This window comes from Mytilus edulis, chromosome 12, assembly GCF_963676685.1.
Source record: "Mytilus edulis chromosome 12, xbMytEdul2.2, whole genome shotgun sequence".
In the NCBI taxonomy this organism is placed as follows: domain Eukaryota; kingdom Metazoa; phylum Mollusca; class Bivalvia; order Mytilida; family Mytilidae; genus Mytilus; species Mytilus edulis.
The window spans coordinates 2,200,043-2,418,622 of NC_092355.1; the positions used below are offsets into that span (position 1 = coordinate 2,200,043).

A 218,580-nucleotide genomic window follows, 5' to 3' on the forward strand; every position below is an offset into this window, starting at 1 on the left:
GGTTTGTGTGCTAATGAGACAACTCTCCATCCAAATAACAATTTGTAAAAGTAAACCATTATAGGTCAAAGTACGGCCTTCAACAGCCATAGATAGATATAGGAAGATGTGGTTTGAGTGCTAATGAGACAACTCTCCATCCAAATAACAATTTGTAAAAGTAAACCATTATAGGTCAAAGTACGGCCTTCAACAGCCATAGATAAATATAGGAAGATGTGGTTTGAGTGCTAATGAGACAACTCTCCATCCAAATAACAATTTGTAAAAGTAAACCATTATAGGTCAAAGTACGGCCTTCATCAGCCATAGATAGATATAGGAAGATGTGGTTTGAGTGCTAATGAGACAACTCTCCATCCAAATAACAATGTATAAAAGTAAACCATTATAGGTCAAAGTACGGCCTTCAACAGCCATAGATAGATATAGGAAGATGTGGTTTGAGTGCTAATGAGACAACTCTCCATCCAAATAACAATGTATAAAAGTAAACCATTATAGGTCAAAGTACGGCCTTCAACAGCCATAGATAGATATAGGAAGATGTGGTTTGAGTGCTAATGAGACAACTCTCCATCAAAATAACAATTTGTAAAAGTAAACCATTATAGGTCAAGGTACGGCCTTCAACAACCATAGATAGATATAGGAAGATGTGGTTTGAGTGCTAATGAGACAACTCTCCATCCAAATAACAATTTGTAAAAGTAAACCATTATAGGTCAAGGTACGGCCTTCAACAGCCATAGATAGATATAGGAAGATGTGGTTTGAGTGCTAATGAGACAACTCTCCATCCAAATAACAATGTATAAAAGTAAACCATTATAGGTCAAAGTACGGCCTTCAACAGCCATAGATAGATATAGGAAGATGTGGTTTGAGTGCTAATGAGACAACTCTCCATCCAAATAACAATGTATAAAAGTAAACCATTATAGGTCAAAGTACGGCCTTCAACAGCCATAGATAGATATAGGAAGATGTGGTTTGAGTGCTAATGAGACAACTCTCCATCAAAATAACAATGTATAAAAGTAAACCATTATAGGTCAAAGTACGGCCTTCAACAGCCATAGATAGATATAGGAAGATGTGGTTTGAGTGCTAATGAGACAACTCTCCATCAAAATAACAATTTATAAAAGTAAACCATTATAGGTCAATGTACGGCCTTCAACGCGGAGCCTTGGCTCACACCGAACAACAAGCTATAAAGGGCCCCTAAATTACTAGTGTAAAACCATTCATACTGGAAAACCAACGGTCTAATATGGATTATTTGTGCATTAACCTTCGCCATTTGCATCGTCCGGTTGTATTCAAATGCATTTTCAGGGATATATTTTCATTTTTGTTTTGAAATAGAATATAAGCCAAATAATCTATGGAGGATGCCGACATTATTCCTGTATTTATACAGCTGTTTGTTGACTGTTAAAAGTGTTCGCCTTCCTAGTTTCGGTTGTTATTAGTCGTAAAAAATACAATTTCAAAGGGGTTAATAATGAAGTCTATTGTATTATTGTGACTTACTGTTTTTTTTTATTTAAAACTTCTACAGGTTAACGATAGTTCCTCACAACCATATCCAGCCAAAAAAATCTTGTCAATTTAACAATAAGGAAGACATATTACTGCTTATGCGCAGTGGTTAATACAACTATTGTACTTGTTCTTAAACCTGAACGAAAAAAAAGTACATATCAAATTACATAGTTATATCTTTTTAAATGATTGTTGTATATTCAAATTTTCTTTATACTTTAAATAAAATGTTGCTTACATGTTACATTTTTCTAAATTAAGCATTTTGTAATACGCCTTACCTTGACAAGCACTATGTTAATGACCTTTAAATACCACCTTGTCAATTTGTAAAAAAAAAATTGAAAGAAAATAAACCTTTTCAGATTCAGGTAATGTGTAAAAAATGATATCACTAAAATTAGCTGATTCAGACTTAACGTACAAGATATGACCGAACAATTTGGACTGTGCAGTGTGAAATTAGTTAAAAAAAAAACGTTCTATTAATTCGATTGTTTTAATGTATATTCATGTATGACGAATGTATATTTTCTTGTAAAGTTAAAAAACATATAGTAAAGTGAAAAAGTCCTGAAAATGAAGGAAATGTTTGCAACTGAACGTTTAGTAAATGGTTGTAGGACCTATAATAAGAATTAGGATGCATGGGTATCAGTGGGGCTCTGTCACTGACTAATAAAGTCTTGTGAAAAGGAACAGGTATGGCGCAATGACACAAAGACAGATCACAAATTTTAACATCCAAATAATGCAAGGCCATTTGCTCACGGTTACAAACGTTGTATTGAGTGTTCCTCGGGATGCAGATCTAATAATCTAATGATGCTAGTATTACTAATAACAATACACTTTGTTATTATAAAACATTCATTGGCGCATCTCCTATACAAATCCTCCGATGTCCGCCTTCTTAGTGAGACAATTTGAAAATAAACAGATGCGAATTAAATCACAAATAATATTCTTTTCCAAAAAAACAGGAAGAGAGAAAGAAAACTAAATTGGTTCCACTGATTTGTCTCAATCACAGGATAAATGTTTGTAATAATTTTGGCAAATAAATGTCTGTGTCATTTTGGTCTTTTGTGGATAGTTGTCTCATAGGTGGCAATAATACCACATCTTCTTTTTTATATCACAAGATTCTCTGAAGTTCAACGTCGTAACCGGTCTCAATAATATAAAAAGATTAAGCAATGTCTTTCACATAAATATAAAATCAAAAATGTTATTAATACAGCGTAGTGGGTTGCTATTTAAGACGATTTTGCAAAGTTTACCATTTTTTTTGGTAAAATGCATCAAAGATATTTTGAACCGAAAGAAATTAATTAGAATCAGAAAGGCAATGTAAACCTTTAGTTTTAATACAATTTTGGTTTTGGATAAGTGAATAGTTATCTGAAAAATTATAATTTAACACGTCAGACGTGCGTTTCGTCTACACAAGACTCATCAGTGACACTCATATCAAAATAGTTATGAAGCCAAACATGTACAAATTTGAAAAGCATTGAAGACCCATAATTCCAAAAGGACGACCAAATACGGCTAAGATTATCTATTCCTGGGATAAGAAAAACATTTGTTTTTCGAAAAAATCAGAGTTTTGTAACAGGAAATTTATAAAAATGACCATGCAATCGATTTTCCTGTCAACATCGAAGTGCTGACTACTTGGCTGGTGGTACCCTCGGGAACGACACGTCCACCAGCAGTGGCATCGACCCAGTGGTGTAAATAGTTATCAATGGTACCAGGATTATAATTTAATACGTAAAACTATTAATCTTTCAAATTGAAAACTACGTTCAAACCTATGACTGCGTTGGATAAAAACCGCAGTTTTTATACGTGTGCATGTCAAACAAATTTCGTTGTAGAAGGGTTTAGTTTAAACATATTTTATTTGCTGAATTAAAGCAAAATGGATTAGACACAAGTAAATCATACTTATGAAGTCTTCTCCATAATACAATATAAAGTTACAATAATAGTATAATATAATGGACATGCATATAAAACAAACAGTTTATACAATATAATACTAGCTTTCATAGGTGAACAAAGAGGAGACAAAGTAAAAAAGGAAAAAGAAAGTTTGAAAAATCGTATACTTCTGTGACGATGACTTGTGGATTGATGGTAACGATGACGTCCTGTGTCAGCAATAATAACGCTCTATCAAGGCATAAGAAATCTGTTTGACCTTTTTATGTAATTCTGAACATGTTTGAAAATTTGAATATTTTGTTCGTTCGAAAGTTCCAAGTGTCCGCAAATTAATAGTTTTGTATCTAAAACAAAGTTTTCAGATAGCCAGTTAAGGTTATCGAATAAGTTTTTCCTACATAATGTGTATTTTGGGCAAACGAAAAAGTAATGGTAGACATCCTCAATATCGGACCCACAATGACAAGAGGGATCATTTATAATGTTAGCTCTAAATAGGTCATTGTTTAAGGATGAAGCGGAACATCGCAATTGCGTTAAGATAATATTTAATTTCCTTGGGCCGTACAAATAAAACGTTTCAATTTTACATACTAGACTATCGTTTTTTAATTCTTTCTTAAATTTAGAAATAGAGTCGACACTGCGAATTTTTGGATCAAGTTTATTCCATTCACGTATAGTAGAGGGAATAAACGATTCAGTAGTAAGGGAAAGTCTACAAAATGGAACAATAATATCTTGACCATTTCGCAACGGGTAGTTGGTTGTACTTTGTACACAAGGAGGTACAAGATTACATAGATATTCTGGTGCATGCTTTTGGTTCATGTTATAAAACATCTGTAATTTTCTTCTTCTTCTTCTTTCAAAAAGAGATTCCCAGCCAACCTCAGAATATAAAGTTTCAGTTTTTGTAAATATTGGTAGACCTGTTACTATTCTTGCGGCCTCCAATTGTAAATTTTCTAATTTATTTGAGTAGCCTATTCCACAATTATCCCACACTTCCGTGGCATATTCGAAAATGGGTCTAATAAAAACTAAGTATAGTTTTTCTAAATTATTTCGAGATAATCGATATTTAAGTTTACGTAAAACATTTAAGTGTTTCTTTACACTTGTAATTATACTTTCAATATGATTGTTCCATTTTGCGTCACTACTGAAATTAACTCCCAGGTGCTTATGAGATGTACTTAAAGGTATATTTTTACCATTTAAGGAAAAGCTGAGGTCTGGAGTCTCAATATTTGAAAAAATCATAATTTCGGTTTTATCTGGGTTGAATGACATAAGCCATTTAGAAGACCAAACATCCAGCTCTTTCAAGTCGCGATCAATAACAGATCTAATCTGTTCTCCATCGTTACCAGAATAGTTGAATGATGTGTCGTCAGCAAATAGCCGACACAGTGAAGTAAGCTTATCAGCAATATCATTAATATATAAGACAAAGAGAAGAGGGCCCAGAACTGATCCCTGGGGGACACCAGCTGAGACATTACAGAAGGAAGAAGACGAGTTATTTAATACTACTCTCTGTTTTCTGTCGTGTAGATAATCCTGAAACCAATTCAATACGTTTCCGTCAACACCATAAGCTTTCATTTTATATATAAGACCCCTATGCCAAACTTTGTCAAAAGCTTTAGAGAAGTCACAGAATACAAAACAATTTATATCTTTTTTTTCCAAAGAGTTTAATATGCAATTATATATTTCTAAGAGTTGATGAACAGTTGAATTTTTAGGGAGGAATCCTGATTGATACTCATAAATTAATTTATTAGCTTTTAAATGATTGTATAAGTGCTTAAACACTACTCTTTCCATAACTTTTCCTACACAACTAATTAAGGATATCGGTCTATAGTTTGATGGCAAGGATGAATCTCCCTTTTTGAAAATGGGTATCAGATTTGCTATCTTCCAGCTAGTTGGGTATATTCCCTCTCTTAAGGATTTATTAAATATAATATGAAGTGGAACTGCTACCTTTTCTGGACACAGCTTTAGCATCTTATGACTGATCACATCAGGACCAGATGCTTTGTTTGGATCTAATATCTGAATAATATCTATTATTTCTTTTATATTTACTTGAATATCTGAAAACTTACTATTAGTTTTTGTATCAAATTCGGGCAAATCAACATGATCCTCATCTAATTTTGAAATCATACTAAAATATTTGTTCAACAAATTACATTTCTCCTCATCTTCATATACAGTATCATTCAGTTCATTATCATTTATAATATTTTGGAGAGGGGGTATGGTTTCTGAACCTTTTTTGGATTTAATTAACGTTTTCATTAATTTCCAATACGTTTTTGAGTTTGAGGGTTGTTTTGATATTAGGCAGTCCAAATTTGTTTCAAAATTTTCTTTGGCGATTTTTTTCATATTATTTACCTTATTTCGTTGTTTTTTGTACTTCATAATATTATTTTCACAATTATATTTAATCGCTTTTTTTCTTAATCTGTCTCGGATTCGAATTTCACGTCTTATGTCATTATTGAACCAGTGTTTGTCATTATGTCGTACTGTTACTATTTTAGTAGGAATGCATTTTTTAGCTATTTTCAAAAATTCTATTGTAAAACATTCACACATCTCATCAGTGGATTTACTTTCGGGAAGCATAGTATTCCAGTCTATTTCGTCTAATTTCTCAGCAAATTTGGCTTTATCAGCCCGATCGTATAGCCATACTTCTCTTTTAAAAGATTTAAAATCGGACATTGGACATTCGAGAAATGCAACAGGTGCATCATGATCACTAATTGCAGATGGAGTTTTTAGAACATTTGAAAAGGAACATGACATAGAGTCACTAATAATAATCGGATCTAACAGAGTACTACTATGGTCCGTTACTCTAGTAGGTAATTCAATAACATTGGTTAAATTGAACAAATTTAATGTGTCAATCAGTTTGTTATTATGCGTAGTAAGTAAGTCAGAGTTCAAATCGCCCGTTATTACCATCCTCTCATTGACCTGCAAACCCATCCCAATTGCATGATTTAATCGTGTCCAGTAGTTATTATCTGAATTAGGCGATCGGTAAGTGTGACACAATAGAAAGCTTTGACCTTTAGCATGGATATTGACAAAAAGGGATTCGTCTTCTTTCGTTTCGAGTGCATTTATTCGACTAAGTCCGATACCATCTTTGACATAAATGAGTAAACCACCACCAAAGCTATTTCTATCTTTTCGGACTATATTTGAAGAGAAGGAATCAAGTTTTATATCGGCGTCAGCAATGTTGGGATCTAAGTGTGTTTCCGATAGCGTAATAATATCAAATTCATCACAAAAATTATTTAGAAATTTTAGTTTATTTCTAACGGATCTTATGTTGAGACTACAAATGGATATAAAATTTTCTTGTGGTTGTGTTTCATTCATCGACGGTGCGTTCGATTCATTACGAAAACTTGGACCAGGATTTGTTTCAACATTTCCAATAATAAGGAGAAAATGAAGTACGTACAACAGAAAAATAATGTTTGATCTTGGATTAATTGTTTGTAAAACAGAGAGATTGAAGATGAGGAGACTGCAACGTAAGTTGATTATAAATATGTCTAGATAGGAAGCTATGTGTAAATTGGATGAAGGTCCACATCGTTTTTTTCTGTTATTAAATATACCTATAGCAGCCCTGTATTCCTGGACGCAGTTATCCATTACATGAATAAACTGTTACAGGAATTAGGAGAGGACTGCTGTAGGAGAACATTACAAAACTGACACACATATCATCATTATCATCACCACCTTCATCATCACAGAAAAATACAAAAAAGTAAGAGCAAGAAAAGTTGAAAAATGTTAAAGGCCAATAAATAAGCCTCGCAAATATGGAAGTCATAAAAAAAAAGGAGAATGAAAATGGGATATTGTAATACTGAAGAAGTTATATGTATTGTATTTAGAAATAAAAAAAAAAAAAAAAAAAAGCAATTGGTAAATAAATAAAGAAAGAAAAAAGTACATGGGACTGTATTTGATAGTTACCCCAGAAACTAAAGTATGATTGCCGATGAGACAACTATTAGCCAGCGATCAATAGACATGGCTGTAAGTAGGTTTGTAGCTTTAAGTTTTGTTTTTTTTTTATATATCCTGGCTAAACAAAACAAATGTTTTTGTGTTATGACTATCATCACAAACTTCCAGAAATGCTGTTAGCTTAATAGAGTTAAAGACAGGCTATAAACATTAGATAACAAATTATGATATGATACGCAATAGGTTAGTACGTCAACATACAATTTACAATTTGCAGACAAGCAAAAATCCCGTTTAATTTATAATTGTTTCAAATGGCTTATCTAACTATTGAACAATGAATTGTGATGCTTGAAAAACTTAGTAAGTGAAATATTGGATTTCCCCATTTCTCGACATGTTTAACTTTTTTCTTATTCTTATCAAATAGTTGATATTTTTTAATAGGGTATTATGTTAGTTTAAAGCGGTCATCTGTATGTAGTTCGGTTAGATTTTGTTTGTGGGTGAACTACAATTAATTCGTGAATCTCTAGGCAATGTATAACGGTTTCGAAATGGTAAATTACTCGAGCTTAACCACACTTATCTATTGTTGACACCTATGGTTAGTAGACTGGTTAGAGTATGTACTCATAGATAAACATAAAATTTACGGCAAACGGAAATGTTCAATCGATGTAATTTTTTTAAAGACTTTTAATGAAATGGGCTATAATTATTTATTTTTAAAAAAGATTCTCATTAGGTCTCTGTCAAGTTAGTGCCTGCAATAAAATTAACAAAATTGTTCAATTTTTAGATGCACCTAATAAACGTTGTAGAAGGGTCTAAAAACAGCACAAACAACATTTTCCAAAAGACCAAAAGAGTGAAAAAGTATATTTAAACAAAACGCATTTGACTAACAGGTCGAACAACTGATGTTCTTTAACCCTGCTGACTGCCATTGGCGATTGCCAAATAAAATTGATCACAAGATGTAACAAAATGGATCCTAATATAAATTTAATACGTCACAGAAAAAAAAAAATTGTTAACTTGTGGACAGGATGTTGTGCCACAAACATTCGGTGTCAATATTTCTTTAGTATATATATATGTGTTTAGACGAGTTGTATATACATAATGTACACAGCTATGTATCACCATCATTGCTGGTGATCCGATGGATAAATCTGTTCTAGAGTTGTCACCGACTCAGAGGTACTTATAAATATAATTATTTTCTGTGACTGTATCTTGCATTAATTTGTAGGATCCTTTACTATAGATAATTGAGCTGATCTGTAACAATTAATAACATCTCCATGCCTTATATATCATTTACTGTATTACGACGCTAGATTAAAACTGACTAGGAAAGGTAACACCCGGCCACCTAAAACTTTATTATTGTGAAGCCAAGGTGGTCGTGTGGTCTAGCGCACCGGATACAGTGCAGGCGATTTGGTGTCGCGATATCTCAATAGCAATGTATATGGGTTCGAATACCGGCGAGGGAAGAACAAAAAATTTGCGAAAGCAAATTTACAGATCTAACATTATTGGGTTGATGTTTACAAATGGTTTAGACGAGTGTATAATATACAAGTTTAAATTGAAAACTACGTTCAAACCTATGATTGCGTTGGATAAAACCCGCAATTTTTATACGTGTGCATGTAAAACAAATTTCGTTGTAAAAGGGTCTAAATACAACACAAACAACATTTTCCAAAAGACCAAAAGAGTGAAAAGGTATATTTTAACAAAACGCATTTGACTAACAGGTCGAACAACAGTTACTGATGTTCTTCAGCCCTGCTGACTGCCATTGGCGATTGCCAAATAAATTGATCACAAGATGTATCAAAATGGATCTTAATATGAATTTTATACTAAACAGAAAACAATAAACTTGTAGCAAAGATGTTATAGGTGTCAGACCACCAATTAAAAGTCCCTATCTGTTCAACCAAATTTTGCAATTTTCATAGCTTTCTAAATTTTTTATCTTAAGTTTAACCTCTTACAAACCAGGTATGTCCTGAATCGTACAGGTATCACCTTTCTTCATGCCAATTTTCGACATACCTTTAAAGCCATATAAGAAAGAAGAGACCTTCCGAATGGATGTACCACTAAAAATAACCCCTGGTTTTCTTGAAATCTTAAATTAGTATACTATGGAGCGCATTAATCCTCAATTTTTAATTTCAACACATAGACAAGTAAATTTGGGCTCAAAATGGTCTTAATATATTTCTCTTTCACCAAAAGTTTCATTTCTGCAAATTTGTTGGGTAGTTTAAGTAAACAATGACATCAAATGCACTATTTTTTGTCCCGAGTAGGCCTACTTTTACATACGTTCTAAATTTGAGGGAGTAATTGGTGGTCTGACACCTATACCACAAAGATGATATGCTAAAAAATTTATGTACACCAGATCCGGATTTCGACAATAAATGTCTCTTCAGTGATATCTGTTAGGGATCGAATATATATATATACATATATTTAAGTCAAAAAGGGTACAAAATCACCATTAAATAACTATTAAATGAACAAATATTAGATATTTCGGATAACTGATATCCTTCTTCAATAATAGCACGATGTCAAATGAATCGTGTAAAAATATTCAAACTGAGAAACTTTTTCTAAATCTCGAAATTTATACAATTTAAGCGAACACCACAGACGCTGATACCATTTTAAAATTTCCAAACACGGCGCAACGATTACAAAGATATGCCAAATGAAAATAGTTATTTTCGATGTGAACTGGCACAATTTTAAATTTCCAAACGTTGTGACAGTTTAGATGTTATAACTGCAAACAAACAAAAAAAACAAATATCTAATATTTGTACATTTTATAGTTATTTAATGGTGATGTTGTACCCTTTTTGACTTGTTATATATTATATTTTGTAGTGTACAGAATCCGGCATATTACGTGATCCATCGCCCTGTAAGATTGATCGTTGACTATTTATTCAGTCATTTTATATATATATAAATCTCACAAAATTGGGTTAAGAATGTCTTTTTTCATTTTTAAAATATGTAGATCTTTTAATAAGTCATCATATGCTTTGAAAATAATCATAATATATAAGTACAAACACTGAATGCAGTGGTATTGAAAAGTTCAGGAAATACGAAAAAACTATTGAAAATTGCGGTCAAATGCGAAACTATCTTAAGTGAAATTGGCAAGATCTCTTTACACAAATTTTGTGCACGTATGGAAAGTATTTCTAGAATAAATTTTATTCAGCAAATCTAAATGTTAATTCAAATATAGTTATACCAATCATGGTATCAATAAGCTACAATGAAGCTATATGTGTCAATATGAAGAACCTGATGTAGGTAATGATAAAACTTGTAATTAGAAAAAAATAACAGTATTTTAAAAAATTGGGACTATTATACTATATATAACTATAGTCCCAGATTAAAAGAGAAGAAAAAAAAAGAAAAATTGCATCAATTACATAATGACAAATAAAACTATTTTTATTCTTTTTATCCTCATATAGAATATAAAATAAATAGGATGCTAAGGCAGCAACCATTTGATTTTCTGGGGGGGGGGGGGGGGGGGGCTATGGTTTTTTTTTGGAAAAAAAAGTTTGTTTCCAGGTTTTGGTGAAAAAAATAATTTGTTTTGGACCCTGAGAAAAAAAAATTGTTTGTTTCACCCTCAGCTGCCACTAAATGTAATGCTAAAATTGAAAGAAAAAAATTGTTTTCGGTTCGTCGCTAAAAAAATAGATTGTTCTTCGCCGAAGGCGAAAAAAAAAATTTGCACAGAAAAAAAAACCATACCCCCCCCCAGAAAATCAAATGGTTGCTGCCTAAAATATAAAGAAAAGAGATCACTGGGTTTAAAAAAAAAAGAATAAAGAAATAATATGAAAGATAAACACGGATTTTAGTCCGGCTACGCACTTTTTTCTATGTTTCTAACCACTTCCGGCTACTGTCTGTTCGATTTGCTTCAATATTTTATGCAATTAATGGTTTGCTTATTTTGCCTATTTCTAAGTTTCACATTTTATACTGAACTTAATACCACTTTTTAAAATAAAACATCAATAAATGGTATTTTTCAAAAAATTAATCTGTAATCGTGTATTGTGTTTATTAATAAAAATGAAAAAGTCGAACAGACGTAAAGTTGGAAGTCAGAAATATTTTTGTCAACAAACAGACAAAGAAATATTATGTAACTCACAAACAAAGAGGTTTACTACATTGACTTATGGTAGTTACTTGTCAATAAGAAATTCGACATTGCTTACAACTTAGGTGACAGTTCAGAGGTTAAATGTTTATATAAATCAGTATATAAATTATATGAGGCCCGAGTCTGAGATTTATTCTTTTCATCTCACATGAGACAGTAGATCGGAAAGAGGACGAAGTCTATCCGCTAGTAATGTGTAAATTTGGTCTAAGAAATAAAGTAATAAAATAATATAATATTGTTTCTTTACATTAGGGAAATCTTCTTAACTTAATTTGTCATATTTGTTGCCAAATACCAAAAAAATAACACAAATATGAAATAATTCGTTAAATATGAGATAATTTATGAATCGAGGTGTTCAATGTCTATACAGAGTGTTTCTTATTATTTAAAAAAGGACACAGTCTGATTTAGGACAAAATCATGAATTCATTTAAAAAAAAATTGTCTTTGTGGAAAAATCTGAAATGTTGCCCCAACAACAGATGAGGAACAATGAAAATAAACGCAGAAAACACATTTGTTTTGTATATATATTCCCATATTTATATACGATCTTTTGTCTTGGCGTATCGCTTCAGATTTTTCCTCAATCATCAATGCCAAATTTTAACATGTTTAAGGTTCATCATAACCTTTTGGCTAAAATGGCCGTATTTACACCCCAAATTTTACTCTGAGTACAGACTAACCTATACACCTGCAACAGTTTTAAGGGATGGCAGGAACTAGATATATAAATTTTAAATGCATTTTATGTTTCAGAAGATTATAAACTTTTCTAGATTTTGCTGTCCATTTTTTTTCGTTCCTGCAGAAGGTGCAAAAATTAACTAAGTAGTGAAAACGATTGAGAAGCTCCCCTCATATAATCAATGTTGTGAGTAGTATTGATTTAAATGGACAATAGATGGACAATAGACACCTGTAAACAACAGGTGATTTAACAGGTTTAAACTGTTTAACTGAGTGGACCGTATCAAATGAAACTCGGGTGTTTGTTTATTTTGCTATCTTCTGCAGACTGGAAAAAAATGAACATCAAAATCCAGGTAAGTTTTTAATTTTCTGAAACGTAGACTTCATATAACTTTATATATCTAGTTCCTGCCATGCCTTAAAACTTTCCTGGATGTACCAGTTTGTCTGTACTCATAGTAATTTTGGAGGTGTAAACACGGCCATATTTTTCAATTCCTTATGATGAACCTTAACATGTTTTAATAAGGGGTTAAACACAGTGTCCATGTAATAAAATAAAAGCTATATCCTTCTCACCCAATATTAAATATACATCAAATAGACACTTGCTTTTAACCAGTGATATACCTGAGATACATTTTGTACTGTTTATTGTTACTCATAGGTTTTCTTTTTTCTTATATATAATGTATATATTATAGTTATTATTTTTTTTTTACTTGTATTGTATACATGTATATGAGGGCCTCAGGGAAGATTAGTTATTGAAACTAACTGTGTTTACCCTCTTTAAATAAAGAATTTATTATTATTATTATTATTTTTTATTATTATTATTATAGGCACTAATAATAATCTAAAGAAATGTATGAATTGAACATGTTGAAAGTAATATGTGAAACAAATTTAAATAGGCATTTAAGTTGGGATGGAAAAAACATTACGGTGCAGTCTGGTGTATCCGCGCACCTAAGACTTATGACTTCACTTCATTCAACTGATAAAACCAATAATTGGATAATATTGTGTGAATACATTCCTAACATACATGACATACATCATGTACATATTTTATTTCATAAAATTATCAGTTTGTAGGGTTTCAACCTCAAGTTTTTGTGTAATCATGGTAATGTGTGTCCAAAATTGGGGAAACTCCTGTTCTGAGAGTTCCTCCAATGTTCGGTGATTTCGTGCATGCCTTCCAAAAATAGCTTTTTTTAATAGAGGAAAGATTTGATGCTACAGAAGGTAGCTGAATTCAAACCAAGCACACTGCCAAGGATGCAGAGCAAAAAATATTTCAATCTGATAAAAATTTGACTTGATCTACTTGTTACCTGTAATTTTCATATAAAATCATGTATATGTCCTAAAATGCATTTCATAAATATTCTCATAAGTAACACTGACATGACCATGATGACTGATTCTTCCCTATTGTGGGTAATTATTACCATTGCCATACCAATAATATATCCGATTTTGACCTCACACAGTAATGAAAATCTTTGTTTTGTTTAAATAATATCAATGTGTACCTTAATCTTAACATAAATAATGTTTTAAGAAATGATTTGGTCGTAGGTTGATGATTGCAGATCTAGATCTCTCATTATTTTCCCAAAACAAGAATGATTACTAAAAACATGTGCAATTACTTGTCAAAGAAGTTGCCACTTGTCTCATCCGATATAATTCTATATTCAATGCAACTCTTTTTCTGATAGAAGGCCACTGTGCGTGTGCAATACAGTACCCTTCAAAAATATCGATTCGATTTCGTTTTTTTCCGATTTCCGTGTTTCTCGGAATTACACTGAGTACCGCGGATTTCACTCCTAAAATCCTCCAAAGATTCTCTCCCAACACGGCGTGGCTGTTAATTGGTTTATTGGCCATCGGAATTACTAAAAATTAACGACGCGTGACAACATAATCGGATTACCCAGATAATTTACCTATGAACATTAAACGATCTTGGTTGCACAGGTGTGCTTTAAAATCACGGTATTAAAAATTGAAAATGTTTTCCTTTCTTTGACAGATAAAGATGTGACAATATCATTTAGAATAAGATTATTATTATCTTATATGTTTTTGTCCTTTGACATTATCTTTGAAATAAAACGTACATACGAAAAAGTATGAAGAAAATACTTGTTATTTTGTGTTTCTCTTACAATCCCGTCAGGTCATACATTGCGTTCTTTCAACAAGGACGATTTTGCCACAATTGGCATCTTTTATAACTTATTCAATAAGCAATATCGGTGCATTAATTGTTCATTATTTAAAAAATCAACTGGCTAATAAAATCATGTTGTTTTTTCGGTAACACGATTCATCGGATCATCAAGTAAACTTAATTAAATGCGCCATGTGAAATATTATGTTTCACAACCTCGGTACATTTATACAGACTAGAATAATTTAAATTACTAACAGAAACTGTAAAATGACAAGTCTGTTGAACAAAGGAAATAACTTCAAGTTATATTGATATCGCTCGTCATTTTCGCATTTTACAGAACGGGTTTCAAATTGACGAAAGTATTTATATCAATTTCGTCATTTAAATTTGGAAAGTGTAAAAATATTTTCACTTTAAAGTATTATAATTCTACCGGTCTTCATGCGTTTGACAAGTTTATGACGCTCAATCAGTAAACGTTTACAAAAGATGTTAAAAGTTGTGATGATAAGTAATCCGCTTATCGCTATCCGATAGGTCACTAATCCTTTAATTAATATCAAACCTCAAAATTGCCCATCATAATATTCTATTCCAGTTAAGTCAGTCATCATTTTATTTTCAAAATTTCCCAAACGCCTACAATTGGCAGTTCTTTATCGTATTATTGTCATTTGAATACAATTATTCACCCGGACAATTTCCATCATAATTTCAATATTTCATCAACCGTAATTTATATTATTGACCATGGACATATAACTAATGTCCAGGCTACTTCCCTTTTTGAAAGATAAAACATTAACATTCAAATAGTTAAAGATGTGTTCTCGTTTATTCGGATAAGAATTATATTTTTCCGATTAATCAATTGTAAAAGGACCTTCCGGAGCCTCAATACGATTGCACAAAAATGTCGTTCTGCAACTTTAGAAACCTTGAATGGACTTTCCCACGGTCGTCTAGAAAGGTCACCTGAGTTTACTAGTACGCGATATTTTTTCCCGCCCTTTAAAAAACTCGTGCTTGGATAAAATTGATGTTAACTATTTTTAGCATTTAACATTGTTAAGTAAGTCAAGTTCAAGTTCAACCCAAACTGTTGATAACTGAGATGTGTATCGTGGAATTGTCTTCTCACGGCAAATAATTGTTTTTAAAATCTTTTGTTTAAAATACACAAATTTACATTCATTGTGCGAAAATAAATATTATACAAAGATACAAAACTTTCAGACACGTAATTTTATAATTTTCTTTCAACTGCTCAGATTAATTTAGCGAAAGTTTCCGGTTATTTTTACACAAGTATGTTCATTTCGTAAATAAACTATTAATTTACTGGTGAAGACATCGAGGTCAAAATTAAGTAGTTTTTATTTTTCTATTAAACTTAAATACAATTGAAAGAATTAACAACAACATTTTGCTTTTAAATCTTTTATTCATTCCAGCAATTAGATAATCGTAAAAATAAACGGCCGTAGATTTACACAATTATTACGGGGCTATTATTATGCCTAATGAATGGTGAATAAATTTTCCTTTTTACTTGCATATGCAAAACTTTTAGACATATAATTTTTAAATAAAGACTAACTTTGAAGTAGAATATTTGGTTTTTCACATATTCCACTATATTTTATAATCGTTTTTTTTTAAAAAGCAAGTACATTAAGGTTAAGATATTTTTAGATGGGCTAACAAAAAATACGAAAATAATTTGACTTTAGTTTATTTTTATTACCACAAATTAAATTTAATAAGAATAGAAGACATTTAAAATTATACACCTGTTTGACACTTAAACTGATACAGTAGACCGGAAATATAATTCTTTATTACTTCAACCTTTACCTGTCAGGTAATCCAATTACCCATTCAGTCTTGTGCCGGTAGAGATCAAAGTAGGATAAGGGCAATTAATTCCTCGGTGTAGAGAGTGAGCTCGTTATCACAATAAACATTTACCTGATTTTGGGAGAGATTACTCCCAAATTCCTCCCAACATTTTGGGAGGAATATCGGAGTTTTTCGGAGTGGCTCCGACATTTTCCTCGGTGTAGGGTGTGGGAGAGTTGGTCCTCTTGAAGGGTACTGTAAGTATAGTTGTATCAATAATTGGTATTGCAATCTTTGATGAATATGTTTTTTTTCAATATTTTATTCTGAAAACAAGCGCTGTGTACAGTGTTTAGCTGACCACATAAATGATACACAGTGATACCTGTCATACCAAATGTTAACCTGAAAAACTCAAGTTGAATATTGAAATCTAGAACATATGGAATAACATTTGTGTGCTACAATAATTTCATTTTAAAACATATCTAGCATGTCTAGTTTGAGTTCTTTTCTTTTGACAGGTCTCCATTTTTATCTCCATGACAACAAGATGACTTGATTATGGGAAGTTCTTCTTCCAAGTTCCGTAAGCATCTAAGTAATGGGGATGAGTATGCTGCTCTCAACCAGTATAACAACAGTAGTGAGCTCCGGAAGGCTCTCGATCCGAACTCTTCATACGGGGACTCACACAATCATGAGACACCACTACATTATGCCTCAAAGTTTGCAATGAAAAGCTTGTTACGGTAAGTTTTACCAGTATAACAACAGTATTGAGCTACGTAGAATGTAAAGCTCTGGATCCTAACTTTTTGTACGGTGACTCACACGATCATGATACGCCACTACTTATGCCTCAAAGTTTGCAATGAAAAGCTTGTTACGGTAAATAAAGGCAACAGTAGTATACCGCTGTTCAAACTCATAAATCCATGGACAAAAAACAAAATCGGGGTAACAAACTAAAACTGACGGAAACGCATAAATATAAGAGGAGAACAACGACACAACACTACAATGTAACTAACATACACAGAAACGGACCAAGCATCAGACAAAATCCCACGAGAATAACAAATATAACATCAAAACCAAATACATGAATTTGGGATAGACAAGTACCGTGACACGTCTTATCGCAATGTCAATTTACACTCAAAAATAAGAGAAAACAAACGACGCAAGCTGGTTGTCAAAAGAAATGAGCAGTTTATTATTGATGTACAAGGGGATGAAATGTTAGATTGGGTATTACGCTAATTTATACTAGATCACACCCGCGAAATCATAAGAATGGATGACAAATGCGACTATGCATGTTACCTATAGGACACAGAGGCAAGCTGATTAAATTATTGTGGAAGGAAGAGAAGCGACACACAAAATGAGGTCTTCTCGTTTAATAGTATAGATGACTTTATGACAGGCTCTTTTCTTTTTCTTTTAAAAAAAAAATAAAATAAATTATTTGATTCTAATTTTGTGATGAGACTCTTGAAAGCTTCTAATATATTATCATTATCTGTTTATATTTATTTGGATATTTTCTGTTGTCCATGTCACAATTTTTCCACAAAAAACTACCTGGAATGAGAATAAGTCTTAAATGTAAACAAAACTATAACCTTTGTGGATATAACACTATAATTTTATTTTCTTATTTTTAATTGATGTACGGAAGTAAAAAAATGTGTTTCAACTTGTTATATAAAAAAGAAGATGTGGTATGATTGATAATGAGACTACTGTCCACAAGAAACCAAAATGACACAGAAATTAACAACTATCATGACTATAGGTCACATACTTGTTTTCATAAACAAGGAAGATGCAATAATACAAGAGACCACAGTCATTGATACTATGATAACTTATATTTTAATTTTAGGATTTTCTTGTCTGAACACAATGGAAATCCGAACAAAACAAACGGTATGAAACAGACTTGTCTACACTGTGTGTGTATGGAGAAGGCAGAACACTCACTCGTTTATCCTGTCATGAAGAAGAGATCAGAATGTCTTGCCATGCTGCTGAAATGGCGTGGGGCCAGACTGGAGGATAATGAGACAGAAAGAGTAAACTTAGGGGCTCAGGATGAGGTAATATATGATGCATCTATGTTTTCTTGTTCCTATCTTTAGACAAGGTCATAATTTCAAATATTGGTAGCAATTGAATTACTATTAGTGTATACAATATAAATGTGTAATACAGTGGAAAAAAGAGAGAGGATAGACTTAACCAGTCACTTAAAGAATTACAGCAAGACAAAAAAGTAATGAAAAAAGAAAAACATCTATCAAAACAAAAGTTAAAAGTGAAACAGAAAAAAGTTATAGAAAAACAGAGGAGACAAAAAGGAATAAAATAACAGTCCACGACTCAAAGAAAAAACAGAGAAAAATCATAGCTAAAAAAGTCAACAATAAATAAATTGTACCATAGACAATTAATGACTTAGAAGCATGAAACACATTAAAATCAGGGGTGAACCGATTTGCTTAGGAAGGATATCAATCATTGTGGTAATGTATTGTTCAAGTCAAAAGTAATTTTTCACTTTTTGGAATCAAAATAATGTTTACGTCCAGATCCTTTTTGAGAATCTGAACACACTTTTGCCTTGTTATGGTTCTCTGTCTTTGCCTATAGAATGTATAATTTTGGTATCTACTTTCAGGAACAGAACACAGCTTTACACTATGCTGCCCTGTCTGGACTTAAACAATGTGTAGAGGTTAGTTTGGTTATCATTGGATACAGCGTATTTGTACTATTTTCGCTGTGTTCTTATGAATGGTTTGGAAGGTATCTTTTTTGCAGAAGTAAATTCTAAGGAATATGAGTGCAGCTTACATGTACACGCATATAAAAATCATCAAATTAAAGATGATATATTTATACTTATAAATGTTTGTAAGTTGATAATAGTAGTATGTTGTTTCCTTTGAAAAGTTGATGAATTCTTATGAGTAAAATTTTGTAAATTTTTTGTTTTATTTTTTTGCATTAACCCATGGTAGGTTTGTAAACTTGAATGTCTCTGGATTCAAATAGAATGATAGAAAATAAAATTGCAATGACTTTATTTTTTACTATGTTTGTCACACTTAGGCATCATTTTTTTTTAAATAGCCCATAGTAAAAAGATCTATTCTTGTCTTGTTGTAATCCTTGTTTGGGAAATTCCAATAGTCTTATATAATTGTTCTTAATCAACAAACTCTGTTGGATTTTGAATGGTGTTATCATAACAGTTAGCAGGAAAACATAAGACATAATTATTATGAGTCATATATAAACATATAACCTTCATTATTATTTTTCTGTAGATGTTGGTTCAGCACGGAGCACCATTATTCCAGGAGAACTGTGACAATCAGACACCATGTGACAGTGCAGAAAAAGGGGGACATGCTGATATTGCCTTGTACCTAGAATCTAAGATGGTCTTCTCTGTAAGTGTCATCCTTACACATACACACATACACACACATATAAATAATCAGATGCCATGTGACAGTGCAGAAAAAGGGGGACATGCTGATATTGCCTTGTACCTAGAATCTAAAATGGTCTTCTCTGTAAGTGACATTCATACACATTCACATGTACACACACATATACATGTACATGCAAACATAAAGAATGTCTTAATAATGCAAAAATAAAATAAATAGCAATGTGGGATGAGAAATTGCAAAGATCAGTTTAATAATTATGAAGTGTGACAGTTCTGTAAATCATGGTCTTCAAATCTCTAAATAAATGGTAGGAAATCTACAAATATAAAAATGTTCAATCAGAAAAAGAGATAACTCTATTTATACTGCAATCAGCTATTTTACTATACAGATAAATCTATACGTATAAACGTTAGCTTTATACATCAATGACTTTAACTAACTACTTACTGGAACTACTGTATTTCATCAACAACGTCATGTCACGTCACAACCATTACAACATGTAGTAACAATGGTCAAACTTTTATGAATTTAAACTTGTTATGTCTTTAAATTAGCAATTTATATACCATGTTTATTAAATGTTATTAATTAAGTTCATTTTCCCTTTTAATTCCTTAAAATGTCAATGTCTTACCGCCTAGACTACACTCATAGGGAAATATCCTAAAATGGTTACCAAGAGGGAAATTTCAAACATTTTATTTTTTAACAATATTTGTTACATATTTAATTTTTATGCCCCACCTACGATAGTAGAGGGGCATTATGTTTTCTGGTCTGTGGCTCCGTTCGTCCCTCCGTCTGTCCATCCGTCCGTCTGTGGTTCCGTTCGTCCGTCCAGGTTAAAGTTTTTGGTCAAGGTAGTTTTTGATGAAGATGAAGTCCAATCAACTTGAAACTTAGTACACTTGTTGCTTATGAAATGATCTTTCTGATTTTTAAGCCAAATTAGACTTTTGACCCCAATTTCACTGTCCACTGAACATAGAAAATGAAGGTGGGAGTTTCAGGTTAAAGTTTTTGGTCAAGGTAGTTTTTGATGAAGCTGAAGTCCAATCAACTTGAAACTTAGTACACTTGTTGCTTATGATATGATCTTTCTAATTTTAATGCCAAATTAGATAATTACCCAATTTCACGGTCCATGGAACATGGAAAAGGATAGTGCGAGTGGGGCATCCGTGTACTTTGGACACATTCTTGTTTTTATCGATTTCAGTATAAAGACAATATACATATAGTGTCTTGAAATATGAAATTTATTTGTATTCGGCATGTAATAGGGGAAAATGCTTTGTAAAATCTCACATTGTCCCCCTGTTTCTAAGCCTCATACAAATAAATTTCCTACTTCAAGACACTATACGTATATTGTCTAATTAATAACATATCATTAATGCAAAATATACGTGTCGATCTGACCAGTGAATTTTGAAGAGTTAAGAATGTACTTAGGTGAGGTTTTGGAATAAGTGTCAAATGTTCAGACTCCTTGGTGTTTTTATATGATACAAGGTAAAATATTTTGCCCCATAACACCTATTTATCTTTTAACATAAGACTCAATAGCTCATAAAAGGTCATTTGACAAAACTTCAGCAGATTCTTGATTTTTCTTTCTTTTGATTTGAGACCCAAATAATACTAATGCAAATATACCGGTAAGGTAAAAGTCTGAGTCATCCTTTTCCTGCCAACATTTTATAAATCAAATATCTCGAAAAGGAGCTCCATGACCTAACAATATTTTTAGCTTATTTTGATCCTTAACTAATACTCTTCTAGCTTAAGGTATCAATTTTGCATTCTTGATTTATTTAAAATTACCTTAGATCACCTAAGTACATCCTTAAGGCTGGAAATCGAAAGATATATATGTATGATAACTGAATTACCGAGTCAAGGCGCATTCAAATATTCATACGCCAAAATAAGAAATGAATATATATAAAAGGGGTTATATTTATTAGCTTGAATCAAACTATCATATACACACTCTTATGTATAAAAATAAAAAGATGTGGTATGATTGCCAATGATACAAATCTCCTAAAGAGACCAAATGAGACAGAAATTGACAAGTATAGGTCACCGTACCGCCTTCAACAATGGATAAAACCTATACAGCATAATCAGCTATAAACGACCTTAAGCTCAAAATGATGAACATAGATCTAGAACAATTGAAATGAGAAACTATTTTCATGATTTATGTACAAAATAATGAATGAAAAACAAATATCAAACACAGCAACACAACAACCCCTGAATTACAGGCTTCTGACTTGGTACAGAATATGTACACACACACACACACACACACACATAGAGGAAAGGGGTATTGCTGACATTATCTTGTGTTTTTCTCTGAATTATTGTTATGAAAACATGTCAGTCTGATGGGGAGTTTGTATCATGCATGACATAGTTACCATTATAATAATCTCTTATTGCTTTCTGGTTAGGCCAATTAAAATTAATTGAAAGATTTTCATCCCCGCCCGCCCCTCTGAAATCGTCCCACCCCGATTTTTTTTATTTTGAAAAATTTACGATTTCCGGATTTTTTTCATTTCCGTTACCGGTAACAGTCAAGAATTTCGTTTCATTCGAACTTCCTGTTTCAAATTTCGGTTTTCATATTTCTTGTTTCGAGTACTTTAAAATGATTTCGTTGACAAATTCTGCTGCTCAATGATGACAATATCATCTACGGAGAATAGAGATAGATTACCAGAAGTGCATGAAATATTCGAGTAACAAGTAATGCGATGTGTCCAAGAACGCAAATCAGGGTATGTCAAAAATTGGAAATTTCTGGCATTAGAAAACTGTGGATTTTTTTTTAAATAAAACATTGACTTCGTGTCAGCAAATGTAGGCTCTGAAAGATTTCAAAAGCGCAAGAAAAAAAACATAACAGGATTAAAGAAACTGACAAAAGCACGAACTTGTTAGATCAATGACCGTATATTGAGTTTAAAAAGTCGGCAAACAAACACATTGTGTCACAGAAAGCCCTTCGATTTACCCATGGCTATTGTTTTTGTTTAAAAATACAAAATACCCTTAAAAGAGTCATTAAACAACTTCATGTTTTACATTGTTATATATATTTGCTTCAGTCTTGCATAACTTGAGAATCTTAAAAGCACAACCCTACTATTACCAACACTGTTTGAGTTCTTATTTCATTCATATAATACTTGTGTTGCATACCATTGCATTTGCATAATTTTGTGAGGAATACAAACAATCGCTTAAAAAGTAGTCCTACTGAACAGAGAATTCCTCTATGATTTTACTGTTTACTGGAAATATGTTTCTAAAGTAGCAATTCCATGTAGAACAGTCGTTGCCAATCAGAGATATTTATTTAAGAATTTGAAAAATTATGTACGATTCTTTATACATGTTTACACATGTACATGGTATTAGCTAATTATAACACTTTCATATATATGAAGTTCACGTCACAAGAAGGTTTCATATTAAATAAAATTTTAAAAGTAAAATCCTCCCTCCCGCCCCATTTTTTTCAAAACTTTGGATGAAAATCTACTAATTAATTTTAGTTGGCCTTAGCCATTCATTTTAGTAACTTTGATTTCTGAATGAATGGCTGGTAATTGCTATGCAATTATTATTAATTTAAAAATTAAAATGAAAATAAGGTTTATGAATTAAAAGAAGAGAAATTACAACCAAGTTAGATTTCTTGTGAATGTTCAGATTTTGTTTTACTATAACTATAAGTAATACATATAAGTTATCAAAATAGTCTTCTAAATAAGATTTGTGTTTTTTTATTACAGGCAGATGGACCAGAATTAGATGATGAAGACATGTATATAATGCCAGACTCTGAGGTATGATGTGTATGTTAAATACTTTATCCCTATTATAAAATCTTTGACACTTGACCCGAGAAATCGAACTATTGACATACCGTATAGCGGGTTATTTTTCAAGTGGTGTAAATTTTCACAGATAGAACAAAATTGCCAAAATATATTTCCCCAAATTAAAAGTGTTCACGCAAAGGTATTGATAAAGTTTTAAATTCGCCAAAATAATAACCGCCAAAATATATTGTATACCTTATTCATGAAAATCACGAAATTTTACACCTGCAAAAAAAACCTGCTATATGGTATAACATTAATCACTTTTTTTTGTATCATCAAACATTTTCTGTGACATTGAAATTATACAGAATGTCTGTGAATTCCAGTCAAGGTAGACAAATATATAGTGATTAAGTATATTAAAAGAAACATAACTTATTTCAGAGCTAGAATGGTTGGTTTTTATAATTATAGTGTTTAACTAAGGACTGGTTAGGGTCATCTGATTTTCACATCATTTTCATGGATTATTTATAATGTGAGCTGTGTTGGATGGAAATCGACCTTAAGTATGCAAATATACATATGTACATACATGTATATAAGACTTTAATTGATTTCGTAACAATCAAACACAAAATAAAAGATGAATGTTGGTATATTGTGTAGAGTTATAACTACTCAATTTTCAAACAGACTTTCAGTTGATACATTTTTCAACCAAGAATAGGTTAATAGATGTACAAAGTTCAATTAATATTCATATGCATAAGGTCAATTTCTATTCGATGCACCTCATTTGATACTTTAAGGAACACTGTTTTTTATAGGAGTACAATGGACTAAGAGCCCAAGATTTACAAGAGGCCATAGATCAGTTGCTGGTAAACAGCCGACATGTTGAGTGTTTTATTGTTTATTCTTGTGTTCTCTATTTATAGGAGTACAATGGACTAAGAGCCCAAGATTTACAGGAGGCCAAGGACCAGTTGCTGGTAGAAACAGCAGACATGTTGAGTGTTCCTTTGTTTACTGCTGAGGCACTCCTCAGGAATCATGGTATGGTATAATGCTTGCAGTTAAACCATAACAATATTACGTTTACGTATGACAACAAACTAAACTTTATGTAGAATGAGGAAATATAAATACAGCTTTCTGATACATGAATCAACGTTTCTTTTTATTCAAATGTACCCTCAACTTACAATGAATACACAAAAATGGAGGATTTTAAAGGTTTTGAAAATATCCATATAGTAAAAGTGATACAACACCTGCTGGCAATTGAAATATGTGACTTAGAAAATATGTCTTAAATTGTTGTTTTTTGTTAATTAGAAACAAATATGAATAAAAATCTATTCTTTTAAATGTAAATTAAAAAGCATGTCAATTACCAAAGATCACAAACATGTAACCTCAAAATAATGGACAATCACAAACATAAAAAAGCAAGCTCTTAAATGAAACAACCAAATAGCTCAGACCTCAAAACCAAATACTGTGCATTTATAATTTTTGTGGGGTACCAATATTTATTCATTGAAAAAAATATTACCTTTAAAATTTTAATAAATACTTTATTTTGCAGTTTTTACAAATTCTCTATATAGATATAAATTAATAGAACATAAAGTACTATTTTTATTCCTGAAATTTATTGGTCAGTTATATCCATGAAATTGACAAAAAGTTAGTACTCAGTAAATGATAAAGAATCCACTGTATTCAGAAGACAAATATATCGGGAAACAAAACATCAACTAAAGAAGTTTCAATATTATATCTATTACAGAATGGTCCAGAGAGATCTTACTAGAGGCCTGGATGACAGATCCTAAAGCTTGCTGTGAGAAGTCTGGTGTAATACCTCCTCCTTCTGTGTATTCTGAACAACCACATGTCCAACATTCACTGTCCTCCATAGAACCAGTAATGACCAGTCAGCATGACGTTGAGGTAGGTATTTGTAATGTCATGATCTTCAAGTCAGGTGTTATACCCCCTCCTTCAGTGTATTCTGAACAACCCCATGTCCAGCATTCATTGTCCTCCATGGAACCAACAATGACCAGTCAACATGACGTTGAGGTAGGTATTTGTAATGTCATGTTGTCTTTCATATAGATATCATAACAATTATTTGAATGAAATATTCTTCAGAAATTTAAATTATTGAAATATGAATAAAAAGAAATAAGATTTATACTTTAATGCCATGTACACAATTATAATGAAAACTAAAGACATCTAGGAGTTAATATCAAGTCATTAACACTAGACTCTTATCTATGCAATCTATCAGGTATCATTTGTACAGTTCACTTTGATTCTACTGCTAAATATTTGTAAGATAAAACACAGGACCTGATACACGTACTTGAAAGTATTAGGCAGAGATGGACCAGTTTTAAATTAATCATGTTAATATGAATACATTTATAAATTTTATATAAAGCATATTTTGATATTTAATTGTGCTTTTTATTAAGTCTCCCAAACAAAGTTTGGAGACTTATTGTTTTTGCTCAGTTCTTATTATTTTTATTATTCTTCTTCTTTTTCTTTTTCTTTTTCTTCCGCCACTTTAAAAAATGAACTTGTCCGCAGCGTTTCTCCAAAACCACTTGTCAGATTTACTTAGGGTTTCATAAAATGGTAGACTAATATGTCTAGGTGAGCCATCAATCTTTCGTTTGTGCATTGGGGTCTATTAAGGGGTATTTTGGGGGGTAGAAAGCAGGGAGGGTTTTACTATAGAACCCTATGGGATTTTATTTTCAAAATTTTTTAAATGAATATAACTTGAAAACTATAAGTGATAGATACATACAGTCTTCAGAAATGATAATAGGACAATAAAATAATTCACATGAAATATAGGGGGATGCCCTGGGGGGTCATCCCCACCCCCTTCAATTTGAGAATGTGCTATTATCTTGTAAACAGTCCAGATCCCCACCCCTAAACCATATATATTCTTGTGGGGGACAATAAAACAAATCAAATGAAATAAAAAAGAAGTCCCTGGGGGGTCACCCCACCCCCTCTTGTTGGAAAACTTTTAAACGGTCCAGATCCCCACCCCTAAACCATATATATTCTTGTAGGGGACAATAAGACAAATCAAATGAAATAAAAAGGAAGTCCCTAGGGGGTCACCCCACCCCTTCTTGTTTGAAAACTTGTAAACGGTCCAGATCCCCACCCCTTAACCATATATATTCTTGTAGGGGACAATGAAACAAATCACATGTAATTAGATGGAAGTTCCTGGGGGTCACCCCTACCCCGTTCAATTTGAGAATGTACTATTATCTTGTAAACAGTCCAGATCCCCACCCTTAAACCATATATATTCTTGTAGGGGACAATAAAACAAATCAAATGAAATAAAAGGGAAGTCCCTAGGGGGTCACCCCACCCCCTCTAGGTTGACAACTTGTAAACGGTCCAGATCCCCACCCCTAAACCATATATATTCTTGTAGGGGACAATAAAACAAATCAAATGAAATAAAAGGGAAGTCCATAGGGGGTCACCCCACCCCCTCTAGGTTGAAAACTTGTAAACGGTCCAGATCCCCACCCCTAAACCATATATATTCTTGTAGGGGACAATAAAACAAATCAAATGAAATAAAAGGGAAGTCCATAGGGGGTCACCCCACCCCCTCTTGTTTGAAAACTTGAAAACGGTCCAGATCCCCACCCCTAAACCATATATATTCTTGTATGGGACAATAAAACAAATCACATGAAATTAGATGGAAGTTCCTGGGGGTCACCCCCACCCTGTTCAATTTGAGAATGTACTTTTATCTTGTAAACGGTCCAGATCCCCACCCCTAAACCATATATTATCTTGTAGGGGACAATAAAACAAATCAAATGAAATGTAGGTAAAGTCCCTGGGGTCACCACCACCCCCTTCTGTTTGAAAACTTGTAAATGGTTGAGATCCCTACTCGTAAGCCATATATATTCTTGTATGGGACAAAAAATCAAATCAAATGAACATGGGACCATATGAATGGGGAGTTATCGGAGCTTTGTTTGGGAGACTTCGTAACAGCATCCTGTTACAATTACTTCTTGTTTGAATTCTTTTTAGTGTGATATTTGTACATCAAGTTTCATCACCAATGAAGATCCTGTACAAATGGCCTGTCTTCATCAGTTCTGTAAAGATTGCTGGCAAATGTATGTATGATAATCATAGGGATACTTGAACATCGCTTGGTAGGAAAGAGTATTAAATATCAATATGATACTTGACTAAATTGTTTCCTGTTAAGATGCTTTCTTAAGTTCAAACAAATAATATTTTTTTGAGAGCGCCCCCTTGAAAATTAATAAAAAATAAAAAAAATAAAAATAAAAATATGATTCAAATGTTTGCGTTTAACCGTACTTTAATATCCTCTAAAAACAGGTAGGCTATACGACAAGAGCACTTTTCTAAAGCTAACAATTGTAGCTAATATTAGTCATTCTCCCACCTCTGTACTGTCAGATCTTATATTCTTATCAGTAGGAAATTTTAAAGTCCTTGTCTAGGCCCAGACTAAATTCAATATTTTAACAATAAAGAAACTTATCTAATCCACCTCTACCTATTAAAGAATCTATATATCTCTTATTAAACTATTATAATAGAATTAATCATGTTAACAAGCTTGTTCTTAATGTATAACTATATTACAGATATTTAGATCTGAAGATACAAGAAGGTGAGGCCCACAACATAACCTGTCCTGCCTATGACTGTATGAAACTGGTCTCTGTAGAAGTGATAGAGAGTGTTGTTTCTAGAGCTATGGCCAGAAGATACCTACAGTTTGATATCAAGGTAGTCAATCAATGATATATTAAAGCGATAACTTTTTTAAGCTTGGCCTACGTCAAATATGGGTTTTACAACCTGAAATGGAGATTACCTTAACAACAAATCTTAGCCGGTAAACAAATATTTGCAACAGTAAAACCATAGAAAAGGAAGTATCTCTTGCTCACCTATTCATGAGTGCAGAGATAAGCTGTTTTTTACATGTGGATAATCTATGTACACATATGTAGGCCTATGAACAAGGGTTTATCTCTTGATTTATATATGTGCAGGCCTTTGTAGAGAGTAACCCTAACATTAAATGGTGCCCTTTCCCAGGATGTGGACTAGCTATTCACATATACATAGACCTTTTTCCAATAATTTTACTTTTGATTTATATATTTACAGGCCTTTGTAGAGAGTAATCCTAACATTAAACGGTGCCCTTTCCCAGCACGGTATTCACATATACATAGCCCTTTTATCCAATAATTGTACTTTTGATTTATATATGTGCAGGCCTTTGTTGAGAGTAACCCTAACATTAAATGGTGCCCTTTCCCAGGATGTGGACAAGCTGTTAAGATGCCAGAGACTTACATTAAGTTACCGAGTGACACATCTAAAGCAGTGGATTGTGGGAAGGGTCATCTCTTCTGCTGGTAGGTATTATAAAACGTTTTACAAAGTAGGGACTTTTTGATTTGTAATTTGTTTCCATATATAGATACAGGAAGATGTGGTGTAAGTGCCAATGAGACAACTCTCCATCCAAATAACAATTTATAAAAGTGAACCATCTTGGATTGTACAATCACTATACAAAATCGGTATAGTTATTTCCCCAAATATGCAAATTTTGAGACAGATTTGTAATTTAATGATTAGACTGTTTATTTATATAAGGAAAACTTGATGATTTATTGTATTATCGAAAATATTTTTTTGTTTTGTTTAATGAATCATTTTTTCCAAATGAGCTATTTAAAGGGAGAAACTCTTTTAGTAAAAAAAATTATACTGGAATAATAGGGACATTTTTTATTTTTATTTGTAGCAAGAAAACAAGTTCTGTGACCCCCATTTTTCTTTTTATTTTCTTAAATTATGTAATAAGACCTATCTCCTCACAATTTATTTTAAAATTTTATCTCATAGAACTTTTTTAATCCACACAAATATGTTTTTTCGTGAACAATCTAACCAAATTTAGGCAATTTTCAACGGCTCATAGCTTGAAAAATAGCACGATGACACATAGTTTTTATTATATATATGAAAAAAGCATAGTGAAATCTTCATTTTGGCAAATTATAAGAAAATTCTGTCTCAAAAAGTATATACTTATGATCAACCTTAGACTATGTCAATCACTTTACACATGTTCAGTGATCCAAGACTCAGTAAAATGTTTCTTTCTCAGTCTAAACTTGCATACTAATATATGTTTTAATCTGTAAATGCTTTTACTGTTTAAGTGTAATAATAGTTTTGTTCAATGTATAGGGAGTGCCTAGGTGAAGCACATGAACCAGCAAGTTGTGAAAACTGGAAGAAATGGTACAACAAGATAGCAGAGATCAGACCTGAAGAATGTGAGTTATCTCCCCCCGGTATAAATGTAGAACAAACTGTTTTAGTTATTAACATATATACAGTGAAACCTGTTTTAAGATCTAGAGACCATTCAAAGAAGGGCAAAAAAGTTGTCTCATCGATAGGTGGTCTTTTAATACAGGTTCAATCTATATCAAATGCACTTCAAAGGGATCTACAATTAATGGTCTTATAACACAGGTTTTTGCTTGATACAGGTGGTCTCTTTAAAAAATGCAGGTTTGACCGTATATTTAACTTACCTGTAATACATTATACAAACCAAAAATTATGTACTTAACAAATACAAAAGTATGAATATATTCTTTGGTCATCATACCTGATCAGTCATTTAATATTTATAAATAAGATGTGGTATGAGTGCCAATGAGATAACTCTCTGTCCAAGTCACAATGTATAAAAATTTTACAATTATACATCAAAGTTACGACCTTAAACACGGAACCTTGTCTAACACTGAACAGCAAGCTATAAAAGTCTTTAAAATCTTTAGTGTAAAACAATCTAAACAGGAAAACCAACCTACTGATCTATATGAAAAACAGAAATGAGTAACACCTATAAACCACACCAACAAACTACAACCAATTTTTTTTAATTTATTTACTATTAGACACTAGCTGTTTATGACTATTGCCTAGTCGTGATCATTTGTCCTACATCTTGACCTTTTATGTTTTTAGTACGTACCACTGAGGAAGAGACAGAGAATGCAGCTAATTGTCTTTGGTTGGTTACTAATTCCAAGTCTTGTCCTAACTGTAAATCTCCTATACAGAAGAATGAGGGGTGTAACCATATGAAATGTTGTAAGGTAAATCTCCTATACAGAAGAATGAGGGGTGTAACCATATGAAATGTTGTAAGGTAAATCTCCTATACAGAAGAATGAGGGGTGTAACCATATGAAATGTTGTAAGGTAAATCTCCTATACAGAAGAATGAGGGGTGTAATCATATGAAATGTTGTAAGGTAAATCTCCTATACAGAAGAATGAGGGGTGTAACCATATGAAATGTTGTAAGGTAAATCTCCTATACAGAAGAATGAGGGGTGTAACCATATGAAATGTTGTAAGGTAAATCTCCTATTCAGAAGAATGAGGGGTGTAACCATATGAAATGTTGTAAGGTAAATCTCCTATACAGAAGAATGAGGGGTGTAACCATATGAAATGTTGTAAGGTAAATCTCCTATACATAAGAATGAGGGGTGTAATCACATGAAATGTTGTAAGGTATATCTCCTATACAGAAGAATGAGGGGTGTAATCACATGAAATGTTGTAAGGTAAATCTCCTATACAGAAGAATGAGGGGTGTAATCATATGAAATGTTGTAAGGTAAATCTCCTATACAGAAGAATGAGGGGTGTAACCATATGAAATGTTGTAAGGTAAATCTCCTATACAGAAGAATAAGGGGTGTAACCATATGAAATGTTGTAAGGTAAATCTCCTATACAGAAGAATGAGGGGTGTAACCATATGAAATGTTGTAAGGTTAATCTCCTATACAGAAGAATGAAGGGTGTAACCATATGAAATGTTGTAAGGTAAATCTCCTATACAGAAGAATGAGGGGTGTAACCATATGAAATGTTGTAAGGCAAATGTCCTATACAGAAGAATGAGGGGTGTAACCACATGAAATGTTGTAAGGTAAATCTCCTATACAGAAGAATGAGGGGTGTAACCACATGAAATGTTGTAAGGTAAATCTCCTATACAGAAGAATGAGGGGTGTAACCATATGAAATGTTGTAAGGTAAATCTCCTATACAGAAGAATGAGGGGTGTAACCATATGAAATGTTGTAAGGTAAATGTCCTATACAGAAGAATGAGGGGTGTAACCATATGAAATGTTGTAAGGTTAATCTCCTATACAGAAGAATGAGGGGTGTAATCATATGAAATGTTGTAAGGTAAATCTCCTATACAGAAGAATGAGGGGTGTAACCATATGAAATGTTGTAAGTTAAATCTCCTATACAGAAGAATGAGGGGTGTAACCATATGAAATGAGGGGTGTAATCATATGAAATGTTGTAAGGTAAATCTCCTATACAGAAGAATGAGGGGTGTAACCATATGAAATGTTGTAAGGTAAATCTCCTATACAGAAGAATGAGGGGTGTAATCATATGAAATGTTGTAAGGTAAATCTCCTATACAGAAGAATGAGGGGTGTAACCATATGAAATGTTGTAAGGTAAATCTCCTATACAGAAGAATGAGGGGTGTAATCATATGAAATGTTGTAAGGTAAATCTCCTATACAGAAGAATGAGGGGTGTAATCATATGAAATGTTGTAAGGTAAATGTCCTATACAGAAGAATGAGGGGTGTAACCATATGAAATGTTGTAAGGTAAATCTCCTATACAGAAGAATGAGGGGTGTAACCATATGAAATGTTGTAAGGTTAATCTCCTATACAGAAGAATGAAGGGTGTAACCATATGAAATGTTGTAAGGTAAATCTCCTATACAGAAGAATGAGGGGTGTAACCATATGAAATGTTGTAAGGTAAATCTCCTATACAGAAGAATGAGGGGTGTAACCATATGAAATGTTGTAAGGTAAATCTCCTATACAGAAGAATGAGGGGTGTAATCATATGAAATGTTGTAAGGTAAATCTATACAGAAGAATGAGGGGTGTAACCATATGAAATGTTGTAAGGTAAATCTCCTATACAGAAGAATGAGGGGTGTAATCATATGAAATGTTGTAAGGTAAATCTATACAGAAGAATGAGGGGTGTAACCATATGAAATGTTGTAAGGTAAATCTCCTATACAGAAGAATGAGGGGTGTAACCAAATGAAATGTTGTAAGGTAAATCTCCTATACAGAAGAATGAGGGGTGTAATCATATGAAATGTTGTAAGGTAAATCTCCTATACAGAAGAATGAGGGGTGTAATCACATGAAATGTTGTAAGGTAAATCTCCTATACAGAAGAATGAGGGGTGTAACCATATGAAATGTTGTAAGGTAAATCTCCTATACAGAAGAATGAGGGGTGTAACCATATGAAATGTTGTAAGGTAAATGTCCTATACAGAAGAATGAGGGGTGTAACCATATGAAATGTTGTAAGGTTAATCTCCTATACAGAAGAATGAAGGGTGTAACCATATGAAATGTTGTAAGGTAAATCTCCTATACAGAAGAATGAGGGGTGTAACCATATGAAATGTTGTAAGGTAAATCTCCTATACAGAAGAATGAGGGGTGTTACCATATGAAATGTTGTAAGGTAAATCTCCTATACAGAAGAATGAGGGGTGTAATCATATGAAATGTTGTAAGGTAAATCTCCTATACAGAAGAATGAGGGGTGTAACCATATGAAATGTTGTAAGGTAAATCTCCTATACAGAAGAATGAGGGGTGTAATCATATGAAATGTTGTAAGGTAAATCTATACAGAAGAATGAGGGGTGTAACCATATGAAATGTTGTAAGGTAAATCTCCTATACAGAAGAATGAGGGGTGTAACCATATGAAATGTTGTAAGGTAAATCTCCTATACAGAAGAATGAGGGGTGTAATCATATGAAATGTTGTAAGGTAAATCTCCTATACAGAAGAATGAGGGGTGTAATCACATGAAATGTTGTAAGGTAAATCTCCTATACAGAAGAATGAGGGGTGTAACCATATGAAATGTTGTAAGGTAAATCTCCTATACAGAAGAATGAGGGGTGTAACCATATGAAATGTTGTAAGGTTAATCTCCTATACAGAAGAATGAGGAGTGTAACCATATGAAATGTTGTAAGGTAAATCTCCTATACAGAAGAATGAGGGGTGTAACCATATGAAATGTTGTAAGGTAAATCTCCTATACAGAAGAATGAGGGGTGTAACCATATGAAATGTTGTAAGGTAAATCTCCTATACAGAAGAATGAGGGGTGTAACCATATGAAATGTTGTAAGGTAAATGTCCTATACAGAAGAATGAGGGGTGTAACCATATGAAATGTTGTAAGGTAAATGTCCTATACAGAAGAATGAGGGGTGTAACCATATGAAATGTTGTAAGGTAAATGTCCTATACAGAAGAATGAGGGGTGTAACCATATGAAATGTTGTAAGGTAAATCTCCTATACAGAAGAATGAAGGGTGTAATCATATGAAATGTTGTAAGGTAAATCTCCTATACAGAAGAATGAGGGGTGTAACCATATGAAATGTTGTAAGGTAAATGTCCTATACAGAAGAATGAGGGGTGTAACCATATGAAATGTTGTAAGGTAAATCTCCTATACAGAAGAATGAGGAGTGTAACCATATGAAATGTTGTAAGGTAAATCTCCTATACAGAAGAATGAGGGGTGTAACCATATGAAATGTTGTAAGGTAAATGTCCTATACAGAAGAATGAGGGGTGTAATCATATGAAATGTTGTAAGGTAAATCTCCTATACAGAAGAATGAGGGGTGTAATCATATGAAATGTTGTAAGGTAAATCTCCTATACAGAAGAATGAGGGGTGTAACCATATGAAATGTTGTAAGGTAAATCTCCTATACAGATGAATGAGGGGTGTAACCATATGAAATGTTGTAAGGTAAATCTCTCGTACAGAAGAATGAGGGGTGTAACCATATGAAATGTTGTAAGGTAAATCTCCTATACAGAAGAATGAGGGGTGTAACCATATGAAATGTTGTAAGGTATATCTCCTATACAGAAGAATGAAGGGTGTAACCACATGAAATGTTGTAAGGTAAATCTCCTATACAGAAGAATGAGGGGTGTAATCATATGAAATGTTGTAAGGTAAATCTCCTATACAGAAGAATGAGGGGTGTAACCATATGAAATGTTGTAAGCTAAATCTCCTATACAGAAGAATGAGGGGTGTAATCATATAAAATATTGTAAGGTAAATCTCCTATACAGAAGAATGAGGGGTGTAACCATATGAAATGTTGTAAGGTAAATCTCCTATACAGAAGAATGAGGGGTGTAACCATATGAAATGTTGTAAGGTAAATCTATACAGAAGAATGAGGGGTGTAACCATATGAAATGTTGTAAGGTAAATCTCCTATACAGAAGAATGAGGGGTGTAATCATATGACATGTTGTAAGGTAAATCTATACAGAAGAATGAGGGGTGTAACCATATGAAATGTTGTAAGGTAAATCTCCTATACAGAAGAATGAGGGATGTAATCATATGAAATGTTGTAAGGTAAATCTCCTATACAGAAGAATGAGGGGTGTAACCATATGAAATGTTGTAAGGTAAATCTCCTATACAGAAGAATGAGGAGTGTAACCATATGAAATGTTGTAAGGTAAATCTCCTATACAGAAGAATGAGGGGTGTAACCATATGAAATGTTGTAAGGTAAATCTATACAGAAGAATGAGGGGTGTAACCATATGAAATGTTGTAAGGTATATCTCCTATACAGAAGAATGAGGGGTGTAACCATATGAAATGTTGTAAGGTAAATCTCCTATACAGAAGAATGAGGGGTGTAACCATATGAAATGTTGTAAGGTAAATCTCCTATACAGAAGAATGAGGGGTGTAACCATATGAAATGTTGTAAGGTAAATCTCTCGTACAGAAGAATGAGGGGTGTAACCATATGAAATGTTGTAAGGTAAATCTCCTATACAGAAGAATGAGGGGTGTAACCATATGAAATGTTGTAAGGTAAATCTCCTATACAGAAGAATGAGGGGTGTAACCATATAAAATGTTGTAAGGTAAATCTCCTATACAGAAGAATGAGGGGTGTAACCATATGAAATGTTGTAAGGTAAATCTCCTATACAGAAGAATGAGGGGTGTAACCATATGAAATGTTGTAAGGTAAATCTATACAGAAGAATGAGGGGTGTAACCATATGAAATGTTGTAAGGTAAATCTCCTATACAGAAGAATGAGGGGTGTAATCATATGAAATGTTGTAAGGTAAATCTATACAGAAGAATGAGGGGTGTAACCATATGAAATGTTGTAAGGTAAATCTCCTATACAGAAGAATGAGGGATGTAATCATATGAAATGTTGTAAGGTAAATCTCCTATACAGAAGAATGAGGGGTGTAACCATATGAAATGTTGTAAGGTAAATCTCCTATACAGAAGAATGAGGGGTGTAACCATATGAAATGTTGTAAGGTAAATCTCCTATACAGAAGAATGAGGGGTGTAACCATATGAAATGTTGTAAGGTAAATCTATACAGAAGAATGAGGGGTGTAACCATATGAAATGTTGTAAGGTAAATCTCCTATACAGAAGAATGAGGGGTGTAACCATATGAAATGTTGTAAGGTAAATCTCCTATACAGAAGAATGAGGGGTGTAACCATATGAAATGTTGTAAGGTAAATCTCCTATACAGAAGAATGAGGGGTGTAACCAGATGAAATGTTGTAAGGTAAATCTCCTATACAGAAGAATGAGGGGTGTAATCATATGAAATGTTGTAAGGTAAATGTCCTATACAGAAGAATGAGGGGTGTAACCATATGAAATGTTGTAAGGTAAATCTCTCGTACAGAAGAATGAGGGGTGTAACCATATGACATGTTGTAAGGTAAATCTCCTATACAGAAGAATGAGGGGTGTAACCATATGAAATGTTGTAAGGTAAATCTCCTATACAGAAGAATGAGGGGTGTAACCATATGAAATGTTTTAAAGTAAATCTCCTATACAGAAGAATGACGGGTGTAACCATATGAAATGTTGTAAAGTAAATCTCCTATACAGAAGAATGAGGGGTGTAACCATATGACATGTTGTAAGGTAAATCTCCTATACAGAAGAATGAGGGGTGTAACCATATGAAATGTTGTAAGGTAAATCTCCTATACAGATGAATGAGGGGTGTAACCATATGAAATGTTGTAAGGTAAATCTCTCGTACAGAAGAATGAGGGGTGTAACCATATGACATGTTGTAAGGTAAATCTCCTATACAGAAGAATGAGGGGTGTAACCATATGAAATGTTGTAAGGTAAATCTCCTATACAGAAGAATGAGGGGTGTAACCATATGAAATGTTGTAAGGTATATCTCCTATACAGAAGAATGAGGGGTGTAACCATATGAAATGTTGTAAAGTAAATCTCCTATACAGAAGAATGACGGGTGTAACCATATGAAATGTTGTAAGGTAAATCTCCTATACAGAAGAATGAGGGGTGTAATCATATAAAATGTTGTAAGGTAAATCTCCTATACAGAAGAATGAGGGGTGTAACCATATGACATGTTGTAAGGTAAATCTCCTATACAGAAGAATGAGGGGTGTAACCATATGACATGTTGTAAGGTAAATCTCCTATACAGAAGAATGAGGGGTGTAACCATATGAAATGTTGTAAGGTAAATCTCCTATACAGAAGAATGAGGGGTGTAACCACATGAAATGTTGTAAGGTAAATCTCCTATACAGAAGAATGAGGGGTGTAACCATATAAAATGTTGTAAGGTAAATCTCCTATACAGAAGAATGAGGGGTGTAATCATATAAAATGTTGTAAGGTAAATCTCCTATACAGAAGAATGAGGGGTGTAATCATATAAAATGTTGTAAGGTAAATCTCCTATACAGAAGAATGACGGGTGTAACCATATAAAATGTTGTAAGGTAAATCTCCTATACAGAAGAATGAGGGGTGTAACCATATGAAATGTTGTAAGGTAAATCTCCTATACAGAAGAATGAGGGGTGTAATCATATGAAATGTTGTAAGGTAAATCTCCTATACAGAAGAATGAGGGGTGTAACCATATGAAATGTTGTAAGCTAAATCTCCTATACAGAAGAATGAGGGGTGTAATCATATAAAATGTTGTAAGGTAAATCTCCTATACAGAAGAATGAGGGGTGTAACCATATGAAATGTTGTAAGGTAAATCTCCTATACAGAAGAATGAGGGGTGTAACCATATGAAATGTTGTAAGATAAATCTCCTATACAGAAGAATGAGGATGAGGGGTGTAATCATATGAAATGTTGTAAGGTAAATCTCCTATACAGAAGAATGAGGGGTGTAACCATATGAAATGTTGTAAGGTAAATCTCCTATACAGAAGAATGAGGGGTGTAACCATATGAAATGTTGTAAGGTAAATCTCCTATACAGAAGAATGAGGGGTGTAATCATATGAAATGTTGTAAGGTAAATCTATACAGAAGAATGAGGGGTGTAACCATATGAAATGTTGTAAGGTAAATCTCCTATACAGAAGAATGAGGGGTGTAACCATATGAAATGTTGTAAGGTAAATCTCCTATACAGAAGAATGAGGGGTGTAATCATATGAAATGTTGTAAGGTAAATCTCCTATACAGAAGAATGAGGGGTGTAATCACATGAAATGTTGTAAGGTAAATCTCCTATACAGAAGAATGAGGGGTGTAACCATATGAAATGTTGTAAGGTAAATCTCCTATACAGAAGAATGAGGGGTGTAACCATATGAAATGTTGTAAGGTTAATCTCCTATACAGAAGAATGAGGAGTGTAACCATATGAAATGTTGTAAGGTAAATCTCCTATACAGAAGAATGAGGGGTGTAACCATATGAAATGTTGTAAGGTAAATCTCCTATACAGAAGAATGAGGGGTGTAACCATATGAAATGTTGTAAGGTAAATCTCCTATACAGAAGAATGAGGGGTGTAACCATATGAAATGTTGTAAGGTAAATCTCCTATACAGAAGAATGAGGGGTGTAACCATATGAAATGTTGTAAGGTAAATGTCCTATACAGAAGAATGAGGGGTGTAACCATATGAAATGTTGTAAGGTATATCTCCTATACAGAAGAATGAGGGGTGTAACCATATGAAATGTTGTAAAGTAAATCTCCTATACAGAAGAATGACGGGTGTAACCATATGAAATGTTGTAAGGTAAATCTCCTATACAGAAGAATGAGGGGTGTAATCATATGACATGTTGTAAGGTAAATCTCCTATACAGAAGAATGAGGGGTGTAACCATATGACATGTTGTAAGGTAAATCTCCTATACAGAAGAATGAGGGGTGTAACCATATGACATGTTGTAAGGTAAATCTCCTATACAGAAGAATGAGGGGTGTAACCATATGAAATGTTGTAAGGTAAATCTCCTATACAGAAGAATGAGGGGTGTAACCACATGAAATGTTGTAAGGTAAATCTCCTATACAGAAGAATGAGGGGTGTAACCATATAAAATGTTGTAAGGTAAATCTCCTATACAGAAGAATGAGGGGTGTAATCATATAAAATGTTGTAAGGTAAATCTCCTATACAGAAGAATGAGGGGTGTAATCATATAAAATGTTGTAAGGTAAATCTATACAGAAGAATGAGGGGTGTAACCATATGAAATGTTGTAAGGTAAATCTCCTATACAGAAGAATGAGGGGTGTAACCATATGAAATGTTGTAAGGTAAATCTCCTATACAGAAGAATGAGGGGTGTAATCATATGAAATGTTGTAAGGTAAATGTCCTATACAGAAGAATGAGGGGTGTAACCATATGAAATGTTGTAAGGTAAATCTCTCGTACAGAAGAATGAGGGGTGTAACCATATGACATGTTGTAAGGTAAATCTCCTATACAGAAGAATGAGGGGTGTAACCATATGAAATGTTGTAAGGTAAATCTCCTATACAGAAGAATGAGGGGTGTAACCATATGAAATGTTTTAAAGTAAATCTCCTATACAGAAGAATGACGGGTGTAACCATATGAAATGTTGTAAAGTAAATCTCCTATACAGAAGAATGAGGGGTGTAACCATATGACATGTTGTAAGGTAAATCTCCTATACAGAAGAATGAGGGGTGTAACCATATGAAATGTTGTAAGGTAAATCTCCTATACAGATGAATGAGGGGTGTAACCATATGAAATGTTGTAAGGTAAATCTCTCGTACAGAAGAATGAGGGGTGTAACCATATGACATGTTGTAAGGTAAATCTCCTATACAGAAGAATGAGGGGTGTAACCATATGAAATGTTGTAAGGTAAATCTCCTATACAGAAGAATGAGGGGTGTAACCATATGAAATGTTGTAAGGTATATCTCCTATACAGAAGAATGAGGGGTGTAACCATATGAAATGTTGTAAAGTAAATCTCCTATACAGAAGAATGACGGGTGTAACCATATGAAATGTTGTAAGGTAAATCTCCTATACAGAAGAATGAGGGGTGTAATCATATAAAATGTTGTAAGGTAAATCTCCTATACAGAAGAATGAGGGGTGTAACCATATGACATGTTGTAAGGTAAATCTCCTATACAGAAGAATGAGGGGTGTAACCATATGACATGTTGTAAGGTAAATCTCCTATACAGAAGAATGAGGGGTGTAACCATATGAAATGTTGTAAGGTAAATCTCCTATACAGAAGAATGAGGGGTGTAACCACATGAAATGTTGTAAGGTAAATCTCCTATACAGAAGAATGAGGGGTGTAACCATATAAAATGTTGTAAGGTAAATCTCCTATACAGAAGAATGAGGGGTGTAATCATATAAAATGTTGTAAGGTAAATCTCCTATACAGAAGAATGAGGGGTGTAATCATATAAAATGTTGTAAGGTAAATCTCCTATACAGAAGAATGACGGGTGTAACCATATAAAATGTTGTAAGGTAAATCTCCTATACAGAAGAATGAGGGGTGTAACCATATGAAATGTTGTAAGGTAAATCTCCTATACAGAAGAATGAGGGGTGTAATCATATGAAATGTTGTAAGGTAAATCTCCTATACAGAAGAATGAGGGGTGTAACCATATGAAATGTTGTAAGCTAAATCTCCTATACAGAAGAATGAGGGGTGTAATCATATAAAATGTTGTAAGGTAAATCTCCTATACAGAAGAATGAGGGGTGTAACCATATGAAATGTTGTAAGGTAAATCTCCTATACAGAAGAATGAGGGGTGTAACCATATGAAATGTTGTAAGGTAAATCTCCTATACAGAAGAATGAGGATGAGGGGTGTAATCATATGAAATGTTGTAAGGTAAATCTCCTATACAGAAGAATGAGGGGTGTAACCATATGAAATGTTGTAAGGTAAATCTCCTATACAGAAGAATGAGGGGTGTAACCATATGAAATGTTGTAAGGTAAATCTCCTATACAGAAGAATGAGGGGTGTAATCATATGAAATGTTGTAAGGTAAATCTATACAGAAGAATGAGGGGTGTAACCATATGAAATGTTGTAAGGTAAATCTCCTATACAGAAGAATGAGGGGTGTAACCATATGAAATGTTGTAAGGTAAATCTATACAGAAGAATGAGGGGTGTAATCATATGAAATGTTGTAAGGTAAATCTCCTATACAGAAGAATGAGGGGTGTAATCACATGAAATGTTGTAAGGTAAATCTCCTATACAGAAGAATGAGGGGTGTAACCATATGAAATGTTGTAAGGTAAATCTCCTATACAGAAGAATGAGGGGTGTAACCATATGAAATGTTGTAAGGTTAATCTCCTATACAGAAGAATGAGGAGTGTAACCATATGAAATGTTGTAAGGTAAATCTCCTATACAGAAGAATGAGGGGTGTAACCATATGAAATGTTGTAAGGTAAATCTCCTATACAGAAGAATGAGGGGTGTAACCATATGAAATGTTGTAAGGTAAATCTCCTATACAGAAGAATGAGGGGTGTAACCATATGAAATGTTGTAAGGTAAATCTCCTATACAGAAGAATGAGGGGTGTAACCATATGAAATGTTGTAAGGTAAATGTCCTATACAGAAGAATGAGGGGTGTAACCATATGAAATGTTGTAAGGTATATCTCCTATACAGAAGAATGAGGGGTGTAACCATATGAAATGTTGTAAAGTAAATCTCCTATACAGAAGAATGACGGGTGTAACCATATGAAATGTTGTAAGGTAAATCTCCTATACAGAAGAATGAGGGGTGTAATCATATAAAATGTTGTAAGGTAAATCTCCTATACAGAAGAATGAGGGGTGTAACCATATGACATGTTGTAAGGTAAATCTCCTATACAGAAGAATGAGGGGTGTAACCATATGACATGTTGTAAGGTAAATCTCCTATACAGAAGAATGAGGGGTGTAACCATATGAAATGTTGTAAGGTAAATCTCCTATACAGAAGAATGAGGGGTGTAACCACATGAAATGTTGTAAGGTAAATCTCCTATACAGAAGAATGAGGGGTGTAACCATATAAAATGTTGTAAGGTAAATCTCTTATACAGAAGAATGAGGGGTGTAATCATATAAAATGTTGTAAGGTAAATCTCCTATACAGAAGAATGAGGGGTGTAATCATATAAAATGTTGTAAGGTAAATCTCCTATACAGAAGAATGAGGGGTGTAACCATATGAAATGTTGTAAGGTAAATCTCCTATACAGAAGAATGAGGGGTGTAACCATATGAAATGTTGTAAGGTAAATCTCCTATACAGAAGAATGAGGGGTGTAATCATATGAAATGTTGTAAGGTAAATGTCCTATACAGAAGAATGAGGGGTGTAACCATATGAAATGTTGTAAGGTAAATCTCTCGTACAGAAGAATGAGGGGTGTAACCATATGAAATGTTGTAAGGTAAATCTCCTATACAGAAGAATGAGGGGTGTAACCATATGAAATGTTGTAAGGTAAATCTCCTATACAGAAGAATGAGGGGTGTAACCATATGAAATGTTGTAAGGTAAATCTCCTATACAGAAGAATGAGGATGAGGGGTGTAATCATATGAAATGTTGTAAGGTAAATCTCCTATACAGAAGAATGAGGGGTGTAACCATATGAAATGTTGTAAGGTAAATCTCCTATACAGAAGAATGAGGGGTGTAACCATATGAAATGTTGTAAGGTAAATCTCCTATACAGAAGAATGAGGGGTGTAATCATATGAAATGTTGTAAGGTAAATCTATACAGAAGAATGAGGGGTGTAACCATATGAAATGTTGTAAGGTAAATCTCCTATACAGAAGAATGAGGGGTGTAACCATATGAAATGTTGTAAGGTAAATCTCCTATACAGAAGAATGAGGGGTGTAATCATATGAAATGTTGTAAGGTAAATCTCCTATACAGAAGAATGAGGGGTGTAATCACATGAAATGTTGTAAGGTAAATCTCCTATACAGAAGAATGAGGGGTGTAACCATATGAAATGTTGTAAGGTAAATCTCCTATACAGAAGAATGAGGGGTGTAACCATATGAAATGTTGTAAGGTTAATCTCCTATACAGAAGAATGAGGAGTGTAACCATATGAAATGTTGTAAGGTAAATCTCCTATACAGAAGAATGAGGGGTGTAACCATATGAAATGTTGTAAGGTAAATCTCCTATACAGAAGAATGAGGGGTGTAACCATATGAAATGTTGTAAGGTAAATCTCCTATACAGAAGAATGAGGGGTGTAACCATATGAAATGTTGTAAGGTAAATCTCCTATACAGAAGAATGAGGGGTGTAACCATATGAAATGTTGTAAGGTAAATGTCCTATACAGAAGAATGAGGGGTGTAACCATATGAAATGTTGTAAGGTATATCTCCTATACAGAAGAATGAGGGGTGTAACCATATGAAATGTTGTAAAGTAAATCTCCTATACAGAAGAATGACGGGTGTAACCATATGAAATGTTGTAAGGTAAATCTCCTATACAGAAGAATGAGGGGTGTAATCATATAAAATGTTGTAAGGTAAATCTCCTATACAGAAGAATGAGGGGTGTAACCATATGACATGTTGTAAGGTAAATCTCCTATACAGAAGAATGAGGGGTGTAACCATATGACATGTTGTAAGGTAAATCTCCTATACAGAAGAATGAGGGGTGTAACCATATGAAATGTTGTAAGGTAAATCTCCTATACAGAAGAATGAGGGGTGTAACCACATGAAATGTTGTAAGGTAAATCTCCTATACAGAAGAATGAGGGGTGTAACCATATAAAATGTTGTAAGGTAAATCTCTTATACAGAAGAATGAGGGGTGTAATCATATAAAATGTTGTAAGGTAAATCTCCTATACAGAAGAATGAGGGGTGTAATCATATAAAATGTTGTAAGGTAAATCTCCTATACAGAAGAATGAGGGGTGTAACCATATGAAATGTTGTAAGGTAAATCTCCTATACAGAAGAATGAGGGGTGTAACCATATGAAATGTTGTAAGGTAAATCTCCTATACAGAAGAATGAGGGGTGTAATCATATGAAATGTTGTAAGGTAAATGTCCTATACAGAAGAATGAGGGGTGTAACCATATGAAATGTTGTAAGGTAAATCTCTCGTACAGAAGAATGAGGGGTGTAACCATATGACATGTTGTAAGGTAAATCTCCTATACAGAAGAATGAGGGGTGTAACCATATGAAATGTTGTAAGGTAAATCTCCTATACAGAAGAATGAGGGGTGTAACCATATGAAATGTTTTAAAGTAAATCTCCTATACAGAAGAATGACGGGTGTAACCATATGAAATGTTGTAAAGTAAATCTCCTATACAGAAGAATGAGGGGTGTAACCATATGACATGTTGTAAGGTAAATCTCCTATACAGAAGAATGAGGGGTGTAACCATATGAAATGTTGTAAGGTAAATCTCCTATACAGATGAATGAGGGGTGTAACCATATGAAATGTTGTAAGGTAAATCTCTCGTACAGAAGAATGAGGGGTGTAACCATATGACATGTTGTAAGGTAAATCTCCTATACAGAAGAATGAGGGGTGTAACCATATGAAATGTTGTAAGGTAAATCTCCTATACAGAAGAATGAGGGGTGTAACCATATGAAATGTTGTAAGGTATATCTCCTATACAGAAGAATGAGGGGTGTAACCATATGAAATGTTGTAAAGTAAATCTCCTATACAGAAGAATGAGGGGTGTAACCATATGAAATGTTGTAAGGTAAATCTCCTATACAGAAGAATGAGGGGTGTAATCATATAAAATGTTGTAAGGTAAATCTCCTATACAGAAGAATGAGGGGTGTAACCATATGACATGTTGTAAGGTAAATCTCCTATACAGAAGAATGAGGGGTGTAACCATATGACATGTTGTAAGGTAAATCTCCTATACAGAAGAATGAGGGGTGTAACCATATGAAATGTTGTAAGGTAAATCTCCTATACAGAAGAATGAGGGGTGTAACCACATGAAATGTTGTAAGGTAAATCTCCTATACAGAAGAATGAGGGGTGTAACCATATAAAATGTTGTAAGGTAAATCTCCTATACAGAAGAATGAGGGGTGTAATCATATAAAATGTTGTAAGGTAAATCTCCTATACAGAAGAATGAGGGGTGTAATCATATAAAATGTTGTAAGGTAAATCTCCTATACAGAAGAATGACGGGTGTAACCATATAAAATGTTGTAAGGTAAATCTCCTATACAGAAGAATGAGGGGTGTAACCATATGAAATGTTGTAAGGTAAATCTCCTATACAGAAGAATGAGGGGTGTAATCATATGAAATGTTGTAAGGTAAATCTCCTATACAGAAGAATGAGGGGTGTAACCATATGAAATGTTGTAAGCTAAATCTCCTATACAGAAGAATGAGGGGTGTAATCATATAAAATGTTGTAAGGTAAATCTCCTATACAGAAGAATGAGGGGTGTAACCATATGAAATGTTGTAAGGTAAATCTCCTATACAGAAGAATGAGGGGTGTAACCATATGAAATGTTGTAAGGTAAATCTCCTATACAGAAGAATGAGGATGAGGGGTGTAATCATATGAAATGTTGTAAGGTAAATCTCCTATACAGAAGAATGAGGGGTGTAACCATATGAAATGTTGTAAGGTAAATCTCCTATACAGAAGAATGAGGGGTGTAACCATATGAAATGTTGTAAGGTAAATCTCTCGTACAGAAGAATGAGGGGTGTAACCATATGAAATGTTGTAAGGTAAATCTCCTATACAGAAGAATGAGGGATGTAACCATATGAAATGTTGTAAGGTAAATCTCCTATACAGAAGAATGAGGGGTGTAACCATATGAAATGTTGTAAGGTAAATCTCCTATACAGAAGAATGAGGGGTGTAATCATATGAAATGTTGTAAGGTAAATCTCCTATACAGAAGAATGGAAGGGTTGTAACCATATGAAATGTTGTAAGGTAAATCTCCTATACAGAAGAATGAGGGCTGTAACCATATGAAATGTTGTAAGGTAAATCTCCTATACAGAAGAATGAGGGGTGTAACCATATGAAATGTTGTAAGGTAAATCTCCTATACAGAAGAATGAGGGGTGTAACCATATGAAATGTTGTAAGGTAAATCTCCTATACAGAAGAATGAGAGGTGTAATCATATGAAATGTTGTAAGGTAAATCTCCTATACAGAAGAATAAGGGGTGTAACCATATGAAATGTTGTAAGGTAAATCTCCTATACAGAAGAATAAGGGGTGTAACCATATGAAATGTTGTAAGGTAAATCTCCTATACAGAAGAATGAGGGGTGTAACCATATGAAATGTAAGGTAGATCTCCTATACATGAGAATGAGGGGTGTAACCAGATGAAATGTTGTAAGGTAAATCTCCTATACAGAAGAATGAGGGGTGTAACCATATGAAATGTTGTAAGGTAAATCTCCTACACAGAAGAATGAGGGGTGTAACCATATGAAATGTTGTAAGGTAAATCTCCTATACAGAAGAATGAGGGGTGTAACCATATGAAATGTTGTAAGGTAAATCTCCTATACAGAAGAATGAGGGGTGTAACCATATGAAATGTTGTAAGGTAAATCTCCTATACAGAAGAATGAGAGGTGTAACCATATGAAATGTTGTAAGGTAAAAAGAGTTAGAAGTAGTTTAAAATTCAATGAACCAAAACTATCCGTCATCACACTAGAAGTTAGCAAATGCAATCTGTTTATGATCAGTCATTATACGACCGCAAAATTTGAAAAAATTTTCGTCGTATATTGCTATCACGTTGGCGTCGTCGTCTGCGTCGTCGTCGTCGTCGTCGTCGTCGTCGTCTGAATACTTTTAGTTTTCGCACTCTAACTTTAGTAAAAGTGAATAGAAATCTATGAAATTTTAACACAAGGTTTATGACCACAAAAGGAAGGTTGGGATTGATTTTGGGAGTTTTAGTCCCAACATTTTAGGAATTAGGGGCCAAAAAGGGCCCAAATAAGCATTTTCTTGGTTTTCGCACTATAACTTTAGTTTAAGTAAATAGAAATCTATGAAATTTTGACATAAGGTTTATGACCACAAAAGAAAGGTTGGGATTGATTTTGGGAGTTTTGGTTCCAACAGTTTAGGAATTAGGGGCCAAAAAAGGGCCCAAATAAGCATTATTCTTGGTTTTCGCACAATAACTTTAGTTTAAGTAAACAGAAATCAATGAAATTTAAACACAATGTTTATGACCACAAAAGGAAGGTTGGTATTGATTTTGGGAGTTTAGGTCCCAACAGTTTAGGAATTAGGGGCCAAAAAGGGACCCAAATAAGCATTTTTTTTGGTTTTCGCACCATAACTTTAGTATAAGTAAATAGAAATCTATGAAATTTAAACACAAGGTTTATGACCATAAAAGGAAGGTTGGTATTGATTTTGGGAGTTTTGGTCCCAACAGTTTAGGAATAAAGGGCCCAAAGGGTCCAGATTTAAACTTTGTTTGATTTTATCAAAAATTGAATAATTGGGGTTCTTTGATATGCCGAATCTAACTGTGTATGTAGATTCTTAATTTTTGGTCCCGTTTTCAAATTGGTCTACATTAAGGTCCAAAGGGTCCAAAATTAAACTTAGTTTGATTTTAACAAAAATTGAATCCTTTGGGTTCTTTGATATGCTGAATCTAAAAATGTACTTAGATTTTTTATTATTGGCCCAGTTTTCAAGTTGGTCCAAATCGGGGTCCAAAATTAAACTTTGTTTGATTTCATCAAAAATTGAATAATTGGGGTTCTTTGATATGCCAAATCTAACTGTGTATGTAGATTCTTAATTTTTGGTACTGTTTTAAAATTGGTTTACATTAACGTCCAAAGGGTCCAAAATTAAACTAAGTTTGATTTTAACAAAAATTGAATTATTGGGCCTCTGTGATATGCTGAATCTAAACATGTACTTAGATTTTTGATTATGGGCCCAGTTTTCAAGTTGGTCCAAATCAGGATCCAAAATTATTATATCAAGTATTGTGCAATAGCAAGAAATTTTCAATTGCACAGTATTCAGCAATAGCAAGAAATCTTCAATTGCACAGTATTGTGCAATAGCAAGAAATCTTCAATTGCACAGTATTGTGCAATAGCAAATATTTTCAATTGCACAGTATTCCACAATAGCAAGAAATATCTAATTGCACAATATTGTGCAATAGCAAGAAATTCCAATTGGATTTCAATTGGAGTAATCTTTCTTTGTCCAGAATAGTAGTTGAATCAACTTAAATCATTGTTTTATACAATATACAATGTATATTCACTTTTACTACCAACTGATAGATTAAAACAATCTTTACCATTCAGTGATAACAAGCACTTTTTTTACATTTTAATATTTTATGATGTATTTAAATGAGTAGTTATTGTTGCAAACTTCATTAGAAATTTGAATTGAGATCAGTTTTGAAATGAGGGAAAGGGGGATGTGAAAAAAAAATTGGAGGGTCAATTTTTTTCATTTCAGATTTCATAAATAAAAAGAAAATTTCTTCAAACATTTTTTTGAGAGGATTAATATTCAACAGCATAGTGAATTGCTCAAAGGCAAACATTTTTTTTTAAGTTCATTAGACCACATTCATTCTGTGTCAGAAACCAATGCTGTGTCAACTATTTAATCACAATCCAAATTTAGAGCTGAATCCAGCTTGAATGTTGTGTCCATACTTGCCCCAACCGTTCAGGGTTCAACCTCTGCAGTCGTATAAAGCTGCGCCCTGCGGAGCATCTGGTTATATCTATTAGCCTTTTTAATTTATAAGCTGCCTTTATATATAATATATTAATATAATTTTATTCATATACAATTAATTAATCTGACAAGACATTTCTGTGTGTCAGTTTTTAACTATGATGTAATAAAAAGAACATATGGCATGTTTAGAACGACAAAACAAAGATGTGCATGTCTATACTTTCTCTTTACCATGCATTTAAAAGAGAGGCCATCAATAGGTTGTCAATGCAACAACACAAGGGAAAAAAACCAAAAGATTTCAGTTATACATATATAAATCAGTAGATATGATTTGATTTGATAGAATTAAAATTGAGAATGGAAATAGGAAATATGCCAAAGAGACACACAGCCAAAGTCCACCAATAGGTCTTCCGTGCAGTGAGAAAATCTCGCACCTGGAGATGGTCCTCAACTGGCCTCTACATAAAGTTGTGTACTAGTTCAGTGAAAATGAACGACATCAGATATTACTCCAAAACATATGAATTAACTAAAAATAAAAAACATACAAGACTAAAGTGTGTGTTTTAAGTATATTTGCCTAAATTGACAATTTCAACATTTTATATTTTGTAGTGTAAATATGACTTCTGTTGGGTGTGCCTTGACCCGTGGAAGAGACATAATTCCAGCACTGGTGGATATTTTAAATGTAACAGATACGAAGCAGTGAAAGTAGTCAATGAAAAAGTTAACAAAGCCCAAAATGAGGTAAGGACAAGTTAAACTTAATGACATGATCAATGAAACTGTATAGTGGACAATTTTAGAAGGTGTTGAATTTTTGCCAATTTTGCCATAAACATAATAATAGAAATGTATTATCCCAGGATTGATCTCTATGGATGATCATATTGAAGAGGAGAAAGAGAGAAAATGAAATTTACAAACTGTTTTGTCAATCGAAATGGTAAAAAGAAATCTTATGGGAAAACATTCAAATCTACTATGATGTATAGGTCACACTATTTTAGAGAAAACCTGTCATGTCACCCTTTCCTTGTCCTATTCTAGAATACCCCATGTATTTTGAACCTATATACAAAGGTCCATTATTATACCCCCGCTTTAAAAAATGAAATTTACAAACTGTTTTGTCAATCGAAATGGTAAAAAGAAACCTTATGGGAAAACATTCAAATCTACTATGATGTATAGGTCACACTATTTTAGAGAAAACCTGTCATGTCACCCTTTCCTTGTCCTATTCTAGAATACCCCATGTATTTTGAACCTATATACATAGGTCCATTATTATACCCCCGCTTTAAAACAGGGGGGGTATACTGTTTTACCTCTGTCTGTCCGTCCATCAGTCCGTCCGTCCGTCCGTCAGTCCGTCCGTCCGTCCGTCAGTCAGTCCGTCCCATGAAACTTTCGTCACATTTTTCTCAGGAACTACACATCCACCCTTTCTGTAATTTGGTATCAACATTTATATATGTCAGCCATACCGTGTGATGCGTTTTCAGATTCATCACTTGACAACTTCCTGTTTACCGAACACTTGTCTGATTTTACACATGATAGCCAAGTTGAAAATTTTCGTCACATTTTCCTCAGGAACTACAATACAAGGATTTCTGAAATTTGGTTTCAGGATTTATATAAGTCAGCTATACCGTGTGATGTGTTTTCAGATTCATCACTCGACAACTTCCTGTTTACCGAACACTTGTATGATTTTACACATGATAACCAAGTTGAAAATTTTCGTCACATTTTTCTCAGGAACTACAATACAAGGATTTCTGAAATTTGGTTTCAGGATTTATATAAGTCAGCTATACCGTGTGATGCGTTTTCAGATTCATCACTCGACAACTTCCTGTTTACCGAACACTTGTATGATTTTACACATGATAACCAAGTTAAAAATTTTCGTCACATTTTTCTCAGGAACTACAATACAAGGATTTCTGAAATTTGGTTTCAGGATTTATATAAGTCAGCTATACCGTGTGATGTGTTTTCAGATTCATCACTCGACAACTTCCTGTTTACCGAACACTTGCATATTTTTACACTATTAATATTATCCACTTGCGGCGGGGGTATCATCAGTGAGCAGTAGCTCGCAGTTTCACTTGTTTGACCTTTGTATGTTTGACTTAATATTTAAAGACATATAATTTAATCAATCAAGGTCCAAAGGTCAGCTATGCTGGTATAGCAAGGAATCAGTTTAGAACTTTCTTACTATGTTGCAATAAATTTACTTTTTTATGATCTATAATTTGACAATTTACTCATCTGATGATATTATTCATGACCCCATTGATAAATTATTTATGAACAAAAGGTCCATTTAAGTTTTTATAAGAGAAGAAGACCTACAAAGAATTTTCACTGCTTCTTTTCCTGAAATGACTTTCTCAAACAGATATTTGAAAACATAACATGGTGTTAGACAGGTAGAATTTACTCATTAGATATAATGTGATGTGCAGTACAACTAGGGCACTGATTGTGATTGTGATTTTATTTTAAAGGCTGAAGACCACAATACAAGCATGCAGGAATTGAATAAATTTGTACATTACTACACGAGGTTTAAAAATCATGAGAATAGTTATAAGGTAATTATATATAAGTTACACAACAACAAAAACATGAGCAAATTACAACCCTGATTGAAAGTTATCAAAGGTACCAGGATTATAATTTAGTACGCCGACGCACGTTTCGTCTACATAAGGCTCATCAGACTTAGTGTAGCCTGTGATTAGGGATAAATACAAAGCAAAATCAACAACAAAATCCCAAGAGATGAATTTCTGATTCCTTATTACAATGTATAAGTTATTTAAACCTGTTCATGAGGTTTTTATTTTTACCTTTTTCTTGTTCTTTATTCTAATTTTGGTTTAATTAGAATTAAAGCTTCCACATTTGTTCCTGATTTCATTAACAAATTAGCAAAAACAATCCCTCACAAAAATGTTTTTCTTTCTAGATGTATACTGACTAAATGACACCCCCATCTTTTCATTCATAAAAACAAAAACAAATATCTGTTTTCAGTCAAGTGCTTTATTTTACTACTTGTCACTGGTAAGATTTATTTGTTTTTCTTCTACAGTTGGAAGAGCCATTACTTAGTACAACTAAGAATAAGATGATGAAGTTAGCAGAGGCTGTGACAGACATTGCTACAGCTAATGCAGAGACCAAGTTTGTAGAGGATGCTGTTCATCAGTTGTTAAAGGCTAGACGTGTTCTAAAATGTTCTTATGTGTATGGGTATTACCTTGATGGACCAGGGTACAAGAAAATTGTGTTTGAATTCATGCAGGTATGTGTATAATTACTACCTGGAGAAGCCATGGCACAACAAAATTATATCATCAATACCATTAAAAATTTACAAGAAAGTTGAGAGATACAATAATTTGTGGATTATCTCCCTTTGTCCATTAGAAAATGTTTCCAATTGAATGATGTTTTGAAATTAATTAGCTTATCTTCTTAATGGCTGTGAATAAACTGTAGTTTTTCAGATGAATATAATTTAATACTCTCTTATTATTTGTCTGTTTTTAACTTATCTTTAATGATTCAATGTGGGTTACTTTGCATCAAGTGTCCATTATTTCATGCATGTGCTAGATGAGTTTAATCTTCAAAGAATTTTTTCTAAAAAAGAAAAAAAATTAATCAAAGGCCTATCTTGATCTTCCTGAAAAGGTTAGCTGTAACTTTGAAGTCCATGCAGCAAGATGATGAACAAAGATAATGACTGTTCAATTATGCAAATTAATTTTGAAACTCGCCTACATCTTCCATATTTTTTGTCTCTATCAGACGGAGTTAGAAGAATGTACAGAGATATTATCTCAGATGGTCAACAGACTTTATCTACGTACTCCACGTAAACGAATCATAGAGCAGGCACAGATTGTCCAACGTAAACGTCAGGAGTTCCTGTCGGCTATTATGAAGGGACTGGTTCCCCCTGAAACACCACCAGGGCTCAGGAAACAGAGGAGAAGGAAATACAGCATGGATTTTGAAGATGTAATTATGATTGAATACAACAACAAAAATATAATATATTATTTTCAGTAACTTATTAGTATTGAAAAAATGATCAGATGTAAAGTTCATATGATGTAATACGACAAAACTGTACATAAAAAAAAAGATATAAGATATTATTTATGGGAGCTAGAAACTTAAATGTATTTTTGTATGGTTCTTGTATATTGCATGCTTTATTTTCCAATTTTCATCTTTCATATAAAATAATAAAAAATATAAAATATATATCAGAATTGTCAGTATATAATAAAGTATAAGGCTTTATTATTTATAACCCTGCTTTGAAAAAGGGGTCTACTGTTTTTCCTCCGTCTGTCCATCCATCCATCCGTCCATCCGTCAGTCCATCCGTCTGTCCATCAGTCCATCCATCAGTCCATCAGTCTGTCAGTCCATACGTCCCATGAATATTTTTTGTCACATTTTTCTCAGGAACTACAATACAAGGATTTCTGGAGTTGGTTTCAGGGTTTATATAAGACAGCTATACTGTGTGATGCATTTTCAGATTCATCGCTTGACAACTTTCTGTTTACTGAACACTTGTATGATTTACACATGATAGCCAACTTGAAAATGTTCGTCACATTTTTCTCAGGAACTACAATACAAGGATTTCTGAAATTTGGTTTCAGGGTTTTTATAAGTCAGCTAGACTTTGTGATGCATTTTCCGATTCATCACTCATCAACTTTCTGTTTAACGAACACTTGCATATTTTAACACTATTAAAATTATCCACTTGTGGCGGGGGTATCATTGAGCAGAAGCTCGCAGTTTCACTTGTTTTTTTTTTACATAATTAAAGCATTACAATTATCTTTTAACACACAGGATGAATTGCGATCGGCTGTTTTAGCCTCTATACAAGATGTAGACCCAGCTAATCCATGGATAAAGGATGCCTCAGGACGTCATACCAACGTTACAGCCATGTTAGATTGGCCTGACAGTGATGACAGTGACACTGATGTTACTACTATTATAAAACTTCATGGTAGGGATTCTTATAGAGTTAAAAAGTAGGGTCGTTAGTTTATGCAGTTAACAGGTCAAACCATACACTATTTGACTTAATTTTTTTGCCATATTTTAACAAATTTTAATGGTCAACAAAGTGAGATTTTTCTAAAGTCTTGTATGCAGACTTTTACAAAACAAAAAACTCTATTATTGTATAGCAATATAATATTTCCCACAGAAATTAACCAAAAGTTAGCGTGCAATAAATTCCAATATTGCACTAGTGCAATAAATCTTCAAAATTCATGACGTCATCAATGACAAAATCTTAGTTTAAACCAATTTTTACTTTCGAATATTATATTGCTATACAATAATAGGGTTATTGCATGAATATTGGGGAATATTCATGCAATAACCCTATAATATCCACAAAAATACAATTTTTCTCTCAATTGACGAAAACTGGTATCCACGAAAAATAAAATGAATCTGCAGTTTATGTAGGACATATTGGCTACTTTCTTTGAAAATCTCATCATATGACCCAAAGGTGAATATGGTGAACAACAATGAAAATTTGTGATCAACATGAAAAATTTGGATGTTTTCTCACTTAATTTATTGAAAGTAAATCTTGCATTAAATTCATCATTTTTAAAAGAAGAAAAATATCATAAATGTATTTCAGGTACATGTTTAAGGAAGGGTTGCAGTAGAACTCGTGTGAAAAACCCACGGACAGGTGATTGGCATGAGTATTGTAGCAGGGCATGTATGCAAGCAGATCAGATACAGGCCTCTCAGGAACAGGGTAAGATAAAAAATAGGTTTCTCATGAATGAGGTAGTCAGATAGGGGCCTATCACAAACTAGATAAGATGATAAATAGGTTACTCCTAAACAGGCCTATTTTAGTCAGATATAGAAATCCAAGAAACAGTAAGATCAGAATAATGCTTTTAAGAAACAGGAAGTTGAGAATAGATACATACCTTAGACAAAACATTATAGTACGAACAACAGACATGCTTGGAATACACTAGATACAGTTCAAGAATTTAAAGTGAGAGCATATGCAAGCCTCTTAGAAAATAAGTTTAAATGTAATTTGCACTGCATTTCATATTTAGTTTGAAGGATTGTTTTGGTAAAATCATAATGCATACCAATATTGTTTCACCAAAAAAAGTTGATTTTGCAAAAGATTTGTTTTTCATTTAAGATTTATCGGTTGTTCCACTGTCTATATCACTCAGCTCAGCTCTTAACAAAATTGCATATCACGGCTTTGTGAGGTCAAATAAGTTTGATTTGTCCATAATAATTTTTACCTAGACATATGAGCGAAATCATAATGATTGAACCGATTTTGATCAATTTGACCCAAACTTATCTAGTTATCTTCCCGTCTGCTGGTGAAACAAATAAAACACTTTCAAAAGACAAAAATACAGCCCAATAAATCGATTATCAGGTCATATGCATATTGATATTACAAATATCAATTGCTCGACACAATATGAACGACACATTATGAAGGCTTCTAATTGTGACTCTCAGCTGTTATTTTACAATATCAATATCCAGACAACCTGATAATCTGTACCAACATACAATGTAGGCCACAAAGGAATTGCATTGCTGAGTATAATATTTGTATCTCTTTACAGAAGAGTCACAAGCAGAAGTAGTAGTTGATGAACAAATGGATTTATTAAGAGCTTTAGAAATGTCCAGATTATTGTATCTACAGGAACAAGGAATTCTGTTCGATCAACAAAGGTATACAGTGTTTATATATCTCAACTTGTACGATTCGCTCGTGTATGTAACAATGTTTTAGATTTTAACGAGAGAAATTTATGTATTACTGAAAAATTATTACACCAGGGTTTTCGATATCACAAACTAGTCAAAACATTTACTAAATTTTATCATCGGTATAAGGACATCATTCGTAAATATAGCTCAACATGCAGACTTCTTATACGTTCAGGTATTTCACATCCAATTTTTTATGGAAATATTCTTTATAAAGCTCAAAGGTGTCAGTATTCACCTCAGAAACTAACAAAACCTTTGAATAGACTTATTAAGAAGGGATATAGTTACGATACTGTTGTCAGGTCATTAAAGATTGCATATTTTGGCGTTAATATTGATTCACTTATAGGGTCTTTGCGTCGGAACTAAACACATTTATTCAAAAACCAGTTGTTGGCATGACACGGGTTATGTTCTTCTCATATATATTATGATGGTATGATACTAAACCCCTTACGGGAAGGATTGTGCCTGATGTTCATATGATGAAATCATAATCTTTCAGTCAGTTTAATTGAAGTCTGGAGCTGGCATGTCAGTTAACTGCTAGTAGTCTGTTGTTATTTATGTATTATTGTCATTTTGTTTATTTTCTTTGGTTACATCTTCTGACATCAGACTCAGACTTCTCTTGAACTGAATTTTAATGTGCGTATTGTTATGCGTTTACTTTTCTACATTGGCTAGAGGTATAGGGGGAGGGTTGAGATCTCACAAACATGTTTAACCCCGTCACATTTTTGCGCCTGTCCCAAGTCAGGAGCCTCTGGCCCTTGTTAGTTTTGTATTATTTTAATTTTAGTTTCTTGTGTACAATTTGGAAATTAGTATGGCGTTCATTATCACTGAACTAGTATATATTTGTTTAGGGGCCAGCTGAAGGACGCCTCCGGGTGCGGGAATTTCTCGCTACATTGTAGACCTGTTGGTGACCTTCTGCTGTTGTTTTTTTCTACGGTCGGGTTGTAGTCTCTTTGACACATTCCCCATTTCCATTCTCAATTTTATACTATAAAGCTGACTATGAGGTATGGGCTTTGCTTATTGTTGAAGGCCTTATAGTGACTTATAGTTCAGTTGTTAATTTCTGTATCATTTGGTCTTTTCTGGAGAGTTGTTGCATTGGCAATCATACCACATTTTATAAGCTCACCTTTACTCATCACTTGGTGTCAGTAGTCCATGGTCGTCGCCTTCGTCATCTTTTACAAAAATCTTCTTCTCTGAAACTAATAGCCTAAATTTAACCAAATTTGGACACAATCATCACTAGGGTATCTAGTTAAAAAATGTGTCTGATGACCCCGCCTGCCAACCAGCATGTCAGACATGGCTAAAAATAGAACATAGGGGTAGTATGCAGTTTTTGGCTTATATCTCTGAAACTAAAGCATTTAAAGCAAATCTGACATGAGGTTAAAATCATCATCTGATTTAGATTTATCTGCCCTGAAATTTTCAGACAAATCCAACAACCTGTTGTTGGGTTGCTGCCCCTGAGTTAGTAATTTTAGGGAAATTTTGCAGTTTTATTATTACCTTAGATATCATTATAATATCTAATACGTCTATTAATTATGATTTCAACCTTATTTTACATGATTTCCAAAGCATCAGTAAATACAGGTGGGCGAGACAGGCTCTTGAGAGCCTCTAGTTATTACAGATATCTATCATTACATGTTTATAAAAGGAAATACTGAACATATGTCAATGAGACAGCACCCCAACAGCCCAAACAATAAAAGGTCATCTACAGTTCAAGACATGGTCTTAATTATAGACAAGTGTCATGAAAAAAATTGAAAATGATGGACTGATGTTTTATAGTTTGACATCAAGATCAAAATGGCGGGTATAACCAGTGTTCACCTCAGATATTTCATTTAGGCCCAGGTAAGCGGGGGAAATTGAAATACCACCTTCTTTCTAAAATTTATGGATCACATCCATAGCATAATCTATAAGAAAACCACTTCTGATTATTATAGCATTACATTACCATGAGGCTAAAACTACTTATACATAGATAATTATGTTATAATCCTGTGTATTTCAGCAGAGACAGCGTTTTGATTGGAGCACAGACACCTGAGGAATCAGAAGGTTTGTAACTAGCTTTTCTCTTATTCTTTTTTTACATTTTTTGAATGGTGTTACAAAAATATTTCTCTAATTTTTGTGCTACTTTCACATTTTTTGATAGGTGTGAGAAAAATATTTCTCCTCACTAGTGATATATTTGTTCTCAGTAAATGATTAATAAAACTTTATAATGACGTCACATTTTCTTGGTTTCTTCTGAATTTTCCAATTGTGATTTCATGAAAAAGCCAACCTTGCTTGATGACGTCACATACAAAGAACACAACTTTCTGCATTTGTTTTTAAAAAGACCAATAAAAATCATTAGAGAAACAGATTCCATCACTATATCTTTTGTATTACAATATTTCTTAACTCTCAACAGTTAAATTTTAATTATCTAAAAAGCTAGAAAAGCCTCACACTTTAAATATTTGAATTATGATTTTTACACTTTTTAGTGTTTTTTGCCAAAACTTTATAGTACATAGAGATAAGACATTATAGAAAAAAATGTCAGTAAAAAAAGAGATTTGAGTCATGAATCATATTAGATACTCTTCAATATTGAAGGGTGACTGTTTTTAAGATGCACATACAATTTGTCTCTGTAGAGGATCAAGATAATCTTTTTCTTTAAAATAATGGAATGAACTCAAGCTGAGTAAACTTAATCAAGATATACTGTTTTGTGTTACTTAATGCTTTGTGTTTGTTAATTGTAGATAAAAAGTTGAAATATATTGTTACCACACAAGATGAGCAGAGATCCACTGAATTAGGGGATACTGTCCAAGGTGTTCCGAATAGAACTGTTGAGGATGTCCACCATAGTGACTGTATTGACTGTCGTACCGTTCAGAAATTATTGGCTGACACAGGCATTGGTGACCTTGACCTTGGACCAGAATATATGTTAGATCTAGAAACAAGTGACCATACAAACAATATGCCAGATGAACTGTTAGGAGCATGTGCTGCTGAAGTAAGCCCTGATCATGGACATCAATCTAGCCCTGCACATGGCATTTCTAATGATTTGACAATCCTTGATTTTGATGGTGCTTCTACAAATAATAAAACTTTTGGAATTATAAAAAATCTCTCTGTATCTAATATAGACTTTGGCGAAGACAACAAAGCAAAAACTTTCTCCACAAAACCAAAAATCACTAATACAATAGCAAATAATACGGGAGAGTTGTTGCCTAAAACTAGCAATATATGTTGGTCCAACCTGAGCAGACAGAGAAAACAGAGCAATCATGACAGACAATATATGGAGTTAGAACTAGCTGACCAAGCTTCAGGTGGTCATGCAGAAGATCTCTCTATAAAACCTACACAAGAAAACCAGAATGATTTTGACCTTCAACTCTCCTTGAAACAGTTCATGAATGAGCTCACTTTACATGGTTGTAAAGAATTCGAAAATAAACCCTCAGAAGATCAAGAATACAAAACAAGGGAGACAACAAATTTAGATTTGCCTATGTTAAATGTTAAGGGAGATAACTTCGATCTTTCTTTAGATTTAGACATGTCAGTTAAAAGTGGATATGATCCTTCTATTCAACTTTCAAGTGATGAACCAGGACCAAATCATACAACAGATCTAGAACTAACTACAGATCCAGTTTTAACTGCTGATCTGAAAATAACGTCAGATCTGGAATTTGACGATGATATGCATGAAGCAGAAACCGTAGTTACAAACTTTCTCAATGCACAAATGTTAAAGAATTTTACACTTGAAGCTGAAGTTGAAGATTTTCAGGAAAATAACAATCTCCCCTCTCCCGGTGCCTCTGTAGATCCATCATTTCTTAACCAGACAGATGATGCAAGTCGTAGAGATTCTACAGTAGAATCTGTCAATGAAACTGGTGATGATAGTAATATCCAGAACATTTCTGGGATGGAAGAGAACGATTGTGATGATAAGTCAACATTTGTGTAAAAGCTACTGCATTTATTTGTTGTACTTCAGTCTTTAAACATGTTGTAATTTAAAGCTTAAAATGACTGTTAACATGGTTAACATGGATCATAAGACAATTAATAGCTTCAATTAGTTTAGTAATCCCATTTAAAATTAAGTAATGGAACAATGTATTACAATTAAACCTGTTAAAACTGAATCTTTTGAAGATGGTGTAAATTGTCAGTTAGAGAGTTGTTTGTTTTATTGATTGTTGTGATAAAAAATTTGTGCTGGGAACAGATTTATTTGTTTTTGAAAGGTCACTTTAGACATGGTAGACTGTTTCTCTGTATTGGTATTTTGATAGAAAATTACTTGTTATAAAATAACAGAATTGCAATGTTATTCCAGGTGAATGTTGAATAATCTGATAGAGCTTATGTATTATAATTGGCTGAACCGTAAATTAAAATCTTTGCCGCATAATTTTAGTGCTATTGTTTATAAGTTTTCATGAAACCAAGGAAAATCAGATTTTAAATAGGATTGAGTTCTGTATCAACCCTTTTCTATCAGTGTCTAAACACCTGTACCAACTATAGAATAAGATGATAATCTATTAGAAAATCGAGTGATAATCATTTAAAAATATTTCTATAGAATTAGAAATTTACCAAATAATTTAACATTTAGCCATTTTGAAATGGTTTTGTTGGTTACCATAAGTGTTTGAATATATATGATAAGTCACCTTTGGTTTATTTCACAAAAAAATTGAGTTTGAAAAACTCCACAAATTATTTGTTTTCCTCTATATCATAACAATCATAATTGATGGATTGATCAACATGTTCAGACTACCTTCATTGTTACAGCTATATTAGCTATATTGCCTTCTAATGATATATGTAATGCCTTCATATCAAATTACATACACTATATTGTAAAAAGCTTCAGCATGAAGTAAAACTTTTAGTGATAGTTTAACAGTCCATTTTGCTTGTTTTACACATATTATAATTTTGCAGTTGAGATTTTTTTGAAAGTATTTTTTTTTGTATTTGCTTCATAAAAATCTTTTTCTACAAGAATTAAGAGGGTACACATTTTTTTTTACAAATGTTTGTAAATTAATCTTTGCAAGATACAATGCAAGATGTATGGATGACAAAGAACATTAAGAATTGAAAGAACTTGTCAAAAATTTTGTTTCAAGATGGAGCACTTTAGCATCTGTCTCCTCTGTGACTCAATAAGGGCCTGCTTCATTTATTAATTTTCTGTGACCAAAATCTGCCAATAATTGGCCTGATATTCTTTGATTAATGAGAAATATTTTTTTAAATTTTTATATTAAACCTATGTCAGCAGTATGTCATCATTTTTACCCTTTAAAAGAATTGGATAACCTTTTAATAATATTTTTGTGACCAGATATAAGCCATGTGTGAATATAGATATAAAAGTGATAACAAGTCAGATATTGATTATTGAAAAGTACATTGAAATAGCTAAAGTTATGTGATTGTGCAGAATTGTCATGAAATTCAACGGTAATATTACAAGGGTGGGAACTCTGTTTTGCCATTCTTTATTTCATATTGATCTCTTTTTGTCTGTGTTGTTTGTTTTTTAGCTCACCTGACCTGAAAGGTCAAGTGAGCTTTTCTCATCACTTGGCGTCCGTCGTCCGTCGTCTGTCGTCCGTCGTCCGTAAACTTTTACAAAAATCTTCTCCTCTGAAACTACTGGGCCAAATTCTACCAAACTTGGCCACAATCATCCTTGGGGTATCTAGTTTAAAAAATGTGTGGCGTGACCCGTCAAACCAACCAAGATGGCCGCCATGGCTAAAAATAGAACATAGGGGTAAAATGCAGTTTTTGGCTAATAACTCAAAAACCAAAGCATTTAGAGCAAATCTGACATAGGGTAAAATGGTTGATCAGGTCAAGATCTATCTGCCTTTGAAATTTTCAGACGAATAGGACAACCTGTTGTTTGGTTGCTGCCTGTGAAATGGTTATTTTAAGGAAATTTTGCAGTTTTTGGTTATTATCTTGAATACTATTATAGATAGAGATAAACTGTAAACAGCAATAATGTTCAGCAAAGTAAGACCTACAAATAAGTCAACATGACCAAAATTGTCAGTTGACCCCTTAAGGAGTTATTGCCCTTTATAGTCAATTTTTAACAACTTTTCGTCATTTTTTGTAACTTTTCTAAAAATCTTCTTCTCCAAAACTACTTTGCCAAATTTAACCAAACTTGGCCACACTTATCATTGTGGTTTATAGTTTAAAAAATGTGTCCGATGACCCAGCCTGCCAAACAAAATGGCCGACATGGCTAAAATTAGAACATAGTGGTAAAATGCAGTTTTTGCTTTATATCTTTGAAACTAAGACATTTAGGGCAAATCTTTCAAGATTTAAATGTCCATCAGAATAAGATATATCCCCTCACAAATTTTGAGTTGAATCGGACAACCTGTTGTTGGGTTGCTGCCCTAAAATTGGTGATTTTAAGGAAATTTTGCAGTTTTTGGTTATTATCTTGAATACTATTATAGATAGAGATAAACTGTAAACAGCAATAATGTTCAGCAAAGTAAGATCTACAAATAAGTCAGCATGATCAAAATTGTTAGAGGACCCCTTAAGGAGTTATTGCCCTTTATAGTCAATATTGAACAACTTTTCGTCATTTTTGTAACTTGTATAAAAATCTTTTCTAAAACGACTTGGCCAAATTTAACCAAACTTGGCCACAATCATAATACTAGGGTATCTATTTTAAAAAAAAGTGTCTAATGACCCCGCCTACCAACGAAGATGGCCGACATCAGTAAACACATTAACAGGTGAGCGACACAGGCTCTTGAGAGCCTCTAGTTATATAGAGGATCTTTTATAAAGACTAATCATTCTAGTTACTTTTGATAGTTTATTTAGAAACATTTTTGGTTCTGATCACTTTAATAGAACTTCACAATGAAAGCCAAGTTTGAGATGTATCACTGTAGATTTATTTATTTTTGTTGTTACCAATTCTTGTGGATATTGTATTTTTTGGTTTTTGCCTATATCTGCATACAAGCCAATATATATAAATTTTGTAATTTGTTGAACATTTAAATTGTGGCTTAGGAACATACCCACAAAACCAGGAAATTTGTAGCCCATGAATTATAAGGAATCCCCAGTATTTGTTTAAGATAAGTATTAGGTATAAACATGTATGTCTGTTTTCTAATGCCATAATAAGAAGGTTGGAAAAAAAATATTAAGGTTTTTCATATCAATTAAATTGAAAAAGTTACACAATTTCTTATTGACCTATCTGAATTTGACATTTAGTAGTTAAGAAAACTGTTTCTCATGATTTTAATCAATTGTATAATAATTTAGAATTTTAGACCAAATAAGTCGGTGAAAATAGGATTATCAGGCTCCTGGAACAACTCAAAAAGATAATTAAAAAAACTACTGCAGAGTATTTTTGGGTAAATGATACACTAAAGAAATGATTAACCTATTGAAAAGTCATTCAAATATATCTAAATTTGATTTCAATCTAGACTAATCAGATGCCATGCAAAAAAGAATACTTCAAATTTTCTTACGAATGTTCTCTCTGAATGATGAACATATATTTTTAGTATAAAAGGTACCCCCAAAGATATCAAAGTATGTTTTGTTTTGTTGCTGAAATACTTTCTTATTGTTATTTATCAACATCTGATTTTTTAAAATTATTTTATTTCAAATATGGAACTTTAAGTTGGGAAATTAATTTGATTCTTTTCCAAATATACAAGGGAGCTTTTTTTGTAGAATGATTTGTAATATAAAGCTTGTTAAAACTTCTTTATGTGTTTAACATAAATGTTGACAGATTTTTTTTTACTTTAATTTGCCATGTCAAAGTATTGAGGTTTGTGCTAATTGATTAAAAAAAATTTTTTTTTTTTAGAGAATTGATTTTTGTAACTTTTTTGAAAGAGTGCCATTTTTCAAGAAGAAGTACTAGGGTCATTTTAAAAAATGTTTCTCAAGTCTCTTTTTTTATATTGTAATGATTTCATAGTTTTGCACTCTTGCATCAGCAATTTTAATTATCAAAATAAAAAGATAAATTAATAAATAAGGTTTTAGTGATGGATAATATACTACATCAATATGCATATATTTGTATATAAACTCTTAGATCTATTAAATTGGTTGTTTAAGTCTGACAATAATACATATACACATTAAAATTTGATTTTTCATTTCATAATTTCTATTTATAGAACAAGTCACATGGTGTATATTTGTTACTGGATATTTATTTGTTTACATATGAGATTATTTGTTGTGTTCTTATTATTTTTAGCTTAAAGCACCAAGTTATATTTGTATGCACGAAGTATTATTATATATTTTTATATCATTCATTTGAGCCATATATTATGTTTCTTATAGATGAAAATGAAAATTACATTGTACACAAGCTTCATTCTGTGTTTTTACTAACATTTTCAGCTGGTCTCTCAGTAAATCAAAGTTTGCCATGATTTTGTCTAGAAACAATTTTTTTTACCATTTGCTGTATATTTTTTTTTTATCTGAAAACAATGTTTTCTGTTATTTCAGTGCAGTTTTAGAATAATATTGAAAAAATATGACAGTTTTATAAAGTGATGCAGTTTCTTGTTTGATTTTCTTTATTATTAAAACACTGTTATACATGTTAAGAGATTCTATTTAAATATTTTGATGCAATAACTTCTATTGAACAAAAAAACTTAAGCCTGGAATCAGATAAAAAGAAAAAACAAATTCTCAATGTTGTAATGTTGACTATATCATTATTTATCTTACCTGAAATCTTCACTCATATATAAAGTAGGATGCAGAGAGATTGATTGGTTGTTGGTAATACCACTTTTAAACACCTCTTTTGAGCTATTTCGTGGCGGTCAGTTTTTATTGGTGGAGGAAGCAGTAGTGCCCTGAGAAAACCACCGACCTTGTTAGGTAAACTGACAATCTTAGTCAACAAGGATAAGAGGAAAATTTATATACATGATTATCTATTTTCATCCCAGGTTGTCTAAGCATCAACTTCTGATAATCACTAGTTCACATTCTTCTTCTAAATTCTTATGTACAAAAATGTCCTGCATCTTATGTTTAAAGATGTACAGCCAACATTTTAACTAGTTGTTTATTTTATAAGAGAAGGAGAAGTTTTAGACTGAGGAATGATTTTGCTATCTTTATTGTTGTTTTATTTATAATGTTTGAGACGCTTAACAAATTGATGTGTATTAGATCTAAATAAATACTATATTGCTATATATGTGTAATTTTTCCTGTATACTTCGATTCATAACTCAGCTACCATGTGTTAGCCAAAAATGTCCTTAGAAATATATGTTATATACATAATGTTCTTATCACTCAGTCAATGAAGACACTGATGAAGGAAACATTAGGATGCCTAACAAACTGTTTGTTTGGTACTAATAAGCTATGAATTACACAATTAACATCTAGCTTTCAGGCCAAAAACTGATTTAATAGTATTCTTGTAATTTTGCAAAATCCTATTGTTTCTACATACATCAAAGTATAATATTAAATTCAGCTAAAAAAATTCTCTTAAGTTTAAAATCAGTTTTTGTTGCATGATGTTTAATGTAACTTACTGTGGGTCAAGTCGGTTGTGATAATGAGTGTATTTCTCATTGTTGTTAATGGAATAATTGTCAAAACATGATAAATAAAGGCAACAGTAGTATACCGCTGTTCAAAACTCATAAATCCATGGACAAAAAACAAAATCGGGATAACAAACTAAAACCGAGGGAAACGCATTAAATATAAGAGGAGAACAACGACATTAAAATTTTAACGAGAAACCTAAGTTAGTTTCCTCATATTTTTGATGAGTATTTTTAACAGATATATCATGTTAAGGAGGGGAATTTGGGAAAAATACCAGTTGAGAGAATGTTAAATTTCCAGAGCTGTAAGGCGTCCAGTCAGATAGAGTATTTTTTTGCAAATACCACGGCAGAGAGGGTAAAAAAGGCATATCCTTTTGGCAAATACCCGGCGGCGTTTAAAAATGAATGATATTCATTTCATAACAGTAAATATTTGAAAAATACACTAGCTATCAAACAATCAAAATCCAGGATTCTTACATAAGGTGTAATTAATGACCGATGTACAATAAAAATTCATAAAAAAATGACAACACTATATTTAAAAACTATAAGACGACAAAATACCAACAGTAGGCAAAACACTGCAAAATAAACATTCGGCTAAGCAACAAGAACACAACCAAAATAATGAGATAACTAGGAAAGGTAAGCAGATGTGGCTTAACATTTAAAACTCGCCGATTTGCTTATGATAAATACACATTTGTTAATATTACAATCGTAGAAAAGAGGACGCTGGGATTTTCACTTGGATCATATTGATATTCCTTTTTGACACAAATACAATTATGGTCATATATTGAATCAAGCATAATAATTTCTAACACAGGAATAGATTACCTAAGCTGTATTTAGCAAAACTTTTGGGAATGTTTTGTTGTCAATGGACTTGAACATTGTACTTTATTTGGCCCTTTTTTAATGTTTTGATTGTCTTTTGTAGACGAAATGTGCGTCTGGCACAAATAATCAATTTCTATCCTGGTATCTATGATGTATTTGTAATAGTTTATTTGTAGCAATTATTTTCATCATATGTTAATTAATTTAAGGTATCTGTATCTCTGTTATACTGTTTAAAGATTAAGGCGACATCATTGTCCAAAGGGTGCATAGACACAGTTATCGTCTTGATTTTTGTTGTCTACAAATATAGTCCCTAGTTCCGACTGTAAAACTACTATTTTATTTTCAAACACTTTCCAGATTTCCTTCTTCGTATTTTATTGCATACAATATAAGGTAGTGGGATAAAATGTCATGTTGAAAAAATTTGGAGCATAACTTCTTAGGTAAAGTGGTGATGGGGTCCAGTTTGAAAATATAAAACCAAAAAAGTATGTCTGCAGCTGTCAAACTGAATTACAGATCCTTTAAACAGAGATAAAATTGAGAATGGAAATGGGATATTGAATGAATATGAATATGCCAAAGAAAAAACATCCGACCAAAGAGCAGACAACAGCCGAAGTCCACAATTGGTTCTTCAACACAGCGGGAAAAATCCCGTACCTGGAGGTGGTCCTCAGCTGGCCCCTAAATAAAATTGTGTGCTAGTTCAGTGAAAATGGACATCACACTTAAGTAAAAAAACAAATAAAGAAACTAAAATGAAAAAAAACCATACACGTCAAACAAAGGCCAGAAGCTCCTGTCCTTGGACAGGCTCAAAAATGCAGCGGGGTTAAAAAATTTAGTCAGATCTCAACACTCGCCCTATACCTCTATATAGCCAATGTAGTAACAAGAAACACATAGCAATACGCACCGAAAAACTCAGTTTAACAAGAAGTCCGAGAGCGAGTCTGAATTAGTAACAAAAGAAACTAATCAAAATGACAATTATAAATGAACAAAAGAAACTAATAAAAATGACAATTATAAATGAACAAAGAATTACATGCCAGCTACAGACCTCAATAAAACTGATTGAAAGATTATGTCTTAATAATATGAAATCAAGAACAATCCCTCCCGTTAGGGATTTAGTATCAGACCATCATACAATTAATGAGAAGAACATTACATGTATCATGCTAACAACTGGTTTTAGAATAAATGTGTTTGTTTCCGATGCAAAGTTATTCATAATTTGGAGCCGATAGACACTTCTATAATATTGTTTTAATTTGTCCAAAAGTAGTTCACTGCACTGAAAAAAATTTGGATAGAACAAGACAACTACGATTTTTAGGTAAAAAAGAATTGCATGAACCCTATGGTACGGAGATGATATCTAAATCTTCCAAGGTTTCCCACTACTTTTGAGATACAAAAAATGTAGTACACTGACTACTAGTATGACATTCTAAACATTCCTATCCAAGCAAATTTCCAGAAATTTATCAATACAAGATATGCTCAAATATTCAAGTGATAAAATGATGTTATACTTGTTAAGAAAATTACATAATAACATTAACGGTACCAATTTTCCTGCACCAGATGCGCATTTCGACAATACATGTCTCTTCAGTGATGCTCGTGGCCAAAATATTTGAAATCCAAAGCTTATATAAAAGATGAAGAGCTATAATCCAAAAGGTCCAAAAAGTAAAACCAAATCCGTGAAAGGAATCAGAGCTTTGCATGAGTGAGATACATTCCTTAATTTATAATAATTTCTAACATTTGGTAACAGCAAATTTAAATAACACAAAAAAATCCGTATTTTCATGCCAGTACCGAAGTACTGGCTACTGGGCTGGTGTTACCCTCAGGGACTAACAGCCCACCAGCAGTGGCATCGACCCAGTGGTAGTAATAACGGTACCAATTTTCCTGCACCAGATGCGCATTTCGACAAAACATGTCTCTTCAGTGATGCTCGTGGCCAAATATTTGAAATCCAAAGCTTATATAAAAGATGAAGAGCTATAATCCAAAAGGTCCAAAAAGTAAAACCAAATCCGTGAAAGGAATCATAACCTGTGTTAGGGGCAGGAATCTAAGATGTATTATAAAATTTCAATGATGTCATTGTTTAAGTAATCCCTCAAATTGAAGTTATCTTCTTTATCCGTAATTATAGTTGAATCAATAACAAACAATGCTTAATAAAATGCAGTATTTGATTTCACTTCCCATTGATATAGTAACTAATCTTTACCTGTCAGGCTAGCAGGTTTCCTGATACAAATGAAAGAGAAATGATTCACGTCGATGATTATAACACTGTTAACTTGTTTTGCCGCTAATATTTTTCTTTAACTTTGGCAGATATTAAGATAGTCTCGAATGTAAAGACACAGTTACATGAACTATTCGTGAAAATAGTTGTTGCCTTGAGACAGTTCAATAAATACCAGTCTATTGTACGATCTTGATATAACGAGTTACGTACACTTTTAACATTGCTATTACCGTCTGCGGTACATTATTTTATTTTTATAGTAGGATTGTTTTTATTTGCATTTAAATAATTACTCATATATATATATATAAAATAAAATAAAAAATATATATGATAATCATTGAGAGGAAAAAGGGGAATATGTGTTATAAAACAAGCTAATTTAATTAAGTTGTCTCCCTTTAATATTAGTTAAAGTCTAGATAAAAATGTCTTTTAACTATATGAATCGGTTCATCACGCAAGAAAATAAGAATAGTTTACCTGTTCAACTATCAAATTTCGTGATATGCGCGTTAGACATTTCCGATTTATGGCCATACCTTGTTCCTGTTGTTGACATTTTGAAATATTAACCACACTATTGCAAAAAATGTGTATAGAACATGAGGGATAGAATAAACAAATCGGTAATGTTTCAATGTCAATATATAAAAACTACAAAATTACAATTAATTCAAACCAGATTTCATTATTCCACTTTCGTTTTCATATTGTCACTGCAGTGCGCTTGATAATCATGATAACATATACTTTATTTTATAATGTTTAGCAGATAAATATATTTTGGATATAGGGCATTAGTTGCGAATCGGACAAACAATGAAACAAAGTTTTTTTTTCAATAAATTATTCATGATAACATTTATAAACAATTTAATATCAACAGTCAATTGGATACATATTTCAAACTGAATTATACCCGTATTTATGCTACCGTACTTATAATACTTGTTGGAGACACATTGCAGGCGTATATGATAAACATCTTGATTTATATATACTATACACAAAATCAGTCTTTTTAGAGGCTAAGAGACTTTTACTTACTTTTGACTTGTATGGTATTTTCTTTGACATATTTGAAACGAAAACTAAGAAAATTGACCTTATATTGTTGAACGCATCTATCCCATCGAACTAGAGATAAAGGATACTACATAGACTGTTAAATCGGCCTCATATCTTGACTTGAAATTGACAATGACGGTTGATTGAAAACAAAGACAAAAGAGATGATTTCAGCTTTCCCATTGTGAACTTTCCATTTTTAAGTAGCAACATTCCAGCAGCACCTGCATACGAGGTATATATCTCCTAATTGGTACGATATTCCCGTGCTTGCATTTTCTATCATGATTTTCTTGATAGAGGGTTGCTGCTCACAAGGAAGATATTAAACCAAGAGTTCCAAATGGTGAAGTTTAAATCATCGCTTCGTAAATTTTACAGACGCCATCACGAGTTGGTTGAACGTTATGGAATAATCATTTTACAAATGATATCGGATATGTTCCTAATGTCGAAACTACAATCCCCTTCCCTTTCATGAATGTGACCTATCGAATTAGACTATTTACCGGATTTGTTATCACATAAGCAACACGACGGGTGCCACATGTGGAGCAGGATCTGCTTACCCTTCCGGAGCACCTGAGATCACCCCTAGTGTTTGGTTGGGTTCGTGTTCCTTATTCTTTGGTTTTCTATGTTGAGTCATGTTTGTCTGTTTGTCTTTTTCATTTTCAGCCATGGCGTTGTCAGTTTGTTTTCGATTTATGAGTTTAACTGTCCCTTTGGTATCCTTCGTCCCTATTTTACACATCATGACCTGTAAAATTTATACTGCATGTGTTTATACAGTCGATACCTGATTAGATGACGATACGTAAGGAATAAACACGAAATGTTGACACTATATAACGACGAATTTTGATAGTTAGAATAAGGGAAGTTTAGGTAGTTCGAAATCATACCTGACCCACCATTTTATTTTGAAAATGCATGTATCAAGTTACAGGTATAATGGTTGTTTTCTATTTGTTCCGTTGATTGATAATGTCTTCCGATTTAATCAGTAATTATTGACTTCGCCCTTTTCAAATTAATTCTTTTTCATTTCAAAAACGTGACCCTCTCAGCTGATTTTTGGAAAGTTAGGAGTAACAGTAAAAGATGTAAACAATCATTATTGAACATAAATCATTATAAACATTTATTATTTTTTACACTAAGGTATGCACACATAACTGGAAACATTAATTGCATCTAATGTTAATAAGTTATGAAATATGCAGGTGTAATGCTAGTTTACTAACATTGTATATTGTTCAGATTGATAGCCGATGAAAGATGGAATGAAAAATGGTTACTCCAAAATAGATGTGAGGTGTAAACATTTATCATCTATGATCATGGGAGATATTGAATCTGACGAACATCTACGAATTTTCAAGTGTCTAATTGATACTGGATCCCATGTTCTCCGGAATGCCATAGGGTTTAAAGTTTTGAACAATAATTCAATCAGCTTCATTCAGTATTTAGAAAACAATAAGCATCAGTTTTATCACCAGTTTGAGAAAAAAATATGGAGAAAATGCTGTCTTGGTAGCCCACATGGCTGTGTTTTCCCCGGAACCATGGATAAGAAAATCTTCAATAAAATGTACAATAAGACAGCAGAACATAACACACAAGATTGTCTGGATCGATTTGAAACTCATGCTGGGATTTCACTCGATGTATTAGATCTAAGCGATCTCAATTTTTTCTTATGGAACAGCAGCTCGTTATCGGCACAGGAAGAACATTCACTCAAGAAAATAATGTCGATCAGAAGTGCAATTTGTCATCCGTCATCATCACACAGCTACACCATAGATGAATTAGAAATCTATTGGAGTGATTTAAAGAGTGCAGTTTTGTTGTTTGCAGAACCAAAATGCTACAAAGATATTGTTGAAATGCAAGTTGAAACGTTACAGAATTGCAAATTAAATGTAATAGAATCTGCAAAAGTTATTGAAAAAATGAAAATAGAATCAGAAAAGATTCTTCATGTGATTAAGCAGGTAGGTTTTCCCCTATTGATTCGTCATACATCTTGAACACTACATGATATTTCATTTATAATTGTTACTTGAGTGTCGCAAAATTTAGCGGCAACATTTTTACCTATTTGAAAAGGTACAATTATTGTGTTGTCAGACTGATATCTTTTACATTTAAATTGTTATGTAAACAATTAAAAGCATTATAGTCTTAATTGCTTTCGTAATTTTAATATCGCCTTCAAGGTTTGACTATATGTGAGTAGATTCCCAAAACTTTATATGTATACTCATATGACACATAGCTATAAGTATATTGCATTCATAAGTTAGAGCAGTATGTGCTACAGTGAACCTATACGTGTTTACAAAATATTTCTTAAAATGAAATGCCTTAAAATATTTTTGTCGGGAAAAAAATGATTACACAAATTAAAAGCTTTTTGATAGTGATAAAAAAAACCATATTTCTGCTCATTATATCCATTTTCAAATACATTATATTTACATTTTTGACATTTATAGAATTATAAGCACTATAAATTATATTGTGAATACAGTTATTACATATTTCATAATCAATTTAAGGAAACCCCTCTTAAAATTGTTGAAAAACTTATAAAGGATGGAACATGTGGATTGGAGAACTGCATCAAGAGTGAAAATAACAAGACAAAATCTTACATCAATGACACTTTCCAGGAGTTTAAGGGTAAGCAGAATAATTATGCACTTTTACCTGACAGTTACAATATAAATCATAGCAATATCATTCCGGTCATCCTTTACCATTCTGTTATTTTGCTAGAACAAAAAGGATTGTTAAACAAATTGCTGCCTTTTGATATCTTCTATGCCAGTAATTATGTGTTGGCATGAGTTGGTATTGATAACTTTCAATTTATTGTTTACAAAACACCGAATTCCCGAAATAATAAGGAATTTTATTTTAGCGGCATTTAGCAAACCATTTTTTAAATTTAAGGTCCTCGATGCACTTCAGCTTTGGACTTTATATGGTTTTTAAAAAATATTTGATTCGAGTCTCATTGATGCGTCTTTTGAGATTAAATACGCGTCTGGCGCGCAAACTTTTAATCCTGGCATCTATGACGAGTTTATCTACTGATTTAAAATAAATGCAAACTCCAAATATATATCCTTTTGTAACCCTCATCTTACCTTCAAATTACATTCGTATATGTATGTTTGTTATAAGAATAGGTATAAATAGTTATCAAAGGTACTAGGGTATAAAAAATCTTCTACTCGGCTCCTCTGGCATGTCAACTTAAGTACACCAACAGAAGAGAGAGATAAAAGTTAAGAAAATCTTTTAAACAATTCAACGACTTTTTCATTTAACTATCTGTCAAAAGTAAACTCACAAAAATACTGAACTCTGAAATACTGAAATTCAAAACGGAAAGTCCCTAATCAAATGGCAAATTCAAGTGATAAAACACATCAAAAGAATGGACACCAACTGTCATTTCCTAACTTGGTACAGGCATTTTCAAATGTAGAAAATGTTGGATTGAACCTGGTGTAATAGCACTAAACCTCTCACGTATATGACAGTTATATCAAATTCCATTATATTCATAACGATGTGTGAACAAAACAGAGATAATAGGTAAAATAGTCAAAATATGGGTATAGCAGTCATCACTGTGTCACTATCTCAAAACAAACAATTATTTGACAAAAGAGCACAAAAAGCATCTATCACATTTAAAAACCACATGCATTGCTTCACGTGTTTGACGTCATAAAATGTAAACGTCACATATGACGAATACCAAATAATTTTGCCGTTCAATGGTTTTTCAAAAATATTACAATTACATATGGGGTATGGTGGTATACAGAGTTAAAAAATCAAAAAAGTATGTTAGAACTCATTTCAGAAACAGACCGAGATTGAAATTATTAAGAAGATCTTTAGAATTTTTAAGAATCCACATATGGTTAATACCCCTACGCGTGTAAAATAATTTTGTCGTTCAAATTATTTTTTTAAACTTTATAATAGAACTATAAAATAATGACATATAGTAGAACAATAACACATTGGAGGGATTTTTAAAAGTACTGAGTCGTGTCATATAAAAACAAGAAACAAAAACTGTCACACATACAAAACACACCAGCAAAAATGAAAGATAATATAAACACATTGACGGGATGTATAAGTACCGAGCCACGTCATATGGATATCACAAAAATCAAACCAAACAGTAAAAGTAATATTAATAATAAAACAAAGACAAATGAAAGAACAATATAGCACGTTGTTAAGATATGTCAGTACGCAGAATCTCTACAACAAGACCATCATGAATTATTTGTGAAATTAACTATATCTTCAAGAGTAGCTTATTCAAACTTCGTGAATATGAAAATCAAAGCATTGGTATTATTTAATGGAAATCGATTCAAACACTAAATAGGAAAGGTATAAAGTATTGACTACAGACGGAATGAAACAATTTGGCTTTCGAACTTTTTTGTTATCTTAGCGTCACTAGTGAGTCTTATGTATAAAATTATACGATTGATTCCTGTTGGAATGTTGACGATTCCAGAACTTAAACTAATGAACGTAGACCCTCTATTAGATACCTCTATACAAATACTGTTCAATGGAATGAACCTTTCATACACCGGATGACGCGTACGCCTGTGTAAAGCATTTACATGGACGTTATTCGCCAATTTTAATCATATTAGAACTTCACTGAAGATCCAACAACACACTTTTATAGATAGTTATAGTATTTTCGTGATTAGTTTCTTAACAGCTTCTCTTAGTAATTTTATCTAGTAATTCCGTCGAAGGTAGAGCAAATTCAGACGTGTTTACAGGCAAATTTTGTTCACGTGAATTTAACGTGAGTTTCTTATGAAATTAACGTGAAATTAACGTGCAAGAAATGTGAAATTCACGTGAAATTCAGGTGAAATTGACGTGAGCAAAATTTGGCTGTGTATAACTTTTATTAAATCAAAAGTTCTAAATGGTGAAGTTGAAATCATTCCATCGTTAACTTTACGGATGCCATTACGAGTTGGTTGACGGTTATGGAATAACCGTTTCACAGATGATATCGGGTATGTTCCTTATGTCTTAACTACAATACCTTTCCCTTTTCACGAATGTGACCTGCCAAATTATACTATTTACCGGGTTTGTAATAACATAAGCAACACGACGGGTGCCACATGTGGAGCAGGATCTGTTTACCTTTCGTGAGCACCTAAAATCACCCCCAGTTGTTGGTGGGGTTCGTGTTGCTTAGTCTTTAATTTGTTATTGGTTACTTTGTCTGTTTAAATCATCGATATATGACATAATATCGGTCAACTTATGTTGCCTATTTTAGGAAGTCTAAATTAAAAACAATTTATTGTTATTCTTATAGAAAACATTGAGAAACATCACGAAGTACTATCGACTAGCTGCAGAGAAAAAATTCAAACAACAGTGACACAAGAGAGTAGCAATATAAGGCTTCACAGCGAAGACCAGAGCCGTGCAATTGATACAAAGCTGACAGGTATTGTCTTGTTGTATTTAAAAGAATACCAATACGAAGACTACTTTCATAATGATTTGACTTCAAGTGAAGTCTTCATATGTTGACGAGACAAGTCTATATAAAAGGTAAAATAACTGAAAGATATCATATTTTGTCTAGATGTTGTTGTAAAAGATCATACACATATTTCAACCATAAAGGATATTCAAATTCATTAGTTGAAAGTAAATTGGCTAGACCATAACAAACTAATCAACAAAAACACTATTACCAGTTATCAAAGCAAAACATAAAAAAACTTATGACTGAGCAACCCGAAACGTACAAAAGCTAACACAGATTTAAGTTGACTGTGCGTCAAATGATTTGTTGTGTTGCTTACGAAAGTACAAATTCGATTAGTCCCATTCAATGATGTCAGTTGCGAGTAAAACAGAATCGGAAAGCGATCTTTGCAATTGGAACATGTCAATTATCATCGGCGAAACATATATTCTATAATGGCTCAGCAAGTTGTGATGACATCTTTAAAAAACGTAGAGAATTTAAATTTACAGCCTGAAACCCTGAGCTAATTGTTTCCGTGTGGATATCATACTTATATCAAACCAACCATAAAAAAGACGCACCCTTTAAATTATTGCATTATTTCGGAGGAATAGACTTCATTGTAGGGATTTTGACATCGACAAGAAAATTAACTATTGGTAAGCTGAAATCATATCTTTTGTCGTTAATTTTGTTCTCAACTAACCCTCCTTGTCAATTGTTAATTTTCATTAAGCTATGAAGTAGATTAATCTGTATCGGTTGTAACATCTATCTAAAGTTCGATGTGATAGAGGCGTTCAACGTAGTCACCAGGTTTAGGAATATATACATCATCTGTAAATAGTTATCAAAGGTACCAGGATTATAATTTAGTACGCCAGACGCGCGTTTCGTCTACATAAGACTCATCAGTGACGCTCATATCAAAATAGTTATAAACCAAACAAATACAAAGTTGAAGAGCATTGAGGATCCAAAATTCCAAACACAGCGTAACTGCAAGTTCCAGGATAATGCCAGTTTTTTTATTCTTCCCTACAAACTAATGTATGCAGTCGCCATTGCGAGGAGTACAATTGTCTCCCGTGGTTTATATTTACGTGCGTATGTGTGTCTAATACCGGCGTCAAACATCAGCGTATAGCTCCGACGTACGCTGGGCATGGTAAAAAAACTATGTACGCTGCCAATACGCTAGTAATTTTAGATGCATTCAACCTGTCAATCATATCGTGTTAACAACGAGTTGGGACGATAATCCGTGCTTTCTGAGTGTCTGGGGGGTTTAATTATAGGGTGTTTGTTACAAACACACCGAATACGTTTTAGTTACAGTCGAACGATCTGTAAGCGTATACAACATGCCTTAAACGTGTCTCAAACTTATCTGTAGCGTTTTCAACGTGCTTGTACCGTACTTATTACGTGAGTGTAACGTACAGGTATACGTTAGACACACGATTGAGCTGGATGAACAATTTTAAGCTGCATAAAAATTTGCTGCAGTTATAGCCTTCACCAAACGTATACCTTTGCATTTCGATGTACTTCTAACTTATGAAACACACGTTTAACGATTGCCTAGCGTTCCTCTGGCGTGCAACTAACGTATACCGACTTTGTCAATTTTCTCTGTACGTCTGGTGCACGCCGGTCTATACGCTAATGTGTAATGCCGGCATAAAGGACCAACATCTGTGTACAAGATTGCTAATTCATTTATTTATGCATACATTTATAAAAAAAATATCAATAGAGAATAGTTTAATAATTATTGAATGTCGATATGTATTTGGTATCAATATCTGTAGTTATCTTTACAATTTCTTAAAGAGAGTGAACAAAGAGTTTGTCAAACGGTGATTCAGTCCCAAGGAAAATTGGAGGACAAACTAATTGAAGAGCAGAATAAAACAAGGAACAATACTGTTGAACTCAAAGCAGGTATCTTAAATTATGCTGTATTGCTTATATAATCCACATCTATGTATTTCAATATACCATATTTACACAAAGCACTTCCAATCCGCAAATCTAACGGTATTACTATATATGGTTATATCGAAATGGAAAGTTATTATTAGTTCGAGGTACTTGGGGACAATATATTGAATCCCCCCCCCCCCCGTTATTTTTTGTTTTCCGATAATTTCAATTGTTTTCCGTCTTTGTTTATATTTATCTAGGAACAGGACACTTTTTTAGCCCTCCCCTTTTTTTCTAAATTCCGTTATATTTTGTTTTCTGTTAATTATTTTCGCGTTCTTTCTGAACACTATGAACATACATATTATACTGTAAATAAATTGTATTTATAATTTATTTGTGACCGCCGTGGATAGTAAACTTTGATTACATGTAAATAGCACATACAAATTATTCTTAGGATACGTATGCAAGATTATAAGAGTATAGTATTCGTATACATGTATGATCGTAGTATAAAGCATACCGCGAAATAATTGTTCTGTCCCCAAGTATTTATGAAAATGTATGTGTAATTTAAAACAGTCCTAAACGGAAGTCTTGTTTATGACTGAACAGTTCGTCCCATAACGGGAAGAATATTCGAACGCCTATTTTTTTTATTTTTCTCCGAAAATAACCAAAAAAATGAATACTCATAAGCCAGGATGACAAATGCGTCCTTGAATGGTACCTATATATGGTAAACAGAGGCATACTAATTTATTGTGGGAGGAAGGGAAGCGACACAAAAAATGAGGATTTCTCATAGATGATGCATGACTTCTTGTCTCAATTGTAATACTATTATAGTTGATATATAAAGTCCAGGGCTCATTTGTCTTGTCATGATTTTTTAATTTGATGTTGTCAAAAGGATTTGGCTAAATTTTGGATTTTATTAGTGAAACCGAAGTCATATTTTCCAAAAAAATAAAGATATGATTTAGTGGGTCTTATTCAAAAATTGTGTCAACGACTACTAACAAATGATTATCGAGGCGACAAACAGGTCCATTTGATAGTAATATGAAATTTAATTTTATTTGTCACCGGATATAAAACACTTACGAAAACAATGATTAACAATATTACAGAAGCATCAAAATGTAGCATAAAATATAAATTTTGTTATATTCTTGAGTATTTTTAATATATCAATATAAAATGCCGATTATGAATACGTCATTATTGCATTTGTCTTTTAAATGTTCTAGATCTAATAGAAGAGAATAGAATTCTGAAAGGTAAATATGAATAGAAATATACAAAAATCGCTTCAACTTGTAATCTTCAAAACGTTAACTAAGTCACATTATCTTAGCTCTTATAGATTTATAGAGATATGATTGGTTAAAGGACTACACGTGGTGATATATTTATATGTATATTTGATATAGGGTGTCCTTAAAAATATAGGGTAAGCAACCATACATGGTTAGTTACCATATGGGGTTAGTAAGGAGTTACTTCCCTTTCAAAACAAAAATGATACCACAACCCTTCATAAAAACAACACGGTATTGAGGAAAATTCTGAAAGGATTCAACAGACGAAGAAATTGATGATGAAGGTTGAAACATTGTTAGTAGTGTTATTGAGGGTTTCGGAGTTAACCTTTAGAAAGTTTAGGAATCTGAATCTCATGAGGAACACTGGTTTAATTAACCTCATTTCCATATTTCGGAAAGCCATCTTTTACGGTACAATAAATATATTCTTTTCCAATCACTTGCTGGAGTTTTTGATCAGTTGGGAGTATTTCTAAGTAACGGAAATTATCATTCTCCGCATATGCATATCATATTATAGAATTAAAATTTATGAGCGAATATTGAAAATTAATTGAAAAAGGAAAATAAAAATTATCATGAATATAGTTTTTATCAATGTAGTTTTCAGCAGCACAGCTTTCCCGAAAAGCTTTAAATCTGTAGCAAATCGTTTAGTAAGGTGGTCTGAATTTTTTGAATTGAAGATAACTGTGGAATTTTAAAACTAACTGAACGGAAAAGGGAGAACGTCACTTACATATAAATTTAATTATTCTGCCACTCATTTCAATAAATATCTAAGAAGGTTATGTATATATTATCTGTAAGTCAGATTAAATCGACTTTAATGCAAACATATTTATTTCAAACTTTATCTGACAATCAGAAAAACACACGACTTCAGTGTCACACAGAAAGCTTTCCCCCAAATGGGCGGTTCCTGATGACATAAATTCATTCACTGAATTTACCCAATGGAATTTGATAATTTCCATCTATGAGTCATTGATATAGGAATATGTCCATATCGAAGTAAGATTTGACTTCTTGATCAAACAAAAACTAGATAGTTGGATCTGCATGGATATATTCTTTTCTGTGTTTGTTCTCTCTGTTTTACAATGGTATGGACAGGCAATCTAGATTAACATTACAGTTGCAGTCTAAACCTGAATGTTTTGAAAATGTCAAAATTTGTGAACGAATTATATATATGGAAATCTACTGCACTTTAAACGACATAAACCAAGTGAAATATTTCTACACACTGTGTAATTATTTATTTTCGTGTGTACCAATTTCCGTAGATAAGGGAAAACTTGTTTATTTGTGGATATTTAATTTTCTGGTTTTGCCGAAGTCTGCATACAAGCGAAATAAAGATTTGACATTAGTTCAACATTCGATTTCGTGGTTTACCTGTACTTAGGAAATCCAAAAAAATTTGTATCAAACGAATAATATAAATCAACAGTATGTGCATAATGTTACAGCTAACCTTTTAGCATAAACAAGGTGAAAACGGCATTAAACGTAAGCAGTCAATAATTACTTAATTAAGGTAGCACAATACAAAGATTTTTCATCCCCAATCAAATATAAAGGTAAACATTTTGTTCTTGCTATAATTTTTTATTCATCATGTTCATTTTGACCTTCATTTTAGATGAAGTTATGGATGTGAAGACAGAACTAAAAGAATTGAAGACAATTGTTATAGGTTACATTGGTAAACAAAGGGTTGACCTTGGTATCAACCCGGATCAAATAGAAAAGTCTATAGAATCGCCAGGTAAGAAACTAAGATTGTCTTTCAACTAGAAAAAAACCCATAAGATATCATTTTCAAAACTACTATTGGTACTTCAGAACATTAACATATGGGAAAATGCGTTACATTTTATGTGAAGCAAACTTTAGGCATTGAACAATAGGCTGTATTACGAAGTTTGAATAAACAGTTTGATGATTATTCCTATATTAGAAGTTATAAATTAGAAGTTATAACATCAAAGCTAAATAGCAAACATTATACATTTCTATTTCAGATAAAAGAAAAAGAAAAGTCGACTTCATTGCTAAAGTTAATCAAACACACGTGACTGCAGACGAAGAAAATGAAATCATTGAAAAACTTCCGCAAGAAGTTGAAATTCAAACTAACAATGAAGGCTTACCAGAAGCAGCAGTGACAGAAACAATAGAAATTACAGGGAAAAAAGTCAACAGCATCATTTTAGAATTGAAAGCCACACCTGGGATTTTAGATAGTGTAGAGACTTTTAAAGCAGCCATTCTTAAATTAGTTCAAGTTATGCAAACTGCAGGTGGTATTGATGTAGATATTGAAGACACTGTTATTGTTAATTTGAAGTTTGAAAGTCCTCTCACAGAAGGTATGTACACTGTATAAAACTTTGGAAAACGCTTCTAGTTGAATCTTTTCTAAGAAAATATTGTTTTTTAATGTAGGAAGAAAACTTGTTTACAGTTTACCTGCACAATGATGATATTGTTTACTTTCTTATTGTGTTTTGTAGATCAGTTTTCAGTTGTAAAGTGGTTACTCGCAAACGAATCGAATGGTGACAATGATACAACACAACTGTTCGATGAGTGTTCCTCTATATCCGATGAGTACTTATCCACAGCAGATGTCGAAGAGATTGAGTCCCCATCGGAACTGGACATTAACTCACAAACAGGTAATAATAAACTCATTTGCGAAATTGTTCTATAATTGTTTACTGGAAGTGGCAAACAGTTGATATTCCAAATGTTTTATCTGTCAAAGAAATGAAACAAACATAATGAAAGGATACAACGTCCACATGGTTCATGATAAATAAACTGATATTGATTTCATATCAATTTAACAGCAACTCAACACATGCAAAAATGCAACAACAATCAAGTGCGTTTTCTTTAGGTATGTTCGCTCATCTTGTGTTTTCTAGACATTCGGAATTGTCTGTTTTTTTCCATGAAGTTCCATTTAAATATGTGTTTGCTAACTCATACTGTTAGTATCATTGTTTTGTTATTAATTTATAAAAAATATCTTAAAAAGCTTTTTATGTTGATCACAATAGGGAACATCCTTAAGAAAAAAATAAAAAGAACGTTACCAATCCTGATACATAATAAGAAAACACTAAGGTTAAAGATCCCATATTATGTATTGCAAATACTAAATATTAAAACGTGAAACTGGCAATAATGCTCATTACCAGTGTAATTCCTTTGTTTTTCCTAATTTCTCATTTCTGAATGTTTAACATTACGGTGACCTATAATTGTTAATGTTTGTGTCATTTTGGTCTTTTGTGGATAGTTGTCTCATTGGCAATCATACCACATCTTCTTTTTTATAAATGTAATGATTGGTAACTTTTGAAGAAACATCAGAGGTTGACCAACTTGAATCCACAGAAGCTTTTACGGAACCATCATGTAAATATTGTGACGACAAGGACAAGATAATCAGAACCCTAAAGGAGAAACAGAATGAAACAGTTGACATGTTTAAAAGTCGGGCAGAAACGTATATGAGTCAAATAATAAGTATGTACAATTAACATAAAAAACGGTTATAACTAGCAGGTTCGTATATACAATAGACCTATAAGCATTAAAATAAGATTTTGCTGCATATGTTTAGCCAATGCAAACATATTTGCAAAATACAAATCTTATTAAAAGAGGAAGCTATGTTCTTTAAATTGAAATGATTTTCAAAATTTGGAAGATCATATAGTCAATACCATAATATCCTTATGTGCCTGCTATAACTGAATAAATGGCAAATGATAAATTTAAGGCAACAACAAAATAAACGGAACCAAACTGGGTATAATACCAACAGCTGTCTTATTACAAGAAAAAATTAGAACGGTTTGTTCGCGTTTGGCGTATATAAATTTAGTCCTGGTATCTATGATGAGTTTATTGTTACAAAATTACAAATTTATAATTTACAATAACATCTACCACAGTTATCCCTATGCTTTTTTAAAACAGGCCAAATCTTACTTTTAAAACATAAATATTCTTTTGTCCATTTGCAATGACATGCTTTTTGAAATACATTAAACAATGCAATAGAAAATGCTATATGGAAAACACGTTATATGTTCTATTCTACATTCCAATCTACTGGAATGAAAGGTACAAATAAAGAATAAGCTATACATCAATTCGGTTTTGTATTTTTTAGATATGACAAACTGAACAATATTAATAAATGCTCTTTAATTAGCGAATGTATCATAAAAACATTATTTTTCCTAGATCTACAGGTGAAAAACAGTACATTGCAAAAAGGTGTTGAAGGTACATATTTGTAGAAGTATTTGATCTCACTATAGATTCAATGCTTTAATTTATGTATGTCTAAATCGTATTTCATCTTGAAAAGAATCATGAGTGACGATACAATCAACAAACTATAAAGCAAAGTAAACGTAAGAAATAGATTAAGCAACATCCCAAAAATTTAACCATATAAAAAATAGCTTATTAATAGCCCGGGAGTAGAAACTATAATCATTATTGATTTCTTAATTATTTGAAACATAAAGAACTAAGAAATGTATAGGTATTGTAGCTTTATATTCAAGGGAGATGACATATGGTTGTCGATCACGACACTATAAAAATTTGTCAATATAAAGTTAATGTAAGCAACTATAGATCACTACACAGTCACCAACAATAAACAACAAAGTCATGACAAAATGTGAAACCAATTTAAACCCAAAAACGACAGGCGAAATTAGGGACAAAATGATGAACTAACACAATTACGAAAGTCAACTTGTCATTTTCCTCTATAAAAGGGACGAAAGATATCAGAGGAACAGTCAAACTCATAAATCGAAAATAAACTGACAAAGCCATGGCTAAAAACGGAAAAGACGAACAGACATACAATAGTACACATGACACAACATAGAAAACTAAAGAATTAGCAACATGAACCCGAAAAATAGCTTGTTCAACAGTCCAAAAATTCTTTCATATCTTAATGTTTTCATGTAAAAAAAAAAACCCGAATACTGTGTTTAGTTACATAAAGTAATAGCAAATAATAAGTTAGCGGCAGCAACAACAAAAAAAAACTGAACAAAACTGGATGAATTATAGAACCCAGTATGATACCAACAGCTGTTTGATATTACAGATATAATTCATAACGATACTTCGCTTTGTAAAGGAGATGTACAATCAGTGCTTTTCCTGATTCCAAGCTATTGCAATAAAACGAGCAAACATAAAAAATACGATATAGATTAATTTGGTCTTATATTTTAAGATATAATATATAACTTATCAATAAGATGTATATAATTACAAAATATATAGTATCATAGCTTTGTTATATATCTTAGAACTAAAGGAGGAGAATCATGAATTGATCAGGCATTTGAAAGGTACATATCCATAGGAGTATATAAACGTATGATAGATACCAGGCTTATACTTGTGCATGCCGATAGCATGTGTCGTCTAAAAGGACTCACCAGTGACGATAGAATCAAAACAAGAAATCCAAGTAAATCACGAATTAGACTAACCAGCATTCTAAAAATGTATCCATAAACATTTTATGATATGAATAGTCCCAGAGTAGAACATATAAGTGTTATTGACCTCTTATTTATTTTCAAACACAAGGAACTTAGAAATGTAAAGTTATTTAAGCTTTTCATAAATAGCGAGATGACTTATCTTTGCCAATCAGGGATATATCAAAAGAGTAAGAATAATATTGATTTAAGAAACTATCGACCACATCATAGTCATCAATAATAAAAAAAAAAAATCACAACAAAATATTAACACAATCTACCAAAACAAACGACAGACATGATTTGGGACAAAATGATGAACGAACACAAATACGAATGTCAAATGGTCATACTTCTGTACAAAAATAGTTTTAATCAGTCCAAGAAATCTAAAATACCTTCACGTATAATTGTTATTAAAATACTATGACATTATCTTTAGTTATATATCAGTGAAGTAAAGATAAAGAGACAACAACAATTCGGTTTTTAAATTCTTAAAAAAAATCATACTTATCAATATCAATAACTGGTCTTTAACTATAATTAGCCATTGCATCATGCATACGTTATATATCCTAGGTCTAACGGCGGAGATCAGTAAATATAAAGGTACGTATTCATAGATGTACACAAAATTCCTATAGATACCAGGCTTAACATTGTGCATACAAAAACGCATTTCTTTAAAAAGACTCATCAGTAAGGATAGAAACGACAAATATAAAAACAAATACGAAGTTGAAGAGCATTGACGAAGCAAAGTTTCTAAATGTTTCGCCATTTTAAGCTTATGTACTGTAGTCATGAAAAAGAAAAGAGAGTTGTTATCAAGTTCTTAATTTTTTTTTTTTTTTTTTTTTTTTTTTTTTTTTTTTTAAATTTATCATATTTTAATGAAATCTGTACATTTGTTAGTTTAAAACATCAAGTACCGGTACCTTATCCCGGCCTCGTTAACATTAGTAAATATCATATTTATACAGTTGTTAGTATTTGTTAGTATTATACATTCAATTTTCAAATTTGAAAGAAAAAAAAGAAAAAAAGAAAAATAAACAGAACGAAGTTTACTAATGAGATTTTCAAATACAATTATTTGTATAACAAATGCACAGGTTTTGAAAAATATATATACTGTTTTCTATATTAAATTTCTCTTTTCCTTATTTGCACATGAACATAATAGGTTACACACATTTGTATGCATAATAGTTATATACACTAAAAAATAGTTTGATACATTGCAGATAATGATTTTAAGACAGAGGCTGTTTGGATATGAAATATATACAATATATGTGAAGTCTATATGGTTTTTGTTTTTTTGGTTTTTATGATAGAAAGGAGTCCAGGGGTTCCAGCAGTTTTCTGCCCTACTGAGTAATTTATTTTTATAGAATATATTTTTTTCTATCAATAAGTTTTCCTTCAAATAATTTTTAAGTGCTATTATATTGATTTGTTCCATAGCTAATTTGCTTCTATATATGTAGAATTTTGTTAACAGAAGTATTATGTTTCTTATATCATTTTTATCTGTTTTTGTTAAAATACCAAATAAAACCAAATCAATATTTAAAGTTAGTTCTATTTCTGTCTTCTCAAATATCCAGAAGTTAAGGTCTTCCCATAATTTGATATATATGGGCACGTCCAGAATATATGTTCTATTGTTTCGACCCCTCCGCACCCAAAACTGCAAATATTTGTATCTTTAATTTTTATTTTAAGGAGGAGTTCATTTGTGCCTAAGATTCGATGTATTATTCTGTATTGAAACCACTGCAATTTTGAATTTTTTGTTATATGAAAGGGCAGTACATGAATATTTTTCCAATTGAAGTTTGCATTGAGAATTAATGACCATTTTTGTTCACATTTTTGTTTAGGATTTGATTTGTTACCATTCAAAATGTTATACATATCTTTTGAACCTTTCTGGGATTTAAAAAAAACCTTTAACACTGAGGGCAAAACAGGATCGTTTTCTCTCTTTAAGTCATTTGGACATATTTGAAATTCTTTTAAATACTTTTTGAGTTCTTAATTATTTGACAACAACATGTACAGGAAATAACAAAATCATGACAAAATGTGAAAACAATTCCGACAACAACAACAAAACAATGATGAACATGATGAACAAAATACAAATTCGAGAGTCAACTACTCATATTTATATTAAATGGCTGTGTTTGCAGTTCAAGAAATTGTTAAAAGACCATGACAATATTTTCACTCATTATTCAAGCTAACACTGAACACAATTTAGGGAAATGATGAGGGCTCATACACATTTTTAACACTTCCAAATTATCTTTGTACTTGTCACAATTCAGGAGCCTGTAGTTCGGTGGTTGCCGTTTGATCATGGCTGTCATATTTGTTTCAGTAATGTGTTATGTTTTGATTAAGTTCTCTCAATTAAATTCATATCTTTCTTGTCGGGGCTTTAGAATAGCCAACCATACGGTTTGGTTTTTTCAATCACAGTTGAAGACCATACGGTTGCCTATACATTTATATTTCCATTTCAATAGAACTTTGGTGGATTATTGTCTCATTTGCAATCATACATCATCCACTTATTTTTGTATAATTAGATACTGTTACACGCCATGACCAGGGTGTCGTCGTTGAAAGTTAGGATTGTTCTACTCAAAACAATATACTACCCTTCCACGTGATCTGACGAGAAATGTATTTTTTTATTTTATGATACGCCCGTCCTAGCAGCAAAATACCTACTCCACCTGCATATGGGACAAACATTTTTCCAATCATCAGTTTCAAGAGCCTGTCCTGCTCCTCAGACTTTATATAACATCACCAGTGGCTGAGCGGAAAATTGTTAAGCCAAGACGTTATCTAAGAACGTCTTGTCCTTTTTTCTAAAAAAAAAAGCTCATTTGAAGGTGCCTAGATTTGTTGATGAATAGTCCGCATCAGCATCACAAATAATACATGTTGGTCTTGACGAGTAGAGTGTAGGTGCTGGCGTTGTTTATCGTTTATTTTGCATGTTAAAGTTTACTTGTTTTGTCATGTTTGTGTTGTATATTTTTTAATTTTTCTGTTTATTTCATTTTTGATCATATATGACGGTCCTTGGTACTTATTTAATATGACATTTTGTCATTATGCAGTAGTCAATTTTGAATTAATTTGTTTCTGTGCGTAAAAACCTTGTCAAAATTGTTTATGCCTATTATGTCTACCAATAAGACTGTCATACAATTGAGAGGTTAAATGGCTTCAAAATCATTTTTAACATACGAAAATGCCTATTAACAGTTGTTGTCCATGCGTGTGATGTATTTAATGTTACCATTTGATTATGGACTTAAAGTTTTGAGTTCAGTTTGGGGTTTTTTTTGGTGATTTTTCTAGATATTCCTATCCATACTAATGTTTGCCAATCATTGAGGATTGTCTAGATTTTACTTTATATTTCAAGCTCTGTCATTTAGAAACAACTTGAATTCTGTTAATATTTATTAATATGTTTTTGTGTTATATGATGTTATATCTTTAATTTATCAGTAATTGTAATGACACGTTAGCGCTCTCATTTTAAATATTTTGCGATTTATGCTGCAGGATCAAGTTTGGTAAACCCCCTTCGAGACGACATTGGTATGATCAGTCATACAGGAAAAATAGGAATGAATCAAAAAGTACCAAAGAGCGATGATTTCAGCAGTTTTGTATCAGAACACGCATATGGTAATCACAAATAGAGTGGTTAACGATATAGATACATATCTGATAAGAATCAAATTATATATAAATATGTGGTTTGAGTGCCGATACATGCATACGGAAATTTCCCGCTACATTGAATACCCATTGGTGGCTAAGGATGTTGCCTGCTCTATGGTCGGGTTGATGTCGCTTTGACATATTCCCCATTTTTATTCTCAATTTTATAGTAAATGATAAATTTTATGGCGTTTATAATTTTATTATTAATTTGTATAATCGTAATCAAAATATCATGTCAGGTGTTAGACGAAAAGGGTCAGAACATAAGAACCCTAGAAAAAAAGAAAAGAAGCATGAAACATTTAAAAGTAATGTTGAGACAATTTATCAAGAGACATATGCTTAGAATGTTAAATGATCTTAAAAAAAGAGTAAAACTTAGTTATTGAAAGCATGTTATATAAACAAAGGACGTGTGGTTATTGAATTTTTGATGTCCAATTTGGAATTTTCAACACTTGTAATATAACAATGAATGTCTGTTCAGTGACATCTGATGCCAAAATATTTCAACTATTTGGAGACCAAGATAAGGAAGTAATCTTCCTTTAACAATGTTTAATTCAAACAATTTCCAAAATGTGGAAAAGCATATTCAATGAAACATTATTTGATGGTTCATGCCATTACCAGAGTGAAACAGTTGAGAATGGAAATGGGACGTGTGTCAAAGAGACAACAACCCGACCATAGAACATATAACAGCAGAAGATCACCAACAAGTCTTCAATGTAGCGAGAAACTTCCACACCCGCAGGCGTCCTTCAGCTAGTCCCTTAACAAATATAGATCTACTAGTTCAGTGATAATGAACGCCATACCCAACTCCAAATTGTACACAAGAAACTAAAATTAGAATTAATACAAAACTAACAAAGGCCAGAGGCTCCTGACTCGGGACAGCCACAAAAGTGCATTGGGTTAAACAGGTTATGAGATCTCAACCCTCACCTATACCTCAAACCAATGTACAAAGGTAAACGCATAACAATACGCACATTACAATTCAGTTCAAGAGAAGTCCGAGTCTGATGTCAGAAGATGTCACCAAAGAAAATAAACAAACTGACAATAATACATAGATAACTACAGACTACTAGCAGTTCACTCATTATTTCGAGGCGAAATCAAAATCAACAGAGCATGTGTAAATTAAGAAAATTGTTCACGGTCTGATACGAATAAATACACGCATCATTTAGAGTCAAAATCAAAATAAAAAGATCCGACTCGCATCACCACCCAATATCATACATGTCATATAAACACATGTGTAGATTACGGCAATCATATACGGTATTATACAAAATAATACATGAACAGACTCTTTCATCGTCTGCTGTTATCACTTTGCGTCTTTAAGGTAGGGAATGTCTTACTAGCGAAAGACAAAAATAAATAATTGTTTGTGCAAACGCAGTGTCACACTTATCGATATAACCATAACAATGTAACAAACGTACCAATATCGATAGCAAATTATATTTGATTTGATTGATTCTCAGCTATTTGAATCAGAAATATATGAGGTCGGTTATTAAATTTCAATTATTAATCAATATTAACTACTGTTCTTTTATTAGCCATTGTATCATATATTTCATATCCTAGGTCTACATAATGAAGACAGCAAACTGAGAGGTGAATATTCATAGACTATATGAAGTACATGTATATAAACTCATCATGAATACTAGGCTTCAAAATTTTACGAGCAATTTGTGTCAGTTACTCTTGAACCAACAAATAAAACAGACAAATTGAATACAAAGATTGAGGGCTTTAGAGACCAAAAACTCCGAAAGGTTTCTTCTTGTAAATAAAAGAAAATTCATTCCTTGAGTAGAAAATAAACCGTTAAAAACTTCTTAATTCATAGCAAACATAAGGAAACAAGAGATGTGAATGTAGTTCAACTTATTTTTAAAAAGAAGTTGACGTATGAGTGCCTATCAGAAATGCACTCGAGTAAATACAATGGTAATGTACGCAGCTAACGATCCCAGTAGAGCCAAAAGCAATTAACAACTAAACCATGTTAAAAAAATAACACATGCGGAGCAGTATCTGCTTCAGAAAAACCTGAGATCACCACAAGTTTTTGGTAGGGTTCGTGTTGCCTTGACTTTAGTTTTTTTATGTTGTGTCTTCTTTACGTCTACTTTTCTGATAGTCTATTTATTTTAAGCCATTGCGCTGTCAGTTTTTTTTCTATCTAGGATAAAATGGGGAAAGGAAATGGGAAGGAATGTGTCAAATCGACCAAAAAAAAACCGACCCTAGAGCAGACAATAGCCGACGGCCACCAAAGGGTCTTCATTGCAGTGAGAAATTCGCGCACTCGAAGGCGTCCCTCAGCTGGCACTTAAAAAATATGTTTACTAGTTCAGTGATACTAGACGTCATACTGAATTCGGAATTATACACAAAAAAATAAAAATTAAAGATCATACAAGACAAACAAAGGCCAGAGGCTCGTGACTTGGGAAAAAGGCAAAATTGCGGAGGGGGCTAAACATGTTTATGAGATTGCAACCCTCCCCTTACACCTGAAGCCAATGGAGAATAATAAAAGAATAACAATACGCACATTAACATTCAGTTCAAGAGAAGTCCGAATGTGATGTCAGAGATGTAACACAATAAAATATAAACAAAATTACAAAAATCCATAAAAAACAACAGACTACTAGCAGTTAACTGACATGCCAACTCCGGAACGCCAACAAAACTGATTGAAAGATTATGTCTTCTTCATATGAATATCAGGCACAATCCCTCCAGTCAGGTGTTGAGTATCATATTTCATGATTTTGACTCTCCCTTTGGTATGTTTTGTCCCTGTTTTTTAATATGAAAAAGTCAAATTACCAAAACACGGAGGTCACAAGAAAGTCTGTGATCAAATGAAAAAAGCAAAAGTTTAAACACATCATACGAATGTAAACCGGGGCGAATAATTCACAAACTGATTAAAATTCCGCAGGACTTTTATGTCACGTATGTGAGTAAAAAAACCCGGTTTAACCATCAATAACCTCTAAACAAATGTGTTTAATCCTTATAATTCTTGGGTCAAACATGCACGATTAATAATTTACATTGGTAGTTTGATTGATGGCTGCTATATTTACCATGAAAAGCACAATGACATGTTGTAACTAAGCAGTTCGTCGCCATTTTGAATTTCTAAAAACCATGAATGTCCGATGAATGCAAAAGAAACTAAAATGAAATAGCACCTACCTCAAAAACTTCATTTTAATTAAAAAGTATCCTAATTTGAAGCGTACACGTAACAAAGTAATCTTTCCCTTGAAGAGGTTTAGTCGTTTCACGTCGTGTTTTGCCATGACGTAAATTCGCCAAATTCTTCATAAAATGTTGCATGATTTTATTTTTATAATTTTTTTGTAGTGCATTTATTTTATTTTGTTTGTTTGTTTGTTATATATGCATAAGAATAGAAACAACTGTTATGCAATTGTTTTATAATATCAATTTGCTAAAAATCCAGTAAACCTTCAAGAATGTGTTTCGCGCAGGAATAGATCATGTAAATTATTAAAGTAGTTTTGGAAACATGTATAACCGAAGAGTAATCCAAACAAAAAAATCAAGACCAATCTAATTCAAGTATTTTTAGATATGCAAAAAGTAAAAACACAAAAATACTGAACCTCGAGGAAAATTCAAAAAGGAAAATCAAAAATCAAAAGGCAAAATCAAAAATCAAAAGGCAAAATGATAAAAGAATTATAACGAAATATTCATCAATGTTGACTGCTGAACCCCCGATTTTTGTCATTTTAACCTGTAATGTCTGGGGTTTTTTCTCACGTCATTGTCAATATAGTACAGATATCTGCGACTGTCATACACATGATATTTAGGTAGCTTTAAAACCGAGTTGGATCCATCCTTTTTTATATTAGATAAATTCCTATACCAAGTCGGAATATGATAGTTTTTTTTATCAATTCGGAAAAAGGGACTTTCCTTTCCGGAGTGATATTATCTATTTTCTTACGCATCAATATAAAAGAATGGGAAAAACAATGAATATAAGCAACAATAAAACTCTTCAAAAGTTTGTTTTTATTTAGAATACAGTATTTTTTTGTTATTCAAAATCTTTCAACAATAACGCACTCGCCTTTTTCTAATTATCAAAAAACAATGCCACTTTGTTGAACTATTGATAATTCCTAACATCATTTCAGGAAATTTGTAGAATAATTATAAAAATGTTCAGCGCTTATGTAAAATAACTGGTCATTTTCAGGGATTTAATATAATCACTTATGATTTTAGTGATTCTACATAATCCCTGGAAAAACAGAGATTCTACATAATCTATGATTATACATATTCACTGTAACATATATACCGTTTATATGTTTAATTATCTCGGCATGAGGTCTATAAGCATTTTTCCTAACATATAAAAGCACGTTTATTAAAGTAACAGAAATAGTAGTTGTTAAGAAGTTTAAATTCAGGTTGCCTTTTTAAAAGGAAAGAATGTATCTTCAATTTTGTGTTTGTGGTGCTCAGGTCAATCTATCACGTATATGATTGAGTTAATTTTGTCATAGTTTATAATCCTGGTACCTTTTATAACTATTGGTCTGTCATTTATAATTGTTCTTTTAGTTTCTATTTGAACTTATTTTACTGGTTCGTTGATCCTCATGTTTTCTGTCATTCTATATCTTATCCGTTTTTTTTCTCTCACTTGATTGGACACAGTATCAATAAAGCATGCTGTATGTTAATGTAATCTTCTATCACTATACATGTCTTTTAAAAAATTGACTTGCAAAGTCAAAATGCCGGTTTTACACTTTGCAACTCAAAATTACTAGATTGTTTCTCCTTTTTCTAAAATCTGTATAATTTTCATTTCCAAACATATAAGTACGAAATCTGTTTTTAGTTATAGATACCTCTATCAATACTTTTATTATATAATCATTGAGGGCTGTCTGGATTGTAGTTTCTGTTTCATACTCTTTGAGAAAAAAAAATTATATTTTCGCAATGATGCTTTTTTTTCTTTTATATATTTCGTGTTGATGTTACATATTTGATTAATTATCAGCGTGAACAAACTGGAATGAAAGCGCTTCTATTTTTTATGCTTTGCAATTTATTCTAAACAACAGATTTATTGCGACAAACTCATATAGACGACACCGGTATGCGCAGTGTAACAGAAAAGCTAGGAATGACACAAAAAGATTTAAAGAGCCGTGACAAAATTAGTTTAAAACCACAACAGACACACTGTAAGTACAAATTAAGGGATAAGCGATATAAATAAATTTTAAATGTGAATGAATATATAAAATCCTTTGGTATCTGTTAAATCATTTCTCTTTTAAATACATTAACCAAAACATCTTGTCTGACTTACTGTAGTCGATAACAGCCTACATCCACTTAACTTGAAGTTGGTTAGATAGAAGTCTCATTGATATCACATCACATCCCCTTATTTTTACATTTACAATTTACATTAAAAAAATGTCTCAAAATTTTCTGTTCATGGTTATGGATTCTTCCGATAATAATAGTGTGTGTAAATATTAGAAGCTCAATTTTTTGATACCTCATTTATTAAGAATCATGACATTTAATGAAAATGCACATTTTCATGGGGTACATTTAGTTTTGTTTGCATCGTGAAACGCCTTTGATCGTCCAGAAAATGCGTTTCGTATTTGTTTTCCACACTAGATTCTTAAATGATAATTAACTTGCCTATTATAGTATCATGTAAATTGTACCATGTACGAGTGTGAACTCGCATTACTATAAGACGTGGTACGGTACTTGTCTATCCCAAATTCATGTATTAAGTTTAAATGTTTAATGTTATATTTGTACTTCTCATCGGATTTTGTCAAATGTGTTGACGTCTTTTCTATTATATTTATGTGTTATGGTAAAGAAAATTAATCACCGCCTTCATTTATCAGATTTAATTTCGTTCAACGTAATCAGTACGATATTTTACGTTTGAAGTTAGATTCAAAACAAACCGGACATAGTTTTATAATATAGTTAATTGCTACCTTAGTTTGATATTAATAAGTATTAAAATGTGCTTTGTTATTAAATGCAATATCAGTATTTAGTTCAAAAATATAATCTTAAATCAATCCTGATTCTATCTTATTCATTCTTATGTGACGTCATTTTTCATTTTTTGATGATCTGTTTTACAAATTCAAATGACGTCATTTTTTCGTCATTTTTCAGTTTCAAATAGGACGTCACTTGGCGTAAAGGTTTAAACTTATTCGGATGTGTCTACTTTTGTGTTTCAAATGTCTGGTTATGTAAATGTATTTCAGTTGTTTCCTGTAATTAGTTAATACTTCAGTTTTATCATGTACATCTTTTGAATATTCATTTTATAACATTTACTGTTTGCAAAAGTATAAATTATTCTAAATTATAGAGATTTTCTGGTAACTAACAGAAAACCCTTGCCGTTTTTGGCACAACCTTTTTGATCTTTTGGTCCTCGATGCTGTTCAACTTTGTACTCGTTTCGGCTTTCAAACTTTTGTATCTGGGCGTCACACGTAGGTCTTGTGTGGACAAAATACACTTCTGGCGTATTAAAATTTTGAACTTGTTGCCTTTTGTTGGCTGTTGTTCGTGTGATTCTTTGTCAATTGTGTTCTCCAATTTATTTATATTGTAGTCCTGTGTTGTCATTTTGATGTTATATTTCACATGGCCATAAAAGTGCGAGGTTTGGCATGCCACAAAACCAGGTTCAACCCACCATTTTTTCCTTTAAAAATGCCCTGTACCAAGTCAGGAATATGGCCATTGTTATATTATAGTTCGTTTCTGTGTGTATTACATTATAACGTTGTGTCGTTTGTTTTCTCTTATTTTTAGTGTAAATTCACATTGCGATAAGACGTGTCACGGTACTTGTCTATCCCAAATTCATGTATTTGGTTTTGATGTTATATATATATGTTATATTTGTAATTCTCGTGGGATTTTGTCTATGTGTGTTACATTTTCGTGTTATGTCGTTGTTCTCTTATATTTAATGCGTTTCCCTCGGTTTTAGTTTGTTACCCCGATTTTGTTTTTTGTCCATGGATTTATGAGTTTTGAACAGCGGTATACTACTGTTGCCTTTATGTACCACTCTTGTCACATATGCCTTTCTGCAGTAATATTTTTTTCTTTATTTGGTAGTTACGGTCCTGATATTTGAAGTAATAGTTTGGTTTTTTTTTTCTCAGTTATGCAACTAACGTAAGAGGTCGACATTTAAATCATTAACTACTTTGTAGATTTAAGTTCCAAAACTATAGTGGACAAATGTAAAAATTGTTTTGAAAAAGATGAAATTATAATACAGTTGGACCGAAGGTTGTGTGAAATCAGACGACGAGTTATTGAAGCCAAATACCAATCAGTATCGGGGAACTTTTTTTTCGAAGGTGAGGAAGCATGGGATACATTAGTTTCTCTTATATACAAATACGTATGACTATGATCTGCTGACAATTGTTATGGACTCATTAAAATTACAAAATGTAGTAAACTAGCAACACATTAGAGATCCCACAAACTTTTTTAGATATCCAAAATAAAGGAAACAGTAGTATTGCTTTAAAGCAAGAAAGCTAACTTAAAACATAATTACATATAACGTGTAGGAAAAATCTGAAAATACTACTCAATCATAATATCTATCCAGAAATGAGTAATAAAGAAATATATACAATATTAGTTGCCATTCATAAACAGAAAAAAACAAATTTGAAGTATTGAAATGGAAATTAAACTTTCCATGCAACGAATCATTAATTCAGTGGAAAGAAATAGAAACAGTTCATGCTATTTCTGCAACGAAGTTGTCAATCATAAAAAAAAATTAACAGCAGTAAACTGCTTTGAAAAAGTCATGAATCGATTGAGAGATAAAAAACCCAGGTAACAGACTAAAACTGGGGAAACACATCTATTATAAGAGGAAACAACGAACAACAGAAACAATGAAATGCAACACAAAAAGCACGACAATGAAACATACATAGAAACGAACTATTATCAATTTTTTTTTATAAAAACATGCCGTTATAATACTAAATGCTGAAAAGAAATGTACAAACTTCTTCTTTATCTTCAAATAGAGAGATATTTTTAAGGCTAGACAATTTCAGATATAAAATATTTTGATATATTAAACACCCTTTTTCCAGTTATATGTTTCTCTATATGTAAGACACATTGTATTTCCAATGAAAAAGAAAACAAAGAAAAATACATTCAAAATCTTCAAAACGGAATCAAATGACAGCATAAAATAAAATGTAATAAGAAATATCAGAACCGAAATGTTTTATTTAAGACATCAACATATAGTAACTTGTAATCTGTATCTGTAATGTTTATGTTTGACACATCAAGATACTTTCCGTGTGGGCCAACAAAAATGCATCGCAAATACCCTTTTGATTAGTATTCAACATTATTATATGCATTTACCTCTATATTTATTTCCGTGAATATGGTCAAATATGTTATTGTGAAAATATTTCCATCAAATTATTTAAGAATGCATAAATTCAAATTACACAGGTATCCTGTGAGAAAGTAAATACACATAATATCCACAAAACGTAACGGTGTTGATCCATTATTTTTCCAAATTGTAGGCAGACAAAAAAATCGATGATTGATTTTGTGCATTTTTTCTTTGATATCTTTTTGTGATAATTTTTCATATCATGCTATTCGCTTGACATTGGAAAATTATCGCTAGAAACTAAGGAGGCACGTGGCGTTGCTAATGAAATTGATATGAAATTGACATAGCGATAAACAGATTATCATTGGTCATCTCAACTCTATTGCTTTTCTGGCTGAGATTGTGACGAAGTCATTAAGAATAAATATATTTTATTAAGTAATTACAAAGTCAAGAAAGATACTAAAGTTCAAATGTTGAAATGTTCACAAACTGTTTTTAAAGTTCAATTGTTCGAATGTTCAATAGTTCACAATGGCACGTGATCGTATAGTTTTATAAATGTTCAGTCCTTATGGATTACGTTCGGATATTAAGCGCATGATTTCCAGCCTACCCACGATGGGGAAGACCTTGGCGGAATCTCCGGTACCAATAGCTTGTACCAATCTCTTGTACCAATCCCTCCTCTTCAAGTCCAAAGCTGGATCTTATATAGTCCAGTAGTCCATTAACAACGGCCCATAGCTGATGGCCGGTTACTTAATAGTCTGGATGTTAGATAATTCTAGTCTGTGGTTAATTGTCAAACTAACCCCTGAAGGATACATGTTATTTCACAGTAGACATGGTCATTTATTGGCTGCAGGGTATACATGGTATGTCTATAATATTTGAACAGATCGTTATTTAAAAATGTCCAAAGCGTACATGATTGTCATTGAATTATTTAATTCCTTTTTAATAAATTCCTAATTAATACTCCTTGATAATTAATGATATGAAACACAATTGTGTTACATTTTCCTTTCCTCCTAAATAAAACGAAAGTTCAATAAAATACGGTAGTTTTTCTTCCTGTAGGTTATTGTGATAGTTCATTGCAAAGTTTCCGGTAACTATCACCACACATCTAAAGTTTATAATAAGTTCATTACATTCACCAAGTCCAATAGCTGGATATATTTACACATAGTTCATTTGAATCACCAGTTAAATAGTTCGATATACATAGTTCATGTTTTATTTCCGTCACCATCAAAGTATAAAGTTCATCAACTGCTGGAAAGGGCGCACATCTTTGTACAAGTGTCGTCATCATCATCTCCATTACGTAGTATTTGACGCATCTAGCTATTTGGTTCGTCCTTCTTAAGAGGCTGTTATCATCGACATTCGGTTAAGTTTTGTCCTTGACCAATGGCACGGAGGAAGACATCTCTCTGTTGTCAGTAACATCTATTCCAACCAATTGCGAAGACACCATTTGTTTTTACCAAATTGTTCGTGGCATTAGAACCAGAACTCACAACATTCTTTTTGGCTAACCAAGATATATTCTTAATTAATTAACAGTACAAAAATATGGCTATTCCAATGAAGATGGCACCTAAACCCCACTGATAAATTTATCCCAATTTGGACTAAAACTTGTTTACTTCCCCTTAATTTCCTATTTTTTATTTATCAATCAGATAATTGACAGTTTGTTAGCTCGCCTTAAGTTCCAAAAGTTATCTAAGCCTAGCAAAATTAAGTTTTCACAATTTCTACGTATATAAATCAATACGTTCTTTTTTATATCAAATTATCTATTTAAAACAAATACGTTCTTTTTTTTTTTATATTAAATTGTCTATTCAAAACAAAAAAATAAAAGGGGAAAACTGTCGTATACAACTTCTACAAGTTTTTTAAAATCCTACATAATAAAAACAAATATATGTTTATTAACACAAGACATAAAAAATAGATTTAAAAATTCACAAATTAAAAAAATATATATAATGTGATCCTTTTCTACAACCCCTACACCTACATAATACCTATAACAAATAATATATACTAAATATTATATGTGTTACTTTGTTCCCAATTGTAATACTTTTACAGTTTTATTTTGTTTGCTTCATTTATAATTAATCTTAACGTTAAATATAGACCAAAAAATTAACAACATTTAAGATTCCATTAATAAAATTTTAACTACCTCTTGCGCAATTTGTTACTGACTCTACATTTCATATTTGACAACAAAAACACCTTATTGCGAAAAAAAATGTCGTTCTCTGTAATGTATTACATTTTTCTAAAATTAGTATATAGTTTCCTTATACTATTTCCTTTCTTTTTTATATATTTATTTTTCATTTGTTTTAAAATTTCAAACCTACTGCCTATCCCTTTTATACATTTACATACGACTATGTTGAGATCTGAGTTAAAATATTATATACATTTAAAACTTAACTAACCTCTTAAAAACTAAAACAATTAAAAAAAAATCCATGACTACTTATGAACAAAACACATCGTTAAGATTTTTTTTTTCAACTCCTTAATTTTAAATTATTTTCTTATTTTTAATTTCTGACAATGATCCTCATAATTGTTTACTTTTCAATTTCAATTTTATTTGAATGCTAGTTTTCCTTTAATATCAATTATCTATTTCACTTAAATTTTGTCATTAAGTTCTGAAGTTCATATGTCTCTTATTTTTTCTTTACAAATATCAGTCTACTACAACAATACTAGTAAATCCCTAAGGGCAAACATATTCATGTTTTTCTTTAAAGTGCTACTTTCTGAAGATACCTCTCTTTTCCTATTAACAATATGTAAATATGGCGTAATCTAACACCATAAAAAAACTTGCACCATTTAATTACTAACATCACTTATGTTAATCAACCGAAGAAGGGGTTGGAATCTAAAATTATAGACTATTTGTTTTCTCTAAACAAATTGTGCGTACACACTACCAACCTACGTAAACCCATCATCAATGGCTAGAATACGCAAACAATGTATCCTCAATGTACCCTTAACTTCATCTACCAAAGGTTCTAATCCAACCTTCATTTACACCGGTGCTCTACTAATTTTACGAAAACATATGTTTTCTAGAATAATTGAGTGTATCTTCAAAAAAACAACCCATAATATGACCAAAAACCACCATTAAATACGGAACCAAAAAATTCTAATGTATCAGACATTTTATCTTTTTACAAATGTACTTTAAACGAAAAACTAGCTTCTCTATAACTTCACAAAAAAAAACCCGGTTTATTATTTTTTTTAAGAATCATATGTGTAATCTATCCTATCTCTTTAACAACACCTACAGCATAAAAAATAACACAAACACAAATAACCTTTCATTCTTATGAACAAAATATGTGTATTCATAATTTTTAAATTGACCTATATATATGGTACCTAAAAATACCTAATAACAAAAATCGTGCCAACCACATTTCGTGAAAAAAACATCAGATTTTAAGCCTTTTAAAAGTACAGCCTCAATCCCTTTAAAATTAAAAACTTTACTTAATATGTGCAACATCCCTTGAAAAGCCTTTTCTTCTTTTTGTACTGACATAGAAATATCTTGATTTTCCATTAAGAAAAATGAAAGTAACTGAGTTCTTACCTTTTGTATTCCTTCGCGTTATTTTAGACAATCCAAGTCGATCGTGGTCAAACGGCATCAAAACGTGACTTATGTGACGAAGTCATTAAGAATAAATATATTTTATTAAGTAATTACAAAGTCAAGAAAGATACTAAAGTTCAAATGTTGAAATGTTCACAAACTGTTTTTAAAGTTCAATTGTTCGAATGTTCAATAGTTCACAATGGCACGTGATCGTATAGTTTTATAAATGTTCAGTCCTTATGGATTACGTTCGGATATTAAGCGCATGATTTCCAGCCTACCCACGATGGGGAAGACCTTGGCGGAATCTCCGGTACCAATAGCTTGTACCAATCTCTTGTACCAATCCCTCCTCTTCAAGTCCAAAGCTGGATCTTATATAGTCCAGTAGTCCATTATCAACGGCCCATAGCTGATGGCCGGTTACTTAATAGTCTGGATGTTAGATAATTCTAGTCTGTGGTTAATTGTCAAACTAACCCCTGAAGGATACATGTTATTTCACAGTAGACATGGTCATTTATTGGCTGCAGGGTATACATGGTATGTCTATAATATTTGAACAGATCGTTATTTAAAAATGTCCAAAGCGTACATGATTGTCATTGAATTATTTAATTCCTTTTTAATAAATTCCTAATTAATACTCCTTGATAATTAATGATATGAAACACAATTGTGTTACAAGATAGTCAACGATAATCTATAAATATCATGTGTTATATTCAATTGTATAAATACTAATATGTCTATATCTTATAATATATTTTCTCTAGATATATGATAATTAAAACACAGGGAAACTTAGCCTTATGTTGTAAGCTTATATAAGAGGTGAACAACATTTGGTGCAATACAGATTTTATAATTGTTAAAAAAAAACAAAGATTAGAGACATCAACTAGCAATGAGAAGTAAAATCACAAAAATACTGAACTCAGGGGAAACAAGAAGTCATACTAGTATACAAAATTTGGCAACCTCATTCATTGCTTCTTTGTTAGTGTAGTTTATTTATGCATGTTAAATCCATCCAAAAAGGAATAAACGATTTTAAGCATACCTATCAACCTGTGACGATGAAAATGCAGGTCATGACCTGCATTGAAGAATCAAATTTCAGGTCATAACGCGTACGAACTTTTTCGAGCTGAATTTCAGTATTTATGGTACATTTTCTTATAATATATATCAAAGATACCAAAACATCAATGCATGTTCACTTTGTTAAGTCATTTTAAATATTATTAAATGTTATTTCATTGCACTTTTAAAGATTTTTTGTAAATTTGTGTAACTCAGTCATATGTGCTTTACATTTTGAGAAAAAATACTACAATCATCAAACACTAGAATTTAATGTAATTCTTAAATGTTTGAGTCTAATGACTATGTAGCCTTTAACCATAATAATTTTTATTTAACAAGGAAATTAGACTATCATAAAATATAGTAATACAGTTAAAGGAAGTATAAATTTTAAAAAATAATTTTCAAAACTTTCATAATTTTCAATAACAAAACTTTACGACAAAAGAGATGTTTTCAGCTTTCCAATTGTGAACTTTCCATTTCTAAGTAGCAACATTCCAGCAACACCTGCATACAGGGTATATATCTTCCAATTGATACGATATTCCCGTGCTTGCATTTCCTATCATGACTTTCTTGCTCACAAGGAAGCTATTAAACCAAGAGTTCCAAATGGTGAAGTTGAAATCATCCCTTCGTAAATTTTACGGACGCCATCACGAGTTGGTTGACCGTTATGGAAAAACCGTTTCACAAATGATATCGGATATGTTCCTATTAATCTCCTTCCCTTTAATGAATATGACCTACCGAATTAGACTATTTACCGGATTTGTAATCACATAAGCAACACGACAGGTGCCACATGTGGAGCAGGATCTGCTTACCCTCCCGGAGCACCTGAGATCACCCCTAGTTTTTGGTGGGGTTCGTGTTGTTTATTCTTTAGTTTTCTATGTTGTGTCATGTGTACTATTGTTTTTCTGTTTGTCTTTTTCATTTTTAGTCATGGCGTTGTCAGTTTGTTTTAGATTTATGAGTTTGACTGTCCCTTTGGTATCTTTCGTCCCTCTTTTAACTTTTTTAAAAAAATTGTATAAAGGTATAAAAATATTGAAAAGTTATTTTTCAATATGTATTTGAATTTTATATTTTTATGATTTAATCTTTTTCACCCATAAAACGTAAATATAAGGAATAATTTTGAATGGTGACAAATAAGGAGAAGTAACTCTAGTTCAGTTTGTAAACCAATGGTGCAATTTATTTACGACCTAAAGCTACTTTAAGATAATTGGTGTTAATTAACAGTGTGTTTGACACCAAAGCTGTCAAGTGAAGCAATGCATTTAATGGGTCACTTAATTTGACAGTTTAAATAGCTAGATGAACTTCCTGTTCATGGAAGAATTACGAATTTGCCGGTATTTCAAAGGAATATTACTTATGAAATCAATCTCAAGGCTAAGAAATATGGGTGAAATCGGGTCATTTTCGGAATTCCCGGGTTATTTCAATGACCCGGCGGGTGTTCCGGGTGATCCCTTAGAATTGTGAAAATCTCGGGTCACACCCGCAGAATACGGGTCAGTTGACAGGTATGTTTTAAGAACTTGAACCGAATCCTTACCCTGACACGCAAATCATTTAATTAACATTAACTCTGACGTATATTCGTGCGTTTGACGTATATCAATTGTTCAATATAAACATCACACAGGTAGAGATATAAAATAACTGTGCAGTTCAAAATATGAACAGAATATAATCTATAGTCTAAGAACTGAATTTAAGGCTGTCGTGCTGATTTTTAAACCTATATAAGTTTTTCCTTATTTGCACAGTATCGTCTATTGTAGACGATCCGGTATATAGTAAATTTGCTGGTGGTCGTTTTTATAGATTTCTTTTATAAAGATTAATCATGTGCGCGTAATATTACTTCTAGTCATAGACTATGGGGTTATAAAACAACAAAGAAATACACTGGCAATAAATCAACTGGAAATGGCACTCTTCACTTCCCTACAAATTTAGAAAATCAAAAATGCTTATTTGTTTAAGGTTATAATGTGCATATCGAAGAACTGCAGTAATTGATTTTTTTTAAATTTTTTTAAATTAAACAATTTTTTATTTAGGACCATTTTGGGCCTGAATTTTGATCAATTTAGAAACAGGGTCCAAAAGTAAGATACTGAATTTAAAGTTACATTTTGCATATCAAAGAATCCAAACAATTCATTGTTTGAATAAATCAAAAGAAGTTTAATTTTAGACACGTTTGACCTCAAAATAGATCAGTTTGAAATATGCGCATTCATTTTCGAATGCTATATGTCTGATGATATTGTTTTATGAATATTAAGTCTGGACGGATTACAGGATACCATTTTTCTGGTTTAAGTTTTAAACCTTTTCTAATTTGGTTATGTTGTTCTCAAATGTGAGCGGCCTCAGTGGTCGAGTGGTCTAAGTATTTACTACTGTAATCATTAGCCAGTTGACACTGAGGTTGGGAGTTTGAACCCCGCTCAAGCAAGTGCACTCGACTCCAATCCTAATTGACTAGAAATGTCAGTGTTCCTATCGAATGTCGATGGTTTTCTGTGGGTACTCTGGCTTCCAACACCAACAAAAATTGGCAGCCACGAAATAGCCCATATTAAAGGCATTAGGGCACAATTACATGCTAAAATAGACAAATTGTAATATATACAACTTTTTGTTTACTTTTTCAGCTGACAATAGTTGAGAATAACTGTTTATATACAAATAATGCATCAGATTGACTAAATTCATGTTCTTAACATTATTTGGCATTTGCCTGATTCTTAGGCGAGCTTAATGTCTTCTATTTAATTGGACTTTACCTCAAATTGTTGTCTCATAAGTTTCTCATTGTTTTATCTTTATTGTTGCGATTCATTCTGCGTCTTATCGTTTATCTATACCGCTTGCCCTTTTCGATCTCCTACCAACAAAGTCGATGGGAACTTTAGGTTTGCAATGTCTGGCTGTCTGTCTGTCTGTCTGTGTGTGTGTCTATCAACCCGTCAGTCCGATAAATCAGTTTACCAGACGTTTCTTCTTCATGCTTGAAGACATTGATTTGATATTTTGTTTATTGTTTGATCATGATAAGTTACAGATTTTAGCTGTATATATATATTTATAATAGATTTCTGTTCAAAGGAAAATAACTAATTTTAAAAAAATCATTTGTAAAAGCCATAATATTTAGATAAATGACATTTGGGATATTTTTCCTTTTCTTTAGTAAATTGCTTGAAGAATTAAGTAGTAGTTTTTTTTTTTTTTTTTTTTTTTTTTTTTTTTTTTTTTTTTATATATATGTAGTTTACACCATTGTAAGTTATCCATCATTCAGGTTTCGTTCCATCACAATGAATTTTTAGCTGGTAGGGGAATATGTATTGCAATGCAATTTTCACAAAATGCTTGTTCAATTTAACGAGGTACCTATTGATGACAATTTTGAAATATGCAGCTTAAAAAATGTGAATATCTCATAGATAAATTACGAACATGCATATCAAAGTTACAATAAAAAAAAAACCAGAGAAAATAATATGATAAGCCACCATGAGTATGCCCGTTTCGTTCACTTGTTTGTGGATTAAAGAGTATCTAGTGTTGCATAATGTTTCTAAATTTAATTAAATGTTCATTGTTTGACGCTCAAAATTGTAGATAGATTTCTGCAGACATATGGCATCAAACCGTCGATTCAGAATTCTGGATACACATATGAATTATTTTTGTTTCAATAATGCATAAGGTGAAGATTACATGTTTTTTATTAGTTTGTTATTTTTTTAACTTGTCACTTTCTATGTTCAGTAGCCTGAATGGAAAGGATGATTTCTATTATTTATTTTATATTCAAAAACAGATTTATTGGAATTCATTCATCATACCATCAATATGACAAGTGTTGAGGAAAAAGAAAGAATGAAATATAAAGAATTGAAAAGTGTCATGAGCAGTCAAAAATCAGAACTCATATCTGGTAATTACAAATTAAGTACAATGTGTTACATTTCTATGCATACATATGAATATTGCCAAGATGTAACGACATATTAGGCATTCTTGTACAAAGGGAGACTATTTGATTACTTATGCTACAACTATCCATATGGTTTAAAATGAAGTGGTATTGAATAAGGTATATTTTGTTTGAATAAGTCTGCTCATTCAATTGCAAACAAGTTAGTGGAATATTGGTGTTTATATATTTTTATTGGTCGTACCACTGTCTGTCTATATCACTCCGCTCATTTCTTACGAAAATTGCATATCACAACTTTTTGACGTCATACGTATGCACCGAAGTTGATGAGTTTGAACCGAACTCATTAAGTCATCTTGCTATTTGCTGAACAAAAAAAGAACACTTGTTTCTGTCATGCAAAATACGCAAATACAACCTGAAATATCGATTATCTGGTTGTTTTTACATAAAAGAAGATTGGTAGTAATTGCAAGTTGAACAACACTTCACAAAAGACCAAATGACACGAAAATATAAACTTTAGGTCACGGTACTGCCTTTAAAAATTAGCAAAGCCCCTACCGCATTGTGAGCTATAACAGCCCCTGAAATGACAAAAATGTTGTATCACAATTCAATCGAATACTAACAGTATAGATATTCCAATTGGGTGGAGATAAATAAGGCATCGGTGGTGTTATATCATTACTCGATTAAGGAGTGAAAATTAAGTAACACACACAAAATCATTATCTGTCCACTATTTTGTGCTTATTTTAGAATTAAACATGTTAAATTTAGACCAGATCAGCATTTAAGCAAATTATAAAAATAATGATTCAGGATTATAGTATGAGGATACTGATAATATATTACGTCTATATTAGGCTAGATACGGGCTTAAACATGTTGAACTCGCAGTGAAATGAAAAGTTTTGTTTGCCTCGTTGGGAAAGCCTCATTGTGACTTCGAGTTCAAACACACTGATAAAGAGTCTGTCCCTTCGCTTATTACGTACTTAATTTGCTGTGCATGTGTCATGGATGGATTTTTTTTGGGTCTTTTACAAAATCTTATTTCTCTATTTGTTCATTTTTGTCGAGCCTGCTACTTTTGTCGCAGAAAGCTCGACACAGGGATAGTGATCCCGAGGCGGCGGGGTTAGTTCACCCCTTAAAAGCTTTATATTTAAAAAGGTTTTAGACCTGGTTGTACATATTTTGTATATAGATGACTTATGTTACAAAATTTCTGTCTTTCATATGTCCACTGTACTCGACCTCATTTTTATGGTTCAGTGACTACTTGAAAAGTAATGTTAATTGATCTCTAATATGAGTTAAAAGATACCTATATTATGTACGTACCTTCCAATTGCAAGGTCCTGATGCACTTCAGACAGTTTTAACTAGACCTTGACGTCATTTCATTGATCAATGATCAAGATTAAATTTTTATGGTCAACCATATACTTTATGCAATAGGTCTAGTATATTTGGTGTATGGAAGGATTGTAAGGTGTCCATGGCAGGAGTCTTTTGACCTTAACCTCATTTTTGGAAAATGACGCTATTAGTGGCATGTTTCCGATACCATTGACAAGAGCTTACGGAAGTCGATTATTGCCTTTGCCTACCGCACTCGGTTTCATATATACTTTTTTTATATACTAACTGGAAACTGCTTGTATTACGCTACACTCGAACGGGAACCATTTTACATACTTCATTTTATTTACCAAATTTATATCTTGACCTGTTCATATGTTTTTTGTTATTAAATGGTATTTGGAGCTATCCCTTTGTTTTATTTTTATATTCAAGCTTTCACTGTTATGCACATGTCTTACAATCGTAAACAATCGGTATGTATACATGATAAATAATCCGTTTTGTTATGGTGTTGGAATTTTTACCCTCCAATGATCAGCAATCGATAGACAAAATAGTTCTCCTCAAACATGTAAGCCTTTCATGCCATTTCAACTTTACAATCATTACAAAAAGTGATAATCGGAATCATTTTGATATCCATTGGATAGAAACTGGACTTTATCCAGATTTACGAAGATTTAAAACATCGGAAATTAGAAATAAGGTTATACCCACGCGGTGCGTATGAATCTTTGTTTACAAAACAGGATTTCGGAACGTCTCTAGTTTTTATGTAGTAAGCCACGATAAACTGAAACTGAAAGTAAACAGTTCTGCGGTAAGCTAGAGTCACACATTTACGATTTTTGCTGCCGTCCTTGACAGGACCATTCCCCATTAAAATTTGTCAAAAGTCTGATCAAGATCATGTAAAACAAATAATTTAATCACGCGAACAATCATATATTGTTTAGGACGCGTCGATTTTGAACCGTTTACAATCGAATTTATCCCGATAATCCCGTTTTCAATCCGCTTCTAATTCAATTTGTATCCTTCGGTCTTATGCGGGGTTCACACAATGCCGATTATTTCTCTCGTTAAAGACCAGACAGTGATACGACACAAAAAGTGAAAAAGTTATGGTTAAAAAATGAATATCAATTACATGGGTCAACATGGTCAAGGGCAGAGTTGTTATAAAAAACAATAATACAGACCGATGGTTTCAAGTTTCATATAAAGCGACCTGACTGACATGAAATAAAAAATCAAAAGAGTATCCCTATTTTTCTAATCTTCATGGTGAAATAAAACTAGTAAAACAATATTACACTATTGTCTAAATATACAGAAATATAATTTGCTTCAAGTAACAGAAATAACTAGGTCACTAGTAACTTATTTAATGAGTATGTGGGGTATAAGAGCTCCCTAACAATAGAATCTTCACAATCATTTGGTTTGAAAAGGATACAGTAGCCTATATTCTTGATTTAGAAAAATGTAGTTGCAAGAAAAAAATCACACTACTTAGAATACTTAAGGTGGCTCGGCCCTTTAACAGTGCGCATATTTTAACGCATGTTTCTTACGACGACTGCCTTGGGAACGGTCGCTTTTAGGGGTCTTCTCAAAAATAGCTTTGACGACCTTGGAACGCGGGCGTGTATGAAAGCACCCTTGACGATGTAAACAAATGTCGAAATGATACAAAACGTTCTTCAAAACAGGAAATATGTTCGATCAGAAATTCAGAGTGCTTTCTTCATTTTTCGCATAAAAGTTAAAAAGGACAGAAATATACATGAATATAACATTAAAAAAAAAAAGAATATATATAAATACTGACAAAGTCACATGTATGACGTCGCCGGTATTTGGTGCCGCTTCGCAAAGCCCAAAACGCATTCTCATCTTACACGGTCGCCTCTTGGGTCCGTTCGTACCATATTTTAAATCCACTTAAATACCGGTTGAATTAAATGATGTCTTGGAGATTTATTTTTGAAAATGTTTTGCCAATGACGCAATGATTAACTGTAAACAAATGATAGCGATGTAAACAACTTCATGTCATCGTACAGCTTTCGAAATCAGGTAAACTTGCATAGGCTGATACGGTGGGGGGGGGGGGGGGGGGGGGGGGCTGGCGCCCCCCCTTTCGTGGGAAAAATTTGATTATATAGGGAATCATTGAAGCATGACTAGAGCCCCCCCCCCCCTTTTTAGGAAAAGGTCTGGATCCGCCACTGACTTGTGACCCGTATCAGAGACATATGTGTATATATGTCTCTGCCTGTATAGTATGCTTGAAAGCATCGGGCGGGTTTATTTTCAAGCTATAATCCGTTTGGCGTTTTATAACAGTTTGTTTCTGTCATAAATCTATTTAAAACTTGAAATATCTTTATTTCCAAGTATTTTTTGGGGTTTATTCCCGAGTATGCGACATATTTTTCCACAGCAAAATTTTGATAATTATAGAATATTTTTTATTTTCCCAAAAACAAATTTGAACATGCCAATTTTCTAAGGCAGTGTCTGCGCGTACCCGCATGCGGGTACGAATAGCAAAATTGCCGTTCGTAGGCTACGCGTACCCACATCCGGTTTATAATAAATTGCCATCGGATCGGGAATTAAATGTAAAATATATACAGAAATTATCGCAACTGGTGAATAAAATTGATCAACTACTTAGAAGTTTTATAAACATTTATATATATGTAAGTGAACAGTTTTCTCGGTTAATAAATATTCTTAAAATGGGAAAAGAGTGATATACATGGAGGGCAGACATTTCAAAGTTATCATGAATTGGAACAATTTGTTCAAAAGTATCAGTCGATTAATTTCATACAATTGTATATAAAAACAAACTCGGAGTCAATTGCAGCTGCAGAGAAAAGAAGAACTGGAAACACAAAAAATAAAGAGGAAATCAAGTTTTACAGAATAATTTTTTCCTGTATTCACGGAGGCAAAAAATTCTAAACAAATTCGACAGGGAAAATTAAGGCCTAATACATTATTTCTGAAAAACAAAGGCCGATGCCAATAATCTTCTATGAAAGCTTCGTAAATAGATAACAAAATGTTTAAAGAAAATGCAATTTAAACCTTCAGCGCATCAAAAAATATTTTGCCTCTGAGGCGTAGAAGCAACTTAAAATTCGGATATTATATTATAGGACTATAGTTTACAGGGACTGTATATTTCATTTTCAATCAGTACATGTGCATTTAATTTGCAAGGTTTATTATATATTATTAACTTATAAATACAATTCGAAAATATTATTTGTCATAGTACCCTAGCTTCACTCGTTCTACTCGAAATCCCCATATTATCGATAATTTCTGTATATTCTGTACGTTTAATTCCCGATTTGATTGCATTTTATTATAAAACCGGATGTGGTTACGCGTAGCCTACGAATGTCAATTTGACTATTCGTACGCAGACACTGCCATTTTCTAACAGACTTAATACTTGACAGGCACACCTAGCATTTTAATTTAAAGATTTGTTTACCTGCACGAAAATCATTTGAATTTTTTTCTCGTATCACAATTCCATGATTTCCGGAACACTAGACTAAGTCCTATAATCTAAGACCTCGGGGCCAATGTTTTCTATTTTTATGATACTTTTCTTCTATTACTTATTTTGTTGATTTGCAATTTTCTGTTGTATCTATCAATATGTCAACCGAGTTCATATTAAAAAAAAAATATCAGCATTAAAACTAAAATAATTGAATCAGAGCACTGAGTGTTATTAAAATAGACTAATGGATCCAGCAACTTATTTCACTAAAATGATTATTTGTTTTCCTGCAGAAATAAAACGACACTTCAATAATTTGCTGTTTTCCGCCTTTTCATGAAGATGAAAATTGATCAATCGGGGTGGATCCAGCCATTTTAAAAGGGGGTTTCCAACCCAGGACAAAAAGAGGGTGTTCCAACTATATTTCCCCATTCTATCTTCCAAAAAAGGGGAGTTCCAATCCTCGGAAACCTCCCCCTGGATCCACCACTGTCAAAAGTAACCGGGACTGGCCTAGTATTCCGACCTTATATATCGGTCTATGATATAATTCCTCAATACTGCATGCTTTGCGGAGAACCATGTTTCATCATGTCGGGATTTTGCTAGGACATACACCCGCAGCGTGCCGGACAGTCTCAACCACTACTAAATACTTTATATATAAAAACAAAATCTATACTACTAGGTTCAGGGAAAGTTTGGATTGTAATTTAAAAACTACGCCCAGTACACAGGAACGCTATATTAGCCGGGGATGTTGGCAAACTTTAACTTCTATCTTAATTTTTGACATGCTTTTTTAAAAGGTAAGCTAATAAGGAAAGTTCTTGATTAAAAAAAATATAGTTGAGTGATGTCATTGCGGTAAAAAATATGAATGACAATTTTGTTTGTGAACACTGATTTGATCTTACCATTGCAAAGAAATGCATATCTAATCATCGATCTATGCGTGATGATAAAAGGAGATAATGTCTTTTTTATTTATAATATTGAATTTTGTGGATAGTTGTTTCATTGGCAATCATACCACATCTGCTTATTTTCATATCGTGTGGTTAACATAGAAATATGACTAATCTGACAGATGATCCCTTGATTATACAGGGTGTTCAAACAGCTGGATATATACATACGAAGCCTCGTAGGGTAAAAAAACTTTGTCTACACATGCACCAAGCATAATTGTCCATTCATTTTCTTATGGCAGTCCATATATCTAGCTCCTCTTACTTTGCATAACTTTCATAATTGATACTTATCTGCATGTTCTCATCCGTATTAAGCTTGAAATATTTGCCAGTGATCATTCAGTATGCAAATTAAATTTTCATTATGTGCAATCATATAAAAAAACGTAATTTCTGGGACTTTTATTTGTTTGACTATGTGGTATATCAGTTTATAGTAATTGTTGAAGTCCGTACGGGAACATAATTGTTATCTTCTCTGTAAATTGGTCTCTGGTGAAGAGTTGCCTCATAAACAATGATACCCCATCTTCCTATTTTTATACCCTATGCAACGAAGTTGCGCAGGGTATAACGTTTTTGACCCGTCCGTCCATCAGCCAGTCTATCTGTCCTGTTTCTTGTCATCACAACTCCTCTCAAACCGACCAACAAAATTTCATGAAACCTTTTTAGATAATAAGGACATACTATGCAGATGTGCATATCGACAGGAAATTACGAGTCAAATTTGTTCTAGGAGTTATGCCCCTTTGAACTTATTTGCTTCAATATACTACTGCATGTTTGTCCTTGCAACTCCTCTCAAACCGCACAATAGAATTTTATGAAACCTTTTTAGATAAGGACATACTATTTTGATGTACACATTTTTTTTTCTAGGAGTAAGGCCCCTTTGAACTTATTTGCTTCAATATACTACTGCAACATTTTGTCATTGCAACTCCTCTCAAACCGCACAACAGAATTTCATGAAAACTTTTTAGATAATAAGGACATACTATGTAGATGTGCATATCAACAGAAAATTATCGTATTTCAATTTTTTTTTCTTATACCATTTTTTTTCTTAGTCATTTTATTTCTTCAGTGGCAATGTGGAGACTGACTGCCAAAGCGGGTCCGGCTTCAGTTATTCACAATATAATCAACCAATGAGCCTGCACCCTATGTGGGACTCTGTAACAATCATCCCATCAACCAAATATTTTGAAACATATTTAGAATTCAATAAACAGACAAGTCCATGAAAATGAGGTTAAGTTCAGATAAACCCTGCAAGACAGACATATTTGTTTTTCATTCATTATTTTTTTACATAAATCACCCATTAGTTTTCTCATTTGAAATGTTTTAAACTGTTCATTTGTCATTTTGAAGCCTTTAAAACCAACTATGCAGAACAGGTTTTACTCATTGTTGAAGTCCATATGGTGACCTACATGTATAGTTATTTCTGTGTTATTTGGTCTCCAAGTTTGTGTCTCATTTACAATCATATCACATCCTCTTATTTGATATTTTAATTTGTTATAATACATTTAATAATCTTTTCCTACACCAAATATACATGAAGATGACCTATTTATTTCACAATATAGCATATTAAAACAGAATTGTAAATTATTGCACGCAATAGTTTATCTACTACATGTACCTTTTAGTATTTATTATTTTTGAGTATATGTCCGACATGTTGATGACGGACAGTCAATGGTATACCTTAATATGTCCCGAAAACGGGCATAAAAAAAAGCCTCAACTAAATCAAATTTTTGAAACGTGATTGATTTTATTCCTCTAATATCTATGAGATCAAATTTATAAAAAAATTATTAATATAATTAATTTCAATGTACTAGTATACATGTAAGAATTGTTGCCATTTATACATCATGTATATGTACAATCAGTTGCTGATCAGCTCTATATTTTCATTATTTTTATTCTCCTTCACTGTTTTTTTTTTATAAGACTCATATATATGATCTGTATTCATTATTGGGACAGGTAGCAATATATATAGGTGAAGTAGGTCCTTTTGATTGGATTTTTTTAAAGGATTTTGACAGCACTAAAGCATATACATGTAGTTCCAATTTATAGTTGATCTTAGCTCCTTAAGTGGATTGTGGCAACAGATATTGCATATATACATGTAGAATGTTGTTCTCAAGTTTCAGCACTTTACGCATAGTTTCCGGTTGCCAGACTAGAATATGATACTGGCTTCTCATGAAATTCTGTCAGAACTTTGCCAATAGTTTCCAAGTAAAGTTGAACATTCCAAGATCACTCCTTCCATTTGCAATGTACATGTACAAATGTACTTGCAGCCTGAAATTAAATATCAGAGTAATTCTGTCAGAAAATCAACAATTATTGACATTCAAAAGCATATAGATGTAGACTAGTTCATAATAGGTAATGTGTCCATGGGACACAGATGAGCAACCGCTTGCATATAAAGAATGAAAAGAGTGACACCACCCAAATTTGTACTTGATCTGAGTGTTGTTGTATTAAGCATTGCATATAAGTTTCAGAACATTTGGATGAAGCAAACTTGTGTTAAAGAAAGGAACAAAAATTCAGCATTTTTTTAATTTTGTAAAGGGGCATATCTCTAGAACAGTAAAAGCGACCTCACCAAAAATTCAAACTTTATGTTTGTTTGTTTGTAGTATCATATATATATATGCATTAATTGTGTGTTAGTTTCATACCATTGGTAGAGGCAAACTGAAGTTGGAGAACAGAATCCAAATTTGGGAGGTACATGCAAGTTTGATAAGACTGACAATGCAAGGGTAACCTTAAAAGAAGTAGAATGGTATAAATAATTATGTGTTTATTTGATAATAGGTTCGTTTTCATGTGTTTTTGTTTTCTCTTGAGAACACATAAAATATTTTTTTATAATTTAATTTGGTTGAATATATATCGAATTTCTGAACAGAAAATAATGAAAATGAGACATAAAAAAATATAGCCAAAAAATAAACCTGTGATAATTATAATACTGCTTCTATTGGTACATGGATGCTAAAAATCAATCCAAAATATTTTTTTTTTTAAATCTAGTTTTATATACAATATACATTAACAGCTAAAAATCTCAAGTGACAAATACTTATGGCCACACTCTGTACATGTTTAACCCTGATATTTCTATTACTAGACCTTAAGACATTTTTGTATACCTAACAGAATTAGGGGGGGGGGGGTTAATGGTAAACAAATTGTGATTGATCAAGACGAATCCTTCAATAAGGTGTAGGGTTTATCATTTACAAATTAGGCCAAATATTTCATATTCTCAAGAAAAAAACCAAATCAATCAAACCCCTTGAGGACCTTAATTGAGGGGTGGACAGGGGTAAGGAGACAGGGGAATGAGGGATCAGAGAAAAGGGGGTATCTTGGAAATATATTTTGTCATTTTTATTTTGTCTTGGAGCAAGGAGATGGAAGTATTGAAGTAATAAAAAGGGGGGGATTTTAGGGTAGAAAGGGAAGGGAAATATAGTTAGGGCTAAGCCTATAAGGAGTAGAAACTGTTCCGAGGGAAGTTATGGGGTACCCCACATACATATGACCCTGACTTGGCTACCAAATTAGATATTACAAATGATGATTAAAAAAGACTAATTCATTGACACTAACGGTAGCGTAATAATGACAGTTGTAGTGCTTCATAGTAGATATCATCCCTTCCTCTTCGGCCGTTTGCACACGGATATTTTTCAAAACTGGCCAGCCATGTTTACAACTTGTCTGTAAACGGTAAAATAAACACATAAATAAGATACCTGCTGTAACGATCTATAACATTAAACATGGAACAGAAATTGAGCCGGTGCAAGGTTTCAGCCGCAGTGATTTTCAACAGTAGCGAGTATTTTGAGACAACCCCCAAGTTTGTATTATTCGTTATACTGATAACATTTGGCTGCCTAATATATCAAAATCTATGTTTTCTTATGTAATAACTCTACCTTCATCGTTGTATATTCGCCACAATGTCTGTTATGCATGTACATGGTCGTATGACGTCTTGAAAGGCTATTATAATTTTTTTCTTTGACGCCTTACATCAACGTCATAACGCCAAACTCATATATTCAGTTGGACTTTGATAAGGAATTTACTGCTTTATAAAAACGTTTAGCTGATTTCTCCTCTAGATGCTTCATTTAAGGTGTATAAAATATATTTTTGAACCAAACTCGGTACATTTTGACCAACCTGAATTTCCGGATAATGTAAAACAATGGTTCCGGAAATTCGGGTTTTACCGAGTTTGGTGTAAAAATTATTTTATAATCTCCTAAAAAGAAATCCGACAAACGTTTTAAAAAATGCAGTCGACATGTTCCCGCCTCGGATGGAATTGTTACTTATATTATTATTTCTGTAGGGATTAATTGGAAATATTTTCGTAAAACAAACACATAAAAGGTAAGAATTTTTATATATGCATTTTGTTTTAGCCTTCTTTGAAAATTTGATTGCTAAATTGGGTCTCAAAGTTGAGAGCAAAATATGCTCTCAAAGTCCAACCGAAAATGGCGGCTTCAGCATTATGACGTCGAAGTAAGGCGTCAAAGAAAAAAATTATAATAGCCTTTCAAGACGTCATAATTATTTGGACTATATAGTATGCTGCTCGGCAATGGCGACCTTGAAATTCCTCTGGTCCGATAATGGCGCCAAATTAGAGGGAAGCAACTCGCGCCAGACAAAATTACCGTATTTCACCAAAATAATCAAAATTTCGCTTTTTGATAAAAAACAGTAATACGATAACCACATTTATATTCATTGATCGTTCATTGATATAATTACAAACATTATTTTATTAAAGCCATCAATAAAGAATTCACAATTAATTAATTAATGGAGTCCATTGAAATCAGACCTTATGGGGTAGAGGGGTTAAACAAAAGCTCGTAACTTTTTTAAAAGCCTGGTGACCCCCATTTTATTTTACCTTAAAATGTTCGAAAAGTTCATAGCTTTGACATATCTGTTTTTAAAAAAATCTACCGGGGAAATTTTACGAAAAATCGATTAAACCAATATTTTTTGCCTTAAACTGAAATTAGAAAATGCAAAATTTAGACATTAATCTGAAAATAAAAGGATTTTTAAGTCAAAAACAACGAAGGCAAAGGTTTACATTTCAAATTCTAATGTTTTTTCACATAAAAATCATACTGACTTGGTTTTAAAAGTCTTTGAATTTGATGTAACCGTTATTGTTGAAAGGATGGGCATGTTTGGAAAAAGGGTCAAAATCGCACATTTCGCTTCAATTTGAGGGGAAAACGAGCCTGGTGACCCCCTTTTTTCTTTGCATTTTTGGATTCAGCATAAAAAGATCTACAAAATATGTGAAAATAAAAAAATTCTACCGGGGGTCCTTATTGGGGTGAGCCACCTTAAGATCATTCAGGTAGTCTTTATTTATATGTACAAATGAACAGCCAATAGTAAGTGGATACTGTAGATCATTCAGGTAGTTTTGACCTATTCATGTGAACTGAAAAAAACAGACACATATACGAATATCAATTATATGCTAACGAGACATGTTACAGCGTGAAACTCAAGACTTGCATAAAAATGTCACAATATTAGAGACAGTGGCGTCATTTTTCCTCAAAGGTTTCAGCTGTTTGATTCTGGTTCAGTGGTCAAGGTATCACCAGCCAAGTAGTCAACACTTCGGTGTTGACATGAATATCAATAATGTGGTCATTTTTATAAATTTCCTGTTTACAAAACTTGGGATTTTTGACAACTAAGGATTTTCTTATCCCAGGCATAGATTACCTTAGCCGTATTTGGCACAACTTTTTGGAATTTTGGATCCTCAATGCTCTTCTACTTTGTACTTGTTTGGCTTTATAAATATTTTGATGAGCGTCACTGATGAGTCTTGTGTAGACGAAACGCGCGTCCGGCGTACTAAATTATAATCCTGGTACCTTTGATAACTATTTAAACCACTGGGTCGATGCCACTGCTAGTGGACGTTTCGTCCCCGAGGGTATCACCAGCCCAGTAGTCAACACTTCGGTGTTGACATTAATAGCAATAATGTGGTCATTTTTATAAATTTTCTGTTTACAAAACTTGGAATTTTTGAAAACTAAGGATTTTCTTATCCCAGGCATAGATTACCTTTGGGATTTTGGATCCTCGATGCTTTTCAACTTTGTACTTGTTTGGCTTTATAAACATGATAAATATTTTGATATGAGCGTCACTGATGAGTCTTGTGTAGACGAAACGCGTGTCAAGCTTACTAAATTATAATCATGGTACCTTTGATAACTATTACGTTTTTTAGTTTTGGATTTTTTTTCTAATACAATATGCAATAGGTCAACTATATTTGTTGTAATGAACTATTTTATGTTATTCACGTAGGTTTATTTGACATAGACCTTATCTTCATTGTTCATTGGTCATCTATCTTATTTTTGTTCAACAGTGATTCTGACATACTCAACCCGTACGGTTTTGTACAATTCAATTATTTCTTGTTTTTTATCTATAGATGGAGCTGTTTTAGACAAGTTTATTTTAAACGTCATTAATAAAATTGATAAAAATGCTCACTATACAAAATATGAGTTTGATAACTGAATACTTTACGGTGATTCTCTGTGTCTCGCCTGTTTAATTTTAACATACACATGTTTTTATACAAATTGCTGTAGATGTTGATATACGTGATCCGGAGAAAAAAGCAAACAAGAAATTGATGGAATCACAAGCTAGCCAAAGTCGAAGGCCTGAATTAGACCAGACAGAGGAAAAGAGCGAGTTAAGCCTTCGAATATCAGAAATAAGACATGAATACGGTAGGTTACACTTATCTATAATCTGTATTCAAAGATATTTACTGCTGTGTTCAATAATGGTATTAGGATAAAAAAAAATGGACTGAACCTGAGAATCGTTGACAAATCAATACTCGTCTGAATCAGTAAAATTGGCACCGTTAAAGTTGTTTTATAGTAATGTATATGTATTTTTTGTAGTAGCTAATAAAAATATTCATGTTACTGATATATCGGTGTATGATTAAGGCTCTATTGACATGTAAAAGTGTAGAAAAGCTATTAAACCTAGAGTTAAAAATGGAGAAGATGAAATTTTCTCAATTTTGTTGAACGTTATGGAATAAAAGTTTCACAAATGATATCGGGTAAGTTCCTTATGTCTTCACTTTAATTCCGTTCCTTTTCAAGAATGTTATCTACCGAATTATAGACTAATTTTGTAATAATATGGGCGACAGGACGGGTGCCACATGTGGAAAACGATCTGTGTACCATTCCAGACGACCTGAGATCATCCTCAGTTTTTGGTAGTGTTCGTTTTGCTTAGTTTTTAGCTTTCTTTGGTGTGTCTTGTGTCCTATTATTTGTCTTTTTATATTTTTTTAGCCATGTTTTTTTTTATCTTTGAATTTGGCTGTATCTTCCGCCCCTCATTAATGCAAAGGTTGTCCTTCAAATAGAAATCAGATTATACAAATCCATTTCATATTAACAGGAAGTATCATACTGAAAATTTAAGACGATTTACATGTTAAATGTTTATATGCATAGAAGTGTCACGTGCGGGAAATGACGGACGGGATTGTTTTAACGACATTGGAAACATATCTACTTTCAACTGTACAATGGATGTTCCAGAACAGTCAACCTACTGGGGATGGCTTTCAACTAAACCACTTGGTTTCATAGCTTCCTTTCGAGCAACTACCCTTCACTAGGGACCTTTTAAAAGGAAAATCGAATCAACTTAGGGGTTTATAATCCGTATGAAAGCTTTGCTTGAATGCAGATACATAGAAAGCATAAATTCATAATCTGGAATCATCTCTCTTTTGCTCTCATTTCAAATCCCACATCAGTTTTAAGATATAAGTCAGGCTATTGCTTGCTTGCTTAGTGAAAAGTGATGTTAAAGAATACTGCTGAATTTTGTTCTTGAATGAAGATAACATCATATGAATAAAAGAACAAGTTGACAAGAGAAGGGATACATGTGGTACCTATAAGAATGCCGAATGTCTACTGAAATCACGTCTTTCAATCGTAATTAACTAAATATGTTGTCTATCGAGAAATCAAGCTTCTTGATATTGTCAGTTTCGGATATTTTTTGTTGGCATCAGACTGGTTTTTAACAAGAATAATCCTCCCTAAGACGAGAAACTGGATATACGTTATTCATTTTGGTTTTTTTATGACACAGAGCAGGACCAACCCTTTAAATTGTTGCTTTTAGTTTGGAATGGGAAATGTTGGTGAAGAAATATCAAATATCTTTATACTGCTCCACGATCAAAGAGTCTTATTGTGTGTACTTCAGATATTTGGATTTTTTTAGTTTCCATGTCTGATACAAATCAACTCTTGATTAGGTAACTTCATTAAAACTCCGAAAGCCTGGCTTTGACTGCTGATAAAATTGATGTTAATTATTTAGAGAAAGGTTTCGGGAACTTCTTGGAAGACCCAGTAATATACAGGACACTCATGTAGTTTCTTTATCCGAACATGGATGGAACAATAAGTTGTTCATATGGTAAAATTCATAAGGAACAGAGTTGGACCTATGCTTATCCATGATTGCCTTTAAGCTATTACATGTAGAATTATCAAAATATAATAGACCATTTTCATATTACCGGCTTTGGACTCGGGGTGCTACAAATATATTCGACAGGTTACCTACTCAGGGGTTAGACATCTTGGTACTCGGTCAATTACGAACCTCCAAAAAAGTAAAATCAGATATATGATCGGTGCAATTTGGGGGAAAATTTACTTTATTCCGATCATTTAGTCATGTATAGCAAGCGTGTAAACAGTGAACTTTCCCTAACAACTGTACCAATTAACATGATTAAAATCTTGAATTTTTTTATGAAAGTTGCTCTTGCCCGAGTACCAGGATGTCCTACCATAAAGTAGGTAACCTGTTATAAAATATTAATTCCGGATTCGAAAGTCGGTAATACTTAAATAAACTATTCATTTATCAATATTAAAAGAAGATAATGTATGGTTTACAATGAGACAAATCTCCACAAGAGGCCAAATGGAACAGGAATTGACAATTGTGGGTCACTGCACGGCTTTTAAACAATGAGCATAGCTTCATTTATCAAGCACATTATGCGATGTGATTGACACCAAAAACGATGTTGTTTGGGGCTTTACCCCTGAGTAGGTAACCTGAAGTTGCATTTTTTTTTCAAAGCCTTCATATTTACATTTGTAAAATATAATATAAGGGTACTGTTACGGTACTATGTTTTAATTATGGTTCAATATTTTTTGTTATATTATAGCTAGTAGTTACTATACAAAAACAGATAAACAAAAAGGACTAGGAATAATTGTACAAGGAGAGAGATCAAGATATTATCGACATGCTAGAGGTAAAATTTAATCACCCTTGTGGTGTTTTCATATTGCTGGGTGTTTTTGATCGTTTTGTCTTGTCATAGCATTTCCATTTTCTTTTCGACTTTTGTTGTCCATTGGTATATGTCGACTTTCCTTTATCAATATAGAAATACTAATCGATTGTAATGTATTACAAGAATTAGCTAAGTGAATATGTTCATTTTCTTTAAAAAAAAAACCAAAGAAGATATCATGATTCAATCAAAACCTGACAACTCCATATACTAACATCAAATACATAATCATAACTCAGGAACATAAAGACAACACAACCATTCCAGAAACCAAAAATAAAAACATCAAGGTGCTCTGGAGGCACCACTTCTACTAAAAAAGAGACACTACTTTAAAAACAAGGGATGATTTAAATAATGTCATATAGAATCAACGTTTTGTCATAATTTGTCTTTGGTTTAACATACGATTTAACATAGGACATACATAAAATCATCAATCTCTGTAAAATATCAAATTGTCTAAGTTAAACAACATAAAAATTTTCAGAAACTAAAAAAGTGATGAGCTAACATAACAAGGTCTTCTCGAGTGCATACACAATTAACAAATATATGAACATGATTATCAATTAAGAAAAGATTGCCGGTACGACCAGGAAAAACTTATTCCTGGTCATCTTTGACACATATGTTTTATAACGGTGAACCTAAGCATGATGGAGTCCATAAATCACTTGAAAGACTCACTTTATCATATATGTTTTTGAATTCATGGTGTAATAGCTCTCCAGGAATTTAAAAATTATAAGATATTGCCAAAAGAGCTGGACTGTCGTCTCAAACGTGATATATATACTACCACCACTTATTGCAGACCTGTTTCTGTATTGTTATGAGTTACAATGTATGGCTAAAAATCAGAAAAGACCCATAGAAACAACATCTGATACAAAAAATTAACAATACTTTAATTTACTTGGATACTATATTGACGGCTCTAAATAATGACGACTTCCGTTTGTATACCAAAGAAATTTATCCTGTTGAACTAACTTTAAAAAAAGCTAATACTAACAATGACCACTGCCCTTTCCTCGGTCTTGATATCTGTATCATTAACGGGAAACTTAATACCAAAATGTATGATAAAAGAAATGATTTGTCATTTTCTATCGTTAGTTATCAAATTTTAGATTGTGACGTTCCTTTGTCACCATCTATTGGTGTTTATATATCTCAACTTGTACGATTCGCTCGTTTATGTAACATATATTATATTTTAGCGTTATTATACTCTACTGAAGAATTAGAGTTTTCGATATCAAATGGGTTTTACACAGTCAAAACATTTACTTTGTTTTATTATCAGTACAATGACATCATTCGTAAATAAAGTTCAATATGCAGACCTCTTATACGTTCATGTATTTCACATCCAGTTTTTACGGTAATATTCTTTAAAAACGCATCAAAATGTCGGCATTTACCTCAGGAGCTAACATAACCCTTTTAAGAGGGGATATAGTTACGATACTGTTGTAAGGTCATTAAGGATTTCATATGTTGGCAACGTCCACTTGTATTTTTGTCCATCTGATGAGTTAAACCTTTTCCAACTGATTTTTATAGTTCATTCTTATGCTGTACTGTTGTACCACTGTCCCAGGTGAGGGGGAGGGTTGGGATCCCGCTTACATGTTTAACCCCGCCACATTATTTATGTATGTGCCTGTCCCAAGTCTGGAGCCTGTAATTCGGTGGTTGTCGCTTGTTTATGTGTTACATATTTGTTTTTATGCCCCACCTACGATAGTAGAGGGGCATTATGTTTTCTGGTCTGTGCGTCCGTTCGTCCGTTCGTCCGTCTGTCCCGCTTCAGGTTAAAGTTTTTGGTCAAGGTAGTTTTTGATGAAGTTGAAGTCCAATCGACTTCAAACTTAGTGTACATGTTCCCTATTATATGATCTTTTTAATTTTAATGCCAAATTAGAGGGTTTACTCCAATTTCACGGTCCACTGAACATAGAAAATGATAGTGCGAGTGGGGCATTCGTGTACTGGGGACACATTCTTGTTCGTTCATTTATTTTTTACATAAATACGGCCGTTAGTTTTCTCGTTTGAATTGTTTAACATTATCTTATCGGGACCTTTTATAGCACACTATGCGGTATGGGCATTGCTCATTGTTGAAGGCCGTACGGTGACCTATAGTTGTTAATTTCTGTTTCATTTAGGTCTTTTGTGGATAGTTGTCTCATTGGCAATCATACCACATCTTCTTTTTTATATTAAAATTGATTCACCCATAGGGCTTTTGCATCGGTAATAAAAACATTTATTCTAAATCCCCTTCTTGGCATGATGCAGGGTTATTTTCTTCATTTAATGATGGTATAATAATAAATCCCTAACGGAAGGAATTGTAATTGTTATTCATAGGATGACGACAATCTTTTAATCAATTTGAAGGTCTAGAGCTAGCATATCAGTAGCTGCTAGTAGTCCTTTGTTTATTATGTTTGTTTTGGTTCTTTTGATGCCTATTTTGACATCGGACTCACACTTCTTTTGAACTGAGTTTTACTGTGAGTATTGTAGTGTAGTTTTTTTTTTACATTTACTAGAGGTATAAGGGTGAGTTGAGATTGCAAAAAAACATGTTTAACCCCGCCACATTTTTCGCCTGTTCCAAGTCCGGAGCTTCTGGCTTTTGTTAGTCTTGTATAATTTTCAATTTGAGTTTCTTTTCTATATTTCGGGGTTTGGTATGACGTTCATTACCAATTAATTAATCAACATTTTTGTTAACGGGTCCGCTTACGCACACCTCCTGTTGCGGGCATAATTTATCGCTGCATTAAGGACACATTGGTGGCATTCGTCTGTTATCTGCTCTTTGGTTGGGTTGTTTTTGACACATTTCCTATTTCCATTCTCAATTAAATTATATTGCTTCAGAGAAATAAGAGTTCTGAATGAGAAAATTTACATCATCTCTTTTGTTGGAATACAAATAAACCCTGGTTCTTTGATATCATAAAATCTCCACGTCTAGATGCAGATTGATGGGAAATGTAACAAGACATTTGTTTATCACCATTTTTTTTTATTAGGACTTAAATCAAAATATATTTAAGTAGTGACTGTAATATTTTTCCTGTCTTTGAAGAAATAACATACAAAATGTGGTGCACACTGAATAACCCGCGTCTTTTGTTTTATTTCGAATAGACAGCAAAAAATATTACAGTCATTTCTTATAATTTAATTCTAAATTCCATTTTAAACCGGAGTAAACCATGAAAAAACGTTGATGACATCATAGTCACATGACACAATTATATCCTCATTGTATGAGCTGATAAATATAACAACGTCAGCCAATCAGAAGACGCGTTACATCCAACATTAAACTATTTAGTAATATATATAATGTTTTCATAAAAGTAAACATATGATAACATCCCCTAGTACACATTTCATCATCCCAATATAATGTACTAGACGATATCGGAGTTCTTTTATGTTGATACACGTAACCTAGTTTCATACCAGATTGCAATTGGCAATATTAGACATTTGAATTGATCCGACATAATTTCATTGGAGACTGCAACATATATAATTGTCTTCATTACAACGTATTCGCTCGTTCGTTGTTTTGGCTTTATCAACTTGTTGTTGTTTGTTGTTCTAGAGAAAATATATAATTGCATACAAACTTGACTGTTGTACGTCATTTACATGTAACTCATAAGTTTATATAATTATAGCTATTTACAAACTTTAAGTTGCATGTTTAATTAAATAGTGAAAATCATTCATTCCTATCACTATCTGTTCCAACAAGGTTTTGAGAATACTTTTGAGTCTAAAACATAGGATAAAGGTCCATTTATAATTTCAGATCCTGACACAACTCATTTACAAGAGTTCTTTGACGAAATAGGATTTATTGTTAAATGCACAGGAGAAAGTGACATTCGACAATTGTTGAATTATATGACTGATGGACAATTTTATTGCGTATTTATCGTAGTTTTGTGTTATCCTGGTTATCAGGTATGTAAAATTAAAATAATATTTTTATGAGTGTGACTTTGACATAAATAATCAGAAAAAAGGTTAACTAGGCTGGTTTTGTTTTAAACAGATTGACCATTTGTCACAGTTTTTTTCACAGTTAATATGCAGAGTGTATTCTTAATTGATGATTTACCACCAATCTACTATGACTATGAAAAATTCCTTTAAACAAACCCATATTTGTTAGGATTTAAGATTTTCCTGCGATAAATATGTTCTTTACTTTGTCTTTTTTTTATTAATTCAAAATGTACATTCAACACATTATTTAATGTAATCAGATTTGGTGGGATTAATGTTGCTTCGTCCTTAGTTTTCTATGTTATGTCGTTTTTACTATCATTTATTTGTTTGTCTTATGCGTTTTTGGCCATCGCGTTGTCCGTTCATTTTCGAACTAGTAGTTTGAATGCCCCTCTGTTATATTTCGCCTCTTTTGTTTTGACGTTTACAACAACAACAAAAAACAACTATGCAACACACAGAACATTTATCAAAGGTACCGGGATAATACGTTAGTACGCCAGATGCGCGTTTCGTCTTCATAAGACTCATCATTGACGCTCATATCAAAATATTTATAAAACCAAATAAGTACAAAGTTGAAGAGCATGTAGGATCCAAAATTACAAAAAGGTTGGGCTATGGTAATCTATGCCTGGGATACCAACTGTCATTGTTCAGACTCGGTACAGGACATTTTGAAAATAACAATGGTGGACTGGACCTGGTTTTGTGGGTAGCCAATTAAACCTCTCGCTTTTATTGCGATGTTAAATTTAACACTATAATGACAACATTATATCATAGGAATACAGTATAAATAAATGCAAGAACATGCAAAACGGAGAAATACAAAAAAATAGTAAATTTTGACATTACCACAGAATAAAAAGAACATACAACACAACCTAAGACAGCACACAAATACAACACAACAAAACCGATAACTGTCTTTCACACGTCTGGATCAACGCCAACGCCAACGTTGAAATGTGACATCACATGTAAACATTGGATATAATTCAACATAAAGTCTGTAATTATGTTATTTGATACATTTTATAACAATTACAAGAATATGTAGGAAAAAAGTGCTAAAAAGTTTGAAAATCGGTAATCATGTTGAACTGATGCTTATGATTAAAGCCTTTTTAAAGGAATTTATGATGTATAAATGGACCAAGTCACTCACAAACATATCATAAAAATCATTGAGACTTTTATTTGTTTGTAAGTGAATTGCTCGAGTTTATACACCAATAAAATCATTTAAAAAGGCTTTTAATCCTATACTAAAGTGATGACTTAAAATTCAACCTTTGATTTTGTTATCGTTAACTAAATTTAACTTTGAACGAAAGTATGCCATAAGGTCTTGAAATTATACTTGTTGACCTACATGTATGTCTGCTTAACTGAAACTTGTATTATACATATGTAACATAAGGAAATGATTTTGCATTTTATACGCGCTTTTACTTGTGTTTTTTTGTTGTTGTTGTAGCAAACAGTTAACACTTAAATCAGAACCACAATGGTCTCTGATAAAACGTCGCGTTCACAAGTTGAAAAACTGTGTGAACGATCGACCAAAGTCCGTTTTCAGAGACAAAGAGGCCATGAAATGTCTATCAACTCTTCATGATAAGTATGTTGTTGTTCCTGCGGACAAAGCTTCAAATAATATTGTCTTTGTATGTAAATCGTATTACTACGAATGTCTTGTAAAAGAATTGGGTATAAAGGAGCACTCAGGTAATCCCACATACAAAGACGTATCATTTGACAGGGATGAGATTTTAGCAAATCGTAAGTCCTTCATGGCTTCAATAAACATTGCATTGAACACCAAATCGGAGGACTTACCTTGTTTGTATTGGATACCAAAGCTTCATAAAATTCCGTACAAACAACGGTATATTGCTGGCTCATCTTCATGTTCCACTAAAGAATTGTCCCTTAGATTAACTAAAATTCTGTCCGCAGTGAAGGAGGGTCTTCAGAAATACTGTGAAACTGTTTACTCGCGTAGTGGTATTAACCATATGTGGATTCTTAAAAATTCTAAAGAACTTCTAGACAATTTTAAATCTCGGTCTATTTCTGAAATTAGCTCCATCAAAACTTTTGATTTTTCAACCCTGTATACCACCATTCACCATGTGAAATTGAAAAATCGCCTGAAAGAAATAATCCACAATGCCTTTCAACATAAATATGGTAGCATACGCTATAAATTTATTACTTTGGGATTTCATAAGGCATATTTCGTAAATAGTGACAAACAAAAAAGTAAAATATGCTACACAGAAGAACAAGTGGTCGGTATGCTGGAGTTTATTATCGACAACATATTTGTTGAGTTTGGAGGTAGACTTTTCCAACAAATTGTCGGCATTCCTATGGGAACAAACTGTGCGCCTCTTCTTGCCGACCTCTTCTTATTTTCATATGAATCGGAGTTCCTCCAGACACTTGTAAAAAGCAAGAAAATCAAAGAAGCCAGATTATTTAATTTCACTTTCAGATATATTGATGATGTTCTTTCCATAAACAATCCGAACTGTTCTGATTGGGTTCCAATAATATATCCCCCAGAACTAGAGATTAAAGAAACAACAGACACGGCTTCCTCCGCCTCATTTTTAGACTTATATCTCGAATTTGACTTACACAGTCATCTCAGTACCAGAATCTATGACAAACGAGACGATTTTAATTTTGAAATTATAAATTTCCCCCACCTTAGTAGCAATATACCAACTTCACCTGCATATGGGATATATATTTCCCAACTTATTCGATATTCAAGAGCTTGCAGCTCCTACTCAGACTTTGTAAAACGTCATCAGTGTCTGAGTAGAAAGTTGATGAAACAGGGGTATGTCAAGGAACGTCTCGTTCTTTTTCTAAAAAAGTTCATCGGAAGGTACCAAGACCTTGTTGATAAATATTCCGTATCAACTTCTCAAATAATACACGATGGTTTTGATGTATAGATTCTGCGTACTGATGTTGTTTATCATCTTAACAACGTGTTTTATAGTTCTTTCATTTGTCTTTGTTCTATTATTAATATTACTTTTACTGTTGAATGGTTTCATGTGATATCCGTTTCATGTGGCTCGGTATTTATATATCTCGTCAATGTGTTTGTATTGGCTTTCATTGTTTTTGTGATTTGTTTTGTATTTGCGACTTTTTGTATTTCTTTTGTTCTTATAACGTGACTCTGTACTTTAAAAGATCCCATCAATATGATATTGTTCTATTATATGTCATTATGATATATTTCTATTATGAATTATAATATACGTTGAACCACAAACGCCAAAATCATTCAATCGCGTAGTGGACTTAACTATTTTTGGATTCTTATAAATTCTACATATAACTATTGGACTAGTTGAAATCTCGGTCTATTTCTTAAATTTATTCTTACATACTTTTGATTTTTTTAACCCTGTATGCTAACATTCCCATGAAAATTTTAAAATTGTTTGTGCATCAATGTAAAAATATCGGAAATTGATGAGACTGTCATTAAAGTGAGAGGGTTAGCGCTATAGAACCAGGTTTAATCCACCATTTTCCACATTTGAAAATGCCTGTACCAAGTCAGGAATATGACAGTTCTTGTCCATTCGTTTTTGATGCGTTTTGTTGTTTGATTTTGCCATGTGATTATGGACTTTCCCAATTGATCTTCCTCTAAGTTCAGTATTTTTGTGATTTTACTTTTTGTTATCACACACTTATTAACTATGTCTTTAGTACAATGGAAAGTTTGTTAAGATGTAGATTTTATTATAGCGTCTTGATGATGATGATTACATTCAGCTTTGTCATGAATATAATATATACAGCATACTTTAATATACATAAACAAGCAGAAAATAAGACGGCTGTATTATTCCACGTTTAACGATCTTGTCAAAGTACAGGTCTTATCTTAAATTGTATCAGTGTGTACCTTTTAATGAAATGTTACGCAGTATATTCGTTCTTTTGACAAAATAATGAAGTTATGGATAACATTTTTGCCTTTGGTCTAGAAATTCTCGTTATATGTATCCATTACATTAGCTGTAATTGACAAAATTTTTAGGAATTTTGGTCTTCAATGCCTTTCAACTTTTTTGGATTCGAGCGTCACTAATAAGTCTTTTGTAGACGAAACGCGCGTCTGGCGTAAAACAAACTATAGTCTTGGTGTCTATGCCGAGTTTATTTAATGTCGTTTTAAGAAATATAGCCCTTCGGTATAGGTAAAGCGCAATTTCCACGTTTCGTAATTGTACTACATATAAATTTTGTTTCAGTTGTGAAAATATGACTTGGGTTTTACAAACTATTTTTGAATATTCAGGAAGATTTCGTCAACTTATATAAGTCTTATTTGTACTTGCATATTTCCTAGTAAAACATCTAAAAAATCTATGTCATCTCATTTGTTAGCTCTTGGTATATTCAGTTCATATATATCCCTGGCTGTCAAATATTTGATAAATGCGTTCCTGTCGAAGTTCAATCAAGAATAATGCTTTGAACTAAAGAAAAAATGCATTAAGATATATTTTCTTTCCTTGGGTAATTTGTCATATATAAATGTATCTATGCAATCTTGGAATTAAATATTCCACCTACTTCAGAAAGTCTGTCTCTTAATATTGTCTTTCCTTTGTAATTGACACATAACAACATCTATAAACTGAAATCCATGTACAAAGTCACGATTTCAGTTTTAACTCTCAATAACGGGACATATGTTTTATCGATAGATTATACTATGTCAATGGGACAATACTCAAGCGTTATTTGAATATTTGAAAAACTAATTCAGAGACCAAATAGCGCGCAACCCTAAGACTGAAATTTTTAATCAACTAACAAACTCCCCAACAGAGACTAAATGGTAATTTGCCATATCTTACCATTCACTCTTAAACACTTTTTTTATTTGAAACAGTCATTTGGATATAAGTAGCTGTTATGAGACAGTTATAAATAATGAAGTGATTTCAAGTCAATCAGTCAAGTTTCGAATTATTTACTGCGGGTAAAGCAGTACTGTTCAGACGATTCGCTTGCAGTGAAATGAGATATGTCGAATCCAGGTTTTTGACTTTTCAGTAGACATTAACACCATACTATTAAAATATCACTGAATGGTATTGCAGTAAACGCAAGAGAAATGTCTATAATTACCAGAGTGGTTAAGTTTGACACTTGCATAAAAATCTGGAAATGGTCTATTGATTTTCGTTCAAGACCGCAATTCCTTTTCTAATGTATTTCATTACTGTAATTCTTAAGCAAACGCTGAAATCAGAGGAACCATTTTAATATTCTATGGTTAAATTGATAATCTTTACTTTAAGCTAGTATGAAAGTACAAAGTAATCTTTAAATAATGAAAAATAAACAATTTATCTTTAACATTCAGGAGTACGAAGACACGATCCTCATCCGACATTACTTGTCGCATGGAAGCCTAGGTAAGACGTATTCATTTAAGTCAAATTTTGATTAACTTTGTGGTAAACGATGTTTTAGACAAGGATTCTCGCTATGTGTTTTAAGCATACTGTTGACAATTGTGACTATTTAATTCTTCCTATTCAATTTATGGGACTTGACTCACCTGCAATGCCAAATTTACACAGTCAACATGTCATAATCAAAATATCACATACTAAACAATTGTTTTATTGAATTTTCTTCTTTCTTGCTATTAAAGAGAATTATCAAAGGTACCAGGATTATAATTTAGTACGCCAGACGCGCGTTTCGTCTACATAAGACTCATCAGTGACGCTCATATCAAAATATTTATAAAGTCAAACAGGTACAAAGTTGAAAAGCATTGAGGATCCACAATTCCAAAAGGTTGTTTCAAATACAGATAAGGTAATATATGCCTGGGATAAAACAGTTGTTATATATTGCTTCTATTAATGATATTTTTTGGGGGCAAAAAAGAGGAAGTTTTCCTTCTAAAACTGATTGGTTCGTAACTAGTTTCACATTTAAAACCTGAAATTTTTTTAAGTGGAATGATGTAAAGAAATCAATCGAAAGATCGGTCTCAAAGTACAAAATTATTTTTTAAAAAGGCTAAAGGCAGGGACTGAGACCATTAACGATTACATAACTGAAAATGAACTCGTTATGATAGCATTTAAAACTACACAACACGATGTTCTTTTGGTGTTAACATATTTCATCATTTGGATAACAGTTTATATTTTGACATGAATGGGTATCAGACACCAAACGATATATTAACATTTAAAACAGTATATGTTGACGTGTCTAATAACTTGAACCAAATCATATACGATCTTTCTTGAAGAAAAAAAACAACTTTGCAGCGCTCTAAAGCCTCGATTTTAAATATCAATAAATGACTTCCTTAACAATATATATTTTAAAAACAATTGCTGGTTTTATGTGCTTTCTATGTTGTGATGTTACAATATTGTGTCAGATAAGATAGAAGGTGTGGTACCATTATAACGTTTAATCCCGCTGCAAATGTTTGCACCTAGCTCAAGTCAGTGATCTGATGTTCCGTAGTTGTCGGTTGTTTATGTGGTTTATAAATGTTTCCCGTTTCTCGTTTTTTATATAGTTTAGACCGTTAATTTTTCCGTTCAAATGGTTTTATACTAGTAATATGTTGGGGCCTTTTATAGCTTGTTGTTTGATGTGAGGCTCTGGGGTTTATGACCGTACATTGACATAATTTTTTTATGATGGTTTTCTTTTATAAATTGTGACTTGGATGGAGAGTTATATTTCAATTAACTACTGCATTATAAATGCCTAAATATTTTGATATTAAAGGATATAGTTATTGTTATATATTGTTATGTACGTCCAATGAGAGCACGTGATTGAGAGCACAAAACCAGGTTTAACCCACCATTTTTTAGTTTGCTAAAATAAGTATTGAAATGTGCATTGTTATTAAATGTAATATCAGTATTTAGTTCAATTATAATCTTAAATCAATCCTTATTCTATCTTATTCATTCAAATGTGACGTCATTTTTCATTTTTTGATGATCTGTTTTACAAATTCAAATGTGATACCCCAGTCCCACTAGGCCACGATCGCACTACGATCTGTGAAAAAAATGCAAATTTTGATGATCGTGGTACGATCGTGTAGGTCGCAGTAAGGTCGTACCACGGTCGTGGTGAGGTCTTCAAGATCGTGAAGAGCGTGGCCAACTTTGAACATGTTCAAAACAATCGTGGTGCGGTCGTGGCGAAATAAGGTCGTAGTAGAAGCGTAGTGAGAGCGCACTAAGATCGTAGTAAGATCGCAAAGGTCGCTGTACAATCGTAGCGAGAGCGTAGCGAAAGCGTGATTCTATTCGGAGAGATTGCGCTACGATCTCACGACCTTACTACGACCATCACGTTCTCACCGCGACCCAACTACGCTTCCACTACGACTTTACCACGCTGTTCACGACCATAGTACGATTCTAGCACGCCCTTGCCGTCCTCATCACGCTCTTCTCACGACCTTACTACGTTCACACTACGACCATCATTTTATTGTCATTTTCACATAAAATATATAAAAAAAAACTCCCTAGATTTTGTTTGTCTGAATGTATTTATCAATTTGCTCTAACAGCTCAACCATGCTTCTCGTTTTTATATGGATTAGACCGTTGGTTTTTCCCGTTTAAATGGTTTAAAATTAGTATTTTTTGGGCCCTTTATAGCGTGCTGTTCGGTGTGAGCCAAGGCTCCGTATTGAAGGCCATACCTTTGCCTATAATGGTTTACTTTTATAGATTTTTACGTTGATGAAGAGTTGTCTCATTGGCACTAGAGGTATAGGGGATGGGTTGAGATCTCACAAACATGTTTAACCCCACTATTTTTGCGCCTGTCCCAAGTCAGGAGCCTCTGGCCTTTGTTAGTCTTGTACTATTTTTAATTTTAGTTTCTTGTGTACTATTTGAAGTTTAGTTTGACGTTCATTCTTTGCTCCCTCTGCATCTACATCAACCCCTACCACCACGCCCACGTGTTCTAGTAGATGTTGGTGGCATGACTGTATTGTTTCCGAGAAATCTCCGTTTTAATCAGAAATAGAAGGAATGGAACTATATTGATATGAAATACGATATTGACGGTATTGCTGAGAACGTAGTAAGATCGCGGTATGAACGTAGTACAATCGTGGTAAGAACGTGCTATAATCGCAGTAAGATCGTGTTGCAATCGGATAACTCGTGGTATGGTCGCAGTGAGAACTTGAAGAGCGTAGGAAGATCTTTATAAGCGTAGTGAGGTCGCAGAATAAGCGCGGTGAGAACGTGGTTTAATCGTAGCGGGATCGTTGTAGAAGCGTAATTAGGACGTAGTAGCATCGTGAAAGCAACGAAAATTAACATTTTCATGCCGCTCATACCGCGACCTCACCAAGATCTAAATTTATTTTAGATCGCGGTGAGCGTAGTGCGATCGTGGTCTAGTGGGACTGGGGCTTGACGTAATTTTTTTGTCATTTTTTACAATTTCAAATATGACGTCACTTGGCGTTGAGGTTTAAACTTATTCGGATGTGCTGCATTTCGTCGGGTTATGTAGTGTATTTCGGTTGTTTCCTGTAATTAGTTAAGACTTCAGTTTTATCATAACTCTTTTGTATAGTCATTTTATAAAATTTACTGTTTGAAAAAGTATAATTATTCTAAATAATAGGGATGTTCTGGTACCTAACAGAAAACCCTGGCCGTTTTTGACACAACTTTTTTGAACTTTTGGTCCTCGATGCTGTTCAACTTTGTACTTGTTTCGGCTTTCAAGCGGTTGCATCTGGGCGTCTCTAGTAAGTCTTGTTTGGACAAAATGCACTTCTGGCGTATTAAAATTTTAAACTTGTTGCTTTTTGTTAGCTATTATTCGTGTGTTTCTTTGTCAATTATGTTCTCCTATGTATTTATATCGAAGTCCTGTAATGTTGTGTTGTCATTTTAATGTCATATTTCACATGGCCATAAAAGAGGGAGGTTTGGCATGCCACAAAACCAGGTTCAGCCCACCATTTTTTCCTTTAAAAATGTCCTGTACCAAGTCAGGAATATGGCCATTGTTATATTATAGTTCGTTTCTGTGTTTGTTACATTTTAACGTGGGGTTTCCGTTGTGTCGTTTGTTTTCTCTTATTTTTTAGTGTGAATTCACATTGCTATAAGACGTGTCACGGTACTTATCTATCCCAAATTCATGTATTTGGTTTTAATGTTATATTTGTTATTCGCATAGGATTTTGTCTAATGCTTAGTCCGTTTCTGTGTGTGTCGTTGTACATTATATTTAATGCGTTTCCCTCAGTTTTAGTTTGTTACCCCGATTTTGTTTTGTGTCCATGGATTTATGAGTTTTCAACAGCGGTATACTACTGTTGTCTTTATTTGGCACCTGGTTGATCCTGCTCTCTTTTAATAATGAGTCATTGATGGTTTTATCAATTCAAAAGTTAATGCTTTGGTATTACATAACTTTTTACATACCTCACTCAAATCCTCAAAACAAAAGTCGGACTCGGTTGGCCTTACATGCAGATTTGTAGGTTATAATTGTTCATATAGCTCTCAACATATTTCTGTACTCAAACGTCATTTGATATTAAACATTTTAGAATTAGCGTGTACGCTGTACAGAATATTGTATCATATAAACACAACGTATAAAGTTTTTAATCGTGAATATTAGTACGTTGACTTTCAAGCTTTCTTCTCTCCTTAGGTTACTGCGTTTATAGACATGTCGTGAATGAGTGTAATGATAATGTATCAACTACATGTATAAATTATAAAAGCATAGTGTCATACATATTTGACGGACATATATAATATACGAACAAAGCAAATAAAACACGTTATAAAATAAACTTTTTGGATATTTTGGTTTTTGGTCCTTTATGATATTCAACTTGTTCAACAATTTTGATTTTAGCGTCATTGGTGAGTCTTTTGTAGACAAAACTCGCGTCTGGTGTATTGAATTATAATCCTGTTACCTTTGATAACTATTTACACCACTGGGTCGATGCCACTGCGGGTGGACGTTTCGTCCCCGAGGGTATCACCAGCCCAGTAGTCAGGACTTCGGTGCTGACATAAATATAATGATAAGATCATTTTTATAAATTTTCTGTTAACAATACTTTGAATTTTTCATAAATCTAGGGATTTTCTTATCCCAGGAATAGATTGCCTTAACGGTATTTGGCAAAACTATTTGGAATTTTGGGTCCTCGTTGCTCTTCAACTTTGTATTTGTTTGGCTTTATAGCTATTTTGATCTGAGCGTCACTGCTGAGTCCTATGAAGACGAAACGCGTGTCAGGCGTATTAAATTATAATCCTATTGACTCGTTGAATATTCTGTTATGTCAGATACAATTAAAGTTTAAATTTTACTCACTATCCAAGGCCATGGTGTGCACTAATAACTCTTAGTCAAAGTCATTTCATTACATTGTAATAACCTATAACATTTCCTAATTTTCCAACGCTTGGAAAACGTGAATTATAGGAGACGCCTTCACAGTCCGCTTGTAGTCGTTGTCCAATTTGAGTCTAATTATTTCACTAACGACAGTCGTTTGTATATTTTGCATAATATTATTTCATAAATCATAGTAACGCATCGGTACAGTATGAATGTTTGTTTTTTTAACGGAAGTATTTCAGAGAACTGTAAACGTTGATCCTAAATATATGTTTTCGGATTTTCCTCTCATGTTCTGCTAGAGGATAGCAAATGAACATATGATCAACATAAGCACTAATAAACTGTATTGTTTAAAGTAAATAAAAAATTGAAGCAAGGTCTCCAGAAGAATCCAAGTACAATACAATGGACGACATTTCTAAAATATAAAAATCATTTTATACCTCCGGCGAAAACTAAAAATTAAGCAACACAAGTACTTTGGTAGAATTCAGATAAAAAATGTTAACGATTTAAAACATGTTTAAAATGTGTTGACTTACCTCATAATGAGGAGCTGTCTAGCACATCGTCATTTAAATCTCTCGCGTCTTTCAAATTGCATTTTTTTTTGTTAGATCAAGCACCTGTATTCAATATGATCATTTGGATATTATTTATTTGAATGGGAAAAACGCTTTGTTTAAAAAGCGGTGATAAGAGCATTATATATAAATCTATTATACTTACGTTTCTTTGTTTAGGTAAACCAGTGATTATTATGGCTGATTATCACCACCCTTTTTACTATATTGATAAAAACAACGAGAACAACGACATATTGATAGTGAAGCCGACTATGCAAGCAAGTGGAGGTATGCATTTTCATCTCAATGCAGTTGAATAGTGAACAATAGTACACAATAAATGATAAGAATAAATAGAAACTGTTTTCAAAACTTTACTGTAATATCATATGTTTTTCACAAATCATACTCTCTAGTCTTACATTTAAGAACCCAATTGTTCAAAATATTAAATACATTCACGACAACACTGAGGTATGACCCCATCATTCGATATATTAGATGTCTTACACTTATTAGTTTACCTTAGGGGACCACAAAGAACAAATCGTTTTATAACACATTTTCCTGACGGACTTGTAACTTTAAAACTTTTTAAGCAGATTATTATTAAAGGTTTGTTGCTAATGACATAAAAACTGCCAAGAATCAGTATCAATAAGTAACAATATAAAAAAGAAGATGTTGTATGATTGCCAATGAGACAACTATCCACCAGCGACCAAAATGACACAGACATTAACAACTATAGGTCATCGTACGGTCTTCAACAATGAGCAAAGCCCATACCGCATAGTCAGCTATAAAAGACCCCGATAAGACATTGTAAAACAATTTAAACGAGAAAACTAACGACATTATTTATGTAAAAAAAAATGAACGAAAAACAAATAATTATGTTACACATAAACAGACGACAACCACTGAATTACAGGCTCCTGACTTGGGACAGGCACATACATAAATCATGTGGCGGGGTTAAACATGTTAGCAGGATCCCAACCCTCCCCCTAACCTTGGACAGTGGTATAACAGTACAACATAAAAACGAACAATAAAAATCAGTTGAAAAAGGCTTAACTCATCAACATTACATTTGTAATTCTAATCCTTTTTTGTTAGGCTCGAATAGACACCCTGGATACAAGAACATATTTGACGATTTTATGAAAGTTACACGGCGCAACCGATTTGCAGATATAAATGATATTTTGACAAGGATTAATTCACTGTATGATTATCCTGTTATTACATTCCAGTCATCATTAAGGAAGAAATTAAGCTTTTATAATGCTACACTTACCATCGATACAGAACATTAACGTACAGTTACATATACATATGTTTGGAAGCAGTTCAACTGACTTAAACAAATTTGAATAAATGTGAATAAACAATTTGGAACTTGAAGTATGTATAACTTTTGATTAAATACTGTATTGTTCATCTGTGTTTTAACATAGGTTTCCGAAACGATTTAATCTATGGTAAAAGTAAAATAACAAAAATACCGAAATCCGAGAAAAATTTAAAACGTAAAGTCCTAAATCAATAGGCTTAATCAAAAGCTCAAACGCATTACACGAATATTTACAACTCTCATATATCTTACTCGGTACAGGTCAATGATAAATAAAGGTTACTCATTCATGAAAAAACGTTTTGTTACATAGGCCTAGCATGCATTGCGCGGGATTACTTAAATACTTTAGTGTAATAAAATACGATGATTATCATCCCTTAAAACAGAAACGAGGTCAAATTAAACTGAACGTTATGTATGGCGGGTTTTTTTTCAATGAAAAGCACCACACTTTTGAAAAATATTTGAGAGGTTTAGATGTAGTTTTAAATTTGTATATGAAACACTCAATAGCATAATTAAACCAAATGGCCATGTCAGCTGTAATATCAACTAAATGATATGTGACAAAATTGAAATGTTTCATTCTTGAATTCTTGAGCTATGGTAATTAATCTTCATAAACCTAGCCCTTAAATTATATTTTTACCATTTCACTCGACAATTTAATCTGTTAATTACAAAATGTGATTTGAAACTTGTCTTGAGAGACTTTTAGGAATAACTCACATAAAAAGCCAATATGATAGCCCTGAAAAATTATTTAAAAGAAAACTTATTAATAGAAAAAAATATATATATTATAAATATAAAATACTCAGTAGGACAGATACCTGCTACAATTCATGGACTCTTTTATTGTCATTAAATAAAACAAAAATAACAGACACCAAAGATATTTGTCTTGCAATCATATTCTGCAATTTACCAGTAAATTCATTTTATTACAGCTGTGTATATCAAATATATTATATATCTTCTGTTTACTGTATATAACTATTGTGCATAAAAGTATGTATAACGTATTATTTATTGCAAATAAAAAACAAATCATAATAATAAAAATTAAAAAAAAAGCCAAGTAGCTATCATATCACCTGTTCCCGTATAATTCATCAGGTTCATCTTCACTTATTGTTTCTTTTAATAAATTGATGTACAAAACAAATTTTGTATTTGTTCTTTTTTGTGGAATCACCTTTCTTAGTGTGGTCTAGATTTGTTATATCAATTTAATAAGAAAGGCTTTTAGGCCTTACATATGTAATCACGGGAAGTGAACTAATAATATTAATGTTCGGTCCTCAATTTTTCTAAAGTATACATGTCTGCCACAATGTCTCAAAAAGTGTGACGCATCAGGAGATAAATTGAGAATGGAAATGGGGAATGTGCCAAAGAGACAACAACCCGATCATAGAAAAAAAAAAACAACAACAGAAGGTCATCAACAGGTCTTCAATGTAGCAAGAAATTCCCGCACCCGGAGGCGTCCTTCAGCTGGCCCCTAAACAAATATATACTAGTTCAGTGATAATGAACGCCATACTAATTTCCAAATTGTACACAAGAAGCTAAAATTAAAATAATACAAGACTAACAAAGGCCAGTGTGAGATCTCAACCCTCCCCCTATACATCTAGCCAATGTAGAAAAGTAAACGCATAACAATACGCACATCAAAATTCAGTTCAAGAGAAGTCCGAGTCTGATGTCAGAAGATGTAACCAAAGAAAATAAACAAAATGACAATAATACATAAATATCAACAGACTACTAGCAGTTAACTGACATGCCAGCTCCAGACTTCAATTAAACTAACTGAAAGATTATGATTATTACATCCTATTTGTCTACAAAAATTGTTGACAGAGGAATGTGGAACATTTAGTATGTTTCTAATGTATATTCAGTTAAAGACCATTCGGGAACAGTTTCTTGTACATTTTAATATTGCTGAAAATTTAACTATTGAAATTTTCATATTACTGGAATATCAGACGAGATCATTTTCAAAGTCCAAAGAAAAGATAGAGTATACATTCATAAATTAAACCCTTGTGGGATTTAGGGGAAGCGTAGACGGTGAACGCTCACTTTTTTGACAGGAAAACAAATTATTGTTAAGCATTAAATTGTCACAAAAAAAAAGATTCCCCAGTGCGTATATTTTTTTCTGTTTTATGGAGTTAATCCCCATTATTTCAAAATTCCTTTACACAATAACTTGAAGGTTGAAGTTATTTGATCCAAGTACTCGAGTTAGATAGGATGACACACAAAGAATAACTTTAATTCTGAAGGTTATTTCTATGCAATGGAAAATATTAAACATACAAAACTATCTTTATTTTTGCTACAAGTACCAACATCTGTGTGTTAGATAGGATGACACACAAAGAATAACTTTAGTTCTGAATGTTATTCTATGCAATGGAAATATTAAACATACAAAACTATCTTACTTTTGCTACAAATACCAACATCTGTGTAAGGTTTCAAGAAAATCTATCCACGCACCCTAAAACAAACGTACAACATTTAAACATTTTACAGTTAAAATCCTGTTATAAAAAAAACAACAGACTATTGACAAACAATTCAAAAAGAAGTTACATTTAGTCAATATCAATAAAAGCATTGAGTGTCAAGCAAATCGATACAAACCTAATACTGTAATGAGTATTCAGTGTATTACACTTTTCAGAACAAATTTCGATTTAACATGTTTAAGACAACTCGAGTACATGATTCATGAACGTTCGCCTCAAATTTCATGGTTAAAGTACAGTTACTCGACAATTAAAACGATATCGTGGGAGAACTTTCGTTTATCGTTTTCAACAACAGCATACAACTTTAGATGAATAAGATGTGAAAAAAGGCCCTTAATTTGGCGCTAACAAATCGAGTAGCCTTGGAACAACAAACCAACAAACGTTCAAAATCGAAAGGGAGCTTTCTCGTGCAAATTCTTCATTGTTCTTATGATGTGTATTTTGTTTTAGTTTCCATACGATATATTAAAAACGGATGGACAACAGTATCAAGCATACATCGCATTATATATAATGGACGAATAAAAAGAATCATATAAGTAAAACAATTTGGTTTTTTTATTGATTTATTCGAGCAAGGACTTGTTGCTGCATACAATAATGGTGCTAGGCCAAACTCACCTCGGGTCAAATTTGAAGTGACAATTGGATAGTATCGTGAACCTCTAGTATGATTAATTAAAATTGAGAATTGAAATGGGGAATATGCCAAAGAGACAACAACCCGACCATAGAAAAAAAAACAACAACAGAAGGCCACCAACAGGTCTTCAATGTAGCGAGAAATTCCCGCACCCGGAGGCGTCCGTCAGCTGGTCCCTAAACAAATATATGCTAGTTCATTGATAATGAACGTCATACTAATTTCCAAATTGTACACAAGAAACTAAAATTAAAAATAATACAAGATTAACAAAGGCCAGAGGCTCCTGACTTGGGACAGGCGCAAAAATGCGGCGGGGTTAATCATGTTTGTGAGATCTCAACCCTCCCTCATACCTCTAGCCAATGTAGAAAAGTAAACGCATAACAATACGCACATTAAAATTCAGTTCAAGAGAAGTCCGAGTCTGATGTCAGAAGATATAACCAAAGAAAATAAACAAAATGACAATAATACATAAATAACAACAGACTACTAGCAGTTAACTGACATGCCAGCTCCAGACTATTAGGAAACATATTAATAACTAACGCAGTGTTCCATTTGTTGATGGTACGATCACAAGATCTCTTAAGCGTTTTTTTTCCGAACAGGATCCACACTGCATTGTTACAAGTCGAGCAAGTAAAAAGTAAAATAACAACTAGAAAAAGTGATGCCCTGCACTTCAATTTGAAGTAACTGTATTATAACAAAGTCAATGTAGAACTTTCTTTAGAATATTTTTGTGTCTAGGAGACACACTTGATGCCCCCGCAAATACAAAGTGTTATAATATTTAACAGCTTATACCCCAAAAATGACAAAGTACAACTATCTCCAAATGAGCAAATATTTATAAAAATGATACCCCCGACCACATGCACACCTTCAATATATGTACAAACAGTCAGAAAAGTCAAAACTGTCCATCATTTAAACTTTAGGAAAAGTTATCTGGAAACGCTTCTCTTATGCAAGTGTATAATCCAAAAATGACAAATTCAACATGTTCAACTATCTCCAAAAAAGGCAAATATTAATGAAAATCAAAACCCTGACCCAATGCATATCTCCAATATGTGAACAAACAGACAGCAAAGTAAAAAATTCCTAGCAATAAAACTGTAGGAGATGTAATGCGGAATAAAAGAGGGGCGAAAGATACACGAGGAACATAAATCAAAAATAAACTGACAACGCCATAGCTAAAAACGAAAAAGACAAACAGACAAATAAAAGTACGCAAGAAAAAACAGAAAACTAAAGATTAAGCAACACTTACCCAACCAAAAACTGGGGTTGACCTCAGGTGCTCCGGAAGGGTATGCAGATCCTGATCCACATGTGGCACCCGTCGTGTTGCTCATGTTATTACAAACCCGAGAAATAGTCTTCGGTAGGTCACATTTATGAACGGGAGGGGGATTTAAGTTACGACGTAAGAACATATCCGATATCATCTATGAAACGGTTATTCCATAACAGTCAAATAACAGATGATGACGTCCGTAAAATATACGGATTGAGAATTTCAATTTCACCATCTGGAACTCCTGGTTTAATATCTTTCTTGTGTGCAGCAACTCTATCGGGAAAATCATGATAGGAAATACAAGCGCAGGAATATCGTATCAATCGGGAGACATATACTTCGTATGATGGCGCTGCTGAAAGGTTGCTAAAAAGAAATGAAAAGTTCAAAATTGGGCAGCTGAAATCATCTCGTTTGTCATCAAGTTTTGTTTTCAACTGTCCCTCATTGTCAATTAATAAATGTAAGTCAAGATATGATTTAGACTTAACTGTATCTGTTGTGTCCTTTATCTCTAGTTCGATGGGATAGGTGCGTTCAACATAGTCACCACATTTTGAATTATTTAGAGAGGGAACATCATCTATATAACGAAAAGTTAAAGGATATTGCTAACTTGTAATTTTTCATCCTAAGAAGTTTCTGTTTGAGGTCAGCCTCATACAATTCATAATTATAAAGACACACGTCGGCAAGAAGAGGGGCTCAATTGGTTTTCATTGAAATGTAGACAGTTTGTTGAAAAACACGTCCTCCAAACGTAACAAATATGTTGTCAATGAAGAAATCGAGCATCTTTATAATGTCAGTTTTAAAGAATTGTTTGTTTGAATACGTGTTATTATTTACAAATTAGGAGTTATCCCTCCCTAAGAAAAGATACTTGTATCTACGTTGGACATTTTTTTATGAAACAAACCAATACCCATTCTTTCAATTGGTCATTTAGTTTGGGATGTGGAATACTTGTGTAAAGTGTAGAAAAGTCAAATGTTTTAATACTATTACAAGATGAAAGAGATTTAGATTGTATGTACTCTTAAAGATTTTTGGAAATTTTAAGCATCCACATCTGATTCACGCAACCTCTAAAATAGGCAGTTTCACAATAACTTTAAAGCCCGTCTTTGATTGCTGATAAAATAGATGTTGATAACTGTCTTCCTAAGAAGTTTCTGTATGAAGTCAGCCTCATAATAATAAAGAAACATGTCGGCAAGAACAGTAGCACAATTTTTTCCCATTGGAATGCCGACAGTCTGTTGAAAAACACATTCTTTGAACGTAACACATATGTTGTCAATCAAGAAATCAAGCATCTTGATAATGTCAGTTTCAGAGAATTGTTTGTTTGAATCAGAGTTATCCTTTTCCAAGTAGTATTTATCTCTCCCTAAGAAAAGATACTTGTATCTACGTGGCCATTTATTTTTTATGAAACAAAACAATACCAATTCTTTCAATTTGTCTTTCAGTTTGGAATGTGGAATACTTGTGTAAAGTGTAGAAAAGTCAAATCTATTTTTGATTGCTGATAAAATAGATGTTAATATTTTAGAAAGAGGTTTCGTGGAGCAATTGTAAGACTCAACAATATACCGTTGTTTGTAAGGACACTTATGTAGTTAAGGTATCCAATACTAACAGTGATGGAAGATCCAGTTCTTCATCTTTGGATGAAATTCCAAAGAAACATAGAACAGACCTATGATTATCCAGGATTTCCTCTTTGGTAAGTGTCGTGAGGGTATATGCTGAGTTTCCAAGTGAATTGTCAATACCTAATTCGTTTATCAAGCAGTTAGTGTAATGAGTTTAACACACAAAAACGATGTTGTTTTTGGCTTTATCTGCGGTGACAACAACATATTTATCATGGATGTAGGATAATTGTTTCCACATTTGAGGTCTTTAAAGATTGACGTAGCATGGACATTGATAGACCTGTTCAGTTACTTAATTCTGATTTGTATCAACGACCTTACTGTCGTAATCCATTCTGAAAGAGTATCTACGTCTGCTTTCTCGCGCTTAGCCCATGGCCTGGCATAATCCTCGACTGAATCCATTAAAATTTTAAAGTTGTTTTTTCCAATTGATGGATTTAGGCTCACGATATTTCGGACCTGTTGATAACACATGTCGTAGGGAAGTGTTATTAAGAATGTTGAGGTCACCGGTAGTAACGTGGCCAGCCGGATTATATGTGAATAGGGAACTAGCACTAGTGCAATCGAGAGGTTTAGACTTGAAGTCGTTAATATTGAGATCTTGCAAAACCTGTTTGTAATTGAATATTTTAGTTGCAATATGTTTGGTATAGGTATAAAATGATTGGTACGGACTGATCTTTCAAATAAGGATTTATTTTCGATTGAATTAATTTATGATGCAGATATTTTCTAAGTTGACACCATCGAGACCTTTGTTGGCAAAGGAAAGATTTAGGAAATTTTTTTTCTCCTTTTCATCTTTTTCAATGCATGCGGACTGGCTTGAAAAGTCTGTGACTTGCAATATTCGAAATTATATATATTTTTTTTTTTTTTTTTTTTTTTTTTAAATTATACATACTTTATTGAAAATTTTCAGATTTGTTAGTTTGATACAGAAAGTACCGGTACCTTATCCCGGCCTTGTTAAACATTAGATTGTATATTTAGAAAAATTGTTAGTAATTGTTAGTACTCAAAATTACAAAATATATATACAGTATATTATTGTGTATCAATTATTTCAATATTGATCAATAAAGTGAGAATTTTTTTTAAGAGAGAATGTGAGAAGAGAAGAGAAAATAATAAATAATTGAAACACAAATGCAAAACAAAAACAAATAAAAATAAAAATAGAGAAAAAAAATTAAAAATAGAAAGTCCTTGAAATTTGGATTTTGGCAGCAGTATTTTTTTCTTAAGATACAACATTAAATAAATTTGGCAAAGTTGGTTTTCCATTGTAAATAATTCATACAAACACAAAACAGATATTAGAGAATGTATATGCATTTTAGGCACAAAACAAAAACAAAAGACAATAAACAATAAACAACATATAACAGTATATTAAATAAAAACATATATGTTGGTGTGAGAAGGCTAAAATGAAATGCACAATAACATTACATAGGGTAATACTAATTAAGTTGCTTAAGTGTAAATTATTCTAATAATGGAAGCCAGGGGTCCCAGTAGAGGTTGGCAATGTGAAGAGGCTTTGTTTTAAAACATATATTCTTCTCTAGTATTAGATTTTCTTTTAGATAGTTTTTCAGCCCTGCAAAATTTACTTGATTTTCACACAGTTTTGTTCTATAGATAAAGAATTTTGATAAAAGTATTATTAAGTTTTTTATTTCATTATTTTCTGTTTTTCCTAAATTTCCGAATAAAATTATATCCATGTTAAATGGAATAATTATTTGTGTTTGGTTATAAATCCAGTCCATGAGTCTTATCCACAGATCTGCTATTTTATGGCATGTCCAAAATATGTGTTCAATATCTTCAGTAACTTCACTGCAGAAAATACATTTATCGCTTTGTTTTATTTTTATCTTAAATAAAAATTTATTTGTGCCCAATATTCTGTGTATTATTCTATATTTGAACCAGTGGAGTTTTGAGCTTTTTGTGGAGTAAAAAGACATATTATAAACAGTTTTCCAATCAAAATTTTTGTTGAGTGTTAAGGACGATTTTTCTTCACATCTAAGTTTAGTACTGCTTTTTTCAAATAAAACATTATACATATCTTTCGAGCCTTTCCTTGATAAAAAAAATATTCTTATATTATTTGGCATAATTGGTCCTAGTGTTTTATAACAATTGTTTATGGATATATAGTTTTTTAAAGCCTTTTTATATGATTTTATTGATTAAATGACCTCATTATAAGTAAGAAAGTTTTATTTAATTTTATAAATGTTTTGGAATTGTTGAAAAGTCATTATTTTTCCCTCATCGTTTAATAAATCATTTATCAAAAAGATCCCTTTATCTATCCAGTCTTTATAGCAAATGGATGTTGTTCCTATTTTTATGTTTTCATTATTCCAGAGCGAATCTGATAAAAACTCCTCTTCATTTTTTGGTATGAATTTATTTGGTAAATCTGTCCAAGCTTTAAAAACTTCTTCCCAAAAAGGGTTTTTACATCTTTTTGTTGGGCCTAAATAAACAAGGTTTTCAATACTAATTTTTTCAGTACTTTCTAATAGATATAGGAAGATGTGGTGTAATAGCTTATTTAGTTTTGGGTTGTTTTTCAACAACCGTCTTATCCAAGTTAGTTTCAATCCTTTTATATATTTGTCAATATCTATCATTTTCAGCCCTCCTAATTTGTGTTCAGAACATAATATTTCTCTTTTTATCTTGTCAGGTTTGTTTTCCAAAATAAATGAATCAATTTTGTCAGTTAGTTGTTTTAAAGTATTTTTGCATGGTGCTTGTAATGTTAAAAACAGATAGTTCAATTTTGAAATAATTAGTGTCTTAATGATAGTTATTTTTCCAACTGGTGTTAATGTTTGTTTAGACCAAATTTTTATTATATTTTCAATTTCTTTAATTCTTGGACCATAATTCAACAGTTCCATTTCATGCACATTGACAGAAAAGTTTATTCCTAGTAATGTACACCTACTGGAACCCCATTCCAATCCCCATTTTACACACATTGTGTCTTGGCTATATTTTTTTTTGCCTATCCACACCACTTTTGTTTTGTCCAAGTTCATATGGAGACCAGACATTTCAGCATATTTTTGGAGTAAGCGAAGAGATGCATCTAGAGATTCAGGTGTACCGTCAAGTATTATTGATGTGTCATCTGCGTATTGGGAGATAAGATATTCTGTGTCATCAATTTTATTTCCTTTAATTTCTTTGTTCTTTCTGATTAAAATTCCTAGAATTTCAGCACATAAAAGAAAAATATAAGGTGATAAAGGATCCCCTTGTCTACAGCCTCTTTGAATCTGAAAGAAATCTGATAAAAAACAGTTTTGGGATACTGATGAGCTTATATTTGTGTAAAAAGTCTTTATCCAAAGTTTTATAGAGGGTCCAAAATTGAAAAAGTCTAATACTTCATTTATGAATTTCCATGATACCGAATCGAAAGCTTTTTCAAAATCTATGAGAAGGAGAAGACCTGGCAAATCATTTACCTCTGTATAGAAGAAAATATCATATATGAGACGAGTGTTTTCTCCAATATATCTTCCAGGAATAAAACCTGTCTGATCATTGCTAATAATAATGGGTAGAACAGATTTGATACACTCTGCTATACAACTTGATGCTAGTTTATATGTTGTATTGAAAAGACTTATTGGTCGCCAATTTTTCATAAACTGTCTGGGTTTATCACCTTTTGGTAAACAAGTATTAATACCCTGTTTTTGAGTTATTGATAATTTCCCCCTTTTGTAACCATAAATTATAGATCTGAAAACAAATTTTCCTACATTTGTCCAAAAGAATTTAAAGAACTCATTTGTAAAGCCATCTGACTCTGGACTTTTCTCATTTTTCATTCTACGTATAGCTGTTGTCAATTCATTATAAATTATCTCCCCCTCTAAAGATTCTTTTAAAGTATCATTTATTTTTTTAATATCAGAATCAGGTATTTCACTATTAAGATTTACTTCACTCAAGCTTTCTGTTTTAGCATACAGTTTTTTATAGTATTTTTTGGCCTCTTCTACTATTTTATCTTGTTTACAAATTGTCTCCCCTTTTTCATTAACTAGTTTATTTATAAAATGTTTAGTTTCCATATTCAAAAAAAAAACTAGATGGCTTTTCCCCTTCTTCAATCCATTGCATTTTTGACCTGATATAGTATCCCCTCATTTTTTCTTTCCTTATTATTCTAAGATCAGATTTATGGTGTTCAATTTCATTTAATATTTCCTCTGTTAAGATGCTTTCCTCTAATTTCTGATTGTTTTCTGATAATACGTTTTTCTCTTTATCCCTTTCCTTCTTTTTATAAGATGCATAGGAAATAGTTTTTCCTCTGATTTCTGTAAGTAATATTTCTAAAAAAAGTTGGTCATTTATTTTAAAATGGATGTCTAAATCATTAATTTCTTCTAACGTTTCTCTATTATATACTAATGATGCATATTGGTCTTTTACTTTAAGTATAGTGTCTTTTATAGTTTTGGAGTATTCAATATCATGTAAAAGTGAGTTGTTAAATTTCCATAATCCTTTTCCAAGTATGAAATCATTCATCTTCAGATTTAATATTATTGGGGAGTGATCTGATCTATAGCTGTTGTGATTTTGTACATCAACTACATTTTAATTAATGTCTTGGGATATTAAAAAGAAGTCCAATCTTGCTTGTTTTATGGGATGAGCTTTTCTCCATGTGAACTGTTTTAAATCTGGATTAATTTCCCTAAAGGGGTCTGTTAAATTATAAAGATCTTTTAAGTCTAGAACTTTATCCTTAGCTTTTGGGTTATTAATATTTTGATAATTATATGTATCAAGACTTTGGTTTTGTACTAAATTATAGTCTCCAATTATAAAAACTAGTGGATTGTTTAAAGTTTTTATCATTCCACTCAGTTTTATATAAAAATCTGGTGTATCTTTGTTTGGACCTTATAAGGTTATTAGGGTCATTCTCTTTCCTTCAATTTCCATATCAATTCCTAACAAATTTCGTTGATCATCTTTTTTTACTTTATGTATTTTATACTCAAAGTTTGTTGTCAATAAAATTGCGACCCCTCTTTGATTTGTAGCAAATGAATTAAATATGCACTCTCCTCCCCATAGATTTTTTATTGATATTTCATCATTTTCTGAAAAATGTGTATCTTGTAAGCAATATATATTACAGTTTTTTTATTTAAGATAATCAAAAACATCTCTTCGCTTCTCTATTGAATTTAGACCTTGACAGTTGTATGAGAGAATTTTATACTATTATTACTCATTTTCAAATGATATTTCTATTTTAAAAAACAAAAATATGTATTTTGTTAAATGCATAAAAGAAAAAAAAAAAAAAAAACATACAGCTGTGTACTTAAAGTGTGTGAATGTGAAAATATCTTTGAGATGTCTGATCTCACCTGCCATGTCTGAGAAGAATTCAAATTGTAACCAGAATACACCAACAATGCTGCATAATATATTATACATTACTGTGCCAATATCATGAAATAGAGAAAAAAGACATACAATTTGTAAAATGTAAAAATAGAAAGAAGAAAAAAATGAGATCATATATAATCAAAAAGAGAAAGAAAATCAAATGGTTAAAAACAAATTATGTTGTTCAAAAAGCAACATATCCACTATTGTTCTATTTTCTTTTAAATAACAGAAATGATGTTTTCTATGTATAATATCTTTATCATTAAAACTAGCTAGAGATGATTATCTCCCTTACATCATAAATCAATATAATGATTTGTGAGAGTCATTGATTGATATGATAGTTAACTCAGTCATTTAAATATATATATATATACATTTCTTATATTAATTTATCCAAATACCTTGTAGTAAAGTTTGTTCAAAAAGTTAAAGATAATGAAGAAAAACAATTTATTTCTTTTTTATATCAAAAATCAGCCATCTATGTATGATTTGTGTGTACAGAGATTTCACTCTTTTGCCAGCTGTATATGTTTTTGAGAGAAAGAAAGCTGGTACTTTATGCATTCAGGTTCATAGTTTGTTTACCCGGTACTGAATATTTCTTATCTTAAAACAATATATAGTTTGATTTTGACCAGACTATAAATAGTGCAAGTATATATGTAGTCAAGAAACTTGCAAAATAGTGGCTCTTGTCAAATGCACGTGTTAAACCTAAGTACAGCAAAATAGCACTAAACAGTTAAAGTGAAAACTAAACATACAGCATAAGGAAGCATTAAATTATGTTAGAGCTATGAATAGAATTTCAAAAATCCTGTTAAAACTAATAATTCTAACAGTATATTTTTGTACATTTGAACATACATGTATCAAGGAGGAACATGGTTGGTACATACAGTACTATGTAGTCTTAATTTTGATAAAAGGGTGCAGATGCTGATGTAAAACATACTAGGTAAAGAAAATTTAGAGTTTGAAATATCAACAATTTAGTCCAAAGAATATATCCCTTTCAAATTCCAAAAGACTACAGATTTAACACTTTGTGTTTGTTTGATTTAAGGCGTGTTGTTGGGTTGTTGTCCCTGTAGTTCTAATCTCACAGGATTGGTCATTATGAAAGCACTAAATATTAGAATGCTAAAATATTGATATAAGTTTATTTCTTTACTCATCTATAGATAATTTTTACATCATTTTTTTCCTTTTTTAAAACATCTGTTTTTATAATGGACTCATAAGGCATTTTCTTCAGTATTTGGGTCTTCCTGTATGTACCAAAGAAAGATGATAAGTAACACATGTATTTATGGTTTAAACTAAAGAAGAGAAAAAAATAAGCTTAAATAATAAGACTATGAACTAACATGCAGTCTCTGTATATATACATTGTACTTTATGATTGCAACTTCAAACAAAAGCATAAATGAAAACAAAGCACACAACCAAAAACAAATTCAAAGCAGCAATATACTTACTGACAAGCAAGTCCTACAAAAGATTGAACAAATTTAATATGTATAAGTTGTATGATAAGTATTTCAGTCATAGAAACAACAAAGAAAAGCACAATATACTATCGTGTAGCCTGTATTTACAGTTTCTATAACTAGTCACAGTCATACATGTTCTCGTATCATCTCACACAATTAATTGTTTTGCGCGTGTTCCACACATCCTTTGAGTTGAGTCGTGTTTCTAGGACCAGGACTATGCCTCTTACTTTTATTCTGGTTTGTAATTTCTCATCATTTCTTATTTTAAATGCAGCTTTTGCGAGATCATTTCGTGCCTCTTTCATTATGACAGGTAAATCATCAACTATTCTGATTTTTTTATTTGCAATTTTGTATGTATTTTGCATTATCACTTGTTTGTCTTCGTAATGCATAAATCTCACAATAATAGCATATGGTCTTTTTTGGCCAACAACTGGGGCTCTTGATGGGATCCTGTGGGCATTTGCAAAGGGGAAACTCTCTGCTTTGAACTTTTCTATTCCCAAATCTTTCACAAAGAAATTGTCTACAACTTGCCATATGTTTTCATCTTGTTTTTGTCTTATACCGTAAATGAGAATATTGTATTTACGCTCATGTTTCTCAAGAAAAAGTTGATTTTCTTTCAATGCAAAAAGTTTGTCGTCAAGGTTTTTTTTTCAGACATTCCATTTTTTTCCATTTCTAGAGTATTGAGTTGTGACTCTATGTGCCCTATACCTCTCTCTAGCTCGTTATGATTTGTTCTAAGCTTTTCCACCTCAGTTTGTGTAGTACTAAGATCTGACCTTACTTGCACCACATCTGACTCGACTTCAGTAATTTGATGTGTTAAGTTTTGTTCGACAGAGTCTAGCCTTGATGTAAAGAGTGTTACCTTTGAATCAATACCCATGACAACAGACTTAAGGTCGGCAATAGCTTCTAAAATTGTCATATTATCGTGTAGTAGACCTGACAAGTCCCGATGTAAACAATCAATGTTCTCACATCTGACGTTGATTATGTAATCATATAATCATATAAAGATATTTACACATATTTCTGAATTAAAGCAGACGTAATTTTAAGTTGTCAACTGTTTACATTGTTTTTTCCCGACAAATTACTTTTTCCTAGTGGACTTATTACTTTTTTCTTTAGCTAGTAAATTTCGTGGGTGCCGCCATGACAGGGGCAGATAAGCTATTATTATCTGTAAGTTTGTATTGGGTTGAATGATGTTTTGTAACAGTGGTTTCCCAATATGAATTGAACAGAGAATGAAGTTTAGAAAGGGGTAATGAATAAAGTTTAGTGCAGATGTGATGAATACCTAACGGCTTTTGTATAGATGGCAGCATGTCATTAATAGGGATATCATGCAGAGTAGGTGATGTATAATGACCATGACCATGACTGCGTCTACGTCAAGGAGTAGAGTTGAAAATATTCATCACATTCACCGAGCTACACAAAGGATTAGATAGAACACATATACCATCAATTTTGTCATTTCAACCATTTGGTGTCGTAGTTCCATATTGTGTAATCCAGTAGTCCTCTTTTTGTCTACGGAGAAGCAAGATTATGATTGTCAGAAATATTGTATATTTTTTGTCGATAATGCGAACTGCCATAGAAACAATAGCATGATCAGTTGATTAAATGCTGGTAAGAAATGTCATTTGCATTGAGGTTAATGTCTGATCTGTGACCGCACATACGTTTGTGTAGCCTTCCTTTCGTTTCACCAACGTATGCCAATCAGCAAAGGTTGCATTGTAATCCGTTGACGACTCGACTCCTCGACGTAGACGCAGTCATGGTCATCGTCATTATATATCACCTTCTCTGCATGATGTCTCTATTAATGACTTGCTGTCATTGATACAAAAGCCGTTAGGTATTCATCACATTCGCACGAAACTTTATTTATTACCCCTTTCAAAACTTCATTCTCTGTTAAATTTATGTTTGGAATCCACTGTTACAAACCCTCCTTCAAACCAATACAAACTTCAAGCTATAATTTCTGACATTGCAAGTCACAGACTTTTCAAGCCAGTTCGCATTGGAAAAGATGAAAAAGAGAAAAGATCTTTTCTAAATCTTTCCTTTGCCAACAAAGGTCTCGATGGCGTCAACCTAGGCAATATACTTCATCAGAAATTAGTTCAATCGAAAATACCTCCTTATTTCAAAGACCAGTCTGTACCAATAATTTCTTATACCTATACCAAACCTATTGCAACTAAAATTTTCAATTACAAACGCGTTTTGCGGCATCTCGATATTGACGACTTCAAGTCTAAACCTCCTGATTGCACTTGTGCTAGTTCCTAATTCACATATAATCCTTCTGGCCACGTTACTACCGGTGATCTTAACATTGTTAATAACACTTCTCTACGAAATGTGTTATCGAAAGGTCCGAAATATCGTGAGCCTAAATCCATCAATTGGAAATACAACTTTAAAATTTTGATGGACTCGAGGATTATGCCTGGCAATGGGCTAAACGTGAAAAAGGAGACGTAGACACTCTATCCGAATGGATTAAGGCAGTGAGGTCGTTAATACAAATCAGAATTAAGAAACTGAATGGGTCCATCAATGCCCATGCTACGTCAATCTTTAAAGACCCAAATGTTGCTAAACACTTATCCGACCTCCATGATAAATATGTTGTTGTCCCCGCAGACAAAGCCCCAAATTACATCGTTTTTGTCTGTAAAAGTCACTACATTAATTGCTTGATAAACGAATTAGGTATAGACAATACACTTGGAAACTCAACATATACCCTCACGACACTTACCAAAGAGGAAATCCTGGATAATCATAGGTCTGTTCTTTGTTCCTTTGGTATTTCAACCAAAGATGAAGAACTGGATCTTCCATCACTGTATTGGATACCTAAACTACATAAGTGTCCTTACAAACAACGGTATATTGCAGGGTCGTCCAAGTGCTCCACGAAACCTCTTTCTAAATTATTAACATCTGTTTTATCAGCAATCAAAGACGGGCTTCAAAGTTATTGTGAAACTGCCTATTCTAGAGGTGGCGTGAATCAGATGTTGATACTTAAAAATTCCAAACATCTTTCAGAGTACATACAATCTAACTCTCTTTCATCTTGTAACAGTATTAAAACATTTGACTTTTCTACTCTGTACACAAGTATTCCACATTCCAAACTAAAAGACAAATTGAAAGAGTTGGTATTACTTTGCTTCATAAAAAGAATGGCCAACGTAGATACAAGTATCTTGTCTTAGGGAGGGATAAATCATACTTTGTAAAGAATCACTCAAACAAAAAATTCTCTGAAACCGATATTATCAAGATGTGTGATTTCTTGATTGACAACATATTTGTAACGTTCGGAGGACGTGTTTTTCAACAGACTGTCGGCATCCCAATGGGAACAAACTGTGCCCCTCTACTTGCCGACTTGTTTCTTTATTATTATGAGGCTGACTTAATGCAGGAACTTCTTAGGAAGAAAGATAAGAAGTTAGAAATATCCTTTAACTCTACTTTACGCTATATAGATGACGTTCTTTCACTAAACAATTCAAAATTTGGTGACTATGTGGAACGCATCTATCCCATCGAATTGGAGATAAAGGATACTACAGATACAGTTAAGTCGGCTTCATATCTTGACTTACATCTAGAAATTGACAATGAGGGTCGGTTGAAAACAAAACTTTACGACAAAAGAGATGATTTCAGCTTTCCAATTGTGAACTTTCCATTTCTAAGTAGCAACATTCCAGCAGCACCTGCATACGGGGTATATATCTCCCCATTGATACGATATTCCCGTGTTTGCATTTCCTATCATGATTTTCTTGATAGAGGGTTACTGCTCACAAGGAAGCTATTAAACCAAGAGTTCCAAACGGTGAAGTTGAAATCATCCCTTCGTAAATTTTACGGACGCCATCACAAGTTGGTTGACCGTTATGGAATAACCGTTTCACAAATGATATCGGATATGTTCCTTACGTCGTAACTACAATCCCCTTCCCTTTCATGAATGTGACCTACCGAATTAAACTATTTACCGGATTTGTAATCACACAAGCAACACGACGGGTGCCACATGTGGAGCAGGATCTGCTTACCCTTCCGGAGCACCTGAGATCACCCCTATTTTTTGGTGGGGTTCGTGTTGTTTATTCTTTAGTTTTCTATGTTGTGTCATGTGTACTATTGTTTTTCTGTTTGTTTTTTTCATTTTTAGCCATGGCGTTGTCAGTTTGTTTTAGATTTATGAGTTTGACTGTCCCTTTGGTATCTTTCAACCCTCTTTTATCGATTTACAATTCAGATCATCGTAACTTCTGGTAAAATGTGACTTATTGGAAAAATACTAGTGAATTCACCATCTGTTATTAAAACTTCAAAAGGTTTGCAGCCTTTGATCTCACATTTCGAAACGCTATAGTGTTATCAAAAATCCAAAATGCCTTTAAGGAGAACTGAACATGGCTGTATATGTGAAATATTGCTATTATCACTAGTATGATGATCTGAATGAGTCATATTTGAGACATAAGTCATGTCTGGTGATGAGGGAACACCTGCTGTATCAGACGACACCGTGCCCATGGCGACGTATGTTTCGGACCTTTTAATACTGGACGACGACCGAGTCAGTATCCAGTTTGGTCTTCGTAATGTCATGCAATTGTAATTTTGCTACTGGGCGGATGATGTCCTCGGGGACAAAATGTCCACCAGCAGAGACATCGACCCAGGGACGATAAAAGAGTGACGAAAGATACCAGAAGGCCAGACAAACTCAAAAATCGAAAATAAACTGACAACGCCATGGCTAAATATGAAAAAAGACAGACAAACAAATAAAAGTACACGTGACACAACATAGAAAACTAAAGAATAAGCAATACGAACCCTCTAAAAACTAGGGGTGATCTCAGGTGCTCCGGAAGGGTTAGTAGATCCTGGTCCACATGTGGCACCCGTAAATTATTATCCTGGTACCTTTTATTAACTAATTACACCACTGGGTCGATGCCACTGCTGTAGGAAGTTTCGTCCCCGAGGGTATCACCGACCTGTAGTCAGCACTTCGGTGTTGACATGAATATCAATTATATGGTCATTTTGTTTTTATAAATTTCCTGTAACAAAACCGTGAATTTTTCGAAAAACTGAGAATTTTCTTATCCCAGGAAAATAATTTCCTTAGCCGTATTTGGCACAATTTTTTGGAATTTTAGGTTCTCAAGGCTCTTCAACTTTGTACTTGTTTTCCTTTATAACTATTTTGATCTGAGCGTCACTGGTGAGTCTTATGTAGACGATACACGAGTCTGGCGTATTAAATTATAATCCTTGTTCAGTTGATAACTAACTATTTAATAGTACCTCTTGCAGAGAAATCTGCATGTGTGAATGATTTTTCCCCTTGTTTTCAAACATTATTTCTTGCCATTTCTTTCCATCTGTTGAAATGAATATGATTTACCTCCGCTTTACAGACAATATCAACACTTTGAGTTGAAACAAAGGTGTGATTGTTAAAACGAGAGAGACTTATTTTGTGATGTCATTCGAAGGTATGAATATGTTTAATATTGGTCAGACAATACTTGTCTTTTATTTTTTAATCACGGCGTTGTCAGTTTATTTTTTACATACTAGTTTTAACGTCCCTCTGGGAATTTTGTTCCCTCCTTTTTAATCCTGGTACCTTCGATAACTATTGTAGATACTAGTATGTATATTTTGTTAAGAATCATAAATTTTATTTTAGTGTTTAATATCCTTGTATGACTTGTAATTTACAATTGCCAATTTCCTTCTCAATTAAAGGACATAACTTCATATAATAAGCGTGTCAACTCACGATGAGGTTATGCCATATCAAACATTCAAATAACAATTCATTTAAGGTGAATTACGATCTTTAAAGTTAAAATAAAATAATTGACATAAGGTGACTGAATAATGACTATAAATACATTTATTCATATAAATATATAACCCCGCATTGATATAGCAAAATTGCGTCTAGCAAGACATAGCGAATCAACACCTCTTCTTACCTTTTTTGTAATTCAATGTTTGCTGTATTTATTTTCATTTCAAACATTGCATGGATTAAAAATGTCTTTTCGCCAACACTTATGATAAAAAAAAACGGAGTAATGGAGTTATCGTTTTATATTCTCCTTACACTCAGGACGAACTATGATGTAAAAGAAAATGTCTGTTGACTATTTAAAGTATCAGACTTAACACCTTAATTGTATTGTTGAACTACGTATAAGGTAAAACATTCCAACCGCGTGTCAACAATAAATAAATTATTTATCTTAATCCTTTTGACCAGTTTGTGCTAGAGAAAAAAATAATGATAACATTCGTAGTTGATACTCCAACATATAATCAATGTAAATGCAGAAATGATAGATAAATTAGAAAACAAGTAATTTATAAAAAATTCTAAATGTCATTCTTGTCAATTTCCCAATTGTACAAACATAATGCTATCCCTATATTTTGTTTTTCGAAATTACCAGTTGTCATTTCCAAAATATATATCATGAACACCGTTGTTTTGATGAAATACGGACTACGATATGCAATTTTACATACATGTAGGCCAACAATCGAGTACAAGGTGTCAAGATATATCTCCATCTCTTTTTTTATAAATTACTTACAAAACTTATCAATTAATTTGACTTTAAATACGAATATGTTTATATTTGAAATTATTCAATTGTTAACAAATGTCGAAAAAAATTACCTGTCTACCTGTCGAATAATCCTATATACATTTAAAAACTTCCGATTATTTGAAAGGTGTGTCAATTTGTGTACAAATTGAACACAAGTTACCATGGAGTAACTATTCATTACGTTTTGATATACGTAAGTGTACAAATATAAACAAAATTATTTTTTTTTTCGGACAATTAGTTTTACTGATGCATTCGTATTGTTTAAAAAGTTTGTTTTGTGCTTTTCGTTGTTTTTCATTTTCCTTCATTACTTAATGACAAGACCTGTTTTAAAATGTCCTACGAAAACATGTTTAGCAAATCATTGGCTTTCTTTTTATCAATATTTGATCAAACTTTGTTATAAAAAAAAAATGTGTATTTCTTATATTTTTCAATTCGGCTGAATGACTTTGAGCTATCTACTATGCGTAGGTTATCTTAGAAAAAATCTACATGCATATTAATTAAATATAATGACTGTTATAAAAGGATTGATTTGTTTCTTATGCTTTAAGTAAGATATCTAAGACACTCATTGTTTATTCCTTTCTAAGCAACAATTGCCACTTCTCACATATATTTGTAATGAGCATGTTTATTTTATAACATGTACTAGGTGTTTTACAAAACATTTGATATGTGGAAGGTTTTACCCCGACTGATGATTGGCTCAATTTTCTTACGTCAGATTTCTGTTTCGTTATGTTGTTGTATGTTTTAGTTGAAGAATTATTATCATGTATTCTTCGTCAAGAATTGTCTGCATTTTGATTCATGGAACGTACAATTTCAGATCCATGTTGCTGTTTTAAACATTAAGAATGACCCTTGAAGAAACAATTTTAAATCCTTTAAATTTTGCCATCTATCGAAATATAGCAATATTATACCTGTTTTGAAATGTTTCTCGTCACTTCATTATTTCTGTATTTAATAGTGTATTGTCAAAATTTTAGTAATTAAATAAAACCTTTCGATAAAAATATTATACATTTATTAGATATTTTGTTAAAGTTTTCCGTTCAATTTCTATACGAGACGAACGGTGAAAGGAAGATATTTTAACTACTTATAATATGATACCTGACACATTATTTACACTTGATATAAATTTTCATCAGGTAAAATATTTTAACAACAGTGCATTATTATATGACCGGCCGATCTGTATCGTTTGAGACCGGTGAAAGACTAATTGTTAATGTTTTTAACTATGATATGTATGGTTTCTGCCCTGATAAATATATCCCTACAGGCAGAATATATCAAAACCTGTAAAATTAGAAAACAAAACAATATGAATGAGGTTATAACATATAACTGTACCAAGTAAGAAATATGACAGTTGTTATCCATCCGTTTGATGTGTTTTAGCTTTTGATTTTGCAAATAGTTAGGGACTTCCGTTTTGAATTTTCGGTTCAGTATTTTTTATTTTTTTCCCACTTTTACTATTTGTAATAACACAGTCTACCAGTAGTTTTAGAAATGATGAAAATTATCAAACACGAGGAGATTGGAAATGTTTAAATCAGTTGTTATAATACTGCTTTTATTGCAATTGATCTTGATAATGTAAATAAGTACGGTTATGTTCAAATATTTTTATATCTTAATTATTTTTTTATAAATTTAAAATGAATCGCTTATAAAGATATCAATATTGATAACAAGAGGAATACATATATGCATATAAACATAAGTAAACATAGTCTGTCTATAAAGATCCTAGTTTAGCCTTTCATAATGTGTCTAAGGATGGCGTTCCTCTTGCAACAATACAATAGTAGTACATGTAGTAGCTATAATATAATGCCTATGGGACATTTAACAAATTGAGTCTTAAGAACACAAAATAAAGCAAAACTATTATATTGCATGGCGGCTATAATCGGATCCGACAGAACAAAATGTAAAACTACCAACCTTTTGTTAAAGAACAAAAAAAGACAACGTCTTTTATAGACAAAATAATGAACAAAAACAAGTTTGACCAACGGAAACCACACAGCAAGCTCAAATATGTATTTTTTAAAGAAAAAAGTCACAACGTTTCGTAGTAACAGTTAAAAGTATCAATGTGTATTGCGCAAGACACGCCTGAACAATTTCCAAACACACATAGCACAGCACAAATAACACGGTTAGCACAAGTACAATTTATTACAAAAAAAAGCCACTCAGTCAAACCTCATGATATGATATAACTCAGGGTAACGAAGTCACACTGATTGAATATGGTATAATAAAAAAGGAATACTTCCGAGTTAGTTTACTTGTTTCTTCAACTTCTTTATCACATTCAGTGAACATATCACTATCAGAATTCATACCTTAAACAGGTCGCATATTTATCATACAAACAGCTTGCATTGGTCAGTAAATTCATAAGAGGCTTACGAGTACTCACTCTGACTTGATGTTGTACACGTTTAAGTTTTGTTTGTTTTTTTCGGTGCTAGTTTAATTTCAAGAGTTGGATAAATCATTTTTTATCTTGAAGGTTTTCGCAAAATATTATGAAAAACGCAGAATCTGATGAACATTTACGTATATTTAAATGTCTAGTGGATACAGGAGCTGATGTATTGCGAAATGCCGTAGAGAATAAACTCTTACTTAATAACACAATCTGCTCTGAGCAGTACCTTGACAGTAACAAACACAAGTTTTATCACCAGTTTGAGAAACATAGAAGTAGGCCATGTTGTTCGGGAAATCCACATAGCTGTTCTGTCAATGGAATCATGGACAATAAAATATTTCATAAAATGTACAAACAAACGGCACAAATAGATAAACATCAATGTTTGGACCGATTTGACATCAGACCAGGTATAACCGTTGAAGATTTGGATTTAAGTGATCTTAATTTCCTTCTGTGGAACAGTAGAACATTATCAACACAGGAAGAGAATTCACTGAAGGCAATTATGTCTACCAGAAGTGCTATCTGTCATCAACCTTCGTCACAGGTTTATTCGATAAATGAATTGAAAACCATTTGGATTTCTTTGGAGAATGATATGTTAGTGTTCCCAGTTCCTTTTCGATACAAGAAAATAGTTAAAAGAGAAATCAGAACATTGAGGGATAATAAATTAAGCACCACAGTTTCCGCACACATAATGAATGAAATACAAACTGCTCTTGAGGTACAATACGTCAATATTTGTATTAGACATTGCATTATAGAAATGAAAAAAAAGAAAAACCCCAAATTCAAGAGTAATAAAAATACTGAATGTTTAAGTAAAAAAGTATGTAAAAGAAAAAACTTAAAACTTAAGAAAATATTAAAGAAAATACTGTCTACGATTATTAGAGTGATACAACAATTGTTTTCTTTTCCTATTATACTTTGTTCAATTAGAGTTTTTTTCTGAAAATGTGCTGAATTAATCTTTGCCTCTAATAAAGTTAAAACTTTGCGATAATAAAAGGCAATCCTGTTAAGTACAACATGTTAAAAAAATACGTGACCATAATTGCATATCAGATGATAACCATCATTTAAAGTTATCTTATCATGTTTTCATTAACACCATTTTCATTCCCATATCAATTTCAAAGGTTCAAATTATTTTTTAAAAAAACCCACTAATTATAAAAAACGAATGGGATTTGCTTCAACTTGTAATTAAAATGTGTATATGCAATGAAAGTCAGGGTTAGGGCATATTTTTTTCGATTCTTTTTTGTATGAAACTGGATATGGCGTTTTATCATTTAGTTATTTTGCATCTTACGAACAGAAATTGAAGTACAAAGTCTTTTTCTTCACCGAAATTCTATGAAATAATATTACAATTTTTTTTTTCTAAAATAAAAAAAATTAAATGTATTTTACTTTGTTCATTTATTGTTATCATTTGTAAAAAGTAGATTTATTGTTAATATTTTAAAGAAAACAACTGATGATCTGAAGAACTGCATCAAAATTGAAAATAACGGGACAAAATATGAAATAGATGCAAAACTGTCAGGTAAGCAGTAAAATGCCTTACCGATTGATGATGATGACATGTTTGAAAGTTCTAAAATATAATACTTTTTAAAACTCAAATATGCTAAAAATTCTATAGAAAAATGATAATTGTTAAAAGAAGGCTATAATATAATTTACAATTCAATAGTGGAAGGGATGAAATGTCAAAAGGCCATCCTAATTTTTAGTAACCTGTTTACACAAAAGCAATGACAAAACCCTATCTTTAATTAAACGTATATATCTATACTTTAAAAAATATATCTGAGATACCAGGATTGAAATGCATTATTTTAGCCATACGCGCAATTCGTCTACAAAATATTCATAAGTGACGCTCGAATCATTAAAAATTAAAAAGGCAAAAGAAGGACAAAGTTCAGGAGCAAAAGAAACCAATCTGAAGTTTTTTGTTCAAATACAGTTAAAAGGTAAAATCACAAAAATACTGAACTTCGAGGAAAATCAATTATGAAAGTTCATAATCACATGGCAAAATCAAATAACAAAACGTATCAAAAACGAATGGACAAGAACTGTCATATTCCTGACTTGGTACAGGCATTTTCAAATGTAGAAAGTGGTGGATTAACCTGGTTCTATAGCGCTAACCCTCTCACTTTAATGACAGTCTCATCAAATTCCGTTGTATTTACATTGATGCGTTAAATAAACAGACACAAAACTAACTTAAAGGAAGTCTATGACTGAGTTCGAAAGGCCTAATAATTTCAAAAATTCAAAGTTTTTTTCATACTTATATTTAATTATAATTATGACTATAACAATGAAATTTATGTCAACAAAGAAGTGTTGACTAATGCGCTAATGTTATACCATCTGGAAATAAAGACTCCACCAGCAGTGGCATCATGTCCTATTGGCCATGCAAGGGCTGAATAGTTAGTCAAGGTGGTTAAAAATTCCAAACACCATCAACCTGTTCGTATGGTCAGATATTCAATTGAAACTGTATTTTACCCAAAGGATATGTGGGATGTTTGAACCCTCCTAAAGGAGTTAATTTGAAAAACCAAATAGATTTAAAACCAATAGGAGCCACGCATAGGGTGTGTGCGTTTTTTTTAAATTTGAATACTGTGGATATGTTCCAGACCATATGAGTATTTGGACCGTACGCGTACGGTCCGGACCGTATACGTATATTCGTACGGTCCGACCATACGCGTACGGTCGGACCGTATGAGTAAACGCGTATGGTCCTGTACGAGCTAACCATACCTGTTATTGGATCGTGTGGGTTAAATCTAAACAAACATTTATCAAAATCTTTTTTTGTAGTTTTACAAATTGTTATTATTACAGCTAGATGTAGAAAATGAACAAACGAACAATTGAAATTAAATATTTGTTTAACTGTATATCTGAATCCTAATGTGGTACTCTCGCCCAATGTAACACTTGCTACCACAAGTAACGGTATATTTTTACATTTACATGTTTGAAGTTCATGCATGTTCCGGTCTTCGCATTTCATTTTTTTGTAAAGTTGCCAAATATTTCAAAACAATTGTCCTCCCACATTATGTTTACTTCCAATATCTTCAATTACAGTGATCATAATTCAATCAATGTACTGGTCGACAAGATAAATACAAGAGATTAACAGATTTAAATTTTTAAATAGTTAAAATGTAAAGTTTTTATTTCAATTACAATTGAGCTTTTTATATTAATTTGAGAGTTAAGTTATGTTGATCTGTTATATGCATTTGTATATAGTAAACTTGACCAACTTCTTAATATTAGTCAGACCGTATGCGTACGGTCCGACCGTATGAGTATTTTGAAAAAGTACGCATACGGTCCAGACCGTACGCGTACGGTCCAAATACTCATACGATCTGGAACAGATTTATTATAAATCGATGGATATCAATTTTAAATGAAAATAAATTTATTTAACCATTTGTTGATGTAATAACAATGAATAATTCTTTTTAACATTGGTTTTAGATAGCGAAAACAGAGTTTGTCAAATGGTGTCACGATCCCAAGATGTCGTAGCAGGCAAACTAGATGAAGTGGCCAAAGACAACAGCACATATTTTGTAAGTTTGATGGAGAATACCAGGATATTAATGGGTAAGTTAAATAATAGACAATCATCACGAAATATTTCACATACAGTTCAGAAACAAGACGACAAACACATACATGTATTGAATAGGTTTCTGAATCTAAAAGAAAGATCCCACAACGTACCGGTTAGTTCGGGGAATCAAATTTAAACTCGATAACCATTAAACCCAAAGGTGCTTCTAAAGTCCGCGAATTTTTTTTTGAAAAGTTCCTTCAGTGGTAAAATCGAAACACTCAAACACAACTGATTGATTCATTTGTTGTGTCAGCTATAAATGAAGTTTTTCCTTTTTTTGTGATACAGTACTGTCGTATGTATTGATATACTTTAACTTTTCTACATTGGCTAGATGTATAGGGGGAGGGTTGAGATCTCACAAACATGTTTAACCCCGCCGCATTTTTGCGCCTGTCCCAAGTCGGGAGCCTCTGGCCTTTGTTAGTCTTGTTTTATTTTAATTTTAGTTTCTTGTGTACAATTTGAAAATTAGTATGGCGTTTATTATCACTGAACTAGTATATATTTGTTTAGGGGCCAGCTGAAGGACGCCTCCGGGTGCGGGAATTTCTCGCTACATTGAAGACCTGTTGGTGACCTTCTGCTGTTGTTTTTTCTATGGTCGGGTTGTTGTCTCTTTGGCAAATTCCCCATTTCCATTTTCAATTTTATTTAATGTTTTGTAAATATCGACCCCTTTTAAATGGCAATTGACTTTATAACTATTTGTTGTGAATGGATCAGAATTAATGGCGCAAGGCTAATTTGATAAACAGTTAGTTTTATCATCAGCAGTTAGATGCAATTAATACAGCTAAAGACGTCTTTGGGCGAAGAGTTATAAAATTTAGTAATGCCTATAAGTGTATATGTAGTGACAGTATTTAAACCTTCTGATAAATGTCAGTTGGTCAAGCTACTGACAGAGTGTGTATTATTTTCATATACCTTCCTATTTAGTTAATATGATTTGATTAACTGCGGGATACCTTGTCGTAACTATTATGGTAATGTGGGTCTGTCTGTGTTGTTGTAGTTCATCCTAGTAAATTCATCTTTTTTCAGCTGTTCAAGAAATATGCATCACCAGCAAAGTGAATCAAACATGTTTGACTGAAGACAAAGAAAAGAAAGTTATTGCAAATCTTCCGTCTGAAATACACATCCTACCAGGAAATAACAACAAATCAGATTCATCTGAAAAGCAAACATTACAGGTCATTGCCAAAAAGGTCGAACGCATCCTCATAGAATTGAGAGCCACTCCAAGTGTTTTTAAAAGTGTCCTGACTTTAAAAGTAGCCATCCTTCTATTGGTCCAAAATATACATATTGCGGGAGAAATTGATGAAGAAATTGAAGATACTGTTACAGTGAATTTGAAGATTGAGAGTCCTCTCACGAAACGTAAGTCACTACAATTTTTAATACAATTGAATTTACCATTAGTTAACTACTGTTGTTGTCATTTTTTAAGTCGAACTTGTTGTGTGATTAGACACAAATTTCATTCTGAAAATTCTTTTTTTGGATGATGACATATACAAAATGTACAAAAGGATGACGAGAAAATAAATGTCAAAATATACAGGAGAGGGGCAAAAGACCCTAGAGGGAAATTCAAACTCATAGATTGAAAATAAACTGACAACGCCATGGTAAAAAATAAAAAGACAAACAGACAAAAAATATTACAGAAGACACACATAGAAAACTAAACACTTAGCAACACGAACCCCACCAAAAATTGGGGGTCATCTCAGGTGCTCCGGAAGGGTCAGCAGGTCCTGATCCGAATGTTGCATCCGTCGTGTTACTTACGTTATTAACAATTTCAGTAAATAGTAAACATTTTTGCGCCTGTCTCAAGTCAAGAGCCTCTGGCCTTTGTTAGTCTTGTATTATATTTATTTTTAGTTTCTTGTGTACAATTTGGAGTTTATTATGGCGTTTATTATCACTGAAATAGTATATATTTGTTTGGTGCCTGCTGAAGGACGTTTCCGGGTGCGGGAATTTCTCGCGTCATTGAAGACCTGTTGGTGACCTTCTGCTGTTGTCTCTTTGACACATTCCCCATTTCCATTCTCAATTTTAGTTCGGTAAGTCACATTCGTGAAAACGGAATGGCATTGTAGTTACGAAATAAGGAACATATCCGATATCATCTGTAAAACGATTATTCTATAACGGTCAACCAACACGAGATGGCGTCCGCAAAATTTACTAAGGAAATATTTCATCTTCACCATGTTGCGCTCTTGGTTTAATAGCTGCCTTGAAAGTAGCAATCTTTTATCAAGGACATCATGATAGATAATACAAGCCCAGTAATATCGTTTTAATTGGGAGATATATACTCCGTATGCAGGCGCAGTATATAAATGGAAAGTTCATACAATTGGGTAGCTGACATCCTCTCATTTGTCGTAAAGTTTTTGTTTTTAACCGACCTTCATTGTTAATTAATAAATGCAAGTCAAAATATGAGGCAAACTTAGTTGCATCTGTTGTATTTTTTGTCTCTAGTACGAGATACGGGCTGTTGGCTGTTGTCTGTATGACATACCGTTTTTCATATATAAACCAAACATTTTTCCAGCAATTATGGAATTTTTTTGTCGCACGAAATTTGAGATTAAACTACAAGAAAAAATGAGGCGAAATACATCCATATTTTAGTTGATCATCTGGTAAATTAATAGTTGCAAAAAAGATATCACTTAAAGGCAATGGAGTTATAATTTGAATCAAATTTGTGTGGAAAATGTGACATTTTCATTGCCCTTTTGCAATATTGTATGGTTCATTTATATAAAGAATTACGAACTGTCAAATATAATAAATGGACAGGGGGGGAAGAAAAAATTGTCCAACATTATATTGTATAAACAGACCACCTGAAGTATATGAGTAAACCAGTCACTAGAGACAGTAATACAATTTTGGCAATGAAAAGAAAAAAAATGTCCATATATATTTGATGAGCATAGTATATATGAACAAGACATTCACCACATTTATGATATTTTTTTATAGAGTTTAATTCAAGATATATAAATATACCTCCACAATCAATTCATAATTTTGAATGGGGACACACAGTTGCCCCCTCCCATCTTTACCCATGGTTTGGCCTGCACTTGCTTATGATCAACCGTGGCCAAAAGTTTATTTGTGAAACCTACTCTTGTTTTATATTTTCTATATTGTGTATTTTGTACTGCTGGTTTCACATAAATAAGTTTTTTTTTTCATGTTATAGGTGTGATTGTGGAAACTGCAATTCCATGACAACAGCAGATGAATGTGTATGCTGTTCAGACATATCAGCTGTAAGCTATTTAATGCAACCAGATGACTTAAACTGCATCACAGAACATGAGGTCTTTATTGCCAACTGCTTAAACCGTCATGTGTTACAAGTCAGCATGTATGCATACATGGAGCATGTTGGTCCATTTGACGACAATGAACCCATCAATGAGTAAGTTTTGAAATAGTAGTAGGCTAGGTTCATGTTCATGTTGGATCAATTTCAAATCAATTATTGTTTTATTGAATCCAGGTTCATTCACTGTTTTCGAGACAATACTTAAGTGACTTCAATATTTTTAATTGTACAGAGTTAGTACAATCATTGACAATTCAATAAAGAAACTAACAGATGAATTCAATAATAATTTAATATCACAGATAAATTCATAATTCAAATATCACAGATAAATTCATAATTCAAATATCACAGAAACAATTTGTTTATACATAATATATTTCAAAGCATATTGAACATGTAGAAAGGCCCAAGTTCTTTCGTGTCATAATAATATACATCATGTACATAAGTAGCAAATATATACATGGCAGTACACCTTAGGTAATATTTATCAATCCTAAATATTTCTTTTTAACCTAAATACAACACAAAATGACAGGTACAACAGATTTAAAATGTTTTGGTCTTTCGAAAATAAAAAAAAGATCAATAAGAAATTTTTCATTATAACTTTCATTGTATGTTTGTAAATATATTTACATCAGTTAAAAGTATGGTACTGAAAGTTGTACATGAATATAATTGATGTTTTGCTTTGTAGGAAATATAGGTTTATGGCATATAGGAGATTTGTTCAGTGGATATGGCATCGCCTTGGACGTCACAACAGAAAGATCTTGCCTGCATGTGTTGTGAAAAAAATCAGAGACAGTTTCCCGTCTGAAGAATACTGTGGCTTCAAATATGCAGTTGTATGAATTAAGTTTGGAGGACTTTTTGTAACTATTTATTTTAAATGAAACACTTGTATTAATAAAAACATTGACTTTTTTTCCTTGCACAGTAGATCAACAGTTTTTAAGAATAATTTAAATAATAAAAGTGTACCTTATACCATTTTTTTTATTGCGAAATAAGAAATCAAGGTTGATATTTCTTCACAATAAATAACATGAAAAAAGCCTGCATTTTTCAAAACTCATGAATATTATTCACATGTAAAAGTTTACAATGATCATCCACTGCATATCGTACAAACATTAAACTGTTCTTAATAATTTTCCTCTATCTCTGAAAGCGGGACCTGTGTCTTGCAATGAGGTCTGCCTTTTGGAATGGCTCGAATGTCTGTGTCAAACTGACCGGAAAATGGTTTTGAAGTATCTTTACATCCCCTGCAGCATTTGAATAGGATGAGCAGTCATGTTCCCTTCTGGACACCACAGCTTGCTTGATCAGCAGAACATAATCTACAAAAAAATAGTCAATATTATTTTCAAATTTTGTGCACTGCAAGTATTACAATGTTATTCTTAATTTTTACTAAATAAAAATGAATTGATGCATCAAGTTTTTAACTGACATCCTATAGCAAAGCATGTACAAGCTGTGATTACTTGGTTAAAAACTATGTTAGCTCTTTGTTGCATACCATACAAATGTCTGTTAAATTGTTTTATATGAATGATATTTTGATGTCAGTGCCTTTTTAAAGCTTATCATACAGTATAGTTTTCCTCATTGTTGAAGACCGTAAGGTTATCTGTAGTGATAACATACACTTCATATTAGTTTTGATGGATAGTTTCTTTTGCAATCAAACAACTTCTTATCTTTTTTTTTAACCACAAGTTGGATTTTAATACATACCATAAGTAGCTGGTGAAGGTCTGGATTTAACAACAGCTTCTTTGCCTTTCTTTGCTTTGGGATAAATCATGCTGAAGCATTGCAGACCATCTTTAGTGAAAGCTCTATCTCTGTTGCAGTTCTCGTTGTAGTGCAATGCTGCAACACACAATCTGAAAGGGATTTACAACATTTATTAGTCAATATGTTGAAAAAATAAAAGTTTTGTTAGGTGTAAAATTAGTAAATTATAAACAAGAATGTGTCCAAAGTACATGGATGCCCCTCTCGCACTTTCATTTCCCATGTTCAATTGACTGTAAAAATGTAATTTGGCATTTAAAATAGAAATATCATACGATACGGATAAGGTGTACTAAGTTTCAAGTTAATTGGACTACCTCTTCATCAGAAACTACCTCGACCAAAAACTTTCACATGAAACTCTCACTTTAATTTTTTAAATCAGTGCCTTGACAAAAAAATTTAAACTGCAGCATGACGGACAGACAGACCATAAAACATAATACCCCTCTACTGTTGTAGGTGGGACATAATTACACACAGCAAATAAAATTAAATATTTACCGTGCAAGCATAGATGAGTAGAAAAAGTGGGTGCTCTTTGGTGCAAAGTTGTTAACCACAGAATGGAAAACCTCCAAGGCATAGGTCTGGTATACTGGAGATAACTTTGGTACATCTGTCAGAAGGTATTTGCTCTCTACAACAGCTTTCATTCTCTTATACGGCACAGAACCTGAAATAACAATTTTAGATGACCCTTAAAAAAATGTATATTAAGCTTGAAAATAATTGCAGAATTATCAATGGAACAAAGAGAGACAAATCTTGTTAGAAATGATAAGGGAAATAACTCTGTTACTAGTCTCATTATAACAAAGGCACCTGTGTCTTACTAACTTTGCTTCTGAAAATAAAGGTATAAGTACACTGTTTTAGTGTTTTCATTATCTGTCATTAAGGTTTCAAGTGTTGATTCTGTATAAAATATTTAGTCCAATAAACTGACATGGATATTGTGCTTGTCTGCTTAAAATTCATCATTTACATGTCTTTCTTTCTAAACAAATACTATATATACCCGGTACATTTAATTTAATATAAATACCTTCTTCAAGCCATTGACGGTCTTGTGATAATTCACCATGGTCGCACTTTGGATAGATGCTAGAATGCCCTTCATGCTTGTTGCACATGTGGTTCATGATGGACAACCACTTGGCTGTCTTCAAATCCCCATCCATTCCACAAGAAGAGGAAATCCAGTAGATATGGTTAACAATGGATTTGATCCATGGACGGATGTCTTTGCCTCCACTCTTTTTTGCTGCCGCTTCTAACTTCTTAGAAACACCTGTAATTGGAAATAAGAAAGAAAATATAAAAAACTATGTCCAAAATGAAAATATAAACATTAACAATTAGGGTAAACAGCTCACAATCATAAATGAATTATTTTTTTGTGACAAAACAAGACTTTGTATTCATCACATATCCTTTGGATAACTATGGACCCTGTGTTGAAACTGACATTACATGTATGTGATTTGCTTATTGCTGAAGGCTATCTTAACTGTGAACTGTTGTTTATTTTTTAGCCCGTTAGTCTCTTGAGGAGAGTTGTGTCCTTGCAATAATACCACATCTTCTTTTTTATAATTATGCATGCTTTAGTGAAATTAATCATATAAGACAATACCCCATTTAAAGGTCATAATCTTTTTATGAACGAAGAAATTGGAATTACTTTATTAGATGGGTCAATCTGTCATCATTTTTTTCTATGCTTTTGGTATATTATATCTAGCATTAGCTTTAAATTTTTTTTCTATCTGATGGATAAAACCTTAGTTTGGAATGATTTTTACAGATATACATTTTAATTACCTTTAGCTACATGCCATACATCAAAAAGATGTTTTTTGTCGCCCTCGCTGATCCTCATGTACTTCTTGATGGATGAGTGTCTGTCTGTCACAACTTCTTTAATATTGACATAGTCTTTGAGAAATCCCAGAGCACGCTTCAAGCCCTCTAGTTCCATGTGCGTTGAACCTTTCACCTCGTTGCTCTACAAAACAAAATAAAATATATATTATCTCAAATAGACATAAATTTCTAATTATCTAGCTAATTAAATATACATCGTCATGTATATAAGAACATCTAGAAAAATTTATAAAATCAAAAGAGAAATATAAACTTATTTCATTTAGTTTTTTTCATAGTATTTCCCCCTCATTGTTGACTAAGCAGTGTGGGTATTGCTCATTATTGAAGACTCACTGTACATTGACTTATAATTAACTCCATGTTTTTTTTGCTCTGGTTTAGAGTTGTCTCATTGGCAATTAATCCACATCTTCTGGTTTTTACAAGACTACTGTTAATTTTTAATTATGTACACATTTTAAAGATAAAAGCCTATTTTTACCTGTATCAATTGGAAGTCAAGGATTTTCTTTGTCTGTAGGTCCATTAGGGTGTACGACCCATACTTGGCAGAATAACCCGGGGAATCACACCTTGCATCACCTCCCAATATAACATCAGACCCTCTCAATTGCTGTAGCAAACTGGACTGTTCGGAATCCCAGGCCATGGTAGCTGCTGGTGAAACATAAAAAGACTGTAGTCTGTTATAAGTCCTCATAGAAAACATCTGGACATTTAGGTGGTCAAACATTCTAAGAACTGATGTTGCGTTGCATCCACTTAACATAATTGCTGTAGCTGTCATTAAGTTGCTCCATGGCAGGCTGTTGTGGCTGGACTGGCTTTTCCAGATGGACAAATGTCCATTTACACAGATAGAGTTTGTCTCAATCAGGGTACCCTTGGATACTGTAATCACTGGAACAGCTTCACTGCTGCAATATCTGCACACGGACAATAACTCTGCTAGGGCTGACTCGTTTACAAGGAACTGCTTCTGTTCTTCAGGGGTTGCTTTTGCATTAAGACGGTAGTTTTTGGGTTCATCATTCATGTCATCGGCGTCAGCATCAGAACTAAAAAAAAATATATAGTTTTACATTGCATGCGATACTAAAATGAATTCCAGCAAATACTTGCACACTGGATGGTCTTAAGACCTTATTTTTGGATGAAAATTAATTACATTTTGTTGGTAAAAGAAATGAATTGGTTCAATAAGGTATGAAATGACAAATGCACATACATTAAAAGTTGGTTGTTCAGTGTGAGGCAAGGCTCGATGTTGAAGTCCGTACATTGACCTATAATGGTTTACTTTTATAAATTGTTATTTGGATGGAGAGTTGTCTCATTGGCACTCACACAACTTCTTCTTTTATCTATGTTCATTTTACATGTTAAATTTCAACCTACATACAAAATGAATCAAAATTTACTATTTCTTGTCCTCAGTATAGCATCTTTCTTTCAGCGATTTTTATTTATATTTTGTTTTAAGGATTTAGTTTTTAAAAACATGTGTTAGTTTTCTTATTTGAATTGTCATTTCTAGGCCTTTTGTAGCTGACTGTGCATTAGAGGCTTTGCTTATTGTTGAAGGCCATATGTGATCTATAGATAGTTGTTAATTTTGATTTCATTTTGGTCTATTGTGGGGAGTTGTCTCATGGGCAATCATACCTAATCTTCTTTTATATATACATATTGAATTAATATAAGTATATAAAGTTTTAAAAATTGAGAATGGAATTGACGAATGTTTCAAAGAGACTGGAAGCGGATTACAGAGTCTGTTTTTTAAACAGGTTGATCAATTTATATATATTCTATTTCAAAAAAATAATTATACATATAGTACTACATACCTCTGATCATCATCTGAGGGTTGGTAGTCCTCATCACTATCTGCATGGCTGGAAACCTCATCGTCATCAGAGTTTTGGGCTGAAGTGGTGTGAGTTGTTGTAGGTAGAGTACTGGCACATGTACATTTTGTAATGTCATCATCAGTCTGTGTAGCAATTGTACTGTATGTTGCTGAAGGTTGTGTTATCTTAAGATCTGTTTGATGTTTCCTGGTACGTTGCTGTGGACGGAGGTAGGATTGGCTTTTCTTGTGTTTTACTACTTTTGGTGATGGTGGTGGAGTAGTCTGTGTAACCATGGTAACTTTGGATGTATTGTTCTCTGTAACATTGGAGGTTGGCAGCTCTGGTTCTGGTTCTGGTTCTGGTGTTGTGGTACTGTCTGGTACTTGGAGTTGTACACATTCCGTCTCTCGTTCATAGTTGTCATATGCAAGCTGTAGGATCTGCAAAGAATAAATATTTGTTGTTTATTTAGTTTTACACAACTTTACTATGAAAGAGATATAAAAAACAAGTGGTCCAACAATGGTCAATCATGGTCAGTGGAGGATCCAGAAATTTTCCTAAGGGGTCCCACTGACACCTACAAAGGGGGGGAGAGTTGCACTTGCTCCAGTCCAGTCACAAATGCTTCAGTGATTCCCTATATAATTAACCAAATTTTTCCACAAAAGGCCCCCCCCCCTGGATCAGCCTATGATGGTCAATTGCATTTCTGAATAATTAAATGGTCTAAAATTACAATTATAATGAAATCAAAAACATAGAGAAATATACATATTACTTCTTAAATCCCTTTAATTTGAGCTTTCATGGATAGTTGTCTGAGTAGCAATCAAAATTTCAGTGGCGGATCCAGGGGGAGGGTTTAGACCCCCCCCTTCTTTTATGGGGACGATCAATATATTTGAATGGGGACATAAAGTTGCCGCCCCCCCCCCCCCCCCACCCCCCCTTTTTTTTTCGAAAATGGCTGGATATCTCCCTGTTTACCACCAATTATTTGGTTCTTATATATTAATTTAATAATTTGAATTTTTAGTGTACACTTCAAGTTTAAAGTTTATTATAGCCACACTACATACATACATGAGGGTTTGGATGGTGTAAAATGATTATAGAATAATGCCTCTAAAAAATGAAGATTAGAGAATAAAGGGCAAAAAAAATGAAAATTTAGAGAAAAAAGGTGTTAATTTTTTTTAAGATTTGAGAAAAAAGGGGTGAAAATGTTTACAGAATAACAGACCCCCCCCCCCCCCCTCATACATGTACTGTATAAACACAATATGAAATTAAATGCACATTTTAAAATTTAGAATGTATATATAATGATCTGTGTAGAAATTTCATTACTTTTATATCAATTACTTCACCATATATATATATATCTCTATTATCAAAATATATTTCTTAAAAATGTTGGAGTTGAACAGGTAATTAAATTGCATTAAATAAGAGAAAAAGACAGGTAATAAATTACCTATCACCTAACCAGAGACATGTCTCTGACCAAACCAAGTATGTTGGTGTGAAATTTGAATTACTGAAGCAGCTCACAATAAATGTGTAATAAGTATGACATATAACAGGGGAAATTTAAAAGTAATATTTAATGAAATTTTAATACAATAAAATAAATTCATGTCTTTGTCCCCTCTTTAATCATCCTGATGAACATTTTCAATAAGTACTGATTTTTGTTTTTTGCTGAATTGTTATAATGTGTATATCTTCAGTCTATACTTATACTTTATCTATTACTCCCAGGTCTGTATCAATTGGATTTATTTGCATTATTAAAACTATATTATTCAGCTTCATGTCTTGTGCAATATAAAGACTTGAATACATACACTAGCCAAAATATTTGTTTCTCATTTAAGTCACCTTTTGCATATTTCACCTCAATAACCTTGCATCAACTTTCTATCATAGCATCTCTTCACATTTTTTTTTATTAAGAAATAAAATGACTTTCCATATGATAAATAAATCAAATAATTAGGGTAAATAATAGAAAATGAATTACAATACACTTTTTACACCTGCCTAATATTTATTAGAATCTATGTACTGCAGGTTATGTTTTAGTTATAGGGACAGACAGGCTTTGACATTTTTAATTTTTACTTTAAAAATTAATTCTTTTTTGTCTAATTAGTTTGCTTATTATACTCCATTCATTACAACGTAAAATTCAGCAACCCATTATTTCCTATCCTCCCACCCCCCTTTTTTTAAGCCGCACTTTCAGTCCGTTTTTCTCTATTCTGTAAAACCCTGTTGATTAACCGACAGTCGGGAAATGATTATTCCTACAGGTAAAACAGATATGCATTGCGTAATATGTGTCTGTAACATTTTCTCGAGTCTATTTTCCAACCTCACCTGTGCATCCCGCCGGTGATCATTGATGTACACAGATTCGCCGCATGTTACGCAATATTGCGTATTACCTATGTATTACCTATCACCACCCTGGGGCATGACACCTGTAGCTTTCAACTTCAAAAGGTAACCAAGTATTGGGGATAAAGTGTGCCGCATACCTGTAACTTCTGATCGATGTAACTTTATGGTTCGATGTACACACCTGCACACGTGAACAGGTAGTGAGGTACACTAAGGAGGTACACGATACTAAATTTTCAACACTTAGCTATATTTATTTGGATATTGAAATTATTAAAAAAATATATATTATTAAAAGGGGATGCAATAAAATATTTGCGAAGATAAAAAAAAATATATATTTACCTCAGCTTTTCTCCGCTTCTCAAAAGCTCCACGCTTAGGTAAAGGTGGCTTTGGCTCAGCTGTTGTTGGTTGCGTCAATGGAATGTCAGGTACTGCATTTGGACGGAGTTTTGGCTTCATGGTAGGACATCCCTCGAGGTTCTTCATTACTTCTGGGTCACGATCGTAACATGAATTTGTAAAATGGGCGGAACAAAGTCTATGACTAGCGCCTGGTAGGAAGTCCCATCTCTTACAATAATGTGTCCACGCCTTCCTGGTTTGCGGGTTAATTGGAAAACGAAAAAAAACTAATTAAGTTGTCCTTCTTATGTCTATTGTTGCACCCACTGGCAGCACACAGAACCATTTTTAATCACTGTCATGTATTTTTCTTTAAGATATTCGGAAATGAAATAGCGCTAATTATGTATATACACCCGTCAGTCAAATATGATTGATGTAACCACTGACGTCACAGCCTCGTTCTGAGTGACTTCCGGGATTGAAATATGCATAATTAGTAGGTCGACAGATCGATATATTTGAATTCATAATTTATCCATTTAAACGATAATTATATATCTTTCGATGTTTTTTATGGGGTAATTATGTATAAATAAATATTTATTTACAAAAAAAAAAAAAAAAAAAAATCATGTCACATCTCCTTTAAGACGCCAAATAAAGAACGAAGTTGAAGAGCATTGAGGACCAAATTTTCGTAAAAGTTTTGCCGAATACAGCTAGGGTAACATATTCCTGATGTGATTACATTTCAAGCCTTACGATTTCAAAAATTCAAAGTTTTGTTAACAGTTGATTTTTAATTATAACCATAGCAATGATAATTCATGTCAACACAGAAGTCCTTAACACTAGGCTGGTGATACTCTCGAGGAATAAAAACTCCACTTATGTTAGCATCGACCGATTGGTTACAGATAAACTCATCCTTATAACAACAGTCGAAATTTTGTTTTTTGCGCCAGACGCTCAATATACGATTCGGCTAATAAATCCTTTTCCAATTTTGAAAATGTTGTTACTGTGACATAATTGAAGGTTGACCGGAGTTTGACGATGGTTTTGTTTGCACATTATGCAGTTATGGTCAATTGATACACTGTTTCTCATGACGAAAGTCTAGCATGGTTAAATACTGTGGATTCATTTATTTTCGTGGGTACCAATTTTCGTGGATTAAGGAAAACCTGCATGTTCGTGAATATTTAATTTCGTGGTTTTGCGGATGTCTGATTACAAGCCTATATAAAATATGTCATTCGTTGAACGTTTAATTTCGTGGTACACTTGTACCCACGAAATCCACGAAAATTAGTATCCAACGAATAATAATGAATCCACAGTATTATGTTTACAGTTATTTTGTTACTTTCTGGATTTATAGTCATGATTGACTTTTCAATGACACTACTAAATGTTAGAAAAAACGTAAAAGCTGTCTTTCTTTTTGTTGTAAAATTAACAAATCAGATATAAGGTTGTTAGGGAGTTTTGAATTGGATACTTCAATTACTCTGTCGGTGGAACAAAACCATTGTTGGAATCTTAATTATGAATGTGTTTGTAGATGTTTTTGTGTTTTGTTTAATTGTTCCTTTAAAATTGTTACACGATGATGACTGCTGTAGCCATATTTTGACTATTTTATTTATTATGTCTGTTTAGTTTACATATCATTGTAAATATAACAGAATTTGATGAGACCGTCATCAAAGTTAGAGGTTTAGCGCTTTAAAACCAGGTTTAATCCACCATTTTCTATATTTGAGAATGCCTGTACCAAGTCAGAAATATGACAGTTTTTTTTCCATTCGTTATTTATGTGTTTTATCATTTGATTTTGCCAAGTGATTATGGACTTTCCGATTGGATTTTCCTTTGAGTTCAGTATTTTTGTGATTTTATTTTCTATCTAACAAATCTTTGAGATTCATATACCAAAATAAATAGACTAGCTCATTCCCGACGATCAAGGCATTATTTACTGTCACATTGTCTCTTGTAGATCAAATTGCAGTTGTAAAATGTCTGTTCATGAATGCATGGACTGATGACAACAATGACAAACAATGGACTGATGAGCATTTTCTTGTGCTAACTGCAAAGGAAGCCTAAAGGAATACACATACAGAGACAGTCTCACAAGGTAAAAGTTTATCAGCACATATCATAATTTTTTTTATAAAAAGTTAACTTTTTCATTGTACTGAAAGAGACAGCGAGTTATTTTGTTTATCAATCCGTATGAAAAATATTCCACAAGGAAAGTCAAAATTAAACGAGTAATAATTAGTAATACAAATGATTAACTACCTTTAAAAAACTCAGCTTGTCTTTAATAGTCCCCAAAAAAGATAAAACCTTTGAGAGGTTGTATAGGTAAGTTATACATATAGCTTAATGACTGGTTTTTTTTTTTCGAAACTGACTTTCTCAGCAAGAATATGAAGTGAACACCCACAAGCAAGCTGACCTTCCAGCTAATAAAGGAAGAATAAGAAAATAACATATTTTAGAACTGTTGTAAGAATACACTCTTGTGTGATTGTATGAATAAAGTCGTGTGGATAACATTGATAAATCGACGCGGATTGATATGAAAGCGAAACGATGCTGTACTGATACATGTCGTCGTTGACTATTTGTCTCTGGTATCTTGTCCGACTTTTAATATTTTCATGTTAAAATAGAACTGTACACGTGGAAGGACTTTCAGTTGTTCTCTGAATAAGTGGTTTTTAATAATCATTTTTTTCTGCTGCCTAACTTTTTTTTCTTTTGGGGAAATAACTTGTATACATGTATAGAGTCTTTGTATAACTATAAATACATTTGTCGTAATCTTTAACGGTTGCGAATTAAAAGTTACCACAACAATAAGAGTGTTTGGGGGAGAAAAAAAAATGTTCGGATTTAAAGCGTATAAACTGATCAAAATCATATTCCGAAAATCTATGTGGCATCTTGTGATTCAAATTAGGCGGAAGAAAACAAATAAATAGTAATAATCAGAACAAAAACAAAAGGTCTTATAACATGTATAACCAGAACAAAAGTAAAAGGTCTTATAATAAGAACATATGCAAAAAGCATGAGGTTTTCAAATCAGAACAAAAGCATAAGGTCATTCCATGGTTAACTGGTAATACTTTATAATGATAATCAGAACAAACTCAAGGTATTTCAACGAAAAGGTGGCCTATCCGCAGTAAGTAGAAGGAACTTATATTAATCAGAACAATTGCAACGAGTCTTTCCACGGAATAGTGAAGACAACTACAATAAGATATTTGTCACCAATCAGACATGAACTTATTCAGAATAAAATAATATTGTATAAAGGAGAAACAAAAGCCGTGAAAGTAATTGAAGCTTTTAAATATGCTTGATATAAAAATTAAAAAAAAGAAGATATGGTATGATTGCCAGTGAGACAACTGTCCACACGAGACCAAAATGACACAGACATTAACAACTATAGTTCATCGTACGGATTTCAACAATGAGCACAGCCAATACCGCATAGTCCGCTATAAAAGGCCCAATATGACAATGTAAACCAATTCAAACGAGACAACTAATGGCCTTATTATATACAAAAAAAAATAACGAAAACCAAATATGTAACACATAGATTGATGTTTACCCAAGCTTTTAAGATAATAACATATCAACGTTAACCTTTTCATGCCTTTTTTATTTATGTATTTTTCTAAGAATCACTCACACAAACACGTTTAAAATCAAGACATGACAAATTCTTGAAGTTTAAGTTGAAAATAGATGCTATCAACTGTCATAAGAGTACATGTGTCCACTCGTATTTAAGCTGATTTAAATATTTATGTGGTTATTTACTTGTCACCAAATTTGAACTTTATTTTAGCGAAATTGAGCACTGTAGAACAAAAGACAATAGTTCAATTGGAAGACAAAATCGTTCAAACTGAAATGACAACAATGGATATCAAAAGTAATCATATTTTTACATTAATCACTTTGCATGTATATTTCATAAAAAAGGGACGAAAGATGCAATATCGGCTCCAGTGAGGGCATATGACCATCCATTATCACGCAATATATCACCCGTAATTTTATAAATAAGTTATGTCAATGTGCATTCCACCAAACATGACGATAAACTTATCTTTTTCGTATAAATCAGGCCATTCCGACTGAATTTGCTTAGCCTTTACCAAAAGTGACTGATCTGCAGTTACAACTGATGTTTCTCCCGAATCAATCACATTGTTCGCCTTATCCATCGATTACCTGAACTTTGCAACTGAATGAGAGTGTTTTCAAACAGTGGCATCATAGAAGTTTCACTTACTTGAACAGCCCATGAACAACCTAGATTTTTAGAGTAATGAGATGAATTACGATTTATACCAGTGTGACCTGGTTGTGCATGCAAATTGCTGTTTATGAGCAAAATTGTTAAACGCATGTGTATCATAACCTTGAAAAAAATGTTATCAAACCAATTCATAATATCATTAAGAATTAAAAAAACTAAATATGTGATAAATAGTTCAAATGTTTTTGAATGAATTTTGTTACATTTTCGCGCATGAGCAATCCCTAGATATGTCAAAAATTCATTTCTAGTAAATGCTTCACATGAAAAGAAGGTAGCTACCAATCTGATACTTGGGTTTTTTTACTAAAAGAAAGTAAAAGAAAAGTTTTCCAGAAAAATCAGAATTTTCTAGCTGAAAAAAAACAGCCATTTTAGAAAAAGGCAAAGGCCATCTTGAAAAAATAATTTATGTTTACTGGCTAGCAGATTTTTTTCTTAAAAAGTATATAATAATGATGCTTTGTGTTAATTTTCATGTTTGTATCATCATTTGCACAATTCCCTCAATTTTGTTTGCTAATATCATCCACTAAAGTTGTTACCATCGGGTTTTGTACATTTTTTTTTTAAAGTTTGTATCACTTTAATAATCATTAAACAACATTTATGAAAATAGGGCAAACTGTTGTATTCATTGAACAATGATATCCAGGAAATCAACTTCATAGTGTTTCTATTGTTCTAATATGTGCACATATACATACTTATTATGTATTTGCTTCAATATTTCAACATGCTTCTTTTATTTGTGTAGGTATAGAGGAAGACAGAGAAAGTAAGTGTTTCTGTGAATTGTCAATGGCAGCATTACACTATTAAAAAACCGAAAACATACGTTTACGACTTCTTTTAATTCATTTTCAAGGTTTCACTTTTGAAAGCTTTATAGAGGATGAACAAAAGATACTTAAGGGACAGTCAAACTCATAGATCTGACAACGCCATGGCTAAAAAAGAAAAAAAAACAGACAAATAATAGTACACAAATAAAGGCAACAGTAGTATACCGCTGTTCAAAACTCCATGGACAAAAAACAAAATCGGGGTAACAAACTAAAACCGAGGGAATCGCATTAAATATAAGAGGAGAACAACGACCTAACACTAAAATGTAACAAACACAGAAACGGACCGAGCATCAGACAAAGTCCCACGAGAATAACAAATATAACATCAAAACCAAATACATGAATTTGGGATATAGCATAGAAAACTAAAGACTAAGAACCCCACCAAAAAACTAGTGCTTTGGAAGGGTAAGCAGATCCAGCTACACATGCGGCACCTGTCGTGTTACTTATGTAGAATATAAAAGGAGAAAGAAATTGAGCCAGCCAAAACCTCAGCCAAAGGAAATACAAACAACGACAATAAAACACTCCACTTCAAACTGACGATCGCGTAAACCCCGTTTCAATACGACCTTTTTATGCAGCTAAAACCAAAGAATGATTAGGTCCAACTGCCTGTCATTTTTAGAATATTTGAAAGAAAATCAACATGCTTTGGTCATGTACACTTTCATTATGTTTATGAACATCCTACGTAATATTAGAGTTGTACCTACAAAACTGAAGGATGAGAACAAATTTTGATGAACGGAAAGACGCTCCACATTTTGTAGTTTACCGTTGTTTACATCATCTTGCAAATGAATAAATTTCCTGTAAGCAGAAATCCTCTCTCATATATTTATCGGCAAAAAAGTTGTCAATTGAAACAGAAAGTACTATATTAATATTGCCATACAAAAGCAAAGATAAGGTATCAATTGCATGACAGACATAAAGATAACCTTCCAAATTCAACCACAAAACATCTTTTGTAAGTGTTCCTGCATCTAGGAAATTGAACTAGATAAATAGTTTTCTCGTTTGAATTGTTTAACATTATCATATCGGGGCCTTTTATAGCTGCCTATGCGGTATGGGCTTTGCTCATTGTTGAAGGCCGTACGGTGACCTATAGTTATTATGTCTGTGGCATTTTTAACTTCAGTCTCGTGGCTTGGGATAAGCACTTAGGAATGTTTGCTACTCTGTTTTAAAATAACAAGCTTATCAATAGACTGCTATTAATAGATATACAAAATGGAACGGAATTAGAAGAAGAAAAGGATTGGTCCGTTTGTTTGTTTTTGAAATACAAGCATTTGTCAAGGAACGATTTTCTCTAGATTTTTCATAAAACTAGCATCACAGTATGTTTCTCTAAAAACTCTGAAAAATTGTAAGAATTTTAAAGATTAACTATATGTTATAAAATTCTAAAAAAAAAAGGGAAGGGCTTAGTTTGAATGAGCACTAGATGGATAAAACAAGAGGATTCCGAACATCTGACAAAAAATCAGAGCGAACATCCTTAATATGGAATATTGCGGGGTCAAACTTACCGTGGACAGCATTAGAAAGGTGCAAAAGATACCAGAGGGATAGTTCAACTCATAGATCGGAAGTAAACTGACAAAGCATTCGTTACGCGTCCGTTTTAAAATCATCAACGGACTCCCAACGGATAACAATTTTGTCAACGGACAACTTTTATTTTAATCTGTTAGTCGTCCGTTCGTGCTATCCGGTAAGGTGTAACCGCAGCTTTATATTTTAGGTATAAAATTATTTTCGAAAAATATCAAATGCATGTTTCACTTAACGGCAAGATTTGCTGTTCTTCAATTTTGAAAAATCCTCGTAGAAACTAATGCTATTTCATATAAAAAGATAAAAAAATCACGTTCTAAATTTTATGTGTGTGAAACCCTTTCTACGGTAGCGTAGTTGATTTGCATTATATCGCAAATGATACCTTTATAGCAAATTTATGTTCTTCTACGAAGGATTCAAATTAATGCTATTGAAATATCGAGACAACACCGCATGCACTGTGTCCATCGATCTAGACCACCTGGCCACCTAGTTGACCTAAAACAAATCCCGCTTTCAATTGCTAAGTGTTACCTGTCTTCTTCAATAGAATCTACGGTTGTTACTGTGAACATGATACATCTGGGATATATCTAAAGATTCGAAGATGGACACTTTAGAAAGAACCATATTTTGGATATTAAGGATACTACCAATTTTTATTTTTGAAAATCGTAACTACCTTGACAGTAGCAAATCAGGAATCTGACTTTGTTTTTATTCCTTCGATATGTAAGACCTTTTGATATAGCCGTATGATAAGGACATTTCCATTTCGAATTTTCCTTTGAATTTAGGGTGGGTTTGTTTTTTTTGTCTTTTGTTGTTGGTTTTTTTTTCTTAGGGGGGGGGGGATTCTTTCATAGATAAGTTTATTCGTGTATTTGATTTTACAAAACAATCTAGTGATAACGTTTGGTATCCAAAATTTATTTAGGTTTTGTATTGTAAATTTAATTTCGTACGTGTTATCTTACTTTTGCAGAGAACAGAAAGTTCATAGACTGTAAGTTATAACAATGTAACACTTAAGAAGCACGCTATCCAAACGTTTAACATTTACATAAAATTTGTGTTTCGACTACCAAACAAAACCATATCTGAAACAAACAAAGTAGTTCTTACGTGTGTAGTATTACTTATTGACCTCAGAAAAACGTCGCATGTTTCTTTACTAAATCCAGTTTTGAATTTAACAGTCGTCCGTTTGACTTTCATTTGATATCACTACCGATTTTGAGAAGGATGGTATAACTTGAAAATAGATATGTATGAGAAAGATACAGTGATTTCGAAATTTTTGAAACTGCAAATTTAAAATTATTCCTTTCTCAATTTTCATGTCTATGTATTCATTATAGTACCTAATTTCTTGCTATAAAATTATTAAATTATCTTATTTGAGAAAGGATATTGTATTTGAATACACTTTAAATCATTAACAAGAATTCAAAAGATTATCATCATTAATCATTATCTTATTTTCTCATTTTTTCACCACTTTTTTTTTTAATTTTTCAGCTATCCAAAACTTAAGACACGGTAAGTTTATTGAAGAAGTTTTAATTGAAACACGTTGAATTCTCTTTTTTTTTCCCGTGTCGATTGACTAATATCTTACATCATATGAATCAAGACTTAAAGGTGTTTCAATGCCACTTTTATGTGCCACTTTCGCGGGTGAAGGAAGCCGATGTCCCTAGAAAAATTTCCAACCTTCGATAGAACAACTGACACGATTGAAGTTGACTGTTCCCGCACGAGCGTGTCTCGAACTCAAAACCTTAGTGTTGACTGGCTAGTTATTACATAAGTAGACACACTTAGATCCCTTGGCCAAAGAGGCCCTATAAAGAGATTTGTTTTTCCCAACTCGAAATATATTACAACTTGTTGCTGTTTTTTCCCTTATATTTTTATACTTTCAAGCAGGTGCTACTATGACAAAAATCAATCCATTTACTGGCTTTAAGTAACATTATTACACACCATGATTTTCATCAGCACTAGCTTTCTTGGAATTCACTATAAAATGGTGCATACTTGTAATGGAAAGTTCACAACAAGAAGGTATATTAAAACATCATCTGTTCTGTTGTAAAATGCAGTTTCAGCTAAACTGCGTTGTCAATTTTGCTCACACCTTACAACTGCTTTACAATTCTAAAAGCATATGATTGGTCAGTTATATTTTGAAGTGTTTACTCAACATGCTAAAGTTAATTAAGCCAGTTGTAACTATCGGTATTCAATTCTACGAGTGTATATTGGTATACCGACTATGTTTATGAAACTGAAATATTGCTGATTGCTGTATTTCATTCAACGATATAATTTTGAAAAACAGATTTACAGTTTACATCTATTATACGATCATTATATGTTTCTTTATTTCAACATTTTTCTTTTATTTGTTTAGCGATGGAAAAGGAAAGAAATGGTAAGTTCACTGCTGACCCTTTTTACATATTTTTTTTTATCATTTTATCAGCAAAACTCCAAGCATAGATATATGTTACTTTTATTGTTTAGGAGAGAGAGAGAGAGAGCAATACTTCATCTTATACTGTGATCGTTACTCGATTTTGAGAAATAAACAATTTACTGCAATATCACCAGATCCTGCTTATCCTCTACGCATAATTGAACTTCCTCCAAATGAAGCCTTAAATGAACTGTTATCTAACAACAACAAATGTATAGCGAACTTTATCTTTGACTGTGATCGTGTCAGAAGAGAAATTATCTACCTAATTCACTTTAACTGTTAAATTTTCTAATAATTTAGACATTCGTCCAAAACTATGTGTTATCTATTTTTTTAAATTTGAGCTTTAATTTTTTGTTAGTGTATCGTAAGTCTATCTGGCTGGCTGTAATGCAATTTTGTATTAATATGTATCTATTGTACAGGTTGCACTTTAACAAATCATTCATTCATTCATATATACCGTATTAGGTCACTAGCACACTATGTAACTATTAATATGTGCTGTGTTATCTTAAGTTGGTAAAGATGCAGTATACATAGTCAACAAATATTTACTCAGTGAAAGCTAGCATCTCAAGGTCAATAAAGGCATTATATTCATAGTTTAGTATCTTATCGGTCGAGAAAGTCATAACTGCGAATTGAGAACTGCGACTGCGTTATATGTTCATATTTCATTTTATAAAGAAATTTACTGATAAGGTTTGCAAGTGATTAATCAATGTATCATTACTTTTCAGAGAATCTGATAAGAATGCGGACGTTATCGACCGGTATGTAATACGAATCTAACACTTAAAAAGGTCTGTTAATGTATTTTTCCTACAAATATAAAGCTTCCCAACTGTATAAAAATGAATGGTTAAATAATAGGAGTATATATACATATTAATTACTAGAAATGTTATGTACCTTGAACGATAAAATTCTGGTGTAAATAATTCAAGCATTTGTAGGATGCCCGTTTGTTTTGGTGAACTTTTTGTTTGAAATTTAGCTACGTTTGTTTATGCATCAATTTTAACCAGTAACATTCCCTCCACTCCACTTTATGATGTGATCATATTACACTTGTTCATTCTCGGACTACGCAGCTGGTAACTACATATAATATAGTTTTGCTCATTACACAAGAACTAACATACTTTAGTACTTCATGCAAGTCTCTCAGATTGTTGTGCTTTGCATTGCTTTTCCTGTTTAAAATCGATTTACGGGACTTGAAAATCGACAAATTACTGTCGCCTTAGAGACTAGGGGACAACACTATTTCTATTCATAATGTGCAGGTGATTTAGAAATTGCTTTTTAAAAAACTTATAATATCAATTCAATAGGAAAAATACAACACTTTGCTTATTATTGACGATCGCGATGAATAAATAAAAACACAATACCGCATGTTATCTTTTAAACAAATCAATCATGTACCTGATTCACAATTTGATCTTAGTAATCTCTTGAACTGTTGAAATTAAATAAACGTGCTAGATTAAATTGACTTAGAACTATATCTAAAAAACCCTCCGACATGTGACTGTTCCCACTCGCCTTATAATTACAGCCCCTCTGGTCATGTTATAACTGGGGATCTAAACATAATTCAACATGAAAATCTCCGAAAGGTGATTTCTCATGGTCCTAAGTTTAGAGAACCCCAACACATCAATTCGAACCATAACTTCAAAATAATTATGGATTCCATTGAGGACTACGCCAGAGCATGGGCTAAGCGAGAAGAAGTTGAACTGGACACTTTGTCAGAATGGGTTAAAACTATCAGGTCTCTGATAAAACGTCGCATTCACAAGTTGAAAAACTGTGTGAACGATCGACCAAAGTCCGTTTTCAGAGACAAAGAGGCCATGAAATGTCTATTAACTCTTCATGATAAGTATGTTGTTGTTCCTGCGGACAAAGCTTCAAATGATATTGTCTTTGTATGTAACTCGTATTACTACGAGTATCTTGTAAAAGAATTGGGTATAAAGGAGCACTCAGGTAATCCCACATACAAAGACATATCATTTGACAAGGATGAGATTTTAGCAAATCATAAGTCCTTCATGGCTTCAATAAACATTACATTGAACACCAAATCGGAGGACTTACCTTGTTTGTATTGGATACCAAATATAAAGCTTCATAAAATTCCGTACAAACAACGGTATATTGCTGGCTCATCTTCATATTCAACTAAAGAATTGTCCATTAGATTTACTAAAATTCTGTCCTCAGTGAAAGAGGGTCTTCAGAAATACTGTGAAACTGTTTACTCGCGTAGTGGTATTAACCATACGTGGATTCTTAAAAATTCTAAAGAACTTCTAGACAATTTTAAATCTCGGTCTTTTTCTGAAATTAGTTCCATCAAAACTTTTGATTTTTCAACCCTGTATACCACCATTCCCCCATTTAAAATTGAAAAATCGCCTAAAAGAAATTATCCACAATGCCTTTCAACATAAAAATGGTAGCATACGCTATAAATTTATTACTTTGGGATTTCATAAGGCATGTTTCATTAATAGTGACAAACAAAAAGGTAAAACATGCTACACAGAAGAACAGGTGGTCAGCATGCTGGAGTTTCTTATCGACAACATATTTGTTGAGTTTGGAGGTAGACTTTTCCAACAAATTGTCGGCATTCCTATGGGAACAAACTGTGCGCCTCTTCTTGCCGACCTCTTCTTAATCGGAGTTCCTCCAGACACTTGTCAAAAACAAGAGGCTCAAAGAAGCCAGATTATTTAATTTCACTTTCAGATATATTGATGATGTTCTTTCCATAAACAATCCGAACTTTTCTGATTGGGTTCCATTAATATATCCCCCAGAACTAGAGATTAAAGAAACAACAGACACGGCTTCCTCCGTCTCATTTTTGGACTTATATCTCGAATTTGACTTACACAGTCATCTCAGTACCAGGATCTATGACAAACAAGACGATTTTAATTTTGAAATTATAAATTTCCCCCACCTTAGTAGCAATATACCAACTTCACCTGCATATGGGATATATATTTCCCAATTTATTCGATATTCAAGAGCTTGCAGCTCCACCTCAAACTTTGTAAAACGTCATCAGTGTCTGAGTAGAAAGTTGATGAACCAGGGGTATGTCAAGAACGTCTCGTCCTTTTTCTAAAAAGAGTTCATCGGAAGGTACCAAGACCTTGTTGATAAATATTCCGTGTCTACTTCTCAAATATTACACGATGGTCTTGATGTATAGATTCTGCGTACTGATGTTGTTTATCATCTTAACAACTTGTTTTATAGTTCTTTCATTTGTCTTTGTTCTTCTATTAATAATACTTTTACTGTTGAATGGTTTTATGTAATATCCGTTTGACGTGGCTCGGTACTTATACATCTCGTCAATGTGTTTGTATTGGCTTTCATTTTTTAGTGGTTTGTTTTGTATATGCATCATTTTGTATTTCTTTTGTTCTTACAACGTGACTCTTTACTTTAAAAGATCCCGTCAGTATGATATTATTCTATTATATGTCATTATGATATATTTCTATTATGAAGTACTATATACGTTGAACCACAGACGTCAATATCATTCTATCGCGTAGTGGAATCAACTAACTTTGGATTCTTATAAATTATATATATAACTTTTGGACTAGTTTAAATCTCGGTCTATCTCTGAAATTTATTCTTACATACTTTTGATTTTTTAACCCTGTAGGCTAAATAAAGGCAACAGTAGTATACCGCTGTTCAAACTCATAAATCCATGGACAAAAACCAAATCGGAGTAACAAACTAAAACTGAAGGAAACGCATAAATATAAGAGGAGAACAACGACACAACACTACAATGTAACACACACAGAAACGGACCAAGCATCAGACAAAATCCAACGAGAATAACAAATATAACATCAAAATCAAATACATGAATTAGGGATAGACAAGTACCACCAGCCCAGTAGTCAACACTTCGGTGTTGACATGAATATCAATAATGTGGTCATTTTTACAAATTTCCTGTTAACAAAACTTTGAATTTTTCGAAAACTAAGGATTTTCTTCTCCCAGGCATAGATTACCTTAGCCGTATTTGGCACAACTTTTTGGAATTTTGGTTCCCCAATGCTCTTCAACTTTTTATTTGTTTGGCTTAATAAATATTTTGATATGAGCGTCACTCGTGAGTCTTATGTAGACGAAACGCGTGTCTGGCGTACTAAATCATAATCCTGGTACCTATGATAACTATATTCAACATGAATGAGTTCCTTTATAAAATTAGAATTAGAGAAGATGGAGAGTAAAACAAGCATAATGAACACAATAAATGAATATGTGCTGTTTAAATAGAAATACTTAAAAAAGCTTAACATTTTTAGGTTTTGTAAGAGGTTTAATTTCTTTACCACATCAACAAAATATGAATTTGACCAGATTGAACAAAGTTGCAAATGATATTACGATGATCACGTACGGATCAGGTCACACTAATTTCTTTTTCTTCCAGAAAGTACTCTTTATTTTTCGTTTGCCCAAGATTAAATCAAAACTTACTCCTTTCCTATATATTTATTATATATTATAAGACTAAATGGCAAAAGGACAGAAGGATTGTTTTCTTTGGCAGTTCTTGAAATATTCAGCCTCCAAAAGACAGATTTCATAAAATAAACGTTATAATGTTTGCTTTATTAAGTAATTACTGTAATGAACATTGAACTCGGTCTGTTATTTCGCACCAAACTCCGCTGTAATTTCAGTTTATAATCATCACAGATAATAATAATATAATCCAAAAGGTACTCTGGTAATGTAATTTGAGAGAAAAGGAACAAACAAAAAATGGTTTATAATACATTGATTCTCGGATTTTCAAAGCTCAATACATTCGGTTAAAAAATATTCCTTTATCTAACCTAACAGTTGTCATTTTAAGTGTTTGCCCATGATAATAGCCAGATTATTTTTTAGCATTGCACTCTAGATATATTCAATCAAAATCATATACAAAATTTTATTAAACGTTCTAACAATAAATAGCACATGATCAATTGCGTCGTGTGGAGTTAATAGCTGAGCAACGTTAACAGTTTAAATGATTTAAAATTATCTTTATGGACATTATAGAACGCTTGTACAATATCAAGCCTAAAAACAAGTTTTGTTTGCTAAATAAAATGTTATTCACTTATTTATTTTGTTAGAATAAGTGTACGATGATCTCGACTTACTATTTTACTTTTAAATTACATAATGGATGATAATAAGAATATAATTGTAACAGAAAAAAATGCGTTCTTCCTGAATATTTTTAATATTTATTTTACAGAAGTTTCAGATACTCCACAGTACAGTGAACATTAGAAGACGGGGCTCTTTAGAATGTAGAAACAACATGAATAAGCGTGTTATATTTCAAGTTCAATGGTAGCTCATGAAAACTAATTTAAGAGATAGTTAAACAAAGTGCTATATTTGCAACTACAAAAACATTTCAACATTCCACTCAGAAGAAGACTTAACAACAAAAATTATTTTTATTTACCTGTGTATAATATGACTTATTTTTTTTTTATATTTTGATCATTTTGATATTTGCACCTTATTAACATTCAAATCTTTGTATATGTTAGCGGCAATAAGTGAAATTCGACATTAAGCTTAAATCCTAGGCAATAAGTTAACGCCTAGGCAGTAAGTCTATTGCCTAAATGATGTTAGGCATTAGTCTTAAATCCTAGGATTTAAGCTAAAATCCTGAAAAAATGTGTGCAGGTATTAGGCTTAATGTCGAAAATATAAATTCCAGTAAATAAAAGACATTTACCCATTAAAATAAGAATAAATTTGTTAAATAATAACATTATGAGAACTAGGGCCTGTTTATCGAAACTGTCTTAAGATTGGTCCTATAAGATATTTTAAGAACAGAAACTATGATAAATCAAGGACCGACTTACGACATGTCTCAGCATGCACATCGAAGCTGTAAAAGAAAATAGCAAATGAAAAACTATTAATTAAAAGAAATTCCAAAATGTCATCGTCTTTTAAGATGGAACAGCAACGCAACTTTTATCAGTTTTTCATCTAAAATATATAAGTCCCTGGGATGTTCATACATATATCTGACCAAAATATGTTATTGTCTTAGTTGAAATAAAAATTTCTTCATAAAGAAAGATATCAAAGGTTCAAATAGAGGAAAGTGTTTAAGATGTGACGAACTCATTTGAAAAGCAAGCTGTGATTATAAGAATTGCATTGCTTCGAATGATAATGAGCGGGACTCCATAAAATCTCTATACTAATGTTCTGCAAGATGAAGAATCTCCATATATCTATATGTCTGTTGTTGTTTTTAAGTTTGTTGATTGATATATGAAAAGGTATATATTTTTGAAAAACAAAATATATGAAAAGGGTTGGGTACTTGATGTCGCAGTTGACCACCCTCCAAAAAGAAAAGATTGAAGGCCAACAATGTTTTTTTATTAAGCTAGAAACTCTCGCACGCGGAGGCGTACTTCATCTGACGCCTAAACAAAATTTATACTACTTTGGTGATAATGGACGTCATACTAAACTACGAAATATACACAAGAAACTAAAATTAAAAATCATACAAGACTAACAAAGGCCAGGAGATAAACCTTTTTAACTTTTTAATCGAGGGTCAGCGATCTAGGTTGTTGAAAGAGGGGGCGTAGAATGAAATATTTTGCCGAATGGAGCGAGTCGAACATTTATTAGAACTTTTTGTTTGCTAAAAAAATAAGATATTTTTGCTTAATTACTTTAAGCATGTATATGTTATTGTTAAACGGTCAGGTTTTGACATTTGTTTTATCGATTTATCTCCTATAGTTGTCTATGATATATTAAAATGATTGGATGGATCTTAACACCAGTAGACCAATAACGAGAAAATTCAAATTCAGGGTATAAGGCGTTACTAAATATCTCAATATTCCTAGGCCAGGATTTTATGAACGCTAGGTGTAATAACAGTTGCTCTGGTAGAGGGTCTATGGGGAGACTCAGAAGGTCTTTAATTTCAACAATTTAGCGTTAAATTATGAAGCAGCCAGACTGATACATATCTCTCTATTTTAGATTAAGTTTTGGTTTTATTAAACGGCACAAACATTTTAGATCCAAGACAAACAAACACTGAAGTATAAAGTTATTCCAACCTAAATATTGTAGGCTTTAATGTGGAATACATGATTGCATATGAAAATTTGACGTCATTGTACAACAGCACTTAATTAATGCAATGTTAGCATGTGGTATATGGTTCTTGAACTTCATGATAAAATGTAGGTCAGTGTCACTTAATTACTTTCTAATGGCTATTGAAACAATATTATACTACCAAAGTCTATCAAGATGGGAAATAAAAACGCTATACCAAATAAACATGTTATTCCCATAACTAGTTCAAATGTACCTGAACGCAAAACCTAAAATGAACACAGAAATACTGACGGACTCTTATTTTCAATGAATGGTTACTAGAGTGGATTCACTAGAACCATTTTACGCGGATTATTCAGGGCGTAATCCATTTATTTTATCATGATCAAGTTTAATTTCTGAGTGAACACAAAGAATAATATTTACACTAGCCCCCTTTATGTTGCATCTCAAATCAATCTTGATCAAATGAAGTGACGAGTAAGGTCTTTCGTTGGTACTTGGCGTGACGCTCGTTAAAGCAAGTAAAAAGAGAACTTTCATGATGTTTGGAAATTAGTCGAGCATGCCCGTGCATCAGTTTAATGTAATTGGCTCTGGTTTTAGGGAAATCAGTATATAAAAAGAAACCAGAGTATGTGTTTAATTCATGAATATGATAAATTACCATTTCTAATATAACATGTACAATATAACCAGATTATGATAGTTTTTTAAAGGGAGGGATACGCCCATTTCACACCCTTACTTGAACCCATCTCTGCTGATTAATTCGGGACAAAATTGAGGTCAACACGCTCCTCTAACGTACACATATATGGAATTCGGTATCTATAAACTGTAGTAGTTGCTATATATCCCTGGACATTTATACTGCTTCATTAAATCGATACACATATTACGGTGAAGCACAAAATCATGTCAATCTCTGATTGTTTATGACTACTTTATACACTGAGTTCTGTATCATAACGAATCATGTTAAGTCAAGGTTCGTGTTAATATCTATAATATTTTATTATTATTTTTTGGGAGGGTGGGGGGGGGGCTAACGGTAATCTATTCCAGCGGCACCTAATAGACATTATACAATGAAATGTCATTACTCGACAAAACCGACCTATCTATCGTATCTGTGTCTATCAAAATGATGGACTAAAGGGGGAGATAGATTGCATGAAGTCTTGGCTCGTTGAATACACAAACGTGTTGTCTTATATGTTATTTGAAATCAGCACACACTACCATTTTAATTATTTTCATATTTTGTTATTACGTTAGGGTAAATTCATTGAAAAAAAACCTGAACAATGTTGAGGGAATAACTAGTTCAATTACGGAAATCAAGTAATCCGGTCATTACTTTTTCATATCACTAAACCCATATGGACGTTTTTTAATAAAGGTGTAAATTTCAGAACAAAAACAATGGGCACATCAATACTCTTCAAAATGATTTTTTTTATAATGTATATACTGTTTCGTAATCGCTTCTAAACGCACATCTCATGGCAGTTTAATGTTTCATGTTTATATGCTAGTTAGTTTTATTCTATATACTTGAAAAATCCATATTTTTTTTAATTGGAGAACCATTTGTTTTCGATAAAATTAGACAGTACCTCACACATGAAGGTATATCTCATATTACGTAGTTGACATGCTGAGTTTCGTAGTTGACAATAAAAGATGGATTAAAAGATACCAGAGGGAAAGTCAAACTCATAAATCAACAATAAACTGACGACGCCATGGCTAAATACGAAAAAGACAAACAGACAAGCAATAGTACACATGACAAAACATTCAAAACTAAAGAATAAGCAACACGAACCCCATCAAAAACAAAGGATGATCTCAGGTGCTCCGGAAGGATAAGCAGAGCCTCGTCCACAATTGATAGCATTTCATTGCGTTATTGTAAAAGTCTTGGAATGCTTTGTTTAAACAATGTAATCAATCAAACTCAATGGTTAGTAATAATCCGTCCCTTTACGTCCGAACATCGATTTATCTTATTGGGCATCTTCATTGTTACGTTTCGAAACAGTTATTGCATGTACTGAGCTATTGAAAATGTCATGCATGTCTTAGACTGTTTTTAAAGTTTGTAAATTTTTAAATTAATATGGACCAAACATATTGAAAAATGCATGGTTTTGCACCACTTATTGCTTTCTTTTGTTTTCCTATTTATAGAATATATAAAGAATAAGAATTAAAAGAATTTGGTCCACACTTTAGAAAGCATGTAAGATAAATGTTTGTTATACAGTTTCACCCTTTACTTCAGGATGTTTCCTAAATGTTAAATAATCATGCACAACCTCTTCTTATATCTTAATGTTGATATCAGTTTCTGAACCTTATTTGAAATGTCATATTGCAATCATTCAACGGCACTATTCTTATTTTCAAAGTATAAGTCCGAAAGTTTTTAAGACACACAATGGATTTATTAATGAGCCGACAGAAGTCAAAACATACTTGGTCATCGATATGTGAACAAATTAAATTTTCAACCCAGCAGTTTGAACATTTGCATTTTTGTTTAGCTTATTTTGATTTTATGTTAACATTATAATGGCCATTGCTTAACGCTGTCAAAGATGACTATAGTGGTGCACAATTTTGACAGTCATAATTTAAGGTCACATCTTAACCTCGTAAATCAAATTAAAAAAGGTATGTAAATTTAAACAACAAAAAACTTAGGGGAATGAAATAAAATAAAAATAGAGTGAGGACGTACGTCGACATACTTATAATAATGTATAAGGAAAACCGAAATAGTAAGAAATGTAAACAGTTTTTTCTTTGTGCTTGTGTTAAGGAGGTGTTTTTATGTACCCTAGATAATTTTGAACGTATATGTAACCTTTTAAATATTTTAGGTATGACGGAAACCTATAAGTAAACATATTGATCTATTCTATTACTTCATGCTTAAATAAGCTTCAGTGTGGATTTTCAATCAATATATCATATCCTTGGACGACATACAGCCATATTGAAGGTAGGAATGAAAACCTGTATTCAACTTAATGTTTGCTATTTATATTGAAACGTTGATCTGGAATGAGAACACACATATTGTATGATTGCTATTTAAGTTATAAAGTTTGGAAAAAAAGATGAAGTAGATCAAAGACTATAGAGTTTTTACTGGCGGCTGCGCAGGGAAACACTATGTCTATGTTCGAATTTTGGCTATACGTTTTGTTTTAACACTTAAGTAGGGCTTGTTTACCATACTTTCTAATATTCTTTACTCATATGAAGAATCTCACTGTAATAAGATACACCTTATCGCTATTTGTCCGTCATTAGAGGGCATTACAAAGGTTCCCGTAAAATGTTGAAGACATTAAACAACATATTTGACGTAAAAACGGAAAAGTGATTTTTGTATGACGTCAATAGTTCAACCGGTATAAGTTCTCGGGTAAACCAGCGCAGATTTTCATGTAGCGGTACGGTGTATATATAGACTAACGATTTTTTTAATAAATAATTGATCGCATGAAACAAATTTGGATTGCCTTTTTTCTAAAGATATGTCATGTAAAAGAAATTTGTATCCATTCATCACATAATTTAAGAAATGATTCATATTTGTATCAAAATATATTGTAATTACCCTTCGTTTAAAATTCAATGACTTTGTGTTTCCCTTCTACAAGTTCTATGTCGGTAAATTAAAAGTACTGTAATGAAATGTCTCCTGTTTAGGTTTTACTAATCTTAAGAATACAACGGCTTTATTATTATATTTGTTTCACTACGTTTCATAAAACCTGATTATCTTAATACTTTAATTCAGAATACTATAATCTATTTATAAATAACCTGATTTCTTAATACTTTAATTCAGAATACTATAATCTATTTATAAATAACCGTTTCCAGATTACTCGCAACAATATTTGATTGAAATGTTCGGTGCTTAAAATTTGGACTGGTTTAATGTCTGATGTCCTGATCCAGAGTACATATGACCTAATTATATAAAAAAAAATACTAATTGTACTGTCCTCATTAATACAATTTTTTTTCAAGCCTATTCAAGCCTATTTGTTATTATTTAGTACTCTTTAAAAGTCTACCTATTTATTTGCTTGAACGTTTGTGATTCTTTACTCCTTGGTTTTGATTTTTATTGTCTTTTGAAGACAAGCAACAACAAACTGACTACACCATTGATTAACAAAGAACAGCAGACAAACAATAGTACACAAAACACAACATTGATAACCAAAGACTGCGCAACACGAACAACAATAAAAACTGGAAGTTATCTCATGTGCTCAGAAACTGTAATCAGATCCTTTTAGGCTTATATTAGTACATAAGTACAAAAACAATAATACATCAAATGCGGTAGGTCACATTCGGTAAATGGAACGGGAATGTAGTTGCAACATTAAGAAAACAATTTGCTACCATTTGTGAAACGAATATACAATAAAAGTCAACCATCTCAGGACGCGTTTGCAAAACTTACAATAAGAGTATTTCAGCTTTATTACCACTAGGTAATCTTGTTTTAATTGCTTTATATTTAAAACTCTCCATACTTGAGAGAAGGTCGTTCATGTTTCCTGCTGCTATTAATCAACCAAATGTGTGCTATGTACTCTGTTTTAATGCGTTGATTATATAAATAGTGTTTGCTTAATAATAGCAACCTAGCATCGCCATGATCCTCCAAATTAGCTAAATATTTTTCATGAAAATCTCGTTGAGTTTATAAAGAAATACACACTTTCGAGTTTGTCGAAGCATTATGCTTGCCAGAAAACTCATGTCTGGTTATAATATCTTTAACAAATTAAGTTCAAATGTCATACTTTCATTGTTGTATAAAGCATGTATTGTTTTGTGTTTTTCTTTCCTTGATAAACCTCGAAAGTTATATGCAACATTATAAAGATTCAGTATGTGGTATGTGTTCATCAATGTGCCAAACAATTCTAAAAATCCATTTTTTTCTAATAATAATGTAATTGATCGCGACCCAGATGTTTATGACAGGTAAAATATCGACTTATAAATAGCATTGGAAATTAAATTCTAATTTTAAATTGGTCATAATTTTTGACTTTCAGAAAATCTGTCGTATTAGGAAAATGTATATTACCGTATTGATTTTTCTATTTTAATCTCTGAGGTATTTCGCAACTACATTCATTAGAATATCTGCCCTGAAAATTTAAATGTATATAACACATTTGGTATATTTACTGGTAAATGTTTAATTCAACGATATAGTAATACATTTATATAGTTGGAGTACATTCGCGGGTGGCACTTAGTATATAATGAGTGGTAGGAATGAGCTGCTGGAATAAGTCACTACTTCATGCTTCATGATCAATGATACATGTATATGAAAAGGTGTGAATATCTGAATCCGATTAAATATATCAAAAGGTTGATATAATCACTTGCTTGTTTATATCATAAAAAGATAATCAGATTTCGGTATTTAGTTTTGATGCGGTTAAACTACAGTCATAAATGCATCAGCTATTTATCAAACCAATTAATCTTTATTTATTTCAATGTGTTATTTACATTGATTCTAGTTATACATGCCATACATCCGACCATTTTGATATTTGCACCTTATTAACATTCAAAGCTTTGTCAATTGTGTTCTCCAATTTATTTATATTGTAGTCCTGTGTTGTCATTTTGATGTTATATTTCACATGGCCATAAAAGTGCGAGGTTTGGCATGCCACAAAACCAGGTTCAACCCACCATTTTTTCCTTTAAAAATGCCCTGTACCAAGTCAGGAATATGGTCATTGTTATATTATAGTTCGTTTCTGTGTGTATTACATTATAACGTTGTGTCGTTTGTTTTCTCTTTATTTTTGAGTGTAAATTCACATTGCGATAAGACGTGTCACGGTACTTGTCTATCCCAAATTCATGTATTTGGTTTTGATGTTATATATATATGTTATATTTGTTATTCTCGTGAGATTTTGTCTATGTGTGTTACATTTTAGTGTTATGTCGTTGTCCTCCTCTTATATTTAATGCGTTTCCCTCGGTTTTAGTTTGTTATCCCGATTTTGTTTTTTGTCCATGGATTTATGAGTTTTGAACAGCGGTATACTACTGTTGCCTTTATTTACATGAAACAATTAATAAAAGAAATTCCAAAATGTCATCGTCTTTTAAGATGGAATGGCAACGTAACTTTTGTCAGTTTTTCATTTCACTGGGACATGTGGAATGTTCATACAAATATCTGACAAAAATATGTTATTGTCTCAGTTGAAATGAAGGAAGGATAAGCAGAGCCTCGTACACAGTTGATAGCATTACATTGTGTCATTTTAAAAGTCTATGAATGCTTTGTTTAAACATAAATAAAGGCAACAGTAGTATACCGCTGTTCAAAACTCATAAATCCATGGACCAAACAAAAATCAAAATCGGGGTAACAAACAAAAACTGAGGGAAACGTATTAAATATAAATGGAGAACAACGACACAACATTAAAATGTAACATACACAGAAACGGACTAAGCATTAGACAAAATCCGATGAGAATAACAAATATAACATCAAAACCAAATACATGAATTTGGGATAGATAAGTACACATAAGCGATGTATTCAATCAAACTCGATGGTTAGTAATAATCCGTCCCTTTACGTCCGAACATCGATTTATCTTATTGGGCATCTTCATTGTCACGTTTCGAAACAGTTACTGAGCTATTGAAAATGTCATGCATGTCTTAGACTGTTTTTAAAGTTTGTAAATATTAAAAGTAATATGGAACATACATATTGGAATATTCACGGTTCTGCACCACTTATTGCTTTCTTTTGTTTTTCTATTTATAGAATATATAAGGAATAAGAATTAACAGAATTTGGTCCACACTTTAGAAAGCAGGTAAGATAAAAGATGTTTGTTATAAAGTTTCACCCTTCAGGGTGTTTCCTAAATGTTCAATTATCATGCGCAACCTCTTCTTATATCTTAATGTTGATATCAGTTTCTGAACCTTATTTGAAATGTCATATTGCAATCATTCAACGGCACTATATTTTTTTTCAAAGTATAAGGCCGAAAATTTTTAAGGTACACAATGTTTTATTTGTGAGCTGACAGAAGTCAAAACATACATTGTTCATCGATATGTAAACAAATTAAAACTTCAACCTAAGAGTTTGAGCATTTGCATTTTGGTTTAGCTTATTTTGATTTTATGTTAACGTTATTATAATGCCCTTTGCTTAGCGCTGTCGAAGATGACTATAGTGGTGACAGTCATAATTGAAGGTCACATCTTAATCTCGTAAATTTAATCAAAAAAGGTATTTAAATTTAAACAACAAAAAACTTAGGGGAATTAGATAAAATAAAAATAGAGTGAGGACGTACGTCGAACTCATTATAACGACAACCGAAATAGTATGAAATGTAAACCGTTTTTCTTTGTGCCTGTGTTAAGGAAGTTTTTTATGTACCTAAGATAATTTTGAACCTATATATGGAAAATTTAAAAATATTTTAGGTATGATGTAAACCTAAAAGTAAACAGATTGATCTGTACTATTACTTCATGCTTAAATAAGCTTCAGTGTGGATTTTCAATCAATATATCATATCCTTGGACGACATACAGCCATATTGAAGGTAGGAATGAAAACCTGTTTTCAACTTAATGTTTGCTATATTTATTGAAACGTTGATCTGGAATGAGAACACACATATTGTATGATTGCTATTTAAGTTATAAAGTTTGGAAAAAAAGATGAAGTAGATCAAAGACTATAGAGTTTTTACTGGCGGCTGCGCAGGGAAACACTATGTCTATGTTCGAATTTTGCCTATACGTTTTGTTTTAACAGTTAAGTAGGGCTAGTTTATCATACTTTCTAATATTCTTTACTCAGTCGGGGCACTTAGCGAACTCCATAATATTATGGAATAGGCTAAATTTGACTGCTTTATGAAAATCCATAATATTATGAGATTAAATAATATTTCCAGTTATATTATGCGTATCCATAATTTTGAATATTATTGAATTTCATAATTATGCATGAAAAAATTAAATTTGATGTGTCCGAAAAACAATGTTTTGGGTACTGCTAACAAGTTCCGTAATTTATTAATCTTAAAATGCTATTTTTATGATCATCTATTGATTATATTCATCCGACAATCGTCGCCTTTCTCGCGTCATATTTAAAATGCTTTCGTCTTCAATGTCTTTTATCTAGGACAGTATTTTGTACAAGGGAGACAAATCGTGTCGTCTTATAAGCCATATTTTTCTTAAATGTATTATCGTTCCTTAAACAATGAATAAATCGTGTTTTAGAAAATAAATGTAGAAAATAAGTGTGTCAGTTGACCTCGTTTTCAATACATTAGTTTTATCAAGGGGAAATGTTACAAACAAATAGTACACATCCTTCAGACGTCTTTATAAATTATAAATGACTATGTACACAATAGGTATAGAAACACATTACTTTCACGTTTTAAATGTCTTGATTTGACGAAATTTAATTAATGGTCAGATCCACAAAAACTCATTACATGCAATTGTTATTGTTTCAAATTCAGTTTATGTTGCAGACCGTTTTAATGTTGCTTATGTGTATTTGTGTATATTGGGTAAGGTGGGTACATTAATTCGAATACACATGCATACAACGTATTTTTTCTGTCACCGTCAAATTTGAAATGTTTCTTTTCAAATCCTTTGAAATTAAAATTGTGTCTGTAAAAAAAAAGTCTCTTGTGTTGTCTTACATGTAAATAAAAATTACATCTTAGAATAAAAATCGAGACATCAAGACAGAATTTAAAAAAAATCATAATCTATAAACATAGGCAGGTAGAAATTAGATATTGATTTTGATGTATTACCAATACTTATTTATTTCGACGTCGGTCAATATTTGATGATAGATACACCTGAGTATTTAAAACAGCACTATGACATGTATGATTGTTATTTTCCTACATAACACGTTGCATATCAAAATTCAGTTATTGTCCATTTGACTTCTATATATCTGCAGAAAAAAAATCTTAAAAAATTAAGATAACATATTGGTTCTTGAGAACCACAAAATTAATTTATATACAAGTATAAAAACAGCAGAAGAAATAAATTGTAAATATTAAACTACTTCAAAGCGAAGCAAGGTCATGTAATACAATATTATTTAGTTCAGCAGTATGATTAATTGGTAAGAAACAGATGACATAATTTACGTTTGATATGAAAATTTATACACATTGCAGAATGAACTCATAATATTAATGCCTAGTTGGAATTATATCACAACATACTAATGGGAGTGCAACCTGTCAAAATAATCTTTTGGAAATAAATATATAAGTACTGTATGAAATGTGGATGATGACTTATGCATGACGACATTTATAATAGACTTTTATTTTTGTTTGTTAATATATAATATTAAAATCGAAAAAAAAAAATTCTATTTCTATTTATCCAAATTTATTCGTTGACTTCTTTGCACATCATACTAGTCAAAACACGAAGTTTGTTAGTCAAAATATAATATAGAATAATATAAATAAATATATTAAATATTTATAATATAGAGATTTGAACACTCCAAACAAATATCAAGCACTACGTGTTAATCGCAATTCATTGAATGGTAAATCAGTTGATTCAAACAATAAAATATAATATAAAAGCTACGAGAAATGTTGTATAAAGGTTTAAAAATTGTTCTATTATCTCGGCTAATATTCTAAAACTATAACACCTGTATTCCTTAATTTCCGAATTAAGTAGTATTTTTTTATTGAGAGTAATGACTTATTGCTCCGGATTCACAATAATATGTCCGAGTAGGACGTCATGTCTAATTACATAAAATTGAGATCGAAATAGGGAATATATGTAAAAGAGACAACACTCCAGCCAGAGAGCAGACAACAGACTGACACTTTGTGAACTAGCAAGACTTGAATCCTGGTCAACATTTAAGACTAGTAAAAAGCCGGGTTGATATGGTATTATCGTGATTTGTCGTAAGGAAGCTGTTTTTCTCCAATTTAAGTTTAGACGAGTAAATTCATATAAGATATATGACGTCCCATTGAATTGCTTTAAACTAATACAATAATATATTACATATATGAATGTTACTTCCTATTAAGTTTACAAAAATGTCGCGCTTACAAAATACTAAAACAAGATAACCACTCTCTGTGAAAGATGGGCGACAGATTCCAGAGGGACAGTCAAACTTATAGATCGAAAATAAACTGACAAGGCTGTGGCTAAAAAAGAAAAAAAGACAAACATTCAAATAATAGAACCCAATACACAACACAGAAAGGTAAAAACTGAGCAACACGAACCCCAACGAAAACTGTGGATGATATCAGGTGCTCCGGAAGGGTATGCTGATCCTGATCCACATGTGGCACCCGTCGTGTTGCTCATGTTATTACAAACCCGGTAAATACTTTAATTCGGTATGTCATATACGTGAAAAGGAAAGGGGATTTTAGTTATGAAATAAGGAACATATCCGATATCATCTGTAAAACGGTTAAACCATAACTATCATTTATCATCTACAAAATACCACATTTAATAAACATACTCTATCGACACCATTCAAACTCTCGTTAATGGTCATCTTTGAAAAACTAAAGCTAATGATTGAAGAGTTTTGAAGAAGGCTTATTTTCTTTGGTAAAGTGCTAGTTACATTACACCATAACGAATATTATGGTACACCATAATTTAAGATATATTATAAAAATCAATAATATTATAAGATAGCATAATGTGTGGATTAATATTATGAAATCAAATAATTATTGCTTATAATGCATCAAGATATTAAAAAATCGATCATATCGTGATAACGATTTTATTGGAATATGTTTTTGTTTCGGTAGACATGTCTAACATTTGGTGCTTTCATAAGATAAACACTGGCAATGTTTTGAATTTGACATAGGTAACAATTTATTTAAAAATAAACCATTTATCCGCTATTTCTTTTACTTTAAAAAAATCATAACTAAAAAACAGGCAAAGGATACCCAGAGGACATAAAAACCCACAAGTCGAAAATAAACTGACTAAGCCATGGCTAAAAAAGAAAACAAAAAAAACCACTCTGAAAACAGTAAACATTACAGAAGAATAAAAAAACGTAGACAATTTCATCTAACCTTTACAAAATACCCAATTTAATAACCATACTCTGTCGATGTACTCTTCGATTCTATTATATAAGTGCAATAATTTTAAAGCAATGTACTGATTCGTTCATTCAAATAAAGCAGTCAATATAAAAGTTTCGACACCATTCAAACTCTGGTTCATGGACATTTTTATAAAACTTAAGCTTATGATCGAAGAGATTTGCAGAAGGCTTATTCTCTTTGGTAAAGTGCTACCCAAAGTATTTTTTCGTGAAAGCAGCATACCATCCGTATATACATTGGACATCCGTTCTGTCCGGACATCTTTTTTTTTCATCCGTTAGGCGTCCGTTCGTGCTATCCGGTAAGGTGTGACCGAAGCACGAACGGACGTCTAACGAATGAAAATAAAAGTTGTCCGTTGACAGAATTGTTATCCGTTGGGAGTCCGTTGATGTACTGACCGAATACAGCGGACGTGTAACAGATGCCTTACGGACACATACCGGATATGCAAAGTACGAGAAACGGAAACGTACCGGACAGAACGGATGTCGAACGTACATCCAACGGAAGAGTACCGCATAAAACGCACACCTAACGGAAGCGTACCGGATAAAACGGCTGAACAATATATACGGAAAAATAAAAGGCAACAATAATAATACATGTACATCGCATAAATATTCAAAATGTTTAGGTGTAACTGTTTTTGGTTTATTCTTCAAAATACCGCATAAGGTCAGCGTCTGAAATAAGAGCTGCTTGATTGTGAAGAATCGCCCTTACTTTAAGGTTGATTATGAATAATAAGAATTCATGAACCTTAAGAAATCTGACATACCAATAATTGGCATTTCTGACGAAAAATTTCAATTGGCATATATATATCCGTTTCAGATCCGTTGATCATACGTTTTATCCGTTATACGTCCGGTAGAAGTCCGATCTCATTCGTTCAACATCCGTTTTATCCGTTATACGTCCGGTAGAAGTCCGTTGGTGAGTTTATCATCCATACCACCAACAGATGTATAACGGACACGTAACGTATACAAAATGGAAACGAAACGGACGAGTACCGTACAAAATGGACGCCTAACGGACGTTCAACGGACGTTCAACGGACATTTTATCCGTTGGACGTCCGTTCAACGTTTTGAATATGCTCAAAATTTTCCACCGGACAGAACGGACGTCGACGGATAAAACGTACGCTTAACGGACATGCAACGGATATGGACGGACGTCTTACGAATAAGAACGGACGTCTAACGGACATGAACGGATTGAAAAAAGGTTTTCCGTTAGGCGTGCGTTCGAGATATCCGGTAAGATGTGACCGAGGCTTTTCTTGCATCCTTATTTGCAACACACTATAAAACACGATTTTACATTTCTAGCGATAGACTTTACATCTACAGCGCTTGAATTTACATCTTCAGTGCTACACTTTATACGGATTTGGCTATACTTTTTGGACCTTTTGTATTATAGCTCTTCATCTTTTTTTTATAAGCTTTGGATTTCAAATAGTTTGGCCACGAGCATCACTGAAGAGACATGTATTGTCGAATTGCGCATCTGGTGCAAGAAAATTGATACCGTTAATTTTATTACTACTACTGGGTCGATGCCTCTGGTGATGGACTATTAGTCCCCGAGGGTATCACTAGCCCAATAGCCAGTACTTCGGTACTGGCATGAAAATACGGATTTTTTATGTGTTATTAAAATTTGCTATTATAAAATGATAGAAATTGTTATAAATTAAGGAATGTATCTCCCTCATGCAAAGCTCTGATTCCTTTCACAGATTTGGCTATAATTTTTGGACCTTTTGGGTTATAGCTCTTCATCTTTTTTATAAGCTTTGGATTTCAAATATTTTGGCCACGAGCATCACTGAAGAGACATGTATTGTCGAAATGCGCATCTGGTGCAAGAAAATTGATACCGTTAATTTTATTATATCTTCAGCGTTAGACTTTACATTTTCAGCGCTGGACTTTACATCTCAAGCGCTAGACTTTATATCTCCAGCGCTTGACTTTACATCTAGATCTCCATCGCTTAAAGGGAAATTCCGCGATTTTTTACTTATCATCTAATTATGTTCATCTTAACATAAAAAACACATTTGCAAAGTTTTAAATTTATATTCCTTCTAATAACGGAGAAAATCAAGTATTTGTAACTTTTTTGGTTGAATTCTCGAGTGGGTCGTGACGTATTAGCCCGATTTATTGAATTCTGGGAAAAAATAAAATCTGTTTAACTCTTATAGCTTATCGACAATATACGTAATTAAAAGCGCACAGCTGACGAATGGTCGAAGTTATAAACCACAATATAAGAATGAACGAAAGTGAATATGCATATATATACCGTTTTGTATTGATTGAATTAAACTCCTATAAAATTATCTCTAGTAAATGTTTTTGAATAAATTTAATTAATTATTGTTGAGATTTTTTTCATAAAATATTTATTGAACATTTTTACTGATATTGAACTGAAAATATTTCAGTTCTATTTACCGTTATTGTTTTGATAATCATTTCAATGCAACTAATGTGTGAGCAGAGTGTGTATATTATTTTGTAAAGGTCACTGTATATTTCTCGGCTTGAGGTCAATTCGTTTACCTTTTAGCTATTTAGCCGCAGGTGTGAGTTCAAGCGTACACAGGTATAAATGTTGTTATTTGGAAAGGATAAATAGAAAGGATTAGAGTATATGCTGTCATGATGTTAATACACTAAGATTAAATACACGATGAGAATAAAGATACAATAATTAAATTGTGTAAATTAATTGAAAATAAAATTCAGATTCGTAATTCCGAAAGTGTATAAAAATAAAAGGAAACAATTTTTGATTACTTTCTTAGCGGCAATTGGCGTAAAGATTCAAATATGAAGCAAAAAATAGTAGTTTTAATCTTTAATAAAAACTAAATGCAATATTACCCAATTTGATATACCATTGTACATCTGTTTGATATCATTGACTTTACCGGAATTTCTTAAACTTGTATTCAAATCTGGCTGTGTTTAAATGCTAATAAAACTATTGCAATTTTAAAGTTTTTAATTGACAAAAAAATACAACATACAACATGCATAATTTTTTTTAGTTTCTTTTTAACATTTTATTCTTACATAATTAAATTCATTTGACAATCATTTACACGAACTTTTTGTGAAAAGAATACTAATTATCTAAGCTAAGGCATTATATCTTTTGAGGATTTTTGAGGATTTTCTAAAATTCTATGATAATAGTTGTGCAATGTTGAACATGATAGCCGTCATTAATCCAAATAAGTAATACAGTAGTTGTAATAAAAGTTATACTTTAGTCATGCATTACAGATATTGACGAATTTATAATAGTTCGTTCATACATCGTTGTTCATGAAACAATCTGATTATTAGTATACATGTAAGTTTCCTGACGTATAAGAGCCATTGAGGATGAGCTCCAGAGAAATCAGACTAGTTGCGTTTCGTTCGTTTGTTTGTTGGGAAAGGAGAGGAAATGCAACCGCTTGTACAGATAAACGACAGAATTACCATACAAGCATTTATAGTCAACACAATCAGAAAGAGTTCCCATCGTTAGACGGGGAATATGAAGGCTTCCAAGAATGAACAAGTGACATGTCTAACTCTGAACAGTTAGAGAACAGACTATCGACATCGAACGCTTGTTCTTGATATTTGAAACTGTATGCATATATATACGTATACGTTTATGATATAGTGATGAGTTCTGACAAAAACTAAATTCCTTCATGGTTATATCTTGCCATACGTTTATATTGGTTTGTAAGGTGATTACTCAAAATCGTTATTTGAAAATCCTGTTTGTGAGATGTAGATTCATTTCAATACAGAAATTTCGTCTATATATTTCACAAGTGTATAACACGGAGAAGCTCTGAAGGTTCATTACTCCCATTTTGTTTGGGTGTGAACCATCGATGTTTACAGCAATATCAAGGAATAAGGTGATGATGGTAGAAAGAACTATGGGCGTCATGTGGCAAATATTACATGCATATCGGACAATGAGTTGTCAATCTGTATGAAAAGTTTTCCAATACAACCATATTATTGAGAAGGAATGTTTACATGCTATACTCTCGTATTAGTATTACAGGGTTCTTGTGGCGTTCACCTTAGACACACATCGTTTTAACGATGTTAAAAAAAAGACAGAACCAATTTAATGTCATATTTCCCTATTTTTTAAATATAACTAAAATTCTTTTATCTGACAAGAATATCCCTATTTAGCGAACAAGTAATTTATTCTTTTTTCGGTTATTGAATACCAAGAAAGAAAATAAATCCCGAAATTAATTTGAAACTTTGATACTCAAAAGTTTCCCAGCAAAATATTCACATCCCCTGGGGATAATTAGTGTTCGTCCAGTGGCATATATAACAATTGTGATGACGAATTCCTTCCTTTGTTTGAGAACAATCTTATTGAAATATAAATCTGTGATTTTCCTAGGTCCACAGCTTCAATGAACCAAAGCAAAAGTTATACATCGACCTGTATTTAAATCAAATTGGTTCTCTTCTTCTTTTGGTATACAACTGTAGTCTATCGACATTCGATGATTACATACTGTTGGCATACGTTGGCTAGTCTATTTACAACACTTTTACCCCTATTTATTCAAAATATATGTTTTTTTCTTATGTTCAATGTATACACGTATATATTTTAAATTGCGCTATAGTTCCGTAACTTTATATCCAGTCGTATAAACGAATCGTCGGCAAGTGCGTACATTTTTTTAAATCAATATTTCTGGTCTGTTCCAATCTGTCCTTCACTATTGACAATGACTATATATTACATTTTCCCAAATTCACCCTTGGAAAAAATATTTAAATAGATTTTAATTTCATCAAATCTTATTTTTTGGGTATTATTTATATATTATGAATTATATTCTTTACACCAGAAATGTTATTTATAAACAAGCGTATGAGTTTAGTAATGACAAGTAAGACAGAGTTGTATATTATACATCTGATAGTTCAAAATGGAAAGTTATAAGTTATAAGTTATCAGCCGTGTACACTGATCAATACCTGCAGAAGTGAAACGATGCATGAACTTGCAAGCCCGACAGGAAATCGCTTGAATACCTGGACGTGTCACCTCACACCCCTCACAATACCTTTGGAAGTAATACCTTTAGCCATGCTGGTGATCAGATAAGGGAAGATCAAAATATATTTGAAAAAAGTTTATTACTTTAAAGAATTATGAACAAATTAGATTTTCGAAAACAATTTTCACGGAACACTTATTTATGATTTCAACTTTGACTTTTCACCTAATTCCAATATCAACAGTTTAAAAACAACAGACCATGGTAATTTAAAAAAAGTAAGAATATTTTCCGTATCAAGTTAGTTAGTCGTATTAAACCACCGTACGATTGACAAGATATCGACACGCAATTACGACTACATCGGTTACTGTAGTTTTGTTTCTTTGTGGTTTATAGACATATCGTTTTTATTCATCGGGAAAGAAGACAAGATGGCGGATCTCGGAAAATTGATACTCTAAATTTAAAATCGATGGTGATCGCTTATCTAGCGGAATAAAACTTTAATATCTATGAATTTGAACATTTTTATACAGAATGAACATAATATCAATTTTTGATTTTTTTGCGAAGTTTCCCTTTAACTTTACATCTCCAGCGCTTGATTTTACATCTTCAGCGCCAGACTTTACATCTCCAGCGCTTGATTTTACATCTCCAGCGCTTAACTTTACATCTTGAGCGCTAGACTTTGCATATCTCTAGCGCTAGATATTACACATCTCCAGCGCTAGACTTTACATCCCCAACGCTAGACTTTACATCTACAGCGCTTGACTTTACATATCCAGCTCTAGACTTTAGATCTCAAGCGCTGGACTTTACATCTCCAGCGCTGGAGTCTACATTTCCAGCGCTTGACTTTACATCTCCAGCGCTATACTTTATATCTCCAGCGCTTGACTTTACATCTAGATCTCCAGCGTTTAACTTTACATCTCAAGCGCTTGATAGTACATCTTCAGCGCTAGACTTTACATCTCCAGCGCTTGATTTTACATCTGCAACGCTTGACTTTACATCCCCAGCGCTAGACTTTGCATATCTCCAGCGCTAGATTTTACACATCTCCAGTGCTAGACTTTACATCCCCAGCGCTAGACTTCACATCTTCAGCGCTTGACTTTACATATTCAGCGCTAGACTTTAGATCTCCAGCGCTGGACTTTACATCTCCAGCGCTAGACATTACATCTTCAGCGCTGAACTTTACATATCCAGCGCTAGACTTTACATCTCTAGCGCTAGACTCTATATCTCCAGCGCTAGACTTTACACATCATCAGCGCAGGACTTTAAAAGACACTTTATAATCTGTGTGAGACCAACAGGGCTTCGTACTTTAGAGCCCCTAGTTATTTATTATAAAGAAATCGCATGTATAGGCGCACCTGTATTCTGGTTGATATTCGCATGTGTTACGGAGAATATATCTCCCAATTGAAACTATATTCCGCGCTTGTATGACAGTTATGAATATTTTTATATTTTTCTCAAAGTATTTGTTATATGATATATTTTATAACAATTGCATTAGGATTTTTTGTAATTTCACATTTTAATTTGCAAAAGTATCATCTCCTCTAAAGCAGTGACATCGAATGTTTTCTTATAACTAATTTTTTTTATCCAATATTTACAACATTTATTATAATTTCACAACATTGTTTTCGCTGTAATAAAAGCGAACTGTTTACGTCTGCAACATTAGACAGAAAATTTCACACTAAGTTAACCTGATTCCCAGAGATGATAAAAACAATGTTATTAAATATCCACCAGCTGCATTTGCAGACGACTATTATTTGAACTCTTAATGACTAGACTGACCTACTGAAGGTGTCATAACATTTAGAAATCCCGTAAAGATTAACGTTCAACTTTCTACACTGTAATAAACTATTTAAAAAATACTGTTATTTTTAAAAGAAATTGTAACTTTGTTTCAACATAATTCATATTGTACTGAAAAATAACGATTAGATTAATTTAACTTGCAAAATTATAAGTAAAACTATAAAAACGAGTTCTACTCTACTTAAATTCAATCATACTCCTTAAAACTATTTAAAACTATTAACTATTGTTTTTCAATAATTTAAAACTATTTAAGTTAAGATATCTAATCGGGTCCTACTAAAAAGCGTCGGGAGCGCCCGGATGAAGAAAAAGCGCCCGGGGAAAATATATAGAGATGAATGTTTCAATTTTAACAATAATATATGAATACTATTTCGAAAAGCTAATAATGGATCACAGTTTATGCTGAAGATTTATAAATCGTTAAACACCGACAGATACGTTTCTCAAATTTCCCAGATAAATATTAATTTTATAAAATTAAAAGAGTTGCACATTATTTAAGAACGGTAAAAGTAATTGAACAAGTGTTCACCATGCAGTTGCGAATATTAGACCTCGGGAACTGAATTTTTTTAAACTAACTAAATATACGTTTTGATCGAAGACAATATCGTTCATGATTCTTCTATATACTTATATTTACCAACTTATATACAATTTTTAAATCTAAAATGTAAAAGTGCAACAACACTATATAAACACTTTAGATTTAGCATCGTTAATATCCCCATTTATACGGGTGAAACACGCAATGTTTTTTTTTCATTCAGGAAATCACTTATTCTCCCGGGCCTTTTTTTCTTCCTCGGGCGCTTTTTCTTTTCTCGGGCGCTCTCGGGCGTTCCCACGCGCTTTTTAGTAGGACAGATCTTATCGTATTATTCATTTATCGTAGGACATGTAGAAAAAAATCCGTCCTTTCGGATAAGTAGTTTTATACATATCACCCCAAGGTTATCCTAGTAACGTGTCGAGTAACGAGTAGCAGCATGAAAACAAATAAATGGTGGTGTCAAACTGTCAAATCCAATGTATCTGTGTTTTCCCCCCAAAATGTTTTTATACGGAGCACTCAGGGGAGGACAAGATAACTTCTTTAACACCGAAAAATATATTAGAAAAAAAAAATGAATAAATGATATGTTTTAGAAATTGTAATCACAATGACTGACATGCTTGAAATCCTAAATTGGATGCGCAGTTGCTTATTATTTTCTTTTCTTCAATTTTACCCCACCCCCCCCTTTTTTTTAAGAAATGAATATATTTCATAGATTAGACTACATCCATTTTTTTGGGGTAAAATATGGTTCTTTAACTCCCAACATTGGTAGAGCCTTCAAACACCAAACCCTGTATCAGTGCATTTAGTCTGTTATGATTATGGCAGAAGACATGCAAAGAAATGACTAATGACCAGTGCATTAAAGGATTTACATTTTTCCTTTTGGTCAATCATCTTGCAGGGTCCAAACGAGTTCACCTGTATGTGTGCCATTTGTTTTCTTAATTTCTTTATCAGCTATTGACTTGGTATCTTCTTATCAAATAATGTGTGTGAAATTTAAATCTCATTTAGATATACATGTTAGTTTCTTACCCTTTTTACTTAAAAAAAAGCCATTTGCCAATGTAATAAAAAGAATAACTAATCAAAGAATTCAAATAGGCTGCGCGCATTAGCAAATTCATATGTTGTTCGGTCACTCGTTGAATATTTTTCTTTTTGGATTCTTCGATAATTTATTCTATAAATCTCATTTTAATTTCAATTGTACGTACACGTACTTATGTATATATGTTTGTTAACTGGAAAATATTTCTCGGTCTTAAAATCAATTATACGTCGTATACTTTTCTATGTTAAACTTATATAGTTAGGCACTTTTGTTGTATGTTTATATCATTCGGTTTTTTTAGACATTTATTTCTTCCATTAGTTCACTGTTGTAGCCTAAACATATATTCAAAAGGCTAAGTCTAAGAAATCAAGTTGAACCCCATCATGAGTTGAAACATCAATATATATAGTCTTAGGTCTCTACTTTTTATATTTTGTTGTAAGAGATGTATAAATACTCTGTCACGTCCGGTCTATGTTTTAGTTAGTTTTTTTCTGTTTGTATCGATCTGATGAGACAAGCCATTTTCAACTGGCTTCTATAGTTTGTTCATATGTTAGAAGGTTGAGCGCTCACAAACATGTTTAAACCCGTCACATTATGTATGCGTCTGTCTTTTGTATAGAACCTGCAATTTAGTGGTTGTAATGGTTCATGTCATTAATTTTTGTTTTTCCCAATTGATTTGTGAATTATGCCGTTATTTTTCTCAATTTATTTGTTTCACTTTTTATTTATGTCTTGGCCTTTCATAATCGACTTTAAGGTATCGGCTTTTGTCATTGTTGAAGGTCGTACCGTTACCTCTTATTGCTAACATCTACTTAATATGAACTTTGGTGGAAAGTTGTCTCATTGGCAATCATACAACATCGCCTTATATTTATAATCTTAGGAAAGGTATAGGAAATAGTAAGGAAATTGGAAATATATATGCACGCCATTTAATAAAATTCATGCTAGTGCTTTATTACAGAAAATAACATGCAAAACATTAAACGTTTGAAGTTGTAAATTGTGTTAAAGCTTGCGGAAGAATATCTCAAAAACGTTTTACGACACTCCCGATAAGGACCGGTAACTCTGTATTTTTTTGCGGGAAAATATGAATGGCTTCTCATATCTAATCTTTCAGAAAAATCGATTTCTTACAAAAGAGTGTCCACCATGCACTTACACTGCACTATTAAAAGCATAGTAGAATATATTGATATACAAATGGATGAAATATAAAAAAAAGAAGATGTGCATGGTATGATTGCCAATGAGACAACTATCCACAAAAGACCAAAATGACACAAACATTAACAACTATAGGTCACCGTAAGGCCTTCAACAATGAGCAAAGCCCATACCACGTAGTCAGCTATAAAAGGCCCCGATAAGACAATGTAAAACAATTCAAACGAGAAAACTAACGGCCTTATTTATGTTTAAAAAATGAACGAAAAACAAATTTGTAACACTTGAACAAACGACAACCACTGAATTACAGGCTCCTGACTTGGGACGGGCATATACATAAATAATGTGGAAATTATATATACAGCCCTTGGATGGTGTTAACTTTCCAAAAAATTGTATAGTGTACTGGTGTAATGGTGTAATGGTGTAAGGTGTATGGTGCTGTGGTGTATGGTGTAAGGGGAATGGTGTAATGGTGTTTGAGGAATGGTGTGATTGTGTAACTAGCGATCGGGAATGGTGTGAATGACATCTCATTGGTTGAAACGAATTTCTTTTTATTTTATTTTTTCGAGTTGTAAACATACTCAATAATAATAATCTTAATATTTGAAATTTAATTGCATTATGGGTAATTTCGGATCGTGTAGATAGAATGGGGAATGGTGCATGGTGTGATATGTAAGGTGTATGGTGCAAAGGTGTAACGTGTATGGTGTAATGGTACAAGGTGTATGGTGTAATGCTGTAAGGTGTATGGTGTAATGGTGTATGGTGTTAGTGGGAAGTTTACACCATCCAAGGACTGTACATGTAACTGTTATATTAATAATAAAATAACAACAAACCAGTACATACTCTGTGACGTTTATTATAATATGAGACAGGCATTACCTGTAAATGGGGACGAAGTCTGTATGAATTATTATTTTGTAACTTAAATATTTGTTCAAAAAAAAAGAAACGGAAATACCGTAACGTTTCCGATTTTGGTTCTGTTGTTAGGGATTTTAGTTATGACGTTATTTAAATTATGACGTCATATACAATGTAAACAAAGAAACGCTATCATCAGGTAACGTTTTTTCATATCAAGGAATTATGTAAAATGAAATTGGTATTGCGCGTTCCTTCCTATTTTTATACTAGACTGATAAATATATATTTTACTCAAAGATTCATGCAAACGAGACCGGAAAAAGGAAGTACATAGTACATTTCTGCGCAGGTCCGAGATTTCAAAACACGACAAAAAAAATTTTGAACGATTTTGAGTTCATTAGTACAATGAAAAATTCGGGAAATTTTCCCGTATTTTTTTTTTTATTGAATTTTCTACTGTTATTGGGGACTACGTCCCCATATTAGTATAATAGTCCCAAGTAAACTGATTTGTATCTCAACAATATCATAGTTGTTACGGTGCGGTTGAATTTCCAGTCATTTATTCATCATCCACGCAAGAACTTGTCTCAGAAAAAAATATACTCTGTACATTAAACTCAGTTTCAGGTATAGCAAATGTACAGAGGTGTGATCTTTTTCTGTGACATCTGCTTTTGACCATCCACAAGAACTTGAGTCATCCGATGTTCAGTACTTCAGTACTTTGATTAAGTTGGAAGTTTTCAGTTCAAAATCGATTCATGAATTTTTTTGGTGAAAATAAGATTTTTGAAATATCAATTATTGCAACAACAGAAATCGCGTATTTGTCTTCAATAGTTTTAATAAGAACATAACACTTTGTAAATATAGGACCAATTGGCCTATTATTTTCCTTATTACAGTGTATTCAATTTAATGATATACATTGCCTTGTATTGTTTCTTGTGTTCGTCCGGAACCATTCATGAACTATTTGCCACTGGAGTCCAATCAAATCGTTTCCTTTGTTGACTAGTATATATAAATCGATTGAAGCTTGTTTATATCAAGTGACTAATTACATGTAATATTTTTTTTATAAACTGTAGTATCAAAGCTCCTCTATGCACACAAGACGTAATTTATTATTAATTATGGACTTCTTCCAGTAGTTATTTTATATCTATGTTAATCTTTGGTACACCATTCTTACATGTCAGTCCTCTCCCACCATAACATCACTCGATTTTGGTTAATAAGTTGAAAAGTTAAATTTCGTTTATTGTAAGTGTAATGTATCAAGAAAACAAAGACGGGTTCAAACAGAAAGGTTTTGAAATCAAAGATAACTGTGCACCTTAAGATCAGCATGGGTTTATTAGTCGTCAATACGTGTACTTAAAGTCCAGTCTAAAAATAAGCATACTAGGTACTTTGATTCAAGGACGAAACCACGATGTCTAGTCTTACTAAAAAATATAATCAATATTCAAACTCTACTTATGAAGATTAGAACAGATTATACCCATGTCATATCTTTTACTAATTCAATTCAAATATTTATTGTCATATAAACTCTGAACAATAAGTTTGTGACAAATAATATAAACATACACAAAATACATTTAACAAACAAAACCATGAAAACAAAAAAAGCAAAAAAGCAAAACAATCTATCTATATGATATATAAATATATATTTCATAAATAAATCAAGAGTCCCCTGTCCTCAGTTCTAATGCCTGTTTAAAATAGGACCCTAAGCTTTCTACTTCTTTTGAGGTTGATGGACAAAGAAGATATGTATTTTTTTCATTTTCTTGCCAGGACATAAAATCTGGCATATGTTTAATTACATTTCCTATAAAGTTCTCTCTTAGTTTAGCAATTTTTTTGCAGTATAAAATAAAATGGGCTTCATCCTCCATTGTATTACAGGATGTGCATAGTCTTTTTTCTCTAGGTATTTTTAAATGTCTGCCTTTTTCTATCATTAAATTATGATCGCTAATTCTCATTTTTGTTATGTTACTTCTCTTTTCAAAAGATTTACAGTTTATTATATATAATAAGTAGTTTTCCATTTCTAAATTTTGCTTTAAACTTTTATATAAATACAATTTACTTTTTTTATTTATTTTTTCAAATTTTTGTTCAAATATATTTGTGTAGAAATTTAAGAATTGATGTTTTAAGTTTTTTTTTAACAACTTTACCACTTAATCATAAAAGAATCGCGTCTTGTCATTGCCAGTGGTGATCTATGATAGGGCGTGTGCAAGATGTTCACCCCCTCCTTTCATCGAAATAGACAGAAAATAGTATGGTTCTCACAGTTATATGTATCTAAAGGATAAAGTAGTCCTTCACCTAGCTCCTCTCGCCAGTATGAATTGCCTTTTTGGGATTTACACTCCCTTTTCACATTTCATGGATTCTCCCTGATTGTACTAACTATTGTACAGAAATGAGTTAAATCAGTCTAGAAAATACTTAAGGTGGTATGGGAGTCTAAATAAAAATGATAGAATTTGTTCGTTACTTTGCCAAAACGTAGTATCTATTGATACATGTCGAAAAATATAATAAAAATGATAAGTCAACGCGCATTTTCTTAAGCTACAGGACGGGACAAAATGACACATTTTGTATGGATTATACAGGAAAAAACACCATTTTGTGATTAGAAACTAAACAAAATGATAGAATTATTAAATACTTCAGGAACATATAGATTTCAGACACTGCTTTGAGAATATCAAAAGAAAAGATAGGGTCACCGTACTTTTTTTTCCGTCTAAAATATAAAATAGGAAAATTCCATGAATCCTTCAGAAAATGCACTGTTTTAGAGATACCTCCCCCTAAAATGCCAATTAAAAAAACCTAAAAACAAGCCAAAATAGTTAACATTTGCAATAATATTAATATTTATAAGTTCTATTCTTATAAATTGGCTCTTATAAATGAAAATTCACATTAAATATCTGCATTCCTGCATCAAATTTTGCTATCTTGATGGAAAATCTAGATCTTTGGTTCTCAGTTTTTTACAATCCAAGATGGAGGAAGACACTAATACCACCTTAAGACTAGATCATCTTTTATTTAAATTTTCTCAACTTGTAATTTTTTTAAGAAAAATATGTATTAGGTTTTCAATCAAATTAGTATTATCACAACTGCATGTGACCATGATGACTTTGTGTACTTTTGAAAATATTACAATTACTGTTACACAGTAGCATATCAGATTCCTAACCATATATATAATTATCTATAGATGAAGGCTATTCATTGGGGAACCGTCGTGTAATGCATTAAAATTTTGCTCGCGTAATTAACATTATTTAAAGAAAGATGTGATATTGTAATCAATGAGTCAATTTTTCACAACAGACCAAGTGACACAAAAATTAACAACTTAAGGTCACCGTACGACCTTCACTAATAAAAAAAAATACCAAACTGCAAAATCAGTTACAAAGACTCGAAATGAAAGGTAAAACAATACAAACAAGTTAACAAACAGCCTGACTTATGGTTTAATTGGTGAACGACAAAAAATGAATTATACTTCATATGAAAATGCAATATTTTGATGGCTGTTACGAGGGTGTTAATTTACTCTATCACATGGCCGAGAGAGTGACAATTTTTTTTTAATGTTACCTTTTCGTCTAGAAAATCGATAGTTTAAAGGACAATGGGTTGACTATACATCAAGTAAATAAAAACACGGCTAAAGTTCCGCTACGTTTTGACTCAGATTTTATCATTTGACTGTCAATCCCCCCCACCCACCCAAAAAAAACAAAACAAGACCGTTCCTGTTTGTATATGGTTTAACACTAGTAATTTTTAAGACACTTTATAGCTTGTTGTCCGGTGTTAGCTAAGGCTCCGTGTTGAAGGTCGTACCTTGACCTATAATGGTTTACTTTTATAAATTGATACTTGGATAGATAGTTGTCTCATTGGCAGTAGCACATGCCACATCTTCCTATATATATGTATACTATATAAATAGAAAAACTGATTACCAAAAACAAGATGAATAAAAAATATCAAACAAGAATTACAAATACATCATTTAGTGAAATATTCCATGTGGAACACCTAATAAAATTATTATTTAGCGAAACAATATTGGGAGGAACATATATAAATTTGCATATAGGAAAACACATCAACTTAACATTGAATACAATGTTTCTTTGAGGATTTTATATTAAATGGTCTTCAAGTGAAATATGCCAATTTTCACCATTGTCAAAGTGTTCTGTTAGGGGAACATAGAAATATTACACTAAGAACACATTTACATTGTACAAGTTACAGTTTGGTAAATAATTATCTAGGGAACCCACACACCTTTTAAAAGACACATATTTATGGTAAACACATACATGTATCACTTAAAAATGAAGCGATCCCACATAACCCGTTATTTCCTGAGAGACGGACAGAGATAAAGGAACATGGGAAGGGAAGCGAGGGTTAGCGGGCGGACAGTTAGGGTCAAGGGATTAGGAACTGGATGAAGAGAAGAGGTAAAAGATGTGATATTCTGGTGAAAATGATTTGACGGATTTTCGTATAGGGGTTAAGAAAATTGAAAGTAGGAATCATCCCTCTTTTCTGTAACGCCAAACGTATTTTTTATAAATAATTTAACGACCGAAAATAGCAGATTTTATATAAACATGTACATACATGTATGTTATAAACATAAACATGTTTACCCCCGCCACATTTTTGCGCCTGTCCCAAGTCAGCTGCCTCTGGCCTTTGTTAGTCTTGTATTATTTTTAATTTTAGTTTCTTGTGTACAATTTGGAGTTTAGTATGGTGTTCATTATCACTGAACTAGTATATATTTATTTAATAGGGACCAGGACCAGGACCAGGTGCGGGAATTTCTCGCTACGTTGAAGACATGTTGGTGACCTTCTGCTGTTGTCTTTTCTATGGTCGGGTAGTTGTCTCTTTGACAAATTCCCCATTTCCTTTCTCAATTTTATGACTTCCTCAAGTTTTATAAACAAAATGGAAAACAATTTTCATGCAAGTAACTTTTGTAGATTTGTAAATTAAAATTTTACTACAGTTTGGGGATTCCGGAGTGGAGGTGGGTGAGGTTCTAGGGGTAAAAACCCCCCTTTTTTTTCTTAACTATTATTGC

The 218,580-nt window shown here is 32.5% G+C and overlaps 4 protein-coding genes and 2 long non-coding RNA genes across 8 annotated transcripts; 5 read left to right on the forward strand and 1 right to left on the reverse strand.

The window, feature by feature from the left end:
- Positions 1 to 11,690: 11,690 nt before the first annotated feature.
- On the forward strand, positions 11,691 to 64,976 carry LOC139499461 (ankyrin repeat and IBR domain-containing protein 1-like). 2 transcript variants are annotated; one of them, XR_011658194.1, is made up of 23 exons: positions 11,691 to 11,797; positions 17,045 to 17,272; positions 18,415 to 18,628; positions 19,210 to 19,266; positions 19,862 to 19,987; positions 23,815 to 23,868; positions 24,789 to 24,906; positions 25,646 to 25,809; positions 27,964 to 28,052; positions 28,557 to 28,701; positions 29,200 to 29,342; positions 30,187 to 30,275; positions 30,982 to 31,112; positions 49,887 to 50,021; positions 51,803 to 51,889; positions 52,393 to 52,605; positions 53,115 to 53,327; positions 54,186 to 54,348; positions 55,006 to 55,128; positions 55,988 to 56,099; positions 58,201 to 58,247; positions 58,952 to 61,785; positions 63,048 to 64,976. XR_011658194.1 is itself a non-coding variant. In XM_071288142.1 (23 exons), the coding sequence occupies exons 2-23, from the start codon at positions 17,085 to 17,087 to the stop codon at positions 60,184 to 60,186; spliced, it is 3,846 nt and encodes a 1,281-aa protein (XP_071144243.1). In that variant the 5' UTR covers positions 11,694 to 11,797; positions 17,045 to 17,084; the 3' UTR covers positions 60,187 to 60,636. The 2 variants fall into 2 exon arrangements, 1 of the variants encoding a protein (XP_071144243.1); XM_071288142.1 differs by lacking the exon at positions 63,048 to 64,976 and adding an exon at positions 34,412 to 34,464 and having other exon boundaries at positions 11,694 to 11,797; positions 30,982 to 31,059; positions 58,952 to 60,636.
- Positions 64,977 to 71,243: 6,267 nt separating this feature from the next.
- LOC139499462 (uncharacterized protein PF3D7_1120000-like) lies at positions 71,244 to 81,497 on the forward strand. Its single transcript, XM_071288143.1, has 8 exons — positions 71,244 to 72,079; positions 72,647 to 72,770; positions 75,484 to 75,618; positions 77,485 to 77,595; positions 78,834 to 78,863; positions 80,557 to 80,682; positions 80,946 to 81,286; positions 81,431 to 81,497. The coding sequence occupies exons 1-7, from the start codon at positions 71,351 to 71,353 to the stop codon at positions 80,990 to 80,992; spliced, it is 1,302 nt and encodes a 433-aa protein (XP_071144244.1). The 5' UTR covers positions 71,244 to 71,350; the 3' UTR covers positions 80,993 to 81,286; positions 81,431 to 81,497.
- A 1,504-nt stretch (positions 81,498 to 83,001) lies between these two features.
- On the forward strand, positions 83,002 to 85,108 carry LOC139499463 (uncharacterized). Its single transcript, XR_011658195.1, has 3 exons — positions 83,002 to 83,222; positions 84,281 to 84,322; positions 85,043 to 85,108. It is a non-coding gene; the product is annotated as an uncharacterized lncRNA (long non-coding RNA).
- A 699-nt stretch (positions 85,109 to 85,807) lies between these two features.
- On the forward strand, positions 85,808 to 137,411 carry LOC139499465 (uncharacterized). The gene is made up of 12 exons (XM_071288144.1): positions 85,808 to 85,843; positions 88,064 to 88,189; positions 89,840 to 89,869; positions 93,397 to 93,519; positions 95,560 to 95,709; positions 105,356 to 105,472; positions 118,093 to 118,236; positions 120,744 to 120,833; positions 124,729 to 124,883; positions 130,357 to 130,408; positions 136,145 to 136,255; positions 137,090 to 137,411. The coding sequence occupies exons 2-12, from the start codon at positions 88,102 to 88,104 to the stop codon at positions 137,287 to 137,289; spliced, it is 1,260 nt and encodes a 419-aa protein (XP_071144245.1). The 5' UTR covers positions 85,808 to 85,843; positions 88,064 to 88,101; the 3' UTR covers positions 137,290 to 137,411.
- Positions 137,412 to 166,211: 28,800 nt separating this feature from the next.
- LOC139499428 (uncharacterized) lies at positions 166,212 to 168,275 on the forward strand. The gene is made up of 2 exons (XR_011658189.1): positions 166,212 to 166,812; positions 167,423 to 168,275. It is a non-coding gene; the product is annotated as an uncharacterized lncRNA (long non-coding RNA).
- Positions 167,887 to 175,608, reverse strand: LOC139499427 (uncharacterized). 2 transcript variants are annotated; one of them, XM_071288104.1, is made up of 8 exons: positions 175,041 to 175,608; positions 172,278 to 172,723; positions 170,909 to 171,485; positions 170,362 to 170,545; positions 169,583 to 169,828; positions 169,039 to 169,210; positions 168,472 to 168,623; positions 167,887 to 168,071 (listed from the first exon to the last, which is right to left on the reverse strand). In XM_071288104.1, the coding sequence occupies exons 1-8, from the start codon at positions 175,185 to 175,187 to the stop codon at positions 167,887 to 167,889; spliced, it is 2,109 nt and encodes a 702-aa protein (XP_071144205.1). In that variant the 5' UTR covers positions 175,188 to 175,608. The 2 variants fall into 2 exon arrangements, with proteins under 2 accessions (XP_071144205.1, XP_071144207.1); XM_071288106.1 differs by lacking the exon at positions 175,041 to 175,608 and adding an exon at positions 174,751 to 174,833.
- Between the last annotated feature and the right edge of the window lie 42,972 nt (positions 175,609 to 218,580).

Excerpts from the sequence above, each read along its gene's own strand:
- LOC139499427 (XM_071288104.1), bottom strand. The coding sequence starts at position 175,187 with ATGAAGAACCTCGAGGGATGTCCTACCATGAAGCCAAAACTCCGTCCA. Across the intron at positions 171,486-172,277 it reads CCCTCAGATGATGATCAGAG|TTCTGATGCTGACGCCGATG; the intron begins GTATGTAGTACT and ends ATTTTTTTTTAG. Across the intron at positions 168,624-169,038 it reads TACTCATCTATGCTTGCACG|ATTGTGTGTTGCAGCATTGC; the intron begins GTAAATATTTAA and ends AATCCCTTTCAG.
- LOC139499465 (XM_071288144.1), top strand. The coding sequence starts at position 88,102 with ATGATCAGTCATACAGGAAAAATAGGAATGAATCAAAAAGTACCAAAG. Across the intron at positions 118,237-120,743 it reads AGAAATAAGACATGAATACG|CTAGTAGTTACTATACAAAA; the intron begins GTAGGTTACACT and ends GTTATATTATAG. Across the intron at positions 124,884-130,356 it reads TGTGTTATCCTGGTTATCAG|GAGTACGAAGACACGATCCT; the intron begins GTATGTAAAATT and ends TTTAACATTCAG.
- LOC139499461 (XM_071288142.1), top strand. The coding sequence starts at position 17,085 with ATGGGAAGTTCTTCTTCCAAGTTCCGTAAGCATCTAAGTAATGGGGAT. Across the intron at positions 52,606-53,114 it reads TTGTGTTTGAATTCATGCAG|ACGGAGTTAGAAGAATGTAC; the intron begins GTATGTGTATAA and ends TGTCTCTATCAG. Across the intron at positions 56,100-58,200 it reads ATTCTGTTCGATCAACAAAG|CAGAGACAGCGTTTTGATTG; the intron begins GTATACAGTGTT and ends TGTGTATTTCAG.
- LOC139499462 (XM_071288143.1), top strand. The coding sequence starts at position 71,351 with ATGAAAGATGGAATGAAAAATGGTTACTCCAAAATAGATGTGAGGTGT. Across the intron at positions 72,080-72,646 it reads TTCTTCATGTGATTAAGCAG|GAAACCCCTCTTAAAATTGT; the intron begins GTAGGTTTTCCC and ends AATCAATTTAAG. Across the intron at positions 75,619-77,484 it reads AATTGATACAAAGCTGACAG|AGAGTGAACAAAGAGTTTGT; the intron begins GTATTGTCTTGT and ends AATTTCTTAAAG.